The sequence below is a fragment of the Asterias rubens genome, chromosome 17 (assembly GCF_902459465.1).
Source record: "Asterias rubens chromosome 17, eAstRub1.3, whole genome shotgun sequence".
In the NCBI taxonomy this organism is placed as follows: Eukaryota; Metazoa; Echinodermata; class Asteroidea; order Forcipulatida; family Asteriidae; genus Asterias; species Asterias rubens.
The window spans coordinates 8,431,327-8,695,928 of record NC_047078.1 but is presented as its reverse complement, the minus strand read 5'-3'; the positions used below and the strand labels follow the sequence as shown (position 1 = coordinate 8,695,928).

The window sequence follows — 264,602 nt, the reverse complement described above, 5'->3', positions numbered from 1 at the left end:
CGGAAGGGCTCAGAGTCTTGACAATTCCACAGCATTTGAGTAAGTTCTTTACATTGATTGATCCAAGCTTTGGTGTCGTAGCTAGCGAGGCTTTGAATCCGCTTAGCAGGAGGTGAACCAAACTCCTATAGAAAGTAGAATGATATAGTTAAAGACAGTTGACACTATTGGTAATTGTCCACTGCCTTTAAAGCATCGGAATTCAAAATACACACTGTATGGGTAAAAAACAAAATTAATATTCTTTTATCCCCGATGCAAATTTAATATCTATTATATCATTGCGGTAAACATAGGATTTGACCTGCCTGTAGCTACCGGGCAGTCTCGGTAGTCTACTTGGTAAGACACTGCTCTAGAATTGCAAGGGTCGTGAGTTTGAATCCCACATGAGTAATATGCCTGTGATATTTTTTCACAGGATTCGGGAAACTACTGAGTATACAGTGCTAACACACATTGGTGTATGGGTAAAAAACCAAAATTCAGATAATAGTCTGAATTTTTTCATCCCTGACACCACAGTCATCAATCCTTGTCATTTGATTGGTGGAACACGTGTCACATGTCATAATTTATGATGCCATGTACTTACTGCTATGATGTGCGACACTCAAGATTTAATATAGGAGTCCTATATGGATAAATATAGGATACATGATTTTGTTTCATTCCAACCAAAACTTACCGCTGTCCGCTTTCTACTCGTTGCCGGTCGGTCTTCATCCTCACTTGAGGAGGTATCTTCAATCTTGACCAGTTCGTCTGCGTCCATCGCCCCCGTCTGTTTTTTGTAGACGACCATTGCATCCGTGCACTTTGAATTCCTGGCAAGAAAAAAAAAAAATCAAAGCTTAATTCCTAAGAGCACTGTACTGTATCCTATTAAAGAAAGATGGCGAATAACACAGTTTTCACAATGTTAAAATAAAACAGAATCTTGCAAAACTTTTGTCTTCATCCAAGACCTAAAAAGACAAAAATTGCAAATGAAATTTAAACAAAATGACAAAATCCAGGTACATGAAACACTCTTTTCTTTGAGACAATTTTCACCTTGTAAACCACTACACAGTTCTATGTAAGGGAATTGATGGTGCTATGTAAGAGATGAGGTCACATACTTCAAAACGTAGCTCCACATACCTTGCAGGAACAAAATACTGAGCGCTTTGATGCGTCCCTAAGAACGTGATAAAGCGCTACATAAGAACCTATTATTATTATTATTATTATAAGAGTTACTTCAACATAGATCTGTTCAAAAGTTCACTTAAATCATATCTTATAAAGCCTAATAATCATTATCATTATTATTGTAAGTAAACAACGAGCCACAACTCAGTGTGACTGGTACTCTGATTAAGTAATCCGTGAATACTTTATCAATACACAGAGGCGGTTACCAATGTGACACCAGGAAAGACTTCTGGCTCCACAAGATAGCGCCCTCAATGTCTGTAGCTCAACTGCAGTAGACTTGCCATCTGTCCTTTCTTCGTAAATGAACAGATAGAAAATTTGTGCTGATTGGTGTTGAGATGCATGTTTTGGAAAACGCTTTTTTTAGCAAAATTTTGTCAAATATTGCAGCCATTTGCAGCCGCTCTAGGCTCGAAGTACAAAGATTAATCGCGAGTTAGGACGAGTAACTCGTCCTAACTTAGAATGGGTTCAATGTGTCAAATCATCTATGGATGCCGAACTTAATTCGTCCGAAGTCCTAGGATTAATCCTAAGTTAGGAAGAGTTTAGTGAAATCGACGACAGGTCATCTTCAAAGTCAATACGTCAGTTGGTTGGACTAAGTGGCAGTAGACAATTATAGTTCTAAAAAATTGTGGGCATACTCAGAACAAAGTAAAAGAAAAACCACGGGAAAAAAGATGACCTGGTGTCTGTAGTGTCCCAAAGTTCCCCATTCCATTAAAATCTAGTATCGTATATCTCTTTCCTTCAGTAGTCGTTGCGATTCCTTAATCGTATCCTTCCTCAACTCATCCAGCTCATGTGACCTCACCTGACCATGTGACCTAATCTCTTGATCATGTGACCTCTCCTCTTGGCCCCTTTTGGTCATTAGGTCGTCAAACTCGTTCCTCCTCGTCTCCTTTCGCTCTTCGAACCTTCACCTCATCTCAGCTCTCTTGCTGATGTATAGAGCTCGAACCTGAGGATCCTTCAAGATCCCGTCAAATTCTCCAGTGTCGATATCCTCCTGTTAGAGTTATGAAAAAGAAAGAAATTTGCACGATAATTTTTAAAGGGTTTTGTTACCTTTTGTAGATCAAGTTTTCGGCTATGACATGAATCCCTACTCACTATGAATGGAGATGTGATTTTCAAGTTAAGCTAACAACAGCTAAATACCAGTAACAAGCAATATGAAACAAATGAACATTTGGCTGGTAATCCTGTTTTCATCAAGAAAGAAAATTCATGCTAAGCAAATTTCCGTGCTTAGCAGCTCTATGTAATTGGGCCCTGTTCTTTTCAGAACCAACACTATTCACAAAACATTTTCCTGTGGTGCTACCGATAACCTCACCTAACTATATGATTAAAATAATTTTGAGATATTAAGAGATATTTATTAAAAAAATAAAATTTTTACCTCATCGTCCAAGTTGTGTTTTGTATTTGGAGGTTCTTCTACTCCTTTGGCTAAATTATCCTTGTCAATAACGATCTCTTCATCATGTAGCTGCTCTTTGTTATGAAAGATCAGGGTTCACGGCTGGGTTTTCCTCTGAATTGACAACAAAATTTTATTACAAATAACCCTCCTACTTTTTGACCATTTATTATTTATCCACTGTGGTTTGATTGATATGTTATGCAGTATGGTTTTGAATGATAGATATATAAAAGCTGGCCAAGGTGATTTACTGGGATCTGTGTAAGAAGTATGGTGTCAAAGTACTTGCGAAATGGTACGACCATGTTCCGGAGAAAGTTGTAGAGAACGACCAGGTCAAGATCCTATGGGACTTTAACATTCAGACCGATCATGTTATACAACATAGGCGTCCGGATGTTGTGCTATTAGATAAGACGAAGAAGATGTGTCATCTCATTGACATAGCGGTGCCAGGTGATATAAGGGTAGCTTCGAAGGAGATGGAAAAGATCGAGAAGTACCAGGACCTGGCCAGGGAACTTCGTAAGATTTGGCAGGTAAAGGTAAAAGTAGTCCCCGTGGTGGTTGGAGCACTTGGCACCATTCCCAAAGCACTGGGGAAACATCTAGATGAAATAGGGACAAATGTGAGGGTAGATCTATTTACAGAAGGCAGCGCTTTTGGGAACAGCGAGGATCCTGAGAAAGACCTTTGAGATCTAAGGCTACGGGACGTAGCCCGACTCGAGGAGTTACCGGCACAAAGGAAAATGAGATCTTTCTTTTGCATGCTGTGATAAAATGAAATAATAATAATAATAATAATAATAATAATAATAATAATAATAATTAGAAGGCAGCGCTTTTGGGAACAGCGAGGATCCTGAGAAAGACCCTTGAGATCTAAGGCTACGGGACGTAGCCCGGCTCGAGGAGTTACCGGCACAAAGGAAAATGAGATCTTTCTTTTGCATGCTGTGATAAAATGAAATAATAATAATAATAATAATAATAATAATAATAATAATAATAATAATAATAATAATAACCCGTTTTTATACATGCTATACAGCACTTTTCACACCCGGAGGGCGTCCCAAAGTGCTTCACATTATAACCCCTGGTCACTGGGCCTTAACTCACTCCTTAAACCATCTCAGCTCCCTGGTGGGGAGTATGCAGCCTGTGCAACAATGCGCTACTAGGCTAAATCAATCACAAGAACCATCTCTGCCCTAACAGGTACCCATTTACACCTGGGTGGAGAGAAAAAATTATAGTGAAGTGTCTGGCTCAGGGACCCGGATTAACATTTATCATGTTTATTGTTTTCCTTGTATCTTACAAAATTGGTTTTAATTGAGTTAAATGGACCATTCCAAAACCTAAAGCCATGTCGAACTGAACTCTTTTGGGAAACATCAATTAGTGTTTTGAGTATTAATATGGAGTTGTAGGCCCCTATTTTTCATTATGCATTTATAAAAACCCAGTGAGAGTTTACCTTTTGTGAAAAAAAGTTAACAATCAGATTGATGTAGGGAGAATATTGTGCCTATGGGTTTATTTAATAATTCCCAATGCAAATTAATAACATCTATTAATCGGAAGGTACACGTTTGGTAAATACTCAAAACAAGTATCAACTTAAAAACTGACTTGACAATGAGCATTGAGGAGCTGTTGATAGTATAAAACATTGTGGGAAACGCCTCCCTCTAAAGTAACGTAGATTTTGAGAAAGAGGTAATTTCTCACTAAAATAATAAAACACTTCTTAGCTAGAAGTCTTTTATTCCTATCTGAAAGCACACAAATTCGTCCAACAAGGGTGTTTTTTCTTTCATTATTTTCTCGCAACTTTGATGACCGATTGAGCCAAAATTTTCACAGGTTTGTTATTTTATGCTTATGATGGGACAATTACCAAATGTGTACCTTCCCTATAAACCATTGTGTTATACATGTACCCGTCATTAAAATAGAGGATTCAAACTTCCTGAATTCAGTGCACTTGTATTGGCTCAGGCCCACGACATGCCACAGAGCTTGGTAATCATTGAGTATATCTGAAAGAAAATCTGATGTCAACTTACTTAGCTAGTGGGGCTGCACTGGATGTCCCGATGAAATTATCAATGCAACCATCACGGATGTCCGTTGTGATCTGTGATGGATGAAATCAAAACAAGAGAATGGTAATCAAAACTATACACCAATGCAACACCATAGTATTGTTAAAATTCCAAGAGAACGGTAGTCGAGCACATGCTGGAATACTTAACTGATCCAATATGACCACTCCCACTGTCTCAACTTTTCAGACACTCCCTTTAATATTTGTTGAATGCAACCCCACTACACGTCTTCACTTAAATCCAATACTTCAATATTAGTCGTCCCTCTCACACCTACATGTAATTCTTGGGGGGTAAATCTTTCCTTTTTCTGTATTTAGTTTCATGCGCAAGTCTTCTTCTTTTATTTATTATTAATACCAAGAAGCAAATGCATCGTCTACTTACCACCAGATTTTGAGGTTTACTGTATTCCCCTTTGGCCTTGATGTCACTGATTCCTCCAGACAGCTAGAACGACGGCCATCGTTGAGGCGCACTTCTCCATGAAGTAAACCGACTCCCCCATGTCATTAATGGAACCAACCGAGATGGTGTGGATGCTACCGACGTAGCCGTCCGCTCCGCAGTCGTCTCCGTTATTACTGCCGTTACCCGAGGCCCAGGTGTAGATGGAGCCCTTGCCACCACGACCCTAAACAATAATAATAACAATATTTATTACTTAAAAACTATTTCATGTCACATAGACATCAATAAGCATTGTACAATAAAAATGTATCAGTTATTAAGAAACACAGATTGATTATTAACAACAAAAATATCAATAACTAATTGATAACAAAGTGATTCTAAAAAAAGGTGGGTTAAATTTCAAGGTTCACATCAATTCCAGGGTATTAGCAGACCAAATAGCTATTGGCAGCCCACTCCACAAGCAGAGGGGCAAATATTTTAAACGAGCGATTGCCATACTATTTTGGTTTTGCCAAGTTGTTGCTGTACAGATACAAAACCAGAGGATTTCGAGTGCAGAGTGCAGTAGTTGATCTGTAGCCAAGTAGCTCACAAAGATAACCTGGGCCCAACTTGATGGCTCTGCTTACCGCCGAATTCTGCGCTTAACACCGTGATTCCCCGCTTACGTGCAAGCGCTGAATAGCTGCGCTAGCCTTGTAAGCGTAGAATGCCTAATAACGTGAAGTACGCACGCGCAGAAGTCCAAATTCGCCGCTAACCCGTGAAATACGCTTGCCTTAAGCACAGAATTCCTGCTTTTGTAAGCGCCGATTCTGTGCTTACGGTAAGCAGAGCCATGAAATTGGGCCCTGCTACCCTCATAATTGTACAATAAGGGAGCACTGTAACCTCAACTGGTTCCCATTTTCCTCTTTGTGATTCCCTCAACCAGCGCTTCAGTTTGAATAATGATAATTGAAGGCTTCCCTTAAAATATTACTTGCTGAGAAGCTGTCGTTCTTGAGAAATGAAATACAAACAATTGTCGCGAAAATATGTTTTACATGCTAAAATAGTTTTTGTGACTTGTTTTAATATTCATTTCTCAAAAACTAGTCAGAAGCCATTCAGCCTGTAGCTCTATTAAAGCTAGAGATCACACCCAAGTATACGATAACATGGGGAGGGACAGGAGAGGGGTCACCTTTTACTAGGGTATGCCACTTCTGGGGCAGTTTTACGGCATGCGAAAAAAACTTGGCAGGATAAGGGGTTAACATGCAAAAGCATATGGCTCATTTTTTGTCAGCTGGTCAACAAACTTTTAAAAACAATTTAATAATGTAGCTAAATTATATATTGATTATCTGGTTTGAATATTCATGAGGGTTGTTAATCAATATATTTACATGACTTATTCTAAACTGATCTTTTAACATGCATGCAATACAACAGACAACAAAAAAAGAAAAAAGTTTTCAGGTTTCAGTAAAAGGGTTGTAGAACTCCAGATTTGTTTACACTTGCCGCTTGGGGCCTTGGGTACATTTACCTCGGGGGCTACTGAACAGTTATTTGACTCAATCATTTTATGAGGAAAACATATTAGTATTTAAAACTAAAAGTGCCATAAACAACACAATGTGGATGTATTAAAGATAACACAATCCCTAGAAAATGCGTGTGCAGCCAGGTTAGTCTGCTCTTTGGCTATTTGTACTTGAAGTCTGACGTATTATATTATGGGGCACAAAGATGTTGGGCCTGAAATAACATGGAGACTACTTGACCTCTGTTGCACAGGGCCCGATTTTATAAAGCTGCTAAAAGCAGAAAACATTGCTTAAAAATTTCTGCTAAGCATAAGCGATATGTAACAGGAGCTTTACATGTAAAATGGTACATGTATGTATGCATCTTATAGCTGGTAATGTTTAGTTGGTTAGAATAATCCAGTTGTGCTTAGAAAGTTTTAAATGCTCTAAAGACACTGGACACTATAGGTAATTGTCAAAGACCAGTCTTCTCACTTGGTGTATATCAAACATATGCATAAAATAACAAACCTGTGAAAATTTGAGCAGAAAAAACACCCTTGTCACTTCAGAAGGAGCCGTTTCTCACAATGTTTTATACCATCAACCTCTCCCCATTACTCGTTACCAAGTAAGGTTTTATGCTAATAATTATTTTGAGTAATTACCAATAGTGTCCACTGCCTTTAAAGCACCTCAATGAAATTGGCCCCTGGTCTTGGCCTTGCTGCCACTCTAAACATTTCCCATAGACTATTAAATGTAGTGGGAGTTAAATTCTGCAGAATAATTGGGTGGGGCTATATATTGGGTGCGTTCGTTTAGCTTCCCTGGGTCTACCCCGCCGTGCTCACTCGGGTAAGCCCCCTGACAAGAGCTAATCGAACGATCACACTCACCCTCTCGTGGTGACAGCATGCACCTCAGGTCACCCCCAAGTGACCCACTCCACAGGCAGGGCACTGGGGGCTCACCCGGGTGAGCCCCGTCAAAGCTATTCGAATGTACCGGGGAAGACCGGGTCAACCCAGGGAAGCTAAACGAACGCACCCGTTATTGAATTGTAGATGGCAGGTTTAAAACCTCAAGGGTAGGGAAAACACAAGGACAAGTGTTGACAAATTATTCATCAACCCAAAACTTCAACACCAATAAAAATCTAAAGTTACTCGGTTTAGTTTGATTCTGTTGGACTGAGGACTGCACTTGCAAACTGATTATATGCCTATACCACCATATAATCAGAGTCCCGGAGTTTGGGTGTTAAACTTCTTGAAGGGATTTAGGGTTAATAATGAGTAAGACTTAAGAACATGCAACAATGAAATAAATGTGGATAAACTCATTCATCAAAACACAGCACTGATAAGTTTACAAAACTGTGTACAAAACATGTTTTAGTACCGATAACATTTGATTTTAACGATGCTTGGTCTGATCTTTGGCCAAATTTAACCCGGATATTTAGAATTATTATTGAAAGAGCTATTTTTATGTAATTGATTTAGTTACAAGCTTCAATTAAAAAAGGTTCAAAATTTATCTTGAAACAGCACCATCTGTTAAAATTCCTTCAGATAAAATTTGTTATTGAAAACAAAATCTTTCAGCAAAAATCGGACCATGCAACTTAAAGGCATTGGTAATTACTCAAAATAATTGTTAGCATAAAAACTTACTTGGTAACAAGGAATGGAGAGCTGTTGATAGTATATAAAATGGTGACAAACAGCTCTTTTTGAAGTACTGATATTTGAGAAAGTGGACAATTCTCACCCAATTATTAAAAGACTTCAGGCCTAAAGCCTTTTTAGGCATCTAATAGCACACAAATTTGCGCATAAGGGCATTCTTTTCTGTCATTTCTCTTTTGCAAATTCTATGAACAATTGAGTCCAAATTTTCACGGACTTGTTATTTTATGCATTTTGGGATACACCAAGTGAGAAGACTGGTCTTTGACAATTACCAAACGTGTCCAGTGCCTTTAAAGACAATGGACACTATTGGTAACTGTCAAAGACCAGTCCTCTCACTTGGTGTATCTCAACATATACATAAAATAACCAACCTGTGAAATTTTGAGCTCAATCGGTCGTCGAAGTTGCGAGATAATAATGAAAGAAAACACCCTTGTCACACACAGTTGTGTGCTTTCAGATGCTCGATTTCGAGACTTCAAATTCTGAACTTGAGGTCTCGAAATAAAATTCATGGAAAATTACTTCTTTCTTGAAAACTACGTCACTTCAGAGGGAGCTGTTTCTCACAATGTTTTATACCATCAACCTTTCTCCATTACTCGTTACCAAGAAAGGTTTTATGCTAATAATTATTTTGAGTAATTACCAAAAATGCGACATTAATTTTCAGCCGATGGTAGTTTTGTTATATGCATCACATTAGAATTAAAACGATCAAAATGTGAACTCTGTTTACAATAATAATAATAATAATAATAATAATAATAATAATAATAATAATAATAATAATAATAATAATAATAATAATAATAATAATAATAATAATAATAATAATAATAATAACATAGCTGTGCCAGGTGATACAAGGGTAGCTTCGAAGGAGATGGAAAAGATCGAGAAGTACCAGGACCTGGCCAGGGAACTTCGTAAGATTTGGCAGGTAAAGGTAAAAGTAGTCCCCGTGGTGGTTGGAGCACTTGGCACCATTCCCAAAGCACTGGGGAAACATCTAGATGAAATAGGGACAAATGTGAGGGTAGATCTGTTACAGAAGGCAGCGCTTTTGGGAACAGCGAGGATCCTGAGAAAGACCCTTGAGATCTAAGGCTACGGGACGTAGCCCGACTCGAGGAGTTACCGGCACAAAGGAAAATGAGATCTTTCTTTTGCATGCTGTGATAAAATGAAATAATAATAATAATAATAATAATAATAATAATAATAATAATAATAATAATAATAATAATAATAATAATAATAATAATAATAATAATAATAATAATAATAATAATAATAATAATAATAATAATAATAATAATAATAATAATAATAATAATAATAATAATACAAGGTATTTATAAAGCGCTCTAACTAACAGGGGAAAGTACCACAGCGCTGTACACACAAAATAAACAAAGAGCGAAGAATAAATAAAGCAAGCAAATCAGTTGAACAGGTGGGTTTTGAGAGATTTCTTGAAGGCTGCTAGTGAGCTAGAGTGGCGGATGCTGTGAGGTAGATCATTCCAGAGTTTGGGGGCAGCAGCGTGGAAGCTTTTTTCCCCAGTAGTGGTGCGTGTTTTGGGGATGGCAAGTAGTCTGGTGTCAGTAGATGACCGGAGGTATCTGTTAGGTTTGTACAACTGAATGAGATCCGTTAGGTATGAAGGCGCAGAGGCGGTATTGAGACATTTGAAGACCAGGGTAAGTATTTTGAAGTTGATACGGTTGGAGACTGTCAGCCAGTGAAGATCGTGAAGAATGGAAGTGACTCTGTCATATTTCTTGGCCTGGTAGATCAATTTAGCTGCACGATTTTGGAGCCGTTGAAGGCGTTGACAGTCAACAGATGATATTCCATAGAGAAGAGAGTTAGCATAATCGAGACGAGACGTTACAAGGGCTCTAACAGCAGCATGGCATGTAGGCTTATCAATGTACATTCTTATCCGAGAAAGGTTGCGTAGACTGAAATTAACGGATCGGCAAATAGAAGTGACTTGGTCGGACATCCGCATGGCCTGGTCAAACTCCACTCCAAGATTTCTGATCTTCGTGGAAGGCTGGATGATTTCGGAGTCTACTTGGAGGGAAACATCAGATAGCGAACTGAGACATCTACTGTTGGCACAGACAAAGAAATAAGTTTTGGAATCGTTGAGTTGAAGCATGTTGCTTAACATCCATTGTTTTATGTCCATTATACATTCCGACAATGTGGAAAGAGCTTGATTGATTTCACCAGGGTTGTTGGGATTAAATTGAATGTACAGCTGGGTATCGTCAGCATAGAAGTGATAGCGAATGTGCTCAAACCGTTCAATAATGGTGGCCAGGGGATAAGTAAATAGGGAAAACAGTTGAGGCCCTACCACAGAACCTTGTGGTAAACCAAACTCCAATACCTGGGGGTCAGATAGCTCACTAGCAACCTTAACTCTATTAGTGCGACCAACAAGGTATGAATGAAACCACTGTTGAACATGACCTGTTAACCCAAAAACATTATATAATCTATCCAAGAGGGAAACATAATCAATGGTATCGAACGCCGCCGACAGATCCAGCAACACCACAAAGACAGCCTGCCGATCATCAAGAGCACGCATTATGTCACTCTTGATTCTCAGCAATGCCGTCTCAGTGCTGTGGCCAGACCTGTAAGCAGACTGAAACTTCTGAAACAACATATTAGTACAAAGATGATCATTGATACGAGTTAAAGCAACCTTTTCAATCAGTTTCGATATAAATGCCAAGTTAGAAACCGGTCTATAGTTCTTGAGATTGTTCACGTCCAGCCCGGGCTTCTTTAAAATGGGAGATACTATGGCTTCCTTGAGGCTTGATGGGAATGAACCTGTGGCAAGCGAGCTATTGACGATTGAAACCAGAGCAGAGAGGAGAGTCCCGGTATTCATTTTCAACATCCATGTCGGGAGAGGGTCCAGGTCGCATGACTTGCTCGGTGCTTTGCTAATGAGTCTGAGGACCTCGTCCTCATCGGCAAGGAGGAAGTCAGAGAGTTGAGGTACTTGTACTGGGCAATCAGCATGCTGGAGTGAAACGGGTTCAGGGGTGTGGGTGAGCGAACACATGATGTTAGATCTTATTTTGGCAACTTTGTCTTTGAAGAAGGTTGCAAACCGGTCGCTCAATGTTTTCAAGGGTTGGCCAGATGGAAGGGGAGGAGCCCCTTTGTTTAACAATGAGTTGATAGTTTGAAACACCGCTTTTGTATCGGCAGATGAAAGATGGGCCTTGAAGTACTTCGACTTTTCATGACGTATGAGCTTTGTAAGTGAGTTGATCTGACTCACATACGCCTGGCGGTCATCAGGATGTCTGGTTTTACGCCATTTTCTTTCAAGTTGTCTGCGGTGACGTCTTGCGAGGTGAATGTCATTCGTATACCAAGGTTGCTGTTGTTTAAACCTGCGTGTCCTTATCTTGACGGGGCAGTGAGCATCAAGAACACCGAGGACAGCGTTGTCATAAAATAAAAGTTGATCACTGGGGCAACTGTCGTATGGAAACAGCTGAAAAGACCGGGTAAGGTCATTGGTGAATGAATCAGTGTCGAGGGTGCAGTAGTTCCTAACCTTCGATTGTACCAACTGTCGAGTAGGTTTGGCATGGTCAATGATGCATTCAATAACATGATGATCCGAGTAGAGATTATTGACACTGTTACAGTTTTGCACGAGGGTATCCGCTTGACGCGATATCACAAGGTCAAGGGTGTGACCATATTTGTGGGTGGCTCCATAGACATGTTGCTGTAGGTCATGGTCGACAAGCAGTGTGAGAAATTGAGCAACTTCAGGTTTACTTGGGATATCGAGGTGAAGATTGAAGTCCCCTAGTATCAGGTGATTGCCGGAGAGGGGTGAGATCTCAGCCAGGAAATCATTGAACTCCGACAAAAACTGTGGTGTATTCAGACCGTTCTTTGCGGAGGGGGGCGGTCTGTAGATTGCAAACAACCGAAGCTGCTTAGTAGGATTGGTGATGTAGGCAAGTGTGACCGTGTACATTATGTGAGTATTCTGGCAGGCAAGATACTGCACTGGTCCTATGGGAAAGTTGACATTTTGTGTCATAATTTCCACATAAATCCAAGAGTTATGAAAGTAAAAGCTGGACAAATTTTGAGATGTGGCCCCTTTCGTCATATCAAAAGTTGATAGGAATTAAGACAGTGCAATCTCCATAAAAAAATAATATTTTATGTTTTCTTTCATTGAAATGTGTACAAATCATGCCTGCAGGAAGTTCAGGCTCTGTGGCTCTTTTGTGTAAACACGGTCACATCGTCTATTGTTCCAAAAACCAAATGTATACTTGCCCTAAACGAAGAAATAGCAAAAATAAAATGCTCAAATGGCTCAAATTGCACTTGTATATGAATAAAACAAAAATCACTATAAAAAATCATTGATTATCTTTGAATTATTAGAATGTTCCATGATTAATAAAGAAACAAAGATGTTTATTAAATCAGTTCAGTGTTTTGGGGCGTGTCTTGATTTTGTTACAAAAAAGGAAGTTAAGGAAAACAAAAGACAAACCCTAGAACATTGAGGTTGCCAACCAAGTCTTATAACTTCCTTGACATGTCCTCTACATTTTAGATGAAACCAGTTCCTTAAAGGCAATGGACACTATTGGTAATTGTCAAAGACTAGCCTTCACAATTGGTGTATCTCAACATATGCATAAAATAACTAACCTGTGAAAATTTGAGCTCAATCGGTCATCGAAGTTGCGAGATAATAATGAAAGAAGAAAAAACCTTGTCACACGAAGTTGTGTGCGTTTAGATGGTTGATTTCGAGACCTCAAGTTCTATATCTGAGGTCTCGAAATCAAATTCGTGGAAAACTACTTCTTTCTCGAAAACTATGGCACTTCAGAGGAAGCCGTTTCTAACAATGTTTTATACTATCAACCTCTCCTCATTACTCGTCACAAAGAAAGGTTTTATGCTAATAATAATTTTGAGTAATTACCATTAGTGTCCACTGCCTTTAATTGAAGTTTCAATAATTAATTAAAGGTACTGAACACTATTGGCTATTAGCATTACAAACATTACTTGGTATACTAACGAGCAACGAAGAGCTAATGATATTACAAAACATTGTGAGAAACGGCTCCCTCTGAAGTGACGTATTTTTTGAGAATTGTCTCACTCAAATAATAAAATACTTTATTATGCATCTGAAAGCACACAAAGTCATGCAACAAGGACAGTTTGTCTTATATTCTCTTGCAAATTCGATGACAAATTGAGCCTAAATTTTCACATGTTTGTTAATATGCATTAAGGCCTATGTTGGAATACACCAATTGGAAATAGTGGTCTTTACCAAACGGGTCCAGTGCCTTTTAAACCATCACCCGGTTAAAAGAAAAAGAAAATAAAAGAGTATAAAAGCTTTTTACGATGGAAATAAACACAACAATATGCTCAGAATCAGAGATCGGCACTGTGGTATTTTGCAGGTTGTCTTTTATCTCATTTTTATGCATCTCTGAAGTACAACTAAGGCTGTTTAATATCGCCATCAAAAGAAGACGATTTTAAAGAAACCATACAACCTTAATTTTTCAACCTCGGCCTCGTGTTTTTTAATTTTGAAGATAAGTATTTACAAAATTTCAGGTATTTAGGCGTTTTTGCCTCCTACAAAGAAGTAAGTATAATGAACGAAGAAAACACAAACTATGTAGACAAGTCTTAAATCCTAAACGAGCTTTATTCACCAAAGCTGTATTTTCTGAAATCATTTTCAGGTGTCATGTTTATTTAAGGTGTTTTGCTTTTGACCTACAAGGAAGGAAGTGAACAAAAATCAAAAGGAAAACTAAGAAACATCTGGGGAGAAAACAAGCTTTCGTTATCAACGCTGTACTTTCTGAAGTCATGCATGTTTGAGGTTGTATGAAGCTGGTTGTCATTTGCAAGTTTAGTTTAAAGTTGACGAGTGAGTCGTAAAGATCTCTGGTTTTTCATATCAATGTGAAGACAGCAGCTTGCTGTTATTTTATCGCTCATTCTACACGTATCAACAGCTACAATGTTTCTGCTCATTCTTGTTATGACTTTGATCTGTGAGTCACGTGGGATGTCGTATTTCAGCAGTCACCCACAACGCCTGTATTGGCTTTAAATAACAATAGCTGTCATAAAAACTCCTGGATCTACGGCCGACAGGACTGACATTATGATTCCATACCGACCACCAACGATACTGTCCGAATGTTGACGGCAACACGTTCGGATCATTTCGGATAACTTCGAGAAGAAGGAATTCCTCCTTTTTGGTTACGTTATTTTGGGTGATACCGGACCCTAAATTCGACAGAGCCTAGTCGGAGATTTTTGGGTCTGGAAACCAGACTACTTGATTTCGAGACCTAAAATTCAAAATCTAATTTTGAGGTCTCTTAAAGGAAAAGTACACGTTTGGTAATTACTCAAAACAAATATTAACTTAAAAACTGACTTGGTAACGAGCATTGGAGAGCTGTTGACAGTGTAAAACATTGTGGGAAACGACTTCGTCTGAAATAACGTAGTTTTTGAGAAAGAGGTAATTTCTCACTAAAATAATAAAAGACTTCTAGCTAGTAGTCTTTTATTCCAATCTGAAAGCACCAAAAATCGTCCAACAAGGGTATTTTTTCTTTCATCATTTTCTCGCAACTTCGATGACCGATTGAGCCCAAATTTTCACAGGCTTGTTATTGTATGCTTATGATGGGATACACCAATTGAGAACACGGGTCTTTGACAATTACCAAACGTGTACAGTGCCATTTAATCAAATTCGTGGAAAATTATTTTTTTCTTGAAAACTACGTTACTTCTGAGGGAGCTGTTTCTCAAATTGTGTTATACTATCAACCTCTCCCCATAACTCATTACCAAGAAAGTTGTTATGCTAATAATTATTTTGAGTAATTACCAACAGTGTTCATTGCCTTTAATTTCAGCACTATTAATTACCAACAGTGTTCATTGCCATTAAATTCAGCACTTATAACGAGTTCTTAATTTTGTCTGCCACCCACAGGTCACAAACAGGTACAATTATTACATTTCATTCATGCCTTTATTTGTTCATCTACTTTCCCGATGACTTTTGACGAGTTGTGCTCATCTTGATTAAACAGAGTATGCTTGAAATGTTTCAGGTCATAAACACATGAATCTCAACACCCCGGTGCAAGGCGTGTCATTCCACAAGCGGCCATAACGCATCTCCACACAAGACCCTTTTACCGCTTCAATTATTTTGACCATGAAGTCTTGGCTCATACGCCAGTTGGGAGTGGTCTGCCAAGGCGTGACAAACTCTGACAGTATACAGTTCAGCTTCATCAAAGGTCTTATCATCCGTCACAAGAAGGTAGCAATGATCACCAAAATTTGTCTATGGACTGATGCAGGACATGCATGGACATACAATCAGGAAATGCGTCTGAAGGAGAGCTCAAACAGTGAAGTTTGCCGCCATTTTGAGCGCCGAGTGATAGCGTCTGAACACGGCAGGACGTGTCGAACTCAGCAAGTGGTAAGCTGTTGTACGCCGTACCCCCACCTGTCTATAATGGGTGCGTTCGTTTAGCTTCCCCGGGTTGACCCCGGTGTGTGGCGTTTTATTTTGGTCCAGGACGAACGTGTGCAGATAACTACCCACGGTTGTCCTGAAAAAAAAAAAAAACGCCACACACCGGGGTCTACCCAGGGGTAAGCTAAACGAACGCACATATATACTATAAGTTAATTGAATTGTAATGTATTTGATTTTTTTCCGAAACGGGGAGGGTAAAATTGTAATAATGGAAAAATTTTACGTCGTCGCCACCAACTTCCGGCACTTTTTTTTTTTCAGTGGTTTTGGAGTTAATTAACGGCGGATAAATTGGTGGCGACGACCGGAAGATTACCCGTAATAATAAATAACAATTAGTGAAGAAGTCATAAGGAAAGGAATGTGAAAGGAACACGTTGCCTTGGATCGGTCGAGTTGGTCTTTGAAAAGCGTTTGTAACAGTTTGTTATAAAATGCATATATGGATTAGAAAGATGTTTTAAAAGTAGAATACAGTGATCCACACACATTTGCCTCAAAATTGCGTGGTTTTCCTTATACTTTAAGAACTGACACGGTCGGCCATTAAATGGGAGTCAATTATTTTTTTACTCCCATAAACGGCCGGCCGTGTTTGTCGACAAGGTAAAAGGAAAACCACGCAATTTCGAGTAATACTTGTGTGGATCATTATATTATATTTTTAAAATATCTTTCTAATCATATGCATTTTCTTTAAAAACGGATACAAATGCTTTTCAAAGACCTACTCGGCCGATCCAAGGCAACGTGTTCCTCTAACTTATAACAAAAACATACATTGGTAAAGCCTTGTTCACACAGTTTGATTTTTTTAAACGGTAAATAAAAAAACATACTTTGCAACGCAATGAATTATAGCTTCATCAGGAGTGTCCATAAAAAAAAACTTACATCTATCTTCCCTACCAAGAATTTAATAGTCTGTGTTTTATCAATAACATAAACCAACATAATATTCATAAGGTCGTTTGGGACAACTTTCCATATGGCGCCACCACTTTTTCACTCATTTTTACAAAAAGGGATCTCATTGAGGTAAATTAGATACTATATCATTTCATTTCGAATTAATAAGTGGTGGCGCCATACGGAAACTTTCCAAATTCTTTGGCTTGACTCTAACCCAATAAACCTCCCTATAGTTCAATAAGTAGCTTGTGTGAAGAGCATCTGAATTGGGCAAAAGAATGGCGATATTATAATTAACACAACGTAAATATAACTCAAACTCAAACTGGGTTTGAAGATACGGTATGTCCTGAGCTTATTCGTTTGGCCAGAACTAGTTCTATAGCCATGATATGCAACCTATTGTACCAGTTAGAGTTAAACCAAAGATAGTACTATAAAAGGAAGATAGGACACTGAGTGCGCAACCGTGAAACGCAAAATAGACCTTATCGCAAATACCGGGGCGCGCGCGTAAAGCTTGGAATTAGGTGCATTGTGGTCTTGCTGGTATTTAATTTGATCCATATCTATCCCACAATGCACCTCATTCAACAGTCTGCGCTTGCGCATTGGTATTTGCGATAAGGTCTATGGCGGGAGCATGGAAGGGCGCCCGCTATTGTCGGGCAAGTAAAACCAAAGTCGGCTCTGTGCTACACTGCATCCACTATAGACCTTATCGCAAATACCAATGCGCAAGCGCAGACTGTTGAATGAGGTGCATTGTGGGATATATATATGGATCAAATTTGGATACCAGCTAGACCACAATGCACCTAATTCCAAGCTTTACGCGCGCGCCCCGGTATTTGCGAAAAGGTCTATGGCTGGCTATGGAAAACTTGCAACCACTAGGCGCTAGCTCAGCACAGCAAACATGTCACTATGGTGCTCTGCCGTAAATTGTGTGAACAATTCACAACGGAATAGTAATCTTCACTATTACAGATTTCCAAAAAGCAAAGAAAGGTAAGGCGAACTTTATGGCAGAACATTTTGATGTAATAATGACATTAACATCAACATCGTCCAGGCAGAAATTGGCAATGATTGGCTGGAGTTGTTTTCTGCAAAATGTTATTGTTTACACAGAAAGGCATGATTAATTATTGTATTAGGCTACTCTACAATTACATCGTTTTTAATGATCAGGAAACAAGCATTCATGACCCCAGAGTGTAGAATGGAGTAGCTGTGTAGCAGTGCTCTTGTATTTATTCCAGCCATTTAAGTTTTTATTTTGTAATTGACTAATAACATTATTATAAATTTGTGAATGTGATGGTAATCTTCAATAATTTATTTGTAATGTTTTGATAAATCAGGTCAACCCAAATAATCAATCAAGATGGAGGGGTTTGTTTTAAATTTGGCCTCTAGTATTAAAATCTGCACAGATCACATGGATTTATTATGATGCTTTTGTTTATTTCATTTGTGGTACCACAGATCAGACCGATGGGTTCAGTCTACGAGAAGATCAGATCTGCGGAACAAGTCACCAAATACTTGCACAATAATTGTAGAATCTGCTCAATGCATTTTGAGCCATCCTAGATATTGTGTACTGGTAGACTGGTTTGTAATGCGGTCCCTACAATTTTCAACATACCAAATCCACCAAAGAAGGTGACTTTGAAGCGGAAACTACCCAGCAGACATGTCTCCATAAAAAGATCTAAGAGTAAAACAGGTATTGTTTTGTTGAACCTGCTTAGTTGAAATGTTTTAATGATTATTTCCACATCAATGCCATCGGCAAAAGGATTGTAGAAAGAATCCATATTGGTTTGACCAATAATAACCTTCATCTTGATTTGTGCAGTAGTGAAAGGGTAACATCGTTCATCTAATTTTTTTGTGAGATTTAGGTTGTATGCTGCAGTGAAGTTTTATAACAAGAGCTTGTTTAACAAGAAAGTTGTGGAAAGTGAAAAGAAAGTGAAAAGGAAGAGTAGAAAGTTGGTAAAAATTTCTCATCTGTAATTCCTGTGATCTGTAATCGATAATGACTGACAAGGCTAGTAGTGTGTGTGTGCGTGTGGGCGGGGGTGGGGGTGGGGGTGGGGGGGGGGGGCAAGCGGGACAAACACATAATTTGGAGGGGGCTTTTTATGTATCAAACCATTCATTTGTTCATTTGTTCGATCTCATTTGGGATCAAGAAGGGTGCTGAGCAGAGTGGCTCTGTTGATTAAAAGAAAGTAATAATGACTTAATATATTTATTAATATATGTTTATTAAATTATATAAACATTAATTAAATTAATATATAATATAATATGTTACAAAGATTGGTAAAAAAGCGGAACAAAGACATAATTTGGAGTGGGCTGTTTAATGTAGCAACCCATGCTAACCCTACTCATCATTAAATGTGATATTTGTATACCTACTAATTCATGTATTTATTGTTTACAAACAGAGTTGTGAATCTGGGTCGAATTGCATGGCTCTGCTTACTGCGTAGAAATCTGCATAAGCCCAGAGCCATGGATTTGGTCCCAGCTGGTCATTAATTGAACCTTGTTATTGTCTGTAACCAACTTGCAAGTGATTATTAAAAATGATTGATACACAGGATACAATGTCATACTTTTGCACTTTGTTGGTTTAATTAAAAGATCCAAGTATTCAGTATCCCCATCTCACCACATTTACTATGAAATTAAAAGCTTTTTAAAAACTACCTCAAATAATAGTGGTATAAAGGCAGGGACAACAATAAAATAAGATTAATTGGAATCAAAGATTACCACTTGTAGACAATTGTGCAGAAAAACCCTATCAACCAAGAAACACTTTTTTAAATCCAAGAAACACCCTTTTAAATCCCTAAGAAACACCCTTTTGAATTCTTAAGAAAAAACCTTTTAAATCCCTAATAAACACAATTTAAAATTCTTAAGAAACACCCGTTTAAATCCTTAAAAAACGCCCTTTTAAATCTAAGAAATCTTATTGTTTTAACGCAAATTGCCAACATTTGCCATGACCCTCCTATTTATTTCTATGCTGCGCTGAACGTCGCCTGCTTCGTTTTACTTGCCCACCGAGTGATGGCGCCCTTCCCCACGTTCCAATTGTGCCGAGTCATCGCGTTACAACGGCTGCGTGTAAAACAGCGCTAGTGTCCTATCTTCCTTTTATAGTATCTTTGGTTAAACACTTAACGTTTCACATTCCTTTGGCTATATAGATGGCACTGTGGCCAAGCCATTGTGTTTGATCACAGAGAATGTACAGCATCGTTATCACTCCATTTCAACCAGTAACTTAGCATATGTACAAAGGAAAATGACAAAATTCGTCCCGGAATAAATCGGGTGTACGTATGGCTAACCGATGACGCGGTAAACTTGTAGAGATTGGGCATTAGTCTGGAGTCGAAATGACCTTAACAAATCTGTGAACTTTTATTAGACAGCTCTGTGCACAAAAATCCCTTTTGGGAGGCTGTTGAGCACAGTTCTGATTCCCACTTACTTGTTTTTTCCGCTATCAAGAAATTGTCCAAGCCGCCCTAAAACTTTTAAAATTCGGATGCAGGGAAATGCCAGGTAGAGTCGGGTGCAATGACTCCGTGTCTCTAGCATGTTTAATTTCAGAGTTATTGAAGAGTTCGGCTCAGATTTATTTTAAAACCATTCAACAAAACAATTCGTCGGCTTTTTGTGTATAGCCCATGCATACAACTTTGGGGTGGTATAGGTCTACTTCCTGGCTGCTGGCTTCGCTTAGAAAAATTTCATATCATTAAAATTAGTTCAAGAAGAAATACCTTGAAAATGGCTATCCGATGAGTAATTACCAAAGAAAGTGTCCACTGCCTTTAAATGGGCGTGACACGCACCTGTGCTTATTCAGGTTTTGCACGTGACACAACCTGAATGAGACATAGATATATAATTAAATGTAGAATCAACTACGAGTTAACTACGAATGATGCAGGTACAAACTGGGGTGTGTCAGGTCTACTCCCTGGCCTCTAGCGTGGCTTTGAAAATCCCCATAGCACTAATATTTGTACGAGAGGAAAGCCCTTGAAATTGTCCGACCAATGGTGCTAAACTTGTTTTGATTGATCAATGATTTTGGGTCAAATTGACCCGTTGTACTTTTGATTGTCTCTGTGCACAAACATCCCGTAGGGAGGCTTGTTGAGTTCGTTTCGGAGCACAGTCGCCTACTTTTAATTTTCCGTATCAAGAAGTCTGGAAGCCGCTCTAAAACTTTGAAATTTGAATTTAGGGACATGCCAGGATGATGCAGGTACAAACTGCGTCTCTCTATCGTTTTTAGTTCCAGAATGATTCAAAAGCCTAGCTAAAAGTTTTTATAAGTCCGGGCTTTTTTTTCAACGCATATATTTGTTTTCTTCAATAATCACCACATGCCGTGTGTATCATGAATTAAATGTCCCAAATTTATGGGGTGTGTCGGGTCTACTCCCTGGCCTCTAGCGTCGCTTTGGAAATCCCCATAGCACTAATATGTGTACGAGAGGAAAGCCCTTGAAATTGTCCGACCAATGGTGCTAAACTTGTTTTGATTGATCAATGATTTTGGGTAAAAATTTCATATCATTAAAATTAGTTCAAGAAGAAATACCTTGAAAATGGCTATCCGATGAGTAACTACGACTGGTAGGAAACAAACTCGTCTAAGATCACAGATTTACATCAAACTTACACATTCCTATAATGATGATACCTTTTATAATTTTGGTCTGAAATGTCATGTTGATGAGAAATAAATAAAACTAATTTCCCGTTTGGAGTTTTTAGCTCAGTGAGCGTTTTACTCGTTGTTTTAGATTGATGTCATGCAAATGTGACTATTTTCTTGTCACCCAGATGTCTGATTGATCTTAAACTTCTGCAGGTTTTGTCAGTTTTGTATATAGGTAAATAAATATGGTAAATCATATAACGAGCAACTGTTTGGTCAGCAAAAGAAAAAAAAAATCCTGTAGTGTTCTTTTAAGCGAAAGGCATGCAGGAGGAAGGCTTTGTTTTAGAGAGAAAAACAACTTCTTTTTGTTCTTGTGTCTACTGTTCCAATGCTATACCCCTTTTAAGTTGGTACACTGAATGGCAGTATATGTAGCCTAAGCAAGGGCCTAATTTCATGGAGTGATATCAACTTTAAATTAGTATTTGTTTACACAACTATTGATTAAAAAAATGCTAAATAAAACAAAGAATCAAATAATCCTATAGACAATAGCTGGGGCATGTAAAAAACATAATTTTGTGTAAATAATAACTGAGAAATGGACATTAAACATTTGTAATTATAGCTTAGATCATTGGATGATATGAATATATAAATATTGTACTCCATAGCGATGTGATAAGTGGGAGGCTGACACGCCCATAACGGTTAAATCTTTTATTAGTTCCTAATGTAAACGTATTTTATTGTCCTGTGCCCAATTTCAAAGAGCTGCTCTTTGACTTTTAGCAAAAGTAGCTAAGCACAACAACATTATGCTAACAAGAATGGTTGCCAGCCAAACTATTATTATAGTCAAATTAATATAAATTTGTTGACTGGTATCCTACTCTGGGCTGTATGCTGAGCTGAACTTTTTGCCTAAACGACTAACAGCTTTACATATTGGGCCATGTTCATCATTATATTTTATAATAATTATGTCATTTTTATGGATAATGAAAAATTCATTTAACTTATCAATCATGCTTTTTGGAATTTAAAGCCAATAAAAGGTACACTGGACACCTTTGTTAATTTGTCAAATACGAGTGTTCTCACCATGCTCACTTGGTGTATCCAAACATTAATACATTTACAACTAATAAATATGGAAAAAAGTTTACTCAATTTGGTCACCGATTCGAAGTTTAATATATTATTATAATACTAATAGAATAAAATATTAATAAAGTATAGTTAGCGCCCCCCCCCCCAAAAAAAAAAAAAAACCACCCTTACTATAAGTTATTGTTTCAGATGCCCTATAATTTTATAAAGGGCCACACGGGCTATGTTTATTGTTATTTCAGAGGGAGTCGTTTCAATATTAATACCACAACTCTCTCACTGCTCGTTACTTAGTAAGTTTTATGCCAACTCCGCACTCAGTCATGTCATTGTCACACTGTCACAGTACACTAAACATTAATTAATTATTTTGAGACTACAAAAGTTACAAACCTCAAAAACTTGGTGAAAAAAAATGTGAACATTTCTCGAGTCTTTTTAACTATCTTTAGTGGCGTAAATAAATCTTGGCAATCAAATTATACTCATGGAAAATAGTGCCCACATGTGTATTTTATGCTAACGCGTGAAGTTTTACAAACAAAATCTTACCGTATTTGCCGCCAAGTCGACCGAAATCACAAACTTTTGGAGAAAAGTTAGGGCGACCTCAAGAGAGACTTGAACTACTTATAGATGAAACTATTATACGTGGAGGGGTGGCTGAAAATTATGTTGGTATTGTTAAGCACATAAAATGATGAACCATCTCATTGCTTCCTTTTTCCCAAGTTTGCTCTACTCATTCTTGTGTTCATTTTGGATAATAATTAAAGCTCAAAAGATTTAGGTAAAGACCACTCATCTCTTCAAAAAGACAGGAGCGTAAAGTTAAAAAAACACACCCGTGGCCCAAATAGCGTCTCCACCGTTAGCGTTTTCGAAACTACAGTCTGGCCATGGGCTTCTGGGTGAGCTCATACGCTTGACTGAAACGCATGTTTTGAATACTGATGTGTTTTCGAAAACGGCACACTCTCGACCGTAAAACTGGTCGCGCGCCCTCGCTTGGTGAAAGGATCGTGAGCGATACTGCGCATGCGTTCATGTGTTAGAGTCGACAGGTCGCGCCAAAACTGAATGGATCCCGCGGAATAGAAATGCACCGATAAATACCAGATTTTGTAACTTTTTTAGCATGAGTGGAATCTTATAAAGTGACAGGATGGTGCTACAGAACAGTGGAAAATATAGAGCTGACAAAGACTCATCAGGACCGAGGTAAATATGTGTTAAAAATTGTATAAATGAGTTGACTTGTTTGATACTTTTCGTCACTTGTTGTTCACACACAAAAAGTTGTTGACAATGACATGCCTGCTGCACAGCAATGGCATGCAGATTGGTGGTTGAGATTTGTTTACACTTTTCAAAGACGAAAGTTTTGTGCTGTAAAGTTTAGTGAACAGTCGGGGGAAATTCCAAAATTCTATATCCTGCCACCACTTTTTGAGATTGCGGAGTGGGTTCTCTGGTCGCCCCCTCGGATCGGACATTGAGATATCATTCAAAGGACACATAGAGCCTAATTTTGGCGAGATTAAAATAAAAAATAAAGAGAGACTTCTGATTCCAAAATTCATTGAACAATGATTGAACCATCGTCGTTTAACGTGTGAGAGATATAAACCTATGAGGTTACGGGAGACGATAGCCGGACGAAACCGAAATAGTTTTGGAGTAGGATTGTTTTATATTATAATGTGAAAGTCTTTCCAAATCCAATTATCTAAAATACGGATAACTTTGAGGTAAATTAGATACTTTATTATTTCATATCTAATGAAAAAGTGGTGGTGCCACACGGAAACTTTGGATAACTTTCCGTATGGCGCCACCACTTTTTCACTCATTTTTACAAAAAGGGATATATCATTGAGGTAAATTAGATACTATATTATTTCATATCGAATGAAAAAGTGGTGGCGCCATACGGAAACTTTTCCGAAACTTTTCCTAAAATACTTACTAGTCATGTGCTAGTGGTGGCGGTTGCCATGGTTGTTGTTCTGGTGAAATAATAAATTGGCAATAATTCCGGCACTTTTTTTTTTTTTTTTTTTGTGCACCTGAGGAGGTTTTCAATCGATTGGGCTAGTGGTTTTTATAGGGGATCGGTTAAAAAAAAAAAAACCTATAAAATTTATGTAAAAAAACACCCCGTGATTTGTCTACAGGTCCCGTTTCTCCCTTCTCTCCTCGATCCTGCCTTCTCTCTCATCCAGTCTCCATGTATCTCTATCTGGTGTCTATGCTGGAAGAAATGGATAGTTAGTAATCATTGAAATAATGTAATGCAGTACCGGGAGTCGAACCTGTAAAGCAGAGTTAACAAGTTACTATACATTCAATAGTCCATAGCCTAACCCACCGGGCTACGAGGCGTTGATACCAAATTTAGTTGTCTGTCCTAGATGTGTTTGCCATTACCTGGGTCAATAAAGGTCATAATGAATATGTAATTTAAATGAATATTAAAATAAGCTGTGATTGTCCAGTGCTTTGCATAAGTTGAATATTCATACCGTCCTGAATGACGAACTCCTTCACGCATCAGTCACGTGAAAGGTTATTTTGGATTGTTCCACTAGTATGAGTCCCGAGGGGAGTTCCACCGAGGACGCACGTAATCACCAAGAGTAATTATTTAGAAAGTCTCCCAATTGTTCTGTTGGGCTATATAAGGAAGCTCTTGAAGTCTTGAAGTCATCTTGTCATGCTTTCTAAGTTGAAACATGAATACCTTTTGGAATGCTGAGAGATTGTTTGAGACTGTTGCCACGCCGGATGCTGCAATTGCGTTCTGCAAAGAACGTGGACTAATTGCCGACGCCCCCGATTGCCGGTACTGCCGCCACCCGTTGACATGGTCCGTGAAGACGGACCATGCCGACGGGTTCTCGTGGCGGTGCACACATCGGGGGTGCCGGAAGCGGTCTTGCAATTGCAGCATCCGTCATGGCAGCTGGTTTAGCGACAGCAAGATGTCACTGAAAAAAATCCTCAAGCTCACCTACTACTGGGCAACACGAGCGACAACCTCTGCGGCAATTAGAGAAACATCAGTCCACGAAGGTGAACAAACCAGTAGTAAAACTGTCGTGGACTGGTTCACTTTTTGCCGCGAGGTTTGTCTTCGTGCCGTCGAGGAACGGTGCAGCAAGGGGATTGGTGGGCCGGGCATGACGGTCGAAATCGACGAGTCAAAATTCGGTCGCCGGAAATACAACCGAGGTCGTTTGGTTGAGGGTAAGTGGGTGTTAGGCGGCATTTGCCGTGAGACAAAGGACATTTTCCTGATTGAGGTGCCAAAGCGGGATTCAGCGACCATTATTCCTTTAATTAAGGAATATGTGGCCGCTGGATCCACAATCATATCGGACTGTTGGAAAGCATATGATTGCCTCAGTCAGGAAAATTTTACTCATCTCACGGTAAATCACTCCTTAAATTTCGTTGATCCTACCACTGGCGCTCATACTCAAAATATTGAGTGCCATTGGTGGCAGATCAAGAGGAGTCTGCCGAGCACCCACGCTACCAGCTCTACCGACGGCTTCGGTTTCCGGTTGGCCGAATACATGTGGCGCCGTCAGAATGCCCTGGTCGACCACTTCGACCAAATCCTCAGTGACATCTTGCTGTTGTATAAACCACCGCAACGTTTTTGAATTGGCCCGTCCCCGACAACTCTCACGACTACCCTACTTTAAGGCACTGCTCCGCAGAAACGCCAGACAAATAAATCCAAAGATAGAATCATAGTTAACCAACCAACACATTACCGTTTATTAATTTAAATAACTTCCAAGAAAATTGTCCCTTACAAATATTCGAATGCAACATGATCCCTTATCTAAAACATACTCAAAAGCAACTGGTGACCCCAAGTTCAAATAAGGCAAAATGTCCATATCATCCAACTGCAATTTAAAGGGATTATTATACATTACATGGATGTTGGACTTCATTTCCCCTTATTTTTGCTGGGTGGCTAAAATAAGATATACCCCCGCCGTACAGGCCCGTAGACTAGTTCAACCTGCTTATTATGCAATGACGGTCATTGTATTGAAACCATAACAGCCTATTCTTATAACATAACATTACCTTCATAAACGCACGTGGTTATTTTGTGGTTTGTTCGAATTTCCCTCCGTCCTCCCTCCCTCCCCTCCTCCCTTCCCAAAATAATTTCAGTGTACCCATTTCGGAAATGAATCAGTCCTAGCGATTTTTTCCATTGCGCATGGACGCTGACCGACTGATTGGAGCGTTGAACAACAACACTCACACACACAAACAACATAAACATGGCGGAGTTCGATGTCACTGGGAGTCGAAAACGGCCCAATTTTGACCTTTGTTTACAAACTGTTACGTTTTTTTTCTCTCTTTTTTTTCTGGATGTATATATGCGTTAACCCTTCTTCTAAGGTAAGAAAAAAATTCAGTGGTTTTGGAGTTAATTAACGGCGGATAAATTGGTGGCGACGACCGGAAGATTACCCCTGCATTTAATCTGTACTTCGTTCCATTCAGCAAATGACGATCTTTTTTATTATTTTGTCTTGTTTGTTGTGTGCAGGGGCTTAAAGCCATTGGACACTTTCGGTAAACAGGATTATCCAAGGCCCACACTTCGTGTATCACAACTTATATAAAATAACAAACCTGTGAAACTTTAGGCTCAATCAGTCATCGGAGTCGGGAAAACCCACCCTTGTATCCGCGCGTTTTGCCGTGTCATGACATGCGTTTAAAATAAATCTGTAATTCGCGATATCGAGAATTGATATTGTTTTACTGTTTTCTCAAAAAGTAAATGATTTCATAGAATAATAATTCAAGAGAAGTCTTTCACCACTACCTTCTGTAAACCCTGTAAATTATTTGTAAATCTGTTAACTTTTTCCTTTTTTCCTGTACCGAAAGGGTCCAATGGCTTTAAATTAAACTTTGCCTTTGTTTTTGTTCTTTGGGTAAAGTTTTTTAGAAATATGTCTTATCTGATCCAAACCTCTTAGAAGTTTTGCTGATCTTAGATTATATTCTTAATAAAATTACATCTATAGTCATGTGTGGGTGTGTAGCCCAGTCTGTTTTAACTAAAATAATACACCATTGTACTTATCTTTTTTTTTTCACCATCTTACAGACCTGACGATTCCTCTGAAGCGCAACTTCAGAGGGCGATAATCAACGATGAGTTGGACGCACGGTTTGGTTTTGATCGTTACAAAGATCCCGCAGAAAGAGTGGGATGGCTCATCAATATGCACCCAGTAAGGACATTTTTTCACAATAATTTTTTTTGTTTTTTTGTTTTTTTGGTATGCCCTCATGCCACTTGAATTGTTGCAATTGAAATTTACTCATAGTGGTGCCCTTTATTAAAGAGAAAACACATTGGTGCCATCAGTCAATGTCCTTTCAAGAACGAAGCATCAGGCCCATGTGTAAAGCTTGGTTCATACTTTCTTCGAATGCGGTACGAATTTTGACAACAAATAATTCCCAACAGTTGAACTGTGCTCAACTCCTGAGAAACATTCGCTGACTACAAAAACAGCCATGTAGGCCTATTCGATTCACAGGGAGTATGATTATGAAGCGGGTTTTAGTCTGAGAGATGTCTGGGTGTCTTGTGGACACCCTGTTTTAAATTTGTTTGCCTTGTTTTAAAGACAGTGGACACTATTGGTAATTGTCAAAGACCAGGCTTCACAGTTGGTCTATCTCAACATATGCATAAAATAACAAACCTGTGAAAATTTGAGCTCAATAGGTTGTCAAAGTTGCGAGATAATAATGAAGGAAAAAACACACTTGTCACACGAAGTTGTGTGCTTTCTGATGCTTGATTTCGAGACCTCAACAGCTAAACTTGAGGTCTCAAAATCAAATTCCAGGAAAATTACTTCTTTCTCGAAAACTACATCACTTCAGAGGGAGCTGTTTCTCACAATGTATTAACAATAGTGTCCACTGCCTTTAAAGGCAGTTGGACACTATTGGTTATTACTCAAAATAAATGTTAGCATAAAAAGCAACGGAGAACTGTTGATAGTATAAATCTCTGTGAGAAACGGCTCCCTCTAAAGTATAGTTTTTGAGAAAGAAATCATTTTCCACGAATTTGATTAATATGAGAATTAGATTTTGAGGTCCCGAAATCAACCATCTGAAAGCACACAACTTCAAGTGACAAGGGTGTTTTTTTCTTCCACCATTATCTTGCAACTTTGACGACCAATTGAGTTCAAGTTTTCATACTTTTGTTATATTGTGCATAGTTGAGATACACCAAGTGAGAAGACTGGTCTTTGACAATTACCAAAGGTGTCCAGTGTCTTTATATTTGGACACCCTGTTTATAACCGACGTTCATCGGATTGCTTGTTTCTTATCTTCAGGCTGACATTCTAGATGAGAACAAGAAGCTGATCAGCGCAGTGGATTACTACTTCATTCAAGATGATGGTGCAAAATACAAGGTTAGTTTCTGTCTCATTTACTCCATTGGGTCATGCTCTTGTTCTTCTGATTTTTGTGGAAAGGTTTGCAGTAACACCATGTGATGACTATCTCTAATGAGTTGGGGTGGTTCTGAAAAGAACTAAGGGAATCAATGTGTGGTGAAGAGGTTTTCAACTGGTTCTTGATAATTTTACCGAGACAAAAGAGGGGTAAGTTATCAAGAACCAGGCCTCGGCGGGTTTAAACCACTAGTTGAAAACCGATTCAACACACTTTGGTTCCCATTCATAAATACCTTTTCGGTCAAAAACATCAACACTTTTTGGTCAAAAAGTAAAATAAATGCAAAAATTTTAATTGTTCAATGATTTCTTTCAACACAACTCCCCTCCAGCTATGAAATGGTAAAGCCCTCCACTGCCCTCGGGTAAACAACTCCTTATAAGGGAATGCTGTGGGCGTTGCGCGTATCGCGTGATGTGGCACAACTGTTTCAGCCGTTGCTCTCTACCAATAGGAATGAAGAAACTGTCTTATAAGAACAGGTGCAAGCTCGCGTGTCACACCCATGTTTTAACACTTTTTACTGGTCATAAACAAAGGTTTATACACACCCACGTGACGCGCTCTCAACCAATGGGAATAGCGAAACTGTCTGAGGTATTTATGAATGTTGGTTTCAACTTGACGTTTCGATCAGTATAGACCTTAAATGCACATGACGTCATTTCAGTAGGGCGCTCTCACCTAGAGGTCAAAGGAGGTTGTTTGATGGCCAATACAGTGCGCCGGGCGTACAAATCTGGGGCTTGCTCGTAAGCCAGGAATCCTGATCGTAAGCACAGAAATCGGCGGTATGCAGAGCCATGAAGATGTGCCCTGCTGTTTCCTTTTCTTTTCTTCCATCTAGAAAATCCTATTCTATCCCCCCCCCCCTTCTAAAACAAAATCAGTGTCTGCATGCTCCCTATCTCTCAACAAATCATCTCCAAACTGATATTCATTGTCCACAAATCACTTAGGCCCCATAACTCATAACTACTTCAAGTTTACACTCCATCAAGGAATCTTCGATCAAGTTCTTTGCTTCTCCTCATTGAAACCAAGTCTTGACACTCCTGGGGTGACGGGTCTTTTTCTTCAGCTGTGCCACGCATCTGGATCTCTCTATCTCTTAATCTTAGACCGCGTTTTTGTTTCAAATCTCGTCTCAAAACTTATCTTCTGTAGTAATAATAATAATAATATTTTTAAAATTTATATTGCGCCCCTTACATATACAAAATGATCAAAGGCGCAGAACACATGTTAAAAAGCACAGAGTAGAAGAAAAAGACATAGAAAAAAGACTGGTCACCAGGCCATAGTCAGTGCCCAAACAATAGTATGGAGATACGTCTGTACCGCCAACAGAGATCTAATAGTGACTTTTTACATAGGCCTATCCCTTTTGTCACGGGTTCTCATTGACTGATTTTGTCGTGTCTGTTTTCTTTGGTTTGTTTTGAACACCTAATTATTATTATTTTTATCTACAGGTTTCCTTACCCTTCAAACCGTACTTTTATGTGGCAACTAAAGAAGGCACAGAACGAGAGGTTTCATCATTTCTGTCCAGGCGATTTACAGGGACAATAGCGTCCATAGAAACTGTCGCAAAGGAAGATCTTGATTTGGTGAGTATTTTGTTTTGTTAGTTTGTTTATAGGATGATCTGCCATCAAGGGAACTCGGCACACTCCCACAAGGGGATATAAACACCAAGCTGGCAACAGCCAATCTCTCTCCCGGTTTAATGTCTATGATTATGAATTGCACAAATTAAGAAATTAAGATTCAGTGAGTTGATGACCTTAGTTGACATTACCGTTCTAGTCATTGTGAGATCTGCAATTAGTTTGGTAGGGTTTAAACCCACAAAGTTGTGACTGCAAGTCATGCAGTCTAACCACTGGACCACTGTGTCTTAGTTTTTAAAACACGATTATAAAATTAGGAAGGCGACAGTTAAGCGCTGTGGTACCTCGTGTAAGAGCGCTATATGAATGTCTTTTATTATTGTTATTATTATTATTAACTTGAAGTTGGGCTCGAGGGTTTGTTGAGGTTTTCCAGGGTTAGGCCAATAAATTTTTAAATCCGGCGGTTGCATGTTCCTTAATTTATGTCTGATCTACATCTGAATGTGTGTTGGAATACAGGCCTGATACTTCACGGAGGCGATTGCCTCCGTTGTCCCCTGGTCATTGCCTTGGTGCCCTTGAAATGCTCTGTAGAAATTTACAATTTTCTCATAGGGTGCCCTTTGCCAAAGAGAAAATGCCTTGGTGCCCTTGTCCTTTCAAAAACGAAGCATACAGCCCTGGGAATATATAGTAATAATATGAATAATTGTGCCTTCTTATATAGCGCACATGTGCGTCACTCAGTGACGCTCCTGGCGCTCAAACAAACAGTATTTCCTGCAAGATGTGGGACTACGTTTGAATTATGAGATCTAATTCTGATAGCACCTTGTAATATTTTACATGGTGCTATGGCGCATTTTGCTGCTGATCGGACCAGGAACACAGGGGCAAACCCCTTCTCTTTTTGATAAGTGCACTGGGTTCTTTTACCATACGTTACATAGCAAATGGAACCAACAGCTTAACGTCCCATCCAAAGGACAAAGCAATGGTGAAGTGTCTTGCTTAAGGACACAAGTGTCATGTCTGGGGATTCGAACCCACACTCTGTTGATGAGATATACCTGGTTAGTCTGCAGCCACCTAGTGTCCCAAAGGCTTCCATTGATTTACAAATATTGAAGTACTTGTTTTCTGTTACCATGGTTACAGCCCAATCACTTAGTGGGTCTAAAGAGGAAGTACATGAAGCTTTTGTTCGCCAGCACCAACGATCTCATGAAAGTCCGACGGAGTCTAATGCCGGCTGTCAAGAAGAATCAAGAACGGGAGAAGAACAGCGATTCTTACAGCTCCATGCTCTCAAGGTAAACTCAGTAAATTTCATTAATTGCTGTCTTTTTTATCAAAATAAATGATTATTACTTTATTACTATATTGCTGGACATTAAGAGGGCCGCTAAAAAGTCCTATGGGAACAGCTCCACGTTGTAAACCTATAGATCGCCACCATGCTGTAAACGTTGTGGGACATAAGTCAAGGGCTCAATTTGATAGAGCTGCTTAAGCAAACAATTTTGCTTGACATTTTGGCCAGTAACATGTGTAAAATAAGCGAGCTGTTTTCGTGCTTAAGGAATATTTGTGCTTAAGCATCTCTATGAAATTGGCCCCAGGTGGGAACACATGGAAGAATTACAACAAAGCCAGTCACAGTAACTCTTTGCCTGGCAGCGTAAGAAAAACTTCAATTGGAACCATGATTTACATGAGACCGAGGACTTAATTTTTCAATGAATGTGACTTTTCGTTGCAGCCATCTGATGGGAGGAGACGACGGCTCGATGACTCATCAGAAGAAACTTGCCGATCAGATGGATAACCTCATTGATATACGAGAATATGACGTCCCGTATCATGTCCGCGTTGCCATCGACAGAAAGATACATGTGGTAGGTTGAGGTTTAACCCTTAATTAAAAGCACTGGATGATATTGGTAATTACTCAAAATAACTGTTAGCATAACAATTTACTTGGTAACGAGTAATGGGGAGAGGTTGATGGTATAAAACATTGTGAGAATGGCTCCCTCTGAAGTAACTTAGTTTTCGAGAAAGAAGTAATTTTCCACTACAATATTTGAATTTGATTTCGAGTTCAAATTTTCCAAGTGAGAAGACTGATCTTTGACAATTACCAAGAGTGTCCGATGTCTTTAAGAGTGACCATAGCAGCCGCAAGCATGTTGTACCAAAATGACCTGAATGGTGGCAAACGGCCACAAAATTTGACAAAATTTTGCCCAAACAAGAGGAAGAAAAGTTGTTGGACTGATGTTAAATGTCTAAATGTTTCCCATGTTGACACAAAAAGTACAATTCTAAAACAAAACCATTTATTTCTAAATATTATTAATTTTCCCGAAAATATTGAGGCAAAGAATGAACAAGATTAGCAATACTGTGAAACTGCACAAATGAGTTACATTAAACTTTGAAGTGTGTGGAAATGTTCACAACTAACTTTTGTCTCTGTATTTTGATTGGAAGGGTCACTGGTACTCGGTACAGGGGCGTGGTTCAATGGCGCCCATCATTACTCAACGAGATGATTTACTTGAAAGACCGGTAAGTGTGGAGTAAAATCTATTTCATTTCATTATTCATTCATATATGTGAAGCCATTAGTCTCTCAGAAAAGTGAACTTGATCATTGTACTAGCAAATAATGGAGAGAAGACAGTTTCAGGAAGAAAGTTTCAGTTTTAGATGTGGAAAGAAAACCCTCAAGTCCAACCTCGTTCCCAGGGGTGATCGATCTCACCGCGCCATTTTTTCCCAGCATGCTTGCTCGATCATAACCCTTGGTATATGCTAGCACATTTAAATGAGCCATGAATGAGCGTACATTATTCAATATTTTCTACGCGGGCACGCATGCCTTTCGTCTTAAAGAATGTTTTTATTTTTGTTTTTAAAAAACGTGTTTGTGTCATAGAAAACGCGGGCGTGATCAACAAGCAAATATCTTAAAACTACGTGCGCATGCACTTGACATGTAATACATAATCAATTTCCTGAGCCAATCAGCGTTGTTTCCCAGTACATGCCTCCCAGCAGTTAGTGACGAGAGGTATCGACACGGCGCGCTGCCCATGGTAGCGAGGCTGCCTTGAGTCGGGCATGGACTGAAAATCCAATCCACGTATAGTGCCCTTGCAGGTTCCTGGGTGAAGAGAAGCAATTATGTATAGTAAAGCATCTGGGGGTACAGTGTCAAGGTCCAAGTGGTTAAGAGCATCAAATTTAAGTTCTGATGCCTTATAAGTGAACTTAATTGCTGTAGCTCCCAAGCCTGAGGAAACCTTTAAACAAGGGGCCTTGCTATCGATGGTGTCAAGGCCGAGTAGTTTGGAGCATCAAATTCAAGTTCTGATGCCAAGTCACCAGAGTGTGGGTTCGAATCCCGGTCCTGACACTTGTGTCCTTGAGCAAGACACTTAACTATAATTGATTCTCTTCACCCAGGGGTATAAATGGGTACCTGGGAGGGTAGCGGTTGATATTGTGAATGAAAAAGCCTTTGGAGCACCCCGGCAGCTTGGGGCTGTATACTCCCTATTGGGAGCTGAGAAAGATTAAAGGGATGTAAATGGCTCAATGACCAGAGGACTTAATGTAAAGCGCATTGATACGGTTTATTGTGAAATGCGCTATAAAAGAATTTGTTATTATTATTATCTTGCTCAAAGACACAAGTGTCACAACCAGGATTCAAACCCACACCCCAATGACTTAATTAAGCCCGGTTCCTACTTCCAGCGTATGCGATAGCGAAGCAAATTTCGGTACGCGCTCCATTTCCCTTTGTGACGTAATGAAATTCGCATCGCCCAAAGTATTCGCAGGAAGTATGAATCGGGCTTTGACCACCAGAACTTGAGTTTGATGCTCTAAACCAGTCGGCCATGACACCCTAGATATTAAATTTGTTCAATCCGTGTTATTTGTTTTTCAATTCTGTCAATGTGTCTAATGTAACAATTCCCACTTGCACATCACACAGACTTAGTTCATCATGTTAAAAAGCAAGCTTGGAGAGAAATCTATTTTGTTTATTGTTGTTGGAGTTTGTTTATTATTGTTTGAGTTTATTTATTGTTGTTGTTGACAGGATCCTGTTGTGTTGGCATTTGACATCGAGACAACAAAGCTGCCGTTAAAATTCCCAGACGCGGAGATTGACTCTATCATGATGATCTCGTACATGATTGACGCTCAGGTATGGACCCAGTTTAATTATAATTAAAATAATAATAACAATTTTTTTTAGTGAAGTGCCTTTTCCATTAAGCTTAGTGTGCTGCATATTTGTTGCAGAGGCTGTATACTCCGCAGGGAGCTGAGATGGTTTGAGGAATGAATTAAATGGCACAGTGATGACCAGGGCTAGAAATACTGGAAGTGCTTTGAGACGCCCTTTGGGTTTGTAAAGCACTATATAAAAACCAATTATTATTATTCCAGCGCTTGATAAGGGCTTTATAAAAACAAAACAACAAAAACACTGAAGAAATATAATAAACAAACAATTGAGTTTTTTTAACAGGAAAATGGAAGTCACATTGGATAAATGATTGAGGTAGTGAGTCCCGGAGTGTAGGAGTAGTGCATGGTAGTGAGTGGATTACATGATAATGCCCTGTAATTGTTTTTGCTAAGCAATTTTCCCCTCAAAGGATACAGTTAAAAATCCTGACACTTGTCTCTTCACCACGAGGCTCCACAATAGACCTTTATCACGCTGTCACAATCTTGGTCATGTTCCCTGTTTCAAATAACAGTAATGAATGCTAACATTCATTGTGCATGGCACCAGACTATTATTTTGGTTACAATGAGTTGGAATGGAGTCAAATCGAGATGACCACATCAGGATAAAGGTTTATACCTCAGTAAGTGGTTTTCATTTCTGACTGGCTCCCCCGAACAAAGATATTGACAAAACAGGGACACCGCCAATATAGGGCTATATAGCTCAGTTAGTAGAGCGCGGCACGTTAATCCGGAGGTCATTGGTTCGAATCCCACTCTAGTCAATATTTTTTTCAACCCCCAAAAATCATTAAAAAATTTACCCGGTCAGTTTCCCTTGTGGTTTATATTGATATCTGAAACAAAAAGTTGCATCCCCTTAAGGTGATCGCCTGGCTGCCGCTTCCCAGGTTGTATCGTAGTTTGGGTGTGATCCCTGGCTGCACGGCAGTTAACGGTTGTATGGCTTCTGACTGGCACCCCCGTACAAAGATATTGACAAAATATTTAGACCCAAGCATAGGGCTAGATAACTCAGTTGGTAGAGCGCCGGCATGGTAACCCAGAGGTCGTTGGTTTGAGTCCCACTCTAGTCAATTTTTCTTTGCTCAACCCTATATCAAGTCAATATTTTCTCACATTCACAGGGATTCCTGATCACAAACCGTGAAGTCGTCTCGGACGACGTGGAGGACTTCGAGTACACCCCTAAGCCCGAGTATGAAGGACCGTTCACTGTCTTCAACGAAGCGGATGAGGCTAGTCTACTCCAGCGATTCATGGATCATGTTCTGGAGGTCAAGCCTAACATCATGGTGACTTACAACGGAGACTGCTTTGATTGGTCAGTTTACAAATCAACTTTCTGTTTTTTGAGGTCAAATCAATTCTTAATTTTGAGGTCAAATCCATTCTTAGTTTTGAGGTCAAATCAATTCTTTGTTTTTAGGTCAGTTTCATTCTCTGTTTTGAGGTCAATTCATTCTCTGTTTTAAGGTCAACTACATTCTATGTATTGAGTATAATTTCATTGTCCAGTTCTATAAGGTCATTTATGGCAATTTTATACTCATAATAGTCAACAAAATATTAATGAAAAATGTGCATAAAATTGAAGAAAAAAACCCAGCAAATAAATGTTTTGCTGAGAAAACAAATGTTTCTTTTTGCCAAACAAATACTATGGAGACCAATATTGATCAATGAACCCATTTACTAGGAGCTTCAAAATATGCAAAGGCAATTTCATGAAATTCATGAGCAGACAATTTGTTTTTATCTTTACACTGATGTGTGTAAAGCACTGTATACTGTATTTTCCAGAGTTTTCTTCAAATGTTGTTTTAGCTTACCTTTGCTAAGACATAAGCTGTCGGCCATTTTGTGTTACTCTAAGGTCAAACCAGCTTAAGGCTGTGCTCAAAATGGCGACTTCAGCTACAGCTATGGCTGGATCAGCGCGTCTGCCAGTGTTGAAGAATAATGTAGCCATAATAATTTTTATATAGCGCTTTTCACGCCCGGGAGGTGTCTGAAAGCGCTTTCGACATTATAACCCCGGTGACTGGGCCTTAAATCATTCCTTAAACCATCTCGGCTCCCTGGGGATCAGTATGCAGCCTGTGTGCAATAGATGCGCTACTCGGCTAAACCAATCACAAGAACCATCTCTGCCCTCACAGGTACCCATTTGACCCTGGGTGGAGAGAGGCAATTATAGTAAAGTGTCCTGCTCAGGGACACAAGTGTCAGGACCAGGATTCGAACCCACACTCTGCTGAACAGAAGCACCAGAGCTTGAGTTCGGTCACGACACCCCATGGCTTGGACGAAAAAGAGTCAGAAACTTTGGTTGGTCCAAACACAATCTCATTATTGTTAGCATTGAAGTCAGGGAACCATACGAATTGCCTTTCTGAAATGCCGTGTTTTTTTAATTTCATTCACAGGCCGTTTGTCGAAGCTCGCTGTAAATTTCACAACATCGATATGTTCCGTGAGATTGGATTCCAGAAGGACTCTCAGGGCGAATATAAATCTCGACATTGCATTCATATGGATGCATACAGGTACAGTAATGAAGATCACTAGAGTGACAATATTATAAGTTATCACACAAGCGCGAGTGGAATACAGAAAAATATAGCGCGTCTGCGTCCAATATCCAACGAGGCCTAGGCCGAGTTGGATATGGGACGCAGACGCGCTATATTTTCCGTATTTCCCAAGCGCGCGTGTGATAACGTATTTATCTTCAAGCAAACTTAGCGCTTGACTTAGAACACAAAATTCGCATGGTACTGATATTAGCCGTGCAATATAGGTTTTTATCACCACTCCATTCTGCGAATCTGATTGGAGGATTAGCGCATACTTGAAGATAATGCTTATTGTCTGCTAACATGGCTAAGCAGAAATGAGCAGGATACCAGTCACAAATTGTACATGTGACATGGTAGTTTGGCTGGTAACCTTATTCTGGTAAGCATAATTTTGTTGTGCTAAGCTACTTTTTGTGCTTAAGCAGCTCTATGAAATTGAGCCTGATCTAAATGCTCAACTCTTACTTTTCTGACATTTTTTAAACTAGAATATTTATTCAGATGGGTGAAACTTGACAGCAAATAGTGTTCCTCTTTCCCTGATCTTATCACTTGACTCTTACACGCGTTTCAGACGGGCACAACAGAGTCACGATTCTAGTGCGTCCAGTGGCTTCTAATAGTGTTTCAGCCGCCAAACGTTTCATGTACTTAATTCAGAATTTGGTTTGGCTCGCCTGTCTGAAACGAGTGTTACTTTTCTAAACTCTAAAATGTTCAAACTTGACGCTTAATTCAGATGGGTGAAACGTGACAGCTACCTCCCAGTCGGTAGTCAGAACCTAAAAGCTGCAACCAAAGCAAAACTACGCTATGACCCCGTGGAACTAGACCCGGAGGAAATGTGTCGCATGGCGTCAGAGCAACCGGACGTCCTCGCTAACTATTCCGTGTCGGACGCTGTGGCTACTTACTACCTGTACATGAAATATGTTCATCCGTTTATCTTTGCGTTGTGTACGATCATCCCCATGGAACCGGACGAAGTAAGTGTTTGTTCAAAGATTAGAGGGTTTGGGTACTTTTTGTAACCCAAAACACAATGTCCACAGATTTACATTAAACTTAAATAGTTTGAAGATAATGCTAGCAGAAAGCTTCCCTTAAAATATTACTTGTTGAGGTGCTGTACATGTAGTTTAAATCCTTTAAACAAAAATAATTGATGGAGTAAAACTCTTAAAATATCATTTTTTACATTTTGCATTATTAAAGGAACACGATGCCTTAGATCGGACGAGTTGGTCTATAAAAAGCATTTGTAACCTTTTGTTATAAAATGCATATGGTTGGAAAGATTTTTTTAATGTAGAATACAATGATCCACACAAACTTGCCTCAAAATTGCGTGGTTTTCCTTTTCCTTTGCGAAGTAACACGTTTGGCGATTTTATTGGAGGCAAAAATTTGACTCTCATAAATGGCCGACTGTGTTAGTCAACGAGGTAAAAGGAAAACCGTGCAATTTGGCAGCATGTTTGTGTGGATCAATGTATTCTACTTTTACAACATCTTTTTACCCATACGCATGATATAACAAACGGTTACAAACGCTTTTCAAAGACCAACTCGACCGATCTAAGGCAACATGTTCCTTTAACACAATTCACCTGGGCTATGCAACTCGGCTTACCATACGGAAGGGTCATTGCTTAATCTTGGTTGTTCGATTGCATAGAGAAGCTTTTCCCCTCGTCAAATCGCTGAACAGGCTTTAACGAGAATCATCAAAAAATAAATGAATGTAAAAAAAATGTAATATTTTGTCTCCCTGAAGGTCCTACGTAAAGGCTCCGGCACCTTATGTGAAGCTCTCCTCATGGTGCAAGCCTTCCACGCTAACATCGTCTTCCCAAACAAACAAGAAACTGTTTATAACAAGTTGACAAAGGATGGCCACCTCTTGGATACGGAGACGTATGTAGGGGGTCACGTTGAGGCTCTAGAGTCTGGGGTGTTCCGAAGTGATCTCCCTTGCAGATTCAGAATGGTACGTTTTCCCTCTTTTTTGTTCTTTTATATCACTTACCAGAGTCCAATTTCATTTAGCTGCTCAAGCAGTAAATAACAACTCTCTACTAAGCACAAATAAGCAGGATACATGTTACATTGTACATTCAAAAACAGTTTTTAGCTGATTACCTTAATTATTCTGAAAAACATAATTTTGTTATGCAGCCTCCTTGGGCCCATAAAGTTGCTTAGGCAGAAATAATTGATTACAATTGATCTGCTAAGCAAAAATAAGCGGGATCATCATCATCATTTGGCAAAGACTTGCGTCTGTGGCTGCCTCATCCTCAAATGTGTATTTTTTCCCCTTTAGTTTTCTTTGTCCTATTTATAAAAAAAATTGTAGTTTATGTGTGCTTGGATCTAGTGTTTTTTTTAAATGAATGTGCCATGTTTTTCTGTGTAAATTTTTAATCTTTTATCTTAAGTGCACTTCTGTAGATTGCTATTAGCTGGGATCCATGGGAGATCAGTGAGTTTTCTTACTGAATGGATTTCCCAGGATAAAACAAGAAATAAATAAATAAAAATAAATAAATAAATTGGCGCACTCCTGGAGTTGCTGCCATCACCTGGTCCCTTTCAATCACTGCTCTTCTCAGCTCTCCTACGCTTTTACCTTTCCACTTTGTGACACTGTCTATCCAGCACAACTTAGGGCAACCTCCGTCTTGAATTGTACCCTGGTGTCATCTGTTATGCCCAGGCAGATCCACAATAAATTTGTTCAACTTTAAAGGCAGTGGACACTATCGGTAATTACTCAAAATAATTATGAGCATAAAACCTTACTTGCTAACGAGTAATGGGGAGAGGCTGATGGTATAACACATTGTGAGAAATGGCTCCCTCTGAAGTAACGTAGTTTTCGAGAAAGAAGTAATTTTCCACGTAATTGATTTCGAGACCTCAGATTTAGAACTTGAGGTCTCGAAATTATTCATCTAAATGCACACAACTTCGTGTAACAAGGGTGTTTTTTCTTTCATTATTATCTCGCAAGTTCGATGACCGATTGAGCTCAAATTTTCACAGGTTTGTTATTTTATGCATATGTTGAGATACACCAACTGTGAAGGCTAGTCTTTGACAACTACCAATAGTGTCCACTGCCTTTAAGGTCTTTTAATTTTAAGATTTTTAATGTCTGATTCTAAAACCTATAGGTGCCTGAGGCTTTCCAGACGCTGATGGAGAATGTTGAACGGACGATGCAGCATGCCATTAAAGAAGAAGAGAAGGTACCTCTGGAGACTGTCACTAACTTTGATGAGGTAAAAACATGAAGAATTTACCCAGGTTAGAGAGATATAGGGTATAAAATAGGATTCGAACTGCCTCTAGCTGCCGGGCAACCTCGGTGGTCTGGTTGGTGGGACGCTGCTCTAGAGTTGCGGGGGTCGTGGGTTTGGATCCCGCCCGAGTAACATGCCTGTGATATTTTTTCACTGGACTCGGGAAAGTGCTGAGTGTACAGATAATAGGGTGTCGTAGCCAAGCGGATAAGAGCACCAAACTCGAGCTCTGTTGTTTCTTTTCGGTAGAGTGTTGGGTCGAGTCCTGGGCCAAATTTCACTAAGCTGCTAAGCACACAAATTTGCTTAGCATGAAATTTCTTCCTTGGTAATAACATGATTACCAACCAAATTTACTTTAAAACCATGTGGAAATTTAGTAATCCTGTTTTTATCAAGAAAGAAATTTTATGCTAAGCAATTTTTTTTTCTTAAGCAAGTTCTTAAGCAAGACACTTATTGCTTCATCTTAAAGCCAAAGGTCTCGCGTGTTGTGTAGCGTATTTGTACAAGAACTCAGTGCACGTATCGCAGAGAATGGGTTCGCCGCGTTGTTCCTGGTGTGATTGGCAGCATATTGCACCACAGCACCTTGTAAACTACTACATGGTGCTTTAAAGATGCTATGTCAGATTTTTGGCCGATTTTACCCCAAAATTTTGATCGGGGTCGAGAAAGTTTAGCTTTCATTTGAGCCATTGCTCGAAAAAGTCCGCCAATTATTAGTAGCAGTGAAATAAAGTTTTTGGTCGGGATCCCGACAATATATCACTTGACCAATTTTTATGTGTTTTATAAGAAACATTTTTAAATTTTTGTCATGGTTCCTGACCATTAAAAGTAAAAGTTAAACTTTTTTTCGTTAGAACGGGTGCTACTTTTTGAAATACCATTCACTCAAAAAATCAATTTTGTAATGTTTGGGGCCAAAAATCTGACATAGCATCTATAAAGGAATAGGTCTTTGATACGCTCCTGAGCTGTGATAAAGCGCTTTATAAGAACCGAATAATATTATTATTATTATTATTATTCTTGTAGGTATGTGCAGACATCAAGGAGAAGTTAGCCGCTCTGCGAGACACACCGGCTAGATTGGAGAACCCCTGTATATATCACTTGGACGTCGGCGCTATGTATCCTAACATTATTCTCACCAACAGACTGCAGGTATTTTAGGGATGTGATTCCTCTGATTTTTACCGGAACTCCCTTTTTTCTAAACCCCATCCCAAAAATGTAAAAAATATATATATGCATTTTGTTATTTTTTTTTAACTAAGATCAAATTCATAAGAGACTGGAGGATACAACCAAATAGAACATCCCAGATTGCAGAGTAGGGCTTTCAAAACCAAAGGTAAATGTACGGCAATTGATTATGCTGTAGGTGCCGTGGGTTATTTGGAGGCCTGATACTTTCGCGATCTCTAATTGCCAAGGCCACCAATCTCATTCAAATTTTCAGTGGAATCCTTCTATACAGGTGTGAGTGCTAGGCCCGGACCGAGCGAGTCATCACACAGTAAAATTGCCCCTTCAAGAGCAAAGTTCAAGGCTTGAATCATGTCCTTTTCTTGAAGCCTGATTTCTCTTGAGGAGAGGAAATTGCTAGTGGTGCTGTGGGGTTATAAAATATGTCACTTACCCACGCTAAAGTGTTCGCTCATCAAGTCGAGACGGCAGTCCGAAGATCCTACATGTACCGGTGAAGTAAATCACTTGACGTAGTTGTAGTGTTCACAAAGTTACAAACACATAGACGAAACACACAGACGAATTTCACTAACAACACACGATGAAGTTCTGTTCCAAGCAGCCGCTAACTCACGTGGCGTTCGTGTAAAGTTACAATACAATGTCATGTAGAAATGTAGATGGCAAAGCTTGAACCAAACAAAATATCACGTTAAGTGATAAACAATATCTCTCCAAATGTAGAACAAAGTAGCTGTAGAGTATTCACTGTTCTACATGTATATTTAGGCACCAAACTCCTGTTGAAAAATGCCTTGATGAAAATCCGAGGAGGAACAGTTGAACGTGACAAACAAACTCTAACTCACAAAAGTAATGCCAAGTGACGCACATGGCCCGACATAATAAAACACTAAAAGTCAACGTACTTGTGATGTATGTATATCTTTATACAGTTCAGCTGGTATTAGTTGTGTTGTTACCAACTGATGACCTCTGACACTCTCATTGGTATGGCAGCCAATTAGTACAAAAAGTAAAGATGCAAAATTTTTGTGTCACCACAGTGCCATGGGATTATTTCGAGGCCTGAAGTGTAACCAAATTCGTCAGAGTGGTGTTCATTTTTGTTATTTTTGTATCAACAGCCTTCCGCTATGGTGAACGAGGTCACATGTGCAGGCTGTGATTTTAATAAGCCAGGAGCTCGTTGCCAACGCAAGTTACCGTGGATGTGGAGGGGAGATTTCCGTAAGTGACTTGCATTGTCTTAATTCCCAACCTTCCTCACCCACTATGCTGATGTCGCATGAGCACATGAGATAATTGTTTCTCATTATTCTTCAAGAATATCAGAAAGATACAACTATAGTCCTTTTCACACTACTGTATTCCTGGGGGAACCCTAGAGACTAGCCTTTTCACTTTTTACCCCTGAGTAGGGGTAAGCAATAAAACCCTGGGGTATTCTTGAAACATGCAACATGAACCATGTGGGTAGGGACCTAGATGGGACACTGTGAAAATGCACCTGGTAATCATGGGGTACAAAAATTTAGGGGCCTTCCGAGGGGGCTTTCCAGGGCTGTTTTACACCAGGATAAGGGATACAGTGTGTAAAGGGCTTAAGAGACCTTGTCAAAGTTAGTCGAGGACCACCAGCGGAAAGTGTCGTCCAGGACATATTTTGTTAACCACCCCCCCCCATTGTTAATTCACCCAGCTTGAAATTGGGTGTTGGCGAAGTATAGGAGAAGTTTATAATGCCTGGGGTTACATTTGTTTACAAATCACAGAGACTTGGAATGCTTTATAATTGCAATGTTTTCTGCCTAATTAGCTCTGTGACAGTGTGCCCTGGTAAAGTTAATTGGTTCTCAATGCTTGTGATTCTAGTACCAGCAATAGAATTAAAATAAATAAAATAAAATACAAGGGGAGTTGTAACCAGCGTATTAAACAGAAAATTATTGCTAAACAGAAATAGTTTACCAGCCCAAATTACATTAAGTTTACATTGTTGTCTCTGGTGCCCCACTCAATTTTTGCTAAGCGGCAGTATTTTCTGCTATGAAATTCACCCCCGTTGAAGTTAACTGGTTCTCAATGCTTGATATTGTAGTACCAGCAACCCGAGGTGAGTACCAGCGTATTAAGCAGCAGCTTGAGATGGAGAGAATTCCTCCAGTGAATCCTGGCGAGCCTCCGAGAGTCTTCCACGAAATACCGAGAGAAGAACAAGCGGCAATGGAGAAGAAACGACTATCAGGTAAACTCCTAATGACTCTAGTTTAAAGCCATTATACACTTTCGATAAAAAAAAAAAAAAAAGTTCACAGATTTACAAATAACTTCCCAACCTTCCTCACCCACTTACAGGGTTTACAGAAGTTAATGGTGAAAGACTTCTCTTGAAATATTGTTCCATGAAATGCTTTACTTTTTGAGAAAACATTATAATAATATCAATTCTCGATATCAAGAATTAAAAATTTATTTTAAACACATGTCATGACACGGCGAAACGTGCGGAAACAAGGGTGGGTTTTCCGTTATTTTCTACCGACTCCGATGACCGATTGAGCCTAAATTTTCACAGAGGTTTGTTATTTCATATATAAGTTTTGATACACGAAGTGTGGGCCTTGGACAATACTGTTTACCAAAAGTGTCCAATGGCTTTAAAGACACTGCGACCGATTTTACAAAACGCTAAGATTAATCCTATCTCGAGTTAAGACGAGTAACAGGACGAGTAACTCGTCCTAACTTAGGATTGGTTCAATGCGTCCGTGGAAACGGAACTTAACTCGTCCTAAGTCCTAAGATTAATCCTAAAGTTAGAAAGAGTTTGGTAAAAAGCAGGATAGTTCTTTTCAGAACTGTGAAGTCTCTTGAACTCTGAAAAATATCAGAATATAAGCAATACAATTTTGTTTAAAAAGTACATAAATAAGGGAATCAATGTGTGTTGAAGAGGTTTTCAACTAGTGGTTTAAACCCAACGAGGCCTGGTTCTTGATAATTTTACTGAGACAAGGTCGAGGTAAATTATCAAGAACCAGGCCTCGGCGGGTTTAAACCACTAGTTGAAAACTGATTCAACACACTTTGATTCCCATTCATAAATACCTTTTCGGTCAAAAAACATCAACACTTTTGGTCAAAAAGTAAAATAAATGCTTTGAACACAACACCCCTCCAGCTATGAAATGGTAAGGCCCTCCGCTGCCCTCAGGTAAACGACTCCTTATAAGGGAATGCTGTGGGCGTTGCGCGTATTGTGTGATGTGGTACAACTGTCCCGGCCGTTGCTCTCAACCAATAGGAATGAAGAAACTGTTTTATAAGCACAGGTGCAAGCTCATGTGTCAAGCCCATGTTTTGAACACTTTTTACTGGTCATAAACAAAGGTTTATACACTCCCACGTGATGTGCTCTCCACCAATAGGAATAGTGAAACTGTCTGAGGTTTTTATGAAAATATGTTTATTATTTGCTAATCAGATTATTGTCGGAAGGCGTACAAAAAGACAAAAGTTACTCGGACCGAAGAGAGAACTACGACAACTTGCCAAAGGGAGAACTCTTTCTACGTCGACACCGTCAGAGCTTTCCGAGACAGACGCTACGAATTCAAAGGGTTACTTAAGGTATGATGGCAGAAGACGATTTGAGATTTATCATTCCACGAAAGTGATATCAAAAACGCGAACGATCACGACGCAAAGAGAACGCATTCTATTGGTTGAATTGCTCCACGCAGAATATGCACACGCTCATTCAATCAATAGAATACATTCTTTTTGCAGCGTGATTGTTATCGTTTTCGTTATCGCTGCAGTGTGACTCGGCCTTTAAGCCTGGCGATTAAATCACAATCATCTGTGAGATGACTTAAATGCGCTTATAAAAAAGCTCTTCTCTTCCAGTATTTGACATTGTTGGTTTCTCATTCTCATTTTACTATTGCTTAATTGTCAGCAAATGCTTGATTATTATTTCTGAATCTATTAATATTGGTATCATTATTGTTGTTTATATTGTTATTCTCATTGTTGTTGTGTTCATCATTTCTGTTTTCATTCTAATTGTCTGTCCATATGTTCTTGTTCCTGTTTATGTTATGTTTGTCTGTCCATCGGGCATCTCACCACATCTCACCACAGGCCTCGGCTTGTTGATATTTTTATTATTAAAGCAGTGAGCGAGTCTGCTCTTTCCAATGTGGTTTTGTGAGTTAAAAAACCTTTTTAATGAAAGATGAATAAAATAAATAAAAAAGTTATGACTTTCAATATTTATAAAATTTTGGTTTCTAGGTTTGGAAGAGGAAAGTTGCAGCAGCTATAGAGAAAGGCGACGCAGCGGAAATCAAGAGCGCTAAGAACACAGAGATTTTATACGACTCTCTACAACTTGCTCATAAATGTATCCTGAACTCGTTCTATGGCTACGTCATGAGAAAAGGGTAAATTTGTTTCCTTATTGAGTTCGATTTGACTGAAAGCTGACAAAGGTTTTTTAACGAGAACTCATGAGTTTGTGAGTGAAAACTTATTAGCTGTTTTTTATGAGAAGTTGTTTTACTGAAAACTCTTTGTTTTTTCTGAAAACTCAAAAGGTGTTATATGACAAGTTGTGAGTTTATGACAGAAAACGCTTCAGATTTATACTGAAATCTAATGAGATTTTGACTGCAAATGTGTGAGTTTTTGATTGAAAACTACTGAGATTTTGAATGAAACCTTTTGATATTTTGACTGCAAATTTATGAGTTTTTGACTGAAAATTCAAGAATTTTGGTTGAAAACTCCAGAGTTTTGATTGAAAGTTGATGCAGCGGAGATCAAGATCTAATGAGATTTTGACTGAAAGCTTTGTACTGTATCTTATGAGTTTTACTTCTGTTGATTCTTTTCAGCGCTCGTTGGTACTCCATGGAGATGGCAGGCATTGTATGTTACACAGGAGCGAGTATTATTACAAGAGCTCGGGAGATCGTCGAGCAGATTGGGTAAGATTTAGTATTGTCTTGAGTAAGTTTGGAGCGTGTCATGGCCGAGTAGTCTAATAGTGGCTTCTTATATAGGGCGCATATCCGTCACTGAGTGTCACTCAAGGCGCTTTAAACTGCAAGGGATATGGGACTACAAATGTACGTTGGAATTATGAGACCATCTCCTTTAAAGGGATGCTGCAGTGAATTCAAATAAAACAGTTAATTTTGCTGTCATTTATTTCTGATATATGTATTAAACATCAATAAAATGTGTTTTGTTTGTTCCTGACATATCTGACTTGCGTAATTAGCGATCAAGTCATGCCCCCCCCCCCCTTTTGTGGATTGTTACCGCCCCCTACCATCGACGTCACGTTGGGAATTGAAACATATTGTCGGCAAAAAGAGTCTGGTCCCTTACTACTTGCGCCTAGGTACCAGGCCACACAGTGCACACGTCTCTATATGCACACAGCCAGGGGGCCCGGCGGCTCGGGTTACCGACATGGCGTCACGTTTATGCAAATGAAGGCTTCCCTTTAGGGGCGGTGTGGGTTTCCCTTATCTCTTGAAAACCATTTTTAAAAATACTTGCGCATTTAATAAAAAATAATAAAAAATATTTCAGGTTTAAAAAGTCATGTTTAATCGTTTAAATGAATAAAAAAAAACACTGCAGCCACCCTTTAACATAGCACCATTTAATAGTTTACAAATTGCTGTGGCTTTAAACACTGCCAATCAAACCAGGAACACCAGGGCCAACCCCTTCTCTTTTTGATAAAGTGCATTGGGTTCTTTTACGTGCGTTACACAATACACAGAACCAAAGGCTTTCTGTCCCATCTGAAGGACAAATCATTATGGTTAAGTGTCTTGCTTAAGGACAAAGGGGGCAGGACTGGGACTCGAACCCACACTCTGCTGATCAGAAACACCAGAGTTTGAATCCGGTGCTCTAACACCACTAGGCCATGACACACCACATACATGTAGGGTGGAAAAAAAAAAAACTTTCAAAGATATAACTCCTCTTGTTTTGTTGTTGTATTTGTAGTCGGCCATTAGAGTTGGACACTGATGGCATCTGGTGCGTTCTACCAGCGAGCTTTCCTGAGAATTACACCATCAAAACAACCAACCCTAAGAAACCTAAAGTCACTATCTCCTACCCAGGTGCAATGCTTAATATCATGGTTAAGGTAAGGAGGGAGTTATTTTAACTTTCAACCTCTTACCCATTAGGAACTATTTAATTTGTGTTATAATGACAATGATCAGTTCTTAAAATTGTATGTAGAGATCGGTTAATTATGCTGCCCCCTCATTATGGAATGACTTACCGAATCAAATTAAACTTTCTTCCTCATAGCTTTGTTCAAAGTTCCCTCAAGACTCACTTAATGAGGACTGCATAAACATATTATAATGTGTCAGTGTGCCATGAACATCTTAAGATGGATACAGGCGCTTTATAAGTGCTCATTCTAACCATTTTCACGTCCGTCAAACACAGGACTGTGATTTCTCTGTTTTTTTAACCGGAAATCCATAATTTTTAAACCCTCACACAATTTGTTTTATAACTCGAGATCAAAATCATATCAAAATAAAGATAAAACCATATTGAACATGGAACATATGGATTTCAGACTAGGGCTTTCAAAACCAAAGATAAATTAGCGTAAAAGTTGGCTTCTCACTCGGAAGCTTTAGTGCACACAAGCTTTTAGGCTTTTCTCTCATAGTTCAGTTTGTCACATCCTTGTCAATTTCATCGTCCATTTTTTGTTTTGCACGTAGGATTTCTACACCAATGACCAGTACCAGGAGTTGGTTGATCCAGGGAATCTTACCTACTCAGAGCGGAATGAAAACTCAATCTTCTTTGAAGTTGACGGTCCATACCTCGCAATGATCCTACCAGCCTCTAAGGAGGAAGGCAAGAAGCTGAAGAAAAGGTTGGGACACTTCCACATAAAGAGCTTACACACGTTTCAGACGAGGGCGCCAGAGTCTCGCTGAACCAAATAGATTAGGAGCGACTCTAGGTCGACCCAAAAACTGTTTGTTTCAGACAGGCGAATTTAACATAATATTTACATTTGCTTGGCCCATATTACAAGTTCGTTGCTAAAACCAAGGCACTCCAGAGTCGTTCCGAATGACTGCAACAGTTCTTTCGACTTCTAGTGCATCCAGTGGCTTCTAACTGTTTCAGATGTCTAACTTTTCATGTACTTAATTCAAAATTTGATTCGGTACGACTCTGGAGCGCCTCTCTGTAATGGGTGTAAGATTATCAAAGAGGCCCCTGTTTATGCGCTATATAAATGTCTTAAACAGAGTTCTGCCCACATTGGTCGGTTCCGGAAAACCTGCCTGGCACTCAGGATTCCCCAACCATCACTAAAAGAATTTCCTGTTTCTGACCGCCACAAATTTTTCCAAGGTTTAAAACTTGCAATTTCCTTTCAATGGTTGCCAACGAAATGTAAAATTGTTTATTTACCAGTAAAAATGGTATCCAAAGGCATTATTTTTGGGGCAACTTCTTTGATTTGAGTCTAATTGTATGATCTACCATGTAACTGATCCATCTTGCAATGGTGTCCAGGGAAATATTTGTCCACCACTCGAGAAATCCTGGGCAGAACCTTGCTCATATTATTATTAAGATTGATTTTAACTGTCAATCACTTATTATTACTAGGCAAAGTGCGATGTCATATACAAATCAACATGGTTACATTGACAACTTATCTTTAGATAAATCAATTTGCTTTGTGAAATGGAGCACAGAGATTGATTTCGCAAAGCGGTAAACAGGTAGGCACTGAAACCCGATCTAAATGCAAGGCCTCCGGTCTGAGGTTGGATTTGAAATGGGATCCACTGGCAGGCAAAGCCCAAATAATAAATTTTGTTTGGCATACTTCTCGTCGTAGTATTTATCTTTATTTTTGGAAACTTATTCTAAGAAATAATCATCCATATCGGATTAATTTCACAGGTATGTTTCTGAAATCTTGCACATTTTGGTGAACGTTTATTCCCACTACCAATGCCCTCTTATTTTGTTAAATTGTTGTATACATTGCCTAACTTGGTATGTAAGAATTTTATTCTTAAATCCTTGTGTTCACCCTGGTGTTCCTGGCTGGATTGGCGACATATTGCGCCACAGCAACTTGTAAACCATTACATGGTGTTAGGTAAAAGGAGTAGATCTCATAATTCAAAAACCCACAGTCCCACATACATGTACCTTGAAGGAAATACTGTATGTTTCAGCGCTTTGAGACGCCCTTCGGGTGTATAAAGTGCTATTTGAATATCGACTATTATTATGATAGTAAAAACATGAGGATTCAAACTGCCTCTAGACACCAGGCAATCTCACTGGTCTAGTTGGTAAGACACTGCTCTTGATACAAAGGTTGTGAGCTTGAATCCCACGCGAGTAATATGCCTATGATTTTTTTCAGAGAACTTGGGTAAGTACCGAGTATACAGTGCTACCACACATCGGTGTATATGGGTAAAAACCAAAATGAATATTCTTTATCCCCAATGCAAATTTAACATCTATTAAATTATTTTGTCTTGTTTATCATCAGGTATGCCGTGTTCAACCATGACGGTTCCCTGGCTGAGTTGAAGGGTTTTGAAGTGAAGCGAAACGGTGAGCTCCAATTGATCAAGATCTTCCAGGCTTCAGTGTTTGAAGCCTTCCTTAAAGGTACCACGCTAGACGAGTGTTACGCCGCTGTCGCCAAGATTGCAGACTACTGGCTGGACGTGCTGTATAGCAGGGTGGGTCTCAAAATAAGTATAAATCCTGTGATTACGATCCTATAAGCTAAAGTAGTAGTCCCAGCCAATTTTCTATACCTTCCGCCCAGGTAGTAGTTAAAAAGCAGGACAGTTTTTTTCAGAAATGAGAAGTCTCCCAAACACCCTATAAATCTACTCCGCAATTGTAGAATAAAGAAAGACAGTTCTCTAAGATCAAACTCTACCCGGCAAGTAGATACACACATGATGTTACCGCAAACCAAATATAATCCTGTGAAATTAATTTGGTTTGCGGTAACACCATGTGTGTATCTACTTGCCAGGTAGAGTTTGTTCTTAGAGAACTGTCTTTCTTTATTCTACTACTGCGGAGTAGATTTATTGCATGTTCGGGAAACTTCTCAGTTCTGAAAATATACCAATCTATAGTCGCATGTCTTGCTGAGGGAGTGTCACAACGATGAGTCAAACCCACACCCTGCTGAACAGAAACCACTAGAGCTTTGGTTCGGTGCTCTTATCCATTCGACCACGGCACCCCACGAATTGTGTTAATCATAAAGTTTCTTTTTACATGTATTTTATTTTGTCAACTACAGAGTATGATATAGAAATGGTTGCCTTTAGATACTGTCGTTTTAAAAATTTCAAAATGATGCAAAGAGTTGCTAATCATGCTACTTGGATGGGATTTCAATACAAGTTTTCTATGTATTTTTTCACTTCTCTATGTAGGCTGCAAACTTGCCTGACTCTGAGCTGTTTTTCCTCGTGTCGGAGAATCGCAGCATGTCTCGGAAACTGGAGGAGTACGGAGCGCAGAAATCCACGTCCATCCGTACCGCTAAGAGACTAGCTGAGGTAATGAACAAGAACAAGGAGAAGATTTATGTCATTTTTCACAGGACTCGGGAAAGAGTTTAAAATGTATGGGAAGAAAAAAAATATTAATATTCTTTATCCACGATGCAAGTTTAACATCTCTTATACCGTTGCAGTACCCGCTGCCAAAACATAGGATTCGAACTGCCTCTAGCTACCGGACAATCTCAGTAGACTAGTTGGTAAGACACTGCTCTAGAATTGCAAGGGTCGTGGGTTCGAATCCCACCTGTGTACTATATGCCTATGATGTTTTTCAGAGGACTTGAGAAAGTACTGAGTATACAGTGCTAACATACATCGGTGTATGTTTGAGAAAAACAAAACTAATATGTAATTTGTTTTATGGGTAGTACTTGACTCAACACCATTGAAAGATATTTGTAATTATCAGTTTAGATTAAACAAAACAGTGAAGTGTTATTAATCAAAAACACAAGACGGTCAGACTTATACAATTGACAGTTTACTGGCCGTAAAATCACTGGCCTTGACCCTGTGGTCCAGTGTAAGTTTCGAGACCCGGGCCAAATTTCATTGCTCTGCTTACCATAAGCAAAGAATTTACGCTTACAGAAGCAGGTAATATCAGGCTTACATTAAGCGTATTTCACAGGTTAGCAGGTAAATTTTGCGCATACGTACTCCACATTACTAGGTATTCTATGCTTACACAGCTGGCGAGCACAGACATTTGGCACTTGCACAATAAGCGGCGAATCATGATCGTAAGCGCAGAATTTGGCCCTAAGCAGAGCCATGTAACTGGGCCCTGTTTGAACAGTGGCCCTACATAGAAATATTAGCAGTTTTTGTGTCTTCCATAGTTCCTTGGTGACCAGATGGTGAAGGACAAGGGATTGGCTTGTAAGTTTATCATCTCTAAGAAACCAGAAGGAGCTCCGGTGACAGAGAGGGCAATCCCGCTGGCTATCTTCCAGTCCGAGCCTAGCGTTATGAAACACTACCTGAAGAAATGGCTGAAAGATCCTCTTCGGACCAACTACGACATCAGAGGGGTAAGGAATTGTTTAGATCCATCTTGCCAGCTTGAATTATTTTTTAACTGTATTCGGTTTCTCAAGATGTATTGCGGTCAATCTTAAAAATGGCGCTTGTGCATATGGCCTACAGACCTTTCTTTTATTGATAAACGAACTGCACAACGGCCGAGTGTTAGCAAATCATTCGTGTTAACAGACGTTTGAACCAGATTTACCATTTTCTGCAAACTTTCTTAGTTTAGCTAAGGTAAAAGCTTGGGCTGTGGCTTTGCAATAGACAGGACTATTACTACCCATCACCGTGATATTGTTCAACATTTTATTTCATTCCACAGATTCTCGACTGGGAATACTACATTGAACGCTTCAGTAGCTGCATACAAAAGATTATCACCATACCAGCTGCTCTACAACAGGTAATGTGATTGGCTGACAGATGTCACGTTGTTGCTTTCCTGCCCTCTGATTGGTTATTCACTGCTCTTTTAAATAAAATGTTGCTAGCTGTTTTTTAAAGAATATTACCATCCCAGCTGCTCTATAACAGGTACTGTGATTGACTGAGAGATGACACATGATTGATTTCCTGCTCTTTGATTGGTGTAATCAATGTTTGTAGCTGTTTCTATTAACACAATTATTCAAAGCAATACAACAAGCATTGTGATTGGCTTAGGGCTGTCACTGCTGTGTTGCCATGTGACATGCCAAGAAGACCTGCCACCAAACTAAACTGTCATTGGTTGGTGAGTGGTCCGTAATCCCAACAAAAACCCACAAAAACATTTTATCAACTCTAAGTTTCCGGACGCTTTGTAACCGTGTAATCTGATTGGTCCATCCAGGTAGCCAATCCCGTACCCAGAGTCCGACATCCTGAGTGGCTCCATAAGAAACTACTCGAGAAGAATGACGTCTTCAAGCAGAAGAAAATCAGTGAGATGTTTGCTCCTCTTCAGAAGAAACAGGTATGAATTCTACAAAATATTTAGAAAGGTTAAGGAGGATTATAGCTTTGAAACAATCTTCCTCTTCTTCTCTGCCAAGCCTCATCCGCTAGTTCTTTCAAACAACTACTCAAACCTGTTCACTTCGTAATTCTGTTAACTGATTGCCCTGCATCTCTAACCTTAAATATCATTAGGGGCAATGTTGTATAGATATTATTGTACTTTCTTTTGCATTTGTATAAATTTTGCTTGTACAGCGCCATGAGCATCATGCTTGACAGACCAGCCGTCGGTTTCACAAAACTCTTCCTAACTTAAGACTAATCTTAGGACTTGGGACGAGTCCCAACCCTGCACTGTAGCATGCAGACCTTAAGATTAATCCTAACTCGAGATAAGACGAGTCCTAACTCTTTGTGAAATCAACCCCAGAGCGCTCTATAAGAGGCCACTATTATTATTATTATTATTATTATTATTATTATCATTATTATTATTATTATTATTATTATTATTATTATTATTATTATTATTATTATTATTATTATTATTATTATTATTATTATTATTATTATTATTATTATTACTATTACTATTACTGTTACTGTTACTGCTACTGCTACTGTTACTGTTACTGTTACTGTTACTGGTACTGTTACTGTTACTGTTACTGTTACTGTTACTGTTACTGTTATTATTATTATTATTATTATTATTTGGTCATATTGGACTGAAAAAGCTTCTCGTGCCTGTATGCTTCGCTCTAGAAAGGGAAAGGGCACCCTATCAGGAAATTGTACATTTCTACTGGAGCATTTCAAGAGCACCGAGGCAATGACCAGGACACCAGCAAATTTGTTTCACCAAAACTCTTTATCTAACAGGGATGTCTTCCAAACTGGAGTTGAATTTTTACTTTTTTTTACCTTTATCAGGTTGACGATGAGGAAGAAGCTCCTACCAACCCTGCCCCTGTCCCCGCCCCGATTGGAGACTTGGAAGACTATGGACAAAGTGGACCCAGTGGACCGAAACGTCCGATGGTTACCAAGAGGAAGAGGGGGCGTGGCACCATGGAGGGGGAGAACCAGGGGGGCAGGTCGATGGCGGAGATCGAGGAGGAGGAGATGACCAAGTCATGGCAAGAATTGCTGGGTCCGCAACCCACGATGGGAGATACAAAGGTAACCAGGACAGGCGTGGAGGAGTATAGAAACTTTATATAGGATTTGAGGCATTGCATGGTGAGGTATCAATGTTTGTTTGGTTTGTGGTAACACCATGTGTGTGTCTACTTCTTAGAGAACTGTCTTGCCTTGTTCTACTGCATGGCGTGGGGCCAATTTCACAAAGAGCTATGAAGATTTATCGCAACCGCAAATCGATGGACCCTTCCCTTTAAATATGCTAATAACATTCACGCATGCGTACAGACCTTATTGGTGGCAAACGGAATAGAGTTATGCACTAACGTTGGTTCAAAACAGCGCGATGTTCCCTCATTTTGCCAACCAAAATGTTAGTGGGCACGCGCTATGTGCAATTAACATATTTCATGGGAAAGGTCTGTCCTAGTTGCTTAGTAAAGTGTGATGTAACAATGTAAATCACTATGGTGATACTGACAATTTGTCTTACGATGGATTTTATTGCTTCGCTGAAATTGACCCCTGGATAAATAAGAAGAAACTAGGTTCAGCCAGAACGTCATACAGTTCCCATTGCTGCAACTGGTACCTCGGTCATTTCTTGCTTAGCAGAATTTTCTGCTTAATAGCTTTATGAAAATCGGTCCGATGTCAGAGCTGTATTGAGAGAGTTGGGACAACTTTTGTTCAGAAGGAATTTTTTGTCCAAAAGCTACATGTAAGCACATAAGAGTGCCAGACTTGACTGCACATTGGGTTGTGTTGCATTTTGGACCGAAAATGGCACCCAGCAACCATGTAACCAAAGAAAACTGGGTCTAATTTCATGGCTCTGCTAACCGCCAAATTCTGTGCTTACGATCACCATTCTCCGCTTGCATGACTAGTGCTGAATTTCTGCGCTAGCTGTGTAAGCGTAGAATGCCTAGTAACATGGAGTACGTCTGCACACAAGCCAAAATTTCTTGCTAGGTTGATCACTCTAAATAAAGTCTATAAGACATTAGAATATTATGCTTATACACTTTGTTTATAAAATTTATCTCATAAACTCATTTTCTTTACCTTTCCATCTTGAAGGAAGCAATGCAAGACTGGCTTGCCTACCATAAGAAGAAATGGGCCCACCAAGCGCGGCAGAGAGCCGAACGTCACAAGCGCCGTCGCGTTGACACTGACGACTTCTCCCGCAGTGGGGCCATCCGAGTTGGACCTTCAAATAGTCTCGGGCAGTTCCTGCGACAAACAGCGAGGTCCTTGTTGGATATGCCCTGGCAGATTATTCAGGTGAGAAAGATTCCCTTGTGGTTTATTACTTATTAGTATCAACATTATCACAATCATACAATCTGTGCGTTGGGAGGGAAGTGGTTAATTCCTGCTGTACGCTTTCATTTTCTGTAAAAATAAGGGAATCAATGTGAGGTGAAGAGGTTTTCAACTAGTGGTTTAATCCCAACGAGGCCTGGTTCTTGATAATTTTACCGAGACGAAGTTGAGGTAAATTATCAAGAACTAGGCCTCGTCAGGTTTAAACCACTAGTTGAAAACCGATTCAACACACTTTGATTCCCATTCATAAATACCTTTTCGGTCAAAAACATCAACACTTTTTGGTCAAAAAGTAAAATAAATGCAAAAATTATAATTGTTCAATGATTTCTTTCAACACAACTCCCCTCCAGCGATGAAATGGTAAAACTCTCCGACGCCTTCGGGTAAACAACTCCTTATAAGGGAATGCTGTGCGCGTTGCGCGTATTGCGTGATGTGGCACAACTGTTTCAGCTGTTGCTCTTGACCAATAGGAGTAAAGAAACTGTCTTATAAGAACAGGTGCAAGCCCATGTTTTAACACTTTTTACTGTTTGTAAACAAAGGTTTATACACACCCACGTGACGCACTCTCCACCAATAGGAATTGCGAAACTGTCTGAGGTATTTATGAATGTTGAACTATAAATTATAGCTTCTTGACCCTTTTCACATCATTAGATAAGATGCTTTTCTTTTTTTTAAACAGATGAGCTGCATCTTGAATTTGGACGCAGGAAATTTTGACATTATATGTCAGTCTTACACGTGTACCTTCTTTATAGGTTTCTTTTATCAGATGTGCGCATAATAAACAATGTTTGCATGTAACTCACATTCAAGTATCTCTTTGTCGAAGGTGAAAAAACAACATATTTTCTGTGTATACTTTTAGGGGGTAGGGAGGGAGGGGTATGGCAAAGTGTACGGTTTGTACGCTTGTGAAAATGTTGATAATTGTGAACGGCACCTCAGATGCACTATAGCAGGTTGCACGACGCGTTATGTAGTGAACATTAATCTAAATATTTCCATGGCAAGTCACCAAATGTAAATGCAAACTTGGCAAAGTTTCTTTGTTTCTTTTTTGCTGTAGATTGCAGAGACCGGCCATCCTGGTTTGTACAGGCTGTGGTCATTAATCGGTAATGATCTTCACTGCATAAAGCTGCTGGTACCCCGCATCTTCTATGTCAACCAAAGACAACCCAAAGAGTCGAATGAAGGACCAAGTAAGTCAACTAAGTTAAATTGGCATGGTATTTTCTTACTTTGTAGTATGGTGGAAAGTCAGCCGAGCATTTTTCATTTATTTGATTCTAAAAATGGAAACTATTCAAAACTTAAACTCAAGTCAGATTTTTATGGTTGTTTCGTTTCTTTCTTTGTAGTGTGGCAAGAGTTAGCAAAATATGTTTGTTTGATCTCAAAAATGGAAGTTATTGAAACCTTAAATTCAAGTCAAATTTTTAGGATGTTTTGTTTCTTTCTTTGTAGTGTGGCGTAAAGTAAATCGAGCCCTCCCTCGTTCCAACCCGTCTCTAAATCTTTATGAGTATGTCGTACCAGAAGACATCTTCCAGGAACACTCCAAGTAAGTTTTCACCTTTTTGTGTTCTCTCTATTTTACATATTGACCCAATTTACCTGACATCATCAGAATAATCCTGGATGCGCAATACTGGTGGGCAATGTCACTGTACATTATTCAGTGAAGTGCGCATTTTAGGTGACGCGGCGTTTACACGTAAACCAATTTACCATCAAAAAGGTGAGTGTGACACAGTCGCAGCGAGTGACGTGCATGCAAGGGGTCAATACCCTGTGTTATTGTTAATGGACCCCCTACCCTACCATTAGTCCTATAATTCATTAATTAGCAGCAAATTAATGACAACATTTATAAGGTTAAACAAGATGCTTATGTTCCCTAACCAATGGACAGACAAACATTAAGTACAACCATGGTACAAACAAGGTACGGCAACATGGACAAATATGAAGCAGTCATTAGTGTGAGACAAGACCAATAACTTACGATACCCTGGGTAAAGGATCTGAGCTCTTAAGTAGTCAACAAAGTTTCTACGATACTACAGTTCATTATGCAGTAATTCCTTATTTTCTCAACCCCCCAGTGAATTGAATGCAGACCTGTCAGCCCCTGAGATAGAGGGTGTGTACGAGACTCAAGTCCCATTGGAGTTTAGAGCCTTGATCAAGCTGGGCTGTATCTGTATGGTCAATAAAGATAACGCTAGATTCCTCGCTGGAAAGGTAAGGCAGCTACAACGTTTCCTCACAGCTAAATTTTCCAATTCACCTCCTTACTTTTATTTGTTATTGTGTAGCCTCTACGTGGTTTTAGTGTATGCTGTATTTTTGTGATTTTAATGTTAATTGTTAGGCCCTGCAGACCAATGTACACTATATATAAATTATGTGACAACAAAACAGACTATTGACTATTGAATATTGACTTACTTTTATAGACAAAATACCAAATTACTAGTCATTTCATCTCATTTCATCTCATTTCATTTCATTTAATAATTCTGGTTGTGAAGTCAAGGACTTTTACACAAGTAAGCAAAATTACTGTACTAACCAAGAACCCAATGAAGAGAAGACAAGGAAGGAAGTTGCAGTGTAAGATGTGTAAGGAAAACCCCATAGTATTATTCCAGGCTGTCAAGTTGGGACTGACAACCCAGTCCACGTAATGCCCGGGTGGGATTCGCACCGGGGTCCCAGAGGTGGAAGGCAAGGCAAGACACCACTACACCGACCTGACCGCCCATTAAAAAGTTTGATTTGTTTCGATTATCATTTCCTCTCACTTTTTTTCCTTGACCTTACCTTCATCACAGGAGTTGGAGACCTTTGACCTAGGTCAACTAGAGTTTAAGACATTAGCCCAGTTTTCATATCTACAGCCGGGGAGCCTGCGCAGAATTTACCTTTATCACAATGTGACGTGAGTAACGGACTACAAATATTGGCATCAATTTGATAAAACGGGTCTAAATTTAAAGACAATGGACACTATTGGTAGTTGTCAAATACCAGTCTTCTACCTTGGTGTTTCTCAACATATACATAAAATATCCAACCTGTGAAAATTTGAGCTCAATTGGTCGTCGAAGTTGTGAGTTAATATAGAAAGAAAAATTACCCTTGTCACACGAAGTTGGGTGCTTTCAGAGAATTCAAAACCTCAAATTCTAAATCTGAGGTCTCGTAATCAAACTCGTGGAAAATTACTTCTTTCTTGAAAACTACGCCACTTCAGAGGGAGCCGTTTCTCACAATGTTCTATACTACCAATCTCTCCCCATTACTCGTTACCGAGTGAGGTTTTATGCTGATAATTATTCTGATAATTACCAATAGTGTCCACTGCCTTTAAGATAATGTTGGACAGCCAGACACCCCTCCGGCTATAACACTATGACAGCCTCATCTCTTTCTAAAAGTGACATGTCTGAAGGATGAACAATTGTCGGTGTGTCTTCCGCAAGAACACAAGTGTCAAGACATACTCGAACCAAAGGGGCGAGGACTCAAACCAACCTTCTACTCATTGAAGAGTCGAAGTTGCGAAACACAAACACAAAACACAAACAGATTTTACATTAAACCTACACAGTTTCAAGATTATGATGATAGAAAGCTTCCCTTAAAACATTAATTGCTGAGGCGCTGTAGTTTTTGAGAAATTAGTAAAACAATTTCACAAGAATAATGTTAGCATGTACAATGGATTTACTTGACTCTCCTGAAAATATTGCTCTCTGATAGCCACTTGTTTTTCAAAAACTTGAAGACTAATGAAGCTGAAACTGCTACAGATAAATTGTATTACAGACATCTTCATTAACAGTTAGTGTGGATTCATGTCTTTGGCGATAACCTGATCAACCTGTTTCCAGACCATATTTATGTTTACGGTAAAACATTTATTTTAATAATTTTTTCTTTCAGAGGATCGAAGGCCATGTTTGGTTTATTTTTCTCCAACTCTCCCAAAGCGGTGGTCTTTGCAGCCGACACCGTACGCACCAACCAGATGCCAAATCTCACCTCGATGTATCAAACAGAACGACAGGCAAAGTATGTTCAGCATTGAAGATACATCACTTGTAATACCATACGTTATTGTAGTATTTCTGGGAATGGCCAGAAACATTGGGGTTATTCTCTACTCTTTAAGTGTTCTGGATTCTTTTATATTTCTGATAATGAAACCAAGGATGCCTCATAAGTGAACTTAATCGCTGTAGCTCGCAAGCCTGAGGAAACCTGTAAACAAGGGTGCTTGCTATGTATGGTGTCATGGCCGAGTAGTTTAGAGCATCAAATTCAAGTTCCGGTGGTTAAGTCATCGGAGTGTGGGTTCGAATCCCGGTAATGTCACACGTGACCTTGAGCATAAAACTCAACTACAATTGGAGACTTTCCAACGCTAGGTGGCAGCAGACATACCGGGTAAATTTCCATTGTTTACGTAGTTCTGAACATGCGCATAATTCTGAGAACAATGGATTTACCCGGTAAGTCTGCTGCCCTCTATCGTCCCAGAAAGTCTCCCATTGCTTCTCTTCACGTACCAAGGGGTATAAATGGGTACCTGCAAGGGTAGAGGTTGATTTTGTGTATGAAAAAAAGGCTTAGGAGCGCTACTGTTGCCCAGGTTGTATACTCCCCAGGGAGCTGAGAAATATTAAAGGCAGGCTGGTGGCTCGATGACCAGGGCACTAATGTAAAGCGCATTGAGACGTACGTTACTGTGAAATGTGCTATATAAGAATAGTTATTATTGTGTGACAAATGTTTGAATCTCTTTAACAGTCATAGTTTTCAATGGCCATCGATGTTTGCTTTTTCAGGATTGCCAGAGGAACCGAAGAGGAAATATTGCCACCAGATTCTCACACCTTTGAAGTACAGGTGGAAAAAGACATGACAAAGGTAAGACAAATTTACTATAGAGCGGGATTTGTACCAATAAATTCCGGATTAACGCTTAGCCCACATTTAATATGCAGATTAACTCTTCCTGATTTTGCAGAAAGATCCCTAAAAGTAAACCAATCTTTCCACGATGCGGTTAACAAATTTGAAAATCTTCCAGATTATGGAAACTATTTCCTTACTATATATTTCTGGGATTGTAATATTTCTGGGGATTGATTCGTTTCTGGCAAATGTTGAATGTTAATACTAAATAGTAAACATCAACAAATTGTGTTGTTTCTGGGTGACGTCGCCACTTCGGGTTTATTGCACGCTCACATATGACGTCTGCGTGCACATATGTACCTGACATGAAAAATAGTAACTTCACGTATGCTTAAAACGTGAGATAATAACGACACAATTTTCTGACGATCACGCGGAACGTGCAGCTTAATAAACCTCCCTTTTATCTCCCCGATGAAAGATGCAAATGTTGGCAGCTCTGTATGAACAACCCTGACTTTACTAATAAAGTTGCATTGTACACCTTGTCTCAACTTTAACAGGTGTATAAAGCAATTAACCGTCTACTGTCTACATACAAAGACGAGAGAAAAGGTCCAACATTCATCGCTCTGCAGTCACCCATGGGTAGGTGTAGTTAATTCATTTAAATTGTTTTGTATGACAAAATTTTTTTACATTTAACTTACAAGGTTTGAAGATAATGATGGAAGAAAGCTTCCCTTAAAATATTCCTATTAATATCGTCTCAGTATAATGTACAAAGGATTCATGTGACTCTCCTGAAAAACATTTCTCAAATACTTGACAACTAATGAAGCTGAAACTTCTACAAGTAAATTATATTACATACATCTTTATGTACATTGAGTAGGGATAATAATAAATAATAATACAAGAGTATTTATATAGAGCCTTATGCCAGGCATCAAGGCGTTTAACACAAAATAAAAACAATGTTTCAAAAAGCAAGACTAAAATTTAGTCTTGCTTTTTAAAATATTGTTTATTTTTTATTTTTAATATTGTTTTTATTTTAAAGTCCATTGCCTTTAAACTGCCGTTTCTATATTTAATATAGAAACGGTAGTTTAAGGGCAGTGGACACTATTGGTAAGCACTCAAAATAATTATTAGCATAAAATCTTACTTGGTGACGAGTAATGGGGAGAGGTTGATGGTATAAAACATTGTGAGAAACGGCTCCCTCTGAAGTGCCATAGTTTTTGAAAAAGAAGTAATTTTCAACGAATTTGATTTTGAGACCTCAGATTTAGAATTTGTGGTCTCGAAATCAACCATCTAAATAAACGCACACAACTTAGTATGACAAGGGTGTTTTATTCTTCCATTATTATCTCGCAACTTCGACGACCAATTGAGCTCAAATTTTCACAGGTTTGTTATTTTATGCATATGTTGAGATACACCAAGTGAGAAAACTAGTCTTTGACAATTACCAATAGTGTCCAGTGTCTTTAAAAACCACAAGAAAGATAATAACTAAACAAAACCACCAGGAGCAAAACATATTCAAAACATGGCTACACACTTGATCTAAAAAAGGTACTAAAAGAAACACATACTATTTAGCTAATTGATTGATTGATTGATTGATTGATTGATAGGTTGATTAATTTGGGATGGATGGATGACTTAACTAATACCATTTCTGATATTGATTGATTCAGGTAACACTGAGCTGACCAAACACATTCCGATCCTTGGTGACTTCCCGGTAGTACGTCTACATGTAAATGAAAGTGAGAATCTGTACAGTGTTCTGGATTGGCAGAGACAGGGTTCCAGACGGCTCCTTCAACACTATCTCAATGTGGATTACCTCCTACTGGTATGTCCTCTTATTTTTATTTTGTTTTGTATAAGATCTGAGTCGCAATTTGAATTTGAAAAACAAATAACTTCCATCCTTCTTTGTTTTACCACCACTATTGTAAGTTTACTTACTTGATCCCCCTACACAGATGTCTCAAGGCTACAACATTTGCAAAACACTTCTGCTCCCATCATAACTCGTACCAAATGCCATGATCATAATATCTCTCCAATTCTTCATAACGTTCACTGGCTGCCTGTCCACTTCCAAATATGTTTGAAATTACTCCTGCAAATGTAAAAATGCATTAAACGTCGAGCTCCCACCTATCTGCAAGAACTTGTCGTTGCATATACGCCAACTTGTCAACTTAGGTCAGCTACCCAAAACCTCATCATCTAACTAAAGGTTCTCCCACAGTCATGTAATGAGCACAGTTTCTCCTCTGTTCATATTTTAATTGTCAAATGTTCACATTCCTGTTTGATTTTCAGAGCTACCTTGAGCAGAGTCGGTATTTCCACATCCCAGTTGGGAACCTTCCGGAAGACACAGGAATCTTTGGTGCTGACTTATTCTACGCGAGGCATCTTCAGAAGCACAGCCATGTAATGTGGGTATCACCGACGGAGAGACCGGACTTGGGAGGGAGAGAAGCCGATGATAGCAGGTTGGTCCGTCCTTTAGAATATCTGAAACACATTATTCAGAGTGAATGTTTTCTTGTCTGTAAAGTTGGAAGGGTTCTCTCTTCTTAAGGGAAGGTATAAGTTTGCTAATCACTCTTAAAGGCAGTGGACACTATTCGTTGTTACTCAAAATAATTATTAACATAAAACTTTTCTTGGTGACGAGTAATGGGGAGAGGTTGATGATATAAAACACTGTGAGAAACGGCTCCCTCTGAAGTGCCATAGTTTTCGAGAAAGAAGTAATTTTCCACGAATTTGATTTCGAGACCTCAGATTCAGAACTTGAGGCCTCGAAATCAACCATCTAAACGGACACAACTTCGTGTGACAAGGGTGTTTTTTCTTTCTTTATTATCTCGCAAGTTCGATGAACGATTGAGCTCAAATTTTCACAGGTTTGTTATTTTATGCATAGTCAAGATTTGCGCGTCAAGATTTCCATCGCGCGACCATCGCTCGACCGACTATAAACCGGCCTTAAGACTGCACCGTTTTGTGCCTGGTGCCATGAGTGAGTTTTTGCTGGTAATTTTAGTGATATGGAATAATAGTAAGTTTGTCTGTTGGTCACTCTGTTTGCTTGTCTGTGGTTTTCTTTCCGTGAAGGTTGGTAACCGAGTTTGAAGAGAGTTCTAGCATTGACGTGAACCAGTCGGGATGCTTCCGTACAATCTGCGTCGAGTTGGATATGGCTAGCCTCGCTGTCAACACTCTGCTTCAGGTATGATGATACTAAAATATTCAAAATTATGTAGATTTTAACAGATGGAACTTTGCATCAGGGATAAAGAATAATAATTTTGGGTTTTACCCATATACAGCGATGTGTGTTAGCACTGCATACACAGTACTTTGCCGAATTCTTCTGGAAAAAACAGAGGCATTCAAGTCGAATGGGATCCAAACATGCGACCTTTGCATCTAGAGCAGTGTCTTACCAACTAGACCACCGCGACTACCCAAATCCTGTACCGGGCAATCTCAGTGGTCTAGTTGGTAAGACACTGCTCTAGAAATGCAAAGGTTGTGGGTTCGAATCCCACCTGGGTAATAGGCCTGTGTGTTTTTTTCACAGAATTCGGGGAAAGTACTGAGTTTACAGTGCTAACAGACATCAGTGTAAATGGGTCAAACCAAAAATTAATTATATAGGTTTTCCCATTTATAAATGTAATCAGTTTCATTTCATTGGAATGTTGATTGATCTATTGATCTCTATTGACCATCACTGATTAATCTATTGATCTTTATTGATTACCAGTCTCACCACATCAGCGAGATGGAGGGAAGTGCAGGGAGTATTGCGTTTGACGCCACACCCCAGATTTCACTTGAAGATATGGTAACAGGGAATGCTGGTACAGCTACGTTGTTGTCAAGCTACGATGAAACCGCTCTCTGCTCCGTTGCGTTCAGGTAGGTAGTACAGTAGACTCCAAAGTTGCTTCTCCTTTCATGTTAATTACTTTGATTTGTACAGCAGCCCTTTATGGATCAAACAATCAATTAATCGTAACATTTTTATGGCGCCATATTCCAATGATCATTGCTCATGGCGCCGCACAGTACACTCTTGTAAAACAGGTGAGATTTGAGTGACGTCTTTAAGCCGTTGGACACTTTCGGTAAACAGTGATGCCAAAGGCCCACACTTCTTGTATCACAACTTTTATATAAAAATAACAAACCTGTGAAATTTAGGCTCAATCGGTCATGGGAGTGGGGAGAAACTAACGCAAAAACCCATCATTGTTACCGCACGTTTCGCCGTGTCATGACATGTGTTTAAAATAAATCCGTAATTCTCGATAGCAAGAATTGATTATTGATTTAATGTTTTCTCAAAAAGTAGAGCATTTCATGGAATAATATTTCAAGAGAAGACTTTCACCATTACCTTCTGTAAACCCTGTAAATTATTTGTAAATCTGTGAACTTTTAATTTTTGTTTCTGTACCGAAAGTGTCCAATGGCTTTAAAAGTCTGTATTGTAGAGGATTGTCTGATTTTGTTAGAAAGACTGTTTCATATCCTGGAGGCCACAACAGTAAAGGCGCTGTCACTCCAAATGTGTTTGCCTCTAGGAATGAATAATGCAGAGCTGTCAGAACTGGAGCACAAGTTATGAGATGTTTTATGTACAGTCAGTAAGTTGGTCAGGTATGCTGGACCACAAGAATACAGACATCTGTGTACACGAGCATTTTTTTTCCTTCCCACCTCGTTCGACTTGAGAGAGAGAGAGAGAGAGATACACAAGCAGCATGACTTTGGTTTCAATTCATAAAACTGAATACTTCGTTAAACATCTACAAAATCTTTTTGTCTTTCAGAATTATGAAGAGCATGGTTCACGGCTGGCTGCGTGATGTCACAACATACAGCAATGTCTTTGCTGATCATCAGATCGTTCATTTTTATCGGTAAGTTTGGTTGGACTCCGGCCAAACAATAACTTGCACTATTGTTGAACTCTCTGAAAGCCTTTCACAATCCCCCGGCCCAATCTCATAACTCGTCTTATTGCCTAAGATAAGTTTCAAAATTTCTGCTGAAGAAATTATAAGTAGTGAACCAGTCCAGACTAGTTTGGACTAGTTTACTCCAGTTCAGTTTAGTGCAGACTGGTTTACTCCAGTTCAGACTTATTTGGACTAATTTACTCTAGTTCAGACTAAACAACTCCCACTGTTGTTTTCAGTTCAAACAATTGATGATTTTTCTTTCACTTCTAAATGGTCACATTTCCACTCACATTTTCCTACATAATAGTTATTTCAGATGGATTCAAACTGGATTTGAGTTTAGGATTCGAACTGCCTCTAGCTACCGGACACCTTAGTGGTCTAGTTGGTAAGAAACTGCTCTAGAATTGCAAAGGTCGTGGGTTCGAATCCCACCCAAGTAATATGCCTGTTCGTGTACAGTGCTTGAACACTTCCGTGAATATGGGTAAAACCAAAATAAATATTCTTTATCCCTGATGCAAATTTCCATCTATTATTTCAGATGGTTACGTTCCCCGTCCTCCCTACTCTACGACCCCGCTCTAAGACGTACCCTCCACAACCTCATGAAAAAGATGTTCATGCTCCTTATCGCGGAGTTCAAACGCCTCGGTGCGACCATCGTCCACGCCAACTTCAACAGCGTGCTCCTCTGCACGAAGAAGCGTCGTGTGATTGATGGTGTGGCGTATGTAGATTATATCACCAACACAATAAAGTCGCGGGATCTGTTCCATGGGGTGGATCTTGCGTATAAGCAATGCTGGGAACTCTTATTGTGGCTGGACCCGGTAAGTCATAAAGTTACAGGGATGAGATTGTTCAGACTATTGGCTGAATTCAGACTTTTTATGTGGGCCTGGTGAATAGAATCAGACAATACTTTTTTTCCACACATAAATGTCTACTTCTCTAGTGCTTTGGATACTGTTTCCAAAAGCTCCTTGGAATAACCCCAGGCGTTACCAAACGGTAGTAATAGCATCATTTCAACATACCTTTGCATTTGTATCCAAGTTTCAGACGTTTTCGTCAGTAATGACTCTCACCCCTGAGTAAAGTCTTGGATGCAATAACGATATTAATAATCATACAGGTTTTCAACAAAACAGAAATACCACGCTCCAATTTCATGAACCAAATTCCAAAAAAGTTATACAGATACAGCAAAAGTGCTATTCCCTACATGTACCTCACTCGCATTTTAAATAGAGCCTAACTGGTTTTTGTATTTATCGTTTACACTTTTAGCTGGTCCATTTTCATGTAATTTCTCTCGATGTAACTGTTGTAACTGTTTTAATTTTTTTATTTAATAATAGTCTTTGTTTTTTCTTGGTGTTCCCTGATTTCGTTGTAGGTCTTTTTGTGGCCTTTGTGCCTTTAATTTAAATTTTAAACTTATTTATTCTAATAATTGTAATTCAAATTTAATTTGGCCTCTGGCTGTGACGTTTGAATTTGTTTTTATTAAACCCATAATAAACCAAACAAAATTCCAGTAATTTTAACGCCTGGCTCATTAAATTTCGTTTAAAAATGAATGCTTCGTTGAATATCAGTTTATATCTTGATTTATTTATAGACTAATCACGGCGGTGTCAAAGGTCGACTCCCAAAGTCCATATTGAATGAGGAGTCACATGACCCAGAGGGTGAGGATGAATCTGAGAGTTTGACTCCGAATGGAGAAGATGAGGTAAGCACAACAAAAGTATGCTTACCAGAATAAGGTTACCAGCCAAAACACCATCTAACATGTTCGATTTGTGACTGCACTAAAACTCTAAAGCAAAATTATTATCTGCTTAAAATGACACTAGACACTATTGGTAATTGTCAAAGACCAGTCTTCTCACTTTGTGTATCTCAACATATGCACAAAATAACAAACCTGTGAAAATTTGAGCTCAATTGGGCGTGGAAGTTGCAAGATAATAATGAATGAAAAAACACCCTTGTTACACTAAGTTGTGTGCCCTCGGATGCTTGATTTCGGGACCTCAAAATCTAATTCTGAGGTCTCAAAATCAAGTTTGTGGAAAATTAATTCTTTCTTGAAAACTATGTTAGGTCAGAGGGAGCTGTTTCCCACAATGTTTGATACTATCAATCTCTCTCCATAACTTGTTACCATATAAGGTTTTATTATAAACATTATTTTGAGTAATTACCAATAGTGTCCACTACCTTTAAGCAGCTTTGAACATGTGGTCATCTTGGTCATGTTCCCGGTATCCAACAGTGTTGAATACTAATTGTACATTAAGGAACTAGACTATTTTTCCTTCCAGCCTCGGTTTGGTCACATTGATTTGGATGAGAGACAGTCAATATGGCTGCCGCATGAGAAAGGTCTATAGGCCGAGTTACTTTAATGTTTTATGTGAGAGAGGGCAAGGCCATTTTTTTTTTCCCCAAAGGGCACTTCCAATGGAAGATCTGTAAGCTGAAGGGAAACGGAAACCTTTAAAGGGCACCAATGCCAAGACCAGGGCAACATAGGCCAACGATTTGTAAACATTTTGTTATAATTATTTTGTCCTCTTTCCTCAATACAACTGAGCCTGAATTATACTTTGTTTTTTCAGAATGAGGAGGTTGAGATGAACTGGAATGTCATGAATTATTTGCCGACAGCCGCAGCGTGTCAGAACAATTTCAATGTAAGTTTAAGAAAGATAAGCAGCAACAAACTATAATCGTTGCTGGCATAGCTTTCTGGTACCAAGCATGATATTTTTTCTACTTAAGTATAACTTCTGTTTTTTGTGACCTTCAGAAAAATTATGTCGTGGCGGAGCTGAAAAGAGAACCAAATTCAAGCTCTGGTGTTTCTATTCATCATAGTGTGGGTTCGATCAGTCTCGGTCGTGACATTTGTGTCCCTGAGCAAGACACTCACATGTGTATAACTATAATTGCTTCTCTCCACCCAGGGGTAAATGGGTACCTGTGAGGGCTCAGGTGGTTCTTGTGATTGATTTAGCTTAGTAGCGCATGTTTGTTGCACAGACTGTATACTCCTCAGGGAGCTGAGATTAAAAGGCCAATTAATGTTGGAAGCACTTTCAGTCACCAAAGCGCTGTATTAAATCTGGTTATTATTGTTCCGAAAATGCCAACAATTCACATAGTTCCTAAAGTACTTTTTCATTTCCAATCGTTTACCAGATGATAATCGCAGGGTACATCCTTGCCATCTATCGCAACGCCCAGGAGGAGCAGCGACATGCCACGCCCGGAGCCACACCCATCCGTCGCCGTGGCAACACTCAAGAATCACAGATGGTTCCAGACGAGACGACAACGCCCCGTGCCGTGACCTACGCACAGGGTCTGATCGACGGGGAACTGTCGCAGCGTCTGTTTTCGTGAGTACATATATGTTGAGATACACCGGTCAAGTGAGAAGACTAGTCTTTGACATTTACCAATAGTGTCCAATGTCTTTAAGTGTACTGGACTCGAGCTCTAGTGTTTCTGATCAGCAGTGTCCTTAAACAAGTCACTTAATAACTTTTGCTTTGTACATCGGAGAGGATAACATATATTTCATCCTTCTTTGTTCCATATGGATATGGGTAACATCATCCGGGGGGCCACTTCATGTAAATCATTGCTGCTCAGTCACCTGCACGTGTACATCCCGATATGTGGAGATTGGGCAGTAATTCACCAGAACTTTCTTTTCTTTTCAGAATTACGCAGAAAATCCAAAAGAAAGTGTCTGGAAATCGAAGCTCTGGTTTAGACTCCTCGTCAGACTTTCCTCAGCTTCCAGGATCTTATCTTCTGCTAAACAACCCAGCCCTGGAGTTTGTTAAGGCTGTCTGTAAGGTAAGGGTTCCAGCGACATGATTGGAGTTATTTTTGTCTAAATCTTCTCTCTTATACATCTGTGTTTTTGTCTGTATGTTTGTAGCCTGCATGTCATGGCTGAATCTTGACTTCAATCTGGAGTTGTTGTACTCTCTTTAAAGCATTGCTGCTGTCCTGGAGAGTGTTGGGTCGCAAAATCCATTTGTGCTTAGTGCTCATGCTGTCAATATTGTGCTTAAAAGACAATGATATTGTCAATCTGTTCTGAGAGAGATTGGAAGCTCCATCCCTCTTTAGTTCATCCAAGTTCTGTCACATGAAACCTATCCTACGTCAACTGGACTGGCTACCCATCAGGTCCCGGATTAAATACAAAGTTCTCCTTCTCACCTTCAAATGCATCCACGGTGTAGCTTCTCCCTACCTATCTGAACTTATAGCTATCACGCAACCATCCCGCTACTCCCTTCGCTCCTCTCACCCGCCTGAACCACCCATCTCCCAAGATGCTACCCACACTTGCCACACTTGGTGATAGAGCCTTCACTACTGCCGCTCCCAAACTGTGGAATAAACTCCCAATATCTCTGCATAATCAACAATCTGTCGATATGTTCAAAACACTGCTCAAAACTCACCTGTTCTGTTAAACATATAGCTCTGTCAAGCGCATTTGAACATGTACATGTATATGGAAAATTTATTAGTATTAGTATTAGTACATTATTAGTATTATTATTATTATTATTATAGCTGGCAATGCTTCTCTTTGGAACCCTTGCAGATTGGTTGCTGTGACTGCAGCCACTGTTAGCCCGTTCCAAAATCATAAAGCTCTTTGGAAAGGGCTATCCAAGTGCATACTGTCTGCAAATGCGATAAGAAATTTGACGTCACAAATTCGAAACAAATATTTCGCATCAGTTGAAACTGACTCAACTCCTGCGAAATTTTGCAGCGAAACAGCCCTGTTATGTCAAAACTCGCTGTGCCTTCGCAGGAAGTATGAACTAGGCTTTCCACCATGCAAAGTTTGAAATCCAACTCCTGCTCTTTATCATTCTTGCAGATTTTATTGCTTGACTCGGACGTTCACAACCAGGTGAATCGGCTCCAGCGTAATCTCCTTCGGCTGATCGGCACGGGGGAGTTCTCAGACGAGGCCCAGTGGCGTGACCCGTGCTTGTCCTACATCCTACCTGAGGTCATATGTCGAGTCTGCAATCACTGCCGAGACCTTGACCTCTGCCGCGATCCATTGCTTATCCAGGATGGCAATTCTGTGTAAGTTTGCAGTCTTTGATTTTGCATCACCCATTTACATCACCAATGAGTTCCCACCATTGATGTAGGCACGATGGGGGGTGCCTGGCAGGCCTGCCCAGAACTAACGAATTTCTTTAAGCACACTGAGCAAAATACACTCTGCTGCCAAGCTCAGATTTCCCCCAGATTGCACTTCAGCAATGATGGCCCCAATATCTAAACATGAATAATTTTAATATATATTTGGTTTGCAGTAACACCATGTGTGTATCTACTTGCCAGGTCGAGTTTGTTCTTAGCAAAACAAAATATATATTGACACCTCACCATACAATGCCTCAAATCCTATTTATGAATATTTTTGTTAAACTGCTCTCCATTAGAGTACTTAATTGGCTTTAGAGTCCACCGCTAAATTTGGTCTTGCTTCAACACCGGATCCCCTCCCTCCATAAGAAAATGCAAGTCTCGCGTTTATTGGATTGCTTTTGGGACTGCTTTGGTCCCCCGTACATTGCTTTAACAAATGAAGGAAATTAAAGTTGTGCACTTTAACAGGTCCCAATGGTTGAAAACGTGAAAGACTTGCACAGTCTATTTATTTTATAGTCAGGAACGTATTGAAGAATTTGAGATTTGTCTCTGTTAAAAAACTCATCTTGCCAAGCTGGCCTTTGACTGATTTTGTTGTTCTTCGTTGTATTTTTAATATTTGATATAGTTCTTAGCTCCTTGCGAGATATTAGTATGGTTTGTTGTTTTCATCTGTTTTCAGGATGTTTGTTGTCTTTTAATAATCTTTGGTTTTAACCTTCTTTGATTTTGGTAAAGTTAATTGTCATTTATTTTAATTGCTCATTTTTAAAGTAGTTTTATTGCTGTTTCCTTTATTAATTTTAATGTTAGTAATAGCTTGTATGGATATGTTTTTTATAGTGTACTTTCTTATATTTTAAATAATATTTTATTGTTCAGTGCATTTAAAACAAATATCTTGGAATTTGCACTATATAATTGAATAAATCATTATTATTTTGATGATTCTCTGCAGCGCCTTATGGCAATGTGTTCAGTGCAATACAGATTACGATGTCGTTACCATAGAGCAGTCATTAATTGAAGCAGTTCAAAGGTCATCGATGGCGTACACGCTTCAAGATGTTATCTGCCCAAAATGCCAACAGGTATAACCCCCCCCCCCACCCAAGGTGTCCCACCGCCCATCCCACCTCTATGGTCCATCTTATTCACACATAAGGGTAAATATTAGTATAAATATATGAATAATAAACTTGCGGGTCTACAGTTGTACAACTGCGAGTAAAATCTCTTTTGAAGGAGTGGTGACTAAACCACTCCCTCAAAAGGGATTTTACTCATGGTTGTACCCGCAAGTGTACTATTCATATTCATAGTTACTCTTATTCTCCACACCATGCAAAGCTATAAACACCATTTATTTACACATGCTTATGTGTTAAAGAGGGAGCCCCTTCCCCCACATGCTCCTACATGTATACTCTAAAAGCCCACTTCATACTCCCTGGGAATGCGAAGTGAACTTTGACCCCACCAGGGCTGTTTTTGCAGCGAATGTTCCCATTCATTCAAACTTACATTTACTTCCATTGTTTTTAAAGGAATAGCCAATGAACACAGCCATTTAATGAGGCAGAGAAAACTAAATGAATTGAGTATGGAGGCATCATCTGGAAGCCGAGGCTTATGTAGGGATGCTTGGGGACAGACAGTAAACAGGGACAAAAACTGGCAATAAACAGGGACAAGAACGTTTGGACAAGGTTCAACTGTTGCAAATTATTTGTTATATAAATTTTGTGACGTAAAAATTTACTTCACATTCGCAGGAAGTATGAAGCGGTCTATCAACACTATTTTCTTCTTGTAGTTACTAGAAAGAAATGATTTAAAGGTTTAGATTGACAAAAATAACTTTTAATTCGGTTTGGGAGAGTGTTCCAGAAATGTCATCTATGATGGAGTTCTAACTTTTGTCTTTTATTTCTCTGCAGATCAAGATGCCCAATATGTCAACGTACTGTGAGTGCGCTGGTAACTTTGTGACTACGTTAACTGGGACAAGTTTCATCAACAAGATGAAGACGTTTAGCAACATAGCAAGGTAGACTTCTTGACTTTTTGTTTTATAGCACCATTTCATACTCGGCGCTCTAGAGAAGAATTTATTTTACTAAGTACATAAAAAGTTTGAAGTCTGAAACAGTTTTGTTCTTCATTTGTGCATTAGTAAGAACCTTTTCATTCGTTGAAAGATGGACAAATCCATTCAAGACGGCTTTGCCTCATGAACGTTCCATCTTTCAACTCATGAAAATGTTTGCACCATTGCACTCATTAACATTCATTATTTGTATTCTAACAAATGAACAAAAATGATTTGCGCCTCAAGATTGTTTTACTGTTTTGTTTCCTCAGACATTACAAGATGCCTCTCCTCCAACATACAGTCGATTGGGTCATTCAGATGAATCCAGTTTCAGCTTGCTAGAGCATCTGAAAGAATCCACTGCCATCAGAGGGGGTCTAGGTGCGACCCCGACCCCTACAAACCCTGTGGTTAATGAGTGTCTGGAACACCCCCCCCCCTCCTGACAGTAGACTGGGTCATTCAGATTAGTCCTATCTCAGCTTGTTAGAACATCTGGAATAATCTACTGCCATAACAGGGGGGACTGGTTGCTACCCGTGACCCTTCAAACTCCTTGGCAAATGAGTCTCTGTTGCCCCTTCCCCCCCCCTCCCAGACAGTAGACTGGGCCATTCAGATGAATCCAGCCTCAGCTTGTTAGAACATCTAAAAGAATCTACTGCCATCACAGGGGGACTAGGTGCTACCCCAGTTGAGATAAATGGAACAGTCCAGTCTAGGATAACAGTAGCTTTGGTGAATGAGTCTCTTGAAGACCTCCACTGATGTGTTTTCTTCTTCTTGAAACAAGGACAATCTTTAAGAGCATTATCACTTAATACAAACAAGTTTTCTTACCTGGAGGAGAATGGTAAAGCCCAAAGTCTGAGAATTTCTTACCTAAAAGGAAATGGAACAGTCCTAAATTTCAATATTGTTTCAAATGTACTGTTCAGATTTTCTCTGAGGTAGTACAGGATTGGTAGAGCTGACAAAATAGTGGCAGACAGTATTCATGCTTTGTGTGAGAGAAAATAGTGAAAAACCATGCATAATGTTCAGCATTCTTACCTTGTATCTTTAAAGACACTGGACACTATTGGTAGTTGTCAAAGACTAGCCTTCACAGTTTGTGTATCATAAAATATGCATAAAATGACAAACCTGTGAAAATTTGAGCTCAATCGGTTGTCGAATTTGCGAGATAATAATGAAAGAAAAAAACACCCTTGTCACACAAAGTTGTGTGCTTTCTGATGCTTGATTTCGAGACCTCAAATTCTAAACTTGAGGTCTCGAATTTCAAATCGTGGAAAATTACTTCTTTCTCGAAAACTACGCCACTTCAGAGGGACCTGTTTCACACAATGTTTTATACTATCAACCTCTTCCCATTACTCGTTACCAAATGAGGTTTTATGCCGATAATTATTTTGATTAATTACCAATAGTGTCCATTGCCTTTAAACATTTTTGAATGAAAGTATATGAATGGTGAAGTGACTTGAAAACTTATTGTACAGTAAAAAACAAAAAAGTTTAAATAATCTAAATTAATATTCTTTATCCCCGATACAAATTTAACATCTATTATATAGCGTTTTAACATCTATTATATAGCGTTGTGGTACCCGCTGCCAAAACATAGGATTCGAACTGCCTCTAGCTACCGGGCAATCTCGGTAGTCTAGTTGGTAAGACACTGCTCTAGAATTGCAAGGGTCGTAGGTTTGAATCCCACCCGAGTAATATGCCTGTGAGATTTGTTCACAGGACTCGGGAAAGTACTGAGTTTACAGTGCTAGCTCACATCGGTGTATGGGTAAAAACCAAAATTAATATTCTTTATCCCCAATGCAAATTTAACATCTATTATTTAAAATAGCTAGTTTGTATAATGCTATATAAAAAAGTGCTTTGCAAAAACTTTGTTTAAAGAAGAAAAAGATTAATAAACGTAAACTTAACAAATTAAACCAACCGTCAATAAATAAAAATCTGTATTTGCACCCAGGCGAAACATTGAGGCCATCTTTAGAAAGAGAAAACAAACTAAAAAGCCATATGCAAAAATTCAACTGGAAATGCCTGTCACACATAGCAAGGGTCAGAGCTGTTGACCCAGTAAACAACATTAAATTAAAGTTAAATATATAAAATTAATAAAGACATTTAATTGTTGTTTGATTTTTGATATTGGCAGGACCATATCGCACTGACATTAAAAAGTTATGTCGGTCAATTAAAGTATTTGTTGAAACTTGATGAAGGTTGGTTTAATACAATTTTGAAAAGCATCATTTGTTTCCTATTTTGATTGTTATAATGGGTTTTTTTTGTGGGAGGTGGGGAATGACAAAATAGGCCATACAGTGTAGGTTAAAATCCCATTTTGTCTTTGTTTTTCAACCCCAAATTAAAATAACTGTTTGGTTGACAATTGATGGTTTATCAAAACAAATACTCTAGTTGTGTTGTAGTTCTTCAGGATTTTTTATTACCCCCCCCTTCCCTGCATTTAATTGTTTATTTGTGAGGGGGTGTCTAACCATGGAGGTAGAATGATATTGACCGGCATATTTTCTCTGTTTTTGTCAAACAAAAATTACATAATTTGCTCAATTATTAATTATGTTGGACCTAAATTATATCATGTTATGTTTTCACCTTTGTTACACCCAATATATTATTACTAAATTGTCCTTTATTTGTTGCTGAGTTGTTCCGCATATAATATATTTGTATAGAAATGGTTACCATTTATTTTGGAAACCATACTTCTTTTTTTTGAGAAGAAACAAGTTGAAAATGATTACCTGTGTATTGTTTGTATTTTATCATGTTTCTGACTTGCTTACTGATGAATATTTATACATTTTTTGGAAGTGACCAGTTATTTTTCACAGACCTGCTAAGCAAACAAATTTGCTTAGCATGAAATTTATTCCTTGATAAAAACAGGATTACCAACTAAATGTCCACGTGATTTTCAGGACAGGCAAACAACAGCGGAGTACCAGTAAAAAAGTTGGTTGGTAATCCTGTTTGTACCCAAAAAAGTTAAACTTTTACTTTTAATGGTCAGGAATCATGACAAAAATTAAAACGTTTCTTATAAAATACATAAGAATTGGTCACGTGATATATTGTCGGGATCCCGTGTGGATCAAATAATTTTGAGCACTTTATTTCACTGCTACTAATAATTGGCGGACTTTTTCGAGCAATGGCTCAAATGAAAGCTTGTAACGTTCTCGACCCCCATCAACATTCCTATTGATTGAATTTTAAATCAAATCGGCCAAAAATCTGACATAGCATCTGTAATGCTTTTAATGAATGTCCGATATCACATGGATTTAGGACTTTGTTTAAATAAACTTATGCTTTCTCAATTTTAGTACTTGCACCGTTTTCCTCTTTGTTCACAAACATTTAATTCACGGGCACACGCTTGTTTTAAAAGACCAGCCATTGAGGTCTTGGATGTAGGACATCCATGCAATGCACAAGCTATAGTTGGCAGGAAATACTGACACCATTTCTAGACTGATTTTAGTGCAGCTCTATGAGATTGGCAGGGCCCTGTCTGTTCATGTGTGGACCATAACTCTCACTTGATGTATCCCAACATAATGGATAAAATATCAACTCTGACAATTTGGGCTCCATTGGTCATGGAAGTGGGAAAGAAAATGACGAAATAAAAAAGTTTGTGCGCTTTCAGCTACGTAAAAGGCTAAAGTCTTTTTATATTAAAGTGAGAAATTACCTCTTTCTCAAGATACAGAATTACTTTACTTCAGCGGGAGCCGTTTCTCACAATGTTTTATACTATCAACAACTCTCGATTACTTGTTACCAAGTAAGTTTTTATGCCATCAATTATTGTGAGTAATAACTAATAGTGTCCAGTGCCTAGTTGGAGTGTACTTGTAGGCGAGTTACACGGCTGTTGTAAATATATAAATATACAACACTTTGTTATTCAAAACAATTTAGGTTATTTATCAGGATGCTGAGACCAAACCTTATCCGAAAGGAAAACACACTATTGTTGGATTACAGATCGCCTTTATACCTCGGACAATGGTGGGCTTAGTGGAGGTATGTATGGAGCGCCTAATAAACGATAAATAGTCCGACTGAAAAATATGGTTCTTTTTGATATGCTGTATTTATAACGAAAACACACTTAAATATTTATATAAAAAAATACGATCACAATAACAAAAGTATGATTATAACAAGTATGCAACTTTTTAACTGATACGCTGAATTCCTCTTCAAAAATGTGTGATAGAAAACTGAAACACCTTGTACAAAAGTTAACTGTGACCGGCCTTTTCCTCTTTCTTTTTATTTTATTGTTTTTATTAGAAAGTTGAATGTCTGTTATTAGTAGGATTTGAAACTATGCATGGTGGGGGTGTAATTGGGTGAGGTTTGTGGTAACACTATGTGTAACTATTGGTTGAGTAGTTGGTTTTGTCTGAAGACTTCCTGAAGATGATCAGAGCATACTGATGAAAACGTCACGGTTATCCAACGGTTCTTTTGAGAACCTACACTACTCAAAAGAGATGTTTACTACATACAAACCAGCTTCACACTACAACAAGTGTATTTTTTTTTTAATCTTGCAACTTCGATGACCAATTGAGTCAACATTTTCACAGACTGTTATTTTATGCATATGTTGGGATACACCAAGTGAGAAGACTGGTATTTGACAATTGCCAAAGGTGTCCAGTGCCTTAAAAGTTTGTTTCCACTTTGCCCGCCATATCTCACCTTGTTCCCTATTCATAAAACCACCCCGTAGACGGTTGCTAGCCCCCGTTGCCTACGACGCTCAGCATGCGGGGTTCTTTGAGTCAGTTGAACCCACTGCAGTATCAACACACAACAAACATGTCATCGACATGATCCCAACTCTACGCAATAATATAACCATTTATCATAAAGTATATTTACCTAGCAGTTGACATCGGCTCGTGAAGTAACAGGTTGTATAAAAGGTCAAATTCTGCGGATGAAAATGATCGTTGTTTTGTAGCAACCACGGGGGAAATTCAGTCCGGAGGTTTTTGAATGACTTCTTTGTGATCGTAAACTCATCTACGGAAATTGAGTAAATTGGATGTTTTGTGATTGGGAGAAAACTATCCTGCGTAATAATTTAGGAAGCTGTTCAGAGAGTCTTTTTTTGTGTGGAACGTTGTCGACACGCACTTAGCAACCTGGTCTGCACAGTTTGTAACAACCCAAACCCTGAGTACAACGTGGGGAACTTCACTTTGGAATCTTTGTTGCGGTGTACGGGTGAAATGGAGTTCTACTTATATGGGTGAGTTTTAAGGGGTTATGCTAGGGTTTCGGTATTTTATAGGCAGATAACTTTTGGACGAACATGAAAATAATGTGGGAAGAAACTATAAATACTAAGCCGCTTTGCGGTTGTGGAAATCCCGTATGGTGGGTTTTGGCTCTGAAACGAGCCGGTGTGGTCTTGACGTTTCGAACAGTATACTCTGCATGTCTTCAGGAAATGAAATTATGTGCTTCCGAAAGTTATTTCCACTGCTGGGGTTATCAAACTTGTTGGTGTACGATCACTTCGTACCTACTTCGTTACCCTACGCCCAATTTCATAAAGCTGTTATATAAAAGGCAGTGTGATGAACACTATTGGTAATTTCTCAAAATAATTATTAGCACAAAACCTTACTTTGTTACAAGTTATTGAGAGCTGTTTAAAGGGATGTCGGACACTTCGTACCTTTGCCACTTCGTACCCTGGACACTTCGGGACACTTCGTACCGTAACCAAATTGGTCACTTCGTACCGTGGGCGGGGTACGAAGTGACCATCAGCTGAGTCACTTCGTACCTTCATTAAAATGTGTATTCCTCAATAATTTAATGTTTGTTGAGATACAAATTAATAAAACATAATGAATTATAATTTTCGTTTGAATATGTGAATGTCATTTTTAATGTGAAACTAGTTACCGCCAAGGACAACATCTTCCGCCAATATGTTTTACAAATAAGTTAAACAATCACGCAATCGTCGAAATGGCTCCTTGGTCCCAACAAAGTGTCTAGTGTCTTTAAGCAGAAGAAAAGCTGCTCAGTATATAATTTTTTTTTATGTTTCGCTGAAGAGTTGAGTTTGGGTACCAGTCGCAGCAATGTAAACTTTAATGGTTTTTCATGTTTTTGCTATGTAAAATATTTCTGTGCTTAAAGCAAGTTTTTATGCTTACATGCTTTATGAAATTGTACTCATGACATTTTGGTTAAGACGGACGTCAGACACTTCGTATACCTTTACCAGTTAAAATGTGCATAATCTTTTCCCAATCTTTCTGTAAGTGTCTTAGAGTTCCTCTTAAAATAGTTGTCAAGCCATTAAAAAAAAATGTATGTCAAACAAACACTTCGTACAACCTTTTGTGACTTGTTTTTTTTTTTTAAATGGGTTGAAAGGGTATTGCTTTTGAAAAACGGGGGGTGGACACTCGTTATCCAGGTGCGCTTTACAACAAAACGATGTTTGAAGTCGGGATTTTTAATATTATATTTATGGTCATGAAATAATTTTCCTTCAGACTGATGAGCAGAATTGATACTTCAAAGAGGCAGAAGGCGATTGCCTCCATGCCCCATGTCACTGCCTCGGTGCCCTTGAAATGCTCCCGGGAGGGTACCCTTTTTACCAAAGGAAAACAATGCCTTGGTGCTTGCCCTGTCAAAAACGAAGCATACAGGCTAGTGTAAGTTTATACTTAAAATGGGAAGGTTTGCGGTATGCGTAATGACAATCTCTAATGAGTTGGGGTGGTTCTGAAAAGAACCGTTGGTTTCAACTCGGTGTATACTGGGTGCGTTCGATTAGCTTCCCCGGGTCGAAACCCCGCCACACACCGGGGTCGACCCAGGGAAGCTAAACGAACGCACACTGTGGAACTAAAAAGTGTCCCGAAAATCTGGTGCCGAAAAACTACTCCGTGGTAGATTAAAAACAATTAATTATAATAGCACGACAATTCTCTAAAGACAAAATCTACCAGGTAAGTAGACACACACATGGTGTTACCGCAAAACCAAATGTTATAATTGTTTTTAATACAAAACCTAACTTTTGTATTGTTCTTTCCATGCAGAAAATGCCCTGCCTAACTTCCTGAACTGAAAAGCAGTGATGCCTGCTCCACCGAGCAGCGTCATGCTGGATGTAGAAACCATTTTGGGCATACACCGGCCCACCAAGAAACCCTCAAGCCTTAAAAAACCTCGTCAGCCCCCACCGCCAAAGTACATCAATAAGGAACGGGCCCTCGCCATCGCGAAGAAGTTCAAGATCTCTCAGATCGGAAAGGTCTCTGTGCGAGCCGGGAGGAATGGTGGTGACGACATCCCGAAAGTTAGTCTACAGTCCGAGAAAGTCCTTACGCGACGGATACTCCTCGACCGTGAAAAGGGGCTGGAGACGGCGAGGAATACTAAGGACAGCGCGGTCGGGAAGTGCATCCTCGGAAGAAACGATTACGAAACGAGGAGATTGGGTGTTGAGTTTGATCAGCTGAATGAGGATGTTGAGAGGCGAAAGTACCAGCTCCTGCGACGGAAAAGTGTGTTTGTTCAAAAACGTGGTTTGACGCTCACTCAAAACGGTATTGTGTTCGACTCGGATGCTCCTTCTGGGGCTGTGCCAGGTTCACATCCCAGCAGACGCGCAAAACCTCTCCCGGATATTCAAGAACCAGACAGAAAGCTAAGGGATAAATCTCCTTCCTACATGCGCCCTCTAAGTTGCGATCGTACCAGGTCGACGGATTCACAAGTTGCTGAAGTAGAGAGGTTTCTAGCGAGCCCAACAATGCAGCAGTTCACTAAAGGCCCGGATGAAGACAGCACTTTGCTTGCATTGCAGACGGTAAGCGAAGCCAACGACCTGGAAGCAGCATCCAATATGGCGCCTACTAATTCATTACCAGCACGTCGGGTCAAACAACACGAAATGAAACATTCTGACCTCCCTGAAATTGCAGAGAGTGTCTCGTCTGTTGGTTCAGAACATGATGTGTTTCACGACATAGATGATGACGCAAAAAAAGGGTTACCCAATTTCCCCATTACCAAACCCCTGAGTAGAAGTACGTCAGTTCGAATCACGGAGGCAGAAACTGATGATGTCAAGAGAAGACACTCGACCGCTTATTCGGGACTTCGGCGATCTGTCGGCAAATCCGAAAGCGACCGAACAGCTGGACCTGAATCGGCAATAGTTCGCCCGTCATCTCGCAAGCGTTCCCGTCGTACATCTTCAATTCGCTCAAGAACTCACTCGGGTTCCCGCCCAAAATCACACGGGAAATCCCGAAGTAAACGTGTGTCATTCTCGCAGAAGCCGAACCCTACCCGCTTCAATGTGTCAAGCCCCTCGAAGGACCCGAGGTTTACCGAACTCACTTCGAATCTCATACCCGATTCGGCGAAAGCTTTCGATCTTTACCGATCCATGGGTAGGTTGAGTGTATTGGACAAATTGCATAAGGAGACCGAGTCGAACGTTTCCGATGGACTTCGTACGAAAATGGAAAAGATCGGTCCGATTCGACCGGTCGGCAACATCAAAAGCATTTGATACTTTGTCGATAATTTTTGGAGCATAAACTGATAAGAAGGGCGCCCTCTTTCACTACTGCTGAACGGATTGTACGTCTTATTCTGCGATTCTACCTGAAACTTTATGACCGTTTATTTAATATCACACACCTTTCTTCCGAAAAAGTTTGAAATGTTCAGCGTCGGTTTCACATAAAGATCTAAGATAAATCTTAAAGAAACTTCACAGAATTGGTAAGACAAAAAAACCATAAAACGTAACGGTCTAATGATGATGATACATTAGAAAACATCCCTTGAATATTTCTGTCTGAAATGACCAAGATGGCCGATTTATCTCAAACTTCTCAGTTTATGAATATAAAATGGTGGAATACATGAAGTAACTGTTTTATTGGAAAAAAAGTAACCAACTTGAGATTTATATTGTGACATCACACTTTGCTTAACAATAAAAGTGGATTATACCTGTGATATCCAAGCGCTTTGTGAAATCTGATTTGCCATAAAAGTTGAAATTTTCTAATCTTTTGATGTAATTCCAAGAGTTATTAAAATGTACTAATTTACTGTTTAAAAGTTGTCCCTTCCCATAAATTCTTTTTACGAGTTGATAACTCAACAGCAGACCAGAGTGTTTACTCTGCTGTGCGAACACCTTCAAAGATTAATAGTTTTAACACACACGGTATAAAACAATGATTATGGACAATGATTATTCACGAAAGAAAAAGTGGACATCCAATGAAAGCACCTAAAAGATGTTTCCTTTGGGGTCCTTAAGAAAATGTTCTAAAGGAACACGTTGCCTTGGATCGGACGAGTTGGTCTAAAAGAAGCTTTCGAAACCGAAGTTGTTGTGAAATGCATTATGGTTAAAAAGATGTTTTAAAAGTAGAATAGTAATGATCCACACAGTTAGTATCACTAAAAAATGCACGGTTTTCCTTTTACCTCGTCGACAAACACGGTTGGCCATTATTGTGGGAGTAAAAATTCTTACTTAAATTAAAATTAATGGCCGACCGTACTGTTAAGTGTACGAGGTAAAGAGAAAACCGCGCAATTTCGAGGCATGTTTTTTTAGATCATTATATTCTACTTTTACAACATCTTTCTACCATAGAGTGTTTCTACTAACCATTATGCATTATAACATTGGTTACAGAACGCTTTTCAAAGACCAACTCGACCGATCCATGGAGGTAGATTTCTACCTCCATGTAGTGGACACTATTGGTATTTTTACTCAAAAATTATTAGCATAAAACCTTACTTGGTAACGAGTAATGGGGAGAGATTGATGGTATAAAACATTGTGAGAAGTGTCTCCCTCTGAAGTGCCATAGTTTTCGAGAAATGAGTAATATTTTCCACGAATTTGATTTCGAGACCTCAGATTTAGAACTTGAGGTCTAGAAATCAACCATCTAAATGCACACATCTTCGTGTAACAAGGGTGTTTTTTCTTTCATTAATATCTCGCAACTTCGAAGACCAATTGAGCTTAAACTTTCACAGGTTGGTTATATTATGCATAAAATAATATGTTGAGGTACACAATGTGAGAAGACTGGTCTTTGTCAATTATACCAATAGTGCTGCCTTTAAGGGTATAGGCCTAGATTGATCTCTGTGATTTTCAGTCAGACGTATCCGCAACGTTTAACAACCAAGCTTTATTTCTCACCATGACTTCAACTGCCTACCCATATCATCCCATCCCCAGATTTTTTAATAAATGTCTGAATAACTTTAACAAGTTAAGGCACCAAACCTTAAACAGGGGTTGTACTTGGCCATCGCCGGGGAACGCTGATCAAGTATCAGTAGTTCCCTGTGGAAGGCTTACGGTACTACATCCGATGGGGACAATATTAATAGTTCCCTGAAGAAGCTAAAGACAGATTTCATATTTGCTAAGGCTTTGATAAATTTGTGTGGTCCGTAAACCTATGATCGGAACAATGCATAAGTGACAAAAATTCCGTTGCGCTTCCTCCTCGTGATGATAAAATCTAAGCGGAATTTAATATTTCAAACCAGACCGGGCGCCCTCTTTATTTTGGATGGCTGTTCTGACATGGCATGGCCTTCATGAGATTTTGCAGTTATATCCGACGTACATGTGTTTACGTAAAGTCCAAAACAGTACATTATGCATGTGCCGTTAAAGTTAAGGGGCGCCCTCTTTATTTGGGGTGACCGAGCTCGCTTGACCGCACTCATCTCTCCAGCAGCCCCCCCCCCCCCAAAAAAAACAAACAAAAAAAAACAATAACCTTTCACCTCACATCATTCACACATGGACTGCATGACCTACTCCGACATACAAGTATATTTTTTGTGTATGTTTACATAAACCAATACCCGTCCCAATCCTTGCCTGGTGACCAGTCTACCTTTCATGCGGGGGACCGTTAAACTAAAAGGGCGCCCTCTTTATTTTGCGCGGCGGAGCTCGCTTGACCGCACTCATCCCACTCCCCCCCCCCCCCCCCAATCACCTTTTACCTCCCATCACGTCTTCACATGGCCTGCATGAGATTAGGAATCCGACATTCGCGTGTTTATGTTTACATAAATAAACCAATAGGCCTACCCGTCCTATAATCCTTGCGGATACAGACCGGGACCTGAGCAAGCGAGACCGTTAAACTTAAAGGGCGCCCTCTTTATTTGGTGGCCGTGCTCGCCCCCCCAAAACCCCCCCCCCCCCTGATGCGACGCGTGTGTGTACATTGGATGTGGACCTGCAGCATGCAGTCAGTGCATTATTAACTAAAGGGAGGTGTGTTTGTCATGTGTTGTCGGCGCCGCGGCAGGTGTGTGCATATTCATGTTGGAATCGGATGATGATAATATTAAATGTCTCCAGAGATATCGACATAATTATTGCATTTTGCTGAGATGTTTTCTGTGTATGGGTAAGCTGTTTTAATTATCCTGGTGTCATGTGTTTTTCAGTAGGATAACAGGAAAATTGTTCACAATCAAAAACTGATTTTTTTTCTTCTAATCATCTATCCATTTTTTAAACAATAACACTTTTTAGTACTTATGGTGTGTTGAAATTTTTAAAGGTTTTATGTTGCGGGGCCAGTCCGCCATTAACAGTGCTCACTGCATGCACGACATTGGAGCAACGTCATATGTTTTCACACCTTTCATTGGTTTGTATTTTATTGAATATCCAGAAGCTAGTATGGCGTGCAAAATAAATCAAAAATATTATTCAATTACTACTTAACAAATTTAATTACATTTTTGTCCTAATAAGGCATAGTGGCTACTAGAACCCAGAAGCACGCACACTTCATAACAATCCGTTTGCCTCCATTTCAGACCAGTTATGTTTGGTTTCAGGAGATAAGAAACCAATCTATGATATTTTCTCTTTAATGTAGACTTAATATTATTACGCTCAGTATCAGAATTTATTTACAGCTAGCCCACCTTGTTGAGCTGTAAATGGCTCCGCTTTTACTATCGGTCTCATCACTGTCGTCAGGGGATGCTATCCGTCTTGTGTGGGGGGGGGGGGCGCTTTAGGGCCCCGGAATTTTGTTTAGCCCGTAGATGCTCTCTGGTGCAATCTAGTGAATCTGAGGGGTGATGTTCCCCCTCTCAGATGTTGGAAGTTAATGCTTTTTCAAGCTATTGATGCACCTATTCTTGCTATCATGGTTATTGTACCTAAAAAGCAACTCAATTATAGCTTCGTTATATCAATATTGTTTCTGCATTCTAATGCTCAGACGGCGTTTCATCCCTATCATCACCAGACCTATTAGACACAAGTTTTATGGGGCGAATCTCTCAGAATGGAACAGAACATCTGTAAAATGTGAGCAGCAGTAGAACCTTTATGTGCGGATCTATGAACCAAGTTTTTTGGGGAAAATCTGTCGAAGAGTGAGCTCAGGGGTGCGAAATCTTTACAGCATGGGTCCAGGCCTGCCTGTTAAGGGCCCGGGAAAATTTTGCATTCTAGATTTTACATCATCAGTCTTCAAACTCCCAGTGAAAGTTGTAGAAGCTGAGAAGAGACAGTCCTAGCATAAGAGAGGTGTTCTAATGACCTATTCTTCTGGTTTTACTCCAAACCTATGGGTGCAAAATATCTCAGTTAGGAAATACATCGCGATATTGCGATACTTAATAGATATCGCGATATATGATGCCTAATTGTGTTTATGTCAATTCACGCTGAATCGTTTGAAGGATTGTGTCACTGATGCCTAATTGTGTTTAAATGTCAATTCGTGAATAGTTGTGAGTGACACAATTAGTTCACCGAGCAGGTAGTCGTGTTAGTTTTTTTAGTAGTCGTGGCCGCATGGATAAATATAATATTTTATAAGTAAAAAAAACGGTAGTCGCGACTTGACTACGCAATCAATAGTCGCAACATCAACACTAATCGCTCTAGTAGCACAGGCTTAGTGCTGGTTATAGGGCATAGAGAAAGCTGTCCTCTCTCCATGTTAAGGGTGACCTGGGGCTTAATACATTGTAGCACGGGGATGTTCTGCATTGTGTATCAGTTATTATAAGCAATCTTGACTTCAAAGTGTGATGTTGTGATATCACCCAGTGACAATGATCACACCCCTAGGGGCGAAGCAAAGCGCTCAATATTTTTTCCTGCAAGGCATGTGGAGCTCATATTGAATATGAGACCTATATATTCCTCTATAGCACCATAAGGTGCTGTGGTAATAATAATAATAATACCAAAACTTGTATAGCGCTCTAATCATGTAAACATGCCCTAGGGCGCTAAACATGGAAAAATAATTATAACTTAAAAATTAGAAAATACGGAATTATAACAACGGGAGTAAACATTCTTAAAAACATTCAACAACAAACTTAATCAATAGAAATCCTGAAGTATTAAAAATGTAATTAGGTCTAAAATCTCAAATACAAAACATTGTTACACATTGCAAGCATTAATAGTAGGTTAAAAAAAATACATGGATTATTGACAATTAAAAATTATTAAACCATTTCCCAGTGAAAATATTCAATTTGCAATTTGCAATTGGTGCAATATGCAACCGATCAGACCATGAACACCAGGTGAGCCCCTTCCCTTTACGATAAGGCAAAGTCTGGTTTCTTTTATTTAAGCGTTACACAGCACAGGGGACCAACGGCTTTACATACCATCCCAAGTAGGATGTCACAGCAATAATGGTCATGTAAGTGTCTTGCTAAAGGACACAAGTGGAAGTGTCGTGGCCGAGCGGTTAAGAGCACCGAATTCAAACTCTGGTGTTTCTGATCAGCAGAGTGTGGGTTCGAATCCCCAGCCGTGACACTGTGTCCTTGAGCAAGACACTTAACCATTGCTTCGTCCTTCGGATGGGACGTAAAGCCGTTGGTCCCATGTGTTGTGTAACGCATGTAAAAGAACCCAGTGCACTTATCGAAAAGAGAAGGGGTTCGCCCCGGTGTTCCTGGTTGTGGCTGCTTATTGCGCCGTAGCACCTTGTAAACCCTTATAAGGTGCTAAATAATTGGGTCTCAGAATTCATCACTGCAATAACCTATCTTTCTGAAAGTTTGTATACTCAGCGCCTTGAGTACCTTGTTTGGTAGATACGTGCGCTATATAAGACTTTGATATTATTATTAAGTGACAAGACTCTCCAACCCACACTCTGCTGATCAGAAACACCAGAGCTTGCTCTTATCAGAGCTTGCTCTCGGCCACAGACACCCTATAGCTTTACAAAAAGGCACTCACTGCATGTGTGTTGTAACAAAGCAATTTTTATTCTCAAGTCAAGTCACAAGTTTTTTTTTTGCTTTTAAAGTCAAGACATAAGTCAGGAGTCAATTTTTCACATGTCAAGTCACAAACTTCACATAAGTTCTGCCTGATGACAAAGTGACAAGAGCATGCTCTCGAAAACATAGGGCAGCTAGCTACATGTACGTTGACAAATTGACAACACTGGGTACGTACTTTTTATCAGATTAGTGGCCATCATTGTACATTTCTCCCTTCATGGCTTATACATTATAGACCTCTCCTTAGGGTGAGATTAAAATCATAAATTTCAGCTGAGTTTCATTATTCAGCGACAATGGTCATGCCTTGTTACCGTGGTTACCCTTCAGTCACGCCAGGTAATTGACCAATAGATGAACTTCTACAAGGAAGGTTTATCCTAGAGGCTTAGTTTCTGCTTTCATAATAGCGCTTATACAATGTATCGTCTCCCAGTGACACTCGAGGCACTTTAAAGGAACACGTTGCCTTGGATTGGACGAGTTGGTCTATAAAAAGCGTTTAACCCTTTTTTTATAAAATGCATATGATTGGAAAGATGTTTTAAAAGAAGAATACAATGATCCACACAAGTTTGCCTCGAAATTGCATGGTTTTCTTTTTACTGTGCGAACTAACACTGTGCGAACTAACACGGCCATTTATGGGAGTCCAAAATTTGACTCTTTATAAAAAACGGTTACAAACGCTTTTCAAAGACCAACTCGACCGATCCAAGGACACCTTTGGTAATTGTCAAAGACCAGTCTTCTCACTTGCTATCCCAACATATTTTTATTCACAAAACAACAACGTCAACGAATTTGCGAGATAAAAACGGAAGTAATAAACACCCTTGTCACGCAAAGTTGAGTGCTTTCAAAATATGCTTGATTTCGTGACCTTAAAATCAAATTCTGTGGTCTTAAAATCAAATTCAAATATTTTAGTGAAAATTACAACTTTTTTCTCGAAAACTACTTTAACCTACTTCAAAGAGAGCCATTTCTCACAATGATTTATATTACTATACAACAGCCCTCCTTTACTCATTATCAAGTACTTGTTTTTATGCTAACAGTGATTACCACTAGTATCCGTGCCTTTAATAATAAATATTTTCCTGCAAGGTTTGATGGACTATGTATGTTTGAATTGTGTATAATGGTTTACAAGGTGCTGTGGCGCAATATGCTGCTAATTGGACCAGGAACACCGGAGCGGAGCCCTTCTTGTTTCGATAAATGCACTTTTGGGGGTTTACGTCCGAAGAAAGAAGCATCATGGTTAAATGTCTTGCTTAAAATAACTAGCTGGGACTGGAACCCGGACTCTGCTGGGCCCAATTTCATAGAGCTGCTTAGCACAACAATTTGCTAAGCATGAAGTGTCTTCCTCAGTAAAAACGGGATTACCAACAAATTTTCTACATGATTTTCAGGATAAGCAAACAACAGGTGAATACCAGTAACAAGCAATATATGCAACAAATGGAAATTTGGTTGGTGCTTAGCAGCTCTATGAAATTGGGCCCTGATCAGAAACACCATAGCCTGGGTCCAGTGGTTTATAACCGCTCAGCTATGACACACCAATACCACTGGGTTCAAAGAAGACAGGTATAGTAAAAAGATCTAGCTCAAGGACACACGTGTCATGACCAAGTCGAACCCATACCATGACTAAACCATCAGAACTTATTAAACGTGATGCTCTAAGTGGCTTGCTCGTGACTCCCTACACGATCAGTACAGTGACATAACATCATAACCATCATAATGCTTTTTAAACAGGTACTTACGGGAATGCTATTTAAACTTGTTTATAACGTGTTTGTTTACCATTTAAAGGCAGTGGTAACTATCGGCAATATTTCAAATAAATATTAGCATAAAACATTACTTGGTAACGAGTAATAGGGGGCTATTGATAGTATGAAACATTGTGAGATACGGTTCCCTCTGTAGTAACGTAGTTTTCTAGAAAGAAGTAATTTTCCACGAATTTTATTTTAGAGACCTTAGGATTAGATTTTGAGGTTTCTAAATCAAGCATCTGAAAGCACACAACTTCGTGTGACAAGGGTGTTTTTTCTTTTATTATTATCTCGCAACTTCGACAACCAATTGAGCTCAAATTTTCACAAGGTTGTTATTTTATGCATACATGTTGAGATACACCAAGTGAGAAGACTGGTCTTTGACAATTACAATGTACCAATAGTGTTTTAGGTTTTATGCATAAAATTATTTTGAGTAATTACCGATAGTGTTCACAACCTTTAAAGTAAAGTACATACATGTATTTAGGGGGATGAACACAATCCAATATTTTACCTTTAAATCAAGTTCACTGGAATACATAATTTTGAGTCATTGTCCGCATAGCACTTTGTGTAAATTTGCACTCATCTGTAATGTAGAATATTCATCATGAAAAAAAAAACCACAGTAGGCAAATCACTCGGAAAGCAAAAACTGGTTCTGGAAATATTAACGGAACTCCTAAGGGGAGGTATCTAGATTCACTGACGGAAATTTTTCATTTTGCACAAAACAGACTCGTCATTGTAAATTACAACGAGCAGTTTTAAAAGGCGGACATTTAATTTTTGCTTTTCTTGAAGGGTTTTTGCTTCAGCATTTGTGATGAAAAACAAAACAAATCTACAGTACATGTACAGTGTTTGTATCGCCTTACTTTTTAAAATAACAAAAGGTTAAATTTTGTTGTCATTCATCAATTTGCTTTTAAAATTAATTTGACACCTTACTCAGAAGTTCGGATATGTAATTTACAGTGTTAAATCTCTTCAGTACCAAATTGCAAAAACTCCTTTCTCAAATTTTCCTCTCTCGATTTTTGTTAATATTTCCTGAGAAGAATATTTGCATTCCAATGTCTTTGACTTGTCCGTCTGTCAGGCGAAATAAACTACAACTCAAGCATTTCCTATTAGCCCTAAAACTGACATGGACAGTTGAACCGGAAATTAAACGGAAGGCTGATGCCGTGCAATGACCTCAGATGTCCTGGGGCAGATTTCATTGAGCTATTGATTGTTATTTCTGATCAGCAGAAGACTTATTGCATTTTTTTACAAATCTCAACACGGAATCACCTTCGTTGCCTCCATGAAGTAGCAGACCTGCTGTATTTACCTGTAAGGTACCGTAATACAACGTTGGACTAGCTTTGAATTATGAGACAATACTATCAACCTCTCCCCATTACTCGTAACCAAGTAAGGTTTTATGCTAATAATTATTTTGCATAATTACCAATAGTGTCCACTGCCGTTAATGTAAATCTGTGGACGTTGGTGTTTTGTGTTGTACAAAAAGTACCCAAACCCTTTAATGAGAAGAGGGTTGGTTTGAGTCCTCCTTGCCTTGTGGTTTGAGACATGTGTACACTTGCGGTATAGTGCGTACATGTAGACACGTCGTCAATTACGTTATTAATCATTCAGACATGTTGCCACCACTGACTATCAGCATGATCAGACCTTGAACTTTACTCTTAAAGGGGTACAGCAGTTTCCGTCTGACGTTTGCATTTATCACTACGGCACAACCACTGATTTTGTATTTTGGATCTTTTAAAAAAACAATTTTTCAATGTTTGCAACTTAAATATTATGGGGCACCTTTGGTAATTATGTTTATTTTAGTTTTAATTTAAATTTGGTTTATTGCTATTTATGTACAGTATACACAAGAAACTGTCTGGGCGCTTGTTTTATTTGAAATAAAAATCACACGCTAAAAAAAAAGACACTTAATTTGGGGTTTTTATTGTTTACATTTTAAAAATGAAGAAATTATGTTGCACAGTTTTTACCTGTTTTACTAGTCACAAACATATGTTGAAAAATGGTGTTTGATGTAAACCAAAGTTTTAACGAGATATGTAACTTACTCCAGGCTAGTGTAAAAGGGTTTTAAAGGCAGTTGACACTATTGGTATTTGTCAAAGACTAGCCTTCACAGTTGGTGTATCTCAACATATGCCTAAAATAACAAACCTGTGAAAATTTGAGCTCTATCGGTCATCCGACTTGTGAGATAACAAAGAAAGAAAAAAACACCCTTGTCACACGAAGTTGTGTGTGTTTAGATGGTTGATTTCGAGACCTCAAGTTCTAAACCTGAGGTCTCGAAATCAAATTCGTGGAAAATTACTTCTTTCTCGAAACTATGGCACTTCAGAGGGAGCCTTTTCTCACAACGGTTTATACCATCAACCTCTCCCCATTACTCGTCCCAAAGAAAGGTTTCATGGTAATACATATTTTGAGTAATTACCAATAGTGTCCACTGCCTTTAAACCAAAACATGTCAACAACTTTTTTCTAATTTGAAAAGGAATTGATGAGCTTTGCAAGTACGTTGAACAGCAGTGTTGTAGCCACGGTGGGCGGTGCTGGGCGGGCCTGCCCAGGACTCACAATGTTTGCCCAGTACTCTGAGCAAAATACAATGTGCTGCCCAGCACAGATTTCAAATATTGTCCACTGTGCATTGATCTGAGACACAGCTAATGATGAGGAGAATCAAATGTCACAGAGAAAGAACACAGTCAAAAGATCATTCTGCTTATTGCACGGCTCCCTAACTTAAAGGCAGTGGACACTATTCATGCTATTGGTAATTACTCAAAATAATTATTTGCATAAAACCTCACTTAGTTATGAGTAATAGGGCGAGGTTGATAGTATAAAACATTGTGAGAAACAGCTCCATCTGATGTGACGTAGTTTTCAAGAAAGAAGTAATTTTCCATGAATTTGATTTCGAGACCTTGCGCAGCTTAGAATTTGAGGTCTCGAAATGAAGCATCTGAAAGCACACAACTTCGTGTGACAAGGGTGTTTTTTTCTTTCATTATTATCTCGCAACTTCGTCGACCGATTGAGTTCAAACTTTCACAGGTTTGTTATTTTATTTATGCATACGTTGAGATACACCAAGTGAGAAGACTGGTGTTTGATAATTACCAATAGTGTCCACTGTCTTTTAACAGTTTGGAAACCTTGCCCCACTTCAGCAATAATGGCAATTATTAAACACAAATAATTTTGTTGATCCCCTTGCCCTGGGTAGACTTCCAACAAAATTTGATTTATTCCCCACCACTAAAACTGGTCTAGCTACACATACAACCATACAACACTGTGAATAGTTTTTAGTAGCCCAGGGTTGAAATGTGGTGGTTGCTGGACCAAAACGATTTTCACTAGACAACTGAACACCCAGCTAGTGTTAAAGGTGAGCGCCGATTCCAGGGGGGGGGGCTCCAGTATTTTTGCTTTGTATCTGAAAAGGAATTCAAGAACTGAACTCTCTTTGTACGATTTGATTGAAAATTACTGAGACAGGAAAAAGGGTCGAGTGAATAGTTTCCCAACTACATGTATGGGGGTCTGTAGCTACGTTCGAGCCTCTGTCTTTTTACCTATATTTTCCCGTTTTGTGCCCGTTTTAACTAGACAACTTAACACCAGGCTAGTGAAAAGGGTTATTTTAGATTGAAAACTTGTGTACAATTTATTCTTTTTCGACATTTGAAAAGGAAAACCATGAGCTTGAGCCACCCCGGACCCGCAGGCCCGTCTTCGGCAGTGGGGTCGTGGGGTGGGTCAAAACCCAGCTCTCCTACCCTTAGTGGAGCAGTGTTCGATAGACCATAATGGTTAATACTACTTTACATACAACAAAAACCTGTTAGCATTCTTGGGGGGGCGTTGGGGGTGGGGGGGGGGGGCTGTGATGTGTGTTGTTTTGATCTCCCCTAAAATTTAATGATATGGTCCAGCGCAGCAGCAGCTGACTAAAGCCGCGCAATTACGTGTAGCCATTACGTGTAGCCACTAGCGAGTAGCTACGTGCAAGTATTTTCTGCGGGTAGGGTTTTTGTGTAGAGAGCGTTGTAGTTTTGGTCGCACGCACTCAATTTTGATCCACCTCAGGAGTAGGATTAAAGCGGGATCTGATCACCCTTGTGGATTAATGGGCGATCAAAAGTCTAGTGGGAACGCAAAGGGCGATCAGACCCCAAAATTTGCTCACAAAACATTATTATTTTGAAACCACTTCCATTCCCCAGAAGGGGATCAATGTGCGATCCTATGCAAGTGGGAACGCGACCGCAATTTCACGCCTGCAACTCATCTTGTTGCGGGACCACAATCTCGCAATTGTGGATCCAGTGGGAACGCGGTCACAGAGCTTCCAATATCAAAACCCTTGGTCACTGGGCCATTTAATTCATTCCTTAAACCATCTTGGCTCCCTGGGGAGTACATGAATACAGCCTGTGCTGACAACTATATGTTAAGCCCTCGCTGGTACCCATTTACCCTTGGGTGGAGAGAAGCATTTATAGTGTATTGCTCAGGGACATAAGTGTCACGACTGGGACTCGAACCAACACTCTGCTGAACAGAAACACCAGAATTTGAGTTTGTTTCTCTAATCCGCTCAGCCAAGACACCCTAACATGTGTCTTGAGTGGGACTCGAACCCACACTCTGCTGAACAGAAACACCAGAATTTGAGTTTGGTGACCCTTTAACCGCTCGGCCATGACATGAAAACCCTCTTTTGGTAGCTGTTTAAGTGACTTCCTTTCATAAGGGGTTGTCGCTCGACAACAATATCATGGTTGTATTACTTTGTACTGTGGGCCAAGGACAAAAATAAACTCAAGATCAATAAAAGAGCACTACATGTATAGTCTCAACCTCTGGTGTTAAGCAGAGTGAGTGTTCGAGAGTCGTGACACCTGTGTCCTTTTAGAAGCTAGACACTTAACCATGATGCGTCATCCTTAGGATGGGACGTAAACCGTTGGTTCCATATGTTTTGTAAGCACATAAAAGAACCCAGTGCACTTGTCGAAAACAAAAGAAAGGTTTGCCCTGGTGTTCTTAGTTTGACCTTTTAAACCATACATTATTCTATGTAAAAGAAGTACATTGTACACGTCTTATAATCCAATGTAGTCACATGTCCTTGTAGGCGAATACTGAATGTTAAAGCGCCTTGAGCGTCACTGAGTGACAGATAATGCGTTCTTTAAGAAGCAATAATATTATTATCAGTCGAACAATGTCTAGAGCATTTAAGTCTCACCAAAGCACAATGAACTGCTGAAGAGTACATTAAGTTAAACATGACTCAGGATGTGGTACTGTTAATGAGGGTTGTGAACCCTCAAAGCAATTATCGCACAACATCGGTAAACAGTATTGTCCCAAAGGCCCAAACTTATGTATCACAACTTATAAAATAACAAACCTGTGAAAATTTAGGATCAATCGGAGTCAGGAGAAAATAACGGGAAAACCCACCCTTGTTTCCGCACATTTCGTTATGTCATGACATGTGTTTAAAACAAATCCGTTATTCTCGACATAGAGAGTTGATAATTGTTTTAATGTTTTCTCAAAAAGTAAAGCATTTCATGGAATAATATTTCAAAGCAAGTCTTTCACCATTACCTTCTGCAAACCCTGTAAGTTATTTGTAAATCTGTGAATTTTTAATGTTTGTTCCGTTCAGAAAGTGTCCAATGGCTTTAAAGGCCATGGACACTATATTGTTATTACTTGGTAAACTGGTAAAGAGCAATGGAGAGCTGTTGTTGTAAATTATTGTGAGAAACTGCTCCCTCTGAAGTAACATAGTTTTTACAAGAGAGGTAATTTCACACTCAAAAAAGACCTCTGGCCTGAAATCATCAACGCACTAGTAGCTCGATGTATAATGCCTAGCTAGACATACCCCTGGCGGCCTTACACTGAATGTCTTTACTAGTGACGTCATGGATATCAGGGTCCACTTCTGGGGAGGAAAATTTTCAAAGCTTCATTATCTGCAAGAAGCCACTAATTTCAACAGATTCACATTCCATGGCAGCATACATTTGTCTGCGGTGGGTTTTGCCTGTCAAATATTCCTCTCACTATCCGTCACTTTCGTGAATTAATGCAGCTCCAACTGTCAAATAATTCCCGTTTTGTCTGCTGCGATGTGTACGAATACACATTCGCTTGCAAGACGCAAGATGCAAGGCGCATGAATTTTTGGTCATCGTATCTTGACTGCACAGTGTTGACACGCAAACGCAACGCAAGTTATGCGCGTCGTGCATCTTGCGTACGCGCGGTAGGCTGTGAGAATACGATCAAAAACAGGTATTTTTTTACGTTGGGAGCTGCATTATTTCACAAAAATGATGGATTTGTGAGGAATAATTGACGAGCAAAAGACACTGCGGAAAAATGTATGCTGCCATGGAATGTGAATCTGTTGAAATTATTTGCTTCTTGCAGGTAAGATTGGAGTTACGAAGCTTTGAAAGTTTTCCGCCTCAGAAACGGGCCCTAATTAGTCAGGATTCTGTATTGTGTACAGCACAGAGGAAGAGTCCTAAACATGTTGACGATGTGACCTGTGACATCACATGTTTACAAAAGAGCACGATTTGTACACAGCCTAACGGAAGAAAATATATATCTTATATTTTATAAAGATTGCACTGTCTAATTCTTATCAATTTTTGATATGATAAATGGGGGCACATCTCAAAACTTGTCCAGCTTTTACTTTCATAATCCTTGGATTTATGTTGAAATTATGACGCAAAATGTAAACTTTCCCATATGACCTGTGCAGTATTGTGCCTGCCAGAATACTCAAAGAATGTACAACTGGTCACACAAAGTTCACGTGGTCTATAGTGCTAATAAGCTAGACAATGACATTTTATTTAGTGTGATACTGACATACATTGTGTCATCAGGCAATACCATTGAATGCAATCATTGCTAGCATTCATGCAAAGAAATCTTGTTGAAAACAATACCTGTTTCGACTGCTACTGTCCCCAAAACAGCTAAAATTACACCACGGGTTATCTTAATTACTCTACTTTGTAAAGGCTTTGAGAGTGGAAAATTAAACTCATGCGGAGAAATCACAATTTAAAGGCACAGGACGCTATTGGCAATTACTCAAAATTACTTACTGGTAGTACTTTGTAACGAGCAAAGGAGAGCTGTTGTCAGTCCGGAAACAATCAGGAAACATTTTATTTTGTTTCCTGATCTTGAAAAAATTTAAGAAAACCAAATAAAACAGATTTTTATTATAAAAACATGTATGTTTATGAAACATTTTATGCCAAAAATTACTAAAAGGGAAGAAATGTCAAACATAACTCATTTTTTTAAAATGTTTTTTCTTTTTACATACACTTGTATACTTTTTTTGAGCAAAGAAAATTTCAAATGGCTATATCTTGAGACTGCCACACCTCACCGCCAAGATGTTTTGAGGAAATATTAACCCATCTACATGTATTATGAAATGTTGCACATAGTGGCATTGTCGTTACTTATCGTTACCTAAAGTTATGGATTGCCAAATATCACATGTTGAAGCGAGAAACAAGTATTTCCTGAAAAGGATACACTATTTCCAGGCATTTACAATGTCTCTTAAATGTTACAAGGGTATTTTTCTTTCATTATTCTCTAGCAACTTCGAGTCAGAATTTTCACAGTTTTTTTTTATGAATACAGTATGTTTGGATACACCAAGAAAGAAAATTGACAATTTACTAAAGGTGTCCAGTACCTTTAAAACAACTATCAGGGAAAATGATGAGGAACAATGATCCACTCCCCACGTCATCCATTATTTTATTCATTTGGTTGCCATGGAAACCAAGGAGTAATTCCTGCGGGAAGGTTCAGATGGGATGATGGCTCATTCTTGTTTTTAAGAGCTCTCTCAACTTGTCGCTTACAAAAGTTGATCTCAAGCCTACCTCCTTTGAGTTTGCTTGCGTGTGTGACTCTGGCAATCAGTTTTGACTTTATGTGGTGTACCGACCCCCTCCATCACCAAGGAATGGATTCAAGACTTCTGATTTCCTATCACAATTTGATGAATTTCTAGATGAAGTTACACTTTTCTCTGGTAAGCTCTTGACTTTGGGGGATTTCAACTTACATCTTGATAACCCATCCAAGCCAGAGGTAGCACACTTCCTCACATCAATTGCTGATGCTGGTCTGTCACAACACATCACTGAACCTACTCACAAATTCGGTCATACATTGGACCTGATCATTTCTCGACCTGATGACCTCCTTGTGATCGCTTGCACTGTTCTTGACATTTTGTACTCGGATCACCATGTCATCAAATGTGTGATTAATCGTGCGAAACCACATCACCCGAAGATAACCACCAATTCAAGAAACTACAGGGATCTTGACGATGATGCTTTTAGGAGCGACATGATTCATGCCCTTGAATCATTCCCATTTGATGGTTCCATCGAAGGTCAAGTTTCATGCTATGAGAAGACCATTTCAACACTGCTGGATCTCCATTGTTCTGTAACAACACATACTCGCAGGCTCAAATCATTTAAAGATCATTGAAAAAGCAGCTCTGTGCAGTGTAAATAACCATGTTTGTAGTAATAATCTCACTCAAATGTATCAGTCTGCCTACAGGTCCGGCCACAGTACGGAGACGGCTCTGCTGAGAGTCAAGAGTGATATCATGTCTGCTCTTGACAATCGGCGGGCTGTCTTCCTGGTGTTGCTGGACCTGTCGGCAGCTTTCGACACAGTTGACCATAGTGTCTTCTTAGGCAGGTTGTCTAATATCTTTGGCATTAGTGGTAGTGTATGTAAATGGTTTGAGTCATACCTTTGTAATCGCTCCAATAGAGTAAAAATTGCTGGTGCTTTGTCTGATCCACAATCTGTTAACTTTGGTTTGCCACAAGGCTCTGTAATTGGCCCCCAATCCTTTTCTTTGTACACTCATCCTGTTGCAAATATAATCAAGTGCTACAAAAATGTTATGTTTCACTTTTATGCAGATGACACGCAATTGTACATTTCGTTTGACCCTCGTAATCAATGTGAAGTTAATGATGCCCTGTCTTCCCTTTCCAACTGTATTCTGAGCATAAAGAAGTGGATGGCAAATAACATGCTTCAGTTAAATGAAACTAAAACAGAGTTCTTCATTGCTGCGAGTCCCTGTTTCACGGACTTACTATCTTCTGTGACACTTAAGGTTGGCTCTGAAGTAATTCTTCCGGCTTCAACAACAAAGAACCTCGGTGTTGTATTCGACCAATCAATGCGCATGTCAAACCAGGTTTCTTCTATATCCAGTGCTGTCAATGTTCACCTTCGCAATTTGTCTCGCATAAGATCTTTCCTCACTCAATCTGCCTGCCAGGACGCAGTAAGAGCAATTGTCACATCAAGGATCGACTACGCCAACTCTCTGCTTGCGGGTCTCTCCTCCAAAGACACTAAACGGCTTCAACGTCTACAAAACCGGGCTGCAAAGCTCATTTTCCAGGCCAAGAAATATGACCACGTCTCTCCACTTATCCGTGAACTTCATTGGCTCTGTATTTCAAAACGCATCCAGTTCAAACTTCTCACAATTGTTTTTAAATGTATCACTGACACAGATGCTCCGCTATATCTCAAAGAACTCATTAATCTGTTTCCAACTAGAGAAGGACTGCGATCTGCCAAAGATAACAGAGTTCTGATCATCCCCCATTCTCGCACTTCATCTGGTGACCGGGGATTCTCTGCTGCAGGGCCTACTTTGTGGAGCCGACTACCCTACAATATACGCCATTCATCTTCATTAGCAGCCTTCAGAAAAGCTCTCAAAACCTATTTATATGACTCTTAATTTTGTTGTATGATTATCTTGATTTTTTCTTTTTTTCTTTCTTTCTGTGTAAAGCACTGTGATACATTTTTTGTAAGAGCGCTTTATAAATGCCTTTGTAGTATAGTAGTGTAGTAGTAGTATGGCTCACAAACTGCATTACATGTGTACCATGTACATTATCTCATCAAATAGAGTTGTTCATCCAATGTACATGTATTACTAAGGGAATCAGTGTGTGGTGAAGAGGTTTTATTAATAAGTGGTTTAAATCTGCCGAGGCCTGGTTCTTCATTATTTTTCCTCTAGAGACCAAGTCGAGGTAATTTCGTCAACAACCAAGCCTTGGCGGGTTTACACTACAACTACACTAGTAATTTTAATTCGATTCAACACGCTTTGATTCCCATTCATTAATACCTTTACCTTCTTAAGGTTAAAAAAAAAAGGTTTTAAGGTTAACAAAAATGGATTTTTTATCCATGTTAATGGGCCAATTTAATAAATGAACCCTATGCATCCCTGTATGCTTTGTTTTGAAAGGGCAAGGGCACCGAGGCCTTTTCTCCTTGGTTAAAGGCAGTGGACATTATTGGTACATGTAGTTACTCAAAATAAATATTAGCATAAAACATTACCTGATAACAAATAATTGGGAGATGTTGATAGTATAAAACATTGTGAGAAACGGCTCCCTCTGAAGTAATGTAGTTTTCGAGAAACAATTAATTTTCCTCGTTTTCATAGGTTTGTTATTTTATGCATATAATGTTGAGATACACCTATCTAGAGTTTAAGTTAAAACAACTACATTTCGTTTGTGCTTTGTCGCAGACTAGTATTGACAAAAAATAGTTTTTACTAGACCACTGGGCCCAATTTCATGGCACTGCTTACCGTCAAGCAAAAGGTCAGCACTTGCAGAAGCAGGGAATTTAGTGCTTCCGTCAAATGTGTTTCGCAGGCTAGCAGGGATTTTTGACTTGTATACTAGGCATTCTACATGTAAGTACGATACACAGCTACGTCATGCATGCACATGTAGGGTTTACGATACACAGCTACATGCATGTAGAGCAGAAATTTCTTGGGTTAGCAGGGAATTGTTGCTTGTGCATACATTACGTTCATTCTACGTTAGGCATTCTACGTAGTACATGTACGCAGACCTACCAAGTCTCACGCATTAGGCGTGAGACTCACGCATTAGGGGTCTGTCTCATGCTCACACGCACCGCAACCATTTTCTCACCATGGGGCCAGACCGGAGAAGAAAAAAAATAATAACGACAATGCATTGCCATATTGCGCACATGTGTACAAAAAACGCAATCTACAAAGTTTGCACAATCTTCAGATTGCACGCAGTTTGTCAGAATCATCAACTTGAGTTGCCCTACAAACCTAGCGCAAATTTGCAGATTGCGCATGCTTTTGCTCTCCCAGCAGATTTAGCAGGCAGCTTGGCAGAGCGCAAAACGCACATTGCGCACAAGTTTGTCCCGATTCGTTTATAGCAAATTCGTTCAATGCGCTCCACGAGCGAAGACTCTTCAACATCAGGCAGAAGTCGTGAGCGGAGGATTTGAGGCATCATTTTTAGCCGAAAATTGATCTTTTGGGGGGAAATAATCTGACACAATCGTACCTCCACTTAGCCGGCAACATCTCCTGTGCACTTCAAGTATACTGAAGAGGTTTTTTATTTTATTTTTTTCTATAAATGGATTTCTGGGTAAAATTTTTTTATTTTTATTTTTTGTTTTACTTTTTTCTTTTACATTTTCTTTTCGGGCGGCGAGGGGGGGGGGGTGTAGGCTTAAAAAATCCCACGCATAGCTGGCCTCTGAACTTGTCATCTCTGTGTACATTACGCAGCTACATGTGGAGCAGAAATTTCACGCGTTAGCATGGATTTTTTGCTTGTGCACGTACATGTATGTACGCTAATAGGCATTCTACGTACAGTACGTTACACAGCCACATGTACATGGGCGATATCGATTTACTTTATTCACGATATATCGCGGACAACATATCGCGATATTCGATATAATCGCGATTAACGAAATTTGACATCATCAGTCTTAAAACTCCAAGTGAACGTTGTAGAAGAGACAGTCCTAGCATAAGAGAGGTGTTCCAATGACCTATTCTTCTGGTTTTTACTCCAAACCTATGGGGTGCAAGATGTCTCAGCTAGCAAATACATCGCGATATTTCGATTAAAACCAAATCCATCCGATATCGAAATCGTGTCCAAATTAATATCGCGATAATCGATAATATCGTGATATCGCCCAAGCTTAATAGTGGAGCAGAAGTTTCAGGGGTTAGCAGGGAATTTTTGCCAAGTGCACGTACACGTAGGTACGTTACTCTGAGGCGTTCTACGTTTCCACACTTAGAGCAGTCTGTACTTGCTGAAGCAGGGAATTCTGTGGGTCCGACAATTGATTTTAAAAAGGGTTAGCGAGGATTTTTGGCTTACTTGGCTCTTCATTGCTAAGCACTCTACAATTAGTATGTAAGTACTCGACAATTCTAAAGCAGAATTTCGGCGCTTGCCCCACTTCCAGCAGAGAATGGTGATCCTAAATGAAATTGGGCATGATTTTACCTTGTGGTTACAGATGTATTCCATGCATAATCCCTTCTATGTGTCTATAATGTATTAAATACAATGCCCTACATATTACATGAACTGTGTTGGAAAGCCATACATTTATAATGAGTTGTCATCTAGGCATCGATAAAATACGAGAGAACTGAGGCCAGTGCAGTTGGCAAAGGCCAAATTTGAGGTTTTAGAGTGAAGTAGAGAATCGATAAAGGCACTTGACTCTTTTGGTAATTAATCAAAATAATTATTAGCATAAAATCTTACTTGGTAACGAGTAATGGGAGAGGTTGATAGATAAAACATTATGAGAAACGGCTCCCTCTGAAGTGGAGCAGGTTTCGAGAAAGAAGTAATTTTCCATGATTTTGAGATTACCCGAGGGCCTAATTACCATTTCATACATAGCTGGAGGGGTGTTGTGTTGAAAAAAATTATTGAACAATTATAATTTTTGCATTTATTTTACATTTTGACCAAAAAGTTTTGATGTTTTTTGACCGAAAAGGAATGAATGGGAATCAAAGTGTGTTGAATCAGTTGTCAGCTATAGTGGTTTAAACCCGCCGAGGCCTGGTTCTTGATAATTTACCTCGACTTCGTATCGGTAAAATTATCAAGAACCAGGCCTTGTTGGGATAAAACCACTACATGTGGTTGAACACCTCCTCACCACACATTGATTCACTAGATAACCCTAACCCTAGCGTCAGATAACAAAGTGTTATCAGGCCCAATTTCATCACTCTGCTTTTAAAAAGGTTTTGGTTACTTTTTGTTGCGACACAAAACACAAGTGTCCACAGATTTACATTAAACTTACACAGTTTGAAGATAATGATGGTAGAAAACTTCCCTTGAAATATTCCAGTTGGACTTTCCTTCTATGCGGAAAGTTACTGAGTCTGGCTTTTGTGTAATTCCACTGGGCGTTTCCACCTGGACTATATGTATATTCCACGACATTTGCATAGCATTTTACAGTGTGGTCGCGCTAAGATTTACAGCACGGAGCTGTTGCCATTGTACTTTTAGCAGCCATCTTAAGTTATCGTGGCTGTGCGGAAATCTTCCGCAACCTCTTTCGTCCTGTTAGTTTTACATCACGGTCGCGGTAAGTTGAGAGGTAGGTCAGATTACCTTGCGTCCCTATTGAATTGAATATTATCATTCAACGGAAATTTTCAGTGTTTTTGTTTTTGTTTTGTATTTTTTGCATAGATCATACCCACAATGACGACATCAGGAGAAAACTAATGGTCTGTGATTTCATTTCACAAGGTATGTACATTAAACAATGTATAGGCCTCATCAATAGATGTTTCTCTTACAATAAATATTTTGTGGAACTGTCAAGGCCGCAAGAACATGGAATTTAAACTCTGGTTTTTCTGATCAGCAAAGTGTGGGTACGAGTCCAAGTCGTGACACTGATGAGCAAGAAACTTAAAAACCATATTGCTTGGTCCTTTGGATGGGACATAAGCCATTGGTCCTGTGTGTTGTGTAGTGTAGTGTAAAAGAACACATGCCATGCACTTAACGAAAACAGAAGGGGTCGCCCTGGTGTTCCTGGCTTGATTGGCAGCATATTGCGTCACAGCACCTTGCAAACCATGCTAATGTACAGTGTAAAAGTAGTTCTTAATTGGAGTGAGTCCCACATACAATGAACATGTAGGCTACTACAACACCTTGCAGGAAATACTGTACACATGTGTGTATGTAAGCTAGTATACAATATTGACTGCTTCGAGTGCATAATGGTTCAAACTATGACTCCCGAGGTGATCCCCGAGGGAAAATAGAATGCTCCGGGGATCACCGAGGGAGTCATAGTTTTAACCATTGTACGAGTAAAAGCAGTCAATATTTGTTTTATAACACCCCAAACATCTCTAAAAACTGTACTATTAAGTTACAGACCTGAATGCTTTCAATCCACGGACGACGTGAATACAGATTGCGAAAACTTTTACTGTGCTGCATGATGTGTAATGTAATCCGAAATGGTTACAGACTATATCCTCGTACACGCAACGGACGTCTTGGTATTTGAACTTTGTCTTTGTATATTTATTCACATATGTTGTATAAATGTTTTCTTTGCACCTGCTGCTTTGCACTCAGTCACGCTATTGTACACACTGCTTTATTGTTTAAAACATGGTATTATAACTATTTGCGCTGCATGCGCTACCCGCACAAGTAGTGTAGGTGGTGTGTGTATAAGCACACAGCTGTGCAGTCTTTTTCAGTATGGAACAACTTTCGCACAACATTTTTGGGGGTGAAACTGGGCCCCCATTTAAATGCAGTATGCAGTGCACTGGGGATGTAAGCTGTAATCTGTTGCATTCGGTAGTCAACTCAGATGTCATTCTTTGACTGAATTGGTTACATTGAGCAGGCAAGTGACTTCATATTGGTGTTAAGCTTGGGCGATATCGATTTATTTTATACACGATATATCGCCGACAATATATCGCGATATTCGATATAATTGCAATTAATTAAATTTGACATCATCAGTCTTCAAACTCCAAATTAAAAGTTGTAGAAGAGACAGTCATAGCATAAGAGAGGTGTTCTAATGACCTATTCTTCTGGTTTTACTCCAAACCTATGGGGTGCAAGATGTCTCAGCTAGGAAATACATCGTGATATCGCGATATTTAATCGATATCGCGATATATCGATACATGTATGTATTTCGATTCAAACCAAATCGATCCGATATCGAAATCGTTTCCAAATTAATATCGCGATATTCGATAATATCGTGATATCGCCCAAGCTTAATTGGTGTTGCATACATGTATATTGTTGAACTTGTAATTGGCAGTCAACTTTGTTGCATTTGGCAGAGTTCAGGGGGTCCCACATACTAGCCAAGTCACCACTTCACTTTACCTGCATACTGTGGCATACATGTAGCAGGGCAAACACCCTTGATCAGTCCTAACATAACAAACAACACGCCTGCACAAAGCAACAAAATCCCTTCTTGAATTTTGTTGCATTAAATGGTTTTAACTGTGTTGCATTCGGATGTATTTGGCAGGGTATTGGGATGTATTTGGCATGGTACATACATGTAGTATGTAGAGCGATGCTAATGGGGGTTGAGGCTTATATTGGTTCACTGCTTTATTGGTTAATGGTTAAAGGCAGTGGACACTATTGGTAATTATTTGAAATAATTTTTAGCATAAAACCTTACTTGGTGACCAGTAATGGGGAGAGGTTAATAGTATAAAACATTGTGAGAAACTACGCCCTCTGAAGTGACGTACACGTAGTTTTTGAGAAAGAAATAATTTTCCATGAATTTGATTTTGAGACCTCAGATTTAGAGTTTGAGGTCTCGAAATCAAGCATCTGACTAGCACACAACTTCGTGTGACAAGGGATCTTTCATTACTACTATCTCGCAACTTCGACAACCAATTGAGCTCAAATTTTCTTAGGGTGGTTATTTTATGTATATGTTGAGATACAACAAGTGAGAAGTGTGGTCTTTGACAATTACCAATAGTGTCCAGTGTCTTTAAAATGGGTTGTTACTATTTGCAACAAATACGCATGAACCATGCCTAAGGATACGCGCTACGCGTAACAAACAGCGCGGCGGGTAACATGAGTGATGTTAACCGGTGTACATTACCTTGATCATTCCCACCGTTGGTCGATTTCCAAGCGGCAGCGGGTTTGAAGGAACAGTGAATCTGAGTTGTTTCTTATATTTGGACACCTGTTCGTCTGCTTATTAAACTATGCACACTCGTCGGAAGTTAGGTCGGGTGACTCCAACATATCATTTTTTTTTTTTAATTATGCCTAATTGTGTGAGCTACCCTACACAGTTATTTAAAAAAACATGTAGGTATGAAAGTCTTAAACCACTTGATATTCTTAATTGAACCTTTTATTTGAAGAAATTGTATTTGTGAGCAGGGTGTTGACCAGAATGGCAGACGGTGGAAATGCATCCAATGATGAGAAAACGACGACCCCACCCATATGTGCCGTCTGCGGTGACCAAGCCAATGGCATGCACTACCGTGCCTTGACCTGCGAAGGATGTAAGACATTCTTCAGACGGAACGGGAGGAAGAGGGCCGATCTTAAGTGCGAGATGGGATCGAACGGGAAGTGTGTGATGGACTTGTACATGAGACGGCACTGTAGCGGCTGCAGAATGAACAAATGTCTTGAAGTCGGTATGCGGCTGGACAGTAAGTAGATCATTTACGGAACCGTAGTGGCTGTAGAATGCAAAAAGTGTCTTGAAGTCAGTATGGGGCTGGACAGTAATTAGATCACTTTATGGAGCTGTAATGGCTACAGAATGAAACAATGTCTTGAAGTTGGTATGCGGCTAAGTAGATCATTGATGGAACTGTAGTGGCTGTAGAATGCCGGGAAGTGTGTGATGGACTTGTACATGAGACGACACTGTAGCGGCTACAGAATGCAACAAGTGTCTTGAAGTCGGTATGGGGCTGGACAGTAATTAGATCACTTTATGGAACAGTAGTGGCTACAGAATGAAATAGTGTCTTGAAGTTGGTATGTGACTTGACAGTAAGTAGATCATTTATGGAACTGTAGTGGCTGTAGAATGGCAAAAAGTGTCTTGAAGTCGGTATTAAGCTTGGGCGATATCACGATATTATCGAAAATCGCGATACTAATTTGGAAACGATTTCGATATCGGATCGATTTGGTTTTTAATATCCATTAAATATCGCAATATCGCGTATATTTCTTAGCTGAGACATCTTGCACCCCGTAGGTTTGGAGTAAAACCAGAAGAATAGGTCATTAGAACACCTCTCTTATGCTATGACTGTCTCTTCTACAACTTTCACTGGGAGTTGTAAGACTGATGATGTGAAATTTAATTAATCGAGATTATATCGAATATCGCGATATTGTGTCGGCGATCTTTTTATATCGTGAATAAAATAAATCGATATCGCCCAAGCTTAGTCGGTATGCGGCTGGACAGTAAGTAGATCATTTTTAGAACTGTAGTGACTACAGAATGATAAAAGTGTCTTGAAGTCGGTATGCGGCTGGATAGTGAGTAGATCATTTACGGAACTGTAGTGGCTTCTGAATGAAATAGTGTCTTGAAGTTGGTATGGGGCTGGACAGTAAGTAGTTGATTTATGGAACTGTAAATCTATAGATGTTTGTATTTTGTGTCAACCAAATAGTACTCAAACTCTCAACATCTTTTTAGTTACACCAAAAAAATATTTATTATCCATGATGCAAATTACCATCAATTAAATCTATTTAATTGTTCTCTTTTTTTCTTTAGGGTTATGGGACAAAGAGAGGATCAAAACACGAAAACCGATCGTCAAGAAACTCAAACCCAAAGGTGCTCCCGGTGAATCAAGTAACTCAGAAGTGCCTGGTGAGCCAACTTGCTCATCGAGTGTTTCAGGGACTCAAGAGGAAGCTCCTAGTGCGTCGACAGCAGCGGTGTACTCGACGTTCGACACTGAAAAAGTTGAGTCTCATTTGCAGCTCGCTGCTAAGATGAAAGCAGCTTACTTGCAATCGCAAGAACTCGTTAAAAATGAAAAGGTATGGAGACAAGTACATCAGTCACTCATTTTCATGTTGGAATTACAAAGTCATAGGCAATGATCTTCTAAGGAATGAAGCGAGCAATTGTACCAGAACCTTCTCGAAAGTTGTGTATGAACAAAAAGCTGAACTTCATCAACAAAAGGACATCGAGTTATACAAGCAATTGAGTAAATTAATGTCATGGATTTCAACATCTGTTTGTAATTTGATTGTATGTTTTTTCCCATTCCAAATTAGACGCCAGATATTATTTTCCATTTATTTTCACAGTCGGACAAAGTTCCTGATATAATTCTGGACACGGTTGCAGCAGGAAAACTACCTCAGAATCCTCCTCATCAGTCAAGGCAAGGAAGAAGTAAAGAAAAACCAGAAACAAAACAAGAAGACAAACTCATTATGGATGTGGCTATAATTGATATCCAACAGCGGCCGCGAGAACGGAGTTTGGCTTCAAACGCCAAAGGCAGGTTGGTCGGGAAACAGGGCAAGCATCTAGTCATCGAAGACGTTGTCAGTACAGAATTTATCCCAAGCCCAAACAGAGCCACCACCTCTGAAGTAACTCAAATGAACCCACCATTAGATCCAGAAGGATTGTCGCAGAAAAGCTGTGAGTTTCAAACTCAGATTGATGCAAGACGGGGTTCAAGTGCCTCGTCCGAACTCAAATACCAAGAAGTTTTACCGCCCAGGGAGATGCTTCCTCTTAGTGGGAGGGCTCCCTCTCCACTTAAGAACTCCATGCAGAAGGATTTTGATGCATCAGAAAAATCTGATGCTTCTGTTCAACGGGAAAGGACCGTTTCGGATTCTTGTGCTCCAACTTCAGGAGTTTGTGACGACCAATCGACAGAATATCTGACGCAGCAAGCCGCCTCCTCATCCTCTCAAACGCCGCATACGTTAAAGAAATGCCATCCTAAGTTTTACAGATCTCAGTCGAATCTTAGTAGGAGCCCCGACAGCGCAGGGCCGTCTGTATCCTTTGGGAATATCAAAACTTTGCCTAAAGATTCCTCGAGATCAAGTTCCGTAAATCTGGCGCTCGTTTCACCCGTCAAGAATGCAGACCGTCAGACTCAATCTACATGTACATCTTACGTTGCCAACGATCCGAGTCAAAGTGCCTCGAGAGAGAAGCTTATTTTTGGAAACTCTGCCTCTGCTGCTGCTTCCGCAGGTCTGAGTGAAATTGCTAAGAGTGTGGGTGTGGACCTGGCCGTCTTCAAGCACTTCATGGAGGTGATGATTTTGGTCTTGAAGAATATGACGATGTTTGCTAAGTGCCTTCAGGGCTTCAGCACTCTTACATGGGAAGATCAGGCTTCACTGGTTAAAGGTAAGCTGCAGGACCCATATGCATAGAGCTGCTTAAGGACGATGGACACTATTGGTAATTGTCAACGACCAGATGTCTTACTCAGTGTATCTCAACATACATGTATGCATAAATAACAAACTTGAGCTCAATCGGTCGTCGAAGTTGCGAGTAAATAAAGTGGACACTATTGGTAATTACTCAAAATAATTATTAGCATAAAAACCTTACTTGGTAACAAGTAATGGGGAGAGGTTGAAGGTATAAAATATTGTGAGAAACGTCTCCCTCTGAAGTAACGTAGTTTTCAAGAAAGAAGTAATTTTCCATGAATTTGATTTCGAGACCTCATATTTAGAATTTAAGTCTCAAAATCAAGCATCTGAAAGCACACTACTTCATGTGACAAGGGTGTTTTTTTCTTTCATTATTATCTCGCAACTTCGACGACCAATTGAGCTCAAACTTTCACAGGTTTGTTATTTTGTGCAATGCTGAGATACACCAAGTGAGAAGACTGGCCTTTGACAATTACCAATAGTGTCCACTGTCTTTAAGGATAAGTGTTACTGGGATCTTTTACGTGCATTATACAACGCACGAGACCAACTCTAGACTTTACCGATGCTTTACTCTAATTGCTTATAGATGTCGGGTTAGAGGTTGATATTGTGTATGAAAAGCCACTGGAGCGCTACTGCAGCTCAGGGTTGTACACTCCCAGGGATCTGAGAAAGATTAAAGGAATTTTATTAGCCCAATAATAGGCACTAATGTAAAGCATTTTAGAGGGCTATTGTGTAATGCACTTAGTTTTATTAGCCTAATAAAACTGTTGTGTGATTTAATAGTGTTTGAGTGCAACCTCCTTTGTATAATTATTATAAGTTATCATACAACCGTGTGTGGAATACAGAAAAATATAGCGCTTCTGCTGCCCATATCCAACGAGGCCGAACAAATTCATCTTCCAGCCTTATTAAGTCAATGAGGTTAGGTTTTGTTTTTGTTTTTATTTTTGCACGCGCAGAGTTTAGAATATAATTTTTGCACTGACCGTATGCGGAGCGTGAAGCATTGACACTCGCAATACGCAGAGTGCAATATAAAAACTGGGAGTACAGTTTATAGCTTTTTATATAACACCCGAGCAGATCCTTGCCATTTGATTGGAGGATTGTCCGTCACGTGATAGCAAATAAAAGTGCCATTGCACGCTGAGTCACTCACCGTGCTTTTTCGTTCCATCCGAAAAGTACCATTGCACGCTGCCAGCGTGCATTAGTACTTTTCGGATGGAACGAAAAAGCTGAGTAAACACATATCACTGCGTGCGCGTGTCTTTGGTAACGCAGCAGTGTTACTGCAAGGTAGTAAAATTACTTAACATTCGGCTTCTACAATTAAAAATTGTAGGCCTACGTTTTGTTTGTTTTGAAAGTTGTATCTTTTAATCAAAATGACAAAGATCTACTTGGATGTTATATAAAACAAATAATGAATATTTTTCATTCGTGCAATGGTGCGAAATGTTCATTCGTTGAAAGCTGGAATGTTCCATTCAACTCGGCTCCGCCTCGTTGAATAGAACATTCCATCTTTGAACTCATGAACATATTCGCACCATTGCACTCATAAACATTCATTATGTGTATATTATTTCACACTCCGATTGGAGCATCTGATTGGCGGATTAGAGCATACTGAAAGATAAATATTTATATTGTTAACGTTGGCAGGAGTCTGGTTGTACACATCTTTCGATAACAGTTTTCATACTTTTGGATAACCTCGACAGCCCATGTCCTACTCAGGCCTGTATGCTTCGTTTTTCAAAACGCAAGGGCACCAAGGCATTTTCTCCTTGGTAAAGGGCACCCTATGAGGAAACATCAGGCCTACCAACTTGTATTCATTGTTTATATGGCCATGTCCGAAATGGATACTTCGGCAGACGCACTGATCTTCAATGACATTCCCAGCCATATCACGTTGGGCCCCCTGCCCCCTTTCAGTGTGACTGAGGTTCTCGTTGCCATTCTTCTGTGTTCCAGTCAACATTGAGCGGGGGAACGGGTGAGAGAATGATTATGGCCAGTTGGAAGTGTACATGGGATGGTTTTATGTAGCGTTAGGAATAGGTGGCCCAAGCATTTTGGCCGTGTGATATCAAACAGCAACGACTCTGCAAGGTTTTAAACGGCCATTTAAGAACAAGTAACTACTCTTTTATTCCCATTCATCAATGACTTTTTGGTTAAAAGGAGTAACGAATTAGAAACTGTGTAAAACTTATCCGTTTCCGACATGCTTGAGCTCTGTACGTTCATGTGTTGCATTGTCATGAATGACTGAGACAACCATTTTCAGATCTGTTCTTGCACGTATAGTCTTGCTTCAAGACATTCTCGTGTTCCTATAACACTCGGCGCGGCCAACTCACCGACAGCGCCCGCTTCGCCCGTAACAAGAAAGGTCTTGTACCAAGACTAGCACGTAGTATCCGAAAACAACCGGTTATAAACAACGCTCCAGCTGGTCATTAACAGTTTAAACACCTCCATGTGATGCGCTCTCCACCAATAGGAATAGCGAAACTATCTGAGGTATTTATGAGTAAACAATTTAGTATTTCTCTTATTTTTATTGTGTGTGTTAAGGTGCTTACTTGGAGTTCTTAATTCTGACGTCTGCCGAGCTTTTCGACTTAAAGAGCAAGTCATTCGTCAGTGAGCTCGTGCCAGGGCAGGAATACACGCAGGATGTTGGGAGTATGGGGGGATTCGGTGAAGTCTTCAATAGTTGTGTATCTTTCTCGGAGAAGATGCATAAACTTGAGTTACGTCAGGAGGAGACCGCTCTGCTGTTTGCTATCTCTATAATGACGCCAGGTGAGTCAAGACATTAATAATGATTATAATAGTGACGATGACTACAGCAAGCTAGTCGAAACGTTGAGACTAATTTAAGAACTGACTCCGCGGTAGACCAGTTAAACACGATCCTATAAGCTAAAGAAGTAGTCCCAGCCTATTTTCTATACCATCCGCCCGGGTAAAAGTTAAAAAAGCAGGACAGTTCTTTTCAGAACTGTGAGAAGTCTCCCGAACCCTTGAACATCTTCTCCACGGTAGTAGAATAAAGCAAGACAGTTCTAAAAGAACAACTTTTTCCTGGCAAGTAGATACACACATGGTGTAACCGCAAACCAAATATAATATACATTGATACCTCACCATGCAATGCCTCAAATCCTATAATAGTGTGCAGTTTTTATACAGCGCAAAAATTGCCGACGGACGTGACTGATATTTCCGACCGTCTGCGGCTGCTAGCGGACTGGTCGGCAACAATTGACGGCTACACATGATGATTGGCGGCAAATTTAAAATTGCAGTTCTCAGCTTAAAGTAGCTTGCCGTACCCCCTATTCATCATATTCATAGTGTGAGCTAGCCTTAAGATGTGATGCATTGGCAGGCGGTTTGATGAATCGTGCATATTCGTAAAAAGCTATGATTGGTTGAGAGTCACTTTTCCATTGTTTGACATCAAAGTTGGTGGTCATTGATGTCAGGTGCAATCCATCTATCATGTCTATTAGAGATCAACTATCCATTTCCTGACTCTGTAATTATCACCATAGCAACACCACACTCATTCTCGATTATTACCTTGTTGCCTTGACAACAGATCGTCCTGACGTCCAAGACATTACTTCCATCTCATCCGAGCAGCAGATATTGGTCGAGGCCCTACAGACTTGTCTGAAACACAATCACCCGGACAAAACCAACTTATTTCCTAAGGTATGTTTAAAACCTCCTCGTTTCGATACCCAGGTTTGGTTTTCTCAAAGCATTAAGCGCACTGGGCACTATTGGTAATTGCTCAAATTAATTGTTAGCCTGAAAACGTACTTGGTAACGAAAATGGAGAACTGTTTATAGTATAAAACATTGTGAGAAACTGCTCCCTCTGAAGAAACATGGTTTTTTGAGAAAGAGGTAATTTCTCACTCAAATGTTAGGCCTGAAGCCTTTTATTAGGCATCTCATCAAGGCACACAAATTTGTGCAAAAAGGGTATTTTTTCTTTCATTATTCTCTTGCAACTTTGATGACCAATCCAGGTTTTTTAATACATATGTTGAGATACACATGGTGAGGATGCTCATCTTGGACAATTTACCAAAGGTGTCCAGTGCCTTTAAGACACTTTAAGATCCGGAAAGTGCAGTATAATGTGTTTTTTCCCCACTTATTTGATGGTTGTGAAAGAGTCGTTGAGGGTTATTGACTTTGTACTTTTTCTTGAATGGGCTTGCCACGACTGTCTTGCCATTAGGAATATTATTAATAGCGAACTTGGCCTCTTTATTGAAAGGGTTTGGATACCTTTTGTAGGTTAAGTGTTCGGCCATGACATGAATCCCTACTCACTGTGAATGAAGATGTATCAAATTCAATTTACCTGTAGAAGTTTTAGCTTTTTTAAAGGCAGTGGACACTATTGGTAATTGTCAAAATCCAGTCTTCTAACTTGATGTACCTCAACATGTACATAAAAATAACAAACCTGTGAAAGTTTGAGTTTGATTGGCCGTCGGAGTTACGTGATAACTATGAAGAAAAAAACACCCTTGTCACACATGGTCACACGAAGTTGTGTACTTTCAGATGTGTCCACTGCCTTTGAAAGTGGTCAAGTCTTATGAGAAAAAGAGAAAAACACAGGGGATATTATTATTAACTCTACTGCCACTGAGTTGATGTTATTTATTAGGAAGGAAGTTGCCAATGTTCAAGGCACTGGACACTATTGGTAGTTGTCAAAGACCAGTCTTCTCACTTGGTGTATCTCAACATATGCATAAAATAACAAACCTGTGAAAATTTGAGCTCAATTGGTTATGAGATTTGCGAGAGAATAATGGGGAAAAAAAGGCCCTCGTTGCACAAGTTGTGTGCTTTGAGATGCTTGATTTTGAGACCTACATATCAAATTCGGAGGTCTTGAAAGCAAATTCAAATATTTTAGTGAGAAATGACTTCCTTCTCAAAAACTACGTTACTTCAGAGGGAGCCGTTTCTCACAATACTATCAACAGCTCTCAAGTAAGGTTTTAGGCTAATAATTATCCAGTGCCTTTAAGTAAAATAGATTTTGGCATTTCAATATCAAAACATTTTTGTCGTTGAAAATTTCACCCCTGTTGGACTGCTTGTTTCTCCATACTGATTTCTGACAAACAACCCATTTACAATGTAGCTTGACTGATTTTTAGAGTAGGTCAAATTAAAAATAAAATATGTTTAGTGTTGATGCCTTTTTGAAAAAAAGGCTACTTGGCTATTTTTCAAAATTGATTGTTTTCATCTTAGATCGTTAAAATGTATCCCTTTTTGTAGCGCCATGCTTTTTTGAAAATTGGCCCCCCCCCCCCAACATATTTTTTAAAGACAACCAGCTTGACTAATTTTCAGATTGTGTTCATATGAGACCGTTAGAAAAAATCGGCCTCTTAAAAGGAAGCAAGCGGGAACGCTAAACATGTTTCTATTTTTATGTGACCTTAAATGGTGTTATTGCAATGCCTCAAATCTTACATGATTTATACCTTTGTTGCATCAACAGACCATAATGCTGCTGACGGACGTCCGAGACCTCACCGAGAAATACATGGAGGACATTATGAACCTAAAGCTGCAGGGAAAAGAGATTCTCCCACTACTCTGTGAAATGTTTAATTTATGATTAGATAGTCATCATCGGACGGAAGTCAATCTCGCCCCTACCTCAAGTCTATTCGACATCTCAACTGAAGTCTTAAAGGCACTGGACACTATTGATAAATACTCAAAATAATTATTAGCAAAAAACCTTACTTGGTAACGAGTAATTGGGAGAGGTTGATAGTATAAAACATTGTGAGAAACGGCTCCCTCTGATGAAGTGACATACTTTTTGAGGAAAAATGATTTTCCACGAATTTGATTTCAAGACCTCAGATTTAGAATTTGAGGTCTCAAAATCAAGCATCTGAAAGCACACAACTGCGTGTGACCGTGGTGGCACAAGGGTGTTTTTTCTTTCATTCTTTCGCAACTTCAACGACCAACTGACATGATTGATGAGCTCTAGTGGACACTATTGGTAATTACTCAAAATAATTTTGATCATAAAGACTGACTTGCCCAGGGCTGAGGTTTGTCAAAGCATTAAAGATTCATCTTAAAGGCACTGGACACTATTGGTAATTGCTCAAAATAATTGACAGCATGGACTTACTTCAGTGAAGAGCTGTTGGTAGTATACAAAAAAAAACATTGTGAGAAATGGCTCCCTCTGAAGTACGTGTACTACGTCGCAACTGAGAAAGAGGTAATATAATTGTGACTTGTATCTCATAGAGGACCAGATTTAGAAAAAAAATTCATAATGAGTCACACAAATTGCAAAAGTTTGTTTTATTGTTGATTCTTGTTTATTGGGTGGTTATTGATGACATATCCAAAATCGGACAAGAGATTCAAGCTAGAAGTGACCTAATTTGCATATTTAAATTAGGGGGTAATTAGCAATCTTTAAGGTCAATTATCTCTAAAACTATTCATTTTATGAACAAGGTTTGTGTTAGAGGTGAATAGAAATCTGACCTTTAGAATCTAAAAAACATATTTGTATACTCGATTGACCCTTTCCAAATAACTAGGTCAAAGGTCAAGGGGTTAAACATGCGTTTAATTGCTTTTTCCACTCAAATGCATTTGCATGGCATAGCATGGCATATCATGACAGTGTAATAAATACCATGAATGAATTATATTCGGGTTGAAAGATTCCCCCTGTACCAATTGACCTCTATCAACGACATTCAATGAAATAAAATTCACTCAAATGACCTTTTTAACCAGCTGAGTCAAAGGTCAAGGTGTCAACTTCATATGTGTTTCAAAAACCGATCAGAGCTGGATTGTTCTCCCTTTTCTCTGGTAGCAAACCTTCACCCCCTCCCCCCAGATCATCAGGTTTCCATGTACATTGTCGTTGTACACTTTGGTCTGCATGTAAACCCTGTATACCTTGAATCATCAAATGTTGGGTGTGGTTATTTGGTTGTGACACTTTGAGATTCTTTGCAACCATGTTGAGTGGCCGCAAATCAAGGTTTATTCTGACTTTGGCTGAAGATTTACTACGTCATTGTGGTTTCTTTTAGGTGTTTGTAAAAACTGCAGCAGGGGTGGCCTGATATAGTTTCATTATGCCGATGTATATTATAGTTAAGTAGGATTTGAAACTTTGCATGGTGGAAGTAAGATATAGAAAAGTTTGCGGTAACACCATGTAATAACAATCTCTCAATGAGTTGGGGTGGTTCTGAAAAGAACCGTTGGATTAACTCGACGTTTCGATCAGTATGCTCTGATCGTCTTCTCCCAGAAGACGATCAGAGCATACTGATCGAAACGTCGAGTTAATCCAACGGTTCTTTTCAGAACCACCCCAACTCATTGAGAGATTGTTATTACATGGTGTTACCGCAAACTTTTCTATATATATTATAGTTCTCTGTCTGTACGTTTGTCCCTGTGTCCATGGCAAACGTTGAAGAAAACAGCCACCATACATAGACGATAGACACACTTGATGCGATGCCTGATGTCATAGAGATGGATATTTTTTTGAAATCCCTATCTAGGTACTCAATAGTGATTGCCGTCTCTGCCATATCTTACTTCATTGTTCTAGACTGATTTGGCTTGTTGCTTTGTCGTAGCTACTCAGCTTCTCCATCTCTGTTTCTATCTGAGTCAGGCATCGTCAGCAGCAACTTTGTTCGTTGTGTATTCCTCACCCATCCCGCTCTCCACGTGTGCTTAGACCACGCTCTTTAGGTATTAGTGTTAGTTGCCTCCCCGGTTGCCTCAACCATTGTTGCCTCCCCACTGTTGCCTCCGCCGTTATTGTGTCGACCCCCCCAGCCCCTTGTTGTTGCATCCCCAGTTGTTTGGTCCTAAATTGTTGCCTCCCCCATTGTCTGCCTCTCCCGCCAGTGCCTCCTCAGTTGTTGACTCCCCTGATGTTGCCTCCTCTGATTGTCTCCCCTTTTGTTGCCTCCCGTTGCCTACCCTGTTGTTGCCTCCCCTATTTTTGCCTCCCGACGTGTCCCCAGCTGGTACCTCCTCAGGTGTTGCCTCCCCCCGCTGGTTCATCCTCCTCTCTGATGCCTCCCATTGTTACCTCCCAACCTGTGCCTCCCTAGTTGTTGCCCCCCTGTTGTTGCCCGCCTGTTGTTGCCTCCCTGGTGTTGTTGCCTCGATCCGCTGTTGTTGCCCCTCATTGTTGCCTCTCCAGCTGGTACCTTTCTAGGTGTTGTCCCACCCCCTGTTTCTCCCGACTTGTGCCTCCCTTGTTGCTGCCTCTACCATTGATGCCTCATTTAACTTCCTCAGAGCACTGTTAACTATACTGTTTTTGTGGGGTCATCTTCTTCACAAGAATTGTATCATGTAGAGCACCATCCACCATACACTTTCCCACTGAGCATAAAAGTTGACCGTGTTTACCAGCATAGGTCCTCTCTACTACCGTCAATGGTTATTTTGCTCATACTTAAAAACTACCTTGGAGGTTATTAGAGAAGCTATCGCCCCGGTGTTTGCTTGACATCCTTATAAATGTAGCTGAGCTTCATCACAGGATTCTCTTACAACTTGCTGAGTTCCATGACAAACCAAACATAAAATTCAAGTACTTTGCAAAATTTTCTGATACACTCCAGTCTGCACATGCGGATGCTAAATCGCTATGAAACAAGCTTTGCTGTTTAGGGCGCATCGCAACTAAGTGGTCAAATTATATTTGCTGACCTTTGACCTTTGACCTAGATGATGACTATATAGGTCATTTGGGACAGGGTGGAATCATTCAACCTAAATAATTCAATAATTATTTATTACACTGTCATGGTACCACATACAATGCATTTGAGTAGAATGGTAGAGAAAACCACTTAAACGCATGTTTGACCCCTTGACCTTTGACCTAGTTATTTGGAAAGGGTCAATCGAGTGTACAAATATGTTTTTTAGATTCTAAAGATTAGGTTTCTATTCACCTCTAACACAAACCTTATCAATAAAATGAATAGTTTTAGAGACAATTGACCTTAAAGATTGATAATTACCACCTAATTTAAATATGCAAATTAGGTCACTTCTGGCTTGAATCTCTTGTCCGATTTTGGATATGTCATCAATAATCACCCAATAAACAAGAATCAACAATAAAACAAACTTTTGCAATTAGTGTGACTCAATAGTCTAAATCTGGTGCTCTATCATTGGGAGATAGCATGTTGAGACATAGGCCTAGAGTTCAAAGAAAATCAAGATCAGGTTTTCAGTTAAAAAATATTTAATGTAAACCACAAGGGAAACTGACTGGGTAAATTTTGAAATGATTTTTTGGGTTGAACAAAGAATTGACTAGAGTGGAATTCGAACCAACAGCCTCTGGATTAACGTGCCGGCGCTCTACCAACTGAGCTATCTAGCCCTATGTTGGCGGTGTCCCTATTTTGTCAATATCTTTGTTCGGGGGTGTCAGTCAGAACGGTTGTATGGCTTCTGACTGGCACCCCCGAACAAAGATATTGACAAAATAGGGACACCGCCAACATAGTGCTAGATACATGTAGCTCAGTTGGTAGAGCGCCGGCACGTTAATCCGAAGGTCGTTGGTTCGAATCCTACTCCTATAGTCAATTTTTTTTTCAACCTCCCAAAAATATTTAACTTAAAATTTTTGGGTAAAACATGTAGGAGCAATTAATTGAACTTTTTTAAACATTGAGAAATCTGATGTCCCATATTGAATTTTCTTTTACACAAAATGGTTATCTTTTTGTATAGTGATTTTAGAATAGAAAGTTAATGTTAATATACTTCACTGAAATCATAAATTGTGTATTATTGTTAAGCACCAAGTGCACCAGTAGATAATAGATGTTTGCTTTTAATCTTTAAAAGATTTTAAAGAAAATTATATGGTCATTATATGTAAATAATCTGCTGTGGGTCCACACAGTTAAATTTTCTTGTAGCAACCAAATGAACTGCATGCACAAGGAAGATAACCTTCTATACATTATTTTTCTAATGATGTTTTATGCTCCTCAAGAAAACATAAATGTCTATATTGTATCTCCTGTGGAGATTGTTTTGGAACTGGTTGGGTTAGTAGATTTCGGTGTGCGACATGACTCGTAGCAAGGGTCAAAATTAAGTGTATGTTTATGGTAGTCAGCAGGGCTAGTAACCCAGAATTTTTAGTAGCCCATTTCACAAAGTCGATTTCACAAAGAGTTAGGACTAGTCCTAGGAGATATTGGGTGGCATGGTTGGCTTGTGCTCAAAGTGCTCGCCTTTCACCAAGGTTACCCCAGTTCGATTCCCGGCCAGGGCCATAAAATGTAAGTTGATTTGTGCGTTGGTTCTCTGCTGTGCCACATAGGTTTTCCAGACCATCCAGTTTCCTCCCAGTTTCCTGATCTCTGCTGTGCTCTTTGGTCATAATTGCATGCCTGCTTCTCGAACACAATATAGCCCAATTCAGCTCTTAGCTGCGAGGAAGGATGAGTATAGCCCCCAAAATTATATTATTATTATATTGAAAACTTAAGGTTAGTCCTAACTCGAGATAAGACTAATGTAGTCTAACATGTAACTCTTTGTGAAATCCACTCCAAAGAGATTTTGGTAGCCTGTAAAACACATTACGTCTCGAGTCACGGCACAAATTTCTCACCGACAGTATTTCATTTAACAATACCATCAGCACCGCTCATTGTTGTTTGTGATGTTGATTGTTGCATTATATTTCAACTAGCCCACCTGGCTATCAAACTGGAAAAATGAGTAGCCCGGCTGTAAATCTGGTAGTCTCAGGCTAGCAGGCTATGTCCATTTTCGACCCCTGCTAAGACGTTTGGATAAAACTTGAACAAAGTTCCAGGCTTGAATTTTTTGTGGCTGAATCATTAATAAAGAGGCGTTGTTTCGTATATTACAAGGTGTGGATTGGAACCACAAACTTACAAAGTATTATGAATTAAGTTATCATGAACGGCATTGGAGCTACGCACAGTTGTAGATTTGTCTAATTAATATAATTGGTAAGTTTATACGGGCATTAAATGTTTACAGATATTTGTATTGGGTTCGAACAACACTCCATCGAAAAGTAATTTTTAACGGTAAAATGTCAAAATAAATATTTTTGTTGTTGAAATTTAGGACGGTTAATTGTCAATTTTATCCATCTTATCTTTCGTGATCATGCTGATATAAGGAATTTTTTTTAAGGATTTTTTTTTTACAACAAAACTTCTAGATGGCGTTGAGTATGTAAATAACACCTTCAAGTTTGTTTTTGTGTTAAGCTCTTTGAAATTTTGGTAACATTAAGAAATTTCCATTTTGTTATTTTATTTTGTTTACATTTTTATTTTTTCATTAAAGCCATTGGACCCTTTCGGTACAGAAAAAAAAAAAGTTCACAGATTTACAAATAATTTACAGGGTTTACAGAAGGTAATGGTGAAAGACTTTTCTTGAAATATTAGTCCATGAAATGCTTTACATTCTGAGAAAACGGTAAAACAATATAAATTCTTGTTAGGGAGAATTACGAATTTGTTATAAACACATGTCATGACACGGCGAAACGCGCGAAAACAGGAGTGGGTTTTCCCGTTATTTTCTCCCGACTCCGATGTCCGAATGAGCCTAAATTTCCACAGGATTGTTATTTTATATATAAGTTGTGATACACGAAGTGTGGGACTTGGACAATACTGTTTACCGAAAGTGTATAATGGCTTTAAATAAACTTGGTTTTACATTTTAACAAAATCCAAACTTTCAACATTATAAATTTCAATCCAGCAGTGTGGCAAGTTGGTCTTGCAACTGTTCCAAATTCAACTCATAAACGACGCGCCCTTCAGGTGCTTTATTATTCAGTGAGATCCTCCCTTGCATAGAAGGTCTGTATGTTGTATGTACATGTAAGTTTTATGTCTTGCGCCTCAATCGGGTTAAGCCCTATTCACACGACAGTAATTCAACAGGGGTCCTTTGCTAAATTTTAGCATGGTTGTAAAACGTAGCAATATTTGACAAGATTCGTCAAGGGACCTTGGACAGAAGAAAATTGTACATTTTGTATTTGTACAACCATGCTACAATTTAGCAGGGGACCCATGCTTATTTGCTCTAATGTGAAAGGGGCTTTAGACCACTTGACGCACAGTGTTTTTGTACAGAACGATGATACCTCATATAAAGAATTGTATCTACATGTTCAACAGTTTTGTGAAATCCTGTTGGCAGTTTTATGTCAACAATAAACCATTTGGGTGTTAGATTTGAATGTTGAGATGGTACAATGATGTGCTTGATCACAAGTTACCATTTACATTTGAATTCCTCGGACTATTGAGACAGTTGCTTTATGCTGTCCCATATTTGCAATGCCTATTCTTGAATGATAACATCATCAATTTTATTGTGTGTTTATAAATATTTATTGAACCATGTATCGAGCACTGTAAATATCAACACATGTGAACAGGTTTTAAAAAATTGTGAATTATGAAAAACCTTTTGAAATTGTTTTGTCTTTTGTCAATGTATGCATACAATTAATTATGACATCAAGGTTTGCACATTTGTAATTTAAAAGTTGTTCAAATCCATTCATGAACATTTTTTAACTTGATTTGTTTTTGTCAATATAAGTACAAAATTAATTATGACATCATGGTTTGTGAATTTACATTTGAAAAAGTAATTCAAATCCATTTAAAAGGAAATCCCCACAATCTGATTGTAGCGATGACCACTCATTCAGGGCCAAATTTCATGCCTATGCTTATATCGTATGCAATGAATCGGCGCTTGCGGAAGCAGGGAATTCTTTGCTTATGTCAAGTGAATTTCATAGGTTAGGGGGGAAATTTGGCTTATGCGCATGGATATTGTCCATGTTACTTGGCATTCTAGGCCAACACAGCCAGCGCAGAAATCTGGCGCCAAGCAGAGCCATGAAATTGGGCCCTGATGATGTGCAGTCATCAGGGGTAGAGTCAAACTTTGGTAAGACCCTAAAATGAAATTGTGTAATCTTTATCTGAAAATATTATGTAAACACCAAGTTATCTACTTGCCAAGTAGAGTTTGTTAATGGGGTTTGAGGCATTGCATGGTGAGGTATCAATATATATTTGGTTTGCATTAAAGACACTGGACACTATTGGTAATTGTTAAAGACTAGCCTTCACAGTTGGTGTTTCTCAACATATGCACAAAATAACAAACCTGTGAAAATTTGAGCTCAATCGGTTGTCGAAGTTGCGAGAAAAAAACACCCTTGTTACACGAAGTTGTGTGCTTTCAGATGCTTGATTTTGAGATCTCAAATTCTAAACATGAGGTCTCGAAATCAAATTCATGGACAATTACTTCTTTCACGGAAACTATGTCACTTCAGAGGGAGCCGTTTCTCACAATGTTTTATACTATCAACCTCTCCCCAGTACTCGTTACCAATAAAGAATTTATGCTAATAATTATTTTGAGTAACTACCAATAGTGTCCACTGCCTTTAACACAATGTGTGTATCTACCTGGCAGGTAGAATATGACTTTCTGTAAACTTATCTTGGTAAGCCTGACTGAACTATCTGTCGACCAATAAGAATTATTGAATCTTCACAACTCACAAGCATGACAAGGTGGGTATTGAAAATTCAAATTTCTATGATGTCTGTTTATGAATGCTGCAGCCTTGGCGACTTGCGCGGCTACCGTTTATCTCGGGGAAACCATGCCGCCCCGACTACTACAAAAATAGTTGCGGCTACCTGTTTGGTGAACCAGTTGTGTTGCTTACAACTATTTATAACTAACTTGCGAAACACAATCAGACATCAGTGACACAATCCTTCAATCCTTTCAGAGTGAATCTTACTACATGTACATGTGTATAATTATTTTGTCGTCGGCAATCATTTACTGCAATGAATCTTGGAAATTAAAAATTAGTCACGACTAGCGTCAAAATCGCAATTAGTCAAGTAATAAGTTCCACTAGTCGCTCACGCCTAGTGTACTTATGTTACCTAGATTAACATTGATGGGTTTGAAGTTCTTTATGAACATAATATCGCATTTTTATTTATATATTTTTCTGTTTTCTTCGAAAGCAAACACTGTATTCATTTCAAACTTTCACTTATAACTTTTATTGTATCTTTAATGACAATGTTTCATGTTACAACATTTGTCAGGAAAACGAGCAAGAAATTCAGAATCCATTGTTACTTTGTCGTTTCAGATGAGAAAGATTGATTTATGTTCAGCAGAAACAGACCTTTTAAATAAAGGGTTGGTCTTAATTGTTAGGGCCATGTCAGATTTGCAATTGATTGATTTATGCTCAGCAGAAACAGACCTTTTAAATAAAGGGTTGGTCTTAATTGTTAGGGCCATGTCAGATTTGCAATTTACAAGCAACCACGCATACAGGCCTGGTTTATTCCATCCGACTGCAATTGGTTGCCTCCATAGAAAAACAAACCCGGAGAACGCTGAGCTTGACTACCCCATGCATCGTCTTTGGAGGTGGCTTATCGCACCTCGTGACATGCGAGCACAAAGACCAACACTACGTGGTTCCATTGGTCAATGACGTCTACTGGATGGTCTCAGAACAAAATTGCACGCACAATGTCCCACTCGGCATTCTTCGGGTCTTATTTCTATGGTTGCCTTTAAGTAAGCTGTAAAAATTGCTTGGTGCGACAAAGCCCTCACACCCCCACTGGTTGAAGCAAAAAGAAAAATCACTATAAGTGTAATGATATAACAAAAATGTATTGAAAGTTTCTTGCTTATGGGTGGTATTATTAAGAGTATATTATAAAATATTTATAAAATATATTTTTCAGAAAATACGACAAATTTTGTTGGTTTCTTAATGCGTCAGAAGAATGTTTTGTAATGGGCTTTTTTTGGGGTAAAATTTGTACTGTAACCACTATGGTAACGGTTGAAATATGGGTGTTTATGAATAAAATGAAATGTTATTATTAAGGCATGCCCACCTCATCTATTGCTGTTGTACGACGCATTCCTCGTTTAGTGCTTAGTAGTATTCTTGTTGGCGACGATTGCTTTGTTATTGTAGGCGATATGGCAACATGAATTACTGGAGAAGAGATATCCGTACCAGACAAACATTGTTCTAGATTAATAATAACTAATAAAACCAGCTCTTATATAGCGCAATTAAAACAAAAAATGATCAATGCGCTTTACACACAAACAATAGCAAATATAATACACTAGAATAAATAAGTTTTGAGGTTGCGTTTGAAAGCAAAAATTGTTGGAGAGGATCTTATGTTATGAGGTAATGTGTTCCAGAGAGTTGGCCCGAAAACACAGAACGATCCATCGCCTACCCGCCTGTTACTCTTTTGGATTGAAAGATGAGTAACGTCCCGGCTTGATCGCAGGCCTTCCCTAGATGGTACATGGGTGGCAATGCAGTCTTTCAGGTAGACAGGTGACGGATCATTCAGAGCTTTGTAGATGTAGAGTAGTGTTTTGAACTTGATCCTTTTGTCATTTGGCAGCCAGTGTAGAGAGTTTAACAGAGGAGATGTGGAATGACGATTGGTAGACTTGCCCAGTGCACTTATCAAAAGTGCAGGGGTTTGCTCAGGTTTCGTGGTTTGATTGTCTGCATATTAAGCCACAGCATCTGCTGTTATGTAAACAGGGAGTAGGTCTCATACTTCGAACCTAGTAGTCCCAAATACCTTGAAAGAAACTACTGAATGTTGAAGCGCCTCGAATGAGTGTCACCACTGAGTGACAGATATGAGCGATATATAAAGAAGCCATTATTATTACGTTGCTTTGTGAACACTGTTAGTAACTGAGGCATTTTGTGTGGCCATGCTTCACAAAGGAAATTGTTCAATGAGAATGCGTCCCAAATGATGACACGGTAGTAATGTGTATCTTCAATCCATCACAAACCATCTACATGTAGCACCCAAGAGAGAACAGTTGCACCATCGACGAGGTCCCTGAAAAAAATTACCAATCAAATAAAATTTAGGATAATTAAGTGAAAGATAATGTACAGCCGTCAATTTCACAAAAAGTTAGGACTCGTCTTATCTCGTGTTAGGACGAGTAAATTGTCCTAACTTAGGATTAATCTTAAGGTCTGCATGCTACAGTGCAGGGTTGGGACTCGTCCTAAGTTGTAAGATCAATCTTAAGTTACGAAGAGTTTTGTGAAATCGACGGCAGGATTGGTAGGTGAGGCCAGGAACTTCATCTTTGAACATGTTGAAAGGACAAGGCCGTTTTCATTTTGCAAAGGGCACTCTCATTGGAAAATCTTTAAGTCAATGGGAAACTTTTGAAGGGCACCAAGGCTAAGACCAGGGGCCAGGGAGGCCATGGCCTCTGTGGTCTGCATGTAATTCAAGGCCTGGTAGGTAGAGCTGACAAAATAGTCGCAGGGAGTATTCATGTTTTTGTTTGATCAACCATACATAAAATAACAAACCTGTGAATATTTGGGCTTAAAGGGTGTATGTAACTTTTGTAGGTCAAAAAACACAATGTCCACAGATTTACACTAAACTTACACAGTTTGAAGATAATGATAGTAGAAAACTTCCCTTGAAATATTACTTGCTGAGGTGCGGTAGTTTTTTGGAAATGAGTAAAACAATGTCATGAAAATTATTTTACAAACGTATTTTCATGACATTGTTTTACTCATTTCTCAAAAACTACAGCACCTCGGTAAGTAATAATTCAAGGGAAGCTTTCTACTATCATCTTCAAACCCTGTAGGTACCCAAATCCTTTAATCTGTTGTGTTAGTTTAGAGAAAATAGTGAAAACCAGTGTTCTCCCTTAACACTAACGGTGGTCAGCTGGCCAAATGGCAGTTAAATCACCCAGATTAGGAATGCGTTTTGGCGACCCCACCCAAGCCCAACAGAATCAACTTGTCGGCTACTAGTTGGTCTGAACAGGATCGACGCTTCGGTTCGTCCGGACACGCGAAAACGCTCAACAGATGACCAAAGTTTCTGGTAGGGGTCGCCAAAACGCACTCAAGATTTCACTCCAAGTGGTCTGGCTGGTTAAGATTGACCAGTAAAAAAGGCCTACTGACTAGTAAAATGACAAGCTAAACAAATGTTCCTGCTGGCCAGTGACTAAAAAAAGTTAAGGGCGAACCCTGAAAACCCATGCGCAATTTCAGAAAGACACAATTTTTTCTTAATTTTGGTTGTAACAACACATACATGTACCTACTTATTATTAAGTGATGACATCTCATGACCCCTGACCTGACCCCTGGGGGTCATGAAGGTTCTGCAAAGCGAGGTCTGTCCATTTTTCTTCTTGTTCTTTTATAGTCTCCGCTGACATACCATCATCTGCAAACACATCTGGAAGCTCAGCCTGTGGAGATGAATCAACAAAAATTAACTTAAATGAACTTGACTTGGCTTGTTTTTCATCAGAGAATTTTAGACTTCCCAGCTAGCTAAGTTTTTTCATTTTTAAATATCCTAAGTAGTCTTGGTTCAAGGCGCTCCTGTTGTTTATTATCTCACTACTCCTGCAACTTATTTCCATTGCTGAGACACCAATAGAGCGTGCTATCAACCACGAACCACCGTCATGCCCAGAACTACTATCATAGTGAGCGAACTTCCATAGACATTAATGCAAATACTCGGTATACGCTCTGTGGGCTTTGAATTAGGCGCATGACCAGCATGCACCTCATTCAACAGTAAGCGCTTGCACAATGGGTATTTGCCAAAAGGTCTATGATAGAAATCTATGGTGAGAGTCTTGAACCAAGGCTAGTTTTTTTAGATGAACAGCTGCTGGGACTCAAGCCTGGTTCATACTTCCCGCAAAAATGCAAAGGCGAATGCAATACAAATGTTGACGTCACAAATTCGCAATGAATAAATTGCAGCAGTTGAGTGGAGCTCAACTATCTTGCCAATTCACAGCCAAAACAGAGTTGTGTTGTTAAATTTGCATCTCATTCACATTCGCAGGAAGTACATGTACTGTATGAACCGGGCATTATGACTTGCCTGAGGTACAGCAATATCATCGTGTGGCAGTTTGTCTTTCCTCCACGCATCATCAACAATGTCTAGAAGACGTCCGTCTGGAACATACTCAGAATCCATCTCTTGCTCTAGGTCTTGTTGCGAGTCTAAGATAAAGGTAGAATAAAAAAAACGATCAGATATTAACTTGTCAAAAATCAAACAGTAACTTTGTTTTGAGGGTTAATATAAATCATACATGCACATGTATGATAGTCTTTAAGAAGTTGTGGTAATGCAACAAAATTAACTAACCAATTAATAACTGTTTTTGTTTACAGATTTTATTTTATTTGTATTTAAATTGAAGTAAATTCAAACAACCCCCAATACAAGGGAAAAAGTAGAGATTCCATTTTGGTATTTAAAAAAAATAAAGTTATTCATATTATTTACAACATGTAGCAATTTTTTTAGTTGGATCTATTTCAGCTCAAAATCAAAACCACACTGATGTCAGGCCCCGCCCTTCTCTTGAAGTTGTTGCATTGTTATTGTTGTTCATCAAACCTGCTGGAGCCTAGTATAAATTAACGTTCAACCATGGAGGTAGAAATGGTTCAACAAACCTTATTCAGAAAATTCAATAGATAATAAATAGAGAAAAGGCATTTCTATTTGCTTGACAACATCGCCTACAACAATCGTTCTATATATAATATACGCCAGGTTGTTCAAGTAAATGTGGCAGTGGAATAAGGAAGAATGAACTGCCAACAGAGGCAGCCAGCAGACCGCCCCCCCCCCCCCCCCCCAACATTCCAACAATCGTCACCGTGCAAATGTTGAACAATTGAAGAATGTAGTTTTGTAGTCTTTTGTAGATTGACAGATAATCATGTGCGACTGCGACACAGTGACATTCTTCCCCCATTGTTCTTTAATCACTGTATGCAGAAGAAATACCTCCCTTCCCTTAAAACTCTGCCATAGGAATTCCTGAAACTCCCAGTACACAATGGAGATCGAGACAAGAACACATTTCCAAGCATTTCAACTCCGGGCACCACGCAACTCATTCCGCTCTGCCCCGCCGTCCAAAGAGCGTAGGGAACGGCACAGAAACAACGTCAACGAAAGCCGCAATGAAAGCCTTCTTTATTTAGCCTTACGTCGGTGTGGATATCAAAGAGCCAAAAGAATACGACTTACCGAACAGAACGACTACAAGAAGTCACAACACTAAGGTAGGAGATGGGATTTTGCTCCCTTTTTGAAAAGTATTTTTGACAAAAACATTCGGAAATCGCACTTTATCAACCAGGGGAGTTTAGCGCCCTCAAGAGGCAAGTTATTGCTTTAGCCATTGCATTTCTTTGGAGGAAGACTACACAACTATTCCTTTTTGTTTGCGATTATAATTTAATTGTATACGATTGACATGTTGTAACAATTTATTGAGTTTCAAAGTTCAGTAGTTTTGTGTAATGTAATTGTTAATCATTATTTGCAGTTTTAGCATGTCCCCACACCTCCCCGATATTATTTTATGTAGTAAATAGCGCCACCGTTGAAACACGCCCCGAATTTGTTGAGTTGCTAATACTTTCTGGGACCTTGTTTGGCATGTTATTTGGACCCTCATTTCCTTTGAGTTGTTGTACGTACAGAGGAATAAATATTCTATTCCCCGTAGTTGTTGTGTTTTCTATTCTTCTTAGCCAAACTATAAATCATGAAATTTATAAAATAACAGCCCTGATCGCTGCTGTAAATACACGCCTCGAAAAAAAGACTACCATTTAATTCACTGGTAAACAGCGTAAGCTATTTCGTGACCAGATTTTGTGATGAAGTACCAGCTATTGTGTGTTCCCCCATAATTGATTGCGGACGTAGGAGTCGTAACAAATTCTTGTCTGATTGGTTGATCGATGCGCGGTTGTTTACAAAATCTTATTGGTCAGCAACGCAATACTTCCCGCGGTCTAAAAGCAGGTATAAAAACCGAAGAACACATTCCAGCCTTTAATTTGTTTTACTTGACGAATCGTACATCAACAACTGTAATCATGACTGGACGTGGAAAAGGAGGAAAAGCCCGCTCCAAGGCCAAGAGCCGCTCCTCAAGAGCCGGGCTTCAGTTCCCCGTGGGCCGTGTCCACCGTTTCCTTCGCAAGGGCAACTATGCCCACCGAGTAGGAGCCGGTGCACCGGTCTACTTGGCTGCCGTCATGGAGTACTTGGCCGCTGAGATCCTCGAGTTGGCCGGTAACGCCGCCCGTGACAACAAGAAGACGAGAATCAACCCCCGTCACTTGCAACTCGCCATCCGCAACGACGAAGAGTTGAACAAGCTTCTCAGTGGAGTCACCATCGCACAGGGAGGTGTACTGCCCAACATCCAGGCTGTACTTCTGCCCAAGAAGAGCGCTGCTGCAAAGGCCGGCAAGAAGTCTTCGCAATCCATGGAGTATTAAAGTTTCCAGTAAACTCAAATCAACCGGCTCTTTTCAGAGCCAACACAAAAACAAAAGAGACGAAATGTACCATGTTTGTTGACTCGTTTCCTTGTGAATAACTTTCATTTAATAAAATGGGACAGGATATTTATTGATAATAAGTGATAAATAAAACATAGGCCTAACAATATAGCGTTGTAGTGTTGGAAATGTATCATTGTCAATTGCATGCACAGGCCAAACAGTACTTCACGGAGGCATTACAGGCGATTTCCCCCATCCATGCCCCCCTGCCTTCGCGCCCTTAAAATGCTATAATATTGGTAATTTCCCCATAGGTGCCCTTTACAACTAGAGAAAATGCCTTGTTGTCTGCATGCATGTAATATTTTGTCAGGCATGTATTATTAATTCATTCGTCCATCCTGGAAATAAATAATTTGCTTTTAAAAAGACCCGCCCTACAACTAGGCATGTAATTCTTATCTTGAAATAGGCCCAAGTGTAGCCTACATGTAATTATTTTTTATTTTTAAACAAATACATGTACATGTATACAGCAAAACCATAAACCAAGAAACAATAAATCACAACTTAAATTTCAACTTTGTTTATTTTATTATGAATGAGAAACAAACCATACTTTGTGGTATGTGGAAACATAAGAATACAAACAAAATAAAAAGTTATTGAACATGACTATTATTATTACTGTTGATTTTTAATATCCAGTAGCATATTTATGTACCAGTACATTAAATACTGAATTTCGTTTTCGGAAGAGTTGCTTAAATTATTCTGTTCTTTTGAGATTATCTCCAATGGATATTTTCCATCTCTCATTTGCTAATCTCCTAGTCTCAAGTTCAAGTCTGCTGGTACTCTTTGTTCACTCTTGGACCATCCACTACTAATTTCTAAATGGTGGGGGCGGATCAGTTGATCTTATCTGATTAGCTAATCTCTGTCTTTTGAGATAATCTCCTTCTCTCATCAGCTAATCTCCTAGTTTTAAGCTCAAGTCTGATGGTACAGTTTGTTCACTCTGGGACCATACACTACTAATTTCTAAATGGTTGGGCTCATCAGTTGATCTAATGTGGTCCGCTAATCTTTCCGTCTGATCCGCTAATCTCCCAGTCTCATCCGCTAATCTTCTAGTCTCGCTCTCAAGTCGTTCGGTTACATCAGCTAGTCTGCACGTTTCATCAAGTAATCTCTGGTCATCAACTCTATCTGGAATGGTTGATTCTTCGTCCATGAAATCTTCATCCAAATCTTCATTATTGTTTTCTATGGCAGTCATTTTTTCAACTGGGACGTCGTCAAGCTGCTCTTGCTGCTTCTCCTTTAAGATTTGCTCGGTGAGTTCCAGGGATTCGTAACGGACAGTCTGAAGGCGATATAGTCCATCGTCCTGCTTCTTGTATCTGAATCAAGATATTACATCAACCAGTTAGAGTCAGTAATTCAACCATCCTAGGGGCCCATAGGGCTATATTTATGCTTGTGTGATAACTTATTTAATTCAGATTCGGAGATAGACGAGTTACACACCTGAAGCGGCTATGACCAGATGGCCATTTGAATTTGTGCTTCATCTTAAGATGTCTTGTTAACGTTGCTCCACATGAATAGCGAGTATTGCAAACATGACATTCATACGGTTGCTTCTTCTCATCCTTCAAGAGAAAAAAAAATAAAATGAACTTTCAAAACTGACATTACTATCAAGTTTCTTTGAATGAGCCCACAAACCACAGGTCTCCTTTTAGGAGAACCAACAGAGCAGTGACTGACTCTACACTGAAACCTATGAACCCCTATAAATAGGCCAACATCTTTCCTATTTCCTCTGTCTCCTGCGATGACTAGAGCAAGTTAGTCGAAATGTTGAGACCACTATGAGCTCACTCTGCGGTAGTGAAGTTAATAACGAGAAGTCCCCTCGATCCACTAAAGCTAAGGTAGTAGTCCTGGCCAATTTTCTACCTTCCGCCAAGGCAGTACCTATAAAGCAGGGCATTTCTTTCAGAACTGATATGTCTCCTGAATTCAAAAAATCTACTTGGTGGTAGAAAAAATATAAAGCATAAAACATATGACTCTAATCACATATTTGTATAATTCCCAAAATGCCCTTTCTTTTTAGGTTTGGCTTTGAGCTGTGTCATGTAACTTAAATTTTGCGTCCTGAGTGGTTCATTGACAATTCATGTCAGATTTGATAAAACACCCCCCATGCCGTTTGGGATATTCACCCATAACACAACATTCTGCATTATACAGGGATGTGAACGGCCATTTGAAAAAGAAAATCTGAACTGTGAGCGCAGGGCGTAAAAGCTTGCTAGCGCGAAGCCCGCTAACATACATTTATCTTTGGTTTTGGAGGCCCTACTCTGTAATCTGGGTTGATCTTAATATTAATAATAATAATAACAAAGTCTTATATAGCGCACGTATCTACCAAACAAGGTACTCAAGGCGCTGAGTATGTACCAACTTTCAGAAAGATAGGTTATTGCAGTGATGAATTTTGAGACCCAATTATTTTGCACCTTATAAGGGTTTACAAGGTGCTACGGCGCATTAAGCAGCCAAAGCAAGGAACACCGGGGCGAACCCCTGCTCTTTTCGATAAGTGCACTGGGTTCTTTTACATGCGTTACACAACACATAGGACCAACGGCTTTACGTCCCATCCGAAGGACGAAGCAATGGTTAAGTGTCTTGCTTAGGGACACAAGTGTCACGGCTGGGGATTCGAACCCACACTCTGCTGATCAGAAACACCAGAGTTTGAATTCGGTGATCTTAACCGCTCAGCCACAACACTTCCACAGACCCTAGTACATGCCTGTGTTTGACTTACCCCATGATTCCTCATGACGTGTTTTTTCATAGTAGACATAGTTCCAGCTGTATAGCTACAGTTAGGTTCGTCACAAATCATGATGTTGGTAGCATGTGTTGTAACATGCCTCCGTAAAGCACTGGTAGATTTACATCTGTAAAAGACAGATTCAAAATTAGTTGGGCCGCATGGCCGAGCACAGTTCAGAGCAACGAACGCAAGCTCTGTTTTTTTCATTCTAGCAGAGTGTGGGTTTGAGTTCCGGTCATGTCACTTTTGTGTCCTCCTATGTGACACTGAACTACAATTGCTTCTCTCCACCGAGAGGTTAATTGGTTCTTGTGATTGATTTAGCCTAGAAGCGAATATTTGTTGCACTGGCTGTATAATCTCCAGGGACCTGAGATGGTTTATGGAATGAATTAAAATGGCCAAGTGACCAGGGGTTGGAAGCGCTTTGAAAGTCCCTTCGGGTGTGAGAAATCGCGACATAAAAGTCAATTATTATTAGTATTTGTTACATTGACAGCAAGGCTCGATATTAACTCTGGACCTCAGACCCAAGCCAGTATTTTAAGCAATTTTCATTTTTCAATCGACTAATAGCAGTAATACCTGATTTTGTAGTACCTATGTTGAAAATGAACCTGATGTGTCTTTCAGTTGATATGTGTTTTAAACATCGGTGGATTAATGGTCAGAAAGTAGGAGGGTTGACTATGTGCTTACCTATGATCACATAGATCACATGAGTATGGTCTGTCGGACGAGTGCTTCCATTTGATATGTGACTTGAGCATTGATGGATTAATACATGTCATATCACACTTTGGACATTTGTAGTGATTTACTGCAGGAAAAAAGATAAACATGTACTAAATAAGACACATAAAGAAATAGTACATGTAAAACTAGATCTTACAATGTGTAGAGTGCATTTTACAATAATGTTTCCTAGTATCAATGCACTAAACATTAGTGCCCTGTAGCATATTTCACAAAACGCTTGGATAAATCTGAGTTTAATAGAACGAGTAACTCGTCCTAACTTAGGTTAGGATGAATGCATGGGTATGAGAATGCATTCTAACATATGTTGATACGGAACTTAACCCGTCCTAAGTCCTAAGATTAATAATAATAATAATAATAATTTGGGGGGCTAATCGTCCTTACTCGCAGCTAAGAGCTGAACTGCGAAGGACGCGGCTACAACATGTTCGAGAAGCAGGCAGCCAGCCACATCAACCCATTATGACCACGGAGCACAGCCAAGATCGAAAGTGTTTGATTTTTTCCTGAGGGAGGAAAACCGGATAGTCTGGAAAACCCTCGTGGCACAGCAGAGAACCAACGCACAACTCAACTCACATATGGCCCCGACCGGGAATCGAACCGGGAATCGAACCAGGGTCACCTTGATGAGAGGCGAGCGCTTTACGCACAAGCCAACCGTGCCACCTATTAATCCTAAGTTATGAAGAGTTTGGTGAAATCGACAGCTGGTTTGTCTCAGCTTCCTGGGGAGCACACTGCCTTGAGCTGCCCTAGTGCTCCAAAGGTTTTTTTTCATACACAATAAATGTTGATGAATTGAATTGAATTGAATTGAATTGAAGGTACCCATTTATACCCCTGGGTAAAGAAGGTGTTGCTCATTTCGGAAGATGCGTTACATTGACTTTATACTTACCATGATGTCTCATGTGGTCTCTTAGCAACCGCTCATTTGCAAATATCTTGGAGCAGTGAGAGCACTGGTAATTCTGTACTGAAGAAACAATGAAAATACACCAGCTTTTAGAACGCTATCAACCAATCATCTTTTAATTGATTTAAACCTTATTGCTTACTGTAAGTGCTTGGAGTTATCAGGAATGTGTGCTTCCATTCATTTGGGGTTATTAGTCTTGATTTGAAGTGAGTTTGGAAATTCTCTTGAAAGGGCACAAGCCTGATGTTTTGTTTTTGAAAGGGCAAGGGCATCAAGGCAATTTCTCCTTGGTAAAGGGCATCTGTATGACGAAATTGTACTTTTCTACTGGAACTACCTCAAGTGGCACCAAAGCAATAACCAATGGCAACCAAATGAATTTGCTAAGCAGTATTCCCTGCTTAGCAGCTCTTTGAAATTGGGCTTCATTTGGGCACCAAGGCAATGGCAACAGAAACACATTTGCTAAGCAGTATTTTTTGCTTAGCAGCTTTATGAAATTGGGCTTAGTTTGAATCCTGTGATTTTGTTTGTAATACTTACGTTCTAAGGCCAGCTGTCTTGCTATGTGATCAATGAATTTCGCTCTGTTACTGAACAAACTTCCACAGTCATTGCATGCAAAGCGTTTCTCTTGTGTATGGCTTCGTAGATGCTCAGCTAACTTGTACTTAGTCTTAGTAATTGTTTCACATCCTACAAGACAAATTAACGGAAATTAGGTTGACCCTTGCGATAATACAGAACAGTCAGCGAATTACTTTTCAGGAAAATGATGCGTCAGAGTTAAGACCATCAGTCAATGATTGTGTATGACCTGAAAACAACTATGATTATGTAAAGACGGTTGATATCAGTTGCCGTTTGAAAAAAATCTAGTAGCAAGAGTAGACCAATTCCAACTTCTGCGACGTGTTTCTGCCGGGTTTCAAGTTACTTACTTCTCAATCTTTACACTTCAATTTATATCAAACAACTAGTTACTAGTTATGGTAACTAGTTGTAAATACTAGTTACTAGTTATAGTTTTTTCTGAAACATTACCCTTTGTAAGCCAAAACTTCCAGAGAAAATTTAGCAAATTTAGAAAAAAATCACTGTAGTCTCGGTGAAACAAGACCACAACAGAGCCCTTTTCACAGCCAACACCCGAGATTTTGTTCAGAGATTTACACATAGTTACTAGTTAGTTTATAGTAACTAGTTAGTTATAGTTAGTAATACTGGTTAGTTTCGTCAAAACCATTACACTAACCTTCCCATTGACATGGATATGTTTCCTGATTGTTGACCATGACTGGATCATCAACCATCCCATGGTTATCGGCGTGACGATAGTAATGCTCTGCATTATCGGTAAAGAACTAAGGACAAACAAAAATACAAATCGACAACATTGGAAAGAGGGTAAGAGGTAAAATTAGGGTACAATTTTAACCCAGCAGTTGTTTGAGTTAAAAAGTCAGATATTTTCGTACAGATTTTCTAAGCTAACGAAAGGAAATTGTCACTGTTATTAGATCTTTTGCACAGCGCACTCACACGCTCCTATCCTGTTTGCATTATGGGAGTCAAAATTATATTCCTCGACTCCCAAAATGGTGGAAATGGTCGACGCGCATTGTTGGGAGGTTCTTTCTATAGAAATCTATAGACCCCCTTGCTTAACACAAAACGCTAGGCCGTGAGGTCTCTCAAACAGAACACTTGAGAGTCTTGTATGCTTTGTTTTTGAAAGGGCAAGGACACCAAGGCATTTTCTACTTGGTAAAGGGCACCCTCATGAGAAAATGTTTAATTTCTACTAGAGCATTTCAAGGGCACCAAGGCAATGACCATGGGGGCAAGTAGGCAATCACCTTCGTTGCCTCTGTGAGATCCAAGGGGTTTAAAGTTACATATATATTTGGTTTGCGGTAACACCATGTGTGTGTGTCTACTTGCCAGGTAGAGTTTGTTCTTAGAGAACTGTCTTACTTTATTCTACTACCGCAGAGTAGATTGTTCGGGTGTTTGGGAGACTTCTCAGTTCTGAAATAAACTGTCCTGCTTTTAATCGCTTTTAACAGGACAGTTCTTTTCTTTCAGAACTGAGAAGTCTCCCGAACACCCGAACAATCTACTCCGCGGTAGTAGAATAAAGAAAGACAGTTCTCTCAGAACAAACTCTACCTGGCAAGTAGACACACACACATGGTGTTACCGCAAACCAAATATATATTGATACCTCACCATGCAATGCCTAAAATCCTATATACATAGGGTCTATAGTTGTTGTCTTACCTCGCAGTTGTTCCAGAAGCAGAGAAATCGTTGTGGAAGATCAGGTATCATGTTTCTTGTCATGGAACCCAAGATGCAGTTACCAAAACTATTCCTCGATTGCTCCTGTAAAGCCCACCATTTGATCTTAGCGTGATACGCGTGGAAGTATAGATGGCGGATCAACGTAACGATCCCATCTGTCGATGTGAACGTACATTCTGCCCATTTACAATGTAGCTCCTCAGTCTCTGTAAATAAAACATAATACACAGAACAAAACTATTATTCTCAAAGTTTTTAGAGAAGGAAAAATGACAATAATCAATTTGTAGGATTTGAAACTTTGCATGGTGGAAGTATAACTGACAGAGGTTTGCGATAACACCATGGGAATATTTCTTTTGAGTAGTGTTGGTTATGAGAAGAACCAGTGGTTAAAGACGCTCCGTATACGCGTACAGGCCTGATACTTCACGGAGGCAGCGAAGGCGATTGCCTCCGTGTCCCCTGGTCATTGCCTTGGTGCCCTTGAAATGCTCCAGTACAATTTTGAAGTTTCATCATAGGGTGCCCTTCACCAAGAAGAAAATGCCTTGGTGCCCTTGCCCTTTCAAAAATGAAGCATACAGCCCTGCGCGTAGTTTACGAACTCAACCTCATATGTGTTGTATTGGCATACAAGGGGGTGAGTCGACGAGTCCTGCACTAGGAAGAAAGGACACGGTGGATGCTCAGCTTGGGTGCAGGATTCAGACTGACGGCCTTGTGGCCAGCTTGGGAGCTGGCCTCTCATGCCGTCATGCCTGACTGATTTATTATTATGTAACCAATCACCAATCACCACCCATGTACGTAATTATGTAGTGATACAATTATCGCAACTATTCTAGTCAACATTCATTGCTGTAGTAGTGCTACTTCACAGGGGCAATGAGGGCAATTGCCTCCATGTCCCCTCCTGGTCACTGCCTTGGTGCCCGTGAAATGCTAAATTTCCTGATAGGGTGCCCTTTATAGAGATGAAAATGACTTGGTGCCCTTGCCCTTTCAAAAACGTAACAAACAGGGCTGGCTGCTCCTTAGACCTACTACAAAAAAAGGACACCCTCGATACAAAAGTATCCAAATGTCACATACCTTCTGTTGATAGGACAATATCGTAGTTTTTGTAGTTTTCTGCATTAACACAAGTAGGCAATATCTTATTGATGTGGTCGTTAATGTGGGACAGAAACATCCCCATGCTGCTGTGCGTGATGGTGCAGTTGTCCCATTCACATCTTAATCGCATTGGTCGTTTCTTCAATCCGGGTCCCATGATTGGTTAATTTTTTTTAATCCAACGTATCTGTCTCTGAACACCTGGAAAGAAATTTAGACCACAATTAGTTAATATAAATACTTCGCTGAAAACTTCAACATGTTAAATTTGTGAAGCAGCTAACTAACTATTCTAAATCTAACCTTGGCCTTGCTAACCTGGGGACCAATTTCATTTAATAAAGTTTGTTAAGCCTACTTTAAACTTAGTTAAGAATGTATGATATTGATATGATGGTTTAGGCCAACGACGTAGACAAAAGGTAAGCACAAAACTTTTTTTTGTCAGGAGTCAAGCACTGAAATTGCGATAACGTAACCCTCCTCCCGGCGCTACAGGAGGAGGGTTACGTTTAATCGCAACTGAACTAGCAGTAGCACTGCGAAGCATGCCTATATTTATTTTGTAACATGACTCAGTCAACAATCCAACATCCATGCATTGAGAATGAGACTGAGTCATGATTTTGATTTATATGATAATAAAAAAACAAAAAACATTAATGTAATTGTTATAAGTTGTAATTCGATGCAAACAACAATTTAACAACACAAAATCAATCTATGCATACTCAGGCTGAACTGAAATTACAGCCGGCTGCCGCTGTCAGTGTCAGTGTGACTGACAAGTGACAGCTCAGTGACACTACGCTACGAATACGATGTAGGCCTACGTACGGAAAGAAACATGCTAAATATTAAATAAAAAGTAACTGAAAAACAAACAAACTATCATGAAAACTACCGTTAAAAAAGCTCAGGCCTGCCATTCATTCCTTTTTATATAGTCAGATCGTCCACCCTTCACACCACCGATGTCCTTCCAAGCCTGCTGCCTGTGCATGTGTGACAAATTGTAACTCTTGTATGAAGACTTTTTTTTCTTTCTAAAAACTGTCATTGACAAAATCTTTGCAAATAATAACAGGCAACCGTTCGGATACGGAGTGTGCGGCGATAACAAAAAATCAATAAGCTACGACAGATAACAGATCCGAAGAAATACTTCAGTTTTTCCGAAGAGGGCGCTGTTGACAAAGTGGATCAAAAACTTTTTCTTGGTCGTGTTGTTGACTAAGAAGATTTATGTGGCACCGTTTATGACCTTATTACAACACCAATATAGAATGAATAGGACGAAACGCAAAATTTTATGTTCCAGTCATAATGATTTTTCAGAGCAAAGTATGTTAAGCAAAATAGCGCCATTGATTGACAACTTCAAAGACTCTTTCCTCTAGTGATTTATACCCTCACAAATAAATTTAATAAGCCCCGCCTCCCCTACTTCGGTGTGTGTAACATAACATGACATAACAATTAAAATTTATATGGCGCAATTTCGTCAAGATCATAGCGCACTCGAAAGAAATTAACTTGGAAAAAGGTGAGTCTTAAGGACTTTACGAAAAGCAGAAAGAGTAGTACACAACAACAACAACAACAACAACTCACTGTAAACACTTGTTGTAAAGGGAAGCACAAATCAGCATTACCTGCCGCTTCATTTTTATTTTATTTGAATTATACAAAAATAGATATTCCATTGACATAAAACTATAGATAATCCTTATTTGCTAGATCAGTGAATATTAAGACAACAGTTATCTTGAATACAAATAATGGTTTTATCCCTCGCGGAGTTTTTAAGTTTGGCGCTATAAAGGCCAGCCATCATGAGTTCAGTTCGCATAATGTTTTTGTATAAAGATAAACACGGTGTGGATGATCATTGTTTTCTAGGAAATTTGAGTCCATCAATAATGCTAATAAATAGTAAGCAATAATTCAGTTAAAGGCAGTTCACACTATTGGTAATTACTCAAAATAATTATTAGCATAAAACCTTACTTGGTAACGAGTAATGGGGAGCTAATGATAGTACAACACATTGTGAGAAACGGCTCCCTCTGAAGTGGAATAGTTTTTGAGAAAGAAGTAATTTTTCACGAATTTGATTTTGAGACCTCAGATTTAGAAATATTGAGGTCACGAAATCTGAAAGCACACAACGTCGTGTGATGACGAGGGTGTTTTTTCTTTCAATAATATCTTGCAACTTTGATGACCGATTGAGCTCAAATTTTCACAGGTTTGTTATTTTAGGCATACATTGAGATACAGCAAGTGAGAAGACTGGTCTTTGACAATTACCAATAGTGTCCAGACTGTCTTTAAGAGTCACTGCATGCTCAAAGACGGAAACCCACACTCAAACCACCCGGTCACCCAAACGTTTGAGATGGTAAGTCACTACCCTTTGCCTGCATTTGATTTGTTTTTGATTGTTTGCTTTCATGCCTGCACAAAGCATACCGGACAAACCCACCAACAAGATGCCAGTTGAGGAGTCCACAACGGGGCACTTGTTGCCGTCTTCCTTGGAATCGGGGGGGGGGGGGGGGGCAGGGGTTCTGAGCAGGGGGTGGGAGGAGGTCTTGCCTACTTCCCCATCTCCTTCCCACAGTTATGGCTTGCCCACTTTTACCCTGTGCTTGTACACAGCGAAGGTGCGAAAATGCGTTGACAAATATTGGGACGCCCTTCAGTACACAAACTTCGGCGAAGCTTCTTTCCCCAGTGCGTGGACTACCCTCTCATTTTAGTTAGGATGGTGGGGTATGTACAATTATTATTGCAAGTAAGAATTAATTTGACAATAATATCCCTTGTGTGAGTACATAAACTCCCTAAGCACAATAGATTTGTCTTAGCAAACAGTTTCCCATCCAAAATTATATTAAAGGCAGTGGACACTATTGGTGATTGTCGAAATCCTGTCTTCTCACTTGGTGTATCTCAACATGTACATAAAATAACAAACCTGTGCAAAATTTGAGCTCAATCGGTCGTCGGAGTTGTGAGATAACTATGAAAGAAAAAAACACCCTTGTCACACGAAGTTGTGTACTTTCAGATGCTTGATTTCGAGACCTCGAGTTCTAAACTTGAGGTCTCGAAATCAAATTCGTGGAAAATTACTTCTTTCTCGAAAACTACATCACTTCAGAGGGAGCCGTTTCTCACAAGGTTTTATACTATCGACCTCTCCCTATTACTAGTTACCAATTAAGGTTTAATGCTAATAATTATTTTGAGTAATTACCAATAGTGTCCACTGCCTTTAAGTTTGCATTAATTGTTGTGACTGGTGCCCCACTCATATTTTGCTTAAATATTTTGTCAAGCAGTTTTTTTCCTGCTAAACAGCTACAATATTGGTCCTAGACCGATGATAGCCCTGGGGAGTTTCAGATATTTTTAGTGCCCAAAAGTCTGAAGTGAATCAAGTCATGCAACCCATTACTACTCAGTTTTTATTTCTTTTCATACTTTTATATACAACCAATTTCTTAAATATTAAACTCTACACTGTACATTAATTAAACTTCATGCTCATCTGGACAAAAATATTGTCAAAGTTTACCAATACCAATGGATGGAACAAAATACTGAGCCTTATCCATCTTTTACATAGAGGGCGCTTTTCTCAGATGCCCACTCACGAGAGCACATTATTAATAACTAAAGTAAACTAATAATCCCATTAGCACAGATTCCTCATTACACATAAAACTATACCAAGGTAGTTTCTTCCTATACATTATACAAAATGTAATGCCCAAATATCAATTTGGATTGATCATAATTATACATCTTTTGGTGGTGTTAGAGGAACACCCCCCCCCCAAAAAAAAAAATGGTCTTCCAACTCCTTGCCATACTTAGGGGGAGGTACACGTTTGGTGATTACTCTATAAACATTAATGGCAATAAAAATTACTTGGTTTTAAGAGCCTGCAGGGGTTCCATTGTATAAATCACTTTGAAATTATTTCACTTTAAAGAAAATGTATTCTGGAAAAAACCGAATAAGGTTTTAGTTTTTATCACCCCAAAATTTGCATTTGAGAAACGTTACTGTCAGATATATTTCTCAGATTGTTTACATTTTTTCTTCCATAACTGCTCGTTCCTGATAATGTCAAAAACGCAACCATTTTTTTGTAATGACATTACTTTTTACAGTTACATGTAGTTTTAACTGGATTTATAAACCAATCTAACGGTTAATGATGCAATCGTTGTGGAGTAAACAAAAAATTAACTAAAGTTACCGCACTCTCACAATTGTTCTTTGATCATAAATAAAATAATAGCCAGTAGGCGGGACAATTCTTGTATGATTTAAATGTCGCCTGACCGAATCCCAAGACTGGTTTGACTAACAACCAATGGACAAAGCAAGGAACACATAGGTACTGGCCTTCTTCTTAAAAGCAAAGTTAAAGTTCACCATCCAAAGTGTCAATTTCTTTATCCGTTTGGAAGCAACTTGTTGTAGCTTGATAGTGACAGAATCCCTGTTACAGCATTGAGCGGAGTCTTTACCCCAACGCGGATGTACTCAAACTCCATTATAGTTCCATAAAGTCCGGCTTGAAAATAACGTAATCCATTTTTTTTCCCCAAGTGACAATAAAACATTATTCTATTCTATTCAATTCTAACAGCTTTGAGTGGAGTCTATCCCAATGCAGATGACACGCACTTAAACTCCATTAGGCGGCTCACCCTGAACGCCTGAAATAGTCTTGCTTCAAGTCGTCTTTCATGAGGTGTAAAGTAATAGCCTTGTGGAGTCTATTCCAACGCGGAGTCGTCTTTCATGTGGTATTAATACAGTACATCAATATTTCTTATGAGGATTCCATAAAATCCGGTGGTGTTTGAGGGGTGGATAGATGTGGAGGTGACGGAACATCACAAGGTTCCGTTTCAACAACTTCCTCAGGACATCCGGAACATCTCGGATTATCATAATAGGATGGATCAACTTGACTGAGAATATCTCTACCTTCTTGGAGTAACATCTCTTCTCTTTTACGAAGTTCCTCGTTTGCGATTTGTAGCCGAATGACCTCCTATAAATTAGAAAATACCAAAGAATATGGGTCAAGAATTCAGGATTTACAGTTTACACGTCCATGGAAGGGTTAACCAGAAAGGGGGGTGGGGCATGGGAACCGGGCACCCTCTGGAGGTACAAATAAAGTCCCCAAATGAATTGTCCGAGACATTTAGAATATCCCCTATATAGTCTTTGTCCTGAATGCCCGCATTCTAACTTATAAAAAAATATCTGGTTCACTGTGTTTGTAAAACAATAATAAGTATCACATGTCTTGGCGATGGCCCTGACATAATTATTTACTAATTTAAAATTGTACTGCCAAATAAACACAAAAATAAATAAATAAACTCTTTACATGATACATGTTTTTGTTTTCCTTCAACTACTATACGTACCTGTTGGTTATGTGCATCTTCGTCTTTCTTCCGCTGTCTGCTCCGAGCTGAAGACTCTCTGTTCTTGTCTCTTTTAATTTCACTTTTCAAAACCTGAAGAATAAAACAAACAATTTAAAATACCCTTTAATCACTGGTGAGCAAGGACTACTCGACGTTTCAATCCATGTTCAGAATGTCTTCATATAAATAGAAGATAAAGATAAACCAGGATGGGTAGGGGAAGCAGTTCAGTCCATTTTGTTTTTTACTTGATTGGAATAGTATTACATGTATCTGTCGATACTGAAAGTAATAAAGTGTATTGCTTGCGGTTTTCCCGTTGGTAGACAATACAAACTGAGGAAATATTTCAGTATTATTAAAAGCTACAAAGACGGCCCAGGGTCCAGTTTCATAAAGCTGCTTAGCAGAAAATGCTACTTAAACAAGTTTCTTTGCTAAGCAAAAAGTGAGTGGGGCACTATAGCAGTCGAAACACTGTTATTCATTTGGGATATACAGAGTGATGGATAATAGCCTATTTCGCTAAGCAAGGTATTACTTAACTTAGCAGGTTGTGTACTTAACTCACATAGCTCAAATTTATAGAGCTTCATAAGAAGAAAAGTTTGCTGAACAGGTTTCCTCTAAAAATAAATGAGCAGGATACCAGTCACAAACTGTACATGTACCATGGTAGTTTGGCTGGTAACCTTATTCTGATAAGCATAATTTTGCTGTGCTATGAAATATAAAGCTGCTAACGGTAAGCAAGTTTTCGTGCAACTATAGCAGACAAATTTGTTAAGGCGTAAGCGTATTTCACTGGTTTGCATTGTGCGATCATTGTTTTGTGCAGTAAAGCAACGGAAGGTTAGCATGCCTTTTTGTATGCTTACTTTTCGTCAGCATCTCTATGAAATAGAAATTACACAGTAAGCACAAAGTTGGCCGCTAAGCAGCTCGATGGTACCCTTGAAAATAAAAACCCTCTACGATTCCAAGCACACAGTTAAGGCACAAGGAGGGGCGGGAGGGGGGTGGTTCCAAACCACCATGCCCTATACGTGATAACGAGTAACTTTCTTTTGTACTCCCCCTGCGAAAAAAAATAAAAAAATAAGTAAACAAATAAAACAATACCTTTTGTTCCTGCAGTGAGTTTGGTTTAATCGGCTCCATCATGGCTAGAAGCCCCCCGCCGGAACCACGCATTCCCCCGCTATGGGTGACGACTAAACCCGATACCATCAACTCCATTCGGACACCTTCTCAACCAAACTATCCAAACCGAAAATGGACGATGTGTCTTCTTGGAGAACAGTGAACAACAATTCAAGACTCAGAAGTGGGGAATTCCAGAACAACTGGCAGTCATGCGTCCCTGGAAAACACATAAATTATGTTGATGGTAAGTACATACACACACTTCAGTGAAGATCTTTATGCAATTGTTTTATCATTGATTAAAATTATTGAAAGACAAAATCGGTTAATTTTTGATTTTATTATTAAAATAACAATTCAATGGACAAATATTAAAATTACAAGGATTTTCCTGTGTACCTCATTTCTGAAATGATGACCATTACATCTGTCAACCTGAATTTTACTTTCCCCTATTTCAGTGTTTATTTATTTGCTATTAATTTGTTAGTTTAATAAAGGCAAATAATTGTTTCTGTTGGCCTGTACGCACTAACACACCAGATTATGGAGTCCATATAATTACTTTACAAAAAAACAATTCAAAGACCCTGAAACACAAAGGACATTGTTGGATTTTATCGACGCAGTTATCTTTAAACGCTGGGAATTCCCCACTTTCACGTGTACTGGAAATCCCCAAGTCTCTAACGAACAATTAATATAGGCCTGTGAAAAACTAAATTATGTTCCGCGTAATGGGACCTAGATATTAGGGTCGTAGGCTGGACTTTTTATTTATATTTAAAGGCATCGGACACTATTGGTTACTTCTCAAAATAATTGTTTAGTTATGCATATTATGGGATACACCAGGTAATGAAACTGGTCTTTGACACTTTTCAAAGATGTCCAGTGCCTTTAAAGGAAAGGTACGTTTGGTTATCACTCTTAAAGGAACACGTTGCATTGGATCGGACGAGTTGGTCTATAGAAAGCGTTCTGTGACCGTTTGTTATAAAATGCATATGGTTAGAAAGATGTTTTAAAAGTGGAATATAATGATCCACACAAGTATTACTCAAAATTGCACGGTTTTCCTTTTACGTCGCGAACTAACACAGTCGGCCATTTATGGCAGTCAAAAATTTGACTCCCATAATGGCCGACCGTGTTAGCCGACGAGGTGAAAGAAAAACCACGCAATTTCGAGGCATATTTTGTGTAGATCAATGTATTCAACGTTTACAACATCTTTCTAACCAATGCATTTTATAACAAACGGTCACAGAACGCTTTTCAAAGACCAACTCGACCGACCCAAGGCAACGTGTTTCTTTAAAATTAATGACAATAAAGAGTTGCTTGGTAATAAGTACAGTAGCTTTCGATAGAGCATTTTGAAGATCATTTCACTTTGAATTTATGTGGTTATAGAGAACAAATAATAGGTTGTTATCCCCCAAAATTTGAATCTGAAAAATGTTACTCAGATTGTGTTTTCCAATTACGGATTATTTTAAACGATAACTCAAAAACCCTACGACCTTTTGGAATGATTGTTCACATTATTAGTTCCTATATAGTTGTATATTTGTATGATTTAAACAACTCGAACGGTTTCAAAAACCACTGGACACAGGTACGAGTAAACATCATGCCATATGGCAACATCTTTCTACACAGTGGTGCACAAGAGCTAAATATCTCAAAATGTCTCGACACATGATGACAATAACAGACACAATGTCAAGTATTATTATAAAACACGAAAATACGGTAATTTTGAAAACCCTTAGTCTAAACAAATTTATTAGTATTGATCAGCAGTTTGTACAGTCTTGTTTTAGTGTTTAAAAAAGACTGAGACTGAGAAAGAAGGTCAAGTACTATGGAAAAAAAACACGATTGATTCTTTAGGATCAACAGGATAACGCCAAACATTTTTTTAATTTGTTAATGGCCTTGTTGCTGTCTGCTTGTTTGCCACACACAAGGGCAGGGTCGGTTGTGGGCGGGACGACTGTCGGGCCGGGTGTAGTGCTAGATGTGGCCATGGGCGTTTGACTCTGTTACCGGTATTCGGTAATTAATTATATTCAATGCTCTGCCTTTTTTAAAGGTACTGGACACGAATTTTGTCAAGACCAGTATTTCAACTTGGTGTATCCCAAAAAATGCACAAAATAACAAACCTGTGAATTTTGTTGCTCAGTTGGTTATCAAAGTTGCAAGAGAATGAAGATACAAAAACACCCTTGTTGCAAACTTTCAGATGCCTGATGTAAAAGGTTTCAAGCATGAAGTCTTGGAATGTACAAATATTCTTGAGTGAGTACCTCTTTCTAAAAAACTACACTTCCGAGGGAGTCGTTTCTCACAAGTGTTTTATACCATCAATGAGTTCTCCATTCATGCTTAACACATAACTATACGTTAACAATTATTTTTTTGTAGTCACCAATGTCCAGTATATCTTGCTCTATGCTTTTGAAGTGCTATGGTCTGACTATGGATACATTTTCTAAGCGAACCACAGGGACATGTAAAGAAAGCAATTGCCGACAAAGAGTTTTGTCTGCAATTGGAGGATGATTCCATGATTGTGTATATCAATGGTTGTTTAAAATTTTAACAAGAATGGCGAAGTTTGAAAAAAAAAAAAACACGCTTCCCTTTTTTTTCGGAACTTGGACGCAAACATAATTTTTTGTTTACATGTTTGGGGATTCCCATATCATGTGATATCGATCAAAGAGCCGCGTTCAGTACGTGCCTGTGGCCCCTGTATAGTCATGCATTGCTCTGACGCAGGGAAATCCCTCATTAATAATAACCATAATATCATAATAGCGTCCTTTCTCTAAAGGTTAAAGATTAATATCTAAGGCTGAATCTCTTAAAGGCACTGGTGCATCTCAACATGTGTATATATTGTCCAGTGCGTTTCAATAGTAAAATAAAGGATTCGAACAGGCTCTAACTCGGTTGTCTAGTTGGAAAAAAAAAAGTTCACAGATTTACAAATAACTTAGAGGGTTTACAGAAGGCAATGGTGAAAGACTTCTCTTGAAATATTATTCCATGAAACGCTTTACTTTTTGAGAAAACAGCAAAACAATATAAATTCTCGTTGACGAGAATTACGGATTTATTTTAAACACAATTGTCATGACACGGCGAAACGCGCGGAAACAAGGGTGGGTTTTTCCGTTGTTTTCTCCCGACTCCGATGACCGATTGAGCCTAAATTTTCACAGGTTTGTTATTTGATATAGAAGTTGTGGTACACAAAGTGTGGGCCTTGGACAACACTGTTTACCGAAAGGGTCCAATGGCTTTAAAGATCCTGGACACTATTGGTAATTGTCGAAGACCAGTCTTCTCACTTGCTGTATCTCAACATATGTATAAAATAACAAACCTGTGAAAATTTGAGCTCAATTGGTTGTCGATGTTGCGAGATAATAATGAAAGAAAAAACACCCTTGTTTACACGAAGTCGTGTGCTTTCAGATGCGAGATTTCGAGACCTCAAATTCTAAATCTGAGGTATCGAAATCAAATTCGTGGAGATTTACTTCTTTCTCGAAACTACGATACTTCAGAGGGAGCCGTTTCTCACAATGTTTTATACTATCAACAACTCTCCATTACTTGTAACCAAGTAAGTTGTTATGCTAAAAATTATTTTGAGTAATTACCAATAGTGTTCACTGCCTTTAATTAATTTGAAAGGCCTTTGGTTCGACTCCCATAGAGTGATTTGCCAGTTGATTTGTTTTATAACTCGGGAAAGTACTCAGTATACAGTGCTTATATACACATCGATGTAGAAACAAAATGTTTGTTTTGGGCCAAAAGCCGAAAAAACATATTGTGTAGTTTGTTTTTGTCGAATGTTTGTTTTTTCTTGTGTTCACATTTTTACTTGAGCATTATATTGTGTACTGAAATTGACCAATGAGGGCCTACTTTCAGAGCTGCTTCAGAACAAAAAATAGCTATAGGCGCAACAAATAATATGCTTACCAAAACATACCAGCCAAATTACCATGTCACAAAATGTACAATTTATGACTGATCCTGCTCAGATCAGAAAAATATTAAACAATATTTTCTGCTTACCAACCAACTAAGCATTGAGAAGTACTCTCGTGAACAGATGTTTTGTAAGCAACGTTTTTCTATAATTATTATTATAAATCCTCCATGGTAGGACCAATAAAATTGAATTGTTTCAAATAAAAAGATATGCCTTATGGGGGGGGGGGGGGGGTTGCAAACGGCCTGATGGCCCAATTTCATAAGGCCTCGTACGCACAAAAACTTGCTAAGCCAAGAAAAGTATTGCTTAACAGAAACAGGTTACAGTAAAGTTTGTTTACAATTTGGTGTGACTGGTGCACCAGTCAATTTTGGTTGGCAGTATTTTCTGCTAAACCGCTTTGGGCCATACACAGAACTGAAGCTGCTTAAAGGCAGTGGACACTATTGGTAATTGTCAAAGACTAGCCTTCAAGGTGGTGTATCTCAACACATGCATAAAATAACAAACCTGATGTGAAAATTCGAGCTCAATTGGTAATCGAACTTGCGTGATAATAATGAAAGAAAAAAACCACCCTTCTCACACGAAGTTGTTTTATGCCAATAATTATTTTGAGTATTTACCAATAGTGTCCACTGCCTTTAAAGGGAGGTTATACCTTCTTGATAATTATTCAAAAATTAATGACTGTAAAGAAGTTCCTTGGTAATACATTACTGCAGCTGTTGATCCGATATTAAAGTAAAATATTTTGAAAAAAATATTCCCTTCCTCAAGACATGTTTGAAATGTTGACACCCTGTTGTATCTGTCATTTCCATGTAAAAATGTATTGTAATTAATTTCCAGCAAATTTGGACACGCTTTTTCTTTACCAAATCCTGGCTAAAACTTACTTCTAACAAATGTGGTAGAGAAAGGGATGCAAAAACAATTTAATCTCAATCTGAGAAACGTTTATCAGATTATCTTAAACTATAATACCAGATACTGTTCGGATCATTGACATTTATTGATTTATCGACTTCTTTATTTGTTGATTTATTCGTTCAGGCTTAAAAAAAACCATATAAAATAAACACAAAGCAAAAAGAAGCCTAGGGATTGCCCAAAAACGAACCAAATCACAATCCAAAGGAGCAATTCATTGAGGTACATTAATAAGACATAAATGAAAGGAAAAAAAGGAAACATTTTAGAAAAACAAATGAATCATTAAAAAAATTGGCAACAAAAAAATGTATATGAGTTTTAAAAAATATCATACAGCTCATGGCTTATTTCGATATGTACATTCGAAATAAACTTCTATTATTCAGTTGATTTCACTATTAAAAAAATGACCACCGACTTAAAGTCACCTGGAAGTGGTATTTTTTCAAAATAAAGCTTTTGTCACTAGTATATGTGTTTTGATGAGTGGAATGTGAATAAACAGTTAGCTAAGGTTTTAAAAAATCAGTTCTTATGTTATTTACAAATTTAAGAGTAGACCCCGACCCGAGAGGGCGCTGTTCGTGACGTCAATCGAGGCAGACTTTGCCTGTAATGCGTAGAGTAAACACAATAATTGCAAAGTACATGTACGAATGCAGAAAAACACTTTTTGAAATGTACCAACTCACGACATGGACGTACATGTACTTTGCACGTGTGTTTACTATACGCATTGCAGGCAAAGTCTGCCTCGATTGACGTCACAAAAGGGGTAGGCGGAGTCAGCCCCTCAAACAACTTTATATATTTTTTAAACATATACATCGTGACAAACAATTAGTAAGCATATACTTTTATGTTTGAAAGAAAAACAATTCTATTTCCAGGTGACTTTTAGTTTATTGACAAACAGATAATTTGAGTCAATGTAAATAGCAAAAACAACAACGCTATTAAAAATATAAAATTATGACCGTTTTATACAAACAGTTTCAAACTTCAGGCCATTTAATTGGATGTAAACATCACAAAAACAACGCTATTAAAAAGTGATAACAAATTAATAATTATAAACATTTTATAAAAACAAACAAACAAAGATTTTTAAAACCATAGGTCTTACCTTTAACGAAGGTTGACATCATAAAAACAAAAAAGTTTCACAAAACTAAAATGTTTTTAAAACAAATTGTCTGCGACATCAACATGACCCCTTGACTCAAGACTACACAACACCCTGTCCTAGAACACTGACTTCACAACTGAGCCTCTGAAAATCATGGTTGCTATTACTTATTATACAATCCCTGTGTTTCCGTACCATGTTATAATCACTGGCATCAGTGTGTGTGATTACACTCGTACCCAGGGATGCGCTGTGTTAGGACGTGGCATTGCGACATACCACTCAGCTACGAGGGCTCCCGCGTAAACTGTTGCAACTGACTTGCTTCAGGGGGACTTTCGATGAATAGTGGGGAACCCCCTTTTGGGTGATGTTAAAACAAAATAGGATGTACTTTTCTTAAAGGCAGTGGACACTGTTGGTAATTGTCAAAGACTAGTTGGTGTATCTCAACATAAGCATAACATAACAAACCGGTGAAAATTTGAGCTCAATCGGTCATCGAACTTGCGAGATAATAATGGAAGAAAAAAACACCCTTGTCACACGAAGTTGTGTGCGTTTAGATGGTTGATTTCGAGACCTCAAGTTCTAAATTTGAGGTCTCGAAATCAAATACGTGGAAAATTACTTCTTTCTCGAAAACTATGGCACTTCAGAAGGAGCCGTTTCTCACATTGTTTGATACTATCAACCTCTCCTCATTACTCGTCACCAAGAAAGGTTTTATGCTAATAATATAATTTTGAATAATAACCAATAGTGATGTTGTTGTACAGTCTACTTTTGACTACAATTACCCTGCATATGGGTACTGTAATAATTACAAATCGAACTATCTGGCAAAGTTTACATTTGGTTTTTGGAACCGTTCGATTATTTTAATTCTATATAAAATGTAGATGTTCAATAACACTAATCTGTGAATATTTTTTTTATTTTTTATTACTGCATTTACAATCTTCCAAGTGAAATGTTTCTCATAATGATGTATGCTATCGGAAGGTGTTGTAAGCTTATACCAAAATGTTGTTATTATCTTTGTTCAGTGGTTAGACAGCAGGACTTGCCATTTCAAGGTTGTGGGTTCAAATCCTACCAAACTAACCGCTGATTTCACAATGACTATATGAATAAATATCTTCGTCTTGTTAACTGAATCACAATTTTGTTGAGTTGTGCAATTCATGATCAAAATACATTTAACCAATGCCTTTGTATGCGAAAGATTGGCTGTTGCCAGCTTGGTGTTTATATCCCCTTGTTCGAATCCTACCAAGCTAACTGCTGATGTCACAATGACTTCTGAATATTTTCGTCTATTTTTTGATTTGTGAAATTCATAACCCTAGACCTGTTGCCGGCTTGGTGTTTATTTCCACCTTGTGGGAGTGTGCTGAGTTCCCTTGATGGGAAAACAAACACACAATCTATTCATGTAATACAACATTCACATAGAAAAAACAAACGGAAATGATCTGTAAGTCGACTTCCGTGTTGGCTCTGCTGAATGTCACCAATAGTAATCATTATTGTTCTGGGCCAAATTCCATGGAGCGGTTTGAGCACAAAAATAAGCTAAGCACAAAAACTTGCTTACCAGAATAAGGTTACCAGCTACCCTGCTTATGTCTGATGCTCAGCATAAAATTATATTCATTTTGGATTTACCCATTTACACCAATGTGTGGTACAGCACTATATACTTTTAAATTTCTCACGAGTTCTGTGAACAAATATTACTCGGTGGGATTCGAACCCACGACCTTGGCAGATCTAGATCAGTATCATATCACTAGACTAGAATAAGGTTACCAACCAAACGACCATGTCCCATGTACAATTTGTGACTGGTAGGCCTATCCTGCTAATTTCTACTAAGCAGAAACTTGTTAAGCAACATTTGCTGCTTAAGCGCAGCTCTATGAAATTAAGCCATGATTAGACTTTAAATTTACATGTGGATGTACATATTATGAACCATGACCCCCACCCCACCCCAACACCTAAAGTTGCGACAAGTCCAACAGTTTGCTTGGTGGACACAGAAAATTCTTGCGTTGCAAAAAAGAAAGAACATAAAGGTCATGTCAAGATAGAATTGCAACAGGCGACCTCTAGTGTTACGCTTTGGAAGCAGGAGTTAGTTAGTCGTGGTTGATGCTGTGTGAAATTGTTTTAAAGACATTGGACAAGTTTGGTAATTGTCAAAGACCAGTATTCTCTCTTGCTGTATCTCAACAAGTGCATAAAAACAAACCTGTGAAAATTTGGACTCATTTGGTCATCGAAGTTGCGAGGGAATAACGAAAGAAAACACACCTTGTTGCACAACATTGTGTGCTTTCAGATGCATAATAAAAGGCTTCAGCCGAAGTATTTTTTTATTTGAGGGAGAAATTACCTTTCTCAAAAACTATGTCACTTCAGAGGGAGCCGTTTCTCACAATTTTGTAAACTATCAACATATCTCCATTGCTTGTTACACCAAGTAATTTGTTATGCTATAACAATTATTTAGAGTAATTACCAATAGTGTCAAAGTGCCTTTAAAGACTCTGGACACTATTGGTAATTGTCAAAGAACAGTCTTCTCACTTGGTGTGTCTCAACATATGCATAAAATAACAAACCTGTGAAAATTTGAGCTCGATTGGTCGTCGGAGTTGCAAGATATGAAAGAAAAAACACCCTTGTTACACGAAGTTGTGTTCGTTTAGATGGTTGATTTCGAGACCTCAAATTATAAATCTGAGGTCTCGAAATCAAATTTTTGATGGAAAATTACTTCTTTCTCGAAAACTACGTTACTTCAGAGGGAGCCGTTTCTCACAATGTTTTATACCATCAACCTCTCCCCATTACTCGTTACCAAGTGAGGTTTTATGTTTATAATTATTTTGAGTAATTACCAATATTATCCGAGTGCCTTTAAAGGCGCTGGCCATGTTTAGTAAGTCCGTGATGGGAATGTTGTGGCAAAGCTGCGTGAACGTTGAACCTTACAACAGCTGTCTTTGGTTGGTTATTCGCGTCTGCTGAATATTGCATATAGATTGGAATCCCCAGACATAGAAATACAGGTTGGTACCGTGGGTTTCAGGATAAGTTTACAATTGAAACCGAAGCCTTGTGTTTCTTTGTAACATGCACTTTTTATTGGCACAAACATGGCTTGAAATTTCATCTTAAAAAAAAAAAAAAATGAACAATTTTTTTATAGCGCATATCACAATCACAGAGAAGTCTCTATATTATGCGCTTTGAGATGTGAAGTAAATACAAAAGCAACATTTAGTTGATACAGAAAGAAGTACTAAAAGGGAAAAGCCATTTTCATTTTGCAAAGTGCACTTCCACCAACTAGGCAAAAATCAGGGCCCAATTTTGTAGAGCTCAGCATTGGCAGGAAGTATGAACCGGGCTTATCCTAAAACCAAAAACATCCACCCAGCTTTATTGAAACATAGAAGCCAAAAACAACAACAATAAACAGTACAGATTGACATGACTTATTCATGTTTGTTGTGTTGTCATTTGCCTTCGAGAAAGACTCTGCTAGGGTCGAAACGTCAGGCCATTGCTATTTGTCTGCATTATTAACCCTCGGTTCTTTTGGTTGGTAAGTTGTTTGCAACAGTAAACTCTATTTTCTCACTCGGTCATGTATTTATATATGACGGTCATGGTTGTGGGCGACCTAATTGCCAAAACATGTCTATATTGTTCGACAATTGAAGCGCAACGACCAGGAAAATGCCCGGAAGTTTGTCAACAGAAAACCAAGAAAAAATACCTATGATAGCTCTCCTTCCGCACAAACACAATTTAAAGGCACTGAACACTATTGGTATACTCAAAATAATTGTTATTGTAAAAACGTACTCGGTAATATAGCAACGGAGAGCTGTTGATATGAGAAACAGCTCTCTGAGGTAACATAGTTTTTGAGTTAGAGGTAGTTTCACTCAAAGACCGTTTCAGCTGAAGCATTGCATCTTAAAAGCACCCAATTTTGTGCGACAAGGGTTTTTTCTTTTCTTTTGTTTCTCTTGCAACTTCGATGGTCAATATTGGTTCCAAATTTTCACAGATTTGTTATTTTATTCGTACGTTGGGATACATCAAAAAATATATATAGGCCTACACAAAATATATATTTTTACCCATACACCGATGTGTGTTAGCACTGTCACAGTATTCCCCCTAATCCTGTGAAAAAAATATCGCAAGCAAAGATGTTCAAAACATTGAAATCAAAACAAATATACCAGAGACGGCATAATAAAGGACACAGGTTCACTACCCTCAAAAATCTAAACATGGATGTTGTAAAACCAGTACCCTCACTTTCTCAGAACGCGGGGTTTTATAATTCAAATCAAATATTTGCGGACTTATTGTTTGCAATACTCCTAGATTCTTAAAAAAATCTGAAAGCCATTTCCTGAAAGTGTATATAGCCATGTAAGGGCATTGTGAATGGAGGTTCGAGCCGTGTGCCCCCCCTCCCCCTCTATTTCTCACATCTGGGATTTCCCCTTATCCAGAAATCAACCATAAACTTATCATTATACATTAACCGATACATTTTTCATGTGTTTGTTAATATTGGCATGCTCCATTTGAAGTCTGTTAGACTTTCAGCCTGGTTGTTTTCGAAGAATATTGCTGTACTTAACGTACATAATGTTTCAACTGTCATTGCTTTAGACGTTGTGTTGGTCAAAGTTTGTAGGTGAGCCAGAAGAAATTTAGTTCTTGCAGAAGTTGATTTTCTTGTTTTATCATGACGTTTCTTCAGCAGTGGATCTTTAGGGGTTTTTTCTCTGATGAACGTGATGTTTTTCTTCATCCGTGAAGTTACTGCGCAACATTTTCATAATGTTTCAAGGTATTGTTAGCTTTCTTCATTTGCATGGATAATGTTGGATTTTTGTTTAAAGAACGCAATGAAGGATTGTTGCATGGCCACTGAGATATAAAATTATGTTGTGTGTAAGATTGACTTTGGTGGCGTAGAACATAATTATGTCAGTTTTCATTAGATTTGGATTTTGAGTTTTTTTTTCGTGGGGTACATTTTGGAACACTTTAACAAACTATAGTAACGTTTTGTTCGCTCGTGTTTATTAATTTTTTTCTTATTCAAATTCCTTAACTATGTAGTTCATGATTAGTTTTTGAATATTGATTATTGCTATAAGTGTTGTGGTCATATGATACTGGTTCTTTATAACGTTATTTCTTTTTAGCTTTTTTTTTTAAATTCTATTTGTAGTGGCTGTATTTGAGTTTTTGTTGCTGTTTTTGTGGTAAAATTGTTTGCCAGTCATGGGCGTTCATGATTAGATACTTGAGCTCACCAGGGTACTATTTTAGTTTTAGCTTTTTAGGCATTTGGTTCACCTTTGTTATAATGTCTAAATAAAAGCAATATTTCAATTTTCATTCAATTCGTGGCTTTTTGCAAATACGTTCCCTTTTGCTGTTGATTTGGGGCTATGTATTTCTGGATAGTAATAAGTGATGTTGTATGGAGCTTTAATTATTCCATCATAGTATTTGCCCTTTTTTTTTTAGCTACGCCGCTGGATCCTAGATCCTTGTTTATTAGATCGTATAATAGCCTATACAAAATATTTCATGTTGTTTACTATAAGTGGCTTATTCTTTGACTGTGTTCCATTTAAATTATATTTAACAATATGGTTTTGTGTTTTTGGTGTTTCGGGTGACTAACAACGCCCCTTCAGACTTTGTGGGCTTCATCATAGTTACCGTGATACACTGAACATTTCTTTTTTCGTAAACAGTTTTTGTTTACACCACTGGTGAGAAAACTGTACAAAGTTCTTTGGGCAATTTAAAGGCAGTGGACACTATTGGTAATTACTCAAAATAATTATTAGCAATACTTGGTTGCGAGTAATGGGGGAGAAGTTGATACCTTTTTTGTCTTTTTGAATAATATTTAGCGAGAAACGTATTTTTTTAATGCATTTTTGTGTTTGATTTTTAGTCGAACATGAATCCTATCTTGTGTGGTTGATTTCTGGTTTTAATTTAAAAGATTAAATAATTGTCAGTATCCTCAACTGACACTGATGGTTTGTTGTACATAATGGTTTCAAACACCTTGTTAATAATAACTTGAAGTTGGCTCAATATTGTCTCATGTCCTCCTCCTCCCGTAGACTCCATGCAGTTTTTAACTTGGGAAAACAAAATAAGCTGTTGCAAACAACTTATCAACCAAAAAGACGGATGGTATAAATGCAAAAACTAGGGTTTGATGGTCTAATTCTCGAAGGCTTGATGACAACCTTGTATATGTAACTTGTCAACTATTATAATGTTATAATTGATTTGTGCTTTTTATGTTTGCTGAAGTATATGAAGCCTGCACTTTTGGTTTTAAAACAGATACAGATGATAAGTAACGAACGTTATTGCATACTAGCTTCGGACTCGGTAGCGAGCGTGATTTGTTTTTAACACTTAGTGGGGGCTCGTGCGATTTTGAACGGCGTGTTTTTGTCCGTGCGAGCCAGTGCTCTGCGGTCTCCGTGATGAAAAACAAAATGGCGGCCCACACAGTTGACAAAACTTACACTTCAACAGTTAAGACATTGTGACCTTGGCACATGCACACAACAACTTCAATTAAATCCCTAGATATAACAAAATACTGTCGAGAAAAATTCAAATAAAAGCAGGGGATTTCCTTTGGATTAAAATGCTTAAAATGAAACTTTTTGAGGATTTTGTCTGCCACCGTTCGCCCCCGTCCGAACCAAAATGACGTCTTTTCATGTGAACTGATGGTGCAAAGTTTTCCCATTTTGGCTAGGCCTACAGTTATTTCTCTTTCCCCCATGAACTCATGGTTGAAAAAAATACCATAAATTAACCCAAACTTGGCTCATGTTTAACTTTTTTTAAATTCCACTATTTTTGGTTGATGTATTTCTTGACCAATGTCGTACGTACAACGTTATGATTCGTGATTTCAAACTGGCTTTGGATATGAATACTATTATTATTTTCTACATAACTTTCAGCTGATAATATTTTGATTGATCGACTGTTAATTTCTGTTTTATTGGAGATCAACTTAAAATGTGACAAACTCACCTGAGGTAACGGGCAAATGAGACAACATGGACGCCGAGAGATCAAACCCCATGCGCTTCATACCCCACACTAATCGGAAATGGCTATGATGGTTCACGTGGGTTTAAAGGCACTGGAAACTATTGGTCATTACCCAAAATAATTGTTAGCATAAACACTTACTTGGTATACGAGCAATGGAGAGCTGTTGAGTAAAAGATTGTGAGAAACGGCTCCCTCTGAATTAGTTTTTTGAGAAAGAGGTAATTTCTCACTCAAATAATAATTATACGTTAATCCGGAGGTCGTTGGTTCGAATCCCACTCTAGTCAATTCTTTGTTTAACCCCAAAAATCATTTCAAATAATAATTAAAAGACTTCAGCTGACGCATTTTATTATGCATCCGAAAGCGCACAAAGTAATGCAACAAGAGTGTTTTCTGTCATTATTCTCTTGCACATTTGATGACAGATTGAGCCAAAATTTTCACAGGTTTGTTATTTGATGCATATGTTGGGATACACCAAGTGAGAATAGTGGTCTTTATAACAGTTACCAAACGTGTCCAGTGCCTTCAAGGTTGGGTGGCAACAACCCACGCAACCCACACAAAAATGTGATAAACAACCAGCTGCATTTACAAATCATTCCAAATCAAGTCATGTCATGTCCGCAATTTCAAAAACAATCAACCAATGTTGTTTTGAGTTATCAATGTTTTATGAAGGAAGTCGGTGACGTGGCTTTAATACATCATCGACTACTGACTAGGCTACTTCCCTGTATTGATGATTAATTATCGATAAGTATAGTAATCTTGATTTCGTATTTAAATCCTTCACTTATTGTCAAGTTTTGTTTTGTCTCGCTTAAAAATATTGTGTATTTTTTACATTTTAATATTTTGTATGTGCAAACTGAGCTTTAATGATTTTCATGCTGGCATGATGAATAAATAATTGAATTGAATTGTTTGTATTATTGTATAACCACCTTTTGTAGAAGACAAAGGCAGGTACAACATACAATTCTTTAATGTAAAAATCATAAGTTTAGCCTCTCAAACGCAAGTAGTTATGTCGTGGATCAAGTTTTGTTTTTTCAACTTCATCCATGGTTGATATGAGCAAAATAAACATACACAATTTTAGACTGATTTATTTTTGTTTTTGTCCTCTTCTAAAGGGAAGGTACACGTTTAATTGTCAAAGACCAGTCTTCTCACTTGTTGTATCCCAACGTAAGCATAAAATAACAAACCTGTGAAAATTTGAGCTTAGTTGGTAATCGAAGTTGCGAGAAAATGATTAGAGAAAAAACACCATTGTTGGACGAATAAAAGACTTCTGGCTAAAGAAGTCTTTTATTATTTTAGTTAGAAATTACCCCTTTCTCTAAATCTATGCTACTTCAGAGGGAGCCGTTTCTCACAATGTTTTATACTCTCAACAGCTCTACAATGCTAGTTTGTCAGTATTTAAGTTAATATTTGTTTTGAGTAATTACCAAACGTGTACCTTCCCCTTTAAAATGTAGGCCTGTCATTTTTAACTGTTCTGCTTCAAAGGGGATGGGGCATTTTTTTAGAGGCCAATATTGAGATATTATACTCGTGCAAACTGACACTCAAAGCAAGGTAATTTTCACTTTGCGAAGGGTACTCCCATTGGAAAGTCTAAAAGGCTGTGGACACTATTGGTATTTACTCAAAATAATTATTAGCACAAAACCTCACTTGGTTACAAGTAATGGAGAGCTGTTGATAGTAAAAAAAACATTGTGAGAAAAGGCTCCCCCTGAAGTGACGTAGTTTTCATTATTATCTTTCAACTTTGATGACTGATTGAGCTCAAATTTTCACAGGTTTGTTATTGTATGCGTATGTGAGATACAGCAAGTGAGAAGACTGGTCTTTGACAATAGTAATCCCCAGTTTCTTAAAGAGTCATATAAGAGAAATTTTTAGGGTCACCAAGGCTATAGGATCAGGTGCATCAGAGGGCATGGCCTTATGGACTCCCGTGTAAGTTCCTGGCCCGTTTTGGTGCCCCAAAATTAGGGAACGTAAAATTGTTTTTTTTAACAAGTAAAGTTGTTTTTGTGAATATATATTCTAACTATTGTTCACCTTCTCTATCACATTGTATGAAAAGCCGATGAAATGCTGTCAAACTAAAGGTATGAACAGAGCTACGTATAGCCATCTCTCCCTGATTCTGCAGAAACTGAAAATGAACCAATCTGTCCATTTCCTGATGAACACATTTTGAACATCTCCCTGATATCAATGGAAACATTTTCCCTGTTGTGGTGAATGTGTTTCTAATTTACTCCCTGATTTTTGTTCAACAAACTTTAACTCTTCCTGATTCTGCAGAAACTTAAAATAAAATAAATAATATGTCCATGTTCTGATGAACATGATTTAAAATCTTCCTGATATTATGGAAACATCTTCCCTGTTGTGTTGAATAGGTTTCTAAATATCTCCCTGGTCTTTGTACAAAATTCTCCGGAGCGAAATGACAAGATGCAAATGTTGGCAGCTAGTATAATTATGGATTTGGATGAAAAAATGTACTTCCAAGTTAATTCAAAATAACTCACTTGAATGAAATTACATAATTATTTTTGATTTACAGGTTGCCAGCGAAGTTGTTTCGCGAGTGTTATTTCATTTTAATGAACATTTCAATTCTAGCTTTGAAACGATGGTCGGCTGATCGTCGTTTGAACCTGTCATTTTTTCTGACTTTTGAATTTCATAATTATTTGCTCTCTTTTCAGCAAACACAGAAGGAAAAATATGTCAACAGTTCGTTTGAACCATGTTATATATTAAATTTTATCCTAAAATCCAGATTTTCTCGAACAATACAAGACAATTATCAATGATGTAATTCCCTCTTAGTCATTAGGTATGCATTTTGTTCCATAAGTGGATTTACATTTAATGTGACCTTAATTTATTGATACTAAACAAACTTCTCAAATTTAAACATTTTCGAACCTTAATTTAAATCTGGTGATCCTAACGTAGGCCCTCTGCCTTCATGCTACAGGCCAAAATGTTATATTATGATATTTTGTATAATTGGCCAATTACAAACTTGAAGTAAACAATATTAAGGACAACAACTATTATAAGTTTGTCACAATATTGGTTTAAAGTTTAGTCGGCACATCTAATGTACGGTATTTCGTGGCGAGCGTGATTTCCCCTCCACATCGTGATGGCGTCTCGTGCTGTTATGAACGGCATGTGTTTGCTCCTGCTCTCCTTCGGAAACACACGAACACCAATAAACACCGACATTGCAGCAAAGAGTCGTTTACAAACGTTTGGTTTTGTTCGAGATCATTAAAAATGAGAAAATCTCACCTGTTTATCCCGTTTTAAGGGTCGGAAAGGCTAGCGACGAGAGAACACACCCCATGTGCTTCGTACAAAAACCACATTAGAAAAGAAAATTATTGCTATTGGAATTAAGGTTGGCTGGCAACCGACCAACAGTAGCCCACACAAACAACTAACACCAGGACCCGGTATCAGAAAGTATTAACGATCTGCTAAGCAGAAATGAGCAGGATACCAGTCACAACATGTGACATTGTAGTTTGGCTTGCAACCTGGTTAGCATATTAATTTAATTGAATACCGTTACGATTTTTCCAGTTTTCTCAGCAAGATAGACAAACTATTTTCTGCCGAAACTTTCACATACTGTGACTTTTATTGCAATTCTTTTTCCAATTTATGAACATTTTGAAAACCTACATTGACAAAAAAACAAACCATTACCCGGATGGTATATAAGATTGTTAAGTATTTTGCATAATTTAAGTTTAAGGCAGTGGACACTATTGGTATTAAAGGCAGTGGACACTATTGGTAATTGTCAAAGACTAGCCTTCACAGTTGGTGTATCTCAACTATGCATAAAATAACAAACCTGTGAAAATTTGAGCTCAATCGGTCATCAAAGTTGCGAGATAATAATGAAAGAAGAAAACACCCTTGTCACACGAAGTTGTGTGCGTTTAGATGGTTGATTTCGAGACCTCAAGTTCTAAACTTGAGGTCTCGAAATCAAATTTGTGGAAAATTACTTCTTTCTCCAAAACTATGGCACTTCAGAGGGAGCTGTTTCTCACAATGTTTTATACCACCAACCTCTCCCCATTACTTGTCACCTAGAAAGGTTTTATGCTAATAATTATTTTGAGTAATTACCAACAGTGTCCACTGCCTTTAAAGGAACACGTTGCCTTGGATCGGACGGGTTGGTCTATAAAAAGCGTAACCGTTTGTTATAAAATGCATATGGTTGATGTTTTAAAACTAGAACACAATGATCCACACAAATTTGCCTCGAAATTGCGTGGTTTTCCTTTTACTTTGCGAACAAACACGGTCGGCCATTTATGGGAGTTAAAAATTATTTGACTCCCATAAATGGCCGACCGTGTTAGTCGACGAGGTAAAAGGAAAACCGTGGAACTTCGAGGCATGTTTGTGTGCATCATTGTATTCTACTTTTACAACATCTTTCTAACCAAATGAGTTTTATAACAAACGGTTACAAACGCTTTTCAAAGACCAACTCGACCGATCCAAGGCAACGTGTCCCTTTAAAAATTACTCAAAATAATTATTAGCATGAAACCTTACTTGCCTAACGACTCAACGAGTAATGGAGAGCTGTTGATAGTATAAAACATTGTGAGAAACGGCTCCCTCTGAAGTAACGTAGTTTTTGAGAAAGAGGTAATTTTCCACTAAAAAATATTTGAATTTGATTTCGAGACCTCAGAAATAGGGTGTTATTTCTTCCATTATTATCTCGCAACTTCGACGACCAATTGAGTTCAAAATTTTCACAGGTTTGTTATTTTGTACATAGTTGAGATATATAAACTAAGTGAGAAGACTGGTTTTTGGCAATTAACTCAAGGCAGCGAGGGAGACCCTCCCATTTATACTCCTGGATTAAGTGAAGCAAATTATGATTAAAATGATACAACCAAGGCCGGCCACTCCAACACTGCAAGAACCGAGTCCACAGTGTCTATAAACTATCGCGACATGACACTTTGTGTACGCTTATAATAGTAGCAATAATGTTAAAACAATGTTTATTGTTAAGGACATGAGTAACGCAATGAAATCGCTCAGAAACAAAATCACGCCTTTCTCAGTGTGAAGCGATATTTGATCCATGGTGAGGTGTTTTCTTGCAGTGTTCTATCATCTCTGTATGTACTTTCTGTGTGGTACCCTGACCCCCTTTTTTGGCGGAGGTCAAAGGTTAAATCAAAACACCTCCTCGGGCCTTGATTGTTGTAGTGTTCACGTGATCACACTGTTAAAGTTGATGGTATGAGTCATGAAGACACTGAAGTAGAAGCAGATTTTTATGTCACAGAAAGTAAAGGGCCTGCACTTCTAGGTAAAGATACAAGTGTTGAACTGGGTGTGCTTAAGATTGGTGTAAACCTTGTGGCTGGAGAAGTGATAGATAGTTATCCAGAATGTTTTCAAGGGGTAGGAAAGTTGAAGGACCATAAGCTGAAGTTGCACATTGACAAAGAGGTTAGACCAGTGGCACAACACATGTACCGGGTACCATACACCTTAAGAGAGAAGGTCAGATGAATTAGAGTCACTAAGTATAATAGAGAAAGTTAATCACCCAACTTCGTGGGTAAGCCCAGTGATTGTTGTACCCAAACCAAATGGCGATATTCGACTGTGTGTTGATATGCGACAAGCCAATAAGGCCATAATCAGAGAAAGGCATCCTATTCCTACTGTTGATGAGATTTTGTACAATATGAATGGTAGTGAAGTTTTCAGTAAGTTAGATATGAAGTATGGGTATCACCAGATAGAATTGGAAGAAGATTCACGAGAAATCACAACGTTTGTAACCCATAAAGGCCTGTATAGGTATACACGATTGATGTTTGGCATAAGTGCAGCACCAGAGAAGTACCAGCAAGTAATAGCTCAGGTACTACATGATTGTGAAGGAGTTCAAAACATATCAGATGATATTGTTGTTTATGGAAAAAACCAAGCAGAGCACGATGAAAGACTAGTGAAAGTCATGCAGAGACTGAAGGAAAAGAACTTGACCTTAAATAAGGAAAAGTGTCAGTTTGGTTTGACAAAGATTACGTTTCATGGGTCATGTGTTATCCAAAAACGGAGTTGAGCCCACAGAGGGGAGAATCAAAGCCATGAAAGAGGCAAGACCCCCCAACAATGCAGCCGAAATCAAGAGTTTTCTGGGACTTGTGAATTTCTCAGCACGATACATTCCAAATTTGGCCACTGTGGCTGAACCATTGCGTAGGCTGACTAGAAAAAATGAGAAGTTCACATGGGGCAAAGAACAACAAAACAGTTTTGATGTGTTGAAGGATTGCCTAACTAAGACTGAGACATTAGGGTATTACCGTCTTGATGCTACACGTACACAACTTGTTACGGATGCAAGTAATGTTGGTTTAGGGGCTGTGTTACTTCAAGAATATGAAGGGGAAACTAGAGTCATTAGTTATGCCAGTAGGACATTAAGTGATGTGGAGACAAGGTACTCTACTACTGAGAAAGAAGCACTTGCCGTTGTGTGGGCATGTGAGAAATTTCAGATATATCTATATGGATTGAATTTCGAATTGATCACAGATCATAAACCACTAGAAGTGTTGTATGGGCCAAAGTCAAAACCAAATGCCAGAATTGAGAGATGGGTGTTAAGATTAATGCCATTCACATATACAATTCGATATGCACCTGGGCCACAAAACATTGCAGATGTGTTGTCAAGGTTGGAAAAAAGCAATGTAGCTGATAAACCAAACACACTAGCAAATAAAGCTGAGGAGTATGTTAAGTTTGTTGCAGAACAGGCAACACCCAAAGCTTTAACTACACGTGAAGTGGAAGAAGCATCAAAGGACGATGCAGAATTGATCAAAGTTAGAAAGTGTCTAGCGAAAGGTGATTTTGATAAATCCAGTGTTAATTATTTTCCAATCAGGAATGAGTTGAGTTCAATCGGTTACCTGGTGTTGAGAGGAACAAGATTAGTCATACCTAAGACGTTACGTACAAAATGTGTAGAATTAGCACATCGTGGTCATTTGGGCATAGTAGGCACAAAACAAAGGTTGAGAAGTAAAGTGTGGTGGCCAAACATGGATAAAGATGTTTTGAGATTAGTTCGATCATGTCATGGATGTTAACTAGTAAGTGCGATGCCCAACCCAGAACCATTGCATCCAACGCAAATGCCTACGGGTCCTTGGCAGGACTTGGCCATTGACCTACTGGGACCTCTCCCATCAAAACACTATGTGTTTGTTGTGGTAGACTATTACAGTAGATTTTATGAAGTAGAAATTATGAAAGATACTACAACAGCTAAGATTGTGAATGCACTGGAGAATATGTTCTCTCGTTATGGGCTACCAAGGTCAATTACCTCGGACAACGGCCCACAGTTCAGGTCAGAAGTGTTCAAGGAATACTTAAATGAAAATGGTATTAACCATAGATTAGTGACACCTCTGCACCCTGCAGCAAATGGTGAAGTTGAACGACAAAACAGATCGCTGATGAAGCGCATTAGAATAGCTCATGCTCAGTCACAGGACTGGAAAAGGGAAATCCGGTCATACATGTTTGCGTACAGAACAACTCCTCATAGCACTACAGGTGTGTCCCCAGCTGAGTTAATGTTTGGGCGAAAACTCAGAACAAAATTGCCACAAATAGAGGAGTTAGAGTACAGAAATGATGAGGAAGTTCAAGACAGAGATGCTCTGATGAAACACAAAAATAAGTTGTATGTAGATAACAAAAGAAGAGCAGAAGAAAGTGATCTGAAAAAGGGAGATGCTGTACTGGTGAAGCAAAGTCAACAAAACAAAATGAGTACACCATTTCATGCAGTGCCATACACATTAGTGGAGAAACAGGGTAACAGTTGCACTGTTGAATCTCCAGAGGGAGTGAAATACAAAAGAAATAGCACTCATGTAAAGAAATACCAGCAAACAGAGTCTGACACTAGTCAGGAGAGTATCGAAGATCCAATACAGAATGAGGATATTAGTGGAGACATTGTAGACCCACAAGTCTCCATCTCAAGTCCAATGCTAGGTTCACCAAGGGCAGTTCGTACAACGAGAAACTGTCTCCCTAAGCGTTTTGATGATTTTGTAATGGATGTTTAGATAAAACTTAAAGTATGTGTTATAAGCAGTAAGCACAGGATGTAAGGGTAAATATTGTTTACCAGAGGAGATACAAGATAAGTAACAAATGTTTTCTGGGATAGTTTTAAATATCTCACCAACATAAAATTTGCAATATCCCGGTCTAAGTCTAATATGATAAGTCATAGTATGGACTACTGTATTTTAAAAGAAACACAATTGTTTTGTTAAATGGTTAACATTGTTTAAACTTGATGATGTTGTTAAAAGTTAAAGTTTGATACTGTGCGTTTACTTTCCAGTTTAACTAAGGGTTTGTTATTTTAAGAAAGGAGAGAATGTAGTGTTCACGTGATCACACTGTAATACATGTAATGTTATACATTTATGCAAATGAGTTGGCCTCGTGTAAGAGTACATGGAAAAGGGGTGGAAAACCGAGGAACGGAATAAAGACACATGTTGATGCACATAAGATTGAATTCGTCTATAGTATTGGTTTAATCCGTATGTCTAGTAAGACTCTACAATTGTGTCTTAGGCCGTGTCCGAAACGACGACTTCGGCTACAGCTACGTCTAGATCAGCGCGTCTACCAGTGTTAAAGGATAGCAGACGCGCGCGATCTAGCCGTAGCTGTAGCCGAAGTCGCCGTTTCGGACACGGCCTATTATTACTACGGAAGGGCAAAACTCTTAATACCTAGACTTCAGGCCTATAAAGCATTTTAGCCATCTGAAAGCACACAAATTTTTGCAACAAGGATGCAGGTTTTGCAGGTTTGTTATCAGCCTATGCAAAATGATGTGATACACGTAGTTAGAACACTGGTCTTTGTTAATAGACCTTTACCACGGTGTTGCCATCTTGATTTTACTCCATTCCAGCTCTTTGTAACCAAACTGAGGCTAAATAATAGTCTGGTGCCATGTTTGCGCACTTAATGTTAGCATTCATTACTGTTCGGAAACAGGGAACATGGACAAGATGGTGACAGAGTGATAAAGGTCTATCACAAATGTATCCATCAGGGACCTACTGAGGAGAAATACAAGTACTGCCATGCTGTAAACATTATATTTTTGCATGCTGGTCTCAATTACATAAAACTGTTTAGCAGAAAGTACTGCTTAACAAATTTCTTTGCTAAGCAAAATGTAAACTTAATGTCATTGGGCTGGTAAACCTGTTTCTGTTAAGTACCACTAACAAATTTGCTTAACAAATTTCTTTGCTAAGCAAAATGTAAACTTAATGTCATTGGGCTGGTAAACATGTTTCTGTTAAGTACTACTATTGTTGCTTAAGTTGTTGTGCTTATGAAATTTAGACCAGGTCTCAAACGTTATACTAGAACTGTTAAGTTGATCATGCCTAAAAGAAAGTTACAAGAGAGCTACACTTAGCAGCTTACTAATACATGTTCCTTTATGACAATAAAGAACTGCGCGCTTACTAAATTTCTAATACGGCTACAATACGCTTAAATATACGCTAAACCAATGAGAAATGGTTTAAGCAATATTTACTGCTAAGCAGCTCTGCGTAATTTGGACCTGCGTGGTTGGTGGCTGTGCTACAGGTACACGTCTGTACTTTTGGGAGATAAAAAATACCTAAACTTAACCACCACTGTAGTAGTCTAGCATTCTCCTAAAGACGAGCAGAGTATACCGTTCGAAACGTCGATACCACACCGGCTCTTTTCAGAGCCAACACTCAAACAAAAGAGATTTAATACATGGTTGTACCCGCAAGTTTACTATAGTATTTATGACTACTTCTTATAAGAAATACTATTCATGGAAAGAAACACAATGCGATTTGGTAGCCTAATCACCCAATAGAAGTGAAATAATCAAATAATTGCGTGTGTTACTTTGCCCAGTTGTGTATCCACGCAACACCGAGAGAAAATGCGGTTCTCGTGGAAAACTTGAGGGAGTACTTCGCTGTGCCTCATAGCTCAGTTGGTCGAGCATCTGACCGGAGTGTCAGGGGGTCTTGGGTCCAAATCCCAATGGGGACCATTTGATTTTCCTTTCATCCCATATTCATGGAAGACTGAGCTCAACAACTTGAGTAGGCCTTATATACTGTCTTCTTCAGCCAGGCTTAAGATGCATTAGACCTGACGTTCTGTCTTCTTCAGCCAGGCTTAAGATGCATTAGACCTGACGTTACAACAAATTGCACAGGACACGTTGACTGTCTTAGTGGTTCCAAAGAGATGCAGTACGTACGTAGAAAAGGGCTATGGACTGGTTCCTTGTTCTATATATAGTACATCTGGCCTCAATAACTTATTTAAAATGAGCTAGAATTTGTATAATTTGTAAATCCTACCTTGTCTTTCTTGCAGAGTTTTCAAGTCCAGGATGCCAGCAGAAAAATCTGAGATGGAGATGGTACAGGCGCATCAGCGGATGTTTCAGATGCAGAGAGCTCTCAAGTTTCAAGTATTCTCATAAAGTTGAGGTAAGGTCAGCTATACATCTCTCTCTCAAGTTTATCTAGCTCTCGTTGTGGGGTCCGAACAGGGCAGCATCTCAAACCGAAATGATGCGAGCTGCCACCTTATCACGAGCACCTAGAAATAATCCAGGCTCTGGGTTCCAGGTAGCCCAGGTGAGGGCGGTAGGGAGAAACTAACAATAGACTAAGAGCAAACAATAGATTGAAGGCCTACACAGAAACCCAATACCCCGTACTACCTGGCGATTCCGTGCAATGTAACGTGGCACCCTGACGCGTTATCAATAAAACAAACTTATCTGGGGCAAGGGCTCTGATCATGTCACTAAACCTGGAAATTCCCTGTATAGGTCAGTCAATGCGCGGAATACTGGGGCTGTGGTTTTACAGTAAAGTTCGAGTGTAACGCCCATTTGGTGCATTTTCCAGTGATACAAACCATCAAAGTATAACTCTTTTTTTTGTTTTTTTGCTGGAGTAAACTATACTACTCAGGTATGTGTAGATTGTTTACATCTTGATAATGTAGGCCCACGATATTTTTTTAACGGTTTTTACAACGGTTGTCTCGGTGCGTGCCTAAATAAATAACACATGAATTGAAAACCATGTCTCTGTTTGTTCGTTTATTTAGTCTCTACTGTCGAGTCCACAAGCTGAATACTACAAGCCTCAGCTCTTCAAATCGGCACCCATAGTGTTCCATTTCTTTGACTGTATAAATCTTACACTACTCTGTTTGCTACCACATCGGTTGACTGTTTTTGACAGTATGGAAATAATTATGTGTGAACGGAATCAAATGTGCAGTGCACGGATAAAGGTCATTTTCAGTAAGTTATTGATCAGATGTTCGTTTTATTAAGGTTGTCTACATTTCTTGAGTTAATGTAATTCGGTCTTCCGGTCGGCCGTGGCATTGTGCGCTTTGTTAATTTGATAGTCAGTCACACTTCCTGTAATTATATTACTATAGCCATAATATTATTTGAACATGAATTACAATTAAAAGGCACTGGACACCTTTGATAATCGTCAAAGACAAGTATTCTCACTTTGTGTGTTCCAACATGCCAACATGCATAAAATGAAAAACCTGTGAAAATTTGGGCTCAGTTGGTAATCGAAGTTGCAAGAGAATACGTAAAGAAAAAACACAATTTTGTGTGCTTTTAGACAGTATAGTATCAACAGCTCTCCATTGCTTGTCAGTTTTTATGCTAACAAATTCAATTTAAGTAAATGTACTAAAATTTAAGTAAATACTAAAACGGACCAGTTCCTTTAAGCAAGTTGTGTTTGAATAGTGTCTGACTGATTTCTGATAGCTTCGACTGCAGACGTTCCCTTGACATTTTGTAATAACCAGCTCTGCTATGTTTTGAAGTTATGTTTTGAGTCAAAAAGGTCATTCATCCGCTTTGACTGCCGCTTCCCAGGTTGTATCGTAAACTTGGGTGTGATCCATGGCTTCACAGCAGGTAGGGGTAATGTGCACCCAGAAAAAAAGATGATTGCCAACACACGGCTGGATAGCCCACAGTTGTTACAGTGCCGGTACGTTAATCCGGAGGTCGTTGGTTCAAATCCCGCTCCAGTAACAATGTTTCTTTGTTCAAAACCCAGTTTTTTTTTTAATGAATTATTAAAGGCAGTGGACACTATTGGTAATTATTCAAAATAATTATTAGCCTAAAACCTTTCTTGGTAATGAGTAATGGGGAGAGGTTGATAGTATAACACAGTTAGAATAGCTCCCTCTAGTGAAGTAACGTAGTTTTCGAGAAAGAAGTAATTTTCAACGAATTTGATTTCGAGACCTCAGATTTCGAATTTTGAGGTCTCGAAATCATGCTAGCAAACAACTTCGTATGACAAGGGTGTATTTCTTTCATCTCGCAACTTCGACGACCGATTGAACTCAGATTCTAACAAGTTTGTTATTCTATGCATATGTTGAGATACACCAAGTGAGAAAACTGGTCTTTGACAATAATACTAATAGTGTCCAGTGTCTTAAAATGAATCTATACTTCATAAGCAGTGTGGCTAAAGAGTAAAGGGACACGGGGAACCGATGTCAGTGGTCTCATTTTGATCTTTGCTGCCAGAGGCCGATTTTTACAGATAAGAGTGGTGTTTTGGGGTGGTAACCTTGTTTCGGTAAGCAATGTTTTGCAAAGCTGCTTTCTGTGCTTAGTAATGTCGCCAGGTAAACAAAACAAAAACCAAAAAACCCACCCAAAACAATACGATTCTACAAAATAAAATATTGCATTTTTTTATGTACAGCGAAAATGCACTGTCGTGGTGCTTTTTAATGGGGATTTTTCTTCCTCTTCTAAACCCATTAAATCATTATAAGGAAAACCAGGGTTTTTGTGTAACTTAGCAAGATTAAAATACAGAGAAAAAAAATTGCCACCGGGGGTGTGTTACACGAAATCACCCGGGTTTTCTGTTTATCAAGGTTCTGATTTACTGGAATGGTATACCGTACAGTGCAATGTGCAAGCATGAGTAGGCAACAATGGGTTTTTATTTGAGACCATGCGCTTCACTAAACAACACTGGAAACATTTTCGGTATTACACCTTTGTGTTTTTTGGGAATTCTTTCATGGCTATTTCTTAGAGGTCATATAAAGAACGGTTATTTTTAGTCTGAAAACCACAACATTTTGTTGTGCTACGTTTTTTTAATTATTTTATAACAATAGTACAGCTATTTTTTTTGTTTTATTTAAATGCACGCTTTGTAAATCAATAGTTTTGCAATTGTATTACTCGTGTTACGACCACAAATTATTTATTAACACCGTTTCACTCAGTTAATTTTACAGAGGCAATTTCTAAATTGTATTTTCAACAGTCACAACAAGGTAATTTGGTAACCCGTTTCCGTTAAGCAATAAATGCCCCATGCCTGTGCTAAGCAAGTTTGTGCTTACAGGCTTTATGCAATTGGGCCAAGCTCTTTTGAAATTTGGCCTTGGATGGGCAACGGCAAATTGGGTGACGGGGACTTTCCAGCGAGCCTGCAAGCGCCACGCTGAGTACACCGAATTGGACGAACGGCCTTGCACCTCTGTCCTATAATTATAGCTCTTCGCAGTGTTATCATATTACTATTATGGGTTTGGTGGATGTTCAGTGTCACGTGTTACCTTTGGTATTTTGTTCCAGCTTACTAAACCAACAGACAATGTTCGAAGTCCAATGTGATAACAATCAAATTGCATTCATTCAAAAGGCATTGAGTGAAATACCATTATTCAACCTTATAACCATGCTGATGTTAGTCTTAGTTCAAGACGCAAATTGTTGTTGTTTATTACGTGGTTGATGGCGCGCCCTCTCGCGGGGAGGGTATTTAACAACGGGAGCGTCTTGGACTCAGACTAGCCAGGAAACACCGGGCGAATTCGACCAGTTTCAATGTGCCAAAGATTGTTTCCGTCCATTCTGTTAATGAATATTTTCCCCCAATGCCGAAATTGAACTTAACTCCAAACCATTTACATCCACGCCATTACTGCAGTAATGTAGCCAAAAGTTTAATTACAATGATTTTAAAACTAATACATTAAAAAAATAATAACAATATTGACATGAAAGAAAACATTATAAAAACACCCAATTATAAAAACACCCAAATGTATTAGCCTTCGAGAAAGACTTTGCTATAGTGTTGAAACGTGAGGCCATTAACTATTTTTTGCAATTACATTTTTGGTTGGTTGTTTGCAACAACCGATTCTTTTTTTTACAAAATATTGCAGTAGTATATTGACCCCCCCCCCCCCCCCCCGATTAACAGATCCGGTAACACCGGAGACTGGCTCCAAAACGAACCTTCAGGGCAAACGACCCTTTCTTCAGTAATCGTTGTTGCCCATAGATTACTGATTTCGTTGTACAGGTCCATTTCTGTTGAAACCTCCGCCCTATTTGCTAATCCAACGGTTTATTCAGAACAGGAAGCGAACAAGGGAATCCCCAGCAGTCAGTAATAAACGAACGCAACGGATGATGTGGTCTGTGATACTGAAGTGCGCCCTCTACATTATAGAGTGGCTTGGAAGGTACAGGTTTGGTAGTTACGCAAAACAAATACTAACTTAAAAACTGACTTGGTGACGAGCATTGGAGAGCTGTTGATAGTAGCATACATTTTGAGAAAGAGGTAATTTCTCACTAAAATAATAAAAGAATTCTAGCCAGAAGTCTTTTATTCCTATCTGAAAGCACACAAATTCGTCCAACAATGGTGTTTTTTCTCTCATCATTTTCTCGCAGCTTCTGGTCTTTGACAATGTACCAAACGTGTACCTTCCCTTAAAGGCAGTGATGGACACTATTGGTAATTACTCAAAATAATTATTAGCATAAAACATATCTCGGTGACGAGTAATGGGTAGAGGTTGATGGTATAAAACATTGTGAGAAACGGCTCCCTCTGAAGTGCCATAGTTTTTGAGAAAGAAGTAATTTTCCACAAATTTGATTTCGAGACCTCAGATTTAGAACTTGAGGTCTCGAAATCAACCATCCAAACGCACACAACTTGTGACAAGGGTGTTTTTTCTTTCATTATTATCTCGCAAGTTCGATGACCGATTGAGCTCAAATTTTCACAGGTTTGTTATTGCATATGTTGAGATACACCAACTGTGAAGGCTAGTCTTTGACAATTACCAATAGTGTCCACTGGCTTTAATAGGGAGTTTTCGTTAAGACGTATCATTCTGCACAATGACGTTTGAAACGTCATCTGCTCACTCCCCCATGCGTCGGTTCTGAGGACGCCGGTCGTCTTTCCTTCAATTTCTCACAGTTTGCCACATGGTGGGACGAATCTCTGGGGGGGGGGGGGGGGGGGGATGCACTGCCACACTGGAAAGAGCCGAAGTTTCGAAAAGGCCCATGAAATGCAGTAGCCTAAACAACTGACATAACACTTTTCGGGTTCGAGTTTCGCCAGAGATTGGCCCTGATTAGGTATATCTGTCCCCCGGAGGCAATTTCTTTTTTTCTGTGAGTATATGGAATTGCCATCCTCAAAAGTTTTCCTGATTTCTTTGTTTAAGGTTTCCCTTTTTTAAATCGAGTTAAGAAGAAAGAAAAATCCCCATTGAGAAGCACTACGAATTGGTAATTTTGAGGTACAGAAATACAAATAGCATCGGAGCCTCAAATGATTCTGTCTGTCATTCTGTCAAATCATGGAGGAAGAAAATTGATTATGGGTAAACAAGAAAGAAAGGTTGGAGGAGGTTGTTTTAAAAGAGGGTTTGCTCTCAATGAATCGAAATTGCTTGATGGAAATATTACTTCAATTTCCAACGATTACTCATTTTGCGTCTTCGTTCGGCACTCAATAATCTTTGGACAGGACCCGTGTGGCTAGTCTACACCTGGCTAAACCGCACTATTGAGGGCGGGATATTTTGCGAGTTTTTTCAAATCACATGTGCGCCGGTAGCCAGATGAGATATACCCTTAAAATCACACCAAAATGCAGAATATTTGAGGGGGAAACACGTCAAGGGATGTTAGTACATAACCGAAACCAGTCAAGGTAAGTTTTAACTCTGAATGTTATTTGAGATTTAGGACTTTTGGTGAAAAGTTTAAATTAATGGATGTTTTAGCGGGTGAATTAATTGAACCATCTGGTGTTGCGGTTATTTTTTTTAGGCTGCTCCCCACGGAGATTGTGTCTCCCCGTCCCGTACACAATGTGTTTGTCTGAACATCAAAATGGCCATCCTCAAGAACTTTCCTGGTTTTATTTAGTAATCCCCTTTTTAATCGATCAAGATAAAAGATGAAACAACCCTGTTTTAAATAAGACAGTGGCAATTTTTCTTCGTGCAGACGAACAAATATTTTGAAAAGTTTCTGTATGGCGCCACCACTTTTTCATTCGATATGAAGTAATATAGTGTCTTATTTACCTCAATGAGGTATCCCTGTTTAAAAATTGATTGAAAAAGGACCTGGACTATCAATACACAGGGGGAAATTCTATTAAGATGTTCCCTTTCACAGACGAAGACTATGACTGGGCAAGGACATGGAACTCTTGACAGTCTGACAGATGAGACCAGCCAGATAAATAAATTGTATTATTAACTAAAATTAACATGCTAATGACATTCAACAGTTATCACTCATTCGTTTGGAGCATGTTTCTGAGGACTGACAGTGAAAGATGATGACATTTTGTGAGAATCTGGACAATGAGACCACCTCAGGATGACAGATTTTGCTTTGCAGTTTCCTAAACCCATCAAGAACTTCTGTTTCATATCAAGATCAAGTCCAAGAAGTTTGTAAGTTAACCGTTTTCTTTTCTCTTGAATTATTGTTAATTTGGGTGCCCGGGCCACTGTTACTTCATGGAGGCAATAAGCTTAACGGTGATTGCCTCAATGCCCCCTTGTCATTGCCTTGGTGCCCTTGAAATGCTACAATAGAAATTTACAATTTCCTCATAGGGTGCCCTTTACCAAGGAGAAAATGCCTTGAAGCATACAGGCCAAGAGTTACCCATTCCATAAAGCCTGAATAAGCATAACAACTTGCTAAGCACAGAAATACATGTATGTTGCTTTTACAGAAACTGGTTACCAGCCAAGATTCCATAAGGTTTACACTGTTGCAACTGATGCCCTACTCAATCTGTGCTTAGCAAAGAATTTTGCTGAGCAGTATTTCCTGCTTACAAATGAAATCATGCCCAGGTATTGATCACACTTCCATACTTAAACAAGAAACAGGCACTTGTACAGCAAAACGATTTGATACCCATAAATTGAAGGTTCTATGATAAAGGTTTGGTCAGTTAACCCCAAAAATTGTATCTAAACCTTTGATAATTACTCCAACTATCTAAGTGTTTTTTCTTTCATTACTTTCTTCCAATGACCAACTGGGCCCAAATTTGCACAGGTTTGTTATTTTTGCATGAGTTGGGACATTAGTGAAAATACGTACTTGTGTTAGACGAGTATAAACCTGTCTTTAAATATAAAACCGCTATTTTTTTAGATTCCAAAAGTTACTAGGTTTCATTTAAAAAAATCGCCAAGTACTAATAGTATAGTCTGTTAGTTTCAACTACCAAATTTGGTAGTTTTAACCAACAAATTTTATATTGAAATGAGTTGCATGTCGACAATGTGAGAATGTTATGATAAATATCATTTAAACATAAATCAATCAGAGACAATTTCAATTTACTTTTCCCAGTGCTTTATTCTTATTATCTCGGATAGCAATGGCATTTAGTTTATTTTAACGCAACATAAATTAGACAACTTTATTTTGAACAAAATCTCCTAAGATCGAGTCAAAGTACATTTTCATTTGAGTAACGAGTAACAACGTGTTTCAGTCAAGTAAAGTTGTTTTTGTGATGAGTAACAGTTTTGGTTACGAGCAGTTCTGGAGAACGAGTAAACAATACTAATAGAGGGCAGTTAACAAAGGCCTCCTCAGTAACCATGACAACAGATTGAAAACCATGACTTCGGAATGATTTTTGTTACCAGACAATGATGGAAATTGTACTGGTCTGAGAATGTGTACATGTTTAAAAGCAAAGGTTGTCAATTTTTTTAAATTCTTTCAAAAAATATGTATTTTACCCATTTCTACTTCAAAAACTCATCTATGGGCAGTGTTAAAAGGAAAGCTATTATTGACTTGCCTAGTCTCTCAATCTCTCCAAGATCAAAGATAGAGACAAGTCCTTATACATGTAGGATATCCTAGCCCAAGAATATCCCTGCCAATGATGTCGCAGGCCAACAGTACCAAGGAAGGTCGGAAGGCTGTTCACTAGCCCAAGTCTGTCCTAGCCTAAACATGCCCTAGCCTAAACATGCCCTAGCCCAAGTCTGTCCTAGCCTACAATGTTCTAGCCCAAGGAAGTGCCGACACAAGTTTGTTTCGTCCCACGGATGTTCTAGCCCGAGGGAGTCAGTGGTATAGGCCCAATCAGCCCAATGATGTCTAAGCCCAAGAATGTCATGGCCCAAGAATGTCCAGCAAAAGATGTCCAGCCTAGGATGTTGCAGGCAAACGATACCTTAGTCATACCTTTAGTCAGAAGGATGAAATAGCCCAAGTCTGTCCTAGCCTACAATGTTTTAGCCCAAGGAAGTGCTGACACAAGTTTGTTTCATGCCATGAATGTTCTAGACCACGAGTGTTATAGACCCAATCAGCCCAATGATGGCTACGCCCAATAATGTCCTAGCCCAAGAATGTCCAGCCCTGGATGTCGCAGGCCAACGATACTTAGCCATACTTTACGCAGAAGGATGTTCTAGCCCAAGTATGTCCTAGCCTACAGGAATTTAGCCCAAGGAAATACTGACACAAGTATACTCATCCCATGAATGTTCTAGCCCAAGGGAGTGGTATACAAGTAGGCCCAATCAGCTCAATGGTTTTTATGCCCAATAATGTCCAGCCACGGATGTCAAGCCTAGGATGTTGCAGGCCAATGATACCTTAGTCATATCTTAGGTGGGAGGATGTTTTAGCCCAAGTCTGTCCTAGCCTACAATGCCCCAGCCCTAAGAAGTACTGACACAAATGTTTCATCCCATGATTATTCTAGACCAAGAGAGTGGTTCAGTAACAGGCCTTATGTCTCAGTACAAGGACGTCCCAGTCTAAGGATGTCTTCTTTCCCAGACTCATGTCTTTGCTGCTTGTCCCTTTATAAGATCAGCATAGACACCGCCTTTCTTTAGCAGCTCTGCATGTGTTCCAATCTATGGGAAGACAAGTAGATGAAAATTTTATTATGTGATTACCTGCAGTGTGAGATATATTATAGCACCCTCTGTTGATTAGACGTGTCCATGCCATGTGTTGTTGTGGATGGCATCCATCTTGTTTTGTTGTGAAGTAAATGAGACGTTTTAATACATGAGTTCAGTCTGTCACTGTCATCAGTAACTGAAGTTGTAACAAATAATAATAATAGTGACTTGTTCTTATATAGGGCATTTTACAATAGCCGTATCAATGCGCTTTACATTAGTGCCCTGGTTGGGCCAATAACATTCCTTTAATCTTTCTCAGCTCCATGGGGGTTATACAGCCCTGGATGGGCTGCTGTGGCGCTCCAAATGCTTTTTCATACACAACACAAAATCAACCTCTACTTGTTTTATTAGCAAAAACCAATTCTGTAATGTTCCTTCAACAGAATTTTCTGCTTAGCAGAGTGACATGGTAGTTTGGTCGGTAACCTTATTCTGGTAAGCAGAATTTCATTTTAACCTACCTCTTGAATACTTCCATGATTAAGTACAGCTATAAGATCAGCGTTTCTGATTGTACTCAGTCTATGTGCTATGACAAGAACTGTTCTTCCTAGGAGAAATAATGGATTGAAGAAAAACAACAGCATTACCTTCTCTTCAATAATACTAGCGTCTTTATATACATGTAGAGATAATAATACTAGATTCTTAAACAGCGCTTTGTCACGACAAAGGGCGTATCAAAGCACTCAGTATTTTGTCCTGCAAGGTTTAGTGTATGTATGTGGAGCTACGCTTAGAAGTATGAGACCTATTATTCTAAAACGCACCATGTAATGGTTTACAAGGTGCTGTGGCACAATATGCTGCATATCAAACCAGGAACACTGCAAAGCGAACCCCTTCTCTTTTCAATAAAGTGCACTGGGTTCTTTTACATGCGTAACACAACACAAAGGACCAATGGATTTACGTCCCATCCGAATGACGTCGCAATGGTTACGTGTCTTGCTTATTAGGGACACAAGTGCCACAACTGGGACTCGAACCCACAATCTGCTGTCAGAATACCAGAGTTTGAATTCAGTTCAGTGCTCTTAAAGGAACACGTTGCCTTGGATCAGACGAGTTGGTCTATTAAAAGCGTTTGAAACCGTTTGTTATGAAATGCATAGGGTTAGAAAGATGTTTTAAAAGTAGAATATAATGATCCACACAAGTAAGTATCACTCAAAATTGCATGGTTTTCCTTTTATGTCGCGAACTATCCCGGTCGGCCATTTATGGGAGTCAACAGTTTGACTCCCATAAATGGCCGACTGCGTTAGTCGACAAGGTTAAAAGTAAACCACACAATTTCAAGGCATATTTGTGTAGATCAATATATTCTACTTTTACAATAACTTTCTAACCATATGCATTTCATAACAAACGGTTACAGAATGCTTTTCAAAGACCAACTCGACCGATCCAAGGCAACGTGTTCCTTTAACCACTCGGCCACGACACTTCCACTTTGCTAAACAACTTGATTAATAGTGTTGATGTTATGGGGAAAACAAAATAATATTCTCTATCCCTGATGCAAATTTTATATCAACTTCTGAAGAAAATATAAGCAAGAGTACGAGGGTTGGAAAATGTTATACCAGCTTTTCAAGGTTTCCAGATTTGGTAAAAGGGTTTCCAAAATTGCTGGAAATTTTATAAACTTAAAACAGGTTGTCCAAAAGATACCGAGACACAATTCCAACCAATGCCTATATTAGTATTCAATGTAGTCAAAACATTTTTCTAATTTTCAACCTACCTTTTGAGACTTTGTCGATTGCTTCTTGGACGACTCTCTCAGACTCGGTGTCGAGGGCGCTGGTCGCCTCATCAAGAATCAGAATGGAGGGATTCTTAACAAGGGCTCGAGCAATTGCTATTCTGTTATAAGAAAATTACAAGATTGTTAACTGCTAAAAACAATCCAAAATGTCAAAGTAAAGGTACCATCATTGTTGAGGGAAATGTTCCAGGCCTAGATTTACACGAAGGCCACAAAGGCCATGTTCTCTTGCCCTGATTCTTGCCTTAGTGCCCCTTTAAAAGTAACCCTTAGACTTAAAGATTTTCCAATGACATTGCCCTTTGTATACATTTTGTTTTTTTGAGTGTGAAATAACCCCTTTCTCGAAAACTACGTTACTTCAGAGGGAGTCGTTTCTCACATTTTTTTTATACTATCAACAGCTCTCCATTGCTCATTACAAAGTAATGTTTTTGAGGTGTGTCATGAATAGAAGTTCTGGTGGTTAAGTCATCATAGCGTGGGTTCCAATCCCAGTCATGGCACTTGTGTTGTTGAGCAAGATACTTTACAATAATTGCTTCGCCTCACCCAGGGGGTATAAATAAGTACCTGTGAGAGTAAGAGGATTATATTGTGTATGAGAAAGTCTATGGAGCACTTTGTTGCCCAGGTTATACAGTGTACTTCTGCGCGTATCGCGTGATGTGGCACAACTGTTTCAGCCGTTGCTCTCGACCAATAGGAATCAAGAAACTGTCTTATAAGAACAGGTGCAAGCTGGCATGTCACGATGATGTTTTAACCCATTTTTGCTGGTCATGACCAAAGGTTTATACACACCCACGTGACGCGCTCTCCACCAATAGGAATAGCAAAACTGTCCGAGGTATTTATGAATAACGTTTACCTTTGCTTCTGTCCGCCCGATATTGTAACGCCACGCTCACCAAGGATTGTTTTGTACCCCTCTGGAAATCCAAGAATGAAATCATGAGCATTGGCTAGAGCGGCTGCCTCATAAACCTTAAAGAAAACAAAATTTTGTTTTAGAATTATTAAACAAACATAAGCCATTTTCTTATAGACAGTGGACACTATATTTTGGTAATTGGCTAAGACCAGTCTCCTCACTTGGTGTATCTCAACATATGCATAAAATAACAAACCTGTGAAAATTTGAGCTCAATTGGTCATCGAAGTTGCGAGATAATAATGAAAGAAAAAACACCCTTGCCAACCGAAGTTGTGTGCATTCGGATGCTTGATTTTGTGACCTCAAATTCTAAATTTGAGGTATCAAAATCAAATTCGAGGAAAATGACTTCTTTCTCGAAAACTACGTCATTTCAGAGGAAGCCAATTCTCACACTATTTAATAATATCAACCTCTCCCCATTGCATGATACCAAGTAAGGTTTTATGCTAATAGTTATTTTGACTAATTACCCATAGTTTCCACTGCCTTTAACAAGAAATTGCGCTGTAGGTCACATTTCAGTTGACATCAAATTAAAATATACGAAAGTTTTTTTTTAAATTTATTATTATTTTTTTTTTTAATCTAATCAATCAAAATCAGCTTTGAAATATTTGAACTGGTATGAACTGAAGAATCAGAGTGCCCTTTCACATCAATATTCTCTGGAGGATTATTACTAATAAGAATTTTAGAATCAGTGAGCTTTCAGATGGAAATATTTGTACATTGGTACATGTATGAACTTTAGAATCAGTGAGCTTTTTGATGGAAATAAAATTATTTGTACATTGGTACATGTATGAACTTTAGAATCAGTGAGCTTTTTGATGGAAATATTTCTCTTGAGGAGTGGTACTGGTATGAAATTTAGGATCAGTGAGGCTTCAGATGGAAATTTTTTCTGTTGGAATGGTACTGGTATGAACTTTAGAATCAGTGAGGCTTCATCCCAGATGGAAATATTTCTCTAGAGGATTGGTACTGGTATTAACTTCAGAATCAGTGAGTTTTCAGATGGAAATATTTATCTGGAGGATTGGTACTGGAATGAACTTTAGAATCAGTGAGCTTTCAGATGGAAATATTTATCTGGAGGATTGGTACTGGTATGAACTTTAGAATCAGTGAGCTTTCAGATGGAAATATTTATCTGGAGGATTGGTACTGGTATGAACTTTAGAATCAGTGAGTTTTCAGATGGAAATATTTATCTGGAGGATTGGTACTGGAATGAACTTTATAATCAATGAGCTTTCAGATTGAAACATTTCTCTGGAGGATTGGTACTGGTATGAACTTTAGAAACGATGAGTTTCCAGATGGAAATATTTCTCTGCAGGATTAGTAACTGGTATGAACTTTAGAAACGGTGAACTTCCAGATGAAAATATTTCTTTGATTAGAATCAGTGAGCTTTAGGACAAAACTTGCCCAAACCTTTTTATCCCTTCTTTGATTAAAATACTTACTAAGCATGTGGTTAGACTTTAACACTAGGCTTCAATGTAATGAAGCACAGCATGCAAATCGAGATTAGAATAATGAGATAATCAATGGAGGATACAATTTCATTTTGGTTGAGGACAAAGCAATTACTAAGACAAAAACAGAAGGCTGCTCAAATTATTATCGGTAATATAACCATGGAAACTGGTGTAAACAAAGACAAAATTAATCAGTTTATAATTGTTTGTCTTTCGTATTTATGATTTTAAAATTGAGCCTGTAGCTTATGTGACTGTACTTGAACAAATTATTTCATTTTGATTTGGGACAAAACAATGACTAAGACAAAGGCAGACCAAAACCGCTATCAGATAACCATGGCAACTGTTGTAAACAAAGAGAAAATCCATCAGTTTATAATTGTTTGTCTTTGAGATTAACGATTTGAACCTTGACCTTCTAGCTCATTATAAATAAGTACTTGAACAAATTATTTCATTTGGATAGAAAAGAGACACTATGAAGACAAAAACAGAAGGCTGACAAAAACCACAATTTAAGCTAACCATGGCAACTGTTGTAAACAAGGAGAAAATCAATCAGTTTATAATTGTTTGTCTTTGAGATTTACGATTTCAACATTGATCTTCTAGCTCATGTAATTACTTGAACAGATTCTCAATGCGAGTGTACTTAATGAGTTCCAAGTCTATTTTGTTGTCACATAACACCCGTTTCCACTGTCGAGTGAAGACAGACTCTCGGTGCTGGTACATGTAATTGATGCCATCCCATAACTTTTAAACTCGGCATGAAAATGAAGTCTGTTATTTTTATAACATCCATCATTGTAACTCTTATCGTACAACAATGCTACAGCGAGTGTGCTATTAGGTACACTCAAATATTTTACACAGCAAGTAACCGTGCTTTGGTTAATCATGTGTTTAAATGGAAGAGTGTATCATCTCCTGTGATCTGTGGGCGAGACTGCACTATGGATCCACACTGTGCATCATTCAACTATTACACATGTAGCTATGTTTGTCAGTTGAGCAATGCTACTCAATCTCAAAGCCCTGATGACTTCATTGAGCTGCAAGGAGTTGCTTACTATGATGGCAACTTGGAAACTCCTTCACTTTCAGCACCAGACTCTGCACAAAATAGCAGTTGTCTGAAGTTACACCAGGCTGGTAGCTGTCAGAGTGGCATCTACACCATCTACCCTGCTGGCCTGACTGATGGGGTGAAGGTCTACTGTGATATGGAGACAGATGGAGGAGGCTGGATCGTGTTCCAGAGGAGACAAGATGGCTCAGTTGTCTTTTACCGCAAATGGGCAGAATACCAATCTGGGTTTGGTGATCTCTCCACTGAGTTCTGGCTGGGTAATGACATCTTACGTAACCTTACTGAGTCAGGACAATGGCAATTAATGGTAAATATGGCTGATTGGGAAGGAAACACAGCTTGGGCCAGTTATGGTGAGTTTGCTGTAACAGGTGATAAGTACACTCTCCTAGTTGGTTCCTACAATAATGACAGCTCAGTGCGTGATTCAATGGCAGTGCACAATGGCCAGTCATTCAGTACCAAGGATCAGGACAATGATAGTTACAATAGTGGAGACTGTGCACAACGTGATAAAGGAGGATGGTGGTTTAATGCCTGTTTTCATGCACACCTTAACGGCAGATGGTTCAACCAGAGTCAAGTGGAATGGGCACAAGGTTTACAATGGGCACACTGGAGAGGCAACGTCTATTCCTTGAAGAACTGCTCTATGAAAATACGGGAAGTCCTGTAAACTGAACACCATACTCTGAAGTCCTGTAAACTGACCACCACACTCAAAATCTGTTCAGAGAACACCATACTCTGCAGTCATGTAAACTGAACACCACACTCTGATGTTCTGTGTAACGGGACCGCACACTCTGAAGTCCTGTAAACTGAACACCACGCTCTGAAGTCTTGTAAACTGATCACCACACTCTGAAGTCCTGTAAACTGAGCGCCACACTCTGAAGTCCTGTAAACTGAACACCACGCTCTGAAGTCCTGTAAACTGAACACCACACTCTCAAGTCCTGTAAACTGAACACCACACTCTGAAGTCTTGTAAACTGAACACCACACCCTGAAGTCCTGTAAACTGAACACCACACTCTGAAGTCTTGTAAACTGAACACCACACCCTGAAAGTCCTGTAAACTGAACACCACACTCTGAAGTCCTGTAAACTGAACACCACACTCTGAAGTCCAGCAAACTGAACACCACTCTCTGAAGTCTTGTAAACTGAACACCACACTCTGAAGTCTTGTAAACTGAACACCACACCCTGAAGTCCTGTAAACTGAACACCACACTCTGAAGTCTTGTAAACTTAACACCACACCCTGAAAGTCCTGTAAACTGAACACCACACTCTGAAGTCCTGTAAACTGAACACCACACTCTGAAGTCTTGTAAACTGAACACCACACTCTGAAGTCTTGTAAACTGAACACCACACCCTGAAGTCCTGTAAACTGAACACCACACTCTGAAGTCTTGTAAACTGAACACCACACCCTGAAAGTCCTGTAAACTGAACACCACACTCTGAAGTCCTGTAAACTGAACACCACACTCTGAATTGCTGTAAACTGAACACAACACTCTGAAGTCCTGTAAACTGAACACAACACTCTGAAGTCCTGTAAACTGAACACAACACTCTCAAGTACTGTAAACTGAACACAACACTCTGAAGTCCTGTAAACTGAACACAACACTCTGAAGTCCTGTAAACTGAACACCACACTCTCAATTCCTGTAAACTGAACACCACACTCTGCAGTCCTGTAAACTAAACACCAAACTCTCAAGTACTGTAAACTGAACAGTCCACTCCGAGGTCCTGTAAACGTTTGTCGTGTGAAAGTGCATCGTTTGCAGTGTGATAGTCCGATGACTATCACACGGTGTGCAGTACCCAGACGTCTTTTCACCAACCTCTAACCCAATTAGTTGTTTATCTGTGTATCTGAAACGCACGTAGGAACGTTACGTGTATGAAGATGATAAATAGTCTGTTGGGCTGCGCCTTGGAAAAATAGAACGCTCGGATCACCTCGGGTGTCGTAGTTTTAACCATAGCACTCGAAGCAGTCAGTAGTTGTATACTAGACTCCAAGGCCTATTAAAGACCTGCTCTACTGTGAAAATACGCAAACTACTGTAAACTGACCAGTGAACACCAGCGATTTTCGACGAATTAGCTTTAAATTAGTAAGTAGGATTCTTTAGAAATCAAACCGACTGTTAATCCAATAGGTATGTTGAGGTTTTGCATATAGAGCCTGCCACTAGTTGAGATTTTGTTAAATCATAGATGTCGTTTTAGGTCTGCTAAGCAGATAAATATTTACCATCGTAAAGTTGAAAATGAAATGTTAAAAAGTTAAATTTGAGTGTTGTGTGTACTACCAGATTTTTAGATGATTTTGTAAAAACAGTTTTGTTGCCAGTCTAGGAGAGTATTTAAGCCATTTTGTGCTTATTGTACCACTTCTTAAGTGTACAAAACCTCGTGTGAAACGATTCCCTCTGAATTATATAAAATGTAGCTTTTGAGGAAGGAAAATTCTCACTAAAATATTTGAATCTGAGAAAGACTTTAAGCCTGAATGCTTTCTTAGGCATCTAAAAGCACACAAATCTCTGCAACATGGGTGTTTTGTCTTCTATTACTTGCTTGCTATTTCGATGACCAATTGAGTACAAGTTTTTCCAGAATTGTTATTTTATGCAGATATTGGGATATATGTTGTACCAAGTGAGAATGGTTTTGACAAAGCATCCAGTGCCTTTTAAAAAGACACTGGTCACTGTTGGTAATTGTCAAAGATTAGTCTTCTCACCATATGCACAAAATAACAAACCTGTGAAAACTTGAGCTCAATCGGTTGTCAAAGTTGCCAGATAAAAGTGAAAAAAAAACACCCTTGTCACACGAAGTCGTGTGCTTTCAGATGGTTGAGTTCGAGACCTCAAATTCTAAATCTGAGGTCTGGAAATCAAATTAGTGGAAAATTACTTCTTTCTCAAAAACTACGTTACTTCAAAGGGAGATGTTTCTCACAATGTTTCAGACTATCAACAGCTCCCCATTACTCGTTACCAAGAAAGGTTTTATGCCAATTATTATTTTGAGTAATTACCATTAGTGTCTACTGCCTTTAAGAGCAAACCGGGGCTATATCAGGAACTTGAAGTACATATAGTCTGGCCCTTAATACATTACAACCGAAACTGCCTGTTTGGTTGTATGGTACACAGGCTGCTTGATTAAGTCTTACCTCTTGATCCGATGCATCTGGATTTCCATACCGGATATTTTCTATCACACTCGTTGCGAACAACACCGGCTCCTAAACAAATAAATAATAACAACAACAATAATAATAATAATAATAATAATAATAATAATAATAATAATAATAATAATAATAATAATAATAATAATAATAATAATAATAATAATAATAATAATAATAATGGTGCGAACCCCTCCTCTTTTCGATAAGTGCACTGTGTTCTTTTACATGCTTTACATAACACATGGGACCAATGGCTTTACGTCCCATTCGCAAAACAGTAGGGCTGCTGACCAGGCCGATAACTGCACATCCACCTGCCTTTAATGATCCAAAGAGTCCAATGTTAACACGCCCACAGATGAAAAGGATGTTTATTTTCTGAGGAAAATCTTTATTGTATAGCTGTCCCTTATTGGTGCTTACAAGGAAAGTGTTTCACATTCTGTTTTGAAAATCATTTGGTTCAGAATTAGGTCCAATATGAATAATAGTCAGATAATTAGACTATTGGTTTATATGTTAAAATTTAGAGATGTTTGTTTAAAATTTGTTCTTAAGAACTTCTTATTTGTATACGTGTAAAATGTTAAATTGTGCATTATGGTAACTTCCTATCTTAACCCTCCTACTGTCTGACCATTGAATAACATCCACTGTGGTTTTGAGCTATAGATAAATTATGTCGGCCTGCAATATGATATCATGTGGTGATGGCATCTACACAGAACAAGGTCAACCCTCCTACTATCGGACCATTCAATATCATCCACTGTGGTTTTAATTTATAGATAAAACTATGACTAACTGAACAATATTGTATCAATGTGGTGATGGCATCGACACAGTATAAGGTCAACCCTCCTACTGTCTGACCATTCAATATCATCCACTGTGGTTTTTTAATTATACATAAACTATGACTGCCTGGACAAAAATTTATCATGTAGTGATGGCATCTACGCAGTATAAGGTTAACTCTCCTAACTATCTGACCATTTAATATCATCCACTGTGGTTTTGAAAGATACATAAACTATGCCAGCCTGAAATGTGATGATCTACACAGTGCACAGTCAACACTCCTACTGTCTGACCATTTATTATCATCCACTGTGGTTTTGAATATTACATATGATATCAGAAATAAAAAAAAGTAGCGAATGCGTGTAATGTACACTGTACTTTGAAAAGTTATTTTTAAAGTAGGGCCACATTACAAAACCTGCCTTGGTGAATTGTTTTAAATAATGGTTGGCCAATTTGCTCCAAAAATGGTACAAAGAGTAGGAGGGTTGTCAAGTTACTACAAATTAAACAACTCACCTGATTAATGAAACCAATTGTCTGACCTCGCAGCTTACTGGGGTCAAGCTCATTAATATTCACGTTGTCAATAGTAACAGAGCCTTTAGTGACATCATAGAACCTTTCAAGTAAGGCAGCAATTGTAGATTTCCCTGTACAGAAGTAAAATAATAATAAAAAAATGTTAGAACCTGTAAGTGACATTTTCCTGCATTTCATTAATAATAATTTGGGAAGCTAGGTTCTCGAAGCTTTGAGAAGTCTAATTCCTTTACAAGAATCTTCAACTGATGATGTCTAGAACCCTCGATTCATATCCCACTGTGGCACTATGCCGATTGGGTTTTCAGTTCCTACATGTACCTAACTGTGTGGATTTTCCCTGGAACAATTCCCCGAGGTTTCCCTACCACATTTAAAACTGAAACTTCCTTCCTTGTCTTCTCTCCATTGGGTTCTTGGCTAGTACATTGAAGATGACTTGAGCAAGCTAGTCGAAACGTTGAGACCAATTTAAGAACTGACTCCGCGTTAGTACAGTTAATTACGAACCTGTAAGCTAAAGTAGTAGTCCCAGCCTATTTTTTATACCATCCGCCCGGGTAATAGTTAAAAAGCAGGACAGTTCTTTTCAGAACTGAGAAGTCTCCCGAACACCCGAACAATCTACTACGCGGTAGTAGAATAAAGAAAGAGAGTTCTCTAAGAACAAACTCTACCTGGCAAGTAGATACACACATGGTGTTACTGCAAACCAAGTTCAAGCACCCTTGGCTTCTCTAACTAGATTTAGTAATTGAAAAATGAAATTAACTTCCTACAAATATGTAGAGCACAAAGCAATGGCGATCTATGCTTTGTTCAAGGGCAAGGGCATCAAGGCATATTCTCCTTGGTAAAGGGCACCCTATGATGAACCAATTATCAATTTCTACTTGAGCATTATCAAGGGAACCAAGGCAATGACCAGGGGGCACGGGGGCCTTCGTTGCCACCGTGAAGTATCAGGCCTGAATGGCGGTCCACAGATGTCCCTGCACTCAGATTCCTCTTCTACACACGAGGCTTTACATCTTTCAACATGCGAAGGAGCTGTTTACGCTTTGTGGATCACTTGTTAGAGGTCATTGAACTTACCCCCTCCTGACGGGCCGCAGACAGCCACCACTTGTCCTGCTGGTATATCTAACGTCAATCCACTCAAAACAACCTTGAAACAAACAGACAATAACATAACATTAGAATTAAAATTTATAAGTCGCTATTCCATCAAGATAATAGCGTACTAGAAGGCAACTAAACATGGAAAAAGACCGAGTCTTAAGGACTTTAAGAAATGTAGATACGTAGAGTAACAGATTACCTTATGACAGTAGGAAGACTTTCTTCCAAATCATTGGCCCAGCTACACTGATAGCTTTTTGACCTAGAAATTTGTTCGCAGGGGGAACATTCAAGCGTTAAGTGTAACACTGCTATTTAAAGTGAACCTGCCTTTTTCTCTTTATCAACGCCTTTCAAAATTTTTAACCTCACAAGAAATCTGTGTAAAATGCAATATCTTGCCTCTGCATTCCAGCTTAGGTTAAATGTAGGGAACGGTTTGTTAATTTCGTCACTTAGCCCAAGCATTTTGACTGAAGATACATGAAGCTCAGTTGGTAGAGCGCCAGAATGGGAGGTCGCAGGTTCAAGTCCCACTCTAGTCAATTTGTTTTTGTTCAACCCCAATTATTTGAAAATAGTCTTGTATGAAACCTTTAAATGATATTACCGAGGCAGTCTAAAACTTTGAAGACAGTTTAAAAAGTATTGCAGGAAATATATATCACCTGTTCAGGCCTCGTTGGGTAGCTGAATGTCACATCGTTGAACCTCACGTTGCCGTAGAAACTGTGAAACGGAATGTGTTTACCTCCTTTCAGAGGAATTGTTGGCTCCAATTCTAGATACTGAAACATAAAAAAATGTATGTTTTTTTGAAGAGATGTAGGCCTAACGGAAAACAGATGAAGTACAAGTAAGAAAGTCAAATGGCTAGACTGCTCCTTTGAATAGTGGAGGAAATGGCCTGCAGGCCATGTCACACTGCAGCGATAATGAAAACAATAACGATAACAACGCAAACAGAACGCATTCTCTTGGTTGAAGTGCTCCAAGCAGAATATGCCCACGCTTATTCAAGAAATCGAGGGTGTGCATTATTAATGTTCTCATTTTCGTTCTAGTTATCGTGGCCTGTGTGACCGGGTCGTTACTCTCTCATACCTCAAAGACTCGAGCCCCGGCGCTGGTTCCTCTAATTGCCTGACCAAAGAGGATTGATATACTAGTTAGTGATCTCTGGATAGTTTGAGAAGCAACGAGGAAAGACATGAGTTGACCTGGTTTGATGTCACCACTGGCTAGTAGATAACCTCCACTGTAAATCACTCCCACAATAATCCCTGGAAAAAAAAAAGTACATGATGTAAATGCCTGACATTAATATCAACCCTAGCACAGTCTTTCTCAGAGGCCGAATGGCAACACAACACACATCAACAGGTAACTAAGTGTAACATAAGCAGTGAAGTGAAAATACATGAGTAGATAGAGACAAAGCTCTTTTGGAGTTATTAAAAACTTAAGGCTAGTGCTATGTTGGGATGAGTAACTGGTCCTACATTTTGTAAATCGAGATAAGACAAGTCTTAACTCTTGGTGGAATCCACACCTGGATTTTGGAATAACTAGCCGGATCTTAGACGGGGATGTGCCAAAAACCGTTCACTGCTAGCCGGGGACATTGAGCTAGATGTCTGGGCGTAACAGAAAACTTGCAAGTTATAGTCTTTGATTCAGCCATGAATACACCTTTCAATCTCAATATGTTTACTACTACTAGCATCACTAGTCTCCAATTCAGCTGCATAATATAATGTAGACTTCTCAATATCAGTAGAATAGTATCAATGCCATTTACCATTAAGAGCTAGGTTACTGAGCCCATGAAAGAGACCAATACCAAGACCTAGTCTTTCATTCAGCCGTCTGGAATTCTCTTTTCAATCCGAGTATATTAATTACTAGCATTAGTCTCCACTGCAGCCGGTTATAGAGTTCACACTATCAGTAGAATAGTATCAATGCCATTTACCATTAAGAGCTAGGTTACTGAGTCCTTGAAAGAGACCAATACCAAGACCTAGTCTTTCATTCAGCCGTCTGGATTTCTCGATCTCGTCGCAGTACAATTCCAGCTCCTTTTCTTCCATTGCAAATGATCGTACTGTTCTCATGTTACCTAACGCTTCATCTGCAACTGAGGTTCCCATAGCAACCTGTAAATAAAGACAAGTGAAGGATAGAGTTTGTTATAATTATAACCTAAAACAACATTATCTATTAGAGCTCCAGTAATGATTTTTTGAGTTTCACCACAAAGACTTGGAAACTATATATCCTTTTCATTAGCAGGTGTGTTTACATTGATTTACTTAAACTTAAAGGTGGAGCAGTTAACCTGCCTAGGGCAGTATCGGCAGCCCTACTGGTTTGTGCAAGGTGTAATTGAGGTGTGAGTTGCCAGTTGAAAGGAATGTTTTATTTATGCCTTTTTTTTAAATGGAGCTTTCCCCTAATGAAACACAAGACCTTAGAAAATACACAGAGATAACAGGTGTGAGTTGCCAGTTTAAAAAGGATGTTTTATTCTGGCCTCTTTCATAATGAAGCTTTCCCCTAATAAAACACAACACCTTAGAAAATACACAGAGATAACAGGTGTGAGTTGCCAGTTGAAAATGATGTTTTATTCTAGCCTCTTTCTTAATGGAGCTTTCCCTAATGAAACACAAGACCTTAGAAAATACACCAGAGATAACATGTGTGAGTCGCCAGTTGAAAATTATGTTTTATTTTGGTTTCTTTCTTGATGGAGTTTCCCCTAATGGGAAAACATGACCTCAGAAAATACTCACCTGTTGTTTAATTTCATTTCATTTTGTTAGTTGTGAAGCTAGGGACTCTCAGAAAAGTGAACTTAATCACTATACTAGTCAAGATTTCAATGGAGAGAAGACAAGGAAGGAATTCTTCTCACTCGATCAATGACTGAAAAACAAGAACTTAGAGAGTACTGACCTGTTCTTGAACTTGTCGTGATAATGATCTTAGAGAAGCTCCGATGAATGTCCCGACGATAACAACTCCTGGAACGACTGCTATGAGTAGTAGAGTCAACTTTGGAGACAAGACGTACATAGCAACGCTAGCACCAAGGACTTGAGTTATGCCTCGTAGACCCTGTGCTACACAAAGCTTGAAGGCGCTTTTGAAATCTTGAACGTCCGCTGATAATCTGCAAGATGATTAAAAAAGAAAGTTTGGAGAATGCTGAGGTCAAAGGTCATTTAAGTCTACTATGCAGGCCCACTATGTTAGCTATACAGACATGGAGCATCATGTTACTCTAAGCAACAATGGTAGTCAAAGCCATAACGGTTTGGATATAGCCTTGGATTGAAATGAAACAAACCTTGGTCAGGATTTTTAAAATCTTTTTTAATCATAAATTCCATGTCTTTGTTCTCACTATCAAAAACAGATTTTTGCTGAGAAAGACCACGTCAAGACAAGATTTGAGATGGGAAACTTCCAAAAATAAAAAGGAAGAAGACACTGAGAGAACAAGGTACTTCATCTAAAGTTATGACTTATGATAATAATAATAATAATAATAATAATATCAAAGTCTTATAAAGTGCACATATCCACCAACCAAGGTACTCAAGGCGCTGAGTTTATACAAACTTTCAGAAAGATAGGTTATTGCAGTATATGCTGTTAGGCAGAAAGTACTGCTTGACAAATATCTTTGCTTAGCAAAACTTTTCTGTGCTAAGCAAGTTTTTTAAGACTTGTGGACAAGTCGTTAAATGTCTGTCGCAGTGACAGTGTTCCGACTCTGCCGCGGTATCCTACTACAGCTGTCACGACTACCGTCCCATTTAATGGGGAGTAGAAGTCGGCAACCAGCAGTTCGCCCTCGCCTCACCGCATGGGACCAATAACAGCTTGTCTACAAGTCTACAAATTTTTGTGCTTACAGGTTTATGAAAATGGGCCCTGGTTGATTATTTTGATTTTGTTACACTTGATGATTAAACAATGTCCAAAACAAAAATCTTCCTGAATAGCAGGATAGATTTTTCTGAAGTTTTACTCATGCTTTAAAATAATCAAAATACCATCAGGAGACTAACCTGTTGATTAGTTCACCCGTATGATGGGTGTCAAAAAATGCTATATCTTGTCTCAAGAGGGCGGCAAACAACGCTTCTCTCATCCTCACTGCAGTGCGTTCACCAACAGCAGACAACAGGGAGATGTAACTACAGGTACAAAGTGCCTAAACAAATAAAATATTGGTAATGACCACAAACAAATTACTTGAAGAATTTTAATCTCAAAGCTTGCTTTAAAGGCAATGAACACTATTATAGGTAAATATACTCAAAATGTTCATAGTATAAAAACTAACTTGGCAAAGAGCAATGGAAAGCTGTTGATGAAATAAAACAGTGAGAAACGGCTCCCTCTGAAATAATGTCGCTCTCTCAAATATTAAAAGACTTCAGGCCTCATCCAGCCTTTTATTTTGCATCAGAAAGCACACAGATTTGTGCAACAATGGTGTTTTTTCTTTCATAAATCTCTTATTTTATGCATATGTTGGGATACACCTAGTGAGAATACTAATCTTTGACAATTACCAACAGTGCCTTTAAGGAAATTATAAATCAATGAGAATTGAGGTTGCCTGAGGTTAAGTTGGCCTAGGGAGGTAGGGTGAAATTTGTACTGTTGGTTTTTGGGGAGTGTCCCTACCATCTTCTCAAAGTTCCTTTGGAGATTAATATTAACAATAATAGTTATTATAATAATAAGACTTGTAATGCACACATATTCACCCTGCTGGGTGTTCCATGGCGCAGTGAAACCAAAACCAAAACAAAACAAGGACAAAAACAGACAAAACAAAATGAATCCTTGAAAACCTGTGACATGAGATAAGTTTTGAGAAGACAATTGAATTTTGTGGTAAAGAAAGCAATCATTCTACTCTACCTGCAGGCAGTACGCAACGATAAGCTTCAACGCCGGACCTCGTATCTCACTCATATAGTTCCCATATTGCTTTGCAGCTGCCTCTGCTACAACTTGGACCATATCTCCGAGAAAGACTGGGATCTGAACGTTGATCAATGCAGCAGCTAATGCACTCTGCAAGAAGAAAATCAATGAATACAATTTGGTAATAATACATGTAGCTGTAAAAGCAAGCTTACACACAAGTGTATCAAACTCAAATTTTGTCAGTCTGTTGGTCAAGTCATGAAAGTGTGGGTACGAATCCTGCTTAAACACAAAAAAGTAGCGAAGCACAATAACATTTTGATTACCAGAATTCAAGGTTACGAATCCAATGAACTACCATATTGTCACATGTCAAATTTGTGACTATGGTGTCCTGCTTATTTCTGCTGAGCAGCCAATTGTTAAGCAACATCTTAACTTTTTTAGCAGCTCTATAAAATCGGGCCCTGGTCCTGACCAAAAGTGTCCCAGAGGGCTCCCACAGAAATTGCTGTGGTGCCTTGTGCTTTTGCTGTGGTGCCCTCTGTTAGGTTTCAATAGAAAGTTGTCTCCATAGAGACCTGTGTCCCTTCAACAGTGAAATTTAAGGCCTGGGGATCCTTTAAAACAAGACAAACTATTGTTGCTTCTCAACACCAAGGAGTAAGGACTCTTAGCTTAAAGATTGTTGTCGTGATTGATGCACTTATTGGTACACGTCTTAGTGCAAGACATTAATTGTATATTCTCATTCAACGTGCACATTACTATATAAAGATAGCTGGCACTGTTGGGCCATGGTCTTGCACCAAGACTAACTTATTTGTTGCCGGTGTCGCATACTCCTAAGTAGTCGACATAAATAAACTTTACAGAAGTTTGTTGATAAGCTAGCAACAATTTTGTTCTGTGATACAACCCAAACAAGGTTAATACACTTTTCATTAAATTCTTCCTTAAAAGGTCTTTCTTGGTGAGAATATAAAACAAACAAAACCTACTTACAACAACAGCAGCAACTAAGTACCAAAAATCTGGCCACAGCAGTTTCAGAAACTTTCTCTTTTTGAAGCGAGGCTGTTTCAGATCCTCTGCATATTTGCCGTCTTTATCCAAGATACGAGAACTTCCTTTGGTTCTGATCTTACACTCCGCTACGACACCCCACAGGCTCCAACTTAGACTGCCACCCAGGAGCACTAAACCTGGAATTAGGTAGAAGAATACAAGACACTAGACTCAATAATGCAGCGACATTTTTGTCAGGTCTCCTGTATCCTTCATAGGATTATAAAAGTTGTAGCAAAAGGTGACCAGACTAATTTTTACTTCTAGCCTCACTTTGGAGGTGCAGTTGCGTCTTACGGAGGAAGTGATATATGTGTTTCAATTTGATAATATTTTAAATTTTACGAACATTTATCACTTTTTTTCAGTACAAAGAATTATAGGGAATAAAATAGACCCAGTTACTGGGGCACTGTACACCTTTATTTCTTGAAATTTGTCATTATTTGTCATACTGTAATAGCGCCCCAGATACTTTTTGTCAACCGCGAAACCTCAACTTTTTGTAAGTCAACCGCGAAACCTCAATTATCTATGATGGTCACACTGAACCCTAACCTTACCGAGCTAGTATGAGCGAGAATGACAAAATGAAGGGAAAAAAGGAGTACAGCCCCCGAGTAAATGGGTCTGTAGGAATGTACTCAAAGTTAACAAGGAGTACTAGGAATGCAAAAATTATATACATGTACCTCTGGAAACTTGTGGGATGATCTTTGATGCATTTCTATCTTTTGGACAGAGTGATTGTCTTGTTATAGCGTTGTATAATCTTAGAACTCGTTGACTGAAGATGGTTGGAGATTTGGAACATTGGACAGTCCCAACTGAAGTAAACAAGGATCTAAAAAATAGAAACATCAAAAGACATTGTTATAATCATAATCATCATGTCAATTGTTATTATTTAAAAAGTTGTAAATCAGTGAAATTGGAATGAGATCATTTGAATAACACGCTACAGAACTGACTGGGTAAAATAAAATTTAATTCTGGGTACCAATCTATTTAGTTGTGATAACGGAACACTCCTCCTCTCGACCGTTGGGAGGAGGGTTGTGTTATCGCAACTACAATCCACTATACTGTTAACAACATACAAAAACAACCCATTAATAAGGTTTATCCACACAGAGACATAGGCCCTGTGTGCGCATGTCGTGTAAGACAACATTACATACACCGCGGCGATGAATGCCCCCCTGCCTACCCATAATGCATTGCGGTTCTCAACTCAATCGCGATAAACCTTATTATCAGCCGGATATATAGGAATTCTTAAAATACATGAAACCAAATATTAATAAGTGACAGCAAATCTAACTAGAATTCTATAGATTACTGTTTTTGTATAAGGGTTATTAATTATACAGCATCCATGTGACATTCAACAAACATTATTATATTAGTATTATTGAAGAAATGAAACAATCATCAGATTATCAGACATCACACCCGGTCTTTTATTTTTAATTAACTCTTTTTTTACTTATCATGCTTATTTTTATAATAAAATTAATAGCCAACCAATATTATTAAAAACAAGCATTTATTTATCATGTTTATAACTGAATTAATTTAAAGTTGATTCAAAGTTTAAGTTCCCTCCTTCTTCCCTTCAAACACGCCCAATTGTCGTCAAAATACGGCAGGCCAAGTTACATATTATTTTGCATAACAATAAGAACGTTCCATTTTATAAAAACTTCTTTTTGTAAGTAACGAACGCTGTTGTGTTATGTTGTGTTGAACATGTTGAAAGTCTCACGTCTCGAGTCCTAGTCGACTTTTGAATGAATAACTTTACCAAAAGGTTATACAATTTAGGAATTGTTTGTACGTTACCCTGTGTTTGAAGATCGGAAGATGCGTGGTGTCATTTGCATTTTTAGGGCATGCCTGCTGGCAGCGCAAAATAACAAAATTGTCATTGTTTTTAATTTTAATAAACCCCACTCCCGCTGCCGAATGAACCAAACTTGTTTTCTGCTCTGCAAACTCTCTCCGCTAAGTTAGTAGGGCGCCCTCTACCACTGTCTTTGAAGAAACAATTATCGCTGTTTCTGCGTCCACTTCAAACTTTGGTTGAAATACCACTCAAAAACCTTACGTTCCCATGGCAAAGTAGTTTTTAACACGTACTAGGTCCTTACTTGTATATATTGATGCATGTTTATTTATTTATTTGGATTGGGGGGGGGGGGGGCTGACAATTTTGCCCTGGTCTTTGTTTGCCTCGTGAGGGCGCGCTGCAGCTACTAGTCTACCCCGACGTCTTGAATAGCGATTATAACGTGCTTACACCATTATGAAAGGTATCCGACTACACTGCTAAACATCGGAACGCTATGGTTTGGTCGCTTTGCTACTCGGAAGTTGTCCTTTTCTCACTTTTTGGTTGATTTTACACGATAAAGGTAAGTTAACAATAAGGGCAGTGGTATGTAGTTCATAACGTAGTGGGGTTGGTTTGATTAAAGAGCTGGCTGCGGATGCGGGCGGGGTACTTCACGAAATCCCCGTTAAATGGCCTAGCCCTAGCCCTAGCTAGAAAGCCGAAATTATCGTTTCCTGCTGTGTTGTGCCGCCGCGCCTTCACACACCTACGGTCTTGCTCTATGCCAACGGTGTGTATACCCCCCCCCCCCCCCCCCCCCCATGTGTGTGCACTGCACTGGCAAGCAGGAAATCACTGTGTTTTTCTTTGTGAGTGTGGATCCATTTCTAGATCGCCTTCCCACATTGAACATGTATCATCAATCGTCCAGCTGCTTTCTTATCACTTAATATCAATCATCAATTTGTGTTTACTCTCAATTTTTGAACCTCTCCTGTCTTACCATGCTTAAACTTCCTTTTATGTACAAGTTATTTTGTCTGATTATTGAATGTTCAATATTTAATTTAATTTTTAATGTATCATTCAATCATTCATTCATTACATTTAAACATGTACAAATTCATTCAACCTTTGTTTTACAATCAATTACCAATGTTCATTGTGGTAGTAAACAAAAAGTACTTTACCTTTACTTAAGCTGGCAACAACATGTATTGTTATTGTTGTAGACATGTTATTGATGTGCATATGCCTACTAGTACTACTAGTTTATTTAATAATTTATTAATAATTATATAAAAAAAAACGTTTTTTGTTGTCACAAAGACCCAATACAAAAGTTCTTACTAAATAATATTTTGAGAGCTCAGACTCGAGCAGTCGGTCACTTCGTACCCAAGTCACTTCATACCCAAGCCACTTCGTACCCAAGTCACTTCGTACCCAAGTCACTTCATTCGTACTTAGTCATTTCGTACACAACTCAGGTCGTATGTGAATGAATTGGTTAAGGTTGTCGAGACGAAGGAAACAATTTGAAACAAACCTTCATTTTTTTTACAAACCAAAGTTGGGGATTCGTTTTTGTTATTAGCACTGGTAATCAGTTAATAAAACCATAAAACATTCACATTTTAGGAGAGTTTTTAAAACAGCAAACAGAGTAATTTACGGAGGAAATGCTTGTGTAAAATATGCCCTCAACGCGTGCCATTCTCCGTCGGACAAGTCAAAAACGGAGCCCATGACTCCATTAGAAAATCGCGTCAAGTGAAGAACATTAATTCAGCAATAATAATAATAACTGGACACTTTTTTTACCAAGGTTAGTGAGAAACTTTTATTCTGATCTTCCTGCATGTCGTTTTTAATTACAGTGAAATATAGTTGGTGTTGATGTCCACATGAAAGAAAATATTGAAGGCCAACTACTTCTGTCAGAGTCAGACAATTGGGGTATGAAGTGACTTGGGTACGAAACGACTTGGGTATGAAATGACTTGGGTAGGACAATTTGGGTACAAAGTGACTTGGGTACGAATATGAAGTAATTTGGGTACAAAGTGACCGACATCAATCACTCGATATAATGAGGAATCTACTGGTTATAGCCCTGTTAATGGTCAAAAGTCTGAGGAAAATGTGGAACACACACATACTGAGGGTGGTGGGAAAGCTAATCTTGACCCAGAATGAAAATTCAAATCCCCTTTTTGACTGAGAGAGACAGTAGTAAGTCATCCTTTGCAAATTTACTGGAATATTGTAAAGATTTTTTAGCACAAACTTGAAGTAACAACCGTTACTTTCTTTCTTTGCAGTTATGGAGGATCAGAATTTGGAAAGTATCGTAGTCATACTGAATGACAAGGTCGACGCTTCGGGGGAACCTATTATACCCAAGAACTCGCTGCACTGCACCTTCTGCAACTGGAAGTTCTCAAGTAAACAAAATCTCAAGCGCCATGTGAAAGAGCAACACCTTGGATTTCGCTTTCCCTGTAATAAATGTGAGGCCGAGTTCGGACGTAAGGAAGACATCATCAAACACTATTCTGTCTACCACAGTGATGATCTTCAGGAAATACGCTATATAAAACAAGTACCGATGGTAGCGGAGGATGGACAAGTCAAGCCACGAGTTAAAGCCCCAGGGGTGATCAAAATCCCACCAAAGAAAATTAAGAAGGAAGTCTTAAAGGTGCAAACTCCGATCCAACGACCGAGAAGAAATAGAAATCCTAAAGAGCCACAGACGAAAGTTGTGAGCTCACCAGCCAAGACAACGCGGTCACCAGCTAAGACAGTTGTGTTACCAGCTAGTAGCAGGGAATGTATCGACACTGGTAACTCGTCAGAGCCGGAACGAGTAGTCATTGCCTTGGATCCTGTTACTCAGTTTAGACTCGAACGAGTCATAGCGGATCGAGTAAACATGATCACTGAGAACGTTGTCATCGAGACTCTGAGTGAAGGTGGGAATGTCACGAAGCGAGAGAAAATTGAGAGGAAGTATCATTTAAACCCGTTATCATGAGTTATGAGTTTTATAACTACTCAGACTACATGTAGTAACTCAGACTCGTCAGAATATTTCATTATTTTGGTTGTGAAGCCAAGGACTCTCAGAAAAGCGAAGAAGAAAAAAACCAAAGGAAGTTTGAGTTTTAGATGTGGGAGGAAAATCCTAGAAAATTCATTCCAGGGAAAACCCAAACAATCAGGTAGAGACTGAAAAACCAATCCACGTAGTGCCTAGCCTAGTTGTGCCCCAATGTGATTCGAACAGGGTTGGTATCTAGGACCCAATGTCATAGAGACTGCTTAATGGATTTGGATACTTTTTGTAACACAAAACACAATGTCCACAGATTGACATTAAACTTACACCGTTTGAAGATAATGATAGTACTTGCTGAGGTGCTGTAGTTTTTGAGAAATGAGTAAAACAGTGTCTTAAAAAAATTTGTTTTACATGCTAAAATAATCTTCGTCTCATGATCACCGAGACGAAAGTTATTTTCATTACATTGTTTAACTCATTTCTCAAAAACTACAGCACCTCGGCAAGTAATATTGTCAGGGAAGCTTTCCACTATCATTATCTTCAAACGGTGTAATTTGTTTAATCATTAAGGGTAATTTTTTTATTGATTTATTTTATTCACGATATATCGCAGACATAATACCGCGATATTCGATATAATCGCGATTAATTAAATTTGACATCATCAGTCTTCAAACTCCAATACAAGTGAAAGTTGTAGAAGAGACAGTCATAGCATAAGAGAGGTGTTCTAATGACCTATTCTTCTGGTTTTACTCCAAACCTATGGGGTGCAAGATGTCTCAGCTAGCAAATAGATCGCGATATTAAATCGATATCGCGATATATTGATTAAAACCAAATCAATCCGATTTCGAAATCGTTTCCAAATTTATATCGCGATATTCGATAATATCGTAATATCGCCCAAGCTTACACACAACTCTATCCTGCATACAGCTGATTAGCTCCTCCTTGCTGTTTACTCCTGCGTCTTCAATCAGGGTCTTGAGCATGGTCTTGGTGGGTCTTCCCGGACTGGTCTGCCGTGGGTGGGCTCCCACACCAAGACTTATTTGAGTATTGGGTAAAAATTCTCTGCTATTAGTTAAATATTATGTTATTTTGACTGGTAATGTTATTCTGGTAAGCATAATTTTGTTGTGCTTAGCTCATTTTTCTGCCTGAGCAGCTCTATGAACTCAGGCCCAGTTAGAATGGCGGATTTTTGATATGATGTGGGAGGGTTTATAGTAAAAATTCACGTTAGATTTTGAAATTTTGTTCAAAAGTTTGTCTTTTTAAAAAGTGTTAGAATCCACAAATAGAAATAATTAACAGTTTTCTAGTAATGTTTTTTTGTAGATTTTTTATAAATAGCAAAACAGATCCAAACCATTTTAGCCAGGCCTGGAATTATAGGCTACTGGTTTTGGCCTTGGTGCATCTTCAAGATTTTCCAATGGAAGTGCCCTTTGCAAAATAAAAAAGGCCTTGCCCTTTTAAAGATGAAATTCCAGGCCTGATGTATATCCAATGTTTTAATTTCTTTGTTTTTTAAACTTGAATCAAAATATAATTTTCAACTGAAATGTACATTCATGTATTTTGGGGGATGTTGAGAGAATCATGGTAAACAAATTACACATAGTTGTTTTTTACTCTTTTTTTTTTAGTTAAAGGTACTGGACACTATTGGTAAATTTATTACTTAAAATAATTGTTTGCATAAAAACTTACTTGGTAACGACTCAGAAATGGGGAGCTGTTGTGTCCCTGTGAAGTAACATAGTTTTTGAAAAAAAGTAATTTCTCACTATGGCCAAATAAAAAAAAATACCAGTTGATCGTCCCCGCCCCCGTCCTTTTTTGGGGCCGCATCCTTTTTTTTAACTATGTATATTTTTACACGTGTAGCCGTCCGTTTCATAAAACAATATAGGTGAATGCCTACATGTACCAGATACCAGCACATCTTTTTAGTATAATAGTCCGGCCCTGTTGGGTCCTCATGCAAATAGATATAAAATAAGTTTACGGTGTTTCAAACTGAAGAATTTTGGTCTGTTTAATTTGAAATACTAAGCGGCCATCTTGGGAAAAAAAAAGGCCCTCATCCTCTTTTTTGAAAAATCCGGACGATCAACTGTTTTTTTTGTTTTATTTGGCCTTCAATATTTGAATTGAATTTGAGACCTCAGCTGAGGTCCCGAATTTAAGCATCTGAAAGCACACACCTTTTGAGACAAGGGTGTTTTGTCTTCCATTATACTCTCGCAACTTGACGCCCAACTGAAATGACTGAGTTAACGTTTTCACAGGTCTGACATTATTTTATGCATAATGTTGAGAACACCAAGTGAGAAGACTGGTCTTTGACAATTACCAAAGGTGTCCAGTGCCTTTAAGAGAACATTGCATTAAGATTACAGACAGAAAATTTCAACCCTCCTACTATGTGACAGCTGCCTAGTTTCATGGCTAGTCTCCTAACCGCCAAATACTTGGCTTACGATCACCATTCTCTGCTTGCACACCACGCCAAATTTTGTAGAACGCCTAATAGAATGCTTGCGTAGAATAACTAGTAACGAGGAGTATTCACGGGCACAAGCCAGAATTCTTTTGGTAAGCAGAGCCATGAAATTGGTCATAGATGTCATTTGGTTTGAATTCGTCTGCTCAGTCAACCCTCCTACAGTTAGACCATTCAATATTCACCCACTATGGTTTTGAATGGTAAACTATGCTAGCCTCGGTATGATATCATGTGGTGAATGCATCTACACAGTCAACCCTCCTACTGTCTGACCATTCAATATCACCCACTGTGGTCTTGAATAGTAAACTATGTCATCCTGCGAGTGCGATGCGATATCATGCATCCACACTGTACACAGTACTCAGTCAACCCTCCTACTGTACGATCATTCAATACCATCCACTGTGGTTTTGAATGATAGATAGACTATTTCAGCTGCAATACGATGGTGAATGCATCCACACAGTTCACAGTCAACTCTCCTACAGTTTGACCGCTTAATATCATCCACTGATTTTGAATGATAAACTATGCCAGCCTGCAATTCTCATGTGGTGAATGCATCCACACGGTACAGTCAACCCTCTTACTGTCTGTCCATTAAATATCACCCACTTTGGTCTTGAATGATAGATAAACTATGCAGCCTGCAATATGATAACATGTGGTTAATAATGCATCCACAGTAGAGTCGAACCTCATACTGTCTGACCATTCAGTATCACCAGCTAGAAATTAAATTGAGCCCAGGACACTTGCAACTAAAAGTTTTATTATAATTATGATTTAATTTAAAACATATGTAAAACGTTACATAGATTTTCTTTTTAATTTCATAACTTGTTCCAAGACTGATATACATTTTTCTACTTTATTTTCATTTAAAGATAATTATATACAACATTTGACTGTGTTAATTTCTGTGTATATTTACTTTTACAACATTTTGTAAATAATAAAGTTATGCAGACTATTCTCTAAATCTATATTATGCTTTGGATTTAAAGGTGTTTTTTGTTTCCTTGTGTGCTGTTCCTTGTCCTATGACAGGTTCCAGACATGTATGCCTTGTTTTTTGAAAGGGCAGGGGCACCAAGGCATTTTCTCCTTGGTACATGTTAAAGGCAGTGAACACTATTGGTAATTACTCACAATAATTAATAGCATAAAACCTTACTTGGTAACGAGTAATCGGGAGAGGTTGATAGTATAAAACATTGTGATAAACGACTCCCTCTGATACGAAGTAGTTTTCGAGAAAGAAGTAATTTTCCACAAATTTGATTTCGAGACCTCGGAATTAGAATTTGAGGTTCCTAAATCAAGCATCTGAAAGCACACAACTTCGTGTGACAAGGGTGGTTTTTTTCTTCACTATTATCTCGCAACTTTTTGAGCTCAAATTTTCACAGATTTGTTATTTTATGCATAATTATGTTGAGATACACCAAGTGAGAAGAAAGGTCTTTGATAATTACCAATAGTGTCCAGTGTCTTTAAAGATGATTATTTACAACATTTGAACTTGTTAATTTCTCTTTACATGTATATTTACCTCTAAAGAAAAAACATTTTGTAAATAAAAAAATTAATGCAGAACATTCTCCAAATCTATAGTGTGTTATGTTTTTTGATTAAAGCCATTGGACCCTTTCGGTAAACAGTATTGTTCAAGGCTCACTCTCCGTGTATCACAACTTCTATATAAAATAACAAACCTGTGAAAATTTAGGCTCAATCGGTCATCGGAGTCGGGAGAAAATAACACTAAAAAACCCACACTTGTATCCGCGCGTTTCGCCGTGTCATGACATGTGTTTAAAATAAATCTGTAATTCTCGCTAACGAGAATTGATATTGTTTGACTGTTTTCTCAAAAAGTAAAGCATTTCATGGAATAATATTTCAAGAGAAGTCTTTCACCACTACCTTCTCTAAATCCTGTAAGTTATTTGTAAATCTGTGAACTTTTATATTTTTTAGTCTGTACCGAAAGGGTCCAATGGCTTTAAGGTGTTTTTTGTTTCCTTGTGTGCTGTTCCTTGTACATTTCTACTGCATTATTTCAAGGGCACCAAGGCAATGTGCCCAGCCTGCAGTATGATATAATGTGATGATTGCATCTACACAGCACACAGTCAACCCTCCTACTATCTGACCGTTCAATGACATCAAATATACTAACCTGCATTATGTTAACATGTAGTGAATACATCTATAACACATACATGTTCACAGTACAGTCAACCCTCCTACTGTTTAACCATTCAATATCATCCAGTGTAGTTTTTAAATGCATTGGACACTATTAGACACTATTGGAAATTACTAAATAATTATTAGCATAAAACCTTACATGTACATGTACTTAGTAACGAGTAATGGGGAAAGGTGGATAGTATAAAACATTGTGAGAAACGGCTCCCTCCAAAGTAACGTAGTTTTTGAGAAAGAAGTAATTTTCCACAAATTTGATTTCAAGACCTCAGATTTGGAGGTCTCGAAATCAAGCATCTGAAAGCATACAGCTTCGTGTGACAAGGGTGTAGTTTCTTTCATTATTATCTCACAACTTCGACGACCAATCAAGCTGAAATTTTCACAGGTTTTTTATTTATGCATATGTTGATATACACCAAGTGAGAAAACCGGTCTGTGATGTTTACCAATAGTGTCCAGTGTCTTTAATGACAGATAAACTATGCCAGCCTGCAATACGATATTATGAAGTGAATGCATCTTACACAGTACAAAGTCAACCCTCCTACTGTTCAACCATTAATTTTAATATTATCCACTGTGGTTTTACATGACAGATAACTATGCCACCCTGATATGCTATATGATGTCATGTTGTAAATGGATTTACACTTTACACAGTACTTGGTCAACCCTTTTTACTCGCCAAGTTTTTGAAGAAAAGAAAAAAAAACAATTTGTTGAGATCAGTTTTTTTTGTATAGAACAAATCACAAGTCACCCCCATTCCATTAAAACCAGCCTAAAAAAATGTCCTAAAGTGCTTCCTATTTTTCCAAAAGAAAAGTGCCAAAGGCCAAAATAACTTATACATAATATAATCTCTTTTTAATAAAAACCACTTTTTTTTCTAACCATGGAAAATCATAGAGAAAAAAATGATACAAAAATTCTATAGAACAAAATAATATATTATAGGGCAAGCATTACCAATTTTATGCCAAGAATGTTTTTCAAATAACTTGAACAAATATTCACCAGATAATAACAATTATTATAACAACTTTTTATTGTTTATTTCTTTCTGGTAGTGAAACCAAGGACGACTCATAACAGAAACTTCATCACTGTAGCTTGCAAGCCTGAGAAACCTTCAAGCTAGGGTACTCGCTTTGTGAAACAGAAACACAGGGGTTAACCCCTACTCCTCCAAGGTAAGTGTTTTTGTTTCTTTTAAAGGCAGTGGACACTATTGGTAATTACTCTCAATATTTATTAGCATAAAACCTTTCTTGGTAATGAGTAATGTGGAAAGGTTGATGGTATAATACACTGTGAGAAACGGCTCCCTCTGAAGTGATGTAGTTTTCTAGACGGAAGTAATTTTCCACGAATTTGATTTCGACACCTCAGATTTAGAATTTGAGGTCTCAAAATCAAACATCTGAAAGCACGTAACTATTTGTGACAAGGGTAATTTTTCTTTCAATTATATCTCGCAACTTTGACGACCGATTGAGGTCAAATTTTCACAGGTTTGTTATTGTATGCATATGTTGAGATACACCAACTAGGAAGACTACTCTTTGACAATTACAAATAGTGTCCAGTGTCTATAAGTAAACTGCCAATTCTACTAGAACACTTAATGCCCCATCTGGGCCCACTTTCATAAAGCCTGTAAGCACAAAGACTTGCTAAGCAGAGAAAAGTATTGCAGAATTAGGTTATCAGCCAAAATTACATTAAGTTCACATTGTCGTCTGGTGCCTGCTCAGTTTTTGCTTAGCAAAGCAATTTGTCAAGCAGCATTTTCTGCTTAACAGCTTTATGAAATTGGCCCCTGAATGACGAAACAATTATGGTATTTGCCCAAGGACACAAGTGCCAAATTATTGAGTCCTTGAGCAAAAATCTTTACCATTAATCAATATTTCTACCCTTTTTTTACTGGCTTCCACTTATAAAATTGTAAAGTTTTGGTTTTGGTAAAGTGTTTAGGATCTGTAAGCTCAGAAGATTAAAATCTGGCACTGTTGTTCTGGTTGTTGTTTTCTTACGCTACTTTGTCCGCACCAGATATTTGCATTTCTAAAGTCAAACGTCTTCTTCGAATCACCATCTCTTCTTTACATTTTTGTGAGATAACACTTCTGACGACACATTCGCTGACTCCAAATCGCTCTGTCACTTTAGCTACAAAGAGAAAAAAAATACACAATTGAAATTTCCTACAGAAAATCATAATTATTAACCCTTTAATGCACCCCTTGAACTTGCCATTGGTTGATCACTGGCCATTGACCAAAGCAGTTATTGGTTACGACCGCAAAAACGCACCCCTTGACAATTGCATGTAGCGCCCTCTGTAGTTTCGCAGCTTTCTGTGCATCACATTCTTTGTGGATTAGCCCTTTTATCAAAATACAAAGTTCTTGTTAAGCAAAGCACTATTAAGAAGAGGCTCTGCTTATAGCGGGTACATTCTGTAGTCCTGAATCTCATTTCTGCTTTGTGTTTCTTTATCTGCTGTTCTCTAAACAAAATTCCTGTTTAACATCGATCATGTTATAAAGAGGTTTTGCTTCTAAAGAATACATTCTGAAGTCGCAAAACTCATTTCTGCTTTGTGTTTCTTTGTTTTGCTGCCCTCATATAACAATGTTGCTCAGTGTTATAAGAGGTTATTTTGCCAGCGCCCTTGTATAATGAGAGGCAACTGTATAAGAATAACTATAATGATCACAGAACATATATTAATTTTGGTTTTACCCATGTACACTGATGTGTGTTAGCACTTAACACTCAAAAGCAAATCACAGGCATATTACTCGGGTAGGATTAGAACCCATGACCTTATCAATTCTAGATCATTGTCTTACCACCTAGACCACCGAGATTGCCCGGTAGCTAGAGGCTGTTTGAATGAATTAGATACCTATTAGATCACAGAATCTGTCAATAAAAATTTTACTAACCGACGATGGTCTTGACAATTGAGGGATCTAGCTGGGCCTTGGTCAGCGTCTTGGACTTCCCTCCTTTACCTGTCAATGTACTCCTCGCCAAGGTGTCCCGACCAAACCATTTCATTAGCATTTTCTTTGTGACTGTACCGGGCGTAGCTTTTGAGCTGTGGTTCTTGTGTCGCTTTTGTTTGCCTTCGCGATGTCCCTGTAGAGTTTAAAAATGGTGAGAGTGTTCTATTTGGAGAACTAGAATTTAGGCGAAGTAAAAAATCATGTTGCGAGTATGGACTTTTAAAAGAATTGGTGAGGAAGGTTCTTGTTATTTGGTAGGCCTATTTTACAGACCTGGACACTCATCTTTGAGAGGGGAAGGCAATTTTATTTTGTGAAGGGCACTATCTTACAGACTTTGCTGGCCTTGAATTAAACCCACGGCACCAACAGCATTTGCCGTGGTGCCCTGTGCTTTTGCTGTTTTGCCCTTTGCAAAGTTTGAATACAAATTTACATTTTCCTCATAGAAGTGCCCCTTATTACCAGAGACAAATTGCTTTGCCCCTTTAAGAACAAAGTTCGAGGCCTAGAAGTTCCTCTTTGAGACCATTTGATTTGCCAAAGTGTACTTTCATTGGAGAATCTTAAAGACAGTGGACACTGTTGGTAATTACTCAAAATAATTATTAGCATAAAACCTTTTTTGGTGACGAGTAATGGGGAGAGGTTGATGGTATAAAATATTGTGAGAAACGGCTCCCTCTGAAGCGCAATAGTTTTCGAGAAAGAAGTCATTTTCCACGAATTTGATTTCGAGACCTCAAGTTTAGAACTTGAGGTCTCGAAATCAACCATCTAAACGCACACAACTTCGTGTGATAAGGGTGTTTTTTCTTTCATTGCAAGTTCGATGACCGATTGAGCTCAAATTTTCACAGGTTTGTTATTTTATGTATATGTTGAGATACACCAACTGTGAAGGCTAGTCTTTGACAATTACCAATAGTGTACACTGCCTTTAAAGACTGAAAACCAAGTTTCTTGGGAAACTTTTGAAGGGGCACCAAGGCAACAGAGACGGTAACAAGAACATAATATCTTACCCCACGTTGTTTGTGTGATGAACCTTGTTTGGATGGCGTATTTAAGCCACCTGAATGTGTTTTACATGTACATGTGTTGAGCTCTTCACGGAACGTCCTACGAATGACATGAGGGATACCTAAACAATGACAACAACAACAACATAAACAAATATCTTATAACATTGATAATAATGGTAATAATACTTGATGGCTGATTTTATAACGCGCATATCTGTCACTTGGTGATGCTCAAGGCGCTTTAAAATACAGTATTTTCCTGCCAGGTATATGTGGGACTACGTTTTGAATTATGAGACCTACTCCTCTCACTTAGCACCATGTAATGGTTTACAAGTTGCTGTGGTGCAATATGCAGCCAATCAAACCAGGAACACCAGGGTGAACCCCTTCTCTTTTCCATAAGTGCACTGGGTTCTTTTACGTGCAATACAAAACACACGCGACCAACGGCTTTAAGTCCCATCTGAAGAATGAAGCAATGGTCAAGTGTCTTGCTTAAGGACACAAGTGTCATGACTGGGACTCGAACCCACACTCTGCTGATCAGAAACACAAGAGGTTCAGTCCGATGCTCTTAGCCACGACAAGCCACCAAGTTTACCTTGCTGGAGATGTGAGTTCAGCTCGCGGAGTTGTGTAACTTCCCACTTTGTCCGAGTTAGCTCCTCCTCCAGACTGGCTATCCTCTCCAGTAGCTGGACCTGACTTTCTGCGGTAACCAGTGAAGCATCACCTTCTGAGCTGCTGGATGGTGTGTTGGATACCGTCAATGTTTGACGCTTACGTGGCGGAACCTTGAAAAAAAAAATAATAATAGTAATAAGATTTGAGGCATTGCATGGTGAGGTATCAATGTATGTTTGGTTTGTGGTAACACCATGTGTGTATCTACTTGCCAGGTAGAGTTTGTTCTTAGAGAACTGTCTTGCTTTATTCTACTGCTGCGGAGTAGATAACCGGAGGTCTATTTTCTATAACATCTGCCCTGGTAATAGTTAATAAGCAGGACAGTTCTTTTCAGAACTGAGAAGTCTCCCGAACCTCCTATTATCTACTCCGCGGCAGTAGAATAAAGCAAGACAGTTCTCTAAGAACAAACTCTACCTGGCAAGTAGATACACACATGGTATTACCACAAACCAAACATACAATAGTAATAAGTTCTTATATAGCGCATTTAACAACAGTATCAATGCACTTTATAGGCCTTTTAGCGCCCTGGTCATTGGGCCAATGACATTCCTTTGAATCTTTTTCACCAATTTATTACACCCACAGCAATTGCCGCGGTGCCCAGTGCTTGGGCTGCGGTGCTCTCTGCAAGTTTTTATTATATATTAACTATTTCCTCATCAAAGTGCCCTTAACCAGAGGGAAATTGGGGCACTTCTATGGAGAAAATATTGGGTTTTTGCAAAGGGCACCACAGCAAATGCACAGCACTACGACAATTGCTGTTGGTAAAATGTGGGTAATTTTGCGGCCTTGATTAATATACAATTTAATTGATGTTAAATTTGCATCAAGGGTAAAGAATATTAATTTTAATTTTACCCTTACACCAATGTGTAATATGCCTGTTATTTTCTTTAACAGAATTTGGGACAGTACTGGGTACACAGTGCTTACACACTTCGGTGTAATGTAAGGGTAAAATCAAAATAATTAATATACAATTATTTGCTTTAGTGATTTACTCTTACCCCGTAGTATTTTAAATCAGAACTAGCCGCATCTTCCGCCGTTTGGTTATTGACCTCAACTTGAGGCATGTTGAGCCTCACAAGGTTAACCCGAGGTACTAGAAATTGTCCGTCTACGGATGGTTGAGCCTCAACTTGCCTCCCGACTTCTACTCCAAATAAATGTCAGGGGTTGAATCTTACACAATGTAACTGTAAATTCTTGATTCTGGAAGAAAAAAAAAACATATTGCGTCATAATTTACCAGCTCTGGTAATTATAAAAATAATAACACTGTCACTGGGTTCTTATTGATAGCATCAGGCTCATGTTAATGAACCTCACTATAATTTCAATGTTTTAATTTTTCACCGTGTTCTAAAAGTTAGACTGCAGGACCTGCAATTGCAAGTTCTGGGGTCGAACCCCAAAGCTCGCCCCTGATTTCAAAATATTTTAGTAAAATAAGTATCGTTGTCTTGTTTCAGAGCCGCTCCTTGATTGGTGAAATTCATAATCATTGACGTTTCCAACCAATTTTGTATTGGAGAGGTTGGCTGTTGCCAGGATGGTGTTTATTAAATCCCCTTGTCACCCTTGTGCCTGTTGTAGGAGTTCCCTTGAGTTTGACTGGAAGATCATCGATTTTCAGGGGTGAGAGTCATTACTAACAAAAAAGTCTGAAACTTGGATACAAATTCAAAGGTGTGTAGAAATGATGCCATTTCTACCGTTTGGTAACCCCTGGGGTTATACTAGATTCCAAGGAGCCTTTGGAAACAGTATCCAAAGCACCAGATAAGTAGACAAATGAGAAGGATTTCTTTATTTGTGGAAAAAAATATTGTATGATTTTCTTCACCAGGCCGACATAAAAAGTCTGAACAATCTCATCCCTGTAATTGCTAACTAAACGATCAAATTCAAACAAACAATTTTAAAAAATAGCAAACTTCCAGTGGAGGCACAGTGCATTTTATAGGATACTTTTTACAAAGGGAAAGACAGTTCAAATCTAACATGCTTTAGTTAGTTTATATTGAATTCTAAAAATGTACACGTACAAGAGTCATTTATGAACCCAGATCTTGGAGCATTGCATAGTGACTTTAGTGTTACTGTTTACCTTGCTGTAATTCGTTTCCAAATCCTGAATTGTAAACAAACAGGAGAGTGTAGTTAGTTGTTGGTACGTTGTATGTATGTACTAGTAGAACCTCCACGAACTGTTACTTTAGCTCAGCATATTAGGACTGTTGCATACAATACACAAGACGTCACCTTCTTCAATAACTGCGGGGAGATAGATAAACCATCTCCATGGATAAACACAATCAGTACATTCAATCCGGCGTCTCAATCCGTGCAGTTTTGAGTGGCAGACCAACACTGCAATGCAAGTGCAAGTGCAACAGTCACACAAAAATTTGGCTTAGTTCCGTTGCTTTTTCGGCAGCCGCTACGGATCGAACAAATGAAGCGAACAGTCTTCCGATGAACGTCTCCAAAAGCTGACTTGATTAATTCAGAACTTGTTTTAATGGCACTCGATTGTGATCAAATCATCAGTGAATTTTGTGCGGCAGAGTATGTAAACAGACTTTGACATAATTTCTGGGTAAAATAAATAATCACCGCTAAACACGAAGGGCGCCCCCAAGAGCTTCTTTCACGCGTTTTGGGGGATCTCGGCGTCTGCTCTAGAATTGCCAAATTTCGTGGGTTCGAATTCCACCCGTGTGCTTGTAATTTTTGTCTCATAGATATCAAGAAGGTAGTGAGTAAACATGTACAAGGCAGTGGACACTATTGGTAATTACTCAAAATAATTATTGGCATAAAACCTTACTTGGTGAAGAGTTATTAATGGTGAGAGGTTGATGGTATAAAACATTGTGCGAAACGGCTCCCTCTGAAGTGCCATAGTTTTCCAGAAAGAAGTAATATTTTCCACTAATTTGATTTAGGAGACCTCAGATTTAGAATTAATTTGAGGTCTCGAAATCAACCATCTAAACGCACACAACTTCGTGTGACACGGTGTTTTTACTTTCATTATTATCTCGCAACTTCGACGACCAATTGAGCTCAAATTTTCACAGGTTTGTTATTTTATGCACATGTTGAGATACACCAAGTGATAAGACTGGTCTTTGACAATAATTACCAATAGTGTCCAGTGTCTTTAACATCTCAGTGTCGTTATATCAGTATTGGCGCGGAACTTATATATATGTTTTTTCTTGAGAGATAGGAATTTGAAAGGGCATAACTGTCGTGGAACTGGATGTTGCATATTTGTTTATGACTGTATTACATGTGGTGAGTTACTTGGTCTATATGCGCTAACCTTACTCTACGCTCTGACCATGCTCTGACCATCTGACCACTCATGACAAGTGTTTTTTAATGAATTAAAAAAAACATACCAGCAAAAAATAACACGATGTGTTGTCATTGAATCTTTTCCAGTCTCTGTAAATTGCACGTTGCTCGTGTGCACCGCTGAGCTGACGACACTAAAAGGCTCAGGCTAAAAGGCTATGGGGAAAAAGAAGACGGCAAAACAAACGGTTTACTGAAAATTGGTGTGCATTCAATGCTCATTAGGACCTACAAACACAGCAATTTTTATCAAAATCGGAAGACATGAGGTAAAAAAGTGCGTTGGTCTGACATGGAATGACCCATTATACGGTTATCGCTGATTATGGACGGTGTACTTATTATATAACCATAATCAAACTTGCTACTTTATATACGTTGATACAGCAGGTTTGTTGCTCATTAACCGTCCTCGTCAAATTGCCACGACGTAAACGCGTGAGTTGTAGGGCGATAAGAATGGCTCTTTTGTTGTGACTGGGCCCAATTTCATAGAGCTGCTTAACGTGTGGCGTGCAGCGGTGTGTATTTTACGTGAGTTTCCCTGATCCTCCCCTGGTTTGCTCTGAACTCACATAACTGCCGCTCACTGGACTGAGACAAGAAATCACAATACATGAAGATTACAGTTCAATTCAAGCAATTCCTATTACAGCTGTGTGGTGCGGTACCAAAACAACATGGCAGCAGAGGTGAGTAATTTCATGCTTACAAATTTATTGTACAAGCAGCAACACTATGATGTGAAGATGTCACGCATAATCATGTCAACTTTCAAGATTCGATTTTTCGCATTTTAGTTCACCTGTGTGCAGTGTAGCAAATTGGTACCATGGAGGTCGATCGTAACCTGCGTCTTTGTTTTGTTTACGATAAAGCGTCATCGGTGTCGGAGGATCTCCTGTGTGAGCATAGAGGTGTGAGGCACATTTACAGCCAATGCTTCGTTTTTTGAAAGGGCATGGTGACTGGTGTACAAGGCACGGGGTATTATGAGGAAATTGTAAATATATCCTGGATCATTCCAAGGGCACTAAGGCAAACGCCAGGGGCATGTAGGTAATCGCCTTCGCATGTGAGGGCGAGGGTGGCCTACATTTAGACCGAAACTAAGCGTTAAAATTATGAAGTTCACTATAAAGTCCCGACTGTGTGGTTGAAAATACACCGTCACAATATAAAAAAGTTTGATTATAAAATATGATAACTTTAAGCACTGTTTTCTCACAGACTGCTTTTTATTGCTGGCGGTACTAGGCCTACTTGAATTGTGTGTCATTCGTGTTTTTTAATAGTGAGTAATTTATTCCTCCCATGATCTTAAAGCTTCTATGTTTGTGCGTTTCTCTACCTCAGTTTTGCAACTATGTCTATTCTTCTTCTTCTTTGTTTTTCCATGGTTTACCGTTTCCTTCTCTCAAGCTATGTTCCGACATGGAGGCCATTTTGAATCAATTCATCCGCAGGTGTGTTTACACTTACCATGGACAGTTTGAATACTTAGTTTTTTAACACGCGCCCTTTTGTGTCAATTAGCTGACAATTCATTAAACTTCTGCACTTCTTGACTTGACCCGATCCCATGTCCTAAATAATAAAATATTGTAACCATCAACAGCATTTATTCAGCGCAATATGATTCACATATTCCGCAATGCGTCTCCGCAAGGATGCGGACAGGTACTGTTTTTTGTAAACATGTAGTCCTACGTCAGATTTAACTGCGACCTCGAGGCATATGCTTCACAACGTATGATGCCCAATTCCGCGCTCTCGTGGTTGAGTTCGTCCAATGTGAAAGGGGAAGAGGAAGTGAGAAGACTGGGCCAATTTCATAGAGCTGCTTAATCAAACAAATTGCTTAAGCACGAAAATATCGCGCTTATTTTACACATGTTACTGGCCAAAATTTCATGCCAAATACATTGCTTATGACTAGTATTTAGCTGTTGTTTACTTAGCATAACAATTGAGTGGAGTCTTGGCCGGTAATCTGATTTTACCAAGCAATGAATTTTTTGCTTAAGCAAATTTTTTTACTTAAGCAGCTCTGTGAAATTGGGCCCTGGTCTTGACAATTACCAATAGTGTCCACTGTGTCTTTAATAATTATTGTGATATAAATGAAGTAAATATTGATGTTTGTATGTTTTATTGGTACAGCGAGTCAGTGAGCAGTCATGCGCGTTCCAACCGCTAAACGATGGCAGAAAATCCGGCAAGTCACGTGACAACAAAGGGTAAGCCAACATTTACCACAACATTTAAGTTTTCTTCAAAATTGTTAATTTAATGTTAGGTTGTTTTTATTCAATTATAATCAACTTAGATGTGGACGCTTAGTGGTTTTAATTTGAGATAACCATTACACCAAACCGTAACACATGCTCGCAATTGCAAAGCAGAGTCAAGAGGGCCAGATAAAAATGTGTGAGCATGTTTATGGTCACACATGACAGTGGACACTTTTGGTAATTGTCAAAGACCAGTCTTCTCACTTGGGGCATCTAAACATATGCATAAAATAACAAACCTGTGAAAATTTGAGCTCAATTGGTCGTCGAAGTTGCGAGATATGAATAAAATAAAAAAAAACACCCTTGTCACACGAAGTTGTGTGCTTCCAGATGCTTGATTTCGAGACCTCAAATTCTAAATCTGAGGTCTCGAAATCAAATTCGTGGAAAATTACATCTTTCTCGAAAACTATGTCACTTCAGAGGGAGCTGTTTCTCACAATGTTTTATATTATCAACCTCTCCCCAATACTCATTACCAAGTGAGCTTTTATGCGAATAATTATTTTGAGTAATACCAATAGTGTCAACTGCCCTTTAAAAATAATTGTGAAGTTTGTGGATGACTTTTTGGACGCTTAGGTGTCAGCAGAAAAACTCCTTGTGTGAGTTTGCCGAATTCCTTGACGGGAAGATCATCTTAAAGAAAAGATACACGTTTGGTAATTACCAAAGACCAGTCTTCTCACTTTGTGTATCCCAACATAAGCGAATTTGTGTGCTTTCAGATAGGAATAAAAGACTTGTGAGAAATAACCTCTTACTCAAAATCAATAATATTTCAGAGCGAGCCGTTTGCTCACAATGTTTTATACTATCAACAGCTCTCCAATGCTCGTTACCAAGTCGGTTTTTAAGTTAATTTGTTTTGAGTTATTACCAAACGTGTACCTTCCCTTTAACAAACAAAATTAATGAACCTTTGAATAATCGGGCAAATAATACACCAAATGGTATAGGGACACAAATTCGCTATTATAATACAGAATCATCGATATAAAACTTGAAGGAGCAAGATTATTACAGACAAAACTTGTATTGATGGAAGGCTCGTAAGAATATTCAACCCTATGAATTTTGTTCTGCGGGTACCATTTTCAGAACAGCGCCATCTGTTGGTGGTTTTGGATTAGGGATGTGTAATAAGGCTGATTAAACAGAAAGACCGAATTAGTGTTAAAGACACTGGCCACTATTGGTAATTGTCAAAGACCAGTCTTCTCAGTTGGTGTATATCAACATGCCTATGAATAAAATAACAAACCTGGGAAAATTTGAGCTATTTGGTCATCGAAGTTGCGAGAAAATGATGAGAGAAAAAAACACCCTTGTTGGACGAATTTGTGTGCTTTCAGATAGGAATAAAAGACTTCTGGCTCGAAGTATTTTATTATTTTAGTGAGAAATTACCTCTTTCTCACAATGTTTTATGCTATCAACAGCTCTCCAATTCGTTACCAAGTCAGTTTTTAAGTTAATATTTGTTTTGAGTAACAACCAAACGTGTACCTCCCCTTTAAAGGCAGTGGACACTATTGGTAATTGTCAAAGACTAGCCTTCACAGTTGGTGTATCTCAACATATGCATAAAATTACAAACCTGTGAAAATTTGAGCTCAATTGGTCATCGAACTTGCGAGATAATAACGAAAAAATAAACACCCTGTGTAGTCAGGCAGCTTAGCGAATGGATGTGGACGTTCCGGACAAAAGCACCAAATTTTTTCCACGTGGTCCTTATTACCTAAGCTTTGCATTTTTGATAGGAACCACCTCACCAAGACGTATTATGGCGGCCATCTTGGATTTCCAAGATGGCCGCCATTTAAAAACCTGTTTTTGCCAGTATCTCACCTCCTGAGTCACCTAGGATCACAATTATGGTGTCTGGATATACATTTCCATGGTCAAGGAATACATCTTCACCACTTAGAAAAGCAAAAGTGCTTTATTTCTTTGTTATGGCGGCCATCTTGGATTTTTAAGACGGTCACCATATGAAAAACCCATATTTGCCGGTATCTCGCCTCCAAAGTCACATAGAATCAAAAATATTGTGTCCAAATATATTTTTTCATGGTCAATGGATCCAACTGTACCACTCAGAAGAGCAGCAGTGCCTTCTTTCTTTTATATTACGGCCATCTTGGGTTTTCAAGATGGCCGCCGTATGAAGGAAACACATATTTTATCAATATCACACCTTCTTAATCACTTATAATCACAATTATGGTGACCAAATATATGTTTTCACGGTCAAGGAATCTAATTGAACCACTCAGAAGAGCAGCAGTGCCTTCTTTGTTTTATATTACGGCCATCTTGGGTTTTCAAGATCTAACCTTGAAAATACCAGTCTTCTCAGTTGGTGTTTATCAACATATTCCTATGAATAAAATAACAAACCTGTGAAAGTTTGAGCTAAATTGGTCATCGAAGTTGCGAGAAAATGATGAGAAAAAAACACCCTTGTTGGACGAATTTGTGTGCTTTCAGATAGGAATAAAAGACTTCTGGCTCGAAATATTTTATTATTTTAGTGAGAAATTACCTCTTTCTCACAATGTTTTATGCTATCAACAGCTCTCAATCCGTTACCAAGTCAGTTTTTAAGTTAATATTTGTTTTGAGTAACTACCAAACGTGTACCTCCCCTTTAAAGGCAGTGGACATTGGTAATTGTCAAAGACTATCTATCATTCACAGTTGGTGTATCTCAACATATGCATAAAATAACAAACCTGTGAAAATTTGAGCTCAATTGGTCATCGAACTTGCGAGATAATAATGAAAGAAAAAACACCATTGTCACACGAAGTTGTGTGCGACACTGTGCGTTTAGATGGTTGATTTCGAGACCTCAAGTTCTAAATCTGAGGCTCGAAATCAAATTCTTGGGAAGTTACTTCTTTCTCGAAAACTATGACACTTCAGAGGGAGCCGTTTCTCACAATGTTTTATACTATAAACCTCTCCCCACTACTCGTTATCAAGAAATGTTTTATGCTGATAATTATTTTGAGTAGTTACCAATAGCGTCCATTGCCTTTAAGTAGGTCTCGGAACGTTTACGAGAAACTTCTATGTTTAGCAATTCGTTTCATTTCTGTTGAGTTCTGCATTATCCGTCTTATGGTTGGGCTAAGCCATCCTCCTACGGGAAGGAGTTTGGTCCTAGTAAGATTAAGAATATGGTTCTTCTAAGGTTTCCTAAGACATAGAAACGTCTTTTGGAGGGTGGGGACACAAAGTAAAGAAACACTCAACATTTACAAGTAATTTTAGCGGTCTGCCTATGGCTTGCAACATAGTTGCCATGTCATACATTGTATATGTGCCGATTTTCACCGCACCAACAAGCTTAGGTGCCAGATTACCTCCATAATAATGCATGTAGTTGTTGCCGTAGGCCAGGTGTGTTGAAACTATGTGTTTATTTTTGTTATTAAGCAACTCCCTTTTGTCATGGATGTCGATGAACTGTGTCAACTTTATCCTCACTAAATCCTTCAAACCCTACAACATCATCTCGTGTTAAGCTGGATATATTTTTGTTAAGCTGGATATATATTTTGTTACAAGGCTGTTTTGTTACCTGGCCTACACTAACTAAAGCTAAGCCTTATACCTGTCATAATATTCTAGGGAATGTCTTTAGTAACTGCGTCACTTTCTACAGAGATCAGATTTTCTTAAAAGCAACAGATTAAAGGCACTTGATACTTTTGGTGATTGTCAGAGACCATTACGTGTATTCTCACGTCGGATCTGAACGAAAAAAAAAACATCCCCGCGGTCACACCCCCTCACATGGTTACAATAACCAACATGGCGGATATATTAAACTGACATGGGCCCCACCCATACACCTTGTAAACCTATCAAGTCAACAGTCTTAAAATGTCACTGAACTGGATAGCGCCGTCATTTATTTATCATTACATAAATGCATACAATATCAAATCTGGGAACATTTTTACTCAATATTGGTCATCGAAGTTGCACGATTATGAAAGAAAAACACCCTTGTTGCTGCACAACATTCATGTGCTTCTAGATGACTGAGAGAAGCTTCAGGCACTGTACGTTTATTAATAGGAGACTTGGGGACGCTAGGTGGCAGCAGACTTACCAGGTAAATTTCCATTGCTTACGTATAGTTATGAGCATGCGCACATAACCGAGAACATTGGATTTTACCTGGTAAGTCTGCTGCCACCAAGCGTGCCAAAAGTCTCCCATTGTCAAAGACCAGTGTTCTCACTTGGTGTATCCCATCATAAGCAAAAAATAACAAGTCTGTGAAAAATTGGGCTCAATTGTTCATCAAAGTTGCGGGAAAATGATGAAAGAAAAACACCCTTGTTGGACGAATTTGTGTGCTTTCAGAATAGGAATAAAAAACTTCCAGCTAGAATTATTGTATTATTTTAGTGAGAAATTACCTCCCTCAAAAACATACGTTACTTCAGATGGAGTCGTTTCCCGCAATGTTTTATACTAACAATGCTCGTTACCAAGTCAGTTTTTTAAGTTAATATTAGTTTTGAGTAATTACCGAACGTGTACCTTCCTTTTAAGTCTTTCTCAGATTTGAAATGTGAGAAATTGCCGCTTTTTCATCATTTTGTATAAACCGTCGGGCATTCGCGAACAGACACGAACCCAGTGCCAGGCCCGATACTTCACATGGAGCAAAAGGCGCCCCCTATAGCTTGGTCATTGCCAACTACTGTGGTAGTACATTTTCCTCTCATACGGTGCCCTTTACCAAGGGAAAAAATGCCTTGGTGCTATTGCCCTTTCAAAAACGAAGCATTTATATAGGCCTGTCAGTGCATGATTCGTTTCTCAGATTCGAAAGGTTTGGGTAGCGAAACATTATCAAAAGCACACTATTATTTTGAAGAGACTCTATTCTAAATACTATCAACAGCTGCAGTTTATCTCACAAATGTATCCTTAAGACCAAAATGTCGCACATCCTCTTCAGTCTCATGACGATGACTAGAGCAAGCTAGCCTCGAAACATTGAGATCAGTTTAAAGACACTGGACACTATTGGTAATTGTCAAAGATCAGTCTTGTTCTCACTTGGTGTGTCTCGACACATGTATAAAATAACAAACCTGTGAAAATGTGAGCTCAATTAGTCTTCGAAGTTGCGAGATAATAATGAAAGAAAAAATACCCTTGTCACACGAAGTTGTGTGTTTACAGATGCTTGGTTTCGAGACCTCAAATTCTAAATCTGAGGTCTCGTTATCAAATTCCTGGAAATTACCTTCTTTCTCGAAAACTGAGAAGTCTCCTGAATTCCGCAAAATCTACTCTGTGGTAGTATGTACGTACGTCTCCCAAATCCCATAATATAGTTGTGTATGATCCCTACCTTCAAAATTATTTGCAACGTGACTTATAATTGTTTAAAACTTGCGGAATTTTTATTTATGTGTAAAAAGTGTCATGTTATGAAAATGCTATGACCGCTGCACGGACCCTGGGAAAATCCCACCAATGAAATTTGCTAAGCCTCGACACACCTCAGTCTATAGTATTATTGGTATGGCCTTTGTGGTAAGCCACACCTCCAAATTAAGCCAATCAAAGATCACATGTTAGACCAACGCACCAATCAGAGTCTCGCATGAGACGCGCCCCTAAACTTCCCGGACCACTCCATTACATCAATAGTGGTGTTAATTACAAAGAAATACTTATGCAAGCTCTAGTTTGATTAGTAATGAAATAAATGGATAAACATGTTTGATCATTTAAAATTGAGTTATAGTGTTATCAAAGACTATAAAATAAAACGATTTATTTCAGGTCCCCCTTAGTATTTTTTTTCACCCACCCCCCTTTTAAAGTGGTACGAACAACACCCTGCAGTCACGCTGTACGGCTATTTGCTAATATAAATAGTTTATGTAAAAAGATGACCTACCTAGTACACTGGAACTTGAGTTGCCCTCAGTTGCATAGCGAGCCCTCCGCAAACCCCAAACATTTTTTTTCAGTCAGAGTCGACTTGAAAAACAGTCACACTTAAACCAAATCCACAAGTATATTAATCTCACAATATTTCGTTTGAAATATTATTTCTCCGAAGGAAAATGGCTTGGACAAGAGGGAAATTGACCGTAGTTATACTGGCTTTCCAGCTAGTGTTTCTTGTGCTATTTGGAGTTTTCGTGGAGTATCATCCCACAGCAGACGCCAGGACCAAGAAGGGGGATGAAACGGAAGGAGAGCACGGCGGAGAGGGTGGAGCAAACCTCGCTGGATTCACTAACCCCGTGGATTTGTACTACCCAAGTAAGCAAAATTTACTTTTCATTATTAAATTGATCTGAAATTTCTGTTACGTAAATTCATATTAATTTTCGGGGTTTTATTACAGTTGCTTGCAGTGTAAGCAACTTATTTAGTCCACCATATAAACCAACAAACCTGTAGAAGTTTGAGATCGATCGGCCATCTGGGTCACGAGAAAATAGTGAAGAACCGATAACACTTTGCATTACGCCGATTCGAAATCTGACATTCAGACAGAAATATTTCAAGGGACGTATCTACTATCATCATCATTAGACCGTGTACCTGCTAGTGTAATCTAAATTATGAAATGTTCCTTTAAAGGCAGCGGACACTATTGGGAATTACTCAAAATAATTATTAGCATAAACCCTATCTTGGTGACGAGTAATGGGGAGACGTTGATGGTATAAAACAATGTGAGAAACGGCTCCCTCTGAAGTGCCATAGTTTTCGAGAAAGAAGCAATTTTCCACGAATTTGATTTCGAGACCTCAAGTTTAGAACTTGAGGTTTCGAAATCAACCATCTAAACGCAAACAACTTCGTGTGACAAGGGTGATTACAAGACTGAAAAGAATTCCCCAACGTCAGAAGGCAGTTTTACATGCCTTATATAGAAACTGAGCATTGTTGCAAAAATGACTTTGCAAAAATGACTGTGTAAAAATGACTGTGTACTAAAAATGACTGTGTAAAAATGACTGTGTAAAAATGACTGTGTAAAAATGACTGTGTAGAAAGGTTCAACAAATATCAAAAGGTTATATATATATTTATTGCCCAGATATTTTTATCCAAAATGCTCAAATATTATTCTACCAAGACTGCAATTATAATTGTGTTGTTCTCTCTGTATGCTTCTATTGTGCTTTATCTGAGTTAACAATATCTGGTGAATGGATTTCCTATACAAGGTCAGGCGAACATAAAAGCAAATTTTTTCTTTTATGTTGTAAACGTGTTTGGAGAGGCGATGCGGGGTAAAATTATGCCACTCTTTGACAATGGACAAATGGAATAATTAGTTTAGGGTCCCTTTTTCGACCTCCGAAAATGGCATTTTGTTTGAGGACTTAGAAGAAAAAATAGATAGCCAGTAAAGGTTTGTACAGCTGCCAGATATATCAGTTTTAAAGGTAGATAAAGGCCACAATCAAGAGTTGTACGTTTCTACGTCTAAAATAAGAATAATGCATTTGTAAAAGATGTTAAAGTGGACCATTATTTCATATAAATCAATGGGAGTCACGAAAATGGCAGAAATACTAAAAAACAAAAAAATTAAATTTTCCCGGGCGAACTATTATTGAAAAAAAGGGAACACAAAATTTGAATAATGAACATTTTTTCACCCGAGTAATATGCCGGTGATTCCCCCCCCCCCCACCTAACTCGGGAAAGTGGGCCTATGAGTATACACTATTGTTCACCCATCGGTGTATGGTCGGGTAAAACTAAAATTAATATTCTTTATCCCAGAGGCAAATTTAATTTCTATAGATCAATACAAAACTGTATAACGCCAGACTGAAATGCCAACATTTGCACAATTTTTAGTGGTGGGTATTGTTTGTTAATGTTTATACCAAATAATATAAACACGAGTTTTATGGTCATGCCTGCCTGAAATATTATCACGCAACGACAAGCTGAAAGGGGCATGTTATGTGCATGTTATAGGCACTTAAATAGGCACTCTGGTGTTCTCACTTGGTTTATCCCAACATAGTTTTGTCATCTGTTCAGTTTTTAAGTGCTAGTAGCTGGTTTATTCCATAGTGGGGTTTCAATGTATAAGAGGGTTCCCACAACACCCTGTGCATTTTTAAATATCTTTTAGTGGTTTATCTAATATGTATTTTTATTTATTGTCGTCTTCTTTTATAATGTTCATATGTACCCATGTACCCCGTTGAGGTGCAATGTTATGTATTTTATCTGTGCAATTTGTATCAATATTTTTACCTTGTAATGCCACATTATTCAGCTTTGTATGCTTGTTATGTTGGGTAACTTGTATACCAAACGTGTCCGTACCTTTAACCAAAACATGAACCTGTGGGTTTTTGTCATGCCTGCATACACCAACGTACCACGCATTTGCAAGGGGAGAGGAGCATGCTACGTGCTAGGCCATTGACGGTGACTAGACTGCATTGGTCCAACAACCTATGTTCTGTATGGAAACAGCACTGTTGTGGAATCATAAAGGGGTGTTGGAGCATATGGGTACGGTGTACATAATCACCCTTTGACACCGTGTGTTTGTACCATTATATTAAATTACAAGTGGTATTAAAAAATATATATATGCTCGCAGACAAATACAAATATCAAATGTGCAATCAAGTGTGGGCCTTTTATGTGAATTACAGTAGAAGTTTGTATGTATGCACTTGCAGAGCATGTTTAAAGGTATTATACAGGATTTGCAGAACATATAAACAAGTAGTAGGCCTACAGAGAGTTTTCACACCACTGGGCTTTTTTTTTTTTTGGGGGGGGGGGGAGAGGGGGTGTTTTATTAAAGGTTTTATACAGGGGTTGGTAGAGCGTTCAAAATATTCATGTGGCAGACAGTATTCATGTTTTGTGTGATCAACCATACACATGAAATTATAAACCTGTGAAAAATTGTGTTTAATCTGTTGTGAGAATCTGGAGAAAATAGTGAAAACAGGATGTTCAATGTTCAGCTTGCAACCACATTGTTCTTAGAGGACGTTGCCTTGGATCGGTCAAATTTGCGTGGATCATTGTATTCTACTTTTAAATCATCTTTCTACCCATATGCATTTTATAACAAACGGTTACAAACGCTTGTAATATACCAACTCGTCCGATCCAAGGCAACGTGTTCCTTTAATTTTTTGTTTTTGGGCTTCAAATACGCCTCAATACACACAATTAATACGCCTCGAAATTGCGTGGTTTTCATTTTTTACATCGTAGACTAACACGGTCGGCCATTTACCGGAGTCAAATTTTAAATGGCCGACCGTGTTAGTTCGCAAAGTAAAAGGAAAATCACGCAATATCGAGGCAATCTTGTGTAGATAATTGTATTCAACTTTTACATTATCTTTCTAACCATGTGTTATATATATAACAAACGATTTTTATAGACCAACTCGTCCGCTCCATGGCAACTCGTCACTTTAAACACCCCAGCTTTTGCGGTGTATTTCCAAGAATGTTCGTTGAAAACCAGGATTAGAAATCCACCAACCAGTAACTTTAGAACCCAAAACTCACAACATACCAACACGTTCTCTATTTTTTCAATGTTTGCTTGTCATATAAAATAACACGACCATCTGTCTAGCTTAGCTTCTACTACGGATAGCTTTTGTGCCATGATTTGTAAAAAGCAGAGAAGTTTTGGAGGGTCTTTTTGGCTGTACAAGGTACTCTATTTGTAGGCTCTAAATGGCAGGAGAACTTCATGCCTCATTTCACTTGTTTTTGTTCACTACAAATTTCACATCGATGGTTGGATCTTTTACAATGATGACAACGTGTAGGCGAATGTACTTTTTTTTAAATTTTTATTTTGAGAGCTTACATTTTTGAACAATTATTAGGCCTATCCTCAAAATAAACTGTCACTTTATAATGTACCCGAAATTAACTCTCAAATGAAAGGTTGTTGTTGTTGTAGTTGTTGCTGTTGTTGCTGTTGTTGCTGTTGTTGTTGTTGTTGTTGATGATGTTATTGTCGTCGTCGTTGCTGTCGTTTCTGTCGTTGTGGTTGTCATTGCTGTCGTTGTTTGAAAAGACAACAATTTCTTTAGTGGCCAATGTCCTTTTTACATGGGTCGCTTAAAACTCGATACTCAAAGCTACCGGTACCGTGCATAAACTGTACACAATAATTATCCATATAGGTTTGTGCTATTTTTTGCTTATCATCAATGGTAGCCATGTTTAATGGTTCATCATCAGATATACCTGTATGCTAATTTGCCTACACAATACTCGAGTGGATTAAGATATGATTATCATTTTCCAAATCAAACTTTTATATTAATAATATCAGACAAAATATTGAACTTTGGAATTTAGTTTAGACTAGACACGTTGTGTATTTTACACTGTGTCTGTTCAAAATGTTATCAACATATAATATATCACAATTTATAATATGCTGTGTATTTTATGAGTGATTACACTACATGAAAATATACCTAAGAGTTCACCTTAACTATTGTTGACAATATGTTTACTTGTTTGTTCACTTGTTTGTTTACTTGTTTGTTTTAAGTCCCCATTGTTTACATTTATAGTTGCATCAATTTGAAGTTTGGGTGTATAAATACAGGCTTCGAAAAAACCAAGGTCACATGCAACAATTTCTATAATATATGGTGCCTTGTGATTGTGCTGTTATGCCCCTTGCTTTTGCTCTAGTGCCCCGTGCTTTTGCTATGGTGCCCTGTGCTTTTGCTATGGTGCGCTGTGCTTTTGCTTTGGTGCCCCTTGCTTTTGCTGGCATGGTGCCCAGGCTTTTGCTGTGGTGCCCTGTGTTTGTCGGTGGTGCCCTGTGCTTTTGCTGTGGTGCCCCGTGTTTGTCGGTGGTGCCCTGTGCTTTTGCTGTGGTGCCCTGTGCGTTTGCTGTGGTGCCCCGTGTTTTGCTGTGGTGCCATGTGCTTTTATTGTGGTGCCCTGTGCTTTTGCTGTGGCGCCATGTGCCTTTGCTGTGGTGCCCTGTGCGTTTGCTGTGGTGCCCCGTGTTTTGCTGTGGTGCCCCGTGCTTTTATTGTGGTGCCCTGTGCTTTTGCTGTGGCGCCATGTTGGTCTGGTGCCCCGTGCTTTTGTTGTGGTGACCCGTGCCCTTTGGTGGTGCCCTGTGCTTTTACTGTGGCGCCATGTGCCTTTGCTGTGCGTTTGCTGTGGTGCCCCGTGTTTTGCTGTGGTGCCCCGTGCTTTTATTGTGGTGCCTTGTGCTTTTGCTGTGGTGCCGTGTTGGTCTGGTGTTCCGTGCTTTTGCTGTGGTGCCCTATACTTTTTCTGTCATGTCCTGTGCACGGGTCCTGTACATATTGACATGTTCCTGTGCAGCCCCTAACAAAAGGAAAATATTTTCAATTGCTTTAAAAAAAATCTCACCGCTTTCTACCAGGCCTGGTTCACAATACAGAACCGCCTAAAGTAAAAGCTATGAGGTTAAATTGAAACGAAACCCGACTTGTTTTCAGGACAAATGTCCTTGAGTGAAACCTTGACGTTCCCCAGGGCCTTTTTCTTTCGACAATAGACGAAACGCACTTGTGGAGTACACAAAAGTTTCAAAAAAGTTTATTTTCTATTTTTTTTTTTTAAGAATACTTGAGTGGCGTGACATAGCGTGCAAATAATTCATTGCCTCTAGGATTATACAAGTTTGAGATATTTATACAAAAATATGGATTAAAGTTGTGGTTGAATGCACATCATAGGCCGACTATAATTGGGTCATGTTTGGCATTTGAATGTCATGCACAAACTTTGGTAGCGAGAAATATTAAAGGAACACGTTGCCTTGGATCGGTCGAGTTGGTCTATAAAAAGCGTTTGTAACCGTTTGTTATAAAAATGTATATGGTTAGAAAATGTTGTAAAAGTAGAATGTAATGATCTACACAAATATGCCTCGAAATTGCCTGGTTTTCCTTTTATCTCGTCGACTAACACGGTCGGCCATTTCTGCGAGTCAAACTTTTGACTCCCATGAATGGCCGACCTTGTTAGTTCGCAAAGTAAAAGGAAAACCACGCAATTTCGAGGCAAATTTGCGATGATCATGATATTCTACTTTTAAATTATCTAACCATTTGCATTTAAAAACAAACGGTTTCAAACGCTTTTCAACGAGACAGACTTTACTTTCATGAGGCATTTTATTATGTATCTGTTAGCACACACAATAATGCAACAAGGGTGTTTTAACTTTCATCATTCTCTTGCAAATTCGATGACCAATAGAGCCAAAACTTCCACAGTTTATTTTGTATTTTATGCATATGCTAGGATACGTCAAGTGAGAATATTGGTCTTTGACCCTTAAGCCCTATGCTTTAAGTTACACTGTTTTCTGCATCTTATAAATGTGTGGTCCGGCCCAACCTGACTTAGCATTGCACCTGGCTAGCTTAAACTGCCCAATTAACTATATTCTTCTTCACGTCGTTATTGATTGTGGATAATTATATCCCATTACGAAACAGTTAAATACCTGTCAATATGTTGGGTTATTACCTGCTAAGGTCTAGCTCAACAATAAACTCATGTTATCTTGTTTAACAGTTAATTGCAAGGAAGTCAAGTCGGGCGTGAAGTAAGCGGGGTACCAGTTCTTAGTGCAAATGCTTTTTAAATACCGCTTAAAACCCTTGAAAGCTGCTTACGGGTGCGTTCGTTTAGCTTCCCTGGGTCGACCCCGGACTGCCCCGATACGTTCGAATAGCTTTGACGGGGCTCACCTGGGTCAGCCCCCAGTGCCCTGCTTGGGGAGTGGGTCACTTAGGGGTGACCTGAGGTGCATGACGTCACCACGAGAGGGCAAGTGTGATCGTTCGATTAGCTCTTGTCAGGGGCTCACCCGGGTGAGCACCGCGGGGTAGACCCAGGGAAGCTAAACGAACGCACCCATTTCTACCTCCATGGCTAGACCAGCATGCACCTCAATCAACAGTTAAAGCGCGTGCGCAATGGGTATTTGCGAAAAGGTATGTTGTTCTCGATAACGTGCACATGCTCAGAACTACGTAAACAATGGAAGTTTAACTGAGTCTGCCGCCACCTAGCGTTCAAAATTTTACCATGAAGTCTGCTGCCACCTAGCGTTCCAATGTCTCCCAATGTAATCTTCTTCTTTACTCATTATCAGTGTTCCAAGATGTGCACGTCATGATGTTCATTGGATTCGGCTTTCTGATGACTTTTCTGAAACGCTATGGTTACGGAGCTGTTGGTTTTAACTTCCTTCTTGCCGCGTTTATTCTGGAATGGTCGACTCTGATGAGGGGTTTCCTCGAAATGGAAGGAGGGAAAATCCACATCAGCATTAATACGTAAGTATCGATTATTCACAGCAATACAAATTGGTGTGTCGGTAATCGACAAATACGAATTTAAAATGTCCTGTGAAATGTATCCGTTTTTGAAAGACAAAAATGCCCAATATCCCTTAAAGTAACATAACTAACAAAAAAATGCTGGCAGTGTAATCACTTTATGATATCCACCATATACGTAAACTGACAAACCTGTAGTAGTTTGAGATTGATCTGGCTCACCAGAAAAAAATGATTACAAAATTTTCATGACTTTGATGCAAAAAATAGGATTAAAACGCTCACTGAGAGACAAACCCCAAACGTGAAATCATTGTTATTTATTTCTCATCAAATAAGAAATTTCAGACAGAAATATTTCAATGATGTTTTCTACTATCATCATCAATAGATCGAGTAAGTCTTATGTAATTCTGTGATCTGATACGAAATTTGTCTTACCATCTCTGTAATGTTTCTTTAAACCCAAAACCGGTTTAAGAAATTAAAGTGCAGTAAACTTGCGGGTACAACCATGTTTATATATCTTTTGGGATTAGTGTTGGCTCCGAATAGAGCCGGTGAGGTTTCGACGTTTCGATCAATATACTCTGCTCGTCTTCAGGAGAAGAGTGTCGAAACATATTGCCCTAAATCCCTTTAACCATAAACCGGTTTAGAAATAACTTTGTAGTAAACTTGCGGGTACAGTCATGTTTAAATATCTTTTGGTGGGTGTGTTGGCTCTGAAAAGAGTCGGTGTGGTTTCGACGTTTCGCTCAGTATACTCTGTTCGTCTACAGGAGAAGAGTGTAGAAATAAATGCTGGTTTAGAAATAACTTTGTTGTAAACTTGCGGGTAAGTCATGTTTAAATATTTGATTTGGGTGCGTTGCCTCTGAAAAGAACCGGTGAGGTTTCGACGTTTCGATCAGTATATTCTGCTCGTTTTCAGGAGAAGAGTGTAGAAACAAATGCCGGCTTAGAAGTAACTTTATAATATAGTAAACTTGCAGGTACAGTCGTGTCTACATGTTGGTGTGTTGGCTCTGAAAAGAGCCGGTGTAGTTTCGACGTTTCAATCAGTATACTCTGCTCGTCTTCAGTACTTACATTATCCCGAAGACGAGCAGAGACCACACTGGCTCTTTTTTTTTTTTTTTTTTTTTTTTGAAAAATAATATAAATATGAAGTTATCTCTTTCTTTGGAAAATTAATGGTTGGTTACCATCAAAGTAAAACCGCCTGGTCGAGGTTGTTGACCAAAATGGACCATGACAAGCTTTTGAAATAATCCCACTTTTTATTGAAAGGAACGCAAGAAATTAATGGGCCAAATTTGGCGCGCGGCGTGCCTGGACAATTTCATTTTTTCCTGTTAAAGCACACTAACAACAGGTTTGACCTTTTGACAATGACAAAATGGTCATTGACAGGCTTTGTGAAATAATCCACACTTTTTGTTGAAAGGAACACAAGAATTGGCACTAATATAGGTCGGGCTGCTGATTTGATGGAGTTCAACTTATACAACGCACAATGAACGAAAGGATGTTATCTGTGAACGTTTGGCTTTGATTTTAACCTGTTCTGAAGCTGGAATTTATTTTCATAGAGCTGCTTTCCTTCTTTTTTTCTCTTACAAATTTGATGACCAATTATTGAGCCCAAATGTTTAACACCCCAGTTTTTGCAGTGCATTTTGTTTTGATTTATTCGTTTATTTTGGTGTTTAGGTTGTTCCCTTTTGGGTCTCGGGATTTTATTAAACACCTGACACAAAAATCTGTTCCTAAATTCTAGGTGGAGAATTGAAATAATTCCACCCGTAGTTTGTGGCGTTATATGAAGCCGACCTACCCCGGGGGGATAGGCCTCCCTGAACTTTGACTTTGTGATGGAAACCAAAACAATTTCAACGAAATGGAGCGATGATTTATACAAGTCATTCAACTACACCGTGAATTGTTGAAAACCCTGTGGAGTTGCGCTATAAGAGTTACTAAAGGTTGGGGTCACCATCAGGGCCCAATTTCATAGAGCTGCTAAGCACAACAATATGCTTAGCATAACATGTCTGTCTAAAAAAAAACAGGATTAACAACCATATTTCCACGTGATTTTCAGTATGAGCAAACAACAGCTGAATACCAGTAACAAGCAGTATGCAACAAATGGAAATTTGGTTGGTAACCTGTTTTTATCAAGGAAGAATTTTCATGCTAAGCAAATTTTTGTGCTTAGCAGCTCTATGAAATTCGGTGCCCATGGCCCAATTAATAGAGCCACTAAGCACACAAAGTGGCTGAGCACAACAAAATTATGCTTACCAAAGGTTATCATATTAAACTACCATGTCACATCTACAATTTGTGAATGATATCCTGCTCAAATCTGCTTAGCAAGCAGCTCTATGGATATGGCCCCAGAAACGTTGACTGAAACAAAGTGGCCACCGAGAAGTAAACAATCGTCTTTAAAAGGTTGTGGTAAATATTTATTTTTTCGCATTGTCAGAACCCTAAGTTGCTAGACCTCACAGGTGGAGTAATTGAGTTATAACACTTAGGGGCAGGATTGATCAATCTTACACGAAGCCACAAAGTTATCACACAAACAGGTCGCAATGATCACCAGAAGCCCATAGGAGTTGCATGGAATTACCCTTTGATTTGTTGATTTATGCGCAGGAAAAGTTTAAAAGCTCGACTTGGTTTTTATTAGCGGGCGGACTACTCGATACCACCGAATACAACTTGGAGAATGCATTAGTGTACAATTTCTTATTGAAGAGACTGTGTCATCATGATCATCATATACAGTCAGCATAAATGCCTGCTTTTATCAGAACCAGACAACCCCTTTAGTGGTTTGAATATCAACCCAGTAACTTAAAGGCAGTGGACACCTTTGGTAATTGTAAAATACATGTACATGTACCAGTATTCTCAAGCTTAAATACGTTATCCTTTGCCGGGGGCTATATGCCGTTTAGAGAGTGGCACCCCACCGCACTCCTTCGCAAAGGTTTGGTTTGGAGACTCTTGTCATTGTTGGCAATATTATTCCGTTGTCATGGTAACCAATTCACACCCATCAACGCATACTGATCATAAGTTGCCCCTCACTTCGTGACCTTGGCTTGTTCGTGTGTAACAAAAGCTGGTTTCAATTTAGATTTGGGTGTCGTGCGTATAGTTTTCTCTAATAATAATAAGACGACGAACTTAGAGTACATAAAATACAATATTTAACACGCGCTGATGTAGGCTCAGAAGTTGGCCTAATATAAATTGTTCACTGAAGATGACCACAGCAGGCTGGTCGAAACGTTGGGGAGGGGCAGTCAATACGTTTAAATACAATATATACCCCTATACATTGGCCGCCATCGACATGAAAGCGCGTGTCAGGTATAGTGGTCCTCTGTCATTGTCCATTGACATGTATTGTTTTTTATTATATAGGCTACACATTTCGGATTAGACTGCGAATCTTCAGAACATGAAGGCATGGTTAATTTTAGAATGGTTGCCAAGTTGTCTATCTTGTGAAAGGGTAACTGTAAACACTGTAATACTTTTGAGAATATTCTTCTAAAACAGGACATAAGACAGTCCATGCTCAAAACAAGGGACCCTGCTCTTGCAGCCGTATGAACAGGGCTTTTACTGTCCTCGTTTTTTTTTAGGTCATCTGTAAACCTTGACATTGTACGCCAAATGTGAACCTTTGGGACCTTTATCTCAAGTTGTTGACCTTTCATTCCCACGTGTGTTAAGGTCACATAACTCCGCCCAATCTGTCAGATAACCAGCTCACAAAAACAAATCTTCCAAAAGATTTATTACATGTTGTGTACTTGTTTAATAAACTGCTGACTCTCTAAAAAAAAAAAAAAAAAAAAAATACCTTCACTGGTTTGTTTTGGTGGTGTCAAAACAGTGATCACGCGGCCGAAAACCCACAAAACCATTCATTCCATCCAGAGTCTATAAACTTGATTGATTGCCGGGTCCTGCAGTCACGCAGGCTTCTGGTTTGTGCAAAAATTCCTCACAACTGACAAATGAAATTCCTGAGTTGGATTTAACCTTGCCAAGAGGGGGGCAAGGTTAAAGGATGACGGGTAAAATATTCTAAGAAAACAACTTATTTCTAAAACTTTTTGTAAAGCCCTTCGGGCATGAATGTTTTCAAATATACACTAAAGCAAACATTTGCTAAATGACTAATTATTGTGTAATTATTTCCCCACCCTCATTGATGTTCCCATTATTGTTCCCCTATCGGACGTAATGTGACACGTCTAAACAGAAAAGCAATTTCTTTCAAAAACATGCAGGAATTTTGTTAAGCCCCACGCGCGGGTATGAATTTGTTCAAATACTATTAACAATGAAAGCGCTCCACTGATACAATGACATATTTATGGCGTATTTATTCCCGTCCCCATTCATATTCCCATTTTGTTCTCATGACATGTGGCACCTACATTGATTTGACACGTGACACTTTTGCAGCGAAAAGGCAAAGGGAATATTCCCCATGCGGTTGGTTTGGCGCTCAGCCAATTCAGGGAAAAAGGGTTAACATACTTTCCCAACTTAAAAATGTAAACCTAATGTTTTCATCTTTATAAAAATAACAAATCACTAAAAAGTAAAAACTTTACCGCTTAGATCCACAAGTCCACGATTAATTACTGTACGCCAGGGCCCAATTTCATGGAGCTGCTTAAAGGCAGTGGACCATATTGGTAATTACTCAAAATATTTATTAGCATAAAACCTTTCTTGGTGGCGAGTAATGGGGAGAGGTTGGTAGTATAAAACATTGTGAGAAACGGCTCCCTCGGAAGTTCTTTAGTTTTCGAGAAAATTACGTCCTTCTCGAAAACTATGTTACTTCAGAGGGAGCCGTTTCTCACACTGTTTTGTACTATCAACAGCTCTCCATTCCTCATAATCAAGTAGGTTTTTATGCTAATAATTATTTTGAGTAATTACCAATATGGTCCACTGCCTTTAATACATGTATGTATCGCTGCAATGGCTTGTTGTTAAGAAAGTTGACTTTGGAATCATACCTAAATCCAACGTAACAATAAAACCCATCAAGTTTTGAATAGTCTATGGAAAAGGCGACGGTTGCTTTCAAAGATCACAACAGGTGGTTCTCAAAGTGGGGGAAATGATACATTATAACAGCAGAAAAATCAGAGCTTTCATTGGCTTTTGATGCCAACAGTGATTTATATTTTTTGGTATGTGGTAAAATAACTTCATACGCCAATATTGAGGCGTTAATCCCTGTGATAGAAAATAAGTCCACTTTGAGAGCGGGGGGAACGAACTTTCTGCACCAACCCACAGCAAATCAACATGTTTGATGTACATTAACATACCTAAACACAATGCAAAAGGCTGATGGTCAAACTAAACGCGTCATAGTAAAAGTAGAATACAACATTATTCAAACGAGCTACACTTAGGAGGTATCCTTACCTTGGTCTTATAGAGAAATGCAAAAGACCCCGGAACACTAAGGAAGAGCAGGGGGTTAACCCCAGAGGTTTCAGAAAGCAGGCATTTTACAGTTTTCTCCCAGGCTTGCTAGCTTTACACTTAAGAGGCATCATTTGTCTCAATACCAGAAATGTAAAAAAAATCATTTATCATGGAAGATCAGGGGGTTAACCCTAGAGGTTTCGAAAGGTGTTCCTGGCTGTGGCTGTATGCACCGTAGCTCCTTAAGGTGCTAAATAATTGGGTCTCAGAATTCATCACTGCCATAACCTATCTTTCTGAAAGCTTGTATATTATATACTCGGCGCCTTGAGCATTTGTTTTGTAGGTACGTGCGCTATATAAGACTTTGATATTATAACATACCAGAAATGTTTTAAAGGCAGTGGACATTGTTGGTAATTACTCAAAATAATTATCAGCATAAAAACGTACATGGTAACGAGTATTGGGGTTTCTGCTGTTATATATCAATTTCCCCCCGTTTTGAGAACCACCTGTTGTGATTTTTGAATGCAACCGTCGCTTTTCGATAAACTATTCAACACTGGGAGGGCTTTGTTTGGTTGGATTTCACGCATCAAAGGATGGAGCACTCACTAGATATGATTCCAAATTCAACTTTCTTAACAAAACCATTGCAGCGATGTATTAATGGCAGTGGACATTATTGGTAAATACTCAAAAGAATTATTAGCATAAAAACCTACTTGATTACGATGAATGGAGAGCTGTTGATAGTATAAAATATTTTGAGAAACGGCTCCCTCTAAAGTAACGTAGTTTTTGAGAAAGAAGTAATTTTCCACGAATTTGATTTTGAGACCGCAGATTAAGAATTTGAGATCTCGAAATCAAGCATCTGAAAGCACACAACCTCGAGTGACAAGGGTGTTTTTTTCTGTCGTTATTATCTCGCAACTTCGATGACCGATTGAGCGCAAGTTTTCACAGGTTTGTTATTTTATGCATTGTATTGAGATACAGCAGAAGAGAAGACTGGTCTTTGACAATTACCAATAGTGTCCACTGCCATTAACAAAAATGTCTCAACTGGTCTGACTACCTTTTCAGAATGTTACTGGCTGACTTCACTTCTGCGATTGTCCTGATCTCCTTCGGAGCAGTTCTTGGGAAGACATCCCCAACTCAACTTCTTATCATGGCCTTCTTTGAGGTCATCCTTGCTGTTGTTAATGAGTACATTGGACTAACCATATTTGGGGTGAGAATTGTTTGTGTCTATAACAAATTGTATATAATAATTTTAAAGTCACCTGGAAGTGGTATTTTTTCAAAATAAAGCTGTTGTCACCAAAATATGTGTTTTGAAGAGTGGAATATGAATAAACAACTAGCTAAGGTTTTAAACATTAGTTTCCTTGTTATTTATAAAATAAACCAAACCGAAGAGGGCGCTGTTCGTGCCGTCAATTGAGGCGCGATGAATCGCATGCAGTGCCAACACAAGATAGTGACGCTTGGCGCCAGCTAAAAACATGGCCTGAAACAATACCTGATTTTTTTTCACGTTAGGCAAATGCTCCTTTTGGTTCGTTACGTCTTTCAGGTACCTTATTCGACTTCCCCACTTGCTGGACAAATTGTTGGGATGGCGTCATGTTTTAGAAAATAACTTTTCTCTTCATGTCAAAATGTGTAGTGTATTCCGGAAGTGTTTGCTGCACAGCGCTGAAAAGACGTCGGACCGGACCACTTTGTAAACTGACCCCATCTTTAGTTGTTTTGCTGCACCCAGCAGCAATACACCTGGTCGAAATTGCCGGAAAAAAATTAATGCAAGATTTATTTATTTTTTATTTTTTTCGAAACGTACAAACTCACGACTAGGACTTTTATGTATTTGCACGTACGTGTGTTCGATGTTCGATCGAGGCAAAGTCGATGCAAAATCGTTAAAAATCAATTACTCAAAAATTATTTTATTGTTCAGGAACATATATACTCTAATGTTTGAAGAAAAAAGTATACATATTTCCAGGTGACTCTAAAGAGCTGTTGATAGTATGATTCAAAACCACGACCTTGCAATTCAAGAGACGTGTCTTATGCCAACTAGACCAAAAGCAAAGTATTACTTCACTTTAAGATGAAGGGTTCTTTTGTGAAATTTGAAAGCTAAGTTTTCTCTTTACCGTATATACAGGCCGTTGATGTTGGGGGTTCCATGTTCGTCCATGTCTTTGGGGCTTACTTCGGCTTGGCTGTGGCACGTGTCTTGGCTAGAGATGCTAATGAAGATAATGGCAAAGAGGGCGCTAGTTACCACTCCGACATCTTCTCTCTAATTGGTAAGTTATAGATGCTGTGACGTCATGGTTAAAGCATGCTTGGGGCCGACTTCACATAGCAATACAATTATTCATCGCTAGACAAATTTGCCAGTATTACCATAGTGATTTTTATTAAGGGAATAAAAGGGTAGCGATGAGTTCTCAAACTGGCTTTTAAAACCGACAGGGTCGTGGCCGTGCGATAGAGGCCCGAGCTGAATGCGACATTGAGCTCTAATTTTCACAGGTTTGTTATTTTATGCATAATGTTCAGATACACCAAGTGAAAATACTGGTCTTTGACAATATTACCAATAGTTAGTGCCCAGTGTCTTTAAAAAGGCATTGTCACACGAGGCATCTTGGAGGCAACCAACTACAGTGCATGCCACAGTACCACTTTGGTAGAACATGAGTCATTTCTCAAACAATGTCTTGCGATCCCCAAATAATGAAAACTGTAACCAAAACGTTTACACCAACGACTAACAAAACCAGATAAATAATAGGATGTTCTTAGCAACACCCTAAGCAGAAGTCGTAGCGTGGCTGTAACCAATGGTCATGCGCATAGTTCAAAGTAACAATGATTTTACCTGGCAAGTCTGCTGCCACCTGACGTTCCCAAAATCTGTCATTGTTTGACATCAACGTTTATCTTCAATCTGCCTTTCTTTATTGCCCTAATTCACTTTCTGTTTTCTTAAAAATGTTTACTAGGTACGATTTTCCTGTGGATGTTTTGGCCGAGTTTTAACAGCGCCCTGGCCTTGGAGGATGGGCGTCACCGAGCCGTGCTTAACACGTACTTCTCCCTGGCTGCATGCTGCATCACAACCTTCGCTATCTCTACACTGCTCAATAAGGACGGCAAAGTGGAAATGGTTAGTACGTGAAAAAAACACAGGGAGGTGACAGGGAAATTAAGACTGGTGTTTATCTGGGTAAACTTTCTGTATCCTGCCACCCCTTTTTCACAAATTTTTACAAAAGAAATAATATCTCATACGAGTAAATAAGATACTATTTTATTTCATAACGAATGAAAAAGTAGTTGCAGGATACGGAAACTTTTCCATAAGGTTACCAGCTAAACTACCATGTCACTTGTATAATTTGTGACTGGTATCTTGCTCATTTCTGGTTTAAAGACAGTGGACACTATTGGTAATTGTCAATAACAAACCTGTGAAAATTTGAGCTCAATTGGTCGTCGGAGTAGCGAGATAACTATAACAGAAAAAATCACCCTTGTCGCACGAAGTTGTGTGCTTTCATATGCTTGATTTCGAGACCTCAAATTCTAAACTTGAGGTCTCAAAATCAAATTCGTGGAAAATTACTTCTTTCTCGAAAACTACTCCACTTCAGGGGAGCTGTTTCTCACAATGTTTTGTACCACCAACCTCTCCCCATTACTCGTTACAAAGTAAGGTGTTATGCTAATAATTATTTTGAGTAATTACCAATAGTGTCCACTGCCTTTAATAGCAATATTTTATGATTGAGCAGATCTATAATTGGGCCCATTTTGACTTAAATTAATTGTTATTGATCAGGTGTTCCTTCTTATAGCTTTTACCTAGGTTTGTTCCTACTACTAGTGTGGAAGTATTGCCAGGAATTACGCAAATTCGGGAAGTTTGCTGGTTTCACAGTAAGCCACAAAATTTGATCGGCAGGGGGATGGGCGACGGAAACCTAAGAACCTACAATGATTAACTGTGTAACCACTTATATTTCTCCTGATATTTATCTCTGTGTATTAGGTGCATATTCAGAACGCAACGCTAGCTGGTGGTGTAGCCGTTGGTACCTCAGCTGATATGATGATCCAACCATGGGGGGCTCTACTCATTGGCATCATGGCCGCCATCTTGTCTACTTTCGGATACAAGTACATTCAGGTATCTACATCATTGTGTGTCCAAATTCACTCGCATATTCCAAAGGCCTACTCTCTTAATGTAAAATAGTGAAAATTTAACTCTCATGTCCGAGTGGTGGTTGTTAGTTTTGCACCTTTGAGTGTGAAAGTTATTTGAGAGTACCCGTCATTCACTCCAAAAAGAGTTGTTGCCATAATTATGGCTCTTTGTAAGAGTGGTATGGGGGACAAGGTCTTTTTCTCACTCTTTAATATTAAGAAAGATATCACACAAGGGCCAGTGATTAGACTGCAGGACTGCAACCTCAACTTGTAGGTTCGAAACTGAGGATTTTACAATGACTAGAAAAAGTATTGTCGAATATGTACTGAGTCACATTTTCTTGATTTGTGCAGCTCATAATCAAGTCAATCATCAAATCAATATATTTTAAGCAGAAAAAAATAGTGATTTAACTAAATTGTAAAACTATATTTTCCAGCCTTTCCTAACCGATAAGCTGAAACTACACGATACTTGTGGTGTGCATAATCTACATGGTATGCCAGGGATCTTAGCAGCTCTGGCTGGCGCAGTGGCTGCAGCTATGGCTACACCAGAGCTCTATGGAGACAAGTAAGTCAATAGGATACTTTTAGGACGCTAGGTGGCGCCAGACTTGCCGACTATTTAAATCCATTTTCACCAGCCTGAACATCCGAAGTCACACTTCGAGATTACGTCAATCCCCGTCCATTATCACCTTTCACCTACATTCGTTTCACATGGAGATTCACAGTCAAATAATATGTATATGTATTAAACAAATGTACTGCATGCAGATGACTGAAAGTGCAGCTGCCAAACATCACTTCGGACCAATCAAAACACAGATATCGAAAACTTACGTCACTACGCGTTTATCCAATGAAATCGTAGCCAATGAAGTTGTAAATACTGGTTCTGTAAAGCCAATACCTGCCTTTATCCCTGCCATAAATACACGGGACCTGTCTATTTAATACCGAACTAAATAATTTGTGACTATAAATGGGATACTTTTGAAGACACTAGGTGGCGCCTGTAGACGTCACCCAAACAAAAAAGTGAACTCCTAAAGTAATGTCCACCATTAGGCCTATCTCAAAAAAGGCTACTGAAGTTTATGAAGTCTGAGTTATATACATTTCTTTTCTTTTAACCGCTGCTTATTATTCCTGACCTCCTTTTCTCTTTACTATAGTCTGTACGGGATTTTCGGCGCCCGTGCCCCAGGGGAGCATGAGATGGATACCAACTCAACATTGATTGGAGATGGCAGCGTATTGGTTGAATCTCGGTCAGCTGGTGGGCAAGCTGCTTTCCAATTGGCTGCTCTAGGGGTGACTCTTGCCATTGCTATCGTAGGTGGCGCCCTCACAGGTACGTTGTAAAAATATGAGTTTTATTTTAATATTATTATTATATAATGGTGACTTTTGGGGACACTTGGTGGCAGCAGACTAACCAGGTAAAATCACTGTTCTTGGTAATGTGAGTTACTCAGAACTAAACAATGGAACTTTACCTGGTGAGTTTGCTGCCAACTAGCAGAATTTGAAGAATTTGATTCTTAAACCAGTGTAAGTTTTTACTACAAGCTAAATTTCATCAGAAGATGAGCTAGCAAATGCATTGTTACCTTTAAGAATTACTGTGGCAACAGTGAGTTGATTACACCAAAATGTTATGCAAATTTATTGCAGGTCTCGTTTTGAAGCTTCCGTTCTGGAATGAACCAGAAGACGAGGATCTTTTTGAGGACAAACCATTCTGGGATGTAAGTACGGTCCGTATTCCTTCCTTCCCATCAGGGCCCAATTTCATAGAGCTGCTTTAAGCACAAAATTTTGCTGAAGCAAAAAAAGCCCTTGCTTAGTAAAATCAGATTACCGGCCAAAACTCCAGTCAATTATTATGCAGTTAAGTAAACAACACCTAAGTCCCAGGCAATGTATATGGCATTAAATTTTTGCCAGAAATATGTAAAAAATAAGCGAGCTATGCTTTAAGCAGCTCTAAATGACCCAATTTCATAGAGCTGCTTAAGGTAAAAAAGTAGCTAAGCTCAATAAAAATTTGCTTACCGCAATCAGGTTACCAGCCAAAATATCATGTTATATGTAGAATCAGTGACTGGATCCTGCTCATTTCTGCTTAGCAGAATTTTTTAAGCAGTATTCAGTGCCTAAGCAGCTCTGTGAAATTGGTCCCTGTTGTAGTATTTATTTGCATGTTTGCATTGAAGCTTCCCAAAATGAAATGCTAGTAGCAGATCAATGGGGTGTTCCTCCTGAAATTCAGGGTTGGCTTTGCAGTGATTTAATTGGTCAATGCATATAGTGCCATATTGTCAAACGAGGCAACTTTTACGGACAACTTGGAGGCAACCAACTGCAGTGCATGCTACAGGACCACTTTGGAAGCACATGGGTCATTTTTCAAACAATGTCTTGCGATTCTCAAGAAAATTATGAGAACATTAAAATGTGAATGGATTTTCTTCTTGGAGATGAGCTGGAACTGGTAGATTATTGCTTCGTGTGACATAGTCCATGTACCATTCTGTCTAATGTTCGTTTTTGAAGACCAACTTTCAAAGCAATTCACTACAGGTTTAGCATTGTGTTGTGTTTTCTGGCTTATTTGTTTGCTTAATGGTAGCTATAGCTAACGCACTCTAGTTTCTTGCAGATGTTTAAGTAGATTTTAGTGGTGGTGTGTCTTAGTGTTGTTGTTCTACTAACTGTCCTTCTTCTAACAATGTCTGTTTGTTGACTTCCCTACCACGTGATATCCAACGTAAAGGTCAATGCACCAGTAAGTATATTTTGAAATATTGCCCATTGTTGTTAAATTTTGTGCTTAATATTTTCTTTTCAAAGAGGGTAAAGTCTTCACTTTTGTATAGGCAGATGAAGCCAAAGCCGAAGCTGAAGTCGTCAGCATGTTCAGAACTTTAAGCACGATAATTAAAGCAAGCTAGTTGAAACGTTGAGACCAATTAAGAACGCACTCCGCGGTAGTGAAGTTGATAAAGAGAGGTCCCCTCGATCCACTAAAAGTTTAAGTTGTCCCATTCGATTTTCTATACCTTCCGCCCAGGTAGTAGTTAAAGACAATAGACACTATTGGTAATTGTCAAAGACCAGTCTTCTCACTTGGTGTATCTCAACATATGCATCAATTAACAAACCTGTGAAAATTTGAGCTCAATTGGTCGTCGAAGTTGCGAGATAATAATAGAATAAAAAAACACCCTTGTCACACGAACTCAAATTCTAAATCTGAGGTCTCGAAATCAAGTTCGTGGAAAATTACTTCTTTCTCGAAAACTACGTTACTTCAGAGGGAGGTTTCTCACAGTATTTTATACTATCAACCTCTCCCCATTACTCGCAATCAAGAAAGGTTTTATGATAATAATTGTTGCTAATAGAACAGTTGCTGGCATTTAAGCACTATATGTAAACCTCCATATACAAAACTTGAGAGACCTGTAGAAGTTTGAGATCAATCAGTAGTCTGGGTCACAAGAAAATAGTGAAAACCCGATTACACATTTTGCCGTGTAATTTGTATGTAGATCTGTGATCTTGGACGAATTTTGTTCTTACCAATTTTGTAATTATTCCTGTAACCCCATGCTGATCAGAAACCAACCGCTTCCATATTAAAATACAACTCTGACATGTTGAATCATTTCATACCTTACAGGAGGTAGAGTACCATGACGTCCCAGTGAATGAGAAGCATGTTGCTGCTGAACACTACAGAGTCAAATCCGGAATGGCCGATGCACCAGTCTAATTAGGTAGTGTGGTGATCACATGACAGCTTGTGAGCCAATAGCAGCAGCAATTGGTATATTTGGTTTCTTCTCGAAAAAAAAAAAAAAAAAAAAAAAAAACTTTTTTTTCTGAAATCCGGTTTTGATACTATTGTTGATAAAACTCGATCTAAATAATCATAATGTTCACTCACTGCATTGACAATGAAAAAAACCTGAAACTATTTATTCTTTGTTTTGTTTTTCCAAACATAGTCACCTACTATAGTCCTACTCAACCATGGTGGTGCAAACACAATTTTTAGCTCGTGGCTAATATTCAACAATTTATGAGGGGGAAAAAATGCTATAAATATAAATGAGATGTTTTTTTTAAATTTGCATTTTAACATCTTCGAAACCGCCGAAGCTCAGGGACCAATTTCATATGGCTTGTAAGCAAAAAAAAAAAAAACCTTGCTAAGCACAGATAAGTATGACTTAATAAAAACAGTTTTCCCGCCTAAATAACATCAGGTTTACATTGTCTTGATCTGTGCCCCATTCAATTATTTCCAAGAAAAACAACGAGTCAAGAAGTATTTTGTACTGAACAGCTTTATGAAGTTGGGCCTGTTGTGACATGTTTTCAAAGGGGTGGGGGGATTAAAAGCCCCCCAAACATCTTCAGAGTTGTCAGTGCGTTTTCACTTTTTCCTTTTTTTTATATTAAGTTATAGTAGCAGTACCTTATCTCAAGGTATAATTATTATAATCTTGCTGCATGTATTTTATGTATTCAGGTCTGGTTTATGTGTTGCTACCATTTTTTGGTTATGTATTCGACATCTTTAAAGGCAGTGGACCCTATTTATATTGGTAATTACTCAAAATAATTATTAGCATAAAACCTTTACTTGGTAACGAGTTATAGGGAGCTGTTGATAGTATATTGTGAGAAACGAATCCCTCTGGAGTAATATAGTTTTCGAGAAAGAGGTAATTTTCCACGAATTTGATTTCGAGACTTCAGATTTAGAATTTGAGGTCAAGCATCTGAAAGCACAAATATTCGTGTAACAAGTGTGTTTTTTTCTTTCATTATTATATCCCAAATTCGACGACCAATTGAGCTCAATTTTTCACAGGTTTGTTGTTTTAGACAAACATTGAGATACACCAAGTGAGAAGACTGGTCTTTGACAATAATACCAATAGTGTCCAGTGTCTTTAACCCCCCTCGCCTTATAACATATTATTAATGTTTTTATCTACATGTAATCTGTTTATACTAATCTTGTATAGTGGGTTAATTTTGCGGTGAAAAAAAACCCCAATACACTCAGACCTATATAACGTCTTGGTATGACGGTATCATTTTAATTTCGGGTGATATAAGCGTGACTTATTTTTAGGGGTCAAAAACCCAGAATTTGTGTAACTTGACCCAGGCCATGATCAGGTGGATTGCTATTCCTGATTATATTTTACCAGTTCTGCTTAATGTTATGAACATAGATTTGCGTTTTTGTATTCGTATGATATCGTGTAGCACTTTATAATTATGTGTGATTCTAACCGAGCCATATTGAGGCATTTGACGTTGGTGGCGGCAGACTATAACTTTGCACAGAGTCGTATTATGATATTGAGAGAGTTGCGATTAGAAGCTTTTTGGGGGTCCAAAAATGCTTTGACGAATACAGGTAGCCAGACCAGTCTGCCCATTGGGTTGAAATAAATGTTGAAATATTGATAACAATCTTTAAAAAAGAATAAGTTTTGTACAAGTCTGTTGTAGTTGTATTGTAAACCATGAGTAAATTCAGCTTTTGGGTGCGATTCATGTTCTTTTTAATAAACCATTTTGAAATGACATTGAATGAAAACAAATTTATATTTCAAACAATAATGAACAATACTCATCTGACGTCATCACCAATATTGGTGACGTCATCACCAATATTGCGTAAAAATGGCGGACAGTAGCTACATGTGACGTCATCGTTCCCTTCATAACCATGTTTTCTCGCTATATTGCATTTACTCTTGTCTTTAAAGGCAGTGGACAATATTGGTAATTACTCAAAATAATTATTAGCATAAAACCTTACTTCGTTACGAGTCATGGGGAGAGGTTGATGGTATAAAACATTGTGAGAAACGGCACCTTCTGAAGTGCCATAGTTTTTGAAAAAGAAGTAGTTTTCCACGAATTTGATTACGAGACCTCAGATTTAGAACTTGAGGTCTCGAAATCAACCATCTAAACGCACACAACTTCGTGTGACCAAGGGTGTTTTTCTGTCATTATTATCTCGCAAGTTCGATGACCGATGGAGCTCAAATTTTCACAGGTTTGTTATTTTATGCATACGTTGAGATAAACCAAGAGAGAAGACTTGTCTTTGACAATTACCAATATGGTCCACTGTCTTTAAAGTGTGTGAATCAGCATCATGTAGCATCATATAGTTTTTATAACTGCTGTTTTTTAAACCTGTAATACGTGTCATTATTATGGTTGAAGTTTGTACATTGGGCACTCGATGGTTAGGTTATAATAATAAATCATTTGAAATGTTCTCCTACATGTGATTTTGTTTGTAATTTTTCTGTACAAAGTTTCTTGTAAGCTATTTCGTTGATAAAAATGTATTTCTTTTATAGATAATAAACTTTACCCACCCTAGCAAAAAGCAAACAGCAAAACTAAAACATCAGTTCTGTTTCAACATGTACCGTAGTAAACACTTAAACTTGTTATAGGAGTTTCGAAAAACCACCCAAAATCATTATTCTTTAAATCCCTATGCCTTATCATTACACCTGCAATATTATATGAACGTTGATGGCGCCCTGCGTAACACCTGTTGTTAAAAACTTCACTGTTGCGTAACAAAGAAACTTTTACGTGCGTGAAATTGTTAACATTCTTTTGCGCGCAATGAATGCACAACAACTCGCCATTTTGTGCTTAAAAAATACAACACAACAACGAACACATGGACGGAAACCTGAGTGAACTGCTGAGGTTATCTGAGCAGTTTTCCCCTGAATTGAGGGAGTACGACAGACTGGGATGCAGCAAGGAACAAGGAAGGTTTAACTACAGTGTAAGGTAGGAAAGGTTTTGTATTTTGTTGTATTTTGAAACGAGAACATGAGTAAAAATTGTATCGTTTTGTGAAAAAAATGTCGTCTGCGCTGCATTAACATGCACTAGCTAGCGGCGTTGCGTGCACCGTGTTAAGAAAACAATTCCTGGAATTAGTTGCAAATGCACTGTTGCTCCTGGCTTTTTGCCCCTGCAAAATGTTTCCAATATACAGTACTTTGACATTGTTAAGTGCCATTTGCTAAATGAAAAGTATGGCCTTACCATCTCAAAAAGATGAAATTCCAGACATACATTTTATGCCGTATACTGTGCGCGGTATGCACAACATGTCAATTTTTGTTGACCTACATTGAACATGTACCTCAACTGCTCGATTAATAAACTTACTATATACCTTGCAGGAACATAACATAAGCAGCCTACAGTACCACTCTGCACTAGGGTGTTCAATTTGTTCGGTGAAAGTACATGATTTAGTGGAGACGGAATTAAACAGTAAAATAATTCTTCAAGAAATTTATGTTCTTCTTTACTGTGATAGCGCCATCTTGTGGTGGGTTTGGGTTTTAGGGGTTTGTCTGTTGTGACCATTGCTACCATGTCGATGTAAATTAACCGCTATTGTCGAACCATAAAAGCATGGAAAAAGTCATAGCTTGTAAAAACCATGACCATGTACGTTAGTTATTTGACAGTCTTTTTGAATGAAGTACTTATTGGTTTGTATATTTGTTGACAAATTTATCGTCAAAACAAAAAGACCTTTTATAAAATGAAAAAAACACAAAAAAAAACAACAGTATTTTGAATGACTGGGACCCTCGCTCCAGACAATAACTATTTGTCTATGTTCAACCTCCATGAAAGTGTTTTTAAATAATAATAAGCCTACTTTGAGAGCTTATTTAGAGACTTCTGCCGAAGACTTTAAATGCCATATAAATACAGTTATTATTATTTTTCTTACTTGTGTGATTTAGGAAAGCTTGTAATTTTAGCAACCCTCTATCAGTATTATTTCCCCCATCAATGTCAAAAGACTTTCAAGAATAGCATCTTGACATTTTACTGTCCAGTTCAAAACCGAATTATCTTCCTTCTTATCTAAGCTGTCATTATTCGGCCGTCCTCCGTAGATTAAAACCCTGCAAGGTTAACCCTGAATGGCATTTCCGCTGACTGTTAAAACCCTCTAAGGGACACACCCATACATTCGAATGTCATATTGATTAAATAAAAAGTAAAAACAACCACATGTATTCACTACCTCCCGCTTTGGTATTCGAATGTCATATTGATAAAAAAAAAATTGTATTCCCCCGCCCTTTGTGTTTTTTTTATAAAGTCTTGTAACATTATCCCGACCCCAATATAATTCCGATAATTTTTATGTTTTACTGATTGAAGTCTTTTTGCTTGTAATACCATAAAAATAATATTCCCTTTGATTTTTGTTTCAACAAACTCGGGAAAGTACCGAACATGCTCAGTACACATCGGTGTAGTAAGGATAAAACTAAACAGTATGACCATCAAACTCAACTCGGCCACGGCTGCTTCAAGTGATTTTCATTTTGGTATTAAAATTAATATGGTTGCCCTGTTTTCACGAAGGGACGGGCGCTCTCGAAAATCTGATATTGTTTCAGAATAATCTGTGATTGTTTGAGAATAATCTGAGATGGGTTCAAAATGACCTGAAATATGTTCAGAATTATCTGGACTGGGTCAGAATTGTATACCTATCTATAGCTACTGGGACGGGCAGTCTCGGTGGTCTAGTTGGCAATACACTGCTCTAGAAGTGCAAAGGTCGTGGGTTCGAATTCCACCGAGTAATATGACTGTGATTTTGTTTTCACAGAGCTAGGGAAAGTACCGAGTATACAGTGCTTGCACATAATAGTGTATGGGTAAAACCAAAATTGATATTCTTTATCCCTGTGCAAATTCAACATCTGTTATACCTGAAACAGGTTTAGATTTTATAAGAAATCGGGTCCAAATGATCTGAAGCGGTGTCAGAATGACCTGGGATATGGTCATTTGTTTGACCCTCTATAGGTCATATCTTGCAATCTTCGGCCAGGGGTCATCGTGCTGACCTACATTCCAAACATATATTCAAAAGTCCGTTGGATTCATGATCGATCGTAAACATAAGTCCAGCAATCATCAGTAATACTCAATGAACCCATCAGACCCAACCAAACTACAGCAACAAACACTGTTAGAATGTTAAGAGATAATGAGGTCATCATTAATGACGTCAAGACTGACGTCAGTGCTAATTTGATTATCGATTACTGAATTTGTTGACTTATTATTTTGTTGTGTCGGACTAAGTTCCCCCGTCTTCGACTGTCCTTTAACGAAATGAATAAATGTTTTGTCAAACTTAAACCAAAGCGAAAAGCGTATCGTTCCTTTGCCCGCATTCTGCAATAATAATTAGTAATATTGACAGTTGATTTAAATCTTTTGACAGAGTAAACGGATGGTTGGATTTCATCAAATAAACCAACGTTTGCCAAGTGTACCATTATAATTGTGTATTTATTTTAGTTTCATTATTATTTCTTTTTTTTTTACTTCAAAATGTTTATTTCAATCAAATCACTGAATAATACAACATACATAACCAAATTGACAGGTACATGATGTAAAAAAGAACTTAAAGTCGTGGCTTTATGATTTCTTATGACATGTGTGCTCTCACCAGCCACCATGGGAATCATTGTGGTCAGTGAGTGGGAATTTGGGAATGTGCTTCTTCTGTTGACTTATATAGTTTGTATGAAAAGCACTCGCGTCTGTATGAATTGCCGTAGGAAATGTAATGATAGAGTTCTTTTTAACAATAATAACATCAGCAACATCATCAGTTTACCATAGCATTTCCTTCTTCACCATAAAGAAGACCTAAATTCTTTAAGACACAAATGCAACTCTTATAACCCTTTGATTAAATTCCTTGGCAAAACATTTATTCCATCAACCATTTTTAACAGATTCTCAGCAATTAGGCTGTTCTCGATGATAATTAGACCCCCCCTGGGACACACACAAACGACCCATATCCAGCGAGTGTACGTGAGCTGCATTAACTCATTATTATTATTCCAAGTCAGGATAATACTTTTTTTTTCACTCGTTGAAGTATGTAGTTGCGTGGGTTTGCATTATTGTATAACTGTTGCGGGGTAAATTTGGAAGCCAGTGACAGAAATTTAATACCAAACGCTCGGCGCTAGAAGTGACATTTTTTTTCGCGAGGCTTTTGTTTATTTTTTCAGTGGGGATTTGGGGACTTCTAGTGTATAGAATTTCAATTGATGTTGTTCATGTAGGGGAATCTTATTAGGTTTTATTCGCATACAATTGAGTTCAGGATGGAGCGAAAGGAAATATTAGTCTGGCTCCATACCCTTTAAAGGCAGTGACACCATTGGTAATTACTCAAAATATTTATTTATATAGAACTTTATTTTGGTAAAGGGAAGTCAAGGGGAGCTGTTGATGGTATAAAACACAAGGTTATTAGTTTCTTTCATTATTATCCCGCAACTTCGACGACCGATTGAGCTCAAATTTGCACAGGTTTTACACAAAGTGAGAAGACTGGTCTTTGACAATACCAAGTGTCAAGTGTCTTTAAATCAGACTCAGTAAACTTGACCAGAGCCAATTGCTGATTCACTTGTAGGGTTTGCATTTGTTAGGTTCAATCCAGTGCTCTAAGTACTGTTTTGGTGGTAAAGCTAAATTTTCTAATTTCAGTTAGTGCCCAAAAACGCCTTTTATGTGGAGTTAATGTTGGGATTCACCAAGTGAGGGTACTGGTATTTAATAATATAAAAAGTATACTCTGTCTGTATTTTAGAACTAAATGTTGAAATGTTTACAACAATGTTGAGAAAACATTTCATCTGTTAATGATTTTTGTTTTAGAAAAGAACTAAAAAAGACCCCGCTCAAAACAAGTACCGCTTGAAGATTTAATTGGGTAGTAGACTTGTACGTAAACGACTGTGAAAAGTCGATTGATCATTACCATCATCCAACAACAATTCCATGAAATGATTTTTAAGAAAACTCTACTTTGGTACAAGTATTCATATGAAACAGCATTTTACAAACCCTTTTACACTAGGTCACCCACTCTCTTGTAAGATGGCCAAAACCAATTTTGCATCACTCACAAAACCCAAGTTACGGTAATTTGAGGGGACATTTTCACAAGCGGGCCGGGCGACAAATGCCTTCGGTCTATAAGCGTCATGGTGCCCGCCTGCTCCGTCGGAGCTCACGTTAGCAATTCAGATTTCTCGGTCTCTCGAGGCGAGGTTTATCGACCCGTGCCATCTGCATGTCATCTGGATGCCATGTTCGCAGAAAACTGCCCCACATACGGAAGTTCTTGTCCCCACAAATATCTGATCGGTCTATTTTCTTGTTTGCCTTCTGGGGAAAGCTTTGTGGTCAGAAGGGACGTGTAAAATTAGTTACTGCTATTATTCATTACTTGTCAAATCAACTAGTTGTGGTTTTCACTAAGGGAATCAATGTGTGGTGAAGAGGTTTTCATCTAGTGGTTTAAACCCGCGCCGAGGCCTGGACTTGATAATTTACCGAGACGAAGTCGAGGTAAATAATTACCAAGAACCAGGCCTTCGGCGGGTTTAAACTACTAGTTGAAAACCGATTCAACACACTTTGATTCCCATTCATAAGTACTTTTTTGGTCAAAAAAAAATCAACACTTTTTGGTTAAAAGGTAAAATAAATGCAAAAATTATAATTGTTAACAACTTCTTATTATAAGGAGATGCTGTGCGCGTCGCGCATATCGCGTGCAGTTGCACAACTGTTTCAGCCGTTGCTCTCGACCAATAGCATGGCGCCCTCCTTAACAACCATAAAACCACCCGTAGCTATGCCACTGAACAGACGTCAAGGACCACGACTCCTCAATCGACCGTTAGAATTTGGCAACATCCTTCGTGCCGCAACATAACAAGCCCGTTTACAATTCCAGTGAAACTGCCAAAAGAGACCGTGATCGTTCTTGGCCTTGGGGTAGCCTAGCGCGCTGCTTCCCCGTATAGCAACCAGCGTCAATACCACGCCTAAAGTCGTTGATTCTCAATTGCATTGCTAGATCAATAAATGTCAGCCAAAGTTCATACAATCCTTTGATTTTTTTTAGCTGTAGCTTAATCAGTAAGCTACCCTTTGCTATTTTATTCCAAAACCTGTCTATTTTATTCCGAAACCTGGGGTTTCATAATTAAGCCGTTATATCCTTCCGCGAAGAACATACTCCAAAGAATTAATTTACTTTCTGGAACACAGTAATGTTGTAAATATAATAGCCCGTTACATGAAATATGTATGATATCTTGATTTAAAAGTGTTGCTTCCAAGTTGTTATGTAGAATGTATTTCTATTGCTTTATTATTCACTCAACATGGCTACCTTTTGCTACCTTTTGCAATTCTGAAAAAAACTGTATACGAAGCACAATATCGGCATTTAAACTGACAGCAGCATTTACTTTTTCCTATTTCAATCTGTTTGTGTCTGTGAGATACTGAATATTTGTCAGTATTTTACTCAGTAAAAGTCGTCCATATTTTCTTCATGCACCACTTAGTTTCAGTGATAAAATTATCATACTTTCGACATAATGGTTTTGTTTTTTGTGCAAAATGGCGACCAAATGGCAAATTTTATTTTTTCAGGTTAAAATATATCCAGAGCCTTTAAAAGCAATTTCAAAAAGTGTTCATATAACAATATGATGACGTCACGATTCTGGGTCAAAGCATCTCATGTTTCGTTTTGTCTGGGAGTCATATTTTAAAGATGCAGTTTTTATGAAAAACTGAATTTCTAATTTGATATTAAGACTCGTTCTCTCTATAAATACACCTTTTTTCCAGAATGCTTGATTGCAAATTCTTCCATCCACAAGTTAATGTAATTTGACCCCAAACTACATCTCCTAAGTATTCCGCAACCTTCTTTTCATTCAGTGATTCACTAATAGATTTTAACACACTTTGTTTTAGACTGACTCGGGTCAAGCCAAGCTCTTTCGTGGGTTGAATGATCTAAATTAAAGAAAATAACGGTATTAAAGCTATGTTCCACGTGATATTTAAGAGCCACTGCCATTGGTCAATACGATTGTGCTTTTTTTTAAATGAACTTCGGCTTCAAGTAGTCGTTTCTTGCTCCACCCACAATTGTGCGTTTTCAGCTATATCAAAAAATGGCTCCAGACCTGAAGTCTTTCTCAGATTCAATTATCCCCTTTCTCAAAAACTACGTTACTTCAGAAGGAACGGTTCCGTTTTTACACAGTGTTTTATACTATCAACAGCTCTCTATTGCTCAGTTAGAAAGGAAGTTTTTTGCTCGGAAATGTTGAGCAATTACCAAATGTGTCCAAACAACTCATATATCTAATATTACAAGACATTGATGCAATACAGTGTATCCAATGATATCACTGGTTCTCTGTACAACTAATACTTGTCCGTATCCTTATGGATAAATGCAGGGGACCAGTCAATCATTGATGTAGCTTTATATTTTCCAAAGATTTGTTGCAGGCAATTTTGATATTATACAGAACTCGCCAAGACAAAGCATCTTTAAAAACAAGTCAATATTATTATGTTCTATCTAATGTACAATACATCGTCTGCGACAGTAAGACGCGTAATAGACAAACCAGGAATAAGAGTCGCCCACTAGTTTGCTTCAAGTGGTCACGTGACGGGATGTCTTTGCTATCTGTGAGTGGAATAAGTTCAAGTGCAGTGTCGTAAAGCGATACCGGGTCTTAACGCTCTTCCGTTAGGAGTAAGAGTCTTAAGAAATACTGTGTGGCCTTCGGTGTTAATGCACGAAGACGTGGCTTCTAAATAAACACGAATATGTATACGTCCGTTTAAAGGGATATCTAATCATGCATTTTTCACCTTTATTCTTCCGTTAGAAAATACTTTTCTTTTCTAGTACACAAAATGTGTAATTTCTAAATGAAAAACAAACCAAATATTGAACAATATTGACAAAGAATTTCTTTGTGAAAACTGGTTGGGCGGAGCCACTTGCCTTGCTTAATTATAATGTTATTGCACCAAGACGTGCTTCTAAATAAAACACGAATGCTTTTAAAGGGATATCTAAACATGCACTTTCATGTGCAGAAACGAAATGACAATTTTTTTTCTGGAGTAGAGACTGTTTGGTGGCGATTTGAAAAACATTATATTCTACTACTCTAGACAGGCTTCTAGACAGATGTGCCTCATTATTGTTGGCACTGACTATGATTCTTGCAATACGAGATCAACCCTGTCCGAGTGTGTTTGTAAAGTCCTTGACATAACAGTGACATTTTGACTTGGTCGCATGGCATGTTGGCATGAATGGTGTGTTATAATTATTTGCTCTCCCAAAACATGCATACCTTATCCCTTCAAAGGCAAGATATATGCAATTCGTAATCGTATATCATTACTTTGTGTATCCCAACATAATATCCAATTAATAACAAATCTGTCACAATTTAGGCTCAATTAGTCATCGAATTGCCAAGAAAAAGAAGAAAAAAAAAATAAAAAACATCTTTGTTGCTATACAATACTTCAAAGGGTGTCGTTTCTAACAATGTTTTATAATGTTAACAGCTCTCCAGTGCTCTTTACTTTAGTTTTATGGTCATATAACTTGTTTAGTAAAAACCGAAAGATATCAAAGAAAACCCTTTAAAGGGTCTTATAGTATGTACTTTTTTCCACAGATTTACATTAAACACAGTTTGAAGATTATGATAGCAGAAAGCAATTCCCTTGAAATTTTCCTTACTAAGGTGAGGTCTCGAAATCAAATTCGTGGAAAATTACTTCTTTCTCCAGAACTATGGCACTTTAGAGGGAGCTGTTTCTCACAATGTTTTATACCATCAACCTCTCCCCATTACTCATTACCAAGAAAGGTTTTATGCTAATAATTAATTTGAGTAATTACCAATAGTGTCCACCGCCTTTAAGGATGGGAAACTTTTCTAGTGTGAAGTAATAATCGACCCATCAACCGTAACCTTAAGATTGATCATATATCCGGGGTATCCATCAAGCTGGATGCAGTCTCCAACACAATCGATCTGTTCTCTCAGATTCATCATAAATAACACTCATTTATCAAATGAGAGAAATCTACAATCCGTTAAATAGTTCCTCAGGAAAAAAAAGAGTTTCTGAGAAGCACGTACGGCGTCTTGGCTGTTTTTCTGGCGGAGAAACTTACAGCATCACGCCTACTCCATTTTTAATTAAAGGGGTTTTAGTTTTCGTGTTTGCTCCAAAGAGCAGGGCCGTTAGTATTATAAAACCTTGTTATAGAAACGACCATCTTTTATAATGAAGAAGTGTGGTTTTAGAGAAAGGGGTAATTTTTCAAACACACAAAGGAATTTAGTAAATTTAACACAGCCTTTTATACCAGGCATCTGAAAACATAGAATTCTACATGTAAAAACATTTTTTTTTTTAAACAAGAGTGTTTTTCTTTCAAATGGTCTTGCATCCTCGATGACCAATTGAGTCCAAATGTTCACAGGTTTGTTATTTTATGCATTATCATGCTGGGATACATGAAGTGTCGATGGTCCTTGACAATATACCTTATGCATAATGACGTCATTTTGAGTATAGTGAGATTAGACAAGTAATTATTGTTTTATCGATCTAAAAAAAGCATAGCGTTTCAGCAAGACATTTCAGGGGAGGTTGTTTACCATGACCACCGCTAAACAATGTAAACTATGTGCAAATCTGTGAACATTTATATTTTCAAACCAATGTTAAGCATACCCATTAACAAACAGTCCAATAAAACAAAACTGATAAAAAGGATCCGCACTTAACAAAAGTTACATTTTGGTTCAAGAGCGATCATTGACCTAACATTTTTTGCTTTTGTTTTACGAGAATCGTGTTCGTAATATCCTACTTCGGTGTTTGGTAATTGCAATATTGATTGCACTTTATTGCTTGCTTCCCTTGCAATTGTACATTAGGCATTTTCACTGCACTTGTTGTAATACATAAGAAGTATATTTTACATTACCAATTTTGATTAATATACTACTACTTAAGATCCACTTCATTTTGATTTCCCAAAAATTAATCGGTAATGGATTGAAGTAAGGGAAGTGCTGGACTAAGGGGGCTGTTGGAAATTGGAACAAAGTACGCAAATTACAGCACTTTTGAAAAGAATTATTTGAGATTGTCTTAATTTATGTTTTTATAGACCCTTGCATAACGAGCAATGCTGCTGTTACGCTGAGGTTTAATGCGCACGTTTGTTTGCACAGAACAACTCTTGTCCAATGAGCTGCCTCCCTTTGTCTCTGTGAGGGCGCTGTTTGAGTGTGTGACGTCATACCCAAACGGATTCCCAGGATTGTTTTAGCAGGTGTGTCTTTTTCGCTATTTCAAAAACTTAAACTTTCCAAGTTATATGCTGAAAGGAAAATGTCACAAAATATAAAGTTACTTTAACATTACAGTTTTTATTTCCGTCTTCGGCAATTAAAATATGTTTTCTTTTTTTTTGCCCCAAAATATATAAATTAAAAATAATATTGTCTGTAATTGTTTAGGCCTACATAAGTCTCCTGTTACATGTTTTTTTTCTTTAGTTGTCATACCGTGGAAAGATATTGTTTTAGAGAATGTTGTGAAACTAGTACAACTTATAAAACAACAGTAGGGGCCCACAAATCTTATTCGAAAATGCTGGCCCATTTTCTTTTTTTTTTTTCACCAAATATATCTACGAGACGAAAATTCCTATTCGCGCTTTTAACCCCCAAAATGCAAGACTGCAATCCTTGTAGGTACTGGTTTAATTGTCCCCCGCTAGCTCCGCCGTAAAGAAACTTCACTTTAAACCCCAACCTTAGCCCATATTCCTAATCAACCAATCGGATTAAATTGTCATTAATATAAAAGAAAACTAAACAAAATCTTTTCCTTTATTTTATAAGGGTTTCAACATCAAGGTTATTTATAAAACACATCTTTGAAAATCAAGTCCTGCGGCCTTTATGTTTGCTTTATTGGTGTCTCTTATATCGTTGTATATTGGATTGGTCCTTGTATAATGCCGACTTCACCCCGAGGGTATACGTTGGTGGGTGAATATTGAAATGCGAGCAGGATAAGAACTTCCTAGAAATAAGTAGTAAACTGGCGGGTGCAACCATGGCCCAATTTCCTAAGCACAAAATATTGCTAAACAATTTTCTGCTCAACAGAAATGAGCAGGATACTAGTCAAAATATGTACAATGTGACATTGTATTTTGTCTGGTAACCGTATTCTGTAAAACGTAATTTTTGGGAGCTTAGCCACTTCTTGTGCTATGAAATTCTGTCCTTGATTGAGTCTCATTTTTGGGAGTGTTGGCTCTGACAAGAGCCGGTTTGGTCTCGACGTTTCGGACAGTATACGCTGCTCGTCTTCAGGAGATTGCTGAAGCTTTGCATGGTGTGAAGTGTGACAATAAGAAGTAAACAAAACCGTTAACTTGTGTGTACAACCATGTCTTGAATCTCCTTTTGAGTGAGTGTTGGCTCTGAAAAGAGCCGGTGCGGTTACGACGTTTCGAACAGTTATACTCTGCGTGTCTTCAGCAGAATGCTGTAGCTTTGCATGGTGTGAAGTGGAAACAATAAGAAGTATTCAAAACAGTTTCTTGGGTGTACAACCATGTCTTGAATCTCTTTTTGAGTGAGTGTTGGCTCTGAAAAGAGCCGGTTTTGTCTCGACGTTTCGAACAACAGTATAACTCTGCTCGTCTTTAAGGAGAATGCTGAAGCTTTGCATGGGAAAATATGAAGTCACTGTGATTAGTAAACTTGCGGGTATTGTATTAAATCCCCTTTTGAGTGTTGGCTCTGAAAGACCGGTGTTTGTCTCGACGTTTCGAAAAGTATACTCTGCTCTTCTTCTTATTACTCACACCATGCAGGATTTTACCCCATTCAATATATTGAGCCACCCTCATACCATTGACTTTTCTTGTAAGCATACAAACAAGCATTTTATGAGGATTTAAAAACCTGAAAGTTATATGCCTATTTTTATTACAGTGACACCATTATGACGTATATCTACTTGCTGTGGGTATAATGTTCTTTAAAGAACTTGTCTTGCTTGAAATTTTACTAGTAACCGCGAAGTAGATTAAGTTATTCCTAATTTCGCCACTGAATGGGGGGGGGGGGACACCAACCTATTAGTACAATTGTTTTATGTCAGCTAAAGTTAGTTATTCATTTCAAGTTATCGTGAATTTTGTAATTGGATGAATTGGTTGTTTGATCGGTTGGTTGAGGAATTGATTGTTGATTGACTGTGTTCTTACAAAGTAATTCAAAAGGATAGAAACTAAGTTGGCAGCAATAAATTAGATGTATCAGTTTCAAATCTAAAACGAAATCTGTGCCCACATCACCACCTTGGCATAATCCACGTGACAGTATTTGAAGTTTGCTGTTATGTATTATATGAAGCCCAACTCGATGACAAGATGAAGATTACATCCCCAATAAGCAACATACAAGGCTGGAAAGGTCTTTAAGATTGCATCTCCCATATGAGGATGTTATTAAGGTTTTTTGTTTCTTCTTTAGAAAACCGAGAAAGCTAAGCAAGTCGCAGGAGGTTGTTTTAAGCTCCCCACCCTCCCCCTCGCTCTCCTTCGTCCCTATCCTTCCAGTCAGGGACAGAGCATCTTGAAGATTTCCTTGGCCGCAGAGGCTTGAGATCTTTAAGACGCAAGGACGTTCCCCTCATCTTGGCGACTTCCCGTTCCATACTCAGTAACAATCCAATTTTCTCCCACATACTCTGTTTTCATCTGTTACACCCTTCCGACGGCCGTTGCATGTATTGTCTTTGCCCTCCCGATGACTGTTGAATAACTAGTCGTTGTCTTTCCAATGGTCGTTGCATGTTTTGTTTTAAAAATAATCTAAGTTGAAGTTTCGTTTTCGAAGTTTGAGCATTTTTTTACTCCCCCCATTATACAACGGCCGCCGGGTATTGAGTCTTTAAAAAAAGTAAACACCAGAGATATCCGTCTGTTTCTGTGATACGTTATAAAGACACAACTTTTAACTATGTTCCATAGCCACAAAACCATAAATGTTTTGAAATACTCTACTGACCAGTAAAATAGGTCGCTGATAACTATTAACCCTTTTCAACCAACGATTTCGCCCACTGTTTAACATCGCCATACATTATTGGATTGTAGAGATCGTATCTCAAGAAATGGTACAAAGACCCTCGTGCAATACGCTTCACTTCTCTTTTCCCGCGTAAAACTTTTTTTCCCGCGTAAAATTTCGCGCGCTAAATGCCCATTACACAGTATCAGATGGAGGTAGCATGGTATGTTATGTTCTGCGAGGCCTAGGGCGAGATTAAACGATGTGAAGGTGATGAAATGCTAAGTACAACAATGGATCAAGTGATTCTGAATTGAGATTAAAAGAGCAACAAGCACGTAGGTTTTTTTCTGCATGCATCGGTTTGCTGAGAATTTCATGAACAAGTCTCACAATAATATTATCAGTCAGCAAAATATACGAGCTTGCAAAATTATTTAAGGCAGAGAATAATATAACACAAAAAATTACTATGCCGATGCCCTTTCTACTTGTTGCTTACAAACTATGTCCCACAGAAGAGATGAAATATTGTGCCTTACATTTGCCAAAAACTGTATTTCTCATTCCATGTCACGTCACTCAGAAACACTGTTTTTCTTTTTCTTTTGGTGTTCCATGTTTTTATCGTAGGTCTTTGTTGCCTTTGTGCCGTTTTTTATATAAATATATATTTTTAACATGTTTATTGTAATGTTTGTAATTCAAATACAATTCGGCTTTTAGCTGTGACTTTTGAAAAGTTTTTAATAAACCAATAATAAACCAATACTCCATGTTGTACATTTTGTTTTAAAGCCAAATAGTCTGGCCCCTATAGTCATCCGGTTGTGTGGAAATCAGAACCAAATTTCCCCTATGGGAGCATGAACGATAGAGGGACTAGACCGTCAGGCATAAGTCTTTTCGGGCATATAACAGCATATATGTATTGCCACAAGGTGCTTTCTTTGTCGTTAAATATTGGGTTGATTTTGTTTTTGTTTTTATACTTATAAATAATTTGTTTGTATTGCAACGTCGATATAACCATTTAAGGCCAAACATTACACGGGTTTGTTTTTAGACGCATTTATGTTAAGATGCATATTGTAAGTGAGTTTTTGACAGCTACCCAAAAATTGTCTGTAACCAATGAAAAAACAAATAACCATTGTCGTCATCAGCAAAAAAATAGAAATATTTCGCTTAATGTAAAAATACATCAAACTGCAATCTAAGCTACTGGTAATGAATCAATCAGGGTTGGTTGGGGGGGGGGTCGTGGCATCAAATAGTAATTACAAATCATCCCACATTGTAAATGAATTCATGGACATGAACCAATGGAGCGTTTAGCAATCAAGACAAACATTTGTGATTTATAATGACTGGTGAACAAACTGTCAACACCTCAACAAATATGAGTAAACAAGTCTAAATCATTTCACGCCGAAAGCAGTATTTTAAAGAAGTTCAATTTGTTGTCTAGAACCCTCCAAGGAGATTAAATTCCTTGTCGAGATTACGCAAAATAGCTTCATTGGAGTCAGGGCCCAATTTCATAGAGCTGCTAAGCACGAAAATTTGCTTAGCATGAAATTTCCTTTTGATAAAAACAGGATTACCAACAAAATTTTCATTTTTTGTATATTGCTTGTCACTGGTTTTCAGATGTGTTTGCTTATACCTGAAAATCACGTGAAAATTTGGTTGATAATCCTGTTTTTATCAAGACAAAAATTTCATGCTAAGCAAATTTGTGTGCTTAGCAGCTCTATGAAATTTGGCCCTGGATTGTAATAGTTATTTGATCTCGGGGGTTTTGTTCATTCGGGGATGTATCTGGCCATTCCGGGTGTGATATTGGTCGGCACCTCAGCCCCGCCATACTGACTGGTTCACAGGAAATAGAATTTCTATTATAGCTTGATGTTTCGTGTGTATGTATACGTTTCACAAACAAGTTGTTCTGTTTTGTGTTTCAAAATGGCCGCTGGCTAGCCTCAACTTCGGAATACATTGTAGCGCAGATCGATTTATTAGAAGATTTTTTGAGGTTACAAAATGGCAAGTTAAATGGTTACCAGGATATTGTCTGAAGAGTACGGGGTGGATTGTGATATTATCACAAATTATTTTATTGTGTTCTGTCGTGAAAATCAATAAAAGTTTAGTCTAACCTGTCTTTATTGCGCATGCTCGTACTTAAAATGAATTATTCATTATTGCACAATATGACTCAATTTACAAACCTGACTTCACAAAATGGCGTGCCGTGTTTAGTTTAGGACGTAGAAGAAAAAACATGCGGTTTAGAGGCATATTTGTGTGGTTCATTGTATCTACTTTGAAACCATCTTTCCAACCATCATAACAAACGGTTTCAAACGTTGTTCATAGACCAAGTCGCCCAATCCAAGGCAACCTGTCCCTTTAAGGGTCTACGCTTCTGTATATTCAAGGCATCTTACACAGAAAGTATTAAGGTGCCGATGTGTTTTATCGATGTATCGACCAAGGCCGCTTCTCAACTCGTTTTCGCGCCTTTTGTTTGGTTTGCGCGGGAAATATATCTTGACAAATTACAGTAGCAATCGGTTTGTGGGTGATGCATTAACCATGCAAAGTGGAACCAGTATTGACTACTGTTAACCTAATGTAGCGAGAGTGAAGCATCTTAAATGGATACGGGCCGGGGTAACAACACAAATGAAAACACCAGTGAAGGAGAAAGGATTCTGTAATGAACCAGAAACACTAAAGATTGCTAGACATTTATCTACAGATGAATGAGTTTTAATTATTTTGTAGTATTCTCATGGAAAGTGGAGCTGATTTATAAGATTTAATTATTGATATCTTAATTATTTCCGCTTGTTATTATGTACGGAATAGAATTAATTGTCTTAATCAATTGTGCTTCATTTTTTATTCATGGTTAGGCTTGATTGGCTTTGTTTTAGCAATCGTCTCATTTGGTCTGGTCTAAGAAGTACAAACAAAATTGAACATTAGGACTTTGGGCCATTCCGATTTCTGCTCCAGAGGGCTTTGGCGGCCATTTTGTCCAAGATGATTGAAAATGGTAGTAATCTTGTATGATATGCTGTTATACCCATACACGATAGTTTTGCCAAAAGCTCTCCCAGTGTCTTTAAGGTCATTGATGTGTGGTTTTAATACTGATTGTGGATTTGTCACACAACAAAATACAGATGCAAACATTAACATTCTTGTTCTTTTGCAAACATTTCAATTTTTCAATCCGAACAATTTTCAGTCAATAAGTCAATAATGTGTGCTATTCGAGTGATTGTAGACACTACAAGGAGCTTTCATAACTATTGAAAAAGAGTTGTTAGTATTACAAGTTCGAGTGGTCAGGCTCTAAGAGCGTTCATAACTTTGGATTGGAGTTCTTCCTTGTAGCGACAGAGCTTTGTCTATCAATCTTACTTAAATATAATCATTTGTCTGTCTAAACAGCCATGAGCTAATGCCACTCTCACTGCTGCCTCAGCCAAGATTGTATTTTGTATTTATGGTTGAGGGGGCACATATCCCTGGGGAACTTACGAATGGTACGTGTGAACGGGTTGAGTAGGCTGGGGTTTCTGGCATAATCAAGTTGATGCTGGTATAGACTGCCTCAGCCAAGATTATGTATCAGAGATTGTTGAGTTACTCCGGGGATGGACGATGAGCAAGTATGAATGGGTTTGAGTGGGCAAGGGTTTCTAGCGTTGTGTAGACTTGTTCCCTAAGAATAAAGACAGGTACTGGGGTGGATTTCACAAAGAGTTGGGACTAGTCTTATCTCGAGTTAGGACCAGTTACTCGTCCATAACTTGGGACTATCCATGCAATTTGTATATCTCCTAGGACTAGTCCTAACTCTTTGTGAAATCGACCCCTGGTCTTACAGACCCAATGATTTCATTGGTTACACGTGCAGTGACGTAAGCTTTCCGTATCTGTGTTTTGATTGGTCCAAGGTTTTGTCAGGTGCATTTGCGGTCGTCTGCATGCAGCTTGTATAATGGTAATGTGCATGTACATGGATTCAATTAAATTAAAATAAAAAAGTAAAAAACAAAACATGTATCGTAACATCATATATTATAGAAAATAAATTCGTAGTATATTGTTGTATACTTTTGTGCAAGGCATATTTCAGTGACGTCATTTAACGGTTTACTGAAAACTATTGATAAAATAAGCTTCTTCTTTTTTTAAACCTAAGTTGATGATTTATTTTCTTTTTTGCTGTTTTTTATATACTTCATGAGCAATTCAGCATTCATCCACGAATCATGTTATGTCAATAACCCTCTATGAAATGAAATGATGTGCCATACCTTCAAATTAATGGCAATTAAACTTAGCTATTTTATAACTTCCATGAAGGGATAATGGACATAACCCAAGGCCGAATGCACAAAGTGTAAGACACGATTTAGTTCCGTAGGCCTTTTACATGCTGTAACTTTTACGCGTGTTTCCTGGGAGGCGCTTTCTAGTGTTTAAAGCGTGTCTAATGCATAACCGGAGTGGGCCATTCACCTTCCCTGTCTTTAAAAATATTACCTCTGAACAAAATTGCTTTAGAAGAAAAGACTTAAAGAAACACGTTGCCTTGGATCGGTCGAGTTGGTCTTTGAAAAGCGTTTGTAACCGTTCGTTACAAAATGCATATGGTTACAAAGATGTTTTAAAAGTAGAATACAATGATCCACACAAACATGCCTCGAAATTGCACGGTTTTCCTTTTTACCTCGTCGACTAACACGGTCGGCCATTTATGGGAGTGTTTGTAAAGTGAAAGGAAAAAAGACGCAATTTCGAGGCAATTTCGAAGCACATTTTGTGTGAATCATTGTATTCTACTTTTAAAACCTCTTTCTAACCATATGCATTTTATAACAAACGTTTGCAAACGCTTTTTATAGACCAACTCGACCGATCCAAGGCAACGTGTCCCTTTAAAATGATTATGTAAAATGAGATATCTTTGGAAACATAAAGGGTCGTTAAATTCGATCTGATGTTGCAGACAGTGTTCATGCTTTGTATGAACCACCATAATTATTATACTAACAGTGAAAACCATGAACACTGTTAAGCATGTATTGTCCGAAACAGCTATTTTTTGTTAAGTTTTTTTTTTTAGGTTTTCAAATACAGTTTTCTCTATGCCCTTTATTTAAGAGGGAAATAATTAACAGAAAATGAGTATAGTATGAAATTCATGATCAATAAGCTTCCAGACGAAAAATAAACAATTATGTTTTTGTTAATCCCAATCCTGTATGAAACCTATTAAGACACTGGACAAGGCCCACACTTCGTGTATCACAACTTATATATAAAATAACAACCTAAGGAAATTTAGGCTCAATCGGTCATCGGAGTCGGGAGAAAATAACGGGATAACCCACCCTTGTTTCCGCACGTCTCGCCGTGCCATGACATGTGTTTATAATAAATCCGCAATTCTCGATATCGAGAATTGATATTGTTTTGATGTTTTCTCAAAAAGTAAAGCATTTCAGGGAATAATGTTTCAAGAGAAGTCTTTCACCATTACCTTCTGTACAGCCTGTAAATTATTTGTAAATATTCTGTGAACTGTTTTCATTTGTTCTGTACCGAAAGGGTCCAATGGCTTTAAATTAACCATTAAGCCACTGGACCGCCCAGCCACGTAAAGCGATACACTGTTTTATGCGGTAGGAGGAAACCTCGCTATAGCTTTTGTTTGTAGAATAAAAAGAAACATCAAAATAAAACTAGATAGTCATTAGTAGGTCTATGCATTGGTGAATCCATCTAGGTTTTTTTTATAGATCATTATTGATTCATCCCTTCACAGTTGACCTGTCGAAGCTAATGATGATGAAATAATTTTAGCTCCTACCCAACAAAACGCTCATTAGTAAACACAAAGGAAACGGTTTTTATCATTTATGGTGATATTGTCGAAAACTGACGCCTTCGCAAATAATCAGCACTGAGCCAGATAAAAGCCTTGAAAAGCTATTGTGTCCATTTTATCATTATACAAAAATAATCGCCATAAATACTACTGTAGGCGTTTAACGAGGGGGTTTAATGCCCCCCCCCCCATAAGGACTTGTACAAATTATCTCCGAAAGGGTCACAAATTGTGCATTTATTTATAAATAATCAGCCTTGGTAAATGTTGAACTATGATTCCAGTAATTTACTGCAAGAATCTTGAAAAATCATTGCGTCAAACTCGGGCGGTGCAGGGACTAGAGAGGGTTAAAGTAGGATTGTGAAGTACTTTATTATGAACTGATGCCGCTTGTCATTATGATAAGTTATTTATTTGCATCTTAACTATCTACGTTTCCACAACTGATATAAATAAATATACTTCACGTGACCCGATAAAGTACTGCCTTCGAAAGGTTCAGGAACTGGATAGAAACCAACTTAATATGCGCGCGATTTGTTTGTGCTTGACAATCGGATGGTAATTAATTCGCAAATGGCGCAGATGGAGCAGGTGTCCATGCTATCCGTGCACTTATAGGATTACTATTTGGGCAGAGTGTTTTATTGCCCAATCAAGGTCAGCATAGCTGGAATGGTATAGGAAGGGGCATGTCAATGCTAACAAAGAGGGGAGTTAACACGTGAGATGATGTCATGTGTTTTTAAACATCAACTTAATTCTTTTTCTCATTAGCTTGATTTAGTTGTTTGTTTGTTTGGTTTTTCTAACATCAGGGCTTGTATAACATAACATTGTGCTTATACGGAGCATCCCTTAGCAGAATGTCTATAATCATAACGCTGTTTACCGCAAGGGTAAATACTGGCTACCCTCGGTACGCATACGAGTGACGTTACAAAGCAAATCTGTGGTGGACGTTCATGCGCGCTTAGAAATGTTCTGCTTACGTGAGAAATCACGGTGAAAGACGTTTATGCTTACGCACATTTTTCTGCTCAAGACGCACACAAAATTGCTTACGAGTAAACAACTTTGTGAAATTGATCGAGGGAGGCATGCACTTGTCTTTGGGGTCATTTTGGTCCTAGTAAATGATGCAATATAATTCTTTCGAATTGGATTAATTTTTATTTCATTATCATGTGGGTGGATTTGATTAACCTAAAAGAAACATACACGTTGTTTATACTGTCGTGATGCAAGGTTGCAACTGTGCTTTTATAGGCGTGTTCCTTTAGGGTCAGTTGCCAGTCGTGTGCAGGCCTGTATGGTCCTGTGTACTATATTAATATAAGGGTATTATTACTGCAAAGTGATACCAATTTATAAACAGAACATTATAACATGTGCCAAATTTCATAGAGCTGCTTAAGCCGCAAATATTGCTTAGTAATTGTCTGCTTAGCATAAATGAACAGTACCAGTCACAAATTGTGCAATGTGACATGGCATTTTGGCTGGTACCCCTACTCTGATAAACGTAGTTTTGTTGTGCTCACCACAAACCTAACCTAATCATAAGTTCACAGTGTGACTTTTCATTGCTTCTAATTCTACCTCACGTTAACATCTACAGACATTTCTCGGTCTCCAAGCAATCTAATGGAATGAGGTTATCTAAGTGAACCGCCAATTTTCCGACACCAGATTTGTTCTTGAGATTGAATTTTTTTCTCTCGATTTGTCGTGGGTTCAGAATGGAGTAGGCCTATCTATATCATTAATCTTATGCTCCCGTTTGACATAGATTTAGCTACGGTAGTTTGAGTTATCATGTTAAAGGGGAACTAAATCATATAATAGTTGTACACTCTGAATTATTTCTTTGACATTATTATTTTGGTTAGTTGTAATACTCATTATTCGGTACTCAGTGAGTTTTAATTCTAGTTCGTTCTTACT

General features: G+C 38.6%; 13 protein-coding genes across 20 annotated transcripts in view; 7 read left to right on the top strand and 6 right to left on the bottom strand.

Annotated features, from left to right (window-relative positions):
- LOC117301765 overlaps positions 1–5,388 on the bottom strand; it is a 14,827-nt gene extending 9,439 nt beyond the window's left edge. Inside the window, exons 1-6 of the mRNA XM_033785785.1 lie at positions 5,146–5,388; positions 4,717–4,787; positions 2,615–2,749; positions 2,021–2,218; positions 689–827; positions 23–125 (exon numbers count right to left, since the gene is read on the bottom strand). Of these exons, the coding sequence (XP_033641676.1) occupies positions 23–125; positions 689–827; positions 2,021–2,049 (271 nt within the window). The 5' untranslated portion in view covers positions 2,050–2,218; positions 2,615–2,749; positions 4,717–4,787; positions 5,146–5,388. The remainder of the gene's footprint in view (positions 1–22; positions 126–688; positions 828–2,020; positions 2,219–2,614; positions 2,750–4,716; positions 4,788–5,145) is intronic.
- An 18,461-nt stretch (positions 5,389–23,849) lies between these two features.
- LOC117301395 (DNA polymerase epsilon catalytic subunit A-like) lies at positions 23,850–74,836 on the top strand. Its single transcript, XM_033785355.1, has 49 exons — positions 23,850–24,000; positions 27,938–28,064; positions 29,196–29,276; positions 30,798–30,935; positions 32,100–32,254; positions 32,704–32,839; positions 33,438–33,515; positions 35,062–35,169; positions 36,350–36,546; positions 37,652–37,771; positions 38,544–38,790; positions 39,582–39,794; positions 40,984–41,091; positions 42,154–42,282; positions 43,458–43,560; positions 44,432–44,578; positions 45,818–45,963; positions 46,633–46,781; positions 47,235–47,327; positions 48,370–48,514; positions 49,116–49,273; positions 50,933–51,128; positions 51,846–51,971; positions 52,820–53,011; positions 53,332–53,412; positions 53,842–53,964; positions 54,882–55,130; positions 56,175–56,381; positions 57,505–57,640; positions 57,906–58,002; positions 58,547–58,685; positions 59,279–59,385; positions 60,393–60,521; positions 61,298–61,379; positions 61,934–62,018; positions 63,083–63,243; positions 63,723–63,898; positions 64,527–64,641; positions 65,182–65,336; positions 66,254–66,343; positions 66,930–67,218; positions 68,013–68,126; positions 69,019–69,093; positions 69,602–69,801; positions 70,129–70,267; positions 71,319–71,533; positions 72,567–72,699; positions 73,549–73,658; positions 73,973–74,836. The coding sequence occupies exons 1-49, from the start codon at positions 23,945–23,947 to the stop codon at positions 74,043–74,045; spliced, it is 6,828 nt and encodes a 2,275-aa protein (XP_033641246.1). The 5' UTR covers positions 23,850–23,944; the 3' UTR covers positions 74,046–74,836.
- Positions 74,837–78,714: 3,878 nt separating this feature from the next.
- On the top strand, positions 78,715–82,914 carry LOC117301488. The gene is made up of 2 exons (XM_033785509.1): positions 78,715–79,035; positions 80,858–82,914. Exon 2 carries the CDS (start codon positions 80,896–80,898, stop codon positions 82,339–82,341), a length of 1,446 nt encoding a protein of 481 aa, XP_033641400.1. The 5' UTR covers positions 78,715–79,035; positions 80,858–80,895; the 3' UTR covers positions 82,342–82,914.
- A 2,209-nt stretch (positions 82,915–85,123) lies between these two features.
- LOC117301320 (vitamin D3 receptor-like) lies at positions 85,124–115,286 on the top strand. 2 transcript variants are annotated; one of them, XM_033785212.1, is made up of 8 exons: positions 85,124–85,249; positions 103,678–103,737; positions 106,414–106,694; positions 107,789–108,060; positions 108,337–109,408; positions 112,048–112,278; positions 113,081–113,196; positions 115,025–115,286. In XM_033785212.1, exons 3-8 carry the CDS (start codon positions 106,427–106,429, stop codon positions 115,142–115,144), a joined length of 2,079 nt encoding a protein of 692 aa, XP_033641103.1. In that variant the 5' UTR covers positions 85,124–85,249; positions 103,678–103,737; positions 106,414–106,426; the 3' UTR covers positions 115,145–115,286. The 2 variants fall into 2 exon arrangements, with proteins under 2 accessions (XP_033641103.1, XP_033641104.1); XM_033785213.1 differs by lacking the exon at positions 85,124–85,249 and adding an exon at positions 85,455–85,495.
- An 8,396-nt stretch (positions 115,287–123,682) lies between these two features.
- Positions 123,683–128,904, bottom strand: LOC117301321 (anaphase-promoting complex subunit 13-like). The gene is made up of 4 exons (XM_033785214.1): positions 128,784–128,904; positions 127,614–127,738; positions 126,811–126,960; positions 123,683–125,555 (listed from the first exon to the last, which is right to left on the bottom strand). The coding sequence occupies exons 2-3, from the start codon at positions 127,710–127,712 to the stop codon at positions 126,832–126,834; spliced, it is 228 nt and encodes a 75-aa protein (XP_033641105.1). The 5' UTR covers positions 127,713–127,738; positions 128,784–128,904; the 3' UTR covers positions 123,683–125,555; positions 126,811–126,831.
- A 739-nt stretch (positions 128,905–129,643) lies between these two features.
- Positions 129,644–130,553, top strand: LOC117301556 (histone H2A-like). The gene has a single exon (XM_033785585.1). The coding sequence runs from the start codon at positions 129,644–129,646 to the stop codon at positions 130,049–130,051; it is 408 nt and encodes a 135-aa protein (XP_033641476.1). The 3' UTR covers positions 130,052–130,553.
- A 74-nt stretch (positions 130,554–130,627) lies between these two features.
- Positions 130,628–139,115, bottom strand: LOC117301555 (histone H4 transcription factor-like). The gene is made up of 10 exons (XM_033785584.1): positions 138,935–139,115; positions 138,007–138,231; positions 136,888–137,117; positions 135,860–135,968; positions 135,148–135,300; positions 134,584–134,661; positions 133,620–133,740; positions 132,909–133,044; positions 131,591–131,715; positions 130,628–131,463 (listed from the first exon to the last, which is right to left on the bottom strand). Exons 2-10 carry the CDS (start codon positions 138,185–138,187, stop codon positions 131,031–131,033), a joined length of 1,566 nt encoding a protein of 521 aa, XP_033641475.1. The 5' UTR covers positions 138,188–138,231; positions 138,935–139,115; the 3' UTR covers positions 130,628–131,030.
- A 2,372-nt stretch (positions 139,116–141,487) lies between these two features.
- On the bottom strand, positions 141,488–168,511 carry LOC117301265 (CCAAT/enhancer-binding protein alpha-like). 4 transcript variants are annotated; one of them, XM_033785143.1, is made up of 4 exons: positions 168,434–168,511; positions 144,625–144,865; positions 143,500–143,592; positions 141,488–143,114 (listed from the first exon to the last, which is right to left on the bottom strand). In XM_033785143.1, exons 2-4 carry the CDS (start codon positions 144,739–144,741, stop codon positions 142,890–142,892), a joined length of 435 nt encoding a protein of 144 aa, XP_033641034.1. In that variant the 5' UTR covers positions 144,742–144,865; positions 168,434–168,511; the 3' UTR covers positions 141,488–142,889. The 4 variants fall into 4 exon arrangements, with proteins under 4 accessions (XP_033641034.1, XP_033641036.1, XP_033641037.1 ...); XM_033785145.1 differs by lacking the exon at positions 168,434–168,511 and adding an exon at positions 161,241–161,302; XM_033785146.1 differs by lacking the exon at positions 168,434–168,511 and adding an exon at positions 157,878–157,969.
- LOC117301266 lies at positions 155,312–169,640 on the top strand. Its single transcript, XM_033785148.1, has 3 exons — positions 155,312–155,634; positions 168,450–168,565; positions 169,197–169,640. The coding sequence occupies exons 1-3, from the start codon at positions 155,625–155,627 to the stop codon at positions 169,425–169,427; spliced, it is 357 nt and encodes a 118-aa protein (XP_033641039.1). The 5' UTR covers positions 155,312–155,624; the 3' UTR covers positions 169,428–169,640.
- Positions 169,641–174,537: 4,897 nt separating this feature from the next.
- On the top strand, positions 174,538–241,943 carry LOC117301261 (ammonium transporter Rh type A-like). 4 transcript variants are annotated; one of them, XM_033785140.1, is made up of 15 exons: positions 174,538–174,899; positions 191,837–191,923; positions 205,155–205,277; positions 214,364–214,440; positions 220,610–220,815; positions 227,687–227,870; positions 234,456–234,606; positions 235,549–235,693; positions 236,396–236,559; positions 237,445–237,582; positions 238,046–238,179; positions 238,787–238,965; positions 239,289–239,362; positions 240,391–240,402; positions 241,300–241,943. In XM_033785140.1, exons 5-15 carry the CDS (start codon positions 220,614–220,616, stop codon positions 241,390–241,392), a joined length of 1,476 nt encoding a protein of 491 aa, XP_033641031.1. In that variant the 5' UTR covers positions 174,538–174,899; positions 191,837–191,923; positions 205,155–205,277; positions 214,364–214,440; positions 220,610–220,613; the 3' UTR covers positions 241,393–241,943. The 4 variants fall into 4 exon arrangements, with proteins under 4 accessions (XP_033641031.1, XP_033641028.1, XP_033641029.1 ...); XM_033785137.1 differs by lacking the exons at positions 174,538–174,899; positions 191,837–191,923; positions 205,155–205,277 and adding an exon at positions 212,789–212,892; XM_033785138.1 differs by lacking the exons at positions 174,538–174,899; positions 191,837–191,923; positions 205,155–205,277; positions 240,391–240,402 and adding an exon at positions 212,789–212,892 and having other exon boundaries at positions 239,289–239,371.
- Positions 175,818–196,559, bottom strand: LOC117301267 (mitochondrial potassium channel ATP-binding subunit-like). The gene is made up of 16 exons (XM_033785149.1): positions 196,282–196,559; positions 195,129–195,280; positions 194,374–194,573; positions 193,360–193,515; positions 192,495–192,640; positions 191,374–191,590; positions 190,388–190,571; positions 189,517–189,695; positions 189,081–189,200; positions 188,386–188,458; positions 187,267–187,400; positions 185,923–185,994; positions 180,056–180,171; positions 179,161–179,282; positions 177,872–177,960; positions 175,818–177,353 (listed from the first exon to the last, which is right to left on the bottom strand). Exons 1-16 carry the CDS (start codon positions 196,365–196,367, stop codon positions 177,276–177,278), a joined length of 2,124 nt encoding a protein of 707 aa, XP_033641040.1. The 5' UTR covers positions 196,368–196,559; the 3' UTR covers positions 175,818–177,275.
- On the top strand, positions 196,776–199,443 carry LOC117301263. The gene is made up of 2 exons (XM_033785142.1): positions 196,776–196,853; positions 198,598–199,443. The coding sequence occupies exon 2, from the start codon at positions 198,600–198,602 to the stop codon at positions 199,311–199,313; it is 714 nt and encodes a 237-aa protein (XP_033641033.1). The 5' UTR covers positions 196,776–196,853; positions 198,598–198,599; the 3' UTR covers positions 199,314–199,443.
- LOC117301262 lies at positions 205,620–211,623 on the bottom strand. The gene is made up of 6 exons (XM_033785141.1): positions 210,942–211,623; positions 209,836–210,043; positions 208,734–208,926; positions 208,130–208,248; positions 207,042–207,237; positions 205,620–206,259 (listed from the first exon to the last, which is right to left on the bottom strand). The coding sequence occupies exons 2-6, from the start codon at positions 209,902–209,904 to the stop codon at positions 206,120–206,122; spliced, it is 717 nt and encodes a 238-aa protein (XP_033641032.1). The 5' UTR covers positions 209,905–210,043; positions 210,942–211,623; the 3' UTR covers positions 205,620–206,119.
- Positions 241,944–264,602: the final 22,659 nt, after the last annotated feature.

Coding starts and splice junctions, on each gene's coding strand:
- LOC117301395 (XM_033785355.1), top strand. CDS start 23,945: ATGGTGCTACAGAACAGTGGAAAATATAGAGCTGACAAAGACTCATCA. Junction 36,547..37,651: donor AACGGAGACTGCTTTGATTG/GTCAGTTTACAA, acceptor TTTCATTCACAG/GCCGTTTGTCGAAGCTCGCT. Junction 64,642..65,181: donor CTGTCAACACTCTGCTTCAG/GTATGATGATAC, acceptor ATTGATTACCAG/TCTCACCACATCAGCGAGAT.
- LOC117301488 (XM_033785509.1), top strand. CDS start 80,896: ATGCCTGCTCCACCGAGCAGCGTCATGCTGGATGTAGAAACCATTTTG.
- LOC117301320 (XM_033785212.1), top strand. CDS start 106,427: ATGGCAGACGGTGGAAATGCATCCAATGATGAGAAAACGACGACCCCA. Junction 108,061..108,336: donor AACTCGTTAAAAATGAAAAG/GTATGGAGACAA, acceptor TTATTTTCACAG/TCGGACAAAGTTCCTGATAT. Junction 112,279..113,080: donor TATCTCTATAATGACGCCAG/GTGAGTCAAGAC, acceptor CCTTGACAACAG/ATCGTCCTGACGTCCAAGAC.
- LOC117301321 (XM_033785214.1), bottom strand. CDS start 127,712: ATGGATTCTGAGTATGTTCCAGACGGACGTCTTCTAGACATTGTTGAT. Junction 126,961..127,613: donor ATGATATTGCTGTACCTCAG/GCAAGTCATAAT, acceptor TCATCTCCACAG/GCTGAGCTTCCAGATGTGTT.
- LOC117301556 (XM_033785585.1), top strand. CDS start 129,644: ATGACTGGACGTGGAAAAGGAGGAAAAGCCCGCTCCAAGGCCAAGAGC.
- LOC117301555 (XM_033785584.1), bottom strand. CDS start 138,187: ATGGGACCCGGATTGAAGAAACGACCAATGCGATTAAGATGTGAATGG. Junction 134,662..135,147: donor AAGACAGCTGGCCTTAGAAC/GTAAGTATTACA, acceptor TTGTTTCTTCAG/TACAGAATTACCAGTGCTCT. Junction 133,741..134,583: donor AGACCACATGAGACATCATG/GTAAGTATAAAG, acceptor TTTTTCCTGCAG/TAAATCACTACAAATGTCCA.
- LOC117301265 (XM_033785143.1), bottom strand. CDS start 144,741: ATGGAGTTGATGGTATCGGGTTTAGTCGTCACCCATAGCGGGGGAATG. Junction 143,593..144,624: donor ACTCACTGCAGGAACAAAAG/GTATTGTTTTAT, acceptor TTTATTCTTCAG/GTTTTGAAAAGTGAAATTAA. Junction 143,115..143,499: donor AAGATGCACATAACCAACAG/GTACGTATAGTA, acceptor TCTAATTTATAG/GAGGTCATTCGGCTACAAAT.
- LOC117301266 (XM_033785148.1), top strand. Junction 168,566..169,196: donor AGTATTCTCATAAAGTTGAG/GTAAGGTCAGCT, acceptor TCGTTTATTTAG/TCTCTACTGTCGAGTCCACA.
- LOC117301267 (XM_033785149.1), bottom strand. CDS start 196,367: ATGACAATTTTGTTATTTTGCGCTGCCAGCAGGCATGCCCTAAAAATG. Junction 180,172..185,922: donor CAGATGCATCGGATCAAGAG/GTAAGACTTAAT, acceptor GTTTTCTTTAAG/GTTTATGAGGCAGCCGCTCT. Junction 177,354..177,871: donor ATCATGGAAGTATTCAAGAG/GTAGGTTAAAAT, acceptor GTCTTCCCATAG/ATTGGAACACATGCAGAGCT.
- LOC117301263 (XM_033785142.1), top strand. CDS start 198,600: ATGGAGGATCAGAATTTGGAAAGTATCGTAGTCATACTGAATGACAAG.
- LOC117301262 (XM_033785141.1), bottom strand. CDS start 209,904: ATGCCTCAAGTTGAGGTCAATAACCAAACGGCGGAAGATGCGGCTAGT. Junction 208,249..208,733: donor GAACTCACATCTCCAGCAAG/GTAAACTTGGTG, acceptor GTCATTGTTTAG/GTATCCCTCATGTCATTCGT. Junction 207,238..208,129: donor CATCACACAAACAACGTGGG/GTAAGATATTAT, acceptor TAAACTCTACAG/GGACATCGCGAAGGCAAACA.
- LOC117301261 (XM_033785137.1), top strand. Junction 227,871..234,455: donor ATCCACATCAGCATTAATAC/GTAAGTATCGAT, acceptor CTACCTTTTCAG/AATGTTACTGGCTGACTTCA. Junction 237,583..238,045: donor TCGGATACAAGTACATTCAG/GTATCTACATCA, acceptor TATATTTTCCAG/CCTTTCCTAACCGATAAGCT.